The 262,463-nt window shown below is 42.1% G+C and overlaps 2 protein-coding genes and 1 pseudogene across 9 annotated transcripts in view; all 3 read right to left on the bottom strand.

Annotated features, from left to right (window-relative positions):
* The window catches only part of ADAD1 (adenosine deaminase domain containing 1), a 26,067-nt gene extending 9,847 nt beyond the window's left edge, over positions 1 to 16,220 (bottom strand). The window contains exons 1-7 of the mRNA XM_066632546.1: positions 16,019 to 16,220; positions 12,883 to 13,071; positions 11,705 to 11,872; positions 10,677 to 10,763; positions 3,434 to 3,562; positions 3,170 to 3,293; positions 2,602 to 2,772 (exon numbers count right to left, since the gene is read on the bottom strand). Of these exons, the coding sequence (XP_066488643.1) occupies positions 2,602 to 2,772; positions 3,170 to 3,293; positions 3,434 to 3,562; positions 10,677 to 10,763; positions 11,705 to 11,872; positions 12,883 to 13,071; positions 16,019 to 16,220 (1,070 nt within the window). The remainder of the gene's footprint in view (positions 1 to 2,601; positions 2,773 to 3,169; positions 3,294 to 3,433; positions 3,563 to 10,676; positions 10,764 to 11,704; positions 11,873 to 12,882; positions 13,072 to 16,018) is intronic.
* Positions 16,221 to 26,395: 10,175 nt separating this feature from the next.
* On the bottom strand, positions 26,396 to 187,039 carry BLTP1 (bridge-like lipid transfer protein family member 1). Of its 8 annotated transcripts, XM_066633009.1 has the most exons (87): positions 186,951 to 187,039; positions 173,650 to 173,773; positions 170,520 to 170,636; positions 170,032 to 170,110; positions 169,335 to 169,399; positions 162,809 to 162,995; positions 161,610 to 161,691; positions 159,577 to 159,770; positions 155,596 to 155,675; positions 154,693 to 154,843; positions 152,693 to 152,849; positions 151,258 to 151,336; positions 150,644 to 150,735; positions 149,303 to 149,420; positions 145,825 to 145,980; positions 144,812 to 144,909; positions 143,095 to 143,270; positions 142,839 to 142,945; positions 140,712 to 140,917; positions 139,926 to 140,147; positions 138,504 to 138,641; positions 137,159 to 137,335; positions 136,380 to 136,508; positions 135,130 to 135,249; positions 133,300 to 133,580; positions 132,161 to 132,411; positions 129,428 to 129,686; positions 127,920 to 128,760; positions 126,610 to 126,680; positions 124,381 to 124,554; positions 122,576 to 122,696; positions 120,844 to 120,987; positions 120,395 to 120,522; positions 119,516 to 119,718; positions 118,399 to 118,596; positions 118,094 to 118,305; positions 117,569 to 117,720; positions 115,485 to 115,635; positions 113,979 to 114,131; positions 111,016 to 111,256; positions 106,934 to 107,082; positions 105,701 to 105,920; positions 104,380 to 104,538; positions 102,199 to 102,374; positions 101,410 to 101,585; positions 100,142 to 100,848; positions 98,911 to 99,156; positions 97,288 to 97,381; positions 95,564 to 95,614; positions 91,698 to 91,904; positions 91,313 to 91,551; positions 89,027 to 89,271; positions 88,581 to 88,686; positions 87,205 to 87,302; positions 85,086 to 85,271; positions 84,116 to 84,284; positions 82,931 to 83,142; positions 80,580 to 80,778; positions 79,991 to 80,050; positions 78,585 to 78,811; positions 76,893 to 77,093; positions 76,567 to 76,697; positions 75,733 to 75,856; positions 73,801 to 73,910; positions 73,014 to 73,104; positions 72,507 to 72,566; positions 70,282 to 70,526; positions 66,470 to 66,685; positions 63,565 to 63,745; positions 62,205 to 62,382; positions 60,697 to 60,858; positions 59,895 to 60,034; positions 54,355 to 54,535; positions 52,763 to 52,966; positions 51,121 to 51,300; positions 50,257 to 50,394; positions 49,254 to 49,514; positions 45,238 to 45,388; positions 44,451 to 44,608; positions 38,901 to 39,093; positions 38,486 to 38,703; positions 37,165 to 37,416; positions 36,325 to 36,528; positions 35,036 to 35,230; positions 32,977 to 33,111; positions 29,794 to 29,959; positions 26,396 to 27,083 (listed from the first exon to the last, which is right to left on the bottom strand). In XM_066633009.1, exons 2-87 carry the CDS (start codon positions 173,741 to 173,743, stop codon positions 26,867 to 26,869), a joined length of 15,222 nt encoding a protein of 5,073 aa, XP_066489106.1. In that variant the 5' UTR covers positions 173,744 to 173,773; positions 186,951 to 187,039; the 3' UTR covers positions 26,396 to 26,866. The 8 variants fall into 8 exon arrangements, with proteins under 8 accessions (XP_066489106.1, XP_066489099.1, XP_066489104.1 ...); XM_066633002.1 differs by lacking the exons at positions 76,893 to 77,093; positions 149,303 to 149,420; positions 150,644 to 150,735; ... (10 more) ...; positions 173,650 to 173,773; positions 186,951 to 187,039 and adding an exon at positions 81,439 to 81,498 and having other exon boundaries at positions 145,825 to 145,961; XM_066633007.1 differs by lacking the exons at positions 76,893 to 77,093; positions 149,303 to 149,420; positions 150,644 to 150,735; ... (10 more) ...; positions 173,650 to 173,773; positions 186,951 to 187,039 and adding an exon at positions 81,439 to 81,498 and having other exon boundaries at positions 62,286 to 62,382; positions 145,825 to 145,961.
* LOC136656582 (5S ribosomal RNA) lies at positions 149,587 to 149,701 on the bottom strand (annotated as a pseudogene).
* Positions 187,040 to 262,463: the final 75,424 nt, after the last annotated feature.

Raw genomic sequence — 262,463 nt, 5'->3', positions numbered from 1 at the left:
TTGTCTCTGCAATTCTGGGTACTAAGACAAGAGCCTATGTGGATGCTGTGGTGTTGGATTTGTTGCATAAGAGACAAATTCCTCTTCTTCCAACTGATACTTCTTCCAACCTGCAATACTCATGCAAAGGGTCACCTTCAAGTGCCTGCCATCATGGCTTGATGACAGCAATTTCAACAGCAGGTAAGGATACAAAATGAATGCCTCATTCTTAGGTGTGCCACAAGAGTGATAATCAGTTTGGTCAATACTCAAGGTTCAGATCAAGAGGATGAAGGACACTGCTCTGTACTAGAAACACTTATGTCAGTACATGTACTATAGGAAGCAGCAGTGATGGGGAAAACATGGAGGCAAGCCTCCACGAGGTCTAGGGAGAAGCAAAAAGCTATTATCCCCATCACTAGCACCTGTAACTTCCTTTCTTGATGAAACAACTGAGCCACTTAAGATGGATTGCCATTCAAGTCTTCTCTTTGTTATAGTAAATAGAACTGAGTAAAGACCCAAGACTCATTTAAGTCTTCACCTACTAGATCCTAAATGACTCAAGACATGCAGAGGAGTTTCAGATAAACTTCGTATCATGATGAAATGATTGCTAAAGACGCAAGTGGCAGAAAAGCCACTGTGACAGCTAATGAAAGCCTCCTGAGTTCTGCCTGATCGAAGTGGTGGAGGACCTCTCTGCACCCAATCTGCTCAGTCTCTCATTCAAGCCCCTAAAGAGCTTTGTGCATGGTGCTCCATATTTACAATTCAAATTGCAGAGGACCTCCATCATACCCGTGTGCTGAAGCAAGACAGGAACTAAACTGTCAGACATTGCTCCTCCCACAGCTTTTAGGAATTAGCATAATTCTGCAAATACGGAGCAAAGTGGGAGGATCAAACCATTCAGAAATGCCTTCCTCCACTGTGAGAAAACAATAACCAGTCTTGTATACCACCCACCACCCAACTCTTACTAATAGTTGGTTTTGAACCACATTTAACACTGGAAAATCAGAACTGCTAGGAGAATGATGTGTGTGAGTACAAGAGCAGCTCTGCTCATGAATCCAATGCTTATTGTGCTCCTCCCCACACCTGTGGTTCGCTGCAAAGCTTTGCTCTCCACCACTGCAACTTAGATGCAACTACTGTGTAGAAACCAAAGCCTGTGGTATCCAGGCATATTTTTGTCACTAGGCTCACTCAGTTCAGTTGGTATAGCCTAAAACAGGCAAGACTCTTTGGAGACGACTGACCAAATGCTCATGTACTAGACCACTCCCAGTTATACTGATCAAATTGAGCTGAAAAACCAATGGGTTAATACCCCAGTGAGAGGAGAGTGCATTCCTTTAGTAATGACTTAATGTACATAGCCAGCTACAATTAAAATAAAAGAATTTTGTAAGAAAAGAGCCCTTATGAATCCTAGTATAACCAAGTTCTAAACGTTATTCTTAGTTTATATCTTAAGTTCTAAATGTTAATTTCCTTTTCTTTAAATACGGTGGACTTCTAGTTTCATAAATGTAGGCCTCTGAGTATACAAAGCCAAACATATCCCAAATAATTTATCCTTTAAACCAGAGTTCTTCAGCCTTGAGGTCAGACCCCAATGGGGTTGCAGCAACTTATAGGAATGAAAAAGGTTGAAGACCACTGAACTAGAACGCCACCTTGGAAAGGGCTTCCGGTGTACCCCTTCAGGTACCAGGAGTTTGTATCCCAGTCCTGTTTAGGTTCTTAGCAATTGTGCTAAAATAGCTTTCACTAGTGCCAGGCTTCATGGTAACTTTATCTGCTCTCTAGTACAGTGGTTCCCAACCTGTGGTCCAGAAACCACAGGAGGTCCATGATACCCTGAGAAGTGGTCCCCAAGGTCTCAGGGAAAAAAAGATGATCACCTTTGATCACTTCCAGTGTCTTACCAAGTGACTGCCCCCCTGAAGTGACAGTGAAGTGTGGGTAGTCTATTCTTTGCCCTCTCTGGTGGTCCAGCGCTTGCTGAAGTGCCAGCTGTGGGAAGGTCCATTCTCCACCCTTTTTGGTAGTCTGTGAGGGAGCACTCACTCAGCGAGATGCTTCCCCATGGACCACCAGAGAGGGTGGAGAATGGACCCTCCACAGCTGGCATTTCCAGTATCTTGCTGAGCACTCCCCATGGGTTACCAAATCAAACTGTATTTTGTGTGTGTGTGTGTGTGTGTGTGTGTGTGTGTGTGGTGGGGATGGAAGGGGTTGCATGTGGTCCACAACAATTCCAATGTTTGCCTCAGTGGTCCATGGGCTCCTACAGGTTGGGAACCACTGCTCTATAAAGAATATTTGGTTACAGTGAACAGCGCTGGGAAGGCATTATGGAGGAGTGGGCGGCAGATCGACAGTGGGTCCCCAGTCTCGTATGGTATTTATTTATTTGGGTCATGGCATGAATAAGGTTGAAAACCACTACTTTAAAACAACAAAAAGTGTGTTTTGATATAAACTAAGTATTTCTTAATTTCACAGCAAGAGCATTCACTTGCAAGGTATACATACAACTTTCTTAAGGGAGAAAAAATCATACACCCCCACAAAGTTTAAAAATGAAATATTTAAAAGACTTACAATTTTGACTTTATCTGGGCAGATCCTTTAGGCAACTGATTCATGTAGAGAAATATGTTAACATTTGGTTTTAGTGCAAGTAGATTTGACGCTGGTTCAATACAAAATATTGATTTTTCCATCATAGCAGGATTTTTACTGTAGTACAGTAGAAGTTGCCTATAAAAATACCTTTAAAGAAGCATTAATATTTCAGAGAAATGATCAGCCTTTACAAGTTTACACTGAAAAATAGTCAAGACAAATATTTTTAGTTAATTTATATTTGTGCAATGTTTGCAAGACTAGTTAAAACTAAAGCAGGCCCTCACTACCTGTGGGAGATCCCTTCCAGGACCCCATGCAGGTTCCAAAAATCCATGGATAAATAAATCGGGGTGGGGGAGGGGAGGAAGGCGCCACAATGGTCTCCCCAGAGTACCTTCTGGACACGACCAGAAGCCACTTCTGGTTGCATCCAGGAGGTCCTATGAGACCCTCCATTTGCACTGTAAACATTTCCAAGGAACCCAAACAAGACAAATATTTTAATTGAAAAAAGTATCAGCATTGCAGTTTTTCTCATTACCTAAGGAGAGAGCGCCTTGCAGTGACAACAGCATGAGAGTCATGCAATATTCTCCCATCAGGCTGACCACACTGACTATAGTTGAATTCACCTGTTCCAACAGCTACCACTTCATACTGTCTAGCTAAAAAAGAAGCAAGTAAGAAATTCAGATTTTCTGTTTTATAATTCAATGAAATAATTTGACTCCCCCCAATAAGTGCTCCTTAATCAACCCCACAAACAAATCATTATTCAAAGAGTGGAATGATTCGTTATGCTTACCTCTTTGAACTATAAAAGCTGCTAGAGAACTGCTACAACTCTGGTATTCTGGATAATTACCAGTCAAACTGTTGAATGTTTCCTTGACATCTTGAGAAATTTTTTCAAATGCAAGTTGTTGACGCCCCTCTAGAAAGTATTAAAAACATGAGGAGGAGCTAAGTAGCTAACGAAACAGAATGGTCTCCAGTATCAGCTCTTGGAGATTACCTGTTTTTTCACCTGAAACTGCAGGTCTAGAGACCTGGTAACTAGGAATGCTAGGAGAGGCATCCTGGCGACTTTAAAGTATCCTGGCGACTTTAAAGTATCTGGAAAGTTTAGAGCCAGAGAGCTTTCTTTTCAGGACTTTGCCTTTAAGGCAGCAAGGGAGTATGCTGAACCCCTGTGGAAACACCATCTGATTGAAAGAAGATACTAGGAAGAACTAAGTAAGTGCTGTTTATGTTATGCAAATTCTGGCTATAAAGAACTGATGTTGCCCAAGGCTTTGGAAGATAAAGAAGAAAGAGGGGGAGGACTCCTCCACTTTACTACAGAGAAGATCACTGAGCACTTGGTATGGAGCATGATTTCATTGACATACATTTATAAATGTGTAACCCCGTACTGGATATAATTTCCTTTTACTAGACTTTGGATTTTGGACTATTTTGGATCCTTCACCACGGCAGGATTTCATGAAATATGAACTGGTGAATAGTCTTTGTTGTGTCTACTAATAGAGAAAGAAATTCTTCAAATTCCATAGAAAAAAACAAAAGGAACTTTATAGTAAAAGAGAGTTGACATCTAGTGGACTAAAAGAAAATTGCAAGGGGAAATGATGGAACTCCTAGAAGAGGAATGGCAGATCCTGATCCACAGATAGCTGAAGAATTTTCTTGTGATAAGTAGAAATCAGGTGATTCAAACTCTACAAATACAAATTAGTGCGGAAACCAACAAGTATCTAAGCTGTGTGAATTGGAAGTAACACCGGAGAAAATTAATAATCAACAATTTGAGTTACTAACTGATGGGGTAAATTGGAAGATAAGAATTCAAAAATTATCGGACTGGAATGGAGAAGAGATACCACGAAAAAAGATCTTGAAGGGACTGATCAAGAAACTGGTCAAAAGATGGAGAGAATGTATCAGGAACTGGAGTTGTTGGGAGGAGTAAGAAGAGGATGGATTTTCAAGAAGCAATTGTTGAGAAATGTTGATATGAATTTTATTAGGAAAAGAAAGAAAAAGAAAAGACAGGAAAAAAGTTTAGAGATGATATGCAAGATTTGAACGGCTATTCAAGATAATGACATGATTTGGTAGTTGTGTAATATTTGATTTGAGAGAAGAGAAAATATATGTAGGTATTTTATAGATTAATTTTGATTAATTAGATTTAAATTTGTCTGATATTGTTTTGGAATTTATAGATAGGGAAATGATAGGACGGTAGAAAGTTAAGTTTAGAAAGTAATGGATATGTAATATAGGTGCAGCCTATTTATCCACGGATTATTATCTGCGGATTTGTCTCAACGCGAATGGGGTTGGGGAACCGAAAGTCACATACACCTTTGCCTCCTTTGCCCTCCACTGGCATCTCACTCCATTTCCAGCCAGCCCAAAACACTGCAAAAAGGCTCTGCCTCGCCCAGGCAGGGAAATAGCCCTGAACGAGGTTCCCCTTGCAAAGGAACAGTAACACTCCTGGAGACCCTAAGCCAGCAAAGAGGCTGAAGAGGGGAAGGGGGGGCTGAAAATCTCTGTAGCCAGAACACGTGCAGCAAGGTGGAGCTCGCTCGCTCACTCGGCAGGTGTGGTAGCAACAGAGGGGATTGCTTTAAAAAAACCCAGGGAGTATTTGCCAAATTCCCCCCCCCCCCATTGAGATGGTGCAGGCAATCACTGGCATAAGCAAGCCTTCCCACCAAGCAAAGCATGGGATATAGCCTACAATCCTCTCCACACTTTCCTGGGAGTAAGCCCCATTGACTGGAATGGGGCTTACTTCTGAGTAGAAAGGCACAGGGCTGGACTCTTAAAAGATCAGCATCCCAACTGTGAAAGAAGCTGGGCAGCTGGCAACAGGGAGGGCTGAGAACAGAGGGGATTGATAACAGCTGCCTTAGTTTCCTTCCATCCAGAAGTGTCAGGCTGCAGTGTATTTGCGTAACTCTATGGAATTTAGCACAACAAACTTTTTGTTAGTCACGCCGAGTCACAGAATGGAACTAACACAGATAAATAGGCTCCACCTGTATATGAGCGGTTTGGTAGATTTGTCTATACAGTGGTGCCTCGCATAACGAATGCCTCACGCACCGAAAAACTCGCAGAACGAAAGCGTTTTGCGATTTTTGGTGACTTGCACAACGAATTTTTATGACCCGTGCTTCGCAAGACGAATTTTTTCCTTTTTTTTTATTGTCCTGGTTTGTTTTAAATCGCACAACCGTTAATACCCACGATGCATTGTGCCTGGAGGTTTAAAAAGCCTCCCCAATGCAGTCTGGGCTCACTTCTCCACGTGCAGTTCCAGGGTTGACTTCCAGAAGCAACTGTGGCCTGTGCTGTGGGCGAACCCTGTCTTTGGTCAACTGTTCTGAGCAGTTCACCAACTCCTTGGGGAACCTACTACCAGCAGTTAAGGTAAGTTTCTTTGAACTTTTCATAACTTTTGGGAAGTGGTGGCCAGCATTTGAGGTACGTTTTGGGGGGCCAGCTGGCCAGTTTTGGCCTGCTGTTTTGGGGAGGTTAGGGGAGTTTTTCCAGCAGTTTGGGGAATCTGAGGAACTCATTTGCAACCGTTTTTCCAGACCAGGATTTAAGGAGCTTCTTCACAGGGACATCTCAAGCAGTGGAAAGGAAGGGAGCGTAGCTTCACCATGTGCATTTGTTTTCCTGTGTTGGGGGGGGCCTGTTATGCCACTTTTTTGTCCCGGGCTGGTTTGGCCAGGTAGAGAGCTTAGCTTCACCATGAGCATGTGTTCTCCTGTGTTGGGGGGGGGCTGTTATGCCACTTTTTTGTCCCGGGCAGGTTTGGCCAGGTAGGGAGCGTAGCTTCACCATGTGCATTTGTTCTCCTGTGTTGGGGGGGCTGTTATGCCACTTTTTTGTCCCGGGCAGGTTTGGCCAGGGGTGGGAAGGTGTGCGTGAAGCGGATGTGAAGCACTGCCTTTTGTTTTTGCGAACGTAGCAACTGCTGACATGGGTCCCAAGAAGGCTGCTCCTGCAGAGGCTGGGAAGAGGACAAAGATGACGCTAGAAACAAAGAAGGAGATCATCCAGAAGCACGACGGAGGCATGCGAGTGACAGACCTCGCCAGGGAGTACGGGAGGAATCCATCCACCATCGGGACCATCCTGAAGATGAGGGAGAAGATCCTTGCGACAGATGCAGCCAAGGGAGTCACCAGGATCGTGAAGAACCGACCAGCTGTTCTGGAGGAGGTGGAGAAGTTGCTGCTCATCTGGATGGAAGAGAAGCAGCGTGCAGGGGACACAGTGACTGAGGCTGCCATTTGTGAGAAGGCCAAGGCCTTGCACGCAGACCTCGTACAGCAAGAGCCAGGAACCTCAACCGAGCCAGAAGTCTTCAAGGCAAGCAGAGGCTGGTTTGAAAGATTCAAAACCAGATCTGGAATCCACAGCATGATCAGGCATGGAGAGGCTGCCAGTTCCGATGTTCCTGCGGCTGAGGACTTTGCCTCGGTCTTCCTGGAGGTCGTGACTACACAGGGCTACCTTCCACAGCAGGTCTTCAACTGTGATGAGACCGGGCTATTTTGGAAGAGGATGCCCAAAAGGACCTTCCTCACTCAAGAGGAGACCAAGCTGCCTGGCCACAAGCCCATGAAGGACCGTCTGACCCTCCTCTTCTGTGCCAACGCCAGCGGTGACCTGGAGATAAAGCCCCTGCTGGTGTACCACTCCGAGAACCCTCGGGCCTTCAGGAAGCACAAGGTCAACAAAGACCGGCTGAGCGTGTTGTGGCGATCCAACGCTAAGGCTTGGGTCACACGCGTCCTGTTTGTGGACTGGGTCAATCTGGCTTTTGGCCCTGCTGTCAAGCAGTACCTGCTGGACAACGACCTGCCACTGAAGGCCGTGCTTCTGATGGACAATGCTCCTGCTCATCCTCCAGGCCTTGAGGAAGACTTGTTAGAGGACTTCCGCTTCATAATCATCATGTTCCTGCCGCCTAACACCACCCCACTACTCCAGCCAATGGATCAGCAGGTCATTGCCAATTTCAAAAAACTCTACACCAAGGAGCTTTTCAGGCACTGCTTCAAGGTGACTGATTGCACCAACCTCACCCTGCGTGAATTCTGGAGAGACCACTTCGACATCGTCAGCTGCGTGAAGATTATCACCATGGCCTGGGACAGGATCAGCCAGAGAAATCTGAATTCCACTTGGTGATGTGATCCGCTTCCTGATGTGGATCTGCTTGGTGATCCGCTTCCTGATGTGGAGACAGTTCTGTCTGCCTCCAGTTTCCTGACTTAAAAGACTGGTCCTGTAGGTTGAGACACTTCAGCCTCACTTGGTCACCTTAAAATGTTTGTGTACAAGTGTCCCCTAGAGCCTTAGAGAGTCTTTTGGTGATTTTAAAAAGTTTCTGTATTGGTTTCTGTATGATGTCCCTGTTTACATGCCTTTAAAATGTACTTTCTGAAGAGTTTTGCACAGTCCAAGGACTGTTTGTGACTGTTTCTGTTCAGTTTCAGTGTTGAGCCTCAAGTCAGATGGTCCTGCCTCATGTTTGCTGATTTTTAAATGTTTTTCTGTCATGTTTAAAAAGTTGAAGTTTTGTGCTTGAAATTTTTGAAATCTTCTGTACAGTATGTATGCCTTTAAAGAGCACTTAATAAACACTTTGTAAACCAAATTTGACTTTGTTCTGACTTTTCTTGCCCATAGGAACGCATTAATTAAATTTCAATGCATTCCTATGGGAAAACGTGCTTCGCAAAACGAAAAATGCGCATAACGAAAGGACTCGCGGAACAAATTAATTTCGTTATGCGAGGCACCACTGTAATTAGATTTATGATCAGTATTTAGTAGTAATTTGTATTAGAATAAGTTGTATTAATAGAAGAGTTTAAGATTTTCTTGAAAGAAGGAACATAAAGAATGATGGGAAAAGGAGAGAGATAACTGATGATGGAAATGATGAAAGTATAGAGAATAGGAAACAGGATTTTTAGAGATGAATATGTATTCTTTGTTTTTTTCCTTTTTATAATTTTTTTGTCTGTTTAATATTCAAGATAATAATATGATTTGGTAGCTCTGTAATATTTGATTTGAGCGAAGAGAAAATACATGTTAGTATTTTATAGGTTAATTTAGATTAATTAGATTTAGATGAATTTTGATGAATTAGATTTAAATCTGTTTGATATTGCTTTGGAATTTATAGATTGGGAAATGATATGAAGGTAGAAAGTAAAGTTTAGGAAGCAATGGATATGTAATATACGCGTGGTTTGGTAGACTTGTTTATAATTAAATTTATAATAAGTATTTATTAGTAATTTGTATTAGAATAAGATGTATTAATAAAAGAGTTTAAGATTTTAGTGAAAGAATGAACATAAAGAATGATGGGAAAAGAAGGGAAGAGATAATTATGATGATGGAAATGATGGAAGTACAGAAAATATGAAACAGGGTTTTTAGAGATGAATATGTATTCATAGTATTTTTTCCTTTTTATAATTGTTCTTTTTTGATTATATTAAGAGATATAAAAAATTATTGATAGAACAAAGTATTAATTAATTGGTATATGGTATCCTGTAACCTCAATGTTTGTATGTGTGTGTTTTTGTGCATGTTTATGTGTTTATGGAAAAGCAAAAAAAATATAAAAAAAGAAAATATTAAAAACAATAAAACAGAGAAGAAAAATAAGAGTAAGAATAAGAATTCTTAGAATAAGAATCAGAGTAAGAATTGTACTCAAGATATCACATAAGTTAAGAGATTGTATGTATGAACTTTTGTCCTCCTTGTAAACCAAGCAAAATCTGGAAACCATTCCCTTGGTGCCTGGAGGAAGGGATTAACTCCAACTACTTATCTGCCCTTCTGGATACATGCAGGAAACACAAGGCATCACTTTAAGAATATAATCTGCTTAATGTTCCATAGAAGTCTTGTGGATGACTATATATAACACTTGTATTTAAGTTTTCTGCACCTTCTCATTAGTTATTTTTATACCACTCTTTCTCCAAGGAGCTCAAGGTGGTGTACATTATTCCTTCCCTGCTTCTGTCCTCACAGCAACCCTGCAAGGCAGGCATTACAAATGCTTACTGGTTAGTTCAGTGCTTCTCAAGCACTGAGAGAGCTTTACTCCCTCATTAAGGCTTTGTGGGGAGGGGCAAGAGCAGGGAAGTGATTCCCAGGATCACATCCCTAAGGGGGTAAATGGGGATGCTTGCACTTATTACTTGAACTCAGTGAGGGCTGCTGGAGGTTTGGGAGCCCAGCCCAGCCCAGGCTCCCTGAGGCTTTGAATTTTAAAACTGAGCAATTGCAATGCACCTCTTGCAAACAGAAAGTGCTTTGCAACTGTTCTGTTTCAAGATTCCAATCCTTGGAATCTTGGAAGCCTCCTGCAGCCCTCACCAAGTCCAAGTAAGTGCAAGCACCCCCCCCTTTGCCCCCTTGGGGACGTGAACCTGGGGGATCGCTTCCCTGCCTCTCCTCTTCCCGGCTCTTAAAGGGATGGGGAAGAGTTACACAAACTGGGGGGTCCCTATCCTATATCAACTGTTTCAACAAATGAGCACTTGTACTCTAAGTAAACTTCCTGACTGGATGAACACTATAAAGGGCCCAATTCTATCCAACTTTCCAGTGTCAAGGCAGATGTATCAATGGAGCATGCACTGCATCCTGTGGAATGGGACAGTCAAAGAGGCCTCCTCAAGATAAGGGAATGTTTGCTTACCACAGGGGCTGCATTGCAGTTGCAACAGCACTGCAAAGCTGGATAGGACTGGGCCCAAAATTTACCAAATTCCATGTTTTCAAAAGCTATAGCAAACAGACAGTTTTGCTTTTTGAGAAGAGTCAATCCCTAATACACAACATTTATGTAGCCAACGTAGCACTTTATCTTTCAGACGTATCTACAAAATGTTCTCAGGCAGTATGTACGTTTTCATAGGTTTAAAGCTAATGGAACCCAAAAATGCACCTATTTGCTTACAATAGCACATGCTTACCATAAGGAATCTTGGAAACATAACTGGTTTCAACAGTACTTTGAGGTTCTGCTGCAATTGTGGTTTCTGAAAAGATTCTGGGACGGTCTGCAAGCATAAAGTCAAATTATGAAACTTGTTAACATGGCCTGACAACTCAAGTCAACATATGTTTATTTGGTGAATCACACTACAGATCTAGATTTGTAACTTTTCTACCACAAATTACCATCAGGATCTCTTATATAAGATTCTTGCAATACATTCAGAAAGCATCCCACACAGCTAACAACATACATAGTAGACACAGTGCTGGGGGAGAGAGATGCAATGCAGCTAACTATGTTGTGTTTATATTTGGGCTATATAGTATGACCTAATTATCCACAGATTTTTTTTACCTGTGGTTTTATCTCAACATAATGAGAATTGCCCTTTAAATTAAAGATAAAGAAGTCATTTAACCATAGCCTCGTTAATGAGAGGGCAGCTGGATGACAATCCATCAAACATTCTCTCTCCAAGTACTTAAAACAGCTTCACTCCAAGGCAAGCGACCCCCCTCCCTTCCCCCAAGTATGTGAAAGAAAGATAATCACTTTACATCCTTTCCCAGTGCTGCGCTCTGGATGAAAGGAGGGGTTGATGGCTCGGACTGAAACCTTTCTAAGTGCCTGGAGAGAGACTGATTGATGGATTGTCTGCCTGATGACTCTGCTTTACAGTAGAAAGGTTAGCAAGGCTGTTTTTAAATCACCTAGAAAAGGGATTGTTTTTTAAATGGATTTGCTTTAATGAAATTTTTGCCATCCGTGCCAGTTCTGGGAACAGATCCCTCGCAAATGATGAGACTCAACCTGTACTTAGGCAAAATAAAGAAGAACATCACAGTAATTACTAAAATACAACAAAGCCACTGGAAAAGCTGGTTACACCCACCTTTCTCTCCTAGGGTACCAATATAAAGTAAAAATTTCTAATGCACTGGTTCTTGGAAAACACTTCTACACACACACACACACACACACACACACACACACACACTATACCTGAGTTTTCTACAATTTTTGGTTCTGTTTCCTCCAACTGCAACAGTTCATCAAGAGCAAGTTTTGCTGCATTTGATTTTGATTCCTTCTTGTTTTGCCCCAATCCCGTCTTATATTGAATGCCATCCACCACAGCACAAAAAGCAAAGTAGGCTCCCAAGAGATTTCCTTCAGAACACAAATGGAAAGGTCAGCTTTATATAAATTCATATACACTCAGGAGTTTAACAGCATAAGCAGCTCCCAAGAAACTTGTTTTCACCATATTCAGTTCTACCTATATTTCATGATTTATGGAGCCCCAAACCCTCTATAGATGCTAAAGACAGCACTACTCTTTCCCAATCCATTTTTCACCCTCAGCTCACAAAACATGACTATCCTGCATGCACCCCAATTTTCAACTTTCAACACAATTATTTTAGAAATTATTTAAAATTTATAGTTTCAAATTTTAGGGTGTACTCCTAGTGAGTTATTTGAAACTGATATTTAAGTATACACGCCAGGCCTCATCTGCGGATTTGACTCAACACAGGGCCAATGACCCTGACCTGCATCCTCTGGACAGAATCGTAGCTCTGCTCTGGATGCATCCGGAGGATGTTCTGAGGCCTCTGAAGGCCTTCAAAAGGCACTTCCAGTTCTTTTAAGAAAGGCCAGAAGTGCCTTTCTAAGGCTTTCGGGAAGCCTCAGAACACACTCCAGAGGTCTGTCATGCCCTGACCCATGGATGTTAATCCTCATGTTTCGGCAACTGTGGGAGTTTCCAAGAACGGAACCCCCACAAATGCTGAAGCATGACCAAATTAAACTGGAAATTCTTTCAGAAAAATTTGTTTTGGGTGGGCAAAGTCACTGCATTTTTACAGTAGGGCTAAGAAAAGAAATTGCAATCCAGAAGGGAAGGACAGCTTCCTAACCTTTTAATCTAAATCTTATGTAACAAACGTTTTTATATTAACAGACAGAGTTTGTAACATTGAACAATCAAGAAGAGTATATCTTTATGGGAATTAGATTTTTAATCAAATTATTCAGTTCCTGAAATAAATATGTGGGTTGAAAACAAATCTGTTAATCACAGCAGCCATTAACTCAATACCTGCAATGTTTCAGTACCATAACAATTCCGATTCATTACAAAGTATTTCTGTTTTAAGAACAGAAGCAGTTACCTGTTGCCACAGTTTCCTTTAGTTCAAGCTGCACACGCTGCATCTGTGCAAACTGATGCAAAGCTGACACTGGGTTTATCTCTCCTTGTTTATATTTTATGATAAATTCCCTTGGAATCTTTTTTGGAGGTAGTGAAGTGATTGGAACAGTGGGAACCGCTCTGGAATATTGATAGTCAGAAACTTGCCCTAAAATGCATTAATTGAAAATCATTTGTATGTTGTGAGAAAAGAAACTCAGTGTTAATCATAGTACAGTCATCCCTCAGTATCTACAAGGGTTTGGTTCCAAGACCAACCCACACCACAGATACCAAAATCTGCAGATGCTCAAGTCTAAGCTCTTTCTGCATAGGACAACTCCTCCCCCCCCCCGTCTTAAGTCCCTCTCCTTTTACCCAAACAGCATCTCCACTGGCTCCACTGTGCAGCTAGGCAAGGAATGCAGGAGATCAAGGGCAAGCTCACAGTGATCCCAGTAGCAAGCAGCTGTCTCTTTGGGTTTCTTCCCTCAGCTGCAGAGAGGTCAGAGTGGACTGTGTTTTGAGTTATTTATGAAATAAAACTCTTTGCCCCAAGAAATCTTCAGAAGCATCCAGGTACAAACAACACAACACTTCCTATCTTTGTTCATTACTTTCCAGCTTGCTCTTTTAAAAAGAAGCCACTTTTGCAGGGCTGCTGCTCTTTACAGACAGGAGCACAAACTGAGTAAGAAAAATATCAGAAGTAACAAAATCTTGATCAACTCATCAACCAACAAAAGAGAATGATATATTTTTTCTCTCAAAAGCAGCTAAGATTCCTGGGCCAGGAAAGGAACAAAAAAGTAAATGAAATACAGAACACAAAACTAAGAAGTGGGAAAGAAATGCAGAAAGATATAGATGCTCTTTGGACTACAAGTGTGTAACGAGAATAAAAAACATAATGGAAATTCACTTCTGTTCTGCTTGACAAGGACTGGATGTTGTTTCACCTGCACAGTTCAAACCTAGATGTTAAGCTTTTGTATCAAATTCCCAGGGATTAAAATGTGACAAAGTTTGTGGCATATATTAAGCGTGCAAGTGTTTGTTAAAAAAAGGGATTCAAATATGCTAGACCGGGGTGCCCAAACCCTGGCCCTGGGGCCACTTGCGGCCCTCGAGGTCTCTCAATGTGGCCCTCAGGGAGCCCCCGGTCACCAATGAGCCTCTGACCCTCCGGAGATTTGTTGGAGCCCGCACTGACCTGACACAACTGCTCTCAGCGTGAGGGTGACAATTTGACCTCTCACAGCTCTCACATGAGATGTGGGATGAGGGCTTCCTCCACTGCTTGCTGTTTCACGTCTGTGATGCAGTAGCAGCAGCAAAGGAAAGGCCAGCCTTGCTTTGTGCAAGGCCTTTTATAGGCTTTGAGCTATTGCAAGCCCTTCATTCATTCATATAAGATAATCTTTAATATATTCATTTATGTAAACTTATGTAAATTTATTCAAATTTCAAATGTAAATTAATTATTCTTTTCCCCCAGCCCCCAACACAGTGTCAGAGAGATGATGTGGCTCTCCTGCCAAACACTTTGGACACCCCTGTGCTAGACCATTGAACTGTGGACACGGTTCCACAGAAATGTGCATAGGTTTCTTTGTTCACTATCTCCTTCTGGCTATAGTGCAAGGGAACACATTTAAGTGATGCAAACCAGTTGTTATGAAAACATTAAAATCAATGAAAATAAAAAAATTAAGATCAAGGTACACCAGACTGCCAATTCTCCTTGATGTTAGAGATTGTTGTATATAAGACAGTTCACTCTGAATCTCAGGATTTCTCATTTTCATCAAAACCTATGAGAGGCAGTCCCCAATCTTTCGTATTATAAAATTCCCTACCAATGGAATTATGAACTATTTCCTCTCTCCCTCACAGCTTTTCAGAAAGGGCTGAAAACATTTGTTTCGCCTGGCATTCGGATAATGAATCTGTCCTCTGTAGTAATGCTTTAGTCCAAGAAGTTGCCACCTCAATGGTTTTATCATTTTTATTAACAATTTTAGTCATTGTTTTACATTGTACCTTTTAGTGTGGAACTGGTAAGCCGCCTTGGAAAGGCAGGAGTTTGGATAGATAAGTAGATAGAATTCACAATTATGCATCCAAATTATGCATAAACATCTGTAACTTGTCTTCTTGTTGGCAGACAAGCATAAGGAAGTCTGATTTTTCTAGAAGCAAAAATCAGCTTCAGACCCATATAGTTACAAACAAAGGCCCAAAATAAGTGTATGCAGATATAAAATGTCTGAAATTGCAATGCAGAAAACACTCTGACAGCACCAAGGTAGAAAAAGAGAATCTTCAATGGATTCTTCTGCCCTTAAGAGGATAAAACAGTGATTTTCAACCTTTTTCATCTCAAGACACACTGACAAGATACTAAAATTGTCAAGGCACACCATCAGTTTTTTTTACAATTGACAAGGCACACCATGCTGTTGATGAAGGGCTCACATTCCCCACTGGCCCTACTAATAAATGACCCTTCCCCAGACTTCCATGGCACACCTGCAGACCATTCATGGCACACCAGTGTGCCACGGCACAGTGGTTGAAAATGGCTGGGATAGAAGGAAGAAAAACTGTCACTGCATTTCCCACCATCCAAAATTTAATGACAGAAAAAAAGAAAAATATGTAGCTACTGCAGAGTCTCTTAATGGCAGCTCCACCTTCTGAGACATTGCAGGGTCCTCTGGAAGGAAGCCCATTTGGGAACAGGGAGGATAAGAGAAGGCAGCAGCAGCGCAAGTATCTTGACTGAGTGGCTTTTACTGCAAGAAGGTAGGAATCACTCCAGAAGCCGGACAGTTAGATCCCCACAGAAGTGTCTAACATAGATACTAGCCCCCAAGATTAAGTAAGATTAACTGCAGAAGTAAAAAATACTAATGTAGCTATGATCACTTGAAAAGGAAAGAAAAAATGTGAACATATACTCCACAAACATTTATCCATCAAGATAGTCAGCACTCCATCTCCCAAAGGTATTTCCACACAATTCATCCTTCCAGTTCCAATGGCCTTGATAATACTGGAATAGGCTTCACTTGAAATTTAACTGAAAAAGAGTAAGTCTTAAAAACCAATACCTGTGATTGGTACAACCTTAGATGCTAGACTTGACAGATCAGAAGCTTCTGCAGAGGAAAACATGGATTTTGCTTGCTCTGCCTGTGGTGATAAACGAGTTGATGGTTGACCAGAAGAATAAGATGCCTGCACAGGCAAATTTTTCTTTAACATTTGAGCAAAACTGGGTACTCTAGAAGCCTGAGGCCAGTCGTTCGCCATCTTGCCCAACCTAAAAACAAAATCATCACCAGAAGCATCAGCAACTCTTCAGCTACAGAAGATGGTGGGCCCTGAAGGCCCTCATGCATTTGTGTCCCTTCCCCATGAGGCAACAGCTACCAAACCACTCCCATGGAGGGCATGGGAGGCCAGCCTAGATGTGAAGAGGCAGCCTGAAGAGCAGGCTGCCACCTCTTACCATTTCTTGGACTACTTCTTCACTTCAACACACTGCTTTTATAAGTCCTGAAACATGACCCCAAGCACAGAGAATGTGGTGGTGGTGTCAGCAGCAGCCTCCAGCAATAGTAAGAACCACTCAGAAAGATCCCAGCTTGATCAATCCACCCCACCCCCTGCTCACCTTGCCAGCCCCAGCAGCCTCTCTCCAGCTTCACTGGTGTCCCCAAATGATGACTGGCATGAAGTTCAACTGGGAACTATTTAACAAACAAGAAGTTACCGGAATGGGGAAACATCAGAGTGGGGATTGATGTGGTGGCAAAATACCAAACAGCAAAGCTCTGCACTTTTTACAGCCACCTTTGATTCCTGGAGGCAGACAACATTAAAATCCTTCTTGTCGTCCCTCCCACGCCTATAAAAAAGCTTCTTCTCTCTCTGTCTAAACTACTGGCCTTACACAATCTCATTCCTCGTGGTAAGCCAAATACTGCTAAGAAATCAGTTCCCAGATGGTGGCCCTGGAGAAGATTTCCTCCCAAGTCAGGCAGAGAAGGGACAGGAGGGGGTGTTTTGGTCTGGAGTGCTAGCAAGGCTTTCTGGAAATCATGGGGGATTGCCCCCCTGCCCATCACCCTTTGCTAGCCTCCTTTCCCATTGCCTGTTGAGAACCTTATTCCAGTTTCTGGTGTACAGGGCACTGATGATCAATTTTTTTGAGGTGAAAAAAGCTTCACTGGACCCAGTCAGAGGCTAGTATTCAAGGGAAGGAGCACCAGGTTATGGAGTAAAGCAGTGGTTCTCAAACATTTAGCACCAGGACCTACTTTTTAGAATGAAAATCTGTCAGGATCCTCTGGAAATGATGTCATGCCCAGAAATAATAATATCAAGCAGGAAAATTTTTAACAATCCTAGGCTGCAATCCTATCCACACTTACCTAAGAGTAAGTCCCATTTATTATCATTGGTAGCATATGCATAGTAGCTTGTTCAAAGTACAGAGCTGTAATGTTTCCCCAAATGCAATCACATACCATGGCAGCATCAAGTCCATATTAAAAATAAAATATTGAAATGAATGGGGACCCACCTGAAATTGGTTCACAACCCACTTAGTGCATCCAACCCAGTTTGAGAAACACTGGAGTAAAGATTAATGGAGCGTGATTCAACTCTGCCCCCTCTCTCAAGCATCCTGAAGTGAGGGGGCTGCTTCACAATCCCTCAAGTCTTTGGGGGGGGGGTGAATGGCACTGGTCTCCTATTTCCCTTGTAGTTTAAAAATGGGCTATGAGCAATATTTGGCTTGGGTGAGGACTGAGATTGTGCAAGGGAGGTAGTTTAGATTTGGGGAAGCTGAAAGTCAAAAGAGTTTTCAGTGTGTGAGCAAAGGAAGTGTGAGGGGAGAAGTTGTTTCACAGGCTCAGGAAGGAGAATGAGAAGGATTTAAATCTTGTTTGCTGCATGTTTGACTTGTGAATCAATGGATGGGACACTCAAGTGCTAATGTTTGACTTTAGCTGCTACCACCACCCTGTTGCTTGTGTTCCTCCCTCCCTCCCCCCCGCACTCACACTCTCTCACATAACTCCACACGTAGAGGTATGCTTTTTGGGTGATATTTCCCCAAAATTTCTTGATTAAAATAGAAAATTGTGGTTTTTTTAATCACAAGGGTGTATTTTAATAAATTATAATTGCTTACAATTATCAATTATAATTTTTGTTGTTTACACTGTTTTTATTACTGCTAATAGTTTTAATTGCATTTTAATGTTTTTGTACTTTTTATCCATTGATTGTTAGCTGCCTTGGTTGCCCATGGGGAGAAAAACAGAGCATAAATCCAATAAATACATATAATCACTTTAAAAATGACCCAAGTAGGTGGTATAGTGTCCTCAAATAATCCACTGTATTATTTCTAACTACAAAAAGTAATATATTTTGATTTCTGGAAAATATCTTAAACACCAAAATGGACTGCTTTGTATTTTTAAGAACCCAATCCTAGGCATGTCTACTCAAAAGGAAGTCAATGGGGCTTACTCCCAGGAAAGCATTGAAAAGATTGTAGCCCAAGGCTGCCATCCAACCCACATTAAACTGGGAGCAAGACTTCTCCCAGTTTAGACTTCTCCCAGTCTCTAATGGGACTTCCTTCTGAGTAGGCATGCATTTGATTGGACCCTGAGGCTGCCACCCTAGCCACACTTTCCTGGGAGTTGTTGGCAACCTTCAGTCTCGAAAGACTATGGTATCGCGCTCTGAATGGTGGCTCTGGAACAGCGTCTAGTGTGGCTGAAAAGGCCAGTTCAGGAGTGACAATCCCTTCCACACCGGGAGCAAGTGCAGTCTGTCCCTGGCCTGTCTCCCTGGCTATGGGCCTTCCTTCTTTGCCTCTTAGTCTCAGACTGTTGGCCAAGTGTCTCTTCAAACTGGGAAAGGCCATGTTGCACAGCCTGCCTCCAAGCGGGCTGCTCAGAGGCCAGGGTTTCCCACCTGTTGAGGTCCACTCCTAAGGCCTTCAGATCCCTCTTGCAGATGTCCTTGTATCGCAGCTGTGGTCTACCTGTAGGGCACTTTCCTTGCACGAGTTCACCATAGAGGAGATCCTTTGGGATCCAGCCATCATCCATTCTCACAACATGACCGAGCCAACGCAGGCATCTCTGTTTCAGCAGTGCATACATGCTAGGGATTCCAGCTCGTTCCAGGACTGTGTTGTTTGGAACTTTGTCCTGCCAGGTGATGCCGAGAATACGTCTGAGGCAGTGCATGTGGAAAGCGTTCAGTTTCCTCTCCTGTTGTGAGCGAAGAGTCCATGACTCACTGCAGTACAGAAGTGTACTCAGGACGCAAGCTCTGTAGACCTGGATCTTGGTATGTTCTGTCAGCTTCTTGTTGGACCAGACTCTCTTTGTGAGTCTGGAAAATGTGGTAGCTGCTTTACCGATGCGCTTGTTTAGCTCAGTATCGAGAGAAAGAGTGTCAGAGATAGTTGAGCCAAGGTACACAAAGTCATGGACAACCTCCAGTTCATGCGCAGAGATTGTAATGCAGGGAGGTGAGTCCATATCCTGAACCACCTGGACCATCCTGAACCATCCTGGGAGTAAACCCCACTGATTCTAAAGGGACTCCCTTCTGGGTAGGCATGCAGAGGCTTGTGCTCTTAGGCTACTATCCCATCCACACTTACCTGGGATAAGCCCCATTGACTCTAATAGAACTTCCTTCTGAGGAGACGTGCATAGGATTGGGCTGAGGCTGCCATCCTAGCCACACTTACCTGGGAGTAAACCCCACTGACTCTAATGGGACTCCTTCTGAGTAGGCATGCATAAGTTGGGGGTTCTTAGGCCAGAATCCTATCCATGCTTACCTGGGAGTAAGCCCCATTGACTCTAATTGGACTTCCTTCTGAGTAGGCATGCATAGGATTGGACCCTGAGGCTGCCATCCTAGCCACACTTACCTGGGCGTGAGCCCCATTAACTGTAACGGGGCTTGCTTCTGAGCAGACAAGCACAGGCTCGGGCTGTGAGGAGCGCGTGGCGGGGAGGGAAGGGAGGGAGGAGACGCAGCAGAGGAGGCGCACGAGGGGGAGAGGCAGCATTTTCTCCCCGAGATGCTGAGGGGGGAGTGAAAGACCCGCCTGAGCACAGAGCCGCACAGCCGCCCTCACAGCTGCACTCACCTCCAGCAGCCCGACCAGGAGAAGGACCGCGCCCGCCGGGACAGAGGCGGGGCGCCACCTCACCCAACGGAAGGCGCCCTCGTTGCAGCCCCCACGCTACCCAGCGCACTCCTGCTCCTCGCGTGCTCCGCGCGGCACTGCGCCTGCGCCTCTTGACCGCACGCGCCGGCCTGGGCGGTGCCTCTCTCGAGGCGGCCTCGGTTGCCCGGCAACACTCCTAGTTTAGCCAACGGCCACCGCGGGGCTTGCATTGAGGCGGCACGCGCCTGGCCTCTCTCTGCGGGCAAGTGGCGAGCGCCGCCCTTGTGGTGGAGGGCACGGCTTCCATCCTGTGCACACTTACCTGGGAGTAAGCCCCGGTGACTAGAGTGGAGCTTCCTCCTGAGTAGACACGCATAGGACTGGGCTCTGAGGCTGCCCTCCTATACGTGTCTACTCAGAAGTAAGTTCCATTCTAGTCAATGGGGCTTACTCCCAGGTAGGTGTGGATAGGATGGCAGCCTCAGACTATACTCAGTATGCCCCATTGACTGGAGTGGGACTTCCTTCTGAGTAGACAGGCATAGGCTTGGGCTCTGAGGCTGCCATCCTGTCCACGCTTACCTGGGAGTGAGGCCCATTGACTAGAGTGGGACTTAGAGATGCATAGGCTTGGGCTGTAAAGCGGTTGCAAGAATCCTACTAGAGTTCTCCACGTGAAAATCCGCTTTGAACTTGAGGTTAAGACCAGGGTGCCTTATGCATTTATCTGGGAGGAAGTCTTACTGAGGAGAAGTGTAACAGTGCAGTTCTGCGCATAAACAAAGAGGCTTACTCAGAAGTAAGAAGTAAGCCCAGTCCTATCAAGGAGGTGAAGTGGGTGGGAAGGCAGGTGAGGCAGAGCCTCCCCACCTGAGTCCTTCAAAAAGCACCGCAGTATGAGGCACCCACAACCCATGCACACAGCGAGTAGAGAGGGAGTGTGTGGGTTGTGGGTGCTTGGGTGCCTCACATGGCGGTGGCAGCACTTTTCAAAGGACTTAGCTCTGCTTAACCTACCTCCCCACCCACTGCACCTCCTTGAATCCTATGCACATCTGTTCAGAAGTCAGAAGTTGAGTTTATAATCAGTGGGGCTTCTCAGGTAGGGGTAGATAGGACTGTGGCCTTTGTGTTCAGTGAAGCTTATTCTTAGGTAAGTGTTCACAGGACTGCCAGTGAGGGCCATATCCTAACCAAATTTCCAGTACTGATGTATGACCTGTGCCAGTGAGGCATGTGCTACATCCTGCTGTGGGGGGGAGCAGTTATGGAGGCCTCCTCAAACCAAGGTAAGGGCACATTTGTTTGCTTACATCATGGCTGCATCGGCGCTGGAAAGTTGGATAGAATTGAACTTGGATTAACTTGATCTCCAAGTTAATATGAAAAGTTGAAATATTTGGTACAGACAGGTTTGCTGTGTCTCTGATAGCTGCAGATTTATGCAGCATCAACTGACCTTGGTGGGGAAAGCTGCACCTGTTGGTTTTGGCCTGTGTCACGACTCTTAGGAGCACCACATGGATTGAAGAACAGAAAACAGCAGGCTCCTCTGAAGTTGCCTTTGGTTAGGCTGTACCAGTTCCCGTTTCCTTCTCTAAGACAGAACCCTAAGCAAATTTGCTGGGAAGAACACCCTACCGAAGCTGTGGCATAGCTAAGGAGGTGCAGGGGGTAGCAGTTGCACCAGGCATCAGGCTTTAGGGGGACAACAAACTGAGCTTGACACTAGTGATCAAAATTGTGAAAATCTTGGTATGTATGTTTAATACTATCATGTTATATATCATTGGAAAGGTAATTTAATGCAGAATGTAATGAAACAAACAGCATTGGAATATATGTATACTATCAAAAGTTATGGTCAATTAACCAGAAAATGAAAACACAATTGCCTTATGAAACAAAAAATGGATTTTCTTAACTCAAAACCAACCTATGAGACTGATTGATCTGAGAGCCAGTGACACATTATTATGTTATTGACATGTTGCAATGACATGTTATCATGATAGAGCATGAAACCAATAAGGTGTTAATATGAGTCAGCTCTCATTTCCATGTATCATAATAGTTACCCCTGCTAACTGGGTAAAAGGCACTTTTTCACTGCTCCTCTTATATTAGCAAGGGGAGAATAACCATCCCTCTTCACCCCAGCACAGTGTCTCAAACCTATCAGGGGTACATTTTTCATTTATTTACTTAATTTGATTTTGTCTGGGGGGGCTACAAATCTTCTTTGACTCCATGTAGCAGATAGATGCCTTAGCTATGCCTTAACTGACTGGGGGGAGGGAGCAGAACAAGTAGGTGGCAAGCTGCTGGGGGGAGGAGGTGGGTTCCTCCCAATTTTCACTTTTAAAAAAGCCCAGGTGTGACATCACTTCAGGCTGTGACATCACTTCCGGGGCAACATTTTGAGCTTGGCACCGGGCTACGTGATCATTAGCTACGCTACTGTACTGAAGGACTATTTGCACAATCCTATTTGCACACTATCCTGGGAGTTGAACCTATCCTATAGAACACAGCATTTATCAAAACATTTTTATTATGTCAAGTGTTTGAGTGATGCATATTTTGGTTGTGCATTTGGAAGTGCTAGTGGTTGCTTCCTTGCCTCGCTATGCTGTTTATTGCTAATCAATTCTCCCCCCCCCCCAAAAAAAAACCTGGTTTTCTTTACTGATTGGTTTTGTATTTATTGCTTCTGTTGTAAGCGGGATGGAAGCAGGGGAAACCTGTATATAAGAACTCTAGCTTAGTAGGAGGGTAGGCTGCAGCCCAGCCAGGGTTGCTGCCCATGACCCCATGAGCACAAGTCCAGCAGGAAGAAGTCAGCTGATTGAGAGCCCAATCTTATGCATATCTACTCAGAAGTAAATCTCATTGTAGTCAATGGGGCTTACTCCCAGGAAAGTGTGCATAGGATTGCAGGCTTAACCCCCTCCCCTAATCATGTCTGAGGCCAAGCTTGTACCCAGTGAGCCCCAGAAGGGACACCACGCAATCACCCTAGACAGTGTGCCTGCACAGCTTACAGCAGCTCCAATGAAACAGACTAGGCAGGGCCACCCTATCACCCCACCCCTACAGTGTGCTCAAAAAATGCATGTAAATTAACAAACCAAATGAATCCAAGCAAATTTTCATATATACAATTTTATATGAAAATTTGCTTAGATCCATTTGGTTTGTTAATAAAGATAAAATTGTAAAATTAATGTAAAATTGTATACATGTAAGCCTGCAAGTAAACAAACAAAATGTGTTGATTACCTTTTGAAAAGTAAATTGTTACAAAATCACTTGTCTTAGTGACTGTGAAATGATTTAGTAAAAATATTTTTAAGAAAAAAGTTCAAAATGACTATTGCAACATAGTATTGTATTAGTTAAGACTTTAGTAGATTACCCTAGCATGGGGGTCCCTTAGGGGCAAGGCCCAATTGGGAACAGTTGGTACAGCTGGCTTAAAGCCAGCTCTGTCCATGACGAAAGGAGTAATCTTTATCTCTAGATGCATATCGCCATCTATTTGTCTACCAGTAAACAACAGGTCCAATGTGTGTCCTGCTACATGTAGCACGGTAGAAATCAAATGACACAGCCTATGGTTGCCATGAAACCCTGAGTTATATGGGGCCTCAGCATGGATGTGTTGAAATCCCTCATATGTAACAACCGAGAGCACTTCAGCAGTTCAGAGGTTTTTAAAACAGGCGCTGCAAATCTCTTGAGAACATTCTAAGACAATGACCCTATACTTCTAAGCCCTGCTGCCCACAAAATGCATTTGTCTGCAGAGATAAATATTATACCTGAAGAAGGCATTTCCCTGTGATAAAGTGCAGATTCATGCATATAAACACTAAAGCTGTGGGAGGCAGTGAGGAAATGTCAAAGTGTGAGGGCACTTTTGTGGACACTCTAGCAGAAAACATTGTCTACCACAGTTGGACCTCCATATTCGCACACCCCCCACCCCACAGATACTGAAACCTGCAGATTACATTTGCAGGTTGCTCCATTATTACCTCCAGATGTGACTGGAAATGTCTTCTGGTTGCATCCAAAGGTGTTCTGAAGCCTAGGCTGTGCACACTTCTGGTTTTCAGAAAGGTTCCTGGACACAACCGGATAACACCTTCGATTGCATTCAAGAGCTCAGGTCTGGCCCTTCACCGTGGGTTTGGAACCTGCAGAGAGTTAAATCCACAGGTCCCAAATCTGCAGATTAGGAGGTCAAACACGTTTTAATAAGGTCTGAAGGGGATATATTTCAGCTAAAAGTAGATACTCTGGTTAAGATATGTTGATAGATGGCGACTGATAGAAGTGAGCTTCAGACTTTTCATCAACAAACAGCTGAGTTAGGCTTTGAAGTCTGTTATTTCAGATACAAATCCAGTAGGCATTGTTCCCATTATGAAAGTTCTCAGTAATATGTACTGGTATCTTCACTAGTACTTCCTGTTTGTCACACCACTATTTGTTAATGTACTACCATGCCTGCCACTATAAGCTGCTTTGGGAGGAAAGGTGGTATGGTAATTGAAAAGGGGAGGAGAGTATTTTCTCATTCAGGTCTTTTGCAATTTTATTTTCTCCACATGCAAAAGTTTCTTATTATATGGCAGCATAAGCAGGAGGTCTGGCTCAGTTGGTAGAGCTGCTGCCTTGTATGCCTGAAGATCTGAGGCTGCCAGTTCGAAACAACCGGAAGTACCCGAGAACTGACGACACGCTGATATACTGATGAGCTGACCCTCGGTGGCAGAGAGGAGTTGCCGTCAAGTGGAGCGTGGGAGGCGAAGGGCCAGAGAGAGGCCAGACCGGGAAGGAATCCAGCTGGAACGAGGAGTTCTATGAAAGACTAGAACTATTCAATTGTAAAAATCCCTACGGGGGTTTAGAACAGCCTGCCTATGTAAACCGCCTTGGATGAAAGTCTGAGGAGAAATCTGACGACCAAAGAAAGGCAGAATATAAATACCTGTATAAATAAATAAGCATTGCATATGTATGGCATTTTTAAAGCTAGGCTTAAAATAGATTTTTACTTAAGTGATTCTGCAAGACAAAAATTACATTGGGCAGAATATGCATTCATTTTAATATGTCTCCCATCCATTTTTTATTCTGCATTAACAATAGCATTATTCAGGGAGTATAATATGGTCTCTTTCAATGTGGTGGGGGGAGGAAGAGTGAGAGAGCTCTTTCTAGCCCCATTCTTGCACAATATGCTCCTGAAGTCCTGTCCTCCCTGTGGAGAGTGTTTGGTTGGAGCAATGCAGGGGGTGGGATCCTGCCTTGAATGCTGGGTTCATATGACACAGGGCAACCCAATCCTAACATGCCCCAGAGTAGGCAGGCCGGCTGGTCTACACTGCATCCAAAGCAGGGCTGGGCTAGGTTGCAGTGCAACTCAGAGTAAGGGGAATGCATTTCCCTTACCCTGTGTTGTACGGCAGCTTGCCCCTATGGGGCTATTCAGATCTGCACCACATAAAGAGGTAGCACAGATCAAAGTGGCTCTCTCCCAAGCAGCTGAGAGAGGGGTTAGGATCCGGTATAAGTGCCGGATCCTGGCTCCATCCCCCTCCCAGGCCTCGTCTTCCCACTGGCTCGCCCATCGCCTGAACACTATGAATTACATTTTGATTACACTACATTTTGATTACAGCCCAATCCTAAACTGTGCTGATGCAGCGGAGCCACATGATCTGTGCTGCAATTCAGTTCAGCTCAGGAGGTGCCTGGATGTTTCCTTGGGGTAAGGGGATATATATTCCCCTTACCCTAAGTAAAGCCTCAACTGTCCGTATGGGGCTTCTTGGATCCATGCCAGCTATATAGCTTGTGCAAATCTGGGAAGCCTGGTGTAATGCCAGGAGCAGGGTTAGGATACAGTCCCGTCCCTCCTGGGCCCAAAACCGCCCCTGTTCTGCCCTCTCCCTGCCTCCAAAATGCCCTGTCACCACCTTATGGCCGCTGCGCTGCTCAGTGCAACTTTAACTGTGCCGGTCAGTGCTGTTCCAGGTTGCAGCAACGGCAGGCCACTGGGCTTGCACTGCTGACTCACAATTAGCTGCAAATGTGCTTTACAGGGATGGCTGCACCGGCTCGTAGACAAGTGAGGATTACGCTGTAAATTTAACGTGAGTGTTCATCCCGATAAAATTACTGTATACTGTCTCCCCCCACACCTCTGGCAGCACTACTATGGGATTTTTAAAGAAATTACACTTATGACATTAACTTTTATTCCAAGTGTAACCAACTTAAAATGATTTAGCACTATGGCAATCACAGTACCATAAATTATATACATACAGCATTTATACAATCTACATAGACAAGAAAAAGTCATTCATGGAATCACATTATCCAAAAGGATTTTCAGTGTTATGGCCAGTAAAAGTTTTGAAAATTCACAGTTAATCTGTAGTTTAAAGAGGCAGAATATTGCACATAATAAAACTGAATGCTAAGGAGCAGCTTTACAGTTTTCTTCACAAACATCGGTCATGCAATACTAGGCTGAATACAAAATGGCATCATATACCACAGTAAACAATTACTCACAATGTCAAATCAAGTTTTAAAATGTAGTAAAAAAACTGTTGTTAAGTTCTTTCAGTGTAAACCATACTTAAAAATTATATCGTCAAATTCAGTGTAAAACAGAAAAGATATAAACTGTGTTTGCCACATTAATTTTAAGATAGTTTTAGTGATCTTCCTTGTCTTTTCCTTTCTTTTCTTTTTCATCTTGTAATGCAGTTCCAAGCTTTTTAATAAGAACTGAGAGAACTTTGTCCAGTGGGTCCATGACTCCACGTTGGAGCCATTTAGGAATAGTAGTTCTTGCATGATGGAAGCCCAGCTTCTGAAGTATATAATCAACGCCTACAGGATCAATCTTCCTTCCAGTCCAAGAGATTAATCTAAAATTTAAAAGATTGTCATTATCAATATTTGAAGTAGAAAATGAATTTCAGTTTTTCTTTTCGCATTAGAAGCACATTCTTCTAGACCAGGGGTATCCAAAGTTTTTGGCAGGAGGGCCACATCATCTCTCTGACACTGTGTCAGGGGCTGGTGGGGGGGAATTAGGTAACATTTAAAATTTGAATAAATTTACATAAGTTTACATAAATGAATATATTAAAGATGAACTTATATGAATGAATAAAGGTCTTGCAATAGCTCAAGGCCTATAAAAAGCCTTGCACAAAACAAGGCTGACCTTTCCTTTGCTGACATGGCTGCATCACAGACGTGAAACAGCAAGCAGGGGAGGAAGCCCTCATCCCACAGATCACGCGAGAGGTCAAACAGTCGCCCTCACATTGAGAGCTGTTGCATTGGGCCAGTGCAGGCTCCAACAAATCTCCAGGCGGCCAGAGGCTCATTGGAGACTGGGGGCTCCCTGAGGTCCTTACTGAGAAGCCTTGAGGGCCACAAGTGACCCCCGGGCCGGGGTTTGGGCACCCCTGTTCTAGACCAATTTAATTTTTACTGGAGTGTATAATAGCTGCTTTAAATGGATGATAATGAACATGGTACTATTCATCCAATATAATCTCTATAAATATAATAGAAGACTGAAAAAAGGGAACAAATAACTTCTGGCTAGATTATGCCTTTTATTGCTTCAGAACTGGTACTTCCCAAAGAGAGTTCAGGTATTTTCTCTGACCATCAGAGGATTAGCTCTTGGTCAGGTTTGTTGATGGAATTCAGTATCAAGGATGAAATTCAATATCAAGCATGAAAATGTTAATAAAAATGCACTAGCCCAAATGATTTAAAAAATTCTTTTGTTCAGTTTAAATATATTTGGGTATTTTTTAACTACCCAATGTAACAGTATTTAATTAGGAAAAGCAGAGTTTTATATAAACAACTGAGGTATGTCACCGTGCTCCTTGCTATTGCACAGGAGCTTTCCTTGATTGGGCTATGGATGTTTCCTGTCTGTCCTTTTCAATCACTTTTTCCTGACCTTGTTCCTGAAATAAGAGATCAAGCATCCAGCTTAACAGAAGATGCACTCAGAGCTTTGAAATTAAAGGCTAGAAGATGCAAGAGTTACAGGCAGAGATGTCACTGTGTACAGACCAAGGAAATGCAGCACACAGCTGAGGTTGAGGTAGTTCTGCAAGAAGTATTTTGCTACTTATACGAGCAACTTATATAACATTGTATGATGTCAAACTGCATGGCTTGTGTTGCTGTTTTATTTCCCAAAGTAGTGGTTCCCAATGTTTCTTCACTTGCATACCCCTTAGCAGTCCATTTCCATAAAGAGTACCTCTCATATCAGCAAAATGTTTGTAATTAATACAGTTCCTGTTATTTCAAATTCAAATTTCAAATGTTTTCAACTACTGACCTATATTTGACAATACAGGAATTGATGACCAGAAGCTAGCAATTGCTGGGGCTTTCGCAGCCAGCTAGCTGCCTTCCTTCCTGTCTTGCCAACCCCACAAGGCATTCTAATACAGACCTGCCTTTTTCCATCATTATTCTTTTCAAGTACCCTTAAAGGTCCTGGCAAGCACCCCTGCCAGGTTGGGAACCACTGTCCTAGAGACTTCATGCACTTCCCAGTTAATGGCCATACAAAGCCCCAAATCTCAGAATTAGAACTTGGAGCTACTTCTAATACAAAGAATAGCCATGTTGGCTAATTGGGGCATAATACTATTCAGAAAAGAGGTATCAGGGTGTCATGTGCACAGGACTAGTCAATACTGTTAATGTCTCAGATTACTGAGGAACAGAACAGTTGCTATACGACTTGCAGACCTCAGATACATTGAATCAGTGCATGCAGAGTACCAACTGTATTTACAGAAGCATTCTTACAAATGTAGTTGTATGCAGAGATGAGAGAATATGTGCATATAAACATGCCACTAAACTGCCTACTGACAGCAAAAGAGAAATGGAAATTAAAAGAGGTGGCAGAATATATTGATGTATTAGAAAAGTTAAACAAAAAAATAAATGGGATCTACCCCTTCCTCGAAAACTAGAGGTTTCCAAACCATGGCCCAGAATAATCATTCAAGGCAAGACACTTCTGTCGGAATTATCATTCCAAGCACAGCACTGATGAAGCCTTACAGTTCTGCCCTACAGCCACCAATTTTTGGGCTGGACTGTTGCGGAGCCTCACGCCAGTGAGCTTCTTTACACTGCATGTCGCCCCAGAATGCTCTGTGCCGCAATTTCTGGAGAAGCAGCTTCCCAGCCCAAGGCTCCGTGATGATCCAGCATGAACACTGGGGGCTGCAGGACAGAATAAGGCTTCACCTGGAATGATTATTCTAGCACACTGGAACTGGCCTGCAGGCCAGTTTGGAGGCTCCTGTTTTAGTTCATTCCATTTTCAATACCACAAATTTGACCAACATTTTTTCTAATATGTGAAGCAATTACAGAGAAGATGAGTATTCTCTACCTTCCCCCATGTCCATGTTACATTTCTAGTATCCTGTTAATAAATATTTTACTAATCTGATCATCAAGGCATATCAGAAATTTCTACATGCTGATTCTCATTAGCAGAATAAAAAGACACAGAAGTTAAACAGTTGGAAATCAAGCCAAATACTAGACTTATTATACTGCTAATAGACATACCTTAGTGTGGGCTCCAGATGCCAGGTATTGCAAATAAATTCTCTCCAATCTACAGTTGTGTATGTAATGCCTTCTTCTGATTCTTTCTCGGTAGCACTCTCATCAAGAACACTGATGGGGCTTTTCTGGCCTGGCCGACTAGACAATATGCGAGGTGGGAAGATGGCTAGAAGACAGAACAGAATCTTACACTAAAATACAGTTAAGATTCTTAATATAATGACAGGACTTTACTAATTAAAGAGAAGCTTATAAATAATATTTTATAGAAAGTAAATATGCACATTTAAAAATATATAAATATCTCAGTACCATAAAATACTAACTGTAAGATGCGTAAGATGTGTAAAACTGTGTTTACACAGTGGCATAGCTAGGGCCTCTTGCACCCAGGGTGAGGCATGGTGACCTTTGACCCTAGACCGTAAAGTCATTTTAATACTATAACATATACACCATGGAAAAGAGCAGCTTGATACCATTTGTGCAGAAGGTTAAACCATGGATAAAAGCATAGAAATACAGAGAACAAGTTGCTTGAAGAAAAATTATTTTTAGAAGCTGTTTGCTAGTTTTACAGAAGTTACACACTTTGGAGTTTAGAAAGGGAGTAGCAAAGATAAGACTCCTTCTTGGCAGACGCACAGGTCTGGCCAAGGCTATCACCATGCTTGCTGCCAAAGGCTCACTTGTTTATTCTTCTAAGTTTTCAAAAGAAGGGAAAAACATATGAATATATAGTCTTTGTTTTAAAGTGTAACCAACAAATATGGGACATATGAGACATATGGTAGTGATTAGAAGTAAGTCTTAAATAAACAAAATGCATGATTTTAGAAAAGTTTTAAGAAAACTAGACAAAGAGTTTAACATTGCAGACATCCTTATCTTAGTTGGCAAGGATGTTCTTGACAGACACCTGCAGAGACGAGTTTAGAACATTTAGTTAGGTAACCAGGACCATCCTTAAGAAAGAGTCCTTTGTGTGAATTGCAACTGAGATGAAAAGAGGGGGGCTGGTGCAGGGTTACCTCAAACAGTTTGCTTGGCATGTAATGTCTGAGTAAGGCGAATGGGAGAAGGATTTGTTAAAAAGGAAGTTGTGATGCAGTGATGTTAAAATATATGAAAGGTCACAAGAAGCTGGCTGAAAAGGTCACTTCTAGCAAGGTTATACACCACTATAGTAGTCATAAATAGAATTATATAGTAAAACTGTTAAAAGGAAGTTTAAAAAGATTTTAGTTCGCAGAGGTTTGCAGAGGGCCCACAAAGATTTACTAAAACCAGGAGAAAAGATGCAGAAGAGATAAGCAAGGCCATCCTAATTAAGAAGGGTATGAAAGGAATATATGTCAATAAATAGGTTAGAAGTTCTGCCAAATTAAGGTCTTCACACTTGTGTTTAAGTGTTAGTATGTTCCTTTTAATGAGGATAGTACGAAAACCTATTTTCTCAAAGAGGTCCCTAGTTAGATTGATAAACATGAGTGAAGGTCAGTGCTTGATGGAATAATGTTACAGCAAACCGTTACAAAATGTAGCAAAATCATTACAAAATGTAGCAAAATGTTACAGATGGTTTTGGAAACTTTTGGAAATTGTGTAATTTTGGCAAAGTTTTAATATGACACCCCACCTGTATGTAAATGAGAGCCAATCAATGGGTTTGTTCGTATGTTGCCCACCTATTTTCCATCTTGTATGTAAATAGTATTTTATCTACATCCTATTAAGAGTTAGCCCCATTTATGATGTCAAACTTTCAGCGAATGAGAAGTCTAGATTTTCAGACAAAGGATTGTGTGGTATAAAAGTTAAGGACCACCGTTCAGACGGGGTCCATGCTTTGGACATGACTCCCGTGAACCAATTGTATACAATTCAATAAAAGCCTGTAAACCTTCATCCCTGTGTACCGAGTCATTCTGAGTTGCTTATCTGAGTTGCCAATTGGCCTTGCAACAAGGGCACATTAATTTTTGGAACCCTCCCCCATCCACTCCCCCTGGCCTTAAAAGGCCATTCCGGTTTTCAGCAAAAATCACAAGTGCCATTTGGAGGCATCTCACGAAGGAGACCTGCCTCAAGAACTGCCATGGGGGGTGCATGTAGGCACCCCATCAAGGCGTAGTACCCAAAGCAATGTATTCCCCCAGCTTTGCCATTGACAAGTTAACTAATTTACTGGGGAAAAAACTCTATTGTGCCAAGATCATATAAAAATACATGTGAATGGTACAGAAACATAACTGTACAAGTAAGGATATCTAGATATCTAAAATGGATTTTGTTACAATGGCCCACTGTATTTACAACAAAATCCATTTTAGATATGCTAAGTTCTCTTAAGTTCTTACTTAGATTTCTATACCATTCCCATGTATTTTTATATGATCTTGGCGCAATAGTTCCCCCCCCCCCCAGTAAATTAGTTTATCTCTGACCAGATCTTGTTTACTTCTTAAGCATCCTAACTTAAAGCAATTTTGGGCGAAGAAACACAAATGCAATATTCTTAGAAAAGTATTAAAAATAACTTTTACAACTAGTGGTATTTGAAAACAATGTTATTTATACTATTCAGAAGTAAGCTCATTGTGTTCAGTAAGACTTAGGCTGTAATCATATCTTACCCACTGGAAACAAATACCTCCATTTATAGCAGGGGTGCCCAAACCCCGGCCCTGGGGCCACTTGCGGCCCTCGAGGACTCCCAGTCCAGCCCTCAGGAAGCCTCCAGTCTCCAATGAGCCTCTGGCCCTCCGGAGACTTGCTGGAGCCTGCTCTGGCCTGATGCAACTGCTCTTGGCCAACTGTTCAACATCTCGCGTGACCTGTGAGATGAGGGCTCCCTGCATTGCTTGCTGTTTCACGTCTGTGATGTAGCAGCAGCAGTGAAGGAAAGGTTTTATAGGCCTTGAGCTATTGCAAGACCTTCACTCATTCAAATAAGTTCCATCTGTAATATATTCATTTATGTAAATTTATTCAAATTTAAAATGTAAATTAATTTTTTTTCCCCAGACCCCGACACAGTGTCAGAGAGATGAAGTGGCCCTCCTGCCACAAAGTTTGGACACCCCTGATTTATAGCATTAAAATCTTATAGAAATAATTAGTTGAAGAAACCATCATTTACTACACAAGTTACTACACAAATCAAGAAACCGATTTCCATACCTTTTTCTTTTTCTTTAAGATAAGCGGATACTAAATCATGCAGGAACATTATCAGTTCCGCATCCATAGTTACACATATGTGATCAGTAAATTCTGTTACGACACTGCACTCCACGTTTGGCTTAGCATTTGCATCTGTAATGAGATATTATAAATCATTTTGGCAGAGTGTTGACTGCATGCAAGCACAATCTCAATGATGCATTTAATAGTAAAAATGTGTATTTAAAAATACAGACAAGCACTTATTTCTATTAGTTGTGACAACTGTAGCTGTTTCCACCATGACTTTATAGTGAAATTTCTGCCAATACAGGTATTTGAGGATATAGCCTCATGTAACTTACCAAACTTACCAGGGTTATGGTGCCCCTACAGCTTCTTCTTCCTGGCTTGGCCAGGTACCAGCATTTGGTGTCTTGCAAGATTTTGTATGATCTAAGATGTTGATGCCAGGGAGAGCCAGTCTGGGGACAAGGCGTGGTGGTGCACAGTTTTGAAACCACTGCTTTAAGGCATTTCTGCTTAGATGACCCAGGTACACACACAATTGCTTCAAGCCAATGCAGATCTACCTTATGGCATATGCAGTGCACCACCTTCAGCAAGGTGAAGTTCTAAACAGAAGCCTAGTGCTCCTGACATATTCACGTGAAGCTGGTTTAAGACAAACTGGAAACTGCTGTATCCTGAAAAAGGTCCCCAAATTGGAAACTGCTGTGTCCAGAAAAAGACCTCTCCTTCTTGAGTGGTGCTTACCCCTATGTGTTTCTTTCAAGTTTATCTGGGCACAAGTACGCAGAACAGTAAGCAACGCTCACAGGGGATCCGGCCCATAGGGCGGGGTTTGGAGAGCCCTGGTTTAAGAAATCCCATACCACACAGCATTGTGTCTAGGTACTTAACACCAGATAAATTCCCCCTCCCATTTTCTGTTGCATCAAAGCAGAAGATATAGACATGTAATTTTCTAACAGTGGGTGCAAAACATGAAAAAATACTGAAATAAAGCTGCATTCACTAACTATGTTGTTATGACTACATCCCAGTCAAGTCCCTTGTTTATTGCCTGTATTAACTAGAATTCTACCACTTTCCCTTAAACTTTCCCTTTTAAACCCTTAAAAGAAAATGTAAGTACTCAATCCATTTTGTTTTCCCCATGGGTACTTCATGCTGGAGAAAGAACAAAGTTACTCTGTGCATTATTTCAATCCTGCTCTGATTATGTTACTAGAATAGCTTATTTGTCAGCTGATTGGAATTACAGTATTACAATTGCAGTCAGCCTCTTACAGCAGTGGTACTCAAACTCTTTGGGAGTTTGGCAACTGCTGTAAATTCCTGTGGGAGAGAGGCAAAGGCAGCAATGCAGTTGTTGCAACTGCACTGCTGCCGGGGGTTAAAGGGGCTTTTTTGCCATATCTGAGACTGTGCTTGCCTCCTGGAGGGTCTAGGGAGCATGTGGACCCCTCTGCACACCTCCAAACTTCAGAAAATAAAAAAGGCACTTCCTGGTTTCATCACAAAACCAGAAGTGCTCTTTTTATTATTTTCAGAAGTTTGGAGGTGCAGGGAGCCCTGCAGAAGGGTCTGCAGGCTCCCTAGACCCCCCAGGAGGCTAGTAGAGCTTCAGGAAAGGCCAAAAAAGCCCCTTTAACTGCAGGCAGCAGCTTAATTGCAGCGATCATGTTGCTGCTGTTGCCCTTCCCCTGCCCCTGAAGGGAGCAGAGACAGGGCTTCCCCGGCAGGAGCATCATGACACCCCAGGTTGGGAACCTCTGTCTGAACAGTAACAATTAAAAGGATCGGGAATTAACAAGTTAAATCAATATTCCGTTTTGTGGTACTTGATTTTAATATTTCAGACTTTTGATAAGGAGTAAAGGTAGGTATCTGTGACCGCTATATAGGAACAAGCTTGTGACAGGCATGATAACTAGCTGTCTTCATAATCATAATCCACGCAGTTTTATCTAGCTACATTGTTTTAAAGTGCATAAATTCTCATTTACATGGGATATGCATTAAAAAGTTTAGAAGAATTTGCACACTCTACCTTGTAATGAAGGCTCCTGTGGTTGTTGAACATGAATGGATTTAAAGTCTAACTGCATCCTTGGCAATGCAAAGATAGTTTCAGTCTCATGATTGTAACTGGATCCTCCTCTGAAACCACTTAATAAGCTGGAGTTTTTCACTGTTGTGCTATACTCTGGGTTATTTGCATCAACATTTCGAAGAAGGTTCAACTCTGGAAGAAGAGCAAATGCTATTTTTAGACATCTTGTTTAAAATTCATTAGCAATTATTAGATGTATCTGAAATAGCCTGTGGTATTGTAATAGCTGACAAGTTCGTCACTGCTATATAGAATAACTTTTCTATCAGCTATTCAGCCCTGAGCATTACAGCCTCATACCTGTTTGTATAAGTTTCCAATTCTTTACTAATTTCCAAGAGTATGTGCAAGTACAAGACACTGACAAGCTGCTACTTGTATGTTTTAAAATGTTGTTAAATACAATAGGAAAAAACAGTTCAAGCAGACATGTAACATGTAAACTTCCCAATTTAGTATAATTCAGGGTTTTATTTGTCAAATCTGTATTTAGAATGAGTATACACATTTGTTGTATGCCACAACAATTGGGCTCTCTTTCATTAAGATGCCAATGACATAGAATGAGCTTGTAACAGAGATTTCAAATTTACAGTGATCACTATACAATCATGATGCTCACCTTTCAGTGAACAGGGAAACCAGGCTCTTTATGAGCAACTCCACAGTGAGCTAATATTGTTCTGCTCCAGTCTGACATGCAGTTTTACACTTTGATGTGGTGATGTACTTTTTTCTACTGATACCTCTAGGTAATGTAACAGTGTTTTGAAATTATTTTAATTTTTGTAAGCTCCTTAGGGATACTTGCTCCCTGCTTCCTGTTAATATTGAGTTAGTTTCCTCTCTGTAGTGTGCAGACTGGTTACCTGCACATTCAGTTCTTCAGTTTAGCTAGAAGCTTGCAGGCTTCCCCGAGTCTCCCAATGCCTTATAAGGCATTAAAAAGTCACTTTTGGTTTCTCCGTGAAACTGGAAGTCATGTGTTTTGAGCTATACAATTCAGTCTGAGCCTGGCAGAGACCAGGGATGGACGTCTTCAGCCTCTGCTGAGCTCAGACTCCCCTCTGGAGGTGACGCACATGTTAAGTGTGCATGCCAGGGGTGGGCCTGTGTCTGATCTGTTGGTAAATGAATCCGCAGATACTGGATCAGCAGATATGGGGATCTGTACTGTAAATCTCTGTAACAACCTGTAATCACAAATTAAGAAGAATAGGCCTCACCTTCGTTTCTTGTAGCTGTAACGTAATTGAACCACTCTTTCACACTTGCAACTCCATGTGGTGGATTTTCATGACGCCTCCTTGTAATTTTGGTAATTGTTGCCATTGGACTTTCTAGGGCTCCACAAGGCTTTGTGACCATAGTATTGTGACCCAAATGGAAGTCTAGTGTTTGCACTACATATGTAGAATGCTCACTGGAACCTGGGGAAGTGGATGGTTTAGAAACCTGGTTATTTCCTTATTGAGTCTGTAATCATGTTTTAAGTCAGAATTATAAAATTTGCAGCAACTATTTTTAAAAAGGTATGTTGTAACTAGAGGTAAAGACAATATGTAGTCACATTTTTTATCAAAATATGATATAGGTACCAAAATTCATTACATATTTTCTTATCTGGGAATTGCCAATCAACGACTCAGCAAGCTGCCCCTACAATATCAGATGTGACCCATAGCCACCTGTGATCCCAGACTGCCATATCCATCACATTACAAAGATTAATCTAGTTTCAACCAGTCAGTAAACTGTCCCCTTTGATGCATATTGACAAGATCATCATGTTGATAGTGGATATGAGCTCATTGCTCTCTTGATTCTAAGGTAACCAAGTCTTTGCCAAAGGAGCCCACAAGTAAAGCTGTCCACCTAAGCCCTATAGTAATAGACGTGTAGCAATTAAGTATTAAGTCTGACATGCAGTCTTAAGCTCAGAATTTGCACTTGTAAAAACACTTAAAACAACACTCAGCCAAAACACAAAGAAGCCATTTTGATAAGGAAATCTTAATCATAATTTAAGAGCCTATATTAAAAAGGATGTAATATACTTTAGGTACCTTCTTGCCAAATTTTTTGTGCTTCAGTCCAGAATGCAATGTTAGGTTCTTCAAGGTGAAACAAAGCCCAAGATTTTGAACGAAAATTAGGACCATGGAAACATGCCAATGTCATGTGATTCCCATGTAAGCTCATAGAGCCTCCAAACTGCATTCCATCTTCCGGTAAAGGAATCTGAAATAACGATATGTGGCACCCTGATACTACCTTTAAAACACCTGGCCAGTGGCGATGATGTGCTGCATCCAGTACTAGAAAATAAAAACACACAAAGAAAGTCAGGTGGCATTAATATGAACTGTACAAACTAGTGTATACGGTCTAAAACTTGAGCGTCTGTCTAGAAATCTTAGCAGGAATTTCATTAATGACATTCAACTCTTCTCAACTCACTCAGCCCTGAGATTACATTTTTGGCAAGAAGCATCAGTATGACTATCAGCCATTTGTACCTCTTGGACTTAAAAACTTTGACCACCTTAGTACATAAAATTACTAAGGATGCAATCCAAATTGGCTCTTGGGCCAGCGCAAGTCCCTTGCACCAGCCCAGGAAAGTTGCAAACATGCCATAAAGCATATTTGCACCTCCTCTAGAGTTGGCTGGGCGGCGCAGGGACGTACACCAGCCTGTGAAGGCTGAATCCAGCCTCCAAGCCAACTCAGACAGGGAGGCTTGCCAAGCTTGGCCAACACAAGGGTCTGGGGTGAGTGGGGAGGAGGCAGGAGGGAGGTGTTCTGGGGCAGGGGGAGGGTGGTTCTGGGGGCAGGCGGGTGGGGAGCAGGAGGCAGGGCTGGGACCCAGCAGATATGCAGGATCCTAACCCCAGTTTCCGAGCAGTGCAGATTGACTTCAAGGTGCTCTGCTTTCCTCAGACTTATGCCACCTCCGGAGGTGGTGCAAGTTCAAGGAGCTGTGGTGGCTTACCCAGGGGTAAGTAGAAGAGTTTCCCCTTACCTCCGACTGAGCCACTTTTGGCCCCTACCTTGTGCTGGATACAGCAGAGGCCTCCTGGCCTGCCTGTTCCAGCTCAAGATAGGATTGCGCTGTAAGTTGTATAACTATTGAATGATACATGCTACTAAATAAAAAGATTATTATACCTCTTAACTGACTCATAATCTGCATCTGAATGCCTAAGTGCTATGATATGTTACAGTAGGATAACCCCATTTTAAATGTGCTAATGTGCAACACCAACATTCCAGGCAAATTTTTCAATAGTTTTATGGTGATGTTCAAAAGCACAAATATGAATATACTTAACTTTACACGACTGTAACAATTACTACTACACAAAGATAAACATTAATACATACATTGTTGATGTGAGCTCTTCTCTACATTATTGAACACAGTCTTTGGAGGAAGATAAGGAACAGGTCCCCATGTTGACAAAGCTCTCTTGCTTGTATCGAACTGCTGAGTAAAGAATTCCTGGAGTTTCATTCCTATTTTGATGAGGTCTGGAGTGGTTGATCTGGAAATCATTACTTGAAAAATATCCCATTTCAAGTCTCCGTGGACAAACAGCTCACTAGAACACACAAGAATAGCATCCAGGAGTTTGCATGGCTTTCCTTTATTCTGAAGAGAGCCAATTTAAAACAAACTGATTTTGCAACTTCAGTAGATAACAATATATTAATGACTTGAGGAAACAACCTGAAAACAAGAATTTTGATTTAAAAGCATATGTGCAAAAGGGTACATAGATATATCAAGAAATCTTACCTTTTATCAGTAATGCTGGAATCCAAAGTATTATACAGATTAACTTTCCACTCATCTTGCAGCTTAAGGTCTGCATTGCTGAAAATACCCATTAGGATACTAGATCCCATGTAATCAACACGTGCTTCAGTAGAGCCCATGGTAATTTGAATTTTGTGACTTGGCTGCTGGTTGGGATGTTCAGAAATATGAGCTGAAAAACAATTATCCACTCATCAGCTTAGTTCCAAAGGGAACCAAAACAGTACTACTACTTTGATCACATTGTACTCTTTGACTAGCAATATTAGCAGTATGTGAGGGGGGATGGCCTGTCAAAGGAGGAGGGTAAAAAGGTCTACAACCTTTTTAAGGGTGTGAGTGCACCTAGCTTAACCTATTTTTGCCCGGCCCACAGGTGTACAGATTTGGTCCCTGTTGCATATATGCAACATTGGGAAGTCCAAGCGTTTACAGACTGGGGATAGCCTTGTCAGTTGGCTTCCATGCTAACAGGTGATCTGTCAGATGTACATTATATAGACAATGGACTGAGAAAGAGAACCTCAGGTTCCCCAAGATTCAGGGTGCAAATTTTCCTCCTGTGGCAGCATTCTACTGAGGTTTTTGCATAAAAGTAATCCTCACCCAGTAGGCCATGAGGCTGCAATGAACGACCACACTATGCAGACAAACATTTTCAAAGACTTACTCAGAACTATGAGCTTGGGGGTGATCCTGGATCCACAGCTGCTCCTGGATTCCCAGGTAGCGGCTGTGGCCAGGGGAGCCTTTGCTCAGCTTTAGCTGATTCGCCAGCTGTGACCATGCCTGGGTCACTCAGATATGGCCACAGTGACCCATGCCCTAGTGACATCCAGATTAGATTACTGCAACACACTCTTCATGGGGCCGCCTCTGAAGATGGTCCAGAATGCAGAATGCAGCTGTCCATGTGGTTGCTGGGACTTGTCGGTTTGACTCAGTTGGGTTGCTGCTTCGGCGGCTACACTGGCTGCCAGTTCGTTTCCGGGCTGAATTCAAAGTGCTAGTTTTGACTTTTAAAGCCCTAAATGGCTCTGGTCCAGGGTATATGAGGGACCATCTCCTTCCATACAATCCAACCTGTCCTCTCAGATCATCAGAGGAGGCTCTTCTAACTGTGCCGCCACCAGTGTAGGAGAAGGGGATGGCGGCAAGAAAGAGGGCCTTCTTGGTGGTGGCTCCCCATCTGTGGACTCCCTCCGCCTGGAATTGAGAACAGCTCCCTCTTTAGAGTCCTTTCGGCAGGGGCTTAAGACCTTTGTATTCAGGGAAGCCTTTTTATGCTGACACCAGGGGACATGGTGCTTTTTGAACGTATTTTAATATGGGATCCAAGTTTTATTGTGTTTTATTGTTTTTAAATGTTTTATTTTTATACACACATGTACATTTTATGTTTTTAGTATGGTTTTATTTGTGAGTCACCTTGAGTGCCCTTCATTGGGATATAAATTCTATAAATAAATAAACTAGTGTTGCCAGTAAATAAGCCAATACACTTCCTGAAGCAGTGCAAGACTTCCATTTGAAATTTAATACATTTAAACGCTGTTTTCCTGCACACTTTGGGTGCCCTGCAGGAATTTAATCTACACTATGCCAAATTAGTATTTGATATTGTCTAGTTTATCCTTCCCCAGATGCTTGTACTGAATACTCAATGTACAAGACAGTTAACGGCTAAGGTAAGGAACAATGGAGTCCTTCTTAAAGCACACATTAGGTTTCAGGAGTATGTACTTAAGTCAAAACGTATTTAAATTGAAACATTCAGTTCTTCCTCGCCCAGAGTTATCTTGCTGGTATAAAAGCAACAACACACCCATTCATAACGTGGACATCTGTAACTGGGTAAGTCAGTGTAATTCCAAACCTGCTTTTGTCCTTGCCTGTGGACAAAAGTAAAACTCTTGAGAGTCCACTGGACCAAAACAATTACAACACAGAGGGGTGCTATAATTAGAATGTTCCTTTGGTCTTAATTTTTAGTCACATTACTCATAATTAAATTATAAAATTTAGACTAAGATTTTCTCAGTGTGTTTGCTTTTTAAGGAGAGTAGAAGTTAGCTATAGGGGGCCTTGATCAAATTCATCTTTTACCCTGCCTACTTTTCTTGCTTGCAGTAGCGTGTTGGGGAATAACAACACTGAGTAGTGGTTATTAGTTGAGTATCTGGTTCTTTAATGTTGAAATTCTATGTGGTCCCTTTAATGGTCTTTTTAAAGGGTGTGTCCCCTTGCTGATTCCTCCTTATGTATATATAGCTTCTTGTTTGCTGACTTTAGTAGAACAGGAGAGTGTACTTTAATCTCTGTTTTAACTATTGTTTTATTATACTTGCATGCATCCAGGGGCAGCTTTTTAGGGCTCCTGGTCTTCTAGTTTTAAGAACCTTGATGTGAGAAATGTTTGTATAACTCTGCATCAGATTGTAAGTAAACTGCCTTTGTTCTTAACCTTTGGATCTGAGTTTTTGTGCCTTAGCTTGCAAGCAGCCTGGGTAGAAGATTTTAAGAGTTTTTGCCTGAACCAACATAGCATTGCTATATAAGTGCAGGGGGTAGCAAATGCACCAGGCTACAGCTGCTGAGAGGGGCAACATCGGGGCAACTCTACCTGAATGGTGCGTTTGGGCAAGAAGGTGGCGAGGAGACGTGCTGTGTCTCTGTTGCTGGTGGAGCCTGGATAGGGGTTGAGGTGGCGGCGGCAGGCACTGAGAGGAGAAAGTTTGCAGCTGTGCTCTGCTGTGCCTGAGACCTCAGCGGGGCTTTGGAAGGCTTTCGTGGGGCGCTTCAATGTGGGGGGGGAGGTGCAGTAGGAGGAGGCGGTGGCAACGGGGCCTCCTTCTCCTCCCTCCCTCTGCTGAGAGTCAACAGCTGCAGGCACCGAAGGCTTCGTTTGCCCCTATCCCACCAGAGCCAGCAGCGGGAGGGAAGGAGGATGAGGCCCGCTGCCCCCACCTCCACCACCTCCTGCACAACCTCAGAGCACAATCCTATGTATGTCTACTTAGAAGTAAGTCCCACTGTGTCCAATGGGACTTACTCCCAGGAAAGTGTGGGAGTAATCCTTTGACAGGATTAGAACCTCAGTCAGACAGGTACAACTCCCGCCTGCCTGCCTGCCTGCCTGCCTGCCTGCCTGCCTGCCTGCCTGCCTGCCTGCCTGCCCTAAGACCCAAGTCCTTCTCCTCCCAGCTGCAGCATGAAAGCCTTCCTTTCACTCACCCACACAGAGCCAATCCTTGTCACATCTACTCAGTGGTAAGTCCCAGTGTAGCCAATGGGGCTTACTCCCAGGAAGGTGTGGAGAAGATTGCAACTCAGAGCCCAAGCCTGTTCTGGTTTACTCAGAAGTAAGTCCCACTATAGCCAATGGGACTTACTCCCAGGAAAGTGGGGCTGGGACAGGAGCCTGAGAGCCTAGCCCAGTTCAGGCAGCGACTGCTTCTCCCCCCTCCCCATGAGCCTGACAGGACTGCAGGAGCAGCCCAGTGTAAGACCTTAGAGGGAATGGAGGTGAAGTAGGAGGGAGCTGGTGCTGGGGGGAGGCAGCTTGGGGGATGTGGCAGATTTTTTATTTTTCACTTTTTTAAAAAGTGGGTGTGAAACCAAAACGCGGAAGTGATGTCACTTCCAGATGTGACATCACTTCTGCGGCAACATCTTGAGTTCTGCACCAGGCAGCAGGATCGTTAGCTATGCCACTGCTTGCTTGGAAGTGATAAAACGTGGATGTGTTTTAAACATAAGAACATAAGAACAGCCCCACTGGATCAGGCCATAGGCCCATCTAGTCCAGCTTCCTGTATCTCACAGCAGCCCATCAAATGCTCCAAGGAGCACACCAGATAACAAGAGACCTCATCCTGGTGCCCTCCCTTCCACTGGCATTCTGACATAGCCCAAAATCAGGAGGTTGCACATACACATCATGGCTTGTAACCCATAATGGATTTTTCCTCCAGAAACTTGTCCAATCCCCTTCTAAAGGCGTCCAGGCCAGATGCCATCACCACATCCTGCGGCAAGGAGTTCCACAGACCAACCACACGCTGAGTAAAGAAATATTTTCTTTTGTCTGTCCTAACCCTCCCAACACTCAATTTTAGTGGATGTTCCTTGGTTCTGGTGTTGTGTGAGAGTGAGAGTGAAAGTGAAAGTGTGAGAGTGTAAAGAGCATCTCTCTATCCACTCTGTCCACTCTGTCCATCCCCTGCATAATTTTGTATGTCTCAATCATGTCCCCCCTCAGGTGTCTCTTTTCTAGGCTGAAGAGGCCCAAACGCCGTAGCCTTTACTCATAAGGAAGGTGCCCCAGCCCAGTAATCATCTTAGTCGCTGTCTTTTGCACCTTTTCCATTTCCACTATGTCCTTTTTGTTTTGTTTTGTTATTCTGTTGTTGGAGTTACCTCCATTCAAGGCCCACTTTTTCTAAGACAGGAGTACCCCTGTATTCGCTGAGGGTTCTATACCAGAACCCCCTGGGGATATGTGAATCCATGGGTATGAGGGGGGAACACCCCACCACCTTCCAGAGGTGAGGGGAGTAGAGCTCCCTTCACCTCCAGAAGGGATGCACGCGGCGGGTAGCATGGACCCGATCCACAGTTAACTGAAACCTTGGATACGGGATCCATGGCTACAGGGGGGCCCCCTGTATAGTATTAATGTTCCCCTGTGCCTTACAATATCTCTGCTCTCCCTATGTCTTATCAGCATTGACCAAACTGACTGTTTCCTTCATCCTCTCCCTCTCTTTTGCCTTCAGAAATCCCCAGTTTTTCAGTGTTATCCAGTGTTACTGAGCTGTTGTTTTTTCCTTGTTGTTTCAGCAAAGAGTTGATATTTTCAAACTTTTCAGCAGCTCCAGTTGTTTATAAGCATCTTCCATTTGTTTTGCTAATATCTTCACAGCTGCACTTGCATCAAAGAGTTGAACCCAATTGTAAACTGAACATTTGTAAATTAGGGACCTTCTGTAATTTACACGTTCCATACTTGCAAACTGTGAAATGTACTACTACCAAAACCTGCTGTCAAGGTCTGAACTGCATACCAGGAAACATGAAGTGCAGATCAGAAATCTAAAAGTGGGTACAGTGGGCCCTTGGTATTCACAGGGGATCCATTCCTGGATCCCCTGCAGATACAGATATCCGCAGATGCAGAAAACCCTCAAAGCACCTTCTGGATGCAACCAGAAGTGCCTTCCAGCTATGTCCAGAAGCTGTTCTGAAACCTTCTGAAGTGCAAGGAGGCTGCATGCAGCCTCTCAACGCCTCAGAACACCTCAGAACAGAGTTCAATGAGATATAGTATGTCCTTGGCTGGATTGTACAGTCGGCCCTTCTCATCTGCAGGCTATATATATATCAGGGCCGACTGATATCATATATATATGATATCAAAATATACAGCTATATTGAGATATAGCATAACTTGCCCTGACTATGTTCTCACTAATTTTGCCTAGTGAAAGTGTCAACTGTCTATAATTAGACACAGTGTTTCCAACTTACCAACCATCTCCAGAGTGTTAACATCTATAGTACCTCCAACCACTCCTCCTCTTGAATCCAAATGCGATCTCCCCAGACCAACCGACATGCTAATTTCTCGATCCCTGTTACTGCCGACAGATAAACGACCCTGACTTTTCAAACCACTAGTAGTCCACCTGAAATAGTAACAAACAGAAAATGATGTGCCTTTCAAAATGTGCCTTTTACATTTTGCTAAAAATACAAAAATGTAAGCATATTTTACAACTTTGCAGTTAGTAATTTAAATGCCAGTTCTTTAAACATGCATTATTTTAAAACTATCATTTGATCAAAACAAAAGCTGAGAAAAGTTGAGTGGCAAAGTTTCAGTACAGAAAAGGAGATATACTTATGGGTCTAAACCAGTGCTTCTCGAACTATCCAACGTGGTGGACTGGCAATTTTTTTTTCAATATGCCACAGAGTCTCTCTCCCCACCACCCCATGCCCCATTCCCTTTGTTTAGGTTGATGACCTTAGCGTGAAAGGAAAATGTTTCTTCCTTTAAACTAATGCAATAAGCACAAAGCTTATAGCCAGCAGAGCAGGCAAACAGTTTCCAGCCTAGAAGGGACACTAAGAGTGAACAACTTCCATTGGGCATATTATCTGAAGAGACCTAGGGATTGGTTCAATAAGAGGTGCTTTCTGGACCAAAAGGTGTAACCACAAACATTTTCAAACAGACATTCACACAATTAAAAAATGTCTAGAGACATCAATTAAAAAAATCAAAGTTTTAGCAATCAATAGATTTACTTACGTAGTGTTTCCCATCACATTGCTCATGTTCATTTGGACATTTAATTGTTTCAGGTTCATAGCAAACACAACCAGTGTCTCCCATGGTGTCACTTGCTGACCTCCAGCTTTATTTGATTTATTAAATGGAGTTGATGTTTTTGAGACAGTATCTAGAACAAAACATTATCATGGTTTGTCAATTAAACAAGAATCATGATGTGTGCTAATCTCAGAACCAGTGCAAATGCTACTGGTACTATATGAATTTTTAAAATAATATTCTATGCAGTAGAAACTCTACAAGAGGATCATTCATTTTCAAAGCTACTTACCATATATATCAGTTTCATTGTATGTATGTCAGCACCAATTCAGCAGCTACCAAGAGCACAAAGTGCTAGCATGTGGAATCATTTCTTAGAGGCCTCTGCCTGGCAATGGCTATATTTGTAACAGCACTTATATTCTAAAAAGTCACAACCAATGTGTGTATGAATGACCATGATCCTATGAAGCTGTTTGTGAACACAAGCAAGAACCATGGTTTGGATGCTGATATGCACAAGCGGAAAGAAGCTTTTTTGTCCCTCCCCCATACCCTCTGAAAAGCCACTCCCAAGGGTGGATGAAACTCTACAATAGTGCATACTGTAATTATGTGTGGGAAGCTGTAGGGAGATGAGAGAATTAGACAAATTTGGATGAAGGTTACTTGCATGTGGAAATAAACTCATTCTAAGTACCTCTGCCCAATTTCTCCCTCCCCCCGCAGCTCCCTATAATCCTTATTACCACTGAATTAGATTTGATAGGAGACAAAAAATTGGAAGAAGGCATCCTAATGCTGTCTTCCCAGACCTCAGCATATAGGTATCTATTTTCAAAACGTCGGCATTGTTACTTATATACAGGCAATGGGCTCTTTATTTATTAACCATTAAAAGCCAGTGTCAGCTTATTATTCCCTCTCAACAGACTGTGTGTAATTTCATGTTTGTGACAACACTCTCATATAATGGATGCAAATGCTCTTAGCCTGTGTCCATACATCAAATGAGATTTTTCTTCCTGTTTTTATATTCCACTTTGATTTACAGAGTAGAAATTAAGGGCACAATCCTAACCCCTTATGTCCGTGCTTTCCAGCACTGGCATAGTGGTGCCAATGGGACATGTGCTGCATCCTGCAGTTGGGTGTCACTCACAGAGGCCTCCTCAAAGTAAGGAAATGTTTGTTCCCTTACCTCAGAGTTGCATTGCCCTTATGTCAGTGCTGGAAAGCACTGACATAAGGAGTTAGGCTTGCACCCTAAATTGTTTAAAATATAGTGCTTGATTTTCACTAGAACATGAACAACTTTTAGTTTAGTATCACAGGTCCAGAACATTCCTAAAAAAGAAACAGTCTTCAAACCATAATGCCGTAAAATAGATTTCTGTCCCTCTATGACAAATTTTGTATTGGCAACCTTCAGTCTCGAAAGACTATGGTATCGCGCTCTGAAAGGTGGTTCTGGCACAGCGTCTAGTGTGGCTGAAAAGGCCAATCCGGGAGTGACAATCCCTTCCACACCGGGAGCAAGTGCAGTCTGTCCCTGGTCTGTCTCCCTGGCTATGGGCCTTCCTTCTTTGCCTCTTAGCCTCAGACTGTTGGCAAAGTGTCTCTTCAAACTGGGAAAGGCCATGCTGCACAGCCTGCCTCCAAGCGGGCCGCTCAGAGGCCAGGGTTTCCCACTTGTTGAGGTCCATCCCTAAGGCCTTCAGATCCCTCTTGCAGATGTCCTTGTATCGCAGCTGTGGTCTACCTGTAGGGCGCTTTCCTTGCACGAGTTCTCCATAGAGGAGATCCTTTGGGATCCGGCCATCATCCATTCTCACGACATGACCAAGCCAACGCAGGCGTCTCTGTTTCAGCAGTGAATACATGCTAGGGATTCCAGCACGTTCCAGGACTGTGTTGTTTGGAACTTTGTCCTGCCAGGTGATGCCGAGGATGCGTCGGAGGCAGCGCATGTGGAAAGCGCTCAGTTTCCTCTCCTGTTGTGAGCGAAGAGTCCATGACTCGCTGCAGTACAGAAGTGTACTCAGGACGCAAGCTCTGTAGACCTGGATCTTGGTTTGTTCCGTCAGCTTCTTGTTGGACCAGACTCTCTTTGTGAGTCTGGAAAACGTGGTAGCTGCTTTACCGATGCGCTTGTTTAGCTCGGTATCGAGAGAATGAGTGTCGGAGATCGTTGAGCCAAGGTACACAAAGTCATGGACAACCTCCAGTTCATGCTCAGAAATTGTAATGCAGGGAGGTGAGTCCACATCCTGAACCATGACCTGTGTTTTCTTCAGGCTGATTGTCAGTCCAAAATCTTGGCAGGCCTTGCTAAAACGATCCATGAGCTGCTGGAGATCTTTGGCAGAGTGGGTAGTGACAGCTGCATCGTCGGCAAAGAGGAAGTCACGCAGACATTTCAGCTGGACTTTGGACTTTGCTCTCAGTCTGGAGAGGTTGAAGAGCTTTCCGTCTGATCTGGTCCGGAGATAGATGCCTTCTGTTGCAGTTCCAAAGGCCTGCTTCAGCAGGACAGCGAAGAAAATCCCAAACAAGGTTGGTGCAAGAACACAGCCCTGCTTCACTCCGCTTCGGATGTCAAAAGGGTCTGATGTGGAGCCATCGAAGACAACAGTGCCCTTCATGTCCTTGTGGAAAGATCTGATGATGCTGAGGAGCCTGGGTGGACATCCGATCTTGGGGAGAATCTTGAAGAGGCCGTCTCTGCTGACCAGGTCGAAAGCCTTTGTGAGATCTATGAAGGCTATAAAGAGTGGCTGTCGTTGTTCCCTGCATTTCTCCTGCAGTTGTCTAAGGGAGAATACTATATCAGTGGTGGACCTGTTGGCTCGGAATCCACACTGCGATTCTGGATAGACGCTCTCTGCAAGTACCTGGAGCCTCTTTAGTACAACTCGGGCAAACAGCTTTCCTACAACGCTAAGGAGAGAGATGCCGCGGTAGTTGTTGCAGTCACCCCTGTCACCTTTGTTCTTGTACAGCGTGATGATGTTTGCATCCCTCATGTCTTGAGGTACTCCACCTTCTCTCCAGCAGAGACAGAGGATTTCATGCAGCTCAGTGACGATGATCTCTTTGCAGCATTTTAGGACTTCAGCAGGGATGCTGTCTTTTCCAGGTGCCTTGCCAAAGGCAAGGGAGTCCAGGGCCACGTGAAGTTCTTCTAGGGTTGGTTCACTGTCAAGCTCTTCCAGCACAGGCAGGCACTCAATGTTGTTCAGTGCTTCTTCGGTGACTACATTTTCTCTGGAATATAGCTCAGAGTAGTGCTGTACCCAGCGTTCCATCTGCTGCGCCCGATCCTGGATGACCTCACCTGTGGCAGACTTCAGAGGGGCAATTTTCCTCTGTGTTGGACCTAGGGCCTGCTTGATACCATTATACATCCCCTTGATGTTGCCCGTGTCAGCTGCTATCTGTATGTCGGAACAGAGCTGGAGCCAGTAGTCGTTAGCACATCTCCTGGCAGTCTGTTGGACTTTGCTGCGAGCAGTTCGGAGGACCTGCAGGTTGCGCTCACTGACCACTCCCTGGTGTGCAGCAGAGTGAAACTGCAAACAAAGCGACTGTATCACACGAAAAAGGAAGGAAGACCTCGCATTGATACCAGCAAGACCCGGGATCAGAGAAAAGTGGAGGAATTTGCACAAGCGCTTGAGGAATCTCTTCCAGGCCTGGCCGACGCAAACGCATCCAACAGATGGGAACATTTCAAGAATACCGTTTACAACACCGCCTTGTCCATATTCGGCAAGAAGACCAATAAGGCGGCAGACTGGTTTGAAGCCCACTCTGAGGAGTTGACACCAGTCATTGAGGAAAAGAGGAGAGCTCAAGCAGCATACAAGGCCTGTCCCAGTGATGACAAATTATTGATTATTGAAAATCCCATCATAAGCTGTGTCTATATAGAGGCAGCTGGCAACATTACCTAGCAGTCCACTTTTTATTGTTTTTTATTATTCTCTTACCTCTCTGAGGAACAGAAGAGTCTGACACACTCCTCGATCTTGAAACAGCTGGAGATTTTAAACTGTGAGTTGTTGTTCCAGGTGACATATTGCTGCTTGTATTGTGCTCATTGAAAACATTGGGTGACTGAGCCATATGTGAAAATGAAGCAGACTGGCTGGGCTGCTCCCAGGTCCTACAGTATGCTTTTCGTGATGATTCAGGTGACATGTGCTGGTTCACTCCTTCAATAGAATCTGGTGTCCCAGGGCCACTCGTTACTGGGAAATGGGGAAAAAAAATTTGGTTAGCTAGTAATCTGCCATGCAGCTTTAACAGCAAATACAACAAGATTACTGCAGCATGCTTTTTCAGTTTTTTTTAATTAACAAACTCCTACAGCAATTGTTAAAACTGCTAGATAGCAATTGTTAAGGTTGATTCCTGTTTTCTAATCAATTAAACTTCCAAACTCATCCTTTCCACACTTCTCAACTTTATTTCTTCCACACCATTCTCAACCCCATTTTCTGCTGAGCCCATTCCAAAGTCTTCCACCCAGGCTTAAGGCATGCCTTTCAACTCCTCTGTCAATAAGAGGATGGAAAGAAAAAGGTTATCACTATTTTAAATACAGACTTTTCCCCTCAGAAAGAGTACATGAATGAAGATGCATGGTTTATTATAGTACTAAGGGTCAAATCCTATCCAACTTTGTAGTGCTGATTCAGTTGCAGTGCAATCCAGAGGTAAGAGAACAATGTTCTCTTACCTTGAGGAGGCCTCCGTGACTGCCCTTCCCACTCAGTATACAGCACATGCCCCGATGGCATGGCTACATTGGTGCTGGACATTTGCATAGGATTGGGCCTCGAGTTTAGACAGACCAGGGGTGTCAAACTCATTTAAAAAAAATGTAATGAGATAGGGAATTCTCCACAATTTAGTACAGTTACAATTCAGAATTTGTGGCCAAATTCAGGATACAGCATTTTTAAAGACCTGTTGAAATGTTCCACTTACCTGGCATATTTATGGTTTGGTCACCTAGAAAAAGGCGTCTTGCAATACTTCTCCTGTACCAGGCTCTTGGGAAAGCTAAAATTTCACTGAGTCTCCTCATGTCATATTTAAAGGACGCAGATCCTATATCACAAACAGCTAACAAACAAGAAATACGTAATCAATATTTTAAAGCTAGCTTGTTTAACTTTACAGAATGATTAAAGGTCACTCTGTGTTGTACTTAAGATTCAATTACATAAACAAGTTTAGCACTGTTTGATTTTAGGACTAAAGCAGAAAATATTACTCAATAGAAGGATTTTTCCTTTCTGCCTTTTTAAACCTCTCAATGCCTTTCAATAATGCAGAGACTTTTTATTTACCTCTAAAACTCATTTTAATGAATAAGTGTAACACTTAATTCACTGAAAACCTTCGGAAAAAATTCCAAAAGGAAAGTTGAGCTATATCTGCCTTTTCTGAAATTCTGATGGGGGGAGCCTGACAAAATGTTTGTATCTGAACAGGAGCAGCAGAGTGTGATTGAATCTGAAACAGTATGCCTCACTGGCAGAGTAAAGCATAGCACACTGTACAGATCACAAACAATCAATATGCATCAAATATATAGGAATGCACTAGTTTAGATGCATCACAAGTCAGAAACCATGTTTTCAAGAATCACCATGGAGTCACAAATTGACAAATTCTATTTTTTTAAAAAGTCTGGTCACCAATTTAATCTAAATGCAAGCAGGCATCAATATCTATATAACAGAGCAAGAATGCAACATTATAAGACGTTTTAGTTTGACGTCCAAATATGCAATGAAGGGTTAACAATGTTTGATGTACTAAGTCTACATTAAGCAAGGTAAGTACCAGATATGTTTATTAACGTAGTGTCCATCTTGCTTGCAGATTTGCTTGCAGATTGGTTCTCAAAAAAGGAAGCACCTCCTGAACGCCTTATTCTTGACAAGCTCACTTTCACAAACTCAAGATTAATACTTAATGAATCTTTACGACCAGTAACTGATGATGGCTCTTCATCTACATTTCCTAAAACCACAAGAGACAATATAGGTGATTTCACAGAATTTGAAAAGCCCATAGTTTTCAGTCAGTTTCCACAGACTGTACACCTAGCACAACTGAATGCATACATGCTTTGGCTTCTGTAACCGACATCTGAAGGGAACGTGTAATGGATGAGTTAAATAGCCAGGTATGTTAGAACCCACCAGCTTCCCTTCAAGTTAACAGCTTCACATAATTCTTTAAAGAACACAATGAAGGGATTCTAACATCCCATTTGCTTGAATTATATATAAGGAAATTCCTTTTTAATGATAATAGATGAGAGACTCCTACAAAAACTTCCCCCACTTTCCCATTATGCACTTTTTTCGTAACCACCAGCTGTCACCAGACACAGTGAAACCTTGATCTACTGTAATGTTTGTGTCATGGGACAACACAACAGTGTTATAAGCCACCCATGCTATAAGTGAAAATGAAATGAAAATTCATATCTATCTGATCATACACATGGCATATCTAAAATGTGGTATGATTGCTCTGCACTAAAAAATCTTTCTCCTGGTAACCTGGTAAGATACAAGGTGGGAAGCATCACACAACCCTATATTAAAATAAACTGACAAAATGAACTGAATTTATAAAAGTAATGAATAGGGTGCTTTAGCTGCTTGGATGTTCCATTGCTTATAAGGTTAACATCATCTCTCAAGAATGACTAGACCTTGGTAACTAGTTCAGTTCCCTAAATACTTTCGTTAGCCAACCACCCCTTTGTATCTCACTACCACCACACACACACACAATGGAGGGCTTCCCTGGAAAGCAGATGGACTCCAGAAACTTCTCCCTGAAGCTTTCCCTCAAATTCTCATACCTCAGGGTAATGCTCCTGTTGAATCACCACCCAAAGATGTTACTGAATAGCAAATTTCAGTTCCCTATTCTTAAACAGCTTCTCCTAAGGTTTTCTTAGCCTCTTTCTCCCCCAACTTCTTCAGTGACTGTCAAAAGTGATTTTTCTGGTCTTGTCCTCTGCCTCTTTTTCTGGCAACACAGCATCCCAAATCCCAGCAACAACCACAACCAATCTTACTGGCCCTGCTGCCCCTTTCCTTTTGTTTCTAGCTGATCATAAGATGCTCTCAAAGCTACTGACCACTGGTACAAAATTAGAAGCCAGTGGGAACTCTTGCAGGGAATTTTGAATAATCACTTGGAAGTGGTCACCACAGTGGTCACCACTGTGGGCTTAAGGTACCTTTTGGACCAACTACATAGTTCTACCATCTATGAGTAGCTGGTGTACATTACTGTGAGTAACAAAACTCTGCCTTCTCTCTGCCTCTGCTCAGTCTGTCTGCTGTAAGGTTCACATAAGGTAACCATTTTCTCACAGACACCACAAGCTCTTAAGTAACAGGTTCGCTTCAAAACTTAGCAATAACTAATAGTTTTGCAAGCATTCTTTTTCCATGATTACCTAGGGATCCTGATCCAGAAGATAGGCCAGCAACACTGGACTTTTGCTTTCCTGCTCCGTATGGATGAAATACGTAAAGGGAAAAATCAGACATGCAGGCTGTGAAGCTCAGACCTGAAGAACTGCTACTAGATCCAGTCAAATCTGATTGGCTACTACTATGTCGAGTTCTGCCAAAAGGGCTGCCCAGTCCAGGTGATGAACCTACAGCACAAAACCCCATTAGTTAATTAAATAAAACATGTACTCTAGCACAATCCCTTTTGACTACCCCCATTGAGTACTAACTCTTAGGTCATAGACACAAGGATATATCTTCTTGTGGCTGTCCCCATATTATTGACTTTTTTTGGTGTGAACTCACGACAATCCAAACCTGTATATTTTCTAGAAACTCTAAGAATTATCTGTCTGGATTGGCTTTCACAATGTCCACTGGCTGAAATCCAAACTGGAACTTTAGTCAGCACAAATGGGGATACCCACAATCACAGTAAATTCTTGCTTTTTTCCTTTGAAGTGACAACCTCCTTCCCTGTGCCATATCACAAACTACTGCTTCCAAAACTTCCCTCAGTTTGAAACATTTGTCATGAGGCACAAGCTACTGCTTGAGAAACACAAGTTCAAAGTCACCTTTGATGCACAAAACAAATTCTTATCTATACCTGGTACTTCACAGAATCTGAAAGCAAAAACTGAAAAGGTTCCTGCTCTTAAGAAGCCTGAATCTAAATTTTGACAATGGAGATACATCTGAGGAAGCAGAGAGGAGGGAAAGGCAAGATAAGTTTTACTTTTTTTTTTTTTTAAAGACATCTAAACTTTTCGTTATACCTCATAGAACCATTTCTAATTACTTCAGCTAAAGATGATTTAACTAATAGAAACAAACTTTTTTGTTTGGACAACACAGTATCAAGTTGTTTAAAACATCTTTCTTTTGTACATGAAAGGGGAGGGAGGGAGCACAAGCCCAAGACTTGTGAACATTGTGCACACACAGGATTAACCCATGTCTCCTTGGCCCACAGGTGTACACATTTTATCCCTGTTGCATATAAGCAATGCTGGGCAGAAATGGCTTGAACCAGGGGTGTCAAACATAAGGCCTGGGGGCCAGATGCAGCCCACGAAAGCTTTTTATCCAGCTCTCAGGCTCTCATCTGCTGAGCAGTGCTGTGATGTTACTGCTGAAAGGCCAGCCCACATGAAAATTCGGCTTTCCCATATCTTGAAATATGATTAAGATTAGCATATTTCCTCTTCTGTCTTTTGCAGCTAATGAGTTCCTAAGTGAGAAAAAATGCTTATTTTTGGTTACGACCTGTTTAATAACATCAATTCCTGCCTAATGACATCACTTCCGGCCCTCAGCAGGCATCATTCGGCCCTCTGTATGAAACGAGTTTGACACCCCTGGCTTAAACAGTGTTCCATGTAACCTCTGAAGTGGATCAATGTCAATATTTGCACAAAGTACCATGAACACCAAATACTAGTCCTAATACAAGCAACTAATAAATAAACTTTCTATTACTGAGGCCACTGCATTACTATAAAATACAGCATGTTTTGAAATTAATTTTTACCTGGTGACACAGTTTTAACAGACATCTTTGGCCCACTTTGTGAAGCATTCTCTGTAGGACCAGTTGCACCTAAAGTTTCTAGTTCCCCTCGATTAGAAGAAAACACAAGGTCAAGGGAGGGAAGTTTCAGCATGCATTCTACCCTTGATACAGGTAAGCAGCTGAATTTGATCTGGGAAGGCTAAGAGACAGGAGAAAAAAAAATCAGGTGACAAAAAATTTTAAAATTTTTACAACAGTCACCAACTATACCATTTTAAAAACTGACTTCTATTAACTTTTGGGTATATTAAAGTGGTTCTCAAACATACCACGATCACAGCGTTCTTCTGCAGTGGTCTCTTCTTCCTGGCTTTCTTGGATGCCAGCATCTTGGATTGCGCAAGATATCACACAATCCAAGATAGCTGTGTCCAGAACAGCCAGGATGAAGAGGCTGCTGGCGACATCCCGCAGTGCCCCTCTGAATTCATAACAGTGCCGTCAGGCGCTGTGGCACACAGTTTGCGAACTACTGGTGTATTAGGTTAAGTGAAGTGAAATGTTAAATTCTTTACCATAATGCATGATAATTCATCTGGGCCCAAATTATTGAAGTTTCCCTCCTGAAACAGTACTATTTCTTCCTCTGTACGACAAACCTTACTGCTATGGAGGATTCAACGACCCACAGCATTGGTTCTCAGGGGGTTTTGGCAGAGAGGTAAAGGAAACTGACTTGATCTCATGCAGTTGTAGAAGTATGAACTGTGGATGCTAGCCTAAAGCTACTAATATTTGGAAGTAACTATAGTTGGCTCCACTGTTCATATTATGAACCTGCATTCATTCACTTATTACCAGGTGTGCATTTAAACAGGCATAACATAAGCACACACACAAAAATACAAATTAATGTGCAGGGATCTTATATAGTGGCCAACAGCTCAGATCGTTGGTTTGGCAGGAGAGGAAGAGGAGGTAAAACACACCAAACGTTATTGCGGAGAGAAGTAACAATAACAGGAAAGGGGGAATCAAAATAAAGCAATGCAGTATGATCCAATTCAGTGTTTCTTAATAGTTGTCCTCTGCCGTACCACTTCAAACGGTCCACTTATTCAAAGTACCACGGGAAGTAACTGGTGATGACATCACTGCCAGTTACTTCTGGGTTGGTAGGCCAGATGCAGTGTGATATACACCAGTAAGAGGCTTAGGATGGACAGGAGGGCTTTTTTGAGCATGGAAAAGCATGCTTTGGAGCCTCCTACTGCTGCTCGATGTGTCACATTCCTGGTTTCACTGCTGGGCAATAGGGGTCCGGGCTCCTGCAAGTACCACACCTTCTGAAGTACCCATTCCACTGGTTGAGAAACACTAACTGATGCAATATGTCTTAGCCATTCATGTACGTTTAGGTCCTAAGTCTAAGTGATTGCTATAAAGAAGAGAAAGCAGTAAAGAGAAGAGCAGAAAGAAAGAAGGGAAAAGGAGGTGCATAACGGCACAAGAGTTTGGCAGGGAAGAAAGAGGAGAAAGGACACTGGGAAATTATTTCCAAGACAGAACTGGAATTAGGCAAATGGCGGATTTAGGGTGTAGAGCAGAAATGAAAAGGGAGGAATGTTGGGGAGTTGGCAAAGAAAGAGGAGAGAGAAAGGTTCCTGCAGTTTGTACCATGGCTAGAATCTGTGGCTTGAGACTAGTTCTGTGTAGTTTGACACAAGGGCTACAGGCAAGGGATGACCACTTTGGCAGGCTGTTAAGTTACTTCACCTGCTAGCAGAACTGAAGAAATTCTCCTAACCGAAACTGCACAAAGGGAGCCCAACCCAGGCCTACCAGTAGTTTGAGCAGCTGGAGTGTCAGGAGGGTTTGATTGGGAAAGAAAATTGAGGTGGGCCTCAAGTCTCAAGTCTCAAGGCTAGTATTATAATGCCGTTGTACAAATCGATGGTAAGGCCACACCTGGAGTATTGTGTCCAGTTCTGGTCGCCACATCTCAAAAAAGACATAGTGGAAATGGAAAAGGTGCAAAAGAGAGTGACTAAGATGATTACTGGGCTGGGGCACCTTCCTTATGAGGAAAGGCTACGGCGTTTGGGCCTCTTCAGCCTAGAAAAGAGACGCTTGAGGGGGGACATGATTGAGACATACAAAATTATGCAGGGGATGGACAGAGTGGATAGGGAGATGTGCTTTACCCTCTCACATAATACCAGAACCAGGGGACATCCACTAAAATTGAGTGTTGGGCGGGTTAGGACAGACAAAAGAAAATATTTCTTTACTCAGCGTGTAGTCGGTCTGTGGAACTCCTTGCCACAGGATGTGGTGCTGGCGTCTAGCCTAGACGCCTTTAAAAGGGGATTGGACGAGTTTCTGGAGGAAAAATCCATTATGGGGTACAAGCCATGATGAGTATGCGCAACCTCCTGATTTTAGGAATGGGTTAAGTCAGAATGCCAGATGTAGGGGAGGGCACCAGGATGAGGTCTCTTGTTATCTGGTGTGCTCCCTGGGCATTTGGAGGGCCGCTGTGAGATACAGGAAGCTGGACTAGATGGGCCTATGGCCTGATCCAGTGGGGCTGTTCTTATGTTCTCCATTAAAACAGTTTCAAAAGCAGAATGAATTTACTCATTCACATAGCAAGGAGTGTGGAGTTAATTTGACTACATAAGACACATAATGACAGACAACAGATAGTCTACAGATTAGTGCAGGGGTGCCCAAACCCCGGCCCCGGGGCCACTTGCGGCCCTCGGGGACTGCCCTCAGGGAGCCCCCAGTCTCCAATGAGCATCTGGCCCTCTGGAGATTTGCTGGAGCCAGTGCTGGCCTGACGCAACGGCTCTCAGCTTGAGGGTGACTGTTCAACCTCTTGTGTGAGCTGTGGGATGAGAGCTCTCTCCACTACTTGCTGTTTCACCTCTGTGATGTAGCATGGACAGCAAAGGAAAGGCCAGCCTTGCTTTGTGCAAGGCCTTTTAGAGGTCTTGAGCTACTGCAAGACCTTCATTCATTCATATAAGTTCCATCTCTAATATATTCATTTATGTAAATTTATTCAAATTTTAAATGTAAATTAATTCTTTTTCCCCCGGCCCCTGACATAGTGTCGGAGAGATGATGTGGCCCTCCTGCCAAAATGTTTGGACACCCCTGGATTAGTGCATCAGTTCTCAAACTCTCAGGGAGTTTGCAAACCAGAAGTGGGGCGCGATAGCTCCACTTTAACTTTCTAAAGCATGGAGAGCCCTGCAGAGGTTTGCCCAGGGTTGCCCGTACCTCCAGGAGGCTGCTGCAGGGACTGGTAAGTACATGCCAGTCCCTGCAGCCCCCTTAGCAACGCAATCCTGACGCTGCCTCCCCCAAACCCTTAAGGGGGCAGAGTCCAGGGCCCTCAGGTTGGGGCATCGCGAAGCCCCATTTTGAGAACCACTGGATTTGTGGCAAAAATCAAGATTGCCAGTCCGTATGTAATGAATTGAGTACAATGCATTTTGAGAGCCGCAATATAAAAGTATGAAGTACTGGACAAAACACTTGATTAAACTGGGTACAAACACAATGAGGCTGCAATCCTATCCACACTTTCTTAGGAGTAGGCCCCACTGACTATAATGAGACTGACTTCTGAGTAGACATGCATAGGATTGGGCTCTAAGAGGGTTTTGAATAGAGCTCCGAAAACTAGGATGTAGCTTTAGGTTGAAGGAGGAAAGAAGGACAAGAGCTGCTTTCCCAGGAGAGAGGGCACTTGGCAAGGCAGTCCACACAAAGTTAGCTGCTGGTACAGCATCTTCTGTGGCACTCAGGAAGAGAAGCAGGGGAAAAGGCTGGAAAGGAGAGGGAAGTATGAAAGTGTGTGTGTGTGTGTGTGTGTGTGTGTGTGTGTGTGTGTGTGTGGAGGGGGGGGTTACTCCACAAAAATTGCCCAGTTTTGTGCAATTCTTTTCAGCTTGTACAGCCTGAGAAGGTGGACAGACTCCTTTGGAGTGTGAGGCAATTAGTGCAGAATGCAGCAGCTGGCATGTGTGCCTGTGGTAGGCAGTTTGACTCTGTCAGGCCGCTTTTCTGATGGCTGCACTGAGTGCCCATTTGTTTCTGGGTCCAATTTAAGTTGCTAGTTTTGACCTTTAAAGCCCTATATGGCTTGGGGAGAGACCACCTGCTTCTGTACAATATGACTTGTCTTCTCTGGTCTTCTGAAAAGGCCCTTCTACCTAAGGTGACTACGGAGGTTAGAGGGGAGGCAGCAAGGAATAGGGCCTTCTCAGTAGCACCAATCCTATCGAAGTTCATCTCACCTGATGTCGCTTCCTCCTTAGAGGCTTTCTGGTGGGGTCTAGAGGCATTGTCATTTAGATCAGTTTTCTGTGTCTAGGTCTTTTTAATATTGCATACTGTGGGGTTTTATGCTGGTTAGATTTTATGGGTCTGCCCCCTTGTTACTGTTACTGATTGCTGCTGGGTTATGATTTTAGTTTTTCAATATGGTATTTCTAATGCTACCTTAGTGTTTTGAGTAGATTTTTGATAGTTTTTATTGTGATTTTATGTTGTAAGCCGCTTTGAACGCCCTTCAAGGAGATAAAAGTGGGGTAGAAATTTAGTAAAAATAAATAATTGATCCTGAGTTCTAGCTTGGCCTGGTGGTTCTTGGATTTCGGCTGAATGGGGATGGCATCATGTAGCACCACTGGGTCAATGAACAAGACTGATAGCAAGGCAGGATGAAGTTAAACCTAAAAAAGAACCCAGTTTTCAAGATGTTTTTCTCCCATAGGATTCGATGAGCTCTTTCGAGGGATGAACTCATCAAGGGACCTTCCTTTGATAGCTGATGATCCTTGATGAGTGTGTGGTTTTTGCACATGACTGAGGATGCAGTCGCAGGAGGACTACTAGCTCATTACCATACCTCCTTGATTGAACTGAGCCATAATTCAAATCTTATGATTTTACATGTGAGCAAAATTTTGCATGATCCAAGGCGGCAGCACCTGGGAAAGCCAGGACAAAGAGGCCACCACGAAAGAAGGGTGCTGTGACCATGCTAAGTTTGGGAACTGCTGGTCTAACCCATCTCACCTATCAATTTATGCTCTCAGATACTTGGAGAAATGGTAGAATAAATGGTAGAATAAATGGTAGAATAAATAAATGTATAAATGTACATAAGCTGTACATACACAGTTCATTCAGCTAGAATGTAGGACAATAAGATAACTTTGTAAGACAAGCACTTATGCAGGTAAGTACAGTGTGTGTGCCTGTTTTTGTTTACACAGTGAATAAACAACTGACTTTTCCTGCAAAAGAAAAAGGGAAAATATGTAGTGATGAAACACAAGAACTAAACAATTCCAGAACTGTGAGTGAATCAATCAATTTAATGTTAGTTTCTCAAAATAATTTCTTTCTTAGCATTACCAACTTGAAACCAACAGCTGTATTACAGCATGCTCACAAAATTCCTGTCCCACTAAAGACAGTGGCAAAATGGACACAAACGGTCCCCAAGTACAACTTAAGTTGTCTTTCATTCTTACCTGAACTCTCACATAGACCACCACATCCACAGGGAATGAGGAGTATGCTGATGTGGATGAGGACACTAAGGAGGCTGTGGACTCTTCTAAGGGATCTTGCATATCAAATTGGCCCATATCTTCATCCTGTGAGCTAACAGCTTTAAAAATACAAGTAAGTTATTAAAATAAGAAGATGAAGTTTATGAATGAAGACTTAAGCAAATTAAAGCTATTATAGTGTCTGGGGATGGGCTTCCCTGGCCCCACACAGATTGGCCTTGTCAGTGACGTATAGCATGCCTACCCTGATAGTGCGAGTTGATGAGTGTCAGGAGCTGTATCTTCCCTGTCTGTGTCACTTCTGGCTAAACTGGAAGTCACCACAGTGACAGTGGTACATCCACGTATTGTGGGAGGTGGGTAGGAGCAGGAAAGGTCAGGTGAGCAGGTGCAGCAAGCAGCAGAACTTAAAAGCCCACTGCTAGCTGACAAGGGGGACTAGCTGAGGATTGGGAAGCCGAGGGCCTGGCTGAAGCTGAAAGTGTTGGTGGCCTGGAGTTGGCAACCAGGGAAGTGGATTAGTCCAGCTAGGAAAACTAGGGTGGCCATCCAATACCCTCTCCCCTTCCCTGGACTCTGAGGCCTGCAGCCTTGCCTGGAGGGTTTCCCCTACCTGCTTGCCTCCTTGCATGGGAGATGGCCTGCCCCCTCTCCCTGACAGCAGCTCCCAGACAGCCAGGAGCTTAAGGGCTCACCCATCCCTTCCCTGCAGTCTCATGGTGGTCACATATAGAAACAAGTTAAAACTGTCATCTGATACCTGCATAGTTCCTTTCTATTGGAGTTATAGGAATTGTTTCAAGGGCCTTCTCTAGAAAGTCTAAGAGGCAGGGGCTAATCACCATTTCTTCTGGCAAAGACTGGAGAGCAACCCAAGCATATAGTTTTGCTGTTTTTACACCACCACTTCCTTTTCCTTTGGCTGAAAGGTTTAAAGAGAGAAGTTTAATGGAATTCTAGTTCACCAGTGTCAATTACAAAATATTTAAAATACAAGATACATTTTAAATGCATTTTATTAATCATTTTTTCTATCTTGCTCAACAAGCTATAGACCCTAGATACAAATGAACAATCTGTGTCTTGACCCAGGTCAATTCCCAGGACTTTTCTTTCATCAGAATGCTGCTATTTAAATTACTAAAAAGGGGCACTTAACAAATTTTTCAGCTTTGTAATACATATTTCTCAAAAAAAAAGCTTGTATATCATTAGTTATATTTCACACTTTCTCTGAGGAACTCAGGGTAAAGCACATAGCTTTTCTTCCAATAATTTTCAAATAATCCCACCCTGATCACATTATTATGAAATCAAAGATTTCTTTTCATGCTCTCTACACACTTCTCTATACACCTCTCTTATCTGAAGACTTGTGACCCAAAGGCAGCAATAGTGATCAAAAAAGTTCCCCCCCAATGATCTGTTAACTAAAATTCCATACTGTTTGAATAAAAATATTCATAATGTTCACAATTAATACATATATTGGCTACTGTGTCACATTTATAACATACAGCCTGAGCACCCATATTTTTACTTCAAGTTTGTTTTTATATAGATAAGACTAGGCTTAATTCCCCATACTTGATAAAAAGTTATGGATTCAGTTTTGAGCATATTCACCTATGCTACATTAAAGTAATTTCTGAGGAATGCAACAGAGCATTCTGAAAGAAAAGAGTGACCTACTACATTCCTTAGGAACAGGAAATTCACTTCGGTACAAAATCCCAATTTTTTGATCCAGGCTATATTTAAGGGACACAAGGCAATTGTGCCTTGGAATTTACTGGATTCAAAGAAGCTGAGTTAATGAAGTGCTGTTTAAAATTCTATAAATTATATGAATATGTTCAGTATTGTTTTATTAAATACATTTTTAATGAATTAACTGTTAATTTAATGATTTTGTTCCATTCACTGATAGCCAGCATAGGAAGCACTGAACTAAAAGAAATTAGTTTTCATTTTGTGAAATAAAAAGACATCTAATCAGAAAATAATGAGGAATTGTTGATGATCAATAAAGGCTTGAGAAATAGGACAAGAAGTACAGGTAGGTTAGTTTCTAACAATGAAGTATTAGCAGCAATTAGAATTAGTGCACTGTGTATTAGCTTCTGGTATCAGTATCTTTTAGATTACCATGATCTTAACTGCCAGCATGCCTTTTAAACTACAAAGCTGAATACAGATTTAAACAATGAACTTCATAGGATGATGAGAGTTAAATCAAAAGGTACAGTAGTGAAGAGAAATCTCTACCTGATGGAATAGGAGGGGGTTGGGGAGAGAGTAAATTTTTAGCCTTGCTGTGGATAGAAACCATGGGAAGATCTTTCATACCATACAGCTTGGATTCTTTGGAAAGGGTTCTTGGCAGAGATGACCCCCGGGATGCATTTGGTGATTCTGTCTTTAACATCTTGGAATTATAATGTAGCTGAAAGGAGATAAATTTTTTAATGTAACAGGCTCTTCGGAGCAGGGAGGAGGGCGGGCGACAGGCAGACCTGTGAGCGGGCTGCAGGTGAGGCCAGGATCTGGCATTTGTGCTGGATCCTAATTCCAGTCCTGGGCAGCCTGGAGTAGCTCCAGGCTGCTTGGATTTGCACCACCTCTTGAGGTGGCGCAGATCTGAGTAGCCCCACTGGAGCTGCTGCGGTGTTACCCAGTGTAAAGGGATTGCATTTCACTTGCCCTGAGCTGAGCTGCATCCAGCCCCAATGCTGTGTTGAATATGGATCAGGTCAGCTGGCCTCCCCATTCCAGTGCAGATTAGGACTGGGCTATCCGTTGCATCTAATTTTCGGTATATGAAGTTTCTGACAGTATTATATATCACAGTATCATTCCCCTAACATATTAGGCCACTTAGGGTGGATCCTAACCCCCCTCCCAAGCAGCCTGGTGGTATAACAGGCTGCTTTGATCTGCACCAGTGATTTATTTATTTATACAGGTATTTATATACTGCCTTTCTTTGGTCGTCAGATTTCTCCTCAGACTTTCATCCAAGGCGGTTTACATAGGCAGGCTGTTCTAAACCCCTGTAGGGATTTTTACAATTGAATAGTTTTAGTCTTTCATAGAACTCCTCGTTCCAGCTGGATTCCTTCCCGGTCTGGCCTCTCTCTGGCCCTTCGCCTCCCATGCTCCACTTGACGGCAACTCCTCTCTGACACCGAGGGTCAGCTCATCAGTATATCAGCGTGTCGTCAGTTCTCGGGTACTTCCGGTTGTTTCGAACTGGCAGCCTCAGATCTTCAGGCATACAAGGCAGCAGCTCTACCAACTGAGCCAGACCTCCTGATTTCAGTGGTGCAGATCAAAGTAGCCCCACTGAGGTGGCTGGGGCACTACTTGGGGTAAGGATTAAATATTACCTTACTCCTTACTGTGCTCCAGCCTCCTTCTAATCTGCCCTGGACATGGTGCAGGCAATTGGTCTGCCTATTCCAGCGCAGGTTAGGATTGGGCTGCCCATGTAATAATCCACATGACAGCAGCTGCATCACACAAAGGAAATGCTAAGTGATGCTTCTATTTTCTTTTCTTTTATCACATTTGGCACAAGAAAGAGATCAGCATCTCCCAGCCTACCCTTAATTTTTTTTTTTTTTACCTTTACATCAACTCCAGGAATGTAAAATACTGTTGTTTCCAGGTCACTAGATTTTGTCTGTAGAGATGATGGCACTTTCTTTCCAGCAAGTAAGTGGGTCGTTGATGCATAGTTAGCCTGAAATTTCTTCTTTTTTGAAGGAGACTCTTGATCTAAACTTCTGGAACTCCGATCGTAACTCCTAAGAAGTAACACACCGCATTGTTTAACAGGAAGGCAGTGTTACATTTACGTTATTTTCAAAGCTAAAACTGAATGTTGTTAAAAACAAACTGAAACAAATTAGTATTTCTAATCCTTTTGTTTAATATACAGGTGCCCGTCCCATCCCCCGTATCCATGAGAGTTCCATTCCAGGGGACCCCGCAGATATGGAACCTGTATAAAGCCCCAGACTCCACAATGGGGCTTCTAACATCTGCACCTGCTAAATCGCTGGCACAGACTGGAGAAGCTCCATGTTGGGCTTCGGAGCCCAATATGGGACGCAGAATCCAGCAGAGGATGCCTCTGCCTGTCCCACCCCGTCTGCCCTCCCGCCACCCTCCCCACACTCCCCCCCTTCTCATCGCTGGTGGCTTGAACTTCTTCAGTGGCACAGGCCTCCCGCTGGCACTGCCCACTCAGAGGGTGCTGCAAACGTGCTTTACAAAACATTTGCGACACCCAGCACTGGCGGTACAAGCATACAAGCTGCTTAGCTATGAGAACTGTCATCTAAGTGCTTATGCTCCACTTGGCATATGCTTACATGTAGGTCATGTACAGACATTTTTAAGACAAAATTTAAAACATGTTTAAGACAAAATTGACAGATAAAATGAAACTAATTCTTCATCAGAATTTGTAATGTCAAGGGATTTAATAAAATTACATCTTAAACGAAAGAATAGATGCACTTCAATACTACCTTTAATAATATTACACATTAATAGTAGTAGTAGTAGTAGTAGTAGTAGTAGTAACTTTATTGTCATTGTGCTACAGCACAATGAAATTTATGCACCTTTGAGATACAAGCATAAATATGTATATACTGCAATGCCAACAATCACACTCTACACACTCACCCACACATTCTATACAACATGCATCATAATATAAAACAGTATAACAGACTATAATGCCCAGGAGCATGGTAACAACTATATTGCCTTATTCAACGTAATTATGGCTGTGGGATAAAAACTGTTCAGGAATCATGTGGTGTGTGCTCTAATAGTAATTTTATGTAATATGTAATTTTCTCAATTACTTTAGCTACCTACTTAAATCACTGACTAGTAATGAATAGTTTTACTTTACATAAGAGAAAACATTTACCACGATACACTTAATTGCACATGTCACTTAGGCAAAAAGCTGAATTACAGCCCAATTCTGGGTGCGTGGCTGCAGCGGCGCCAAGAACGGCTGCCACTGCATCCAGCATGCTGCAGCCTGCCGCAGGCGGTGTCTCAGGAGAAAGGGACTTTTGTCCCCTTCCCCCGGCTAAGGAAAGCAGCCCCGCAATGGGGCTACTCACTTTACCACCAACCAAAAGGTCGGTGGTAAAGTAAAGGCATTTGTGTAGGGCAGGGGTGCTCAAAGTTTTTGGCATCTCTCTGACACTGTCAGAAAAAAAAAGAATTAATTTACATTTCAAATTTGAATAAATTTACATAAATGAATATATTAAAGACAGAAAATGAATGAATGAATTCAATCCAGTTTATGATTACATTCACCCTAAAAAGGGGGGGATCTTCATGCCAGTTTATGATCACATTCACACACATACACAAATGGAGGGGGGATCTTCCACGCTTTCACATACCCACATGCTCACCTGCCCCCTCGCCCTCCCTCCTTCGTTTGCTTGGGCTGCCTGCCTGCTTGCCCAGCTGCATGCCTACCTGCCTGCCCATGTGCTACTGCTGCTGCCTGCCTGGATGGCTGGCTGGTTAGCCAACCAGCCCTCCCTCCCTCTGGAGGGAGACGTGCTGCGAGCTGGGCTGGGCTCCCCTACCTCGTGATCTCTCTCTCTCTCTCTCTCTCTCTCTCTCTTGCTCTCTCTCCCCTGGCTCAGGTTGCAGGAGGGAAGGAGAGGGGAGGGGAGGGGAGCCAAGCCAAACGGAGCTGAGCCCAGCCCAGCCCATGGGCAAGGAAGAAGAGACCAGCAGGCAAGCGTGCAGAGTCTTTAATAGTGGGAAGTAATGCGAGACCTGCAAGTCTCATGTTGCCTTCCCACTATAAAAGGCCCTGCACGCAGGCTGGGCTCGTCTTTCCTTCACTGCCACTGAGCTCAGCGGCAGCGAGGGAAAGCAAGGTACGAAGCTCACGCGGCGGGCCAGCGTGGGCTGGGGTCAGGGCTGGGTGTCCATTGGAGGTGGGGGGACCCCCTGGGGTCCGGATGGGGACCCGCAGCGGGCCACAAGTGGCCCGTGGGCCAGGGTTTGGGCACCCCTGGTGTAGGGCACCAAGCCCCACACGAGCGCCTTGGATCCAGTGGAGCAGAGCTCCATGGACCCGCCTCCCTCCCTTCCCTGGCATGCCTCCCACCCACCCTCTCCCTGCCCCCCGCCCCCACCTCCCCGTCACGCCTCCCTCCCACCCTCTCTCCACCCCCTGCCGGCCTCCCCCCTCCCCGGAATGCTTCCTCCCTGCCCCCGCTTACCGTGCTGCAGCTCAGCAATCCGCAAGACTGCCGAGCGGTGGAGGCTGGGCGCCCGCCCCACACTAGCCTGGCACTAGCCCAGCATCAGCCAGCAGTGGGCTAGCACGGGCGGTAGCCCGGCAGCTCGCAAGAGCCCTGAGGCTCACAAGAGGCCAGGATTGGGCTCTAATTCTACATACTTAAACTGTATTAGAAACATGCTGCTCTTCCCAATAAGTAAACCTGTTCAGCTTCTAGCGTAGTTCTTACCTCCTTAAGCTTATGTCGTCATGTTCTTGCTGAAGTGTTGTGGGATGAAGCACACACTTCCCACAATCAATTTCAACTCTCACATCAAGTTCAAAGTCAATATTTCTCTCAGTAGTTGTGCCAGTCACACTTCTGTTGGTTGGAGTTGTTGGCCACCGTTCAGTAAACAGTTGGTGGACAGCAGCAAAACCACTTGCTTTCTTACGAGGAACAGTCCTGTGGAAAGCAAGAACCATTATTTTTTACAACATAAACTGATCTGACGTATTAAATGTGATTTCTTAATTATATAAGTGTCACAGGAATCTAAGTGGCAGAAAACATAATGCAGTTTCTTTAGCCAAACCAAATTAAATCAAATCAACCTTTAATGGCATACAAACTGCCCCTGTCAAGTAAGCATTAGTCACACAGGCAAACCATTTACAATGGTCTAGCCCTAAACCTTTGTTCCACCATCAAAAGAACTTAGCAGCTCTCCCAGTAACATCTGAAGGGCTATAGTTAAGGAAAAAATCAATTTCTCTGCATCCAGAAGACCAGATATGTTGCATAAAACAGGAACAAAAAAAATAGCTGAAGATTCCCCGAATTGCACAGTATAACAAAATATGAGATAGAGTCTCCATGGCACCCAAATTGCAAGGACAGTGGTGATCAGCAAATGGGGTCTTGCGATATCTTTCCAGAGAAACTTGAGAGGTGGTAACATTAAACCTGGCACAAGAGACTGCCCAGCTTTCCCTTGGATCCATTAGGAAGGACAAGTAAGATGGTAACTGACTCAAAGTCATTGAAATATGGAAACATAGAGGGGAACAAACCCCAAGGGTAGAAGAATGAAGGGTTTGATGTTCAATATCAAGAAGTCTTTGATTTAGACTCCCATCTCTAAGCCCAATAATCTTACTTTCTCCCAAATGCTGTTTAGCCACTTGGGGATCACAGGATCAGATCTTATTTGGAAAATGAGGCTATCAGGGTCGGCATGATAGCAAACATGCAACCAATATTTAACTCTTGTTTGCCATACTCTAATCTCTATCAATGACTGACCTAATTCCAGTCAAACTGCAGTGTTAGAAACACAGTTAGGGAGGCCCATGTCCTTCCTAAAGAACATAGCTTGTAAAAACTCAAAGCCCTAGTTGGCTGGTTCCATCTAGATTGGAAAAGTTACAGGATTACCTTAGCCTGAAAGACCTTTACCATTGCCGGAATGAAGCCATGGCCTTGCTTAGAAAAAAAGTGGAAAATGATCTGAGTAGTGTAAGTAGCTCACAATTCTAACAAATGCCAATGCTGGAAAGTTGGTTAGGACTGCGCCCTAAGTTTAATACTGATTTCTGGTGGGGGCCCCACAAGAGGTTATAATGAAGGTTGACTCCTAGATACTTGAAAGATTTGACCTGTCCAATACACTCCTCTTTCACCACCCTTCGGTCTCCAACCCTTAGCTGCAGTTTTCAATCTCCCAGGGAATTTGAAAGCCACAGTAAGTTCTTGAGGAGGCGGGGGGGGGGGGGAAGGCAGCAGGGGCAGGGGGAAGGCTGGTTTAGCGGAAGCAGAGCGCAACTGCTCCACTTTCACTTATGAAGTTTCAGGGAGCCCTGCGGACAGCCGTGCAGGGCTCCCCACACCCCCGGGAGGCTGCAGGAGGCTCTGGTAAGTGTACCCAAGCCCCTGCAGCTCCCCTGAGCGGCACAATGCTGCCTCCTTGTCTTCTGGCTGCCCCGATCCCTTAAGGGGAAACAGGCCAGGGCCCACAGGCTGGGGTGTCTTGATGCCCCAGTCTGAAAAGCCCTGCCTTGGAGAAAAACAAAATCTTGGATTTCTTAAAGTTCAGGGACAGACTGTTGTCGGTCATATAGCCTAGGCATCTACAGGGTGACCCAAAAAAACCAGAACCCATAAAAATTTTATTAAATCCTACAAAGGTCCAGTAAATTTCAAGAAACTTTTCCTTGGTTGACCAAGACATATTGGGGAAGATTATTGTTCCAATATTTCATGCACAAAGTCGACTTGTATACCCTGAAAGAAAAAAGATGAAAACTTGAAATTGACAGTTTCATTCAAAGATTTGTGGGTTCTGTTTTTTTGGGGCCACCCTGTATTAAAAAGCTGACTCAGACCTACTTGAGACAGAGAAATCAACTGCGCATCATCTGCCTAAAGCAGGAGAGAAATAAGCCTGGGGCCCAGCTTTGGAGGGTCACCATCAATCCGGGAGAGAAAAGGGGCCAAGTCATTTAAGAATAGAGAAAACAGGATAAGGACCAAAAGGCACCCCTACTTCACCCCTGTCTCCATGGGGATTTTAGGAGACAATTTACCTGAGGCAGAACAGCAGACCTGGCAAGCAGTGTCTGAATAAAGTCTTTTGATTAAAAAATAAACCTTGGGTCTATGCCGAATTTGCTTAGCTTTTCCCATAGTAATTCCCTGCTCACAGAACCAAACACCCCTTTCAGGTCAAGAAAGGCCACATAAAGCTTGGTATTATGCTTCCCAGAATAGTTCTCTGCTAAGTGGACCGAAGTCTTACAATGATAAATAGTGAGGCCCCTTTGTGGAAAGCAATGTGTTCTGGGCCTAGAAGGTTCTGGGAAGAAATCCAAGCCAAAAGCTTACTAAGGAGCTACTTCGCATAAATCTTGCCTAAGGAAGATAACAAACTGATTGGTCTATAATTTGCAGGATCAAGCTGAGGACTTTTTTTTTGTAAATAAGAACTAAGATGGCCTTGTCCATGCTTCAGGTATTAATCTGGTCTGTTCAATCATAGTAAAAAGAGAGGCCAGGATTGGGGACCACCAAGCTGGAGAGATTTTTAAAACTTCATATGGGATAAGGTCTGGTCCCAGAGCTTTTCCAGGTTTTGTCGGGCTTATCAAATCTCCTATTTCTTCTTGCGAGGCAGCCAGCCAAATTGGGAGGTCAGGTCCAGATGACAATGGAGCAGATAATAGTTCCATTTTATTAGCCTGTAACAGAAGTGAGAAACATTGCCACCATTTCTGGGGTAAAATGGCTGATGAGCCTGGGCCATCCATACAGGAAGCACCCCTCACTACTATTCAAAATCATTTGGAACTATTGAGGTGGCCACTATTGAGTGGCACAAATTAATTTATTCCACTACCTCCTGGCAAAAAATTGTTGCTTGTGTATTAAAATGTATCAAAGTTGCAAGTTTCTCTTTGTTTCTTTAGTCTCAGACCATCTGAGGTCTCTGGTAAACACCATAAACAGGTGTAAAGAAGTGAAAATTAAAGTAAAAACATTTAAATTCATCTAGCGCACCCTTCGTAGAAGTTACATTCTGCTGTATAGTTAGATTCAGAGCATTGGAAACATTTTAAGGAAATTTTTCTCACAATTAATCTTGTGAAATTCTTAAAATTTGGAATTACATTCAAAATCACTTAATGAGTACTATGATTTCCAAAGCATTTTGATGTATAGGGATATTTTCATTATTTGAATACATGTTTGTGTGTGGAATACAGCTATTAATTTATTAGTAATTTCAAATAATAAATCAGGTAGCAGTTTCTCCATAAATAATCAAGTATTTAAAACAATATGATAGTCTAAGTTATCTGACAGCATGGAGAGTGCAGATGAGTGAAAAAGTATTAAAAAGTCATTGGAACAAAGTAATTAAATTGCCTCATTTTCACTTCTGATTGTTCACAGTGAATATTTTATACAGAATTATGAACCACTTCCAATACACAAATTTGTTTTAATTAAGATTATAACATTCTTTAAGGTGACAAATGGTCTAGTTTTAAGAATCTGCTCACTGTGTTTTCCGGTAAAAATAAGGCTTCTCTCTTTCATGATCTTCCTCTTTTTCAGATTCCTCACTTGTTGAAGACAAGCTATCATATCGCCTTCCTTCTTCAGGATGGAAGGGGGTGCTTGGTGAGAAGACAGCTGGTGTTTTGGGTGAACTGAATACTGAGCACGATCCATCACTAACTGATGAGTAATGGGACGGACCATCAACAGTGACTGACAAAAGATCAGACTCTGTCTCCTCTGGAAACTAATTATAAAAACACAAAAAGTCATTCAAGTTATCACTACTATCTTTACCAAGAAAGATAAAAAAAATCAGGTGTCTTAGAAGGCAATGCATTTTATAATCATCAAAGAAATAGTTCTCATTCTGAATTGGCCAAAACGTGTTGGTATACAGAAGATCTGCCATGGAATATGATTTATAGAGACAGATGGAGTGAAAGGGCTTAGACAAGCACCCTAGAAAAGGAAATGAACAAACAAGTTATACAACCAGCATCAAGCTTAGATCAACACACACACTACTATAATGATTTAATTAAAATTTTAGAAGCAAAGCCAGAAACCCCAAGATCACCTGTAAATGAAAGAAATGAATAGAAATTGTTAGTGAATGGAAGTGCATGCAAAATGCTGGCACAGAATGGACATCACCATCTTTATACGTATTTTGTTTCAACTACTCAATATAATTACGAACAGAACTATGGGAAGTTTTAGACTTTCAAGTAGCATCCCAACTAGCAGTTCTGCTATCAAAGCTCGCCCCATGAATGAAAGGAGCAGTCAACTTGTGCAAGAGGTTCTAGAATAACTCCCATTCCCGGAAGAAGCTCCTGATGGCAGAAGTACTAATAAAGATGCTACCAAAATATTTTATAATGGTCTTCACAGATGCTGGTTTGTCTTTGGATAACCAAAGATGTGCAAGTTCAAGTTTCAAGTAACATTGCATTATATTTAGGCAACAGATACGACATTGACATGTGTTAAGTTTTTGCTAATATCTTAAACAAATGGTTTAAACCAGGGGTGTCAAACATAAGGCGACCCACGGAAGCTTTTTATCCGACCCTCAGGCTCTCAGCTGCTGAGCAGTGCTGAGGTGTGACTGCTACAAGGACAGCCCGCGTGAAAATTAGACTCTCTCATATCTTGAAATTTGATCAAGATTTGTGTATTTTTTCTTCTGTCATTTGCAGCTAATGAGTTCCTAAGTGAAAAGTGCTTATTTTTGGTTATGACCTGTTTAATGACATCATTTCCTGCCTAATGACATCACTTCCGGCCCTCAGCAGGCACCATGAATGCTGTTCGGCCCTTGTTTTGAAACGAGTCTGACACCCCTGGTTTAAACCAAAGAATTATGTTGCATACCTTTCTGCACACTTTCAGATAATTTCTGCTGTTTTGGCAAAAAGATTGATCTATGACCAAATCTGTTTTTCAATTATAAAGTGTTGTTGAATTTAGAGTGGTATAAATTGGGAGACACTCTTGTCAACACAATAGTCAAGATATTTAGCCTTACAATAAAAGATCATACATTTATCAATATGCACATGAATTTATATAAAGTCAATTGAGATATTTAGATTAACGTTTGACTTAATTTTTAAAGTACAAAATGCGCAGGAAATTGCTTTACTATGAAATGAAATAAAGAAAAAAACTATCAATGTTCATTACAGTATTGAATGCAGGAGTGTGACTATCTTAGCTCATAATTTGAAAATCCTGACTATATCAACAAAAATAAAAGATTATGCCCTCCTAGGATAATTGTAGAATTCTTGCAATTAGCAAATCCAGGGGTATGGTTGAAAATGTAGTGATATTTTTGAGAAAGCTAATAGACAAAGCTATCACCCTTTTCCATTTTCAGGGACTCAAAGCTTGCCAAAAATCATGAGACTTTGTTTCTTTTGTGTCACCAACCAACCCTCCTGGCTCATGCACTATTGATGGCTTCAAAGTCTTACCAGTTGAAGAATGTTATAAATGCCTTACAATCTAATCTGACTTCTTTAGAGAAGAAATTTCAGATTAGATTATAATTCCAATAACTTCAAAAGAAAAGAAGATACTGGAATAAAGCATATTGCCAAGTTTGTGAGTATAATGGTGTTATGTATTATGATACATTGTGCTCAGCTGACAGAGATGATCAATGAAGCAGATTTTCCATGCAATTAATTAGCATACTTGTTGGTTTTGCAAGTACCTGAAAATACCCTTCCCCTGGACAGCTGGATTGTTGTGTAATCCCCAATACTGTTTTATTCTACTTAATTAAAAGTGAAAAAGAAAACAAATTAAACAAATACATATAAGAGACTGGCATATTTAGAGGGCATAAAGTGATAAATAAATTTCATTAATGAGCATGGCTATATTTAACAAACTGTAAATTGCTTAATTACTAAACATTTTCCAAGACACTAGACAAGATTGAATGAATCACATAGATAACATGTACATATGTAACATTTCATAGGTACGCACACACATATACATGCAGCAGTTTCTGGGCTGCAGACAGTTTAAGATATGCAGTATCAAATCTGAACATCTGTAGATTTTCTGTGCTTGTAATTTTGTTACCAAAAATGTTGCCCAACACATTGAATTATTATATTTTGCATCTCTATATATCCTCCTCCTATTCCCAGTGTATATTTCAGCATTTTATTTCATGAAATGCAACACAGCACTCTGGGATTTGCCTTACCGTGTCCTGTATATTGAAAGTTACTCTGGGTCCAGGAGATGCCCCATCTACACGTATTTCTGGAAGATCCTCACTTTCTCCAAGACGTGAACTGCCATCAAGATAAAAAGAAATATTGTTTATTTGGGAGGGAAATACCAAAAATACTTCAAAGTATAATTTACTACCAATAATACAAGACTTGCCAGTTATACTTTTCAGTCATCAAATCTACAAAATGTGAACACAGAATGTGCAAACAGAAACACATTCTTGATAGTTGATCCATTATTGTGGAGTTCCTTCACAATTAGACAGTAACCACATTATAAGACTCTTTGTTGTTGATAGGCCCATAGCAGGCAGCTTTAAGCTAATACAAGAATTCTCTCTGTATATTTTGGTTTGTTTCACTGATAAATAAACTGAGTTCCTAAGACATTCCACCGTTCTACCAAGACATGAAATGTAGAGAGAAGCTATATGGATAGGAAGTGGAGCTAAGATGGCAGGGATTGGTTCAGTTCTCAAGGGCTTGACAATGAGTTCAATGACAATCTTTACAGGGTTTGAGACACATGTGGAAATCAGTAAAATCTGGCCCACAGACATTGGGATCACCTGGTAGTGTTCCTGATTGGAGGCCTTTTAAGTTGCCATTTTCACATTTGGGGAAAAATAAAATGACACACTTTAAGACACCAGTCAGTTGATTTAAAAATTTGCAGAGAGCAAGCACATTAACATCTTTACCTTCTCCTGCTTACAAGCATCTGTTCTATTTTTTTGTCTTTTTAAAGCCACTTACCTTGCTCTGTCCATTCTTTTTAAAGGTGGTCTTCCAGATGCTGAAATACTTTTGGACCGATTGTAGCTAGGTTTGTAACCTAAGCCCCATTTGTCTTTTAGAGATGCTGCCTAAACACAAACACAAAACATTATGTCTCAGCTTTATCTCTACAGAACTCTTATATACATTGACAATACAGCAAATGTATTTAGAAACACCTTATGCAGGCTAAACTATTGTAAACTGATGGTACAATACAGAAAATGTTTTGCATGTTTTCAGTTCCATTGGAAAACTTAAAGTGCTTGCCTTGCCTAGGTTGTACCCCAAATCAGGTCTTCTTTAAAATAACGGCCCACAAGTCGACTGAAGCCCACAGGTGAAATTTCAGTATGGCCCTTTCATGCATCCTCATGGCAACATCCAAGGTCCGCTCAAACCCACCAAAAATGAGAGTGGGGATGGGACATTTGCATTACTCTCTTCTCCCTGGGGTTAGAGTGTTCAGTCTGGTGAAACTTATTCTAGTTTTTCTACAGTGCAATCCTAACTTGTGCTAGAACAGTCAGGCTGGTAGGCCTGCACTGTATCCAGCTGAAGTTTTAGGGAAACTTTTTCCCTTACCCCAGGGAGAGCTGCAGAGACCCAATGGGGCTACTTGGATCTGCACCACCAAAACTGCTGGCACAAATTCGAGCAGCCCAGAGCTGCCCCTGGTCACCCTGGAGCAGGGTTAGAATCTTGCATAAGTGCCAGATTCTGGCCCTGCCTCCTGCTCCAAGCGCACTCCAGGAATGCCGGTCGCCCATCCTCCCCTGCCCCCAAATGCTTCCCTCCCGCCTTCTCCTCCCTCCCCCCAGACCTCCAGCGCCAGCCAAGTTTGGCCGGCTCAACCTTACTGGGCTCCGGGACTCAAGTTGCACAAGTTGGTACAGTGAGGCTGATGCAAATCCATGCGCCGGCCTGTCTACCCTGAGAGTGTCACAAAAGTGTTTTACAGCACTTCTGCAATACTCTTTGGCCAACGCAAGGGTCTTGCACCGGCTGAAGGGGTGCTCTGGATTGTGCCCCTAGTCTGTTGCCCTTGGCCAATCAGGTTTTACCACCTCAGTTTGAAACTACCTCATTCTATCAGAGAAAGCCTTGGGTACTGTTGCTACCAAACTCAGTAAAATAGAGATAAAACAACGATAGAAGTATATGAGGAACAGAGCTTACAGCTAGAGGTTTTATTACAAAAGGGAGTGGGGAGCAAAAAAGAACTAGAGACAGGAAAAGAGAAAGAGGGGTAACAGAGTTACAGGTGCAAAGTGAACTATGATAGTGTATAACATGCAGTATTATAAACAGTATTTATATACTGCTTTTCAACAAAAAAAAGTTCACAAAGCAGTTTACAGTCAAAATCAAATAACTAATTGGCTTCTTATCCCCAAAAGCTCACAATCTAAGCAAACGGCCACTGGAAAAATCACTGTGCTGAGATGAAGAGGGACAGTTACTTTCCCCCACTAACTGTAAGAACACCACCACTTGAAAAAGTACGTCATGCCCAGTTAGCAGGGCATTATGCAGCACACAAAGGTCTGTAGAATAAAGAAAAGGGGATAACTAACAAATGGGGTTCTAGAGTGACCTGTAGCATAAAGAAAGATAAAAATAGAGGACAACTGATATGGGGTGCAAACCTATGACAGAAAAATGTGTTATGGGGTTTTGAAGAGAAAGCTAAGAGTGAGGGCTAACAGAAGGGGAAGGTTTAGAGAGATGGGTATTATGTGAAGATAGAAGAATATGGGTCAAGAGAGAATTGGTTAAAAAGAAAACATTGATTTGTAAAAATGCATTTCTGTAGTTAAAACAACTCAGCTCTTGAGTCTAAATTATAAAAATTAATTTTTAATCATTTGAAACACACACACACACACAAAAGCTAAAAAAATAGCTTACCCTCATACTTGACCTGCGCAGTTTTTTACGGACATCTCGGCGGATGTCATTGACAGCTACTGACTCCAATTGCTGATACCGCTGGATTTCTTGATTTATGGTTCCTTCACTTGCACCTAGTTTTCTGAGGACAAAGTTAGAATAATAAAAGTCTTGAATACAAAATTAAGAGTTAATGCAATATAACGGTTAGAATGGCAAGCTTAGACTAGGGAGTCTTTGGGCCACTCTCTCTCAGCTTCACAGGGCTACTGTGAGAATCAGGGGTTAATGCCACATATGCTGCCTTAAGCTCTTTCATCCATGATAAAAAATGTAAATAAGAATAAGTAATTAAAATGGCTTTAATTACGACATTTGCAGTATTACTTCCTGAAGGAATGCAGTTTCCACTCATTCTCTGCTGACACAATTTTGGGCTAATACCAATGATACCTTGATAATTTTTTTTTTTACAGGTCCTGTGTTACAACACTGAAACTGTTTGAAAACTATAGGAATTTAGAATCTCTTCTGGCAGACAAACCGACATTTTTGTGAAGTGGGAAAAAGCAGATTCATTTTTCATTAAGGCTAGTGGTATGTTGAAAATTACTAATATTGGTGTGTAAATGCACATGAGGTGGTAAAATGATACATGGGCTAGTAAGCTTTGCGAACTTATTTTGCCAGGCTACCAGTTATGATTTTCTGAAAGGAAATCAGTAAAGAAATCTGAAAATATCTGAAATAAACAACCTTTATCTCGTAGGAGGATAAATCAGAAGGATGTTGTTTCCTTTGTGCCTCAAAATAATTATTCTGAAATGCATATGCGTTTCCACACACACTTACTTTAGATCATCAATTACTTTGGCTTGTTCATTCAGCTCCCTTATGTCTACTAAACGTTTCACATATTTTCTTCCTCTCTGCTCTCCAATCTGGGTACTGGATGTTCCCTGCCTTCGATAGTCAGCATTCTCCTATTTAAAAATGAAAAGCATTAGATTTTTTTTCTTGTTAGCAATGTCACTGTTTAATAAGTAAGGAAAATAGGATTTGCACCACAAATCAAAATAGCATGCAAAATCAGTTTATGAAGTCAGCTGATTCTTGATTTGCCAGTGATGACCAATTCCACCCATTCACTCATGATATGCTATATATATACTACATACATGTCCCCAAGAGCAAGACCTGCCCGCTTTTAAGTGTGAACTGCTAGAATAAGTAGTATCACTTGATGCTGATCCCGACAGATATTCTACAGGAACAGAGTAACGATGGCTTTTGGGGCTCAAACCCAGTAGGTGATTTACAATCCGCTGCCCAAAAGTAAGCTTGTGTACATCTCCACAGAGTGGACCACCATCTGATTTCTAAATGATAATAAATAGCAAGATTAATAATTCAAGAAACCTCAATGCATCCATTTTTATTGTCTGTCCCTCTCCTGAAGGCTTCTCTGCCTATCCTTTCCCTTCAACATTTCCATGAAATGTCAAGAGACTATCTCATTCTTGGAGTACACATGCAGGATACTAGCTTACAGTTAGTACAAGCAAATAACATTGAGACCCGTTTCCTAGAACAGCGGTCACCAAATTCGCGACCGCTGCACACCAAAAAAGCAGTCCGTGTTCAGACCACAGCTTATCGTTCTTCCTTTGCACTACATTCATGCTCAGTAGATCTGGGCAACAGGATGCTCTGGGCAGTTGTATCTGTTGCACAGTGTCCCAGAAGGCTGTGCAACAGGATGACTGGGCAGTCACAACTGCCCACAGCATTCTGGAGCCCAGATCAACTGGGCACGAATCTGGTACAGAGGTGGAATGGTAAGCTCCACTCACAGAGCAGAGAGCTTTCCCTAAACCCCGGACCCAGCCTGGGGTTTGAAAAACCTTGCCCTAGAAGAATGTAAAGACTCCTAGCCTTTCTGCTCAGGCTACTCTCATTCTTGTACATACCCAAGCCCTTGAGATGACTGGAATTTCCACTTGACAGGCTCTATAGACTAACTTTGAACTGAATTTACATTTATTACTCATAGCATTTGTCAAATAATTTAAAACTCTACTAAACCTTTGGCAGATTTTTGGGATAGATAACTCTTCATGTTATGCTTACAACAGGCAATAATGTTTTACGCAAATGATTATTCAGAATAATTTATTCGGCCTAAGTAGCTTTACTGGCTTTTCTTCCTAGTAAGTGTCCTTACAATTGTGACTTTCAGTAGCATAGCTATAGGAGGAGAACTGCACTAAGTTCTGTAGGGCACCACAATGCACTGTGTATGCTGCCCGTCTCCCTAACCGTCAGAGCCATTCCCAGCGGTGAGATCAAAGCGGAGGAGTCTTCTGCTTTTGTCTTGCTGCTGGGAATGGCTCCAACAGTGAGGGGGAGGGGTAGCTTACATGGCACATTGAGGCACCTTGCAAAACTGAGTGCTGTGCCCTCCCTCCCATAGCAATGCTACTGATGAGGTTAGTTCTTCTAATAGAGACCTCTGTCACAATCTCAAGAACCGTAGAACAAGTTCTGTCAGCTCAAAGGGACTTTAGACTTGCTTTCCCATGAACAGCAAACTCCCCCCCTCCATTGCAACCAGCTGCTGAAATGAAGAAAAACTTCAAAAGCGGTTTGTGATGTGCCAGTGAGAGATCAACTGTTTGAAAAAGTCAAAACTTTCCACTGACTTAAGGCAGCTGGGCCCACAAATCTAACTAGCAGCAAGTTTTGATTATTGTTGCTCTCTAATAGTATATATCGCTATGAAAAGAAGCATAAGTATCTGCACAAACATGCATTATGTGAAACGGTTGTTTTGCTTAATATTAGAATCACATTAGGATATATTCACTAACCGTACTAACAGTGGGAGACATAGTATCAACTTCATCTTCATCTGATAGGTCAGCTATGTTAACAGAGTTAAGATCAGCAATGTCATCTAAATCTTCTTCTCCTGTCAGTGTTGTGAGAGTATTTCCTAGAGCATTTAATCGTTTCCCAATGTTAGGATCCATGTGTACATCAATGCCACACATCTTCCAGAGCACATTAAGAGTCCATGTTCCAGCACTATTACTTTCTGTTCCAAGAGAAAAAGTAGAAATGTGCTTCACCGCTTTGCCTTAAATGAGTTAAAGATTCTGGCATAGCAAAATCAGGTGTTTTGAAACACCTTTTCTCAGTGATGCTCTTCCAAGGTTAGAAAAACAGCCGCAGTTTATCAAAGTTTGTAATGGATCTATGATAAAGGTTGCAGTCCCACTGATCTGCTACAGAGAGTTGCTTATTGGTACATGAAAAGGAGATGTAATACAATGAAGGCAGCTCTGGAGCCATGTCTTTGGAACCAAAATAAAGAACAGTCACACAATGCCCCTGGAAGCAAATCTGGTTCAATTCTTCAGATGGATAACATGTTTATGAATCCTTTATTTTAAATGTCTATCCCAAAGTCTCCTATTTGTAGGTTAATAGAATGACTAGATACTGAAATGAATCATGATATTCTATAATTTATTTCAATATTTGTTGAGACAAAAGCTGAAATCAAAAATTTTGTCTGGTTATAGTTTGTTTTTAAACCCCTGCTAACTGGTTAAGAGGCACTTTTTCAAGTGGGTGCTCCTCTTTTATTTAGCAGGGGGAGAGTAACTGGCCCACCTCACCCCAGCAGTGTCTTTTCTAGTGGCTGTCTGCTGGTGTTGCATCTTTTTAGATTGCGAGCCCTTTTGGGACAGGGAGCCATTAGATGTTTGATTTTCTCTGTAAACCGCTTTGTGAACTTTTTGTTGAAAAGCGGTATATAAATACTGTTGTTGTTGTTGTTGTTGTTGTTTTTGAAAATAAATCCGTCCAATTAAAAAGACTAAAATGGAATTATAACAGTAATAATCATCATCAGCATGTGTATAGAACTTTCAAGTGTTCCAAGTGCTTCACATATGTTATCTCAATGTAATCCTGCCATGTAAGATAAATATTATTCCCAAATTGCAGCAGAAGAGCTGAGGCAGAAAGTGGCTTGCCTAAGGCCACATAGTATGGTTCATAGCAGAGATAAGATATGAACTGGGGAAGTTCAGATTCGCAGTTCAATCTGTACCCATTACACTACATCAGCTCTCATGAGACGCATAGGCACACTGAAAAGGGAAAACCACAGAGAAGGCTTAAAGCTGATTTAAAAGAGGACTCTATTGGGGGGGGGAGAGAGCGGGGGGGAGGGAGTCTGCATAGGTGCAGACTTGAAATACCTTACCTGCAGCTGCCTGCCCTGTTGTCCTTGAACACACCTCATAGGTGCCATCTGGCACGACACCTAAAAGATGGAAGGAGGATATAATGGGCCTACCATTACATCAAACTTTTTATAAGCCTAAACTTGCATAAAACTATTTCTCACATTTTATAAAAATAAGCTGCTACATTTCTAAGAACTGATATTTTGACAAATTTTCAAATTAATTCTAAATTACTAAGGGCCCAATCCTATCAAACTTTCCAGAACTGATGCAGCAGAAAAACAGCTAAAAGATAAGGGAATAAACATTCCCTAACCTTGAGGAAGTCTGGAGTGCCTCCCGACCACAGGATGCATTACATGCCCCATTCGCACAGCTACATCAGTGCTGGAAAGCTGAATAGGATTGAGCCCAAGGTCGTATCATATATCTGTAAATTACAGACATAATTCTACAGAACTTCAAATACTTTAGCTACATAAGTTGTAATATACAATTTTCTTGCTTATTTCTCTAAATATGAATATGTAAAAAATTATTCTCTTTATGAAGCTTTTGCAAAGGTCAGGATTAGCAGTGGCTGAGATAAATAAGAGACATGCTTACACGCATTCATTACTAGATCTCCTCGTACTTCTGGCTTCCAGTCATCCCAGCTTGTTTCAAAGCCATCAGCAAAGCGGATACAGAAGTTTTTAAAATGACCTTTGCTGACCAAAGACTCTGAAGAGCAGGCAGTAATTAAAGTGCTTTCAATGGTTAGAACTAATGCAGAGCCAGTGTCCAGATCAGCTGTGTGGTTAGACTGTAAAAAAGGAGAACTATTGTTGTAAAGTCTATCCATTTGCCACTGGATAGTTCTAAGGAATATTCTTACAGTTAGGGGCACTAACTCTGTCATGTCTTTTCTACTTTGTCACCATTACATACATACATGATTATCAAGAATTACTCTAGATGAACTGGTCTTCTACTTCCCAAGGATACTGGCAGAGATCCATAAACAACTGGCTACTTGGCATCTCTATAAAGAGTAATTCCCTAGAGCAAACATACATTTTTCCTTTAGGTTACACATAAGCTTGCAATAAAGCCTCATCTTCATCTTTATGGGTTTGAACCTTTTTATATTCTTGGAATTTATATCCCAACTTCCCACCTCCCAAGGGCTAGATTGTCAGACAGGGGTTATTTATGAACACTTGTTATTTCCCTTATAGAATACTGCATAAGCTAGCTTTACAAAGTATCTTCAAGGATAACCACATTCAAGCAGCATTTTTAACAAAACAAGAACATCGAGAGGCTAGAAATCACAGATCTGGGGAAAGTAGCTGACATTTCAGATTTACTAGAAACTCATGGAATTATGGTGACATCTAAACCACTCACTTTCAGCTACATGCTGATAAACACAAAGAAATATGGCTCATCTAATGTGATTGATATAACACTTATTACTTACATAGACATTCTGTTTTTCTTTCTGTCCCCCAAAATTAATCTTGTGCCCCTGTCTCTGAATCTGTACCAATATTAAAAGCATTACATTTATATATTGTGGTTATTACTTTTAAATATCTCAAAATGTACTATGACATGTAATGTACTCAAAACACCATCTCCAAGTCTTAGCTCAAATTGTATTATGCAAACCATAAAACCCCAATTCTTCTTTCTATCGTGAAAAGTTTCAAAGTTATACAAGGTCTCACAGACTATTAATTTCTTTTGGTTTCATAACTTTAAAATAACATTGCTTGTAGGTTATTTTAACACCTGTGACTTTAACTGCCATAAAACTACTGTCTTTTGTTCAAGCATATCTTTAAATTAAATCTATCTCCAACATCAGTGTAGATATAGTTATGCTCTAATTTCATCATCAGAACATGAATGTACTTATGCATCTTATCTAGTTGAGCTGTACCAGCAAGATTATAACAGAAATGTTCATTAGACAATTTAGAGCTGAAATAAATTCAGTTATCAAACAAAGTGGGTGAGGAACATACATTGGGCTGCCCCTCTGTTCTGGAGAGAAAGTACACAGTACTTCAGTACAAAGTATACAGCTTGCTTTATTATTTACATGTGTGTGTTTCAGCAACCCAATCATTCTCTTATTCACCAAACATTTTCAGTGTTAAACTTACAATCCTATGTGAACCGAACAATTGTAGCTACCGAGTAAAATTTGTTATCACCTATTTTAATATACAGATAATAGCAGCTACATGTTGACTTCAATCTTTTTTCAAATACTTGAGAGAATTCATGTTAAGAAAATACCTTTAGAGCCCAATCCTATGCCTGTCTACTCAGAAGTAAGTCCCATTATAGTCAATGGAGCTTACTCCCAGGAAAGTGTGGATGCAGCCTCAGGTACACAGATAATTTATTAATCGAAAATAAATGATAGACTGAAGAAAAATGGATGGCTACCTCAGTAACACCCATGGAATCAGTTTTTGCAGCAGCACTCATCTGTAATATTGAATAATTATTGATGGAAGAGAATTGTTCAGCTTGTGTAATAGGTAGTGCAAGCAGCATGCAAAAGTAGTGCAATGCATTGTACAACATTTTCTGCTAGCAGAATTACTGTGGAACAGAATTAACTTTCTTCATGTAACAACCTGGTGCAATGTCCTTCCACTCAAGCAAGAGCACTTCTGCTGGCAGAAGCCACTTTGGATGTCATTCAGGCTTCCAAAAATTGCTTAATACTCACATTGTTCATTTTAACCTATTTCTGTCCAGCCCACAGGCGTACACATTTTGTTTCTGTTGCGTATATACAACTTTGGGCAGAAATGTCTTAAGAAGTCGGTTGTTACTACCAAAACATCCTCTTAGTGCAATATTAGTTTTCATTGTCCTGTTCTGCCAACAATTTTCCTGTTCTGCCAACAAATAATACTTCAGCAAAATCAGTCACTCTTATGTTTAAATACCTGTGGTGTATTTGTGATGGGCAGGCAAATTCCCAAGTCATTAACTGTTAGCTGGAGGAAGAGTGTCCCAAAAGCTTGAGCAGATGTTTGCTGGATACCAGGTAACATATCAACTATTTCCTTTGTAGCCATATGAACATCTTTATTCAAGGCCATTCTCTGTTCATTCCAGTTATCATAAGCAGCCTTGTAGTTCAGCCAGAAAAGCACAGCTTTGCAGCAAAAAGGAAAAAAAGGAAGTTACACTATTTTTTTTAATGGTTCAGAAAAATCACCTTGATTTCAACTATAATAAAATTGTGCCTCATCTCATTTACTGCAGAGCTGCAATTATACATCTCAGAGCCCAATCCTATTGTCAGGCAGTACCAGTGCTAGTGTTGTAAAAGTGCCATAAAGCACTTTTCAACACCCATTAAGTGATTGATTCAGTGATTGATTCAACAGTGATTACACAGAACGCACTGTGATTTCCCTATGCCACTGCTGATCAAGGTGGTAAAGCCAAATTTTAGAGCATTTACATTTACAGCATTTACAGGCCTGCTTGGAGAGAGACCTTATCACATGCACACACTCACACTCTAAGATGAGCTCAAGGCAAGGCTAGTTTCCCCCACAGTCAGAAGCATTGAAGAAGTGGCAGTTTAACAGGAAAGCCCTAAAGCCAGGAATTGCCACTGTTCACAACCACTAAGTTTTGCAAAGTGCCTTTGCAAAGCAGCCCCAGCAGGTGCAGGGAGGACAATATCTTTTATGAAGAAAGCATACCCACCACCAAACAATCACAAACAATTGCTCCAAGAACAATCGCTAGCACTCAGGCTCTCACTGTCTCTCTCTCGCACTTCACGTTAAGAACCATGTTAAGCTCTGCTTTTCAAGGTGGTTGTTTAAAAGAAGCTTCTAAGAAGGTGGTGCCCAGCTTTTCAAGCTCTCTGTGAAACCCTGAAAATCAGGTAGCAACTCCCTTGGGAACCAGCGTCTTAAACGTTAGAGACCATCAAGAGGGTAACGCTTTTTAAATCCGTTCAAAGAAGAGTTACTTCAGCTAGTATGTTAATAAAACCGAAAACCGCCAGTTATTTAGCCTTTTAACACAAATCAATAATTTTCTTGCCTTATCATTGTTATTCAATGTACATCAGTATTTTGTTAAAACAAAACAAAAAAGTATAGTAATACCTCTATCAAAGGCCACAGGCTGAGCAAAAACAATTGGTCTGTTCAACGTAATGAGCACAGCTTCTCGATCTGAAGAACCACTGATTTCCTCTCTGAGAGCATTTCTTAATCCAATTCTGGTTTTAAAATAAGCAACTTGATGGAAGTCTGATCCAGCTTCTTCATAAACCTTTAGATATTTGAAAAATATCAAATGCTATTATTTAACCAAACTTGACACCATACAAACAACAAATGCAAAATTTATTTTTAAATCCACATTCAGTTTCTACTTTTTGATACCAATCCAAATCATGGTTTGACATCAGACAAGCATGGAAGTATGAACCTCAGGCTCAAATGCTCCTTCCTCTGCATGTGAGGGAAGAAGAGTAAAAACTTCTGCACCTAGTTTTTGGCAAATATTCATTTTGTCCAAACCTATTTGGTTTGCCGTTCTAAGAATGGAGCTTCTTATCTTCCCACAACTAAGGAAAGGGAGTGAGCGTGCAAGCCTGAGATTTATTCATACTCATTCTTGCAGTGTCAAACCATGGTTTGATGTTATAGTAGAAGGGCCTCAATGTTTTATAAAGCTGCATGTTACATTTCTTTCTTACACTATTTTGAGAATCAGACAAGTTTTCACCAGCAGTATATAACACAATTCTAGGAAAAACCAACTAGCCTTGTGCTATCTTAGGACTAAGGGCTCAATCCTATCCAATTTTCCAGTGCCAGTACAGCTGTGCCAAGGAAAGCAGTCACAGAGGCCCCCTCAAGGTAACAGAACATTTGTTCCCTTACTTTGGGCATGTGTTGTGGCTGCACTGGTGCTGGAAAGTTGGATAGAATTGGGCCCTAAAACATTTATTGGAGCACAAGTTTTTGCAGGTTACGGTCTGCTTTTTATCAGAAGTATCAGATGAATAAGTCCGTTTTTCTGTGCTCCAACAAAGCTATACTTCTTTTAATTATTCTAGGAACTCACCTGATGTTTAACAATTTGTCCCAAAGCCAGATTTAAGTCCACTTGACATTTACCAAAGAGCTTCAGGTAGCTCCTACTACCAGGCATTGCTTTGATTTGTATTCTGTTTGACAGTTCCAGTTCTATCAATCCTGTTTCAAATCTCACAGCTCTCATTGATGGCGTTGTGGCCGTTACCTGGATACCCTAATAAAGAAAGGAAAAGACATTTAGGTATCCTTCAGTGGTTCCAGCAATATGCTTTCATGAAGATTTTCACTGAAAAGCTTTCTAGCTATTGCAATATGTTATATGAAGAAACACTTTTGAATGCATTCTGACATGATGCAGGCCCAATAGAGTGGGAAAGGTGCCTTGCTTCCCAGAGCACCTTAGACCACCCTGCAGCTTGCTAAGGGGATTCTTTCTTTGCTTTTTTTCCACTTGTTTTAAAGAGATTTTTTTTTTAAGTGACTCAATGCAACTGAACATAAAGAAAGAATAATGTGACATAAAAAGATAGGTGGGTAAAAGCAGGCTGCGGGCCTCTGCCTGAAGCCATGTTGGTTGTTAAATGGATGCAGCTTGGAGTCTGAGAAAGCTGCTCATTATGGCATACCAGAGAAACCTGCATCTGTGAGACAGTGGGAGCAGCCGACCCTCATCTCTGCAGATAGCGAGTTCCCAGAAAGTGGTTAATTGGCCCAAAGAACCTTGATTGCCTGATTCGCTCCAGCTGTGTGTTTCAGGTTGGGAGGGAGGATTCTACCATGAGTAAGAAGCCTGGATGCACATAGGCCTCTCAAACTTTTGGCTTGTCTGATTGGCTGTTGGGTCCAAGTTTGCTATAAGAGTCACCTTTTGGAAAGTTCTTTTCTCTTAGTTCTTCTCTTGTCTGTGGACCTGAGCTTTGACCACTTTGTTCTAGAATGAGTCACCCTGATCATAGCAGGGTTGGCTGAAGCACTGAGATTCATGGATGTGAGACTTTGGTGAGTTATCATGTGAGTGTTAGGAGCTAGTTTCTATTTTTTTAAATTGTTGGGTGTTGTAGGCTCTTTCTTTAGATTCCTAAATTTACATCTTTTGAAGTGCCTGTCATCTGTTGTGTAACTTACTTCTATCCTAAAAGTTAATTTTATCTATTTACAGCTGTGTTGTTTATTGGACAACTTAAAAGGGAACAGACTGTATCTGGATCCAGTGACTTGGTCTTGCCTACCCCAGACACCCTGTTATATTTGTGCCAAGCTCCCTGTGTAAAGCCAAATGGGGTGTCAGGCTGGGAGAAGGACTGCTTTGGGTATAATAAAACTGACCTGTTGTATGAGCATTCCTGGTGTTAAGAAAAGAATTGGGAAAGTAAACAAAGCCAGAAGGGCTTCATGGGGGCTGATAGGTTTATGGCCCTGCTAATTCCTGGCTTGGGTCTTCTTCATCACAAATAAGGGGCTTTTTGTTTTCAAGAACAGAATAAAATAGTTAAACATGAGGCAGCGATCCTTTCAAAAGTAATCAGCAATCTGCTGGGAAAAAAATCTGTTTATTGGTCTGTTTAAAGACCTGTTAAGAAACAAGACATATGGAAAGAGGGCACAAAATGCACTGAACCCATCAAGGACTAGTTAGTATAAAGTCTGGTGGGAGACAGAACTCATTTATTTTTCTCCAGGTCTTTGCCACATGGGCAGCTGTCTTTTACCAAGTATGACTACTTGTCCCATCTAGGTCAATACTGCCTACAATAATAATAACTGGTATTCTGCTGGTATTCATTTGCATCTTTTTAGATTGTGAGCCCTTTTGGGACAGGGAGCCATTTAGTTATTTGATTTTTCTCTGTAAACCGCTTTGTGAACTTTTAGTTGAAAAGCGGTATATAAATACTGTTAATAACCACTCTTCAGTGGTTCAAACAAGAATCTTTCCAGTTCCATATGGAGATGACAAATACAGAAACTTGAACTTTGAGCATGCAAAACATGCTCTTCTACAGAGCACATGAATGGAAGCCTTTAAATAAGGAAGTATGTGAGGTGACAGGTGACTCAAAAATGGGTTACCTTTGTAATTATTCATTACTGATTTTAAAATGTCAATGATGACCTTATTTCAAGGAACACAAGAGACACAAAAGTACCTTAAACTTTAAACTCAATGAGTAGAGAAGAATCTTTGGCTTTTCTCCATCAGTTGTTCCATCATGTTCATTCCAAAGAGGAATAGGTTGCTCTCCTCCTGAAAGTATAATTTAAAAAACAGCTCCAGAAATTTAGTTAGGATTTTTCATTTTCACAACATTTCATTTCATTTTCACATTTTCATTTATTTTATTAATAAAACATATATTCAATTTTATCCAGATCTCTTTAAAAGCTAAACTGCATGTGAAGTGAGAGATCCAGGACCTGAAAAAACATTTTAGAATGAACAGTGAGGGATTAGGATTGCAGCAGGGCTAGGACAGGTGTTCGTTTTGTTTTATTCCTTCCTTCCCTGTGCCAGTTTCTTAATCACAAGCTCCACGTACAGAAGCTTTCCTACTTATGGGTATTCAGCTTATGAACGAACACTTTCAGCCCCGATATCCAGTTTGCAGCCAATGCTGCAGAGGACAGAAGCTACACCGGAGCATTCCCATGGGCTCTGCAGTGACAGTGACAAGTGAAACTTGCAATTGGAGTGAAACCTACAGTATTCTGAATGAAACTGACAGCTACACCAATTGAGATGGAGCATTACTGGACTTAAACAGACCTCTGGTACCTAATGTTTGTAAATGTGCATGATTTTCTCCAGCAAGACAGTTAGGCAGGGGGAGGTTTCAAAGCAAAGTACATGGGACAATGGTCGTACTTCCATTCTCCAAGCACCACTGCACAAATTCAATTTGCAACCCACCCCAGTGATTGTGCTTATGTTGGACAATTTAGATAAAGTGAAATCTGTTCATGGATTCTATATTCATGTCATATAAAGTTTGGTCCTAAAGGACTTCCAACTCTGAAGTAAAAGGCTAACAAGAGGAGAAGCAAGATTTGTGAATTCAAAACCATGTAGTGCTAGTTGTAACACACACACAGAATTGTTATATGTTAAAGAAATCATCAAACCTTTTCTTCTTTCTCCTCACATACTGATTGATATACATTGACTCAAGTGTTAGAGTCACTGAAGCTATGTCACAACATTAATGTGACTAGCTGACAAAACAATTTTAACAGGTTTGTACCATCCCTCCAACAAATTACTTTTGATGAGTGTTTCAAAGTACGGAAATTCAACAAAATTTAAAGAAAACAACTGCTGTAGTTTGCCAACCTTTTAATGGCATTTAGTTTACTGAGACAAAGCAATTTTTTTGACTGCCCTACCAAATGACACTCAACATGGTTTGCAAAACATACCTAAAATGTGCAGATCTGTTATTTATCTGTTTTTGTCTGAGCAGTATTATAAAGACATCCTAGTCCGCTTGGCAGCTACTGTATTCTGATGCAAGATATATTACTTTACCTGAAACTTTTTGTATTACTTCATTGACTTCTTTCATAAATACCTTCTGCACAAAAACCAAATGGTTCAGAAGGTCTGTTGTAAGATTATGTTCAAAAGACCCAACCTGAGAGAAAAAGAAAAGTCTCTCTTAACAAATGTTCATTCATGTTTTTTTAAAAAGGCCTTAGCGCAGCCAACAGCAAAAGTTAAAATTCTTCAACTGGCAGAATTTCCCTTACTCAAAAGCACACATTTTCAAGTTACCATAAGGTAAAACAAATTTCTACCCCAAAATGGGAACAGAGGAAGTCACAAAGTAACAGCACAATTATATTTCACCTAACTTGAGGTTATATAACCCTAATGAGAAAAAATAGTCCTATGTACATCAGTAAATTATAAATACACATGCATACAACACAAATTTAAATTGAGGTTCTGAGGCAACAGAAATTAACACAAACCTCAGCTACACAGCGTAAATAATTTCCCTGGAGATAGTAACCCTGCTTAGGAGGTAGCTCATCAATGCTCCATATTTGATCAGAATGGGTGTCATGCTCCTCCATTACATATTTGCCCGACATAGTGACTGGAGGAAGGTTAAGACTGGCTGAAGGAGGTATGGTAGACATATCTGTGGCAGAGACCTTGGAAGTAAACCGCAACCTGTGATTTGGCAGCTCAAATGTAAACCTTGTTTGTGCACCTGTGAAAGGAGAAAATGGGTATCCAACTGAGTAATTTGTACTAGGACTACAACTACTTATTATCTGCTTAACTTACCAACACTACCCTGCCATCCAACTACAGTGGTGGCCCCTAAGAACATAAGAACAGCCCCACTGGATCAGGCCATAGGCCCATCTAGTCCAGCTTCCTGTATCTCACAGCGGCCCACCAAATGCCCCAGGGAGCACATCAGATAACAAGAGACCTGCATCCTGGTGCCCTCCCTTGCACTGGCATTCTGACATAGCCCATTTCTAAAATCAGGAGGTTGCACATACATATCATGACTTGTAACCCATAATGGATTATTCCTCCAGAAACTTGTCCGATCCCCTTTTAAAGGCATCCAGGCCAGATGCCGTCACCACATTCTGTGGCAAGGAGTTCCACAGACTGACCACACGCTGAGTAAAGAAATATTTTCTTTTGTCAGTCCTAACCCTCCCATCACTCAATTTTAGTGGATGTCCCCTGGTTCTGGTGTTATGTGAGAGTGTAAAGAGCATCTCTCTATCCACTTTATCCTTCCCCTGCATAATTTTGTATGTCTCAATCATGTCCCCCCTCAGGCGTCTCTTTTCTAGGCTGAAGAGGCCCTAACGCCGTAGCCTTTCCTCATAAGGAAGGTGCCCCAGCCCCGTAATCATCTTAGTCGCTCTCTTTTGCACCTTTTCCATTTCTACTATGTCCTTTTTGAGATGTGGTGACCAGAACTGGACACAATACTCCATGTGTGGCCTTACCATCGATTTGTACAACGGCATTATAATATTAGCCATTTTGTTCTCAATACCCTTCCTAATGATCCCAAGCATAGAATTGGCCTTCTTCACTGCTACCGCACATTGGGTCGACACTTTCATTGACCTGTCCACCACCACCCCAAGATCTCTCTCCTGATCTGTCACAGACAGCTCAGAACCCATTAGCCTATATGTGAAGTTTTGATTTTTTTTGCCCCAATGTGCATGACTTTACACTTACTGACACTGAAACGCATCTGCCATTTTGCTGCCCATTCTGCCAGTTTGGAGAGGTCCTTCTGGAGCTCCTCACAATCACTTCTGGTCTTCACCACTTGGAAAAGTTTGGTGTTGTCTGCAAACTTTGCCACCTCACTGCTCACCCCTGTCTCCAGGTCATTTATGAAGAGGTTGAAAAGCATCGGTCCCAGAACAGATCCTTGGGGCACACCGCTTTTCACCTCTCTCCATTGTGAAAATTGTCAATTGACACCCACTCTCTGTTTCCTGGTCTTCAACCAGTTCTCAATCCATGAGAGGACCTGCCCTCTAATTCCCTGACTCTGGAGATTTTTCAGTAGCCTTTGGTGAGGGACCGTGTCGAACGCCTTCTGAAAGTCCAGATATATAATGTCCACAGGTTCTCCCGCATCCACATGCCTGTTGTCCTTTTCATAGCCTCTCAAAGAGAAACTTAAGGTGGCTGGGTTAGACTGTGTGAGGAAATTTCTCTCCTCCCAAATTTTAAGTGGGATGGAAGCTATGTTCAGCTTCACAAATGAAGAGCTGGGAGAAATACTGAAATATTACAAAAAGTCCACCCCCCCCCCACCCACCCCGACTTATCCAAGGGTCACAGAACATTCCATGATTTTTGGCTGAAAACCTGACATCTGCCTTATAGGCAGAACAGTAATTAAATATTGGCACTATGCTTTGTACTTTGTCTAGCAGCAAGACTTGGATCCAGAAGAACCACCTAACTAGGTTTACATACTCCTTTACATACTCCAAGCAGTTTCCCATATCTTACAACAAATCTTTTAAACTGAGAGTAGTCTCACAGGTGGTTTGCAATAAGGCATGGGTTTTGGTATTTTGCCAAAGGCCAAATACAAAAAATTTAATTGGGCATATTCCAACCTTTTTAATGTGCCTAAAGTAGCTCTTTAGAGTCCAGCCTGACACAGTGAAAGGAGAATTTAAAGTAACCAGGAGTATAATCATCTAAAGAGACATCCATGACTGTTTTGAAGTTTCTGGAAACACTGTTACCTGTCATTCCGTGACTTCTCATTCTCCCCATCTTGTACTCAGCTTTTAAAGATGGCAAGAGTGCTGCTCCAATAGCAATTCCATCAATCATGGCACTGAACTTAAGAACTATGGGTTTCTTCTCTAAGCCTTCTGGCAACTGCGGAAATTCATTGGTTTCAACAGGTGTCTGGTTGATGCTTGTAGGCGTCTTCTCAGCAGGCAAAGGTGTTGCAATATCCTCTTTTGCAGGCTGTGGGCTATTAATACAAAAATCCAAAATCATTTATCACATACAATTAGTGTATAAATATATAATATTTTGGGTTGATCATTCTATTTGGTTCAAGCTAGACCGGAAGTCAGTCCACCATATGACTATATATGTATAAGCTGCAATACTTACACTACAGATGGCTGTCTAATGAGGTCAGAGATCTGTTTTGAAAGCTGATGTGAACTGCGCACCATCATGCTGTGCAGTGTAGCTGGATGCTGAGGAATGTTGATGCTAATGGCACCTACTTTGAAGACTGCAGCATTGTTTGTTTTCAGCCCCCTTTGGGCACTATAAAGAGCCTGTGATTTGGCAATGCTACATTTTACCACAGTTCTAACAAGAAAAAAAGAACAATATTATTTATATGTTTCAAAAAATACATTTTAAAAATAGAAGAACCTATCTAGCATCTCTAATTGGTCATTTTTTTGCACACTGTGGAGCTCCTTGCTACAGGATGCTGTGATGGCACTTGGCCTAGAGGTCTTTCAAAGGGGACTGGACAGATTTATGGGGAAAAAAATCCATCACAGGTCACATGACTATATGCTACCTCCAGATTTTAGAGTTAGCTTAACTCTGAATGCCAGGTGCAAAAGAGTGGCAATAGGCTATAGGTATCTTGTTGTCTTGCCCCTGAGGCATCTAGTGGGCCACTGTGAGATACAGGAAGCTGGACTAGATGGGCCCCTAGCCTGATTCAGCAGGCGCTTCTTATGGTTTTTTTAACTCATTTTGAACTGCCTATGAGGACTTGGAAAGGCTGGATAAAATATATTAACATATATATCTTTATGTAAAGTCAAATAAATTAGCAATTTAAGGAAGAATATACAGCCATGCCTGATTTGGAAAATGAGATCCACAAGTTCTCACAGGTTTCTGGAAGCCATGCTAATCAAACTTTGCAAAACTCACAAGCAAGAAAAGGGCACTGCACATGGAATTCATATAATTTCCAAAACAGCAGGTGCAAATGGTCAATTCTTACATTGCACTGGAGACTTGCGTTCCAAAACCCTAAACTGGCTTCTGAAATAGATATTGTAAATAGATACCAGCCAAGAACCACCTCAAAATAAGCATGAGTAAGCACAAGCCTACTACCTGTAAATGTAATCATTTAATACAGTATATGAGCATGCACAACAAAATAGTTTCAAATCATAATAGACAAATTCACTTTTGTGGAGAAGGACAACATACACCACATCCCATGCATACCTTGCAAATGATTTTATTCTACTTCACTTTTGAATAATTTTCTGTACACTGCCACTTAAGAGGATAAATCTTACCACACCTATTTTCAAATATATAATTTCTCTATCTAGTAAAAATACTGAAATGTATCTAAAATAATTCATTAATAAAATATACAATAATAAAACAAAAGCTTTAATGAACATGTTATCACTATAAAAAGTTATTTTTAAAAGAAAAATAAAATACCAAATAATGGTTTAATAAATAATTATTATCACAGTAAAGCTGACCACAGACAGATTTGAATGACAATTCCTTCTTCATATCTATGGTTTTCAATGTTCTTTTCCAATTTTCTTGCAGACTAACGCATGAAATTTTACACTTTCCACATGGTTCTATACAAATGGGACACAATTTAGCAAAACATAATGTTTGCAGTCAGTGTGTCTCAGTACTGACTTCAGAGAATGGAACTTTCCCCTACATTTAGTATTTCTGCCATTCCAAATCGAGCAGCTAGGACTTGATCCTTTCCCAAGTCTTCTGAACTGCAGCTTACATGGAAAGTCTCAGAGATTTAATTGCAATCTGCTTCTGTGTTCTTAGGATCACCAGGAAAATAACTGCTCTTATAGTGCCTTATTCAGACACCTTTAGGTGAAGGGATAACCAAATTATTTTTTTGCATAGAATCTTTTTATAAGTCCTACACCCAAGTTCCCACGTCATCTTACAGCGCAATCCTAACCTGTGCTGGAACAGGCAGGCTGGTTGGCCTGCATAGAATCTTTTTATAAGTCCTACACCCAAGTTCCCACGTCATTTTACAGCGCAATCCTAACCTGTGCTGGAACAGGCAGGCTGGTTGGCTTGCACTGTATCAGCACAAGTTTGGGGCTGGCTGTGGCTTGGCCCAAGGCAAGGGAAACAATTCCCCTTACCCCAGGGAGAGTCACAGCAGCCCCAATGGGGCTACTCAGATCTGCACCACCTAAAGAGGCGGTACAAATCCGAGAAGCCTGGGACTGCATAAGCACCAGATTCTGGCCCCACTTCCTGCTTCTGGGTGTATTAGGAGCTAAAAGTGAAAATAAAAAATAAAGAAATAATCCTCTATGATGCAGAAATTTTCTATTATTAATATCAAAAGACTATATAGGAAGCAAGATTCTGTGTCTCTGGTTTGCAAGAACATTTCACAATGACAATTAAGGCACTCTAACCTTTCATAAAGAATCCCATTTCATAGCACAAAGGGATTGCATTCACTGATTCTGAAAAACCTTTTCTTAGCAAAAAAAAAATCATCTTACAACAAACAAATTGAAATATTATAAGTAAAAATGAGTTGCATCTGAAAATCTAAAGCAACTATCTACATGACAGAAACAAAACTAGTTCTCTTCTGCCATTCTCTCCAACGTTACACTAAAGAGGAGGAGAGTAATTCATAATTTTCACTTTTATAACAAACATGTCACCAACATGTGCCAAAAGGTAAGTCCATTTTCCATCTCTGTGTCTGGTGTATAAATACTGGTCTCTCACTTCAAATGAAACCTTGTGTTAGCATCTAGTTCAGCTTCTCATTTCAGGCTCTGGTTGCCTGTTCTGAGCCATTTAAGGATAGCGGTTGGTATGGACAAAAGCCAATTGATGGAACTCGAATATGATGAATTTTGCTTTGCCAAAATTTTGAAATATGTAATGGAATATGGATGCTTCTTCCTATTTTCTAAGGCCTCCAAGTAGGGGGATAAACACTTATCATCACCATGCTGAATGTTGCAGAATGCAAGGTGTGCCTAACCAGGGTCTAGGATGGTCCTTACCCCATCCAAAGCATCCCAAGCGCAGAGGCTTTAAGCCAGGACGGTCCAACTTCTTGCAGCCAGTGGGTCACATGACCCTGGCTTGATCCCCCAACTGCACAGACACAAAAGTAATTAGTGGTGACAGGATGATGCCACAGCCAATTACTTCTGGGTTCTGAACCACGGAAGTCATTCTGAGTTTCTTAGCCGTGAACATGGCCTAAGACCCTTCTGGAAACCAATTCACCCAAGTCTGAGTTTTTAGACACCTTCATTCCTATTTAAGTCAGGCTCTGCAATATGGGATTCTTTAAAAAAAAATTCTTTAATTTTCCCTGTTCATTTTTCAAAACTTGTACCCTACATTCATGACAGAAAGAACATATTCCAAAATGGGAAATATTCCAAAATGGGGACTAGGCTGCATATTCCCCCACCTCTCCAAAAACTGAAACCATGAATAGCCCAACAAAGGCTCTTCTTGTGCACCTGGCAATATGGGAACTTTGGAGGCCATACTGAGCTATTCACACAAGGGCTTATCCTTTGTTTTGAACAACGGAGGCAGTCCCACTCTTCTTTATACTCCTGGAGTCATTTCCAAGAAGTCAATGCATAATTTTGTGTAAAGTCATAAAATCAGAAGAAAGCCAACCTATTTTCCTGTGTTGTTCTAACAATCATCTTTAAAATCTGAATTAGTGTCTTTAGAAAGTAGCTTATGGCTATAATTAGAAAAAAAAAATCTGTTTCATGACTTTGTGATTGTATAAAACAGCTAAACATATTTTCAGTATGGAGGTTTTCTAATATAGGCTGATTAATATACTATATCAGTTTTTTTCCTTCTCAACAGCACACCGAATGATAATTAAGGAACAGCTGTTTACATTAAAAGACAACAAAATGCATCTTTACTATACTACACACAGTGTTAATTGCAAGCCATTTAAACATAACGTGACATACAGAAATTCTTGTTTGGCTGTGCTTGTTGGTGATGTAGGGAAATCCTCCAGTCTACAGGTGAAGATTGGAGAGAAAGCGAAGAAACAAAAACAAAGCAAAATAAAGAATAAACAGTCATGCAGAAGAATTAATCAGATATTGTAACCCAAAATATTTAAGCAGTGACATCTTATTGGCACAAGGGGCTCTAAGGCAGCAACCCTGTCAGGTAATTGCCCATTTAGCTGTCCAGATAACATGTCTGCCAGCTCAAAGGGTGTGTGTACACACAGCTACTTCTTCCGAATTAAACGGAATAGATAAATCTATTCAATTTAGAACCTGGTGTGTTCACAGGAGCACATACAGAGCTATGAACAGAAGCAATAAGTTCACACTTTTTAGGAGTGTTAAATTGCTCCTGGTTGTGTTAAAGACAAATCAATAGGATTGCTCTAACAAAAATGTAAAAATGTTTAATTAAATTGACAAACTCTGCCTGTATCTATTAAATTCATATTCATCCACAAATTTTATTGTTTGGGGCTAATATTGATCCCAAACAGTTTATTGGTATTGAAAATGTATCACAGTGAAAAAGGAATAGAATGCTGTTTAATATAATGCAAAAAACAGGAACATATTTGGTCCAAAAGTTGGCTGTTTTCTTGCTCACTTGCTTTCTTACAGCTCACAGTTAAAAAAATATTCTTAAGAGCTAGAACAGCATACTGAGGGTTATCTGGTAACCGCATGAAAAACCGCATGTTTTTTGTTTTTTTAAACACCAAAAAGCCTCTTGAGATTCTTATTTAAGATTTCAAATTAAAGAAAAAAATAATCATGCGCTTTCAACCCCAGTATGTGAAGGCTGGTAGAGTGAATCTTAGGCAAAACATTTAAGGTGCTCATGCATAAGAAGTAAGACACTTGTATTACTATCAGATTAACACTACACTACAAATATAAATAGTGAAATAATTAGTTTCATGCAGGCAAATTACCCTAAACATTTCCTTAAAAGTGAAGATTCACATAATGAGACAACATAGAAAGTTAATTGCTTTTTTAAAGCATGTCTATATACAATGCTGGGAATGTATCAAGATTATACAGGCATCAATCTCTATGCCATGAATTTCTTGAACCCACAATTAATAAAGAACTTGTCCAGAACTTTATAATTTTATAATAGTTGTAGTATTAGTGATAACATGACCACTGGGGGAAAGAGTATGGAGCAAGAAGCAATAGGTTGAAACTGACAGAATTCAGGTTTAGCTAAGATACATTTCAGCAGCAGAGAAAATAGGCGAAAGGACAAGGAGCTAAAAGATGCCATGGAATCTTCTTCATTTCAAATCTATAAAGATGGCTTCATTAACAACCTTTAATGATAATTTAAAATCCTGCCATAACAAATAGTCTGACTAGATAATCCATGAGACTACATTCACTTCCTGATAAGTATTGTTATCAGGCAAAATTGCCATTTTATTTAATATTTGTCACTGCTATTACCCCTTTGAGTGGTTCCCAAGATCTAGGCAGAGGAACACATGAAAGATTATTCTTTGTCATCATCATGCCACTCTTGGCTTAGTTATACACTACAGTTCCTTGAAAGTTAGAAAAAATAAATGCCTAAAATAAGGATGACTGGATCCTGTGCTTCATATTGTTTGGGCATAACTGTTTCTCCCTTGACTTGAGAATAAGTATCATTTTTTTAATTTTCCACTCACTGGATATTTGGTGTGATTCCTTCCAACAGAACAATATTGACACCACCTATATGAGCAGTAGCACATGTCTCTGTCATCTTTTGATGAAGTACATCTTTAAAATAAGGGAGAAAAGATGCATGTTAAAACAGTGTAAAATAATATACAATTCAAATTTTATTAAAGGAAAAACATAAAGAAAGCATAACAAAGGTGTTGTTACATTCAGTTTCCAGAAGATATTTTCTGTGGTCATTCTAAAACAGGCTAAATGTCAATATTTTTAATAGTGAAGTAATGAAAACTCTAATTTAAAAAAATTGTTTGAGACTTAATACAAATTTCTCTATAAAAAGATTATGGCAAATATTTTATCCATCACGTTAAATGGATCGCACGGTAACTTCATGCATTGTAAGAACAAAAACAGCATTGTAAAACACAAAAAATGGGTTTCCTATGTCACATCCATATTTTTGTATTCATTACCGTTATGCACCACTTAATGATAGGGATATGTTGTTCAAACCCCATTGTTGGGTGCATCTGTTGTTGTCCGAACAACCATGAATAGCAGCCGGGTCAAGCCCCAGAATGCCTTGTGGCAACTGTGTAGCACCCCAGAATGTTTTGTGGGGCTGGGAAAGCAGGAAGAAGGCAACTAGCTGGCAAAAGCGTTAACGGAAAGTGTGCAAAGCACCTGTTAGCCGGTTGTGCTGGCAAAGAAGGAAGGAAAAACGCTAGTTTGACAGGACCACCACTGAGATTTGTTACTGGCCAGAATGTCATTACACGGCACATAATTCAATAAACCTTTATTGGCATACTACAACTATCAGAAGATAAGCACAACAATATCAAATAAGAGAACCAACCAAATTCATTCCTCCCATCTTCCCATCAGTTTAAAAAAAAAACTAGCAACACTCAAGAGCCTTAGCATCCTGCTCCGTGAGGATGCACAGTATCTTACCCTGATCGAACCACCCACTTAGCTTTGCTAAAATCAAATCTAGATGTGATAATCACAAGTTTTGATACAATGGGCAATACAGGATCATATGCACTAAAGTTTCAAACCCCCCCCCCCAGTTGATATACACACCATCTCTCAGGGTAAGGGGTCCCATTAAATCTGCTGTATAGAATTTCTGATGGCACAACATTACACCTAGCTAATGAGAGTGCTCTGCAGCCCTGAGGACAAGTTAAAAGATGTAGATAGTGGGCTGGATGTCCATATTTTAAAGGAACTGACAAGTATAATGGAGAATATGTCTTATTGGCAGCACCCCATTGCTCCTAATGCTCAATATCTAAGAACCTAAGCTTAATTGCCTGATAGGTTTCCACTTGGTTTAATGATTCTATTAGATCTGCTTCTATGCCCGTTGACCAAGTTTTCTTAACAAAGTCTACTAGGCCATCCAGAGGCTCTGCCTCAGAAAGAAAATGGGGGAGAAGGCACTCATTGCCATTTTTTATATAGTATTCTCAACAAGAATTTAGCCACTCTCAACCATGCTATAGTTTCTAGTCAATGCTGGCCAGTTCTAAGTGCTGTACGGCATATGGAACACAACGGGGAAGCCCTAGAAGTATACAGAAATATACACAACTATATTTCTATGCGGAAACTTCTACCTTTCATTTTTTCTTTGAGAGTAAAGCTGCCATGTATTCTCTTCAGTTCAGATTCCATTGTTAGCCCACCAATATCTGCTTCAAGATGAGTGCGATTCACCATGCCTATTCCAAAGACTATCAATGTCACATGCTGAGGTTCTGATATGACCAAACTACGCTTCCTCTGTGGTCTACTTAAACTGCTGTTATCTTGCTCATTCTCAAAAGCAACCCTACATGCTGGTTCAGTAGGGCTCCGAATACCTGCAGGAAAAACAGTACAATCAAGAACTATGACATAACTGGAACAGACAGAACCTACTACTACTTGTAGCCATTTTTCAATGAATTCAAGGCAAATGTTCTAATTTTTGAGGAAGTTTCATACTAAGGGCTTATATAAGTTTAAAAAAAGAACAAATGACTAAACAACTGAGAGCACAATCCTAACCCAGCCTTAAGCTGGCGTAGCTGTCCCTGTGACAGCCAAAGGAGTTGCAAACATGGCATAAAGCACTTTTGCAGCAGAGAATAAGTGGGGAGGTCTGCACTACTGCACCAATGGTTCATTCAGATGGATAGCAACCAGCAGAGATAAGAGTTGCATTGGGCAGCAGAGGGTGGGTCAGAAGGAGGGAGGGGGCGTTTTGGGATGAGGGAGGGAAGAACAGGGGTGGATCAGGTACAAGGGGGGCCGGGATCAGCAGAGCAGGCCTGCCATATCCTAACCCCTGCCCCAGTCCTGAATGCCCTACACAGGACTGGCCAGACTTGCACCTGCTATTTAGTAGGTGCAGATCCGAGTAGCCCCATAGGGCAGGCGGGTGTTACTCAGCATAAGGGGAAAGATATCCCTTTAGGACACTGCCAGCATGACTAAAATGATGCATATTTTAATTCTTCATTATATATATGCATTTATGGAAAATCATGGAGTTGACAGAATCTAGCATTCTAATATCTCATGGATTGTAAGCCCAGCCACAATAGTAACGTCACATATTCTACATAACCTTTTTCCTGGACAACCACAGCACCAAAGTTTTTGCTCTGCTTTTGCAAGCCCAATGAGTTCACACTCCCCTATTTCTTTGTAAGGCCTTATCTTCCCACTTCTCCTCTGCCATGTCCACTCTATGTACCGTTCAGCTAAATAAACATTAAAATGTGGTAGTAAGCATCTTATTGAGCAATCTTTTACTTGTAAACTAAGAATCACAGTATAATCACTTTCCAAAGGTTCTCTTACCTGTTGGATAAAAAGTTTCAGAAGATTTTTCTAAAATCCCTGTTGGATCTGAGATAAGAGAATAAAAATTTAGCAGTTTATACATATTTTGCCAACACTCTGCAGAAGGTTCACTCTGTTCTGACACTGTAATGGAATCAGAATCATCCATGTGAATGGTCACATGGTCAACAACATCCTTTGAACCTTTCCGAGATACTTTAGAAGTTCTTCTTTCTGAACGCCCAAGAGAGTTTTTATTTCGAGTTTCTTTTTTATTGTTCTCATTGTTAGTTCTTTTGTTTTTTGCATTGTTTATTCTGTTGACACCATTGAGACTCCCTCGAGAACTGCGGCTGAAGTCAGATGAACGAAAATCTCTGTGCTTGCGAGTTTTAAAGGTGGGTGTTGGAGAAGCTGAACCAGCTGTGTACCTGCTGAGCTTGATGTCCGTCTGTGTAGCTTTGATATCATCTATCATGGTACTGAACTGATGAATAAGGCGAACCAGTGCCATATCTACATGCTGACTTATAGACTGACATGAGATTGTAAAATTGCAATGAAAGGTGCTATAATAACGTTTGTTAAAGTCATGAAATGCAAGAGCATTGGTAGCGTTCTGTGGTGTGCACACTGACTTCTCCATTATAACAGCACTGATGCTGAAAGTTTCCAACATTAAAGCTGGCTTGAATTCAAGGGGAGGAAGATTGACTGTTCCTTGCCTATGAGGAAAGAAATTATTATTTAAAAAATTAGTCAATAGATTCTTCAGCTTTTATTTACTTGCTAAATTTAACACTTCTTCTTCAAGGCTATCCCCTTCATCAGTTCATTTTGCTCAATAACACTAGAGCGTTCTAAGCACAACTACAAATTGTTATTTCATGACAGTATTGAACTGTCCAGCATTAAAAAAAAAATTAAGGATCAACTCTCATGAGCAAATGGAGGCAATAAGTTCAGCATGGTTCCTGATTTACAGTGGGTTCACGCTGATGGGCTGGACAATTGCTTCACCACTTCTAGAGATTCAATGAATTACCACAAAAGCTTCTGGAAATCAACTAGTACCAAAACTGCAAATTGTGGATGTACTTTAGATCTACTCATGGAGTAAAAGCAATCACTGCACAGTCTTCTTTAAATACAGATCAATTCAACAACTAAAATTATATTCTAAGTAAATTATTTAAAAGGTTGACACCTCACTTCCCACTAGTCTGTCTCTCATATTGTCAATCCATAATTTCTGTAAATAAATTCTTGGACCTTTAGCACCATACCTTCGTGCTCTTTTGCTTCTCTGCTCTTTTGCCGTATCTGAATCCACAATGTCAGCCCTCAGGCAGTCGAGGCTCCCTGAGAATGAAAGGTGCTCTCCAAAATACATCTTGTAGCACAATGGCATTGAATCCTGAGACTGAATTCCTGTGTGGCTTAGAAGAGGTTTGAAAACAACCTATTAAAAACAAAGCAAAGTTACTTCTTGGTTTAGAATGATGGTATTTCTAGATGTCTACAGAATACTTGGTTTGCCTTCAAGCTGTGTCTGACCAGGTCTGCTATTTATCTATAAAATTTTAATGTTCCTCAATAGTCTTATGTTCTTTTTTTAATGAGAATTAATGGTTAGGAGATTATCTCTGGGAACAGAGATCTCTCTTGAATTAGGACAACCATCAGAACTTGGGTGTCCTAATTCAAACTAAGGGGAGACTAGTGAGTCCAAAGAGTAGTTTGGAAAAGAGAGAAAGCTGGAGAGGTGCAGGGCCTCTCTCTTGGGATCTGATGTCAGGAAACCTGTCTGCTGCCCAACATGAGTACACATGCTGCTAGTCATCTTCAATGCCCTAGTTACATATTTGCCAGTAAATATTTGCCAGTAAATGTTACAAAAAAAACAACAACACAACAACCAGAATGGTACAAAGCTAAGAGATATGTTTCCTTACAGATTAAATAAAAGGAATATTGGAACTTCTGTAATACCAATACAGCCTCTATGTTCTTTTGCTTGTTTTATGAAAAGCTAACTGTGCTTTACCCTCCAGTTTTAAAAAACAAATGCTCACCTGGGCATCAGCAAGTTGAACAGCAGGAAATCCCTGGTTACCTTCCTCAATACCAACTATGTCATCCTGACTGGTGCTGTGTTGTGAATGTGTTCCATCTAATGTGTTCTGATCACTGGACATCACTGTATTGAAGTCAGATGCTGACGGTATAGTAGGAAGATTTGGAGCCACACCTACAATATAGTTTCTACATTAATTCTCTAAGACCATACCTAGTCCGATATATGTAGACCTGTTTAGTTTAATCATGAAAGAGAGCAGTGAAATTCAAGCCCAAGGGAAAAATATTTTGCATTATCTCACATAGTTTCAGCTCATATAGAAGAAATAATGAAATTATGAAAATTAACTGTGATCTGGGCTTGTGAAAATCAGCTATAGTTATGAACCTTCATTCTCTGGAGTTTTATCATCTCTCTTCAGAACTGTAGTTGACTTTCAGTCTCTGATCATTTAGAAAAACCAAAAACCTTGACAAAGATAGCAAAACTTGTAACTGCCCTATCTGCTACCTGGTTTATTTGGGGAGGGAGGGGTAGACAGGAGGAGAGGCTGCAAACTGCTGGTTTCCAGTTCTTAGAACCCAACTACTTAAAAGTTGCAAGCCTGACACATTTTACAATAGTATCAGTTACTGTGATTCCCAGTGCACTTTTACCAGTGCATGCCGATCTTCCTCATCTATCAATTGGTAGGCTCAAATCCAGGAAGCCTTCGCACAACATCTGCTCAACAATTTCAACATCAATACCTAATGGAAAGCTGAATGGGCAGTCGAACGCCCAGAAACGGGTAGATATATAGACAATCCAACACTTAAAGTGCCAGGTTTTTACTTACCTCGCCAGCATTGGAAAACTTTGAATAGGATCCGTACCCTACATGGTGTTTGTCAGGACTCAATGTTTAAATGGGGGCTAGTATCTACCCCTCAGTGTGATTGCGGGTTCTCCCACCAAACCATGTACCACTTTGTGTCTGTCTGCAAACTGAGGGCGTATACTAGCCCATGGTCTGACTGTTTCTTTGAAGGCAACTCTGTCCTTGAACGGCTGCATGAACATTGACATTTTATCTAGTCTAACTGATATATAAGTCCATGTATTATATGCCATACACTAAATAAATAAATCTGTGATTCCCAATTGGTTGTTGCAGATAACATGAACAGTAATGAACAAGTTTCAGTTCAAAACAGTCACTTGACTAGACATGGCTTACTTTTCACTGCCCTGGAAGGAGAAAGAAAAGTCAGTGGTGTCTTTTTTAGTTTGAACTGTGCCTCCACATCCCAGAGAAATACCAATTGTTCTGTGAAAAATTTAAGCAGCAGCTAAGAAAGCATATTATTCCCCCCCCCACTTGTATTCTACTAATATGTGGGGAGGGGGACACAAAAGTTTATAAGCCAACCCAGGCCCCTCCCACAGGGAAGGCGAAGGATGGGATAGAACTATTAAATAAATCTTTCCCTTGTCTTTCATCCTGATGGAGATGTACTGTTATTAGATGTGAATAGGCCAGTACTTCACAGGTCTCAGGCTGCCTTCCTGGAAACTCATTAAAACTGGAGGTGGGATGACAGCAATTTGAGGTGTCTTATAGTAACTGAGGGATACCTATTTCCCATGTCTGACTTGAAATTCACCACAGTTGCTGCTCCAGTCTGTTTTTATTGTAAGTGCGTTCACCATTTATATTCTTCATATTATGTAAGCTGCCTTGAGTTTCTTCAGCTGCAGCCAGAAAAACTAGGAAAAAATTCTCCAGTGAATGAACATATAAAATGACCATGCAACTGATTGATGATCTCTTTTAGACTTCAAAATCAGACATTTTAGGTAATAGCCACAGCTAAATAGAACCTCCATTTTCATACACCTCTGAATACCAGATGCTGGGAACAAAAATCAGAGGGTTGAAGCACTACTAGAAACAGAATGCTGGACTGGATGGATCTTTGTCCATGGATCCTTAGGGCTCTTAATTTCTTTTTGGTTTAAATGGTTTTAGCATTCCAAGCAACTTCTGAAGTTTGTTTTCAATTCAATTAGCAACTGACACACTCCTGGGTAGCTTATTTTTACAAAGAAGGTGAGAAATACAGTTATAGTACTGTGTACAGTTAAAGTACTTCAGTTATAGTACTGAAGCAAACACTTAATTTGAGATTAATACCTGTTGGGAGACTATTGTGTCCAGGTTTAATGATTGGAGATTCTTGAACCACACTTCCTCTGTTGCCCACAGCATTTGACATCCAGTTATAGAAACTCACAGATGATGGTTCAGATAACAAAGGATGTTCAGATAACATTTCAGAAGGCATGGTGTTCACTAGAGATGGGTATAAAAACTTAACCAATCACAGAGATGCCACAAAGATTGTGTAATACAATAACACAAATATATTTTTTCCCAATTCCTGACAGGAAAATGTTGTTAAGGAAACAATAAATTAATTAATAAAATTGTTAATAATTAGCAATAAATTAATCAAAACAGGACATTAATTTGGAAGAAAAAAAATAAGACAGGTAAAGAGACCTACCCAGACCTCTCATAAAGCTAAAAATCCTTCATTTCTGATTTTAAAACCTAAGATCACCTCTTAATCAGATGTCATTGCTGGTTCATGGGTTAGCATTACCACGGCAAGCCTTGGACACAAAGAAAGGAAATTCATAGCTTCTGTTCTAGTTCATAACAAATGGGGATTTGCTCCAAATCAGACAAATCTCAGTTCACAGTTCGTAAACAAGCCATGATATCAAACCATGGACAGTATCCACCATGTCAATTCTGTTGGAAGCATGCCAGCAAGCTGGCCCCCAATATATGCCTTCAGTGGGGAAAGGCTGTACTTTGGAAAAGAATATCCCTGTGATTTATAATGTGGGAGTGTCTGCAGTCACAGCATATGGGGATAGCAGGGAGTGAGGCTATAGAGCACACCAACCTGAGGACAGGTCCCACTAGAACAATCTCAAAATTATAGCCATGGTGGTCACTGCATACAGTTACAAGATCTACCCAGGAATTTAATTGTTATGTGATGCAGACCCTAGGATTACTGTCTCCTCCAGATCCCAGTTTCTTTGACTAAAAGTTTGGTTGGCATCTGAACCAGCAGGTGCTACTTCCCTGTGGCTATTTATTAGTGCTGAGTAATAAGTCATCCAAGTTCACAAACTATTCCTCAAAATAACCTGGATCTTTCTTTTTCCAGTATATTTAAGAAATCAACTATTTCTAAAATGTACTGGAAAAAGGAAGATCCCAGGTCATTTTAAGGAATAGGACAATTTATTGCCAAGTCAGTACTAATTAGTTACAGGGAGGGAGCTGCCTCCTAATCCAGACCCCAGCCAAACCTTTGTTCAAGGAATCTATCAACTGGAGACTGGAACAGTACAAGGCAAAATCATAGACAGATCATCAATAAGTTGGCAGTTAAGTCATAAACTAAGCTTCAATGCTGCCGAGATGCATTCTTTACCTGTTCTTGTTAAAGAACTACTTTTGGGAGCTGTAGCACTTCTTTGAGGAGTTCCTTCCAAAAGATTGTGTAGACTAGGAAAACTTCCTGTCAAGTAGCTGAGCAAACTCTCTTTTCTTGGGCTTTCTTTGAGAAGCATTCCAGAACGTCCAACATGTACTGGAGAGTCTGTAACTGTATCTCCACTAGTGTAACTCAGAGAATGATATGGATGGATACCCTGAAACATAAACATACACATTGCCTTAGAATGACTTAGCAGCTAAATCCTGAACATTTAATTGAAAATAAATTTGAATTCTATTGCTATATTTCCTGGCTTGCACCTTGAAGCAGAGCGAGAAATAAGTCTTACTGAGATCAATGGTCAGATTCACTTGTGGAGAATGACACATGGACACTGAAAAAACCAAATTTAAAATTCTAATTACTCGACAAGCTCAGAATTCCCAGGTATTCACGGATATACGTGCATCTAAAAAAAGAACGTTTACTTATTTCAAGCATCTAATTTCTTGATGGTTAGATATATCAGGTTGGATTATTAGAACTGTACTTTCAACCAATGACTAGAAGACAGCATTATGTGGTGACCAACACAACTTTATCCAAAATGAACAACAAGTTCCAGTTCTTGTTGGCAGGAGATCTGGTCTAGAGGGTAGAGCCTCCATTTGCCTGAAGATTAACATCCACAAGGTTGCCAGTTCGAGGCCAACGGCACCGTGCGACCTTGAAGCAGCTGGCAAGCTGCAGCTGAGCTGTTCCATCCGCTCGGAGCGTGCAAGGATGGAGGCCAGAATGTTAAACCAGATCGGAGTGTAACACCTTGAATGTAGTGGTTCTTGAAAGAAAGAACCTTTTTTCAATTTGTAAAAATCCCTGCGTGGATTTAATAAGCCTGCCTATGTAAACCGCCTTGAATAAAGTCTTGAATAAAGACCAAGAAAGGCGGTATATAAATACTGTATATTATTATTATTATTATTATTATTCTACTGATTCAGGGCCCAGTCCCATCCAGTGCCAGTGCTGCTGTGCCAATGGGGTATGCACTGCTTCCTGTGGTGGGGAGGCAATCACAGAGGCCTCTTCAAGGTGTGGGGACATTTGTTCCCTTACCTTGAGGCTGCATTGTGGCTGCACCGATGCTGGAAAGTTGGATAGGATTGGGCCCTCAGTTGTCTGTCTTTGTTTTCATTTCTTCTCTACTTTAAATAATGCAACTTTTACCTTTATTTTAAGACCAGAATCACTGTGTGTATGAGTCTTTGATAATTTCCTCATAATCTCAGCACCAGTCACAGGCCCAGAAGAACCACCAGCAGGTGGGGGGCGGGTACCAGTTCCTTCTAGAAGCATTGTATGCTCACTGACAGTGGCTGAAATATGCAAAGTTGTACAAATTAATTATAGAAGAAAAGTAGACAAGGCTATTGGTCAACAAGAACACTTATTACTAGGCTGCCCTGTAAACTCTCATTTGTATTGGGTACACAAAATTACAGGCATTCATTTAATCCCAAATAAAGACCCTAAAGCATGGACCAGTTCAGATTTCTAAGAGCAGAATGCTCTTCTGAGCACTATATTCTCCACATCCCTTTTTTTGTCTCTTGGCTATGACTATAAAGTAGCTTTCAAAATGTACGCTCTTTTCACAAGGCCGTTGTAGCAAGTTTCTCCTTTGTTAATTTACACCATCATCATAAAGAATGTTAGAATAGTTTCATTAGAGTACTTCTAACACACTGTATTTAAGATGTAACAAAATTGCAGATGATCACAAATATCTTATTGTTGAATCTTTTCCAATATAAACATAATTTTTTTCAACAGATGAGTAAGATGCAAAATTGCTCTTCAGTACAATTAAGTACTAATTGAAAACCAAACTGTGTTCAGAATAGCAATACTCTCTCTCATAAGGCTAAGATAATCCAGAAGGGGCTTTCCATATTTAATGTGCTAGCTGTACTAGCTGCTAGTGCTTAATGCACTAGTTGCCAAAGTAAACAATTTGCAGTTGACCTGCACATTCAAGCATGGAATTGTTAATTTCTAAAAGTTTCCATTTTGCTCAGTTTACCATCACACTCATAAGAGAGGAGAAGAAGATTGCCAGAACCACCATTAGCAATTCTACAAGACATGGACATCATTGTGGGCAAAGTAAAATCAAAGCATATTTTTAAATGGATAAACTGTGCAACTGGAAATGCAGTGCTATAACGATATTTACATTTGGAGCCAATTCTAACCATATCTAAAATAATTACAATCCACAGATTTCCCTAATGCTTTATTGGCTTCTGATTTCAGAGACATTCACTTCCAAGTAAGTGTTCCAAAAACAGCCTTAAAATACTTGACTGAGTGAACCTCTGTAATAAGCAAAGATTGAAGAAAGAGATAGTGCTAAAAACTACACTCCATTTCATCTGTGTAATCTTCTCCCAATACTAATACTAATTAAAAGAGTATTAATTAGGACCCAACTGTCTATGCAGACCTTTCCTTTTTGACCTCTTAATCCACAATTCCCTTGAAGGAACTGGTTCTCAAGACAGCATTTTATTGGCTATCATGTCAGCCAGTAATATGTCAGAGCTGGATGCCTTATCAAGTGATGGGCATAGAAAGTAATTCATCTCTTGAACTGAGTGCACTACCTTTGTGTCTTAATATGTGGTGCACCCACTGCCGAAGAAACTTTTCCTAGATCTCACTGTATTGGATAATTACCAACCTGTCTCCAACCTCCCATCCTTGGGCAAAGGACTCAAGCACATAGGGGCAACTCAACTCTACAGACTTCTGCACTAATTAGTGTACCTTAATCTGTTTCAATTAAAACTCTGAGTTGGTTTTGGGGCTGAAATATTTATTTAATATAGTATTTTTATCCTGCTTTTTATTATCACAGAGCCCAGGGTGGCTTACAGCAGATATTAAAACATAAAAACAGTACAAGCCAACTGAAATCAACATATAAAAGCCATAAAAATCATTCTCCTTACAGTGTAGTTGGTGTTTCTGTGGCCAATGTGAGGGGAAGGGAGAGATCATGGACTTTTTCTTAGACTATGCCCAAGGAAAAAGCAACAACTGGAAGTGGTTCTATATTCTGCTATTTTTCTTTTTCAAATAGCTTTGGCTTATTTACGCTGGATGGGAATTAGATAAGAAGAATGAGGTCCCAATCCTGAACCCTCCTAGTACCAGCACTGATTGCTGTAAACATGCTGTAAATCACATTTATGGCACCTGGAGAGTAGGGAGGACTGATGACACGTGCTGGGACCAATGCTGGCAGGAGGACACACTGCCACCAGGGGTGAGACAGCTGGGCAGTGGTGTGGCCTCTGTGGGAGAGGGGGAGAAACCGGGGTGGGAGGGGATGACAAAAGTGTGACAAAAGTGCACCGCACCCCCCCCCCCCGAAGAGACTCTCATCGTTTTCCTGGCACCCACTGGATACAGTGGTAGCCACTTTGGCACTGCTGCTCCAACGGGCACCGGAAAGCATAGGATTGGGCCATCCATCCCTACTGAATCTTCAGGACCTCAGTGGTGTCTGATACCATTGATTTTGATTATGGAACCAATTACCAAGGGAGGTGGTGGATTCTCTCATACTGGAGATCTTCAAGTAGAGGCTTGACAAGTGCCTGCTGGAATTGCTCCAGGAGAATTTCCTGCTACATGCAAGGGGTTGGACAAGATGACCTTCCAGCTCTAGGATTCTATGATAACCTTCAGGACCATTTGAATGTGATTGGTACTCGGGATGCTGTTTTGCAGTGGCTGTGATTCTTTCTGAGCAGAGGAGCCCAAATCCCAAACTGGCCCATGGGGAGCACCCAGTCTCCAATGAGCCTCTGGCCTTCCGGACACTTCCTGGAGCCCATGCTAGGCCCAACGCAACTGTTTTCAGTGTGAGGGCAATTGTTTGACCTCTGACGTGAGCTGTGGGATGAGGGCTCCCTCCATTGCTTGCTGTTTCACATCTGTGATGCAGTAGTAGTAGCAAAGGAAAGGTCGGCCTTGCTTTGTGCAAGGCCTTTTATAGGACTTGAGCTATTGCAAGACCTTCATTCATTCATATAAGTTTCAAATCTAATAATCATTTATGTAAATTTATATAAATGTATTCAAATTTGAAATGTAAATTAATTTTTTTCCCTGCCCTCGACACAGTGCCAGAGAAATGATGTGGCCCTTCTGCCAAAAAGTTTGGACAACCCTGTTCTGGAAGATAGGTTCCAGAAGACAGTGCTGGAGTACTGCTGCTTTACGCCACTGTTCTTAATTTATGCTGCTCCTCATGGTTCTATTCTATCCCCAGTGCTATTTAACATCAAGGCTGTTTAATGTCTACATGATCTGCTGGAGGAGATAATCTAGATTAACTGAGATATACTCACAGCTTTAAATCTCTTTGCCATTCTATGTTGGAAAGGCTATGAATACTTCAAACAGTGTCTTGAGTCAGCTGGATTTGGGAAAGGAGCTAAGATTAAATTCGAACAAGACAGAGACACTACCGGTCAAGAGATCTGTTGATTCAGGGATGATGGGTCTACATGTTCTGGATGGAGTTATGCTCACTGTTCCCTCTAAGTTGCATAGCTACACAGCTAGAATCAAAGCCTTACTTAGCTTCCTTCACAGAGCTGCGGAGCTCAGCAATGATGTCATCAGTAAGCACTCCAGAGCTGTCATGCAGCAAAAGTAGGGCTCCATAAAGTTCCTGTAATTTTTATAGGGAATACTGGTCGTATTTCCCCTGGAACCACAGGCTTGCAGCTTCAGAGTTCTCATAGACCCATCTTTGCTCCTGGATGCCCAGGTGGTGGCTATGGCCATTTCTCTCTCAGAACTGACTACAGTTATCCATGCCTTGATCACTTCTTGATTGAATTACTATAAAACATTCTCCGTGGGGCTACCCCTTTGCTTTTTTGATACGATGCTGCTGATTTAATGTGTGTTTTTGCTTTTACTGAATTTTTAACGTGCTTATATTGTAAGCCCCGTTGCATTTACAAAGCAGAGTATAAATCTTTTAAGTAGATAAAATAAGCGTCTGTACATGGTTGAAACATTTCAATCTAAAATCGAGTAGGAAACAGTCAAAAACAGTCATGAACAATCAAGATTATTTCTACCTAGAACAAGATGGGCTAAACTAAAACAAAGAGAAAACATGCAAGAGGCTGATTAAGTGAAATAACATACATACGGCGTGGGAAATATGTTGGACATACTGCATTTGTGGACTTTGAAAAGGTATATTTAAAATAAAAAGATACCTGCATCAAACTCAAACTCTGCTCCATCAGCACTTGTATCACTTTGAAGGCCACCTCCATTGTCTAAACCAAAGCCATCCTCTTGCTCATGCAGTACAGTTGACTTGAGTTTCATCGGCTGAGCTGGCCTATGTAAACTCACCCCTTTGAAAGCTGGTGTTACTACAATGAATTTCATCCATTGTCTAGCTAGTGCAATGAGACCTTTCTTTAATGTCACAAGAGCAGGAAGGCCATCACTCTGGAAGGCAACAAACAAAGAAAAAACAATCTGAAAGGGGTGTCCATGCTATACTGTCACAAAAATAAAGAAGTAAACACTGGATTTGCCAAAAATGGAAGACACTTCCATGTGTAAAGTGGGGGAAAAGGACAAAAAATGTGCAAAAAATTCTCCAGTTTGTCCCCCTCCCTCAGCACATCCCATATTTTTCCAAAGGGTCATCTAACCACCCCCCCCCCTGTGGATTTTGAGCAACACCTCCTGCTACAAGAAGGAAGGGGCGGGCAAGTTTCATGTGGGAACTTCATCCCAAACATGCTGGCTTAGTGGATAAATCTTAATTTTTAAGGTGCCTAAAGGCTGATTTTAGAAGAAATACAAATACGTGACTCCTACAGCAAAATATTGCTATACCACAGGAAGTTCACTAACAGAATCAACAGTCATCTCCTAGGAACTTCCTGACTTAGGGAAAACAAGCTGTTAACAAAAGAAGGATCTCCAAACCTAGCTATCCGCCAAGCTCTGTGCGGTGCAAACCTTGGAAACCTGGGCATTTGGCGATGATGTCAATGGTGAACATTCAGAGGCAGTATCACAACACTCCAGAGTTGCAAATGGGGCCCACATACTGGCACAGACCCCTTAGAGAGAATACTGGCTACTACAACCTCAGCCAGGTGCAAGAATAAAAGATGTACCCATCTAGGACCAGCGACAAATTACAGAGAAACATCCTTTAATGAGCTCACCCCATAAAAGATCCCATGGGAAATTATGCTTAGAAAAAAGGTATAAAAAGTTGTGTTACAGAACACCATGTGTCTTCATTCTTCACTGTATTACTGTCGGTCTGTCATTCACTGACCCACTGACACTGTGTTAAACCACATTCACTCAAGTTGCAATCCACAGTCCAATTTGCCAAGCTGGCACCCATCATTGGTAACTCCCACTTCTATTTGCTTTCTAAACTTTCTTCCCGATTCTCTCTCCAAGAGCCATCACTGAGCCAGGGCGGAATGGAAGCAATCTACCCCACAGGAAAGCAGCTCTGGCTCTCTTTGCCTTGCTTCTCTCTCTTAAAACTAATTAAGGCTACAGATTTGGGGGCTTGCTTCAAAGCCCTCTTTCGACCTATGAACTCCACACTCGCTCAGGAGATTTGCTTAGTATTGGCACCCTTACCCCCAGACCTGCTATAATACATCCATTTGGCAGAAATGAACATTTTTGTCTTGGTCTTGAATGCAGTCTTGCCATAAGCTTACCAACTCTACATTCTGTTTTCTTGTGCATCTCATGTACTGCCAGGTTGACCACACACTTAGTGCTTGTGATTTTATGTCTGTACTGTGAATAAGTAAGTGAATCCATTTTTGAATAATTTTGGTGGAGACCGGAGATCAGGCCTACTTTCCAGACAAACTGTCCTAACTCTCACTCCAGCTGCTCAAATTACTGGGAGCTGAATGTGGGCACCCCCAGTTGCAGTGCCAGTTAGGAATGTTTATCTGGTGGGAGAGACTAGCTTCCCCATTGCAAGTGGATGGAGTGATTTCATAACTCACTAAGGGGCTCATCTCTTGCCTGTGGTCTTTGGTTCAGGCTACAGAAAACAGTTCTCCAGCCATGACTTTTGTCATGGTCTGAACTGCAGGAACCTCTCTTCCTTCTTTCCGCCCAATCCCTCTACTCTCCTTTTTCCCCCAACAGCCGAATATCTCCAATTTATAACCTCAGGTCTCTCTCAGAACCACAAGGTTCCCCTACATACTTTGTCTCTCTTCCCTTCCCCTTCCATGCATGTGCCATTATGTACCTCCTTTCCCTTTAAAGGATTTATTTTCCCTGCCCCCATTTCCTTTTTATTTCTGCCACTTTATAGCAACTGCTTACACTTAAATCCTGGCTGCAAGTGAAAACCCCCCACCCAGAAAAGCAATAAACCTCCAGGATTTCTTATTTTAAAAATCAAACTCTCAGTAGCGTCTGCAGGGCAACAACCCACTGAATCACCTGTGAATATGAACTAGGCAGGCACACTGCCAAAATGTAACTGTAGTTTATTAAAGTCCAAAAGAAAAGGAATTAAATAATATAGAGGAGAAAGTTGGGTAGAGAAAGTACAAGCAGGTTGATGAAAAATATCTGTACTTGGCTGGGTGAATGTGCAACTAAACTACCATTACTTCAGATATGTCCAAAGTACAGCAACTCTTATTCCATTTAGGAATAATCATTTACATAAACACATAATTTAAACATGCAAGTATTATAAATAGCAGAATTGTCAAAATAGGTATTAAGAAGAATTTTAACCAAGATTGATATAAACAAAAACATTATACAATAAAGCACCAAAAATCCAGCACCCAATTTTCCAGTACCCACAGTAGTCCAGCATCAAAATGGACCAGGAGCATTCTTGGCTTGGGTCATGGCTGCACCAGCATTGCAAGACAGCTGAGGAAAGCAATTCAGGGACAACCGCGCAGCTTTTCACTAATCCAAGTAGCAATGATGTCACTGAGACAGTAACAAAAGCAGCAATCCCATAACTAGATCTGGACAGGATAGCACCTTCTGATAATCCAGCATAATTGATAAGCCTAGGTCCTAAAGGTGCCAGGCTATTGGAGTTTTCTCATACTGTGCTAATAGTTAACACACTGCCAAAATGAGCACCCCAAAAACATTCAATGTTTTGACAGGAACATTTTCATAAATAGTAACTTACCATAGTAGCATCCTCAATGATGGAATAGTTTGCTTGATTAAGATAGTGATGAAGTATATTACACAGCAAACATGAAGGATTTTCTTGTAGGTAACGGGCTAACTTAGTGAGTCTGTTGTACTTGCTTCTCAAAGGAAAGTGCACGCTCTTATTCTGAACACATAAAAGTGGTTAGAATAATTTAAAAGCAGGGTATAAATAGAGAAACTAGATTTATGTATGTTTCATCTAAAGACATTTTAGACTTCCCAACCACAGAAGAGAACACATATTATGCTGGGACAGGATTTATTTGCTAGGTACAGCTCACTATTCTTTCTACCTTTTCCCATTCAATCCAGTAGACATCTTTTATGTGGCTTCACTGCTCTGCTACTGTCTTCAGTTCTGTGATTATCCCGATTGCCCAATTACAGGGGTGACTGGAGTTTGTTTAGCCTCGCCTGGAACACAAGAGTCTCCTCCCTGTGGGGGGAGTGGAGGTGGGCTGGAACTGAGCGGAAGCAGAGGCCTTTTAAGGGACAACACCCAGCCCTCCTCCTCCTTCGCATGTGGGCACTTTGTGGACACCCACCCACCCGCCTTTAAGGCAGTCTGAGTTTCACTGGTCGCCATTCAGGGCCAGGTAGGAATTTTTTGCTGCCTGCTGCAATTGGCCAAGGGCAGGCAGTTTTTCTGCCTACCCCAGACTGTCAGGGGCAAGGGGTTTTCTCCCCTTTTAACTGCCATTGGTCACTTTAGGTGGGCAGGTGGTGCAGGTTAGGAGGCGTGAAATGAACTTTGGCGTGCACCTTCAGGCGGCATAGCCAGGGCAGAACCCAACTGCAGTCCTCAGGGGCTTGGCAGCACAAGGACATAGATGGGGCCCTGGCCGGGACCGCGGGGTCCGCCTTAGAGGCTCAGCAGCTCGAGGCAGTGTCCAGCTGCCTTCCCTTCCCCTTCCTTCCCCTGCCTTCCCCTTAAGGGACAGACCTGGATGAGCTAAGCCGCCTCAGAATGGGGTGTGGCTTGGAGTTGGGTGCATGCCAGCCTGGGGGCAGATGTGTTCTGTTACCGCCCAGTGGTCCTGCTCCTGCACCACGGGGGCCTTCGCTCCCTCTGCGGCTGCAGGTCTCAGCCTCTCCTTCAGTTGTAACTGCTAATAAAGTGGCCCTTTCTCCCATATCTGTTGTCTCGAGTGTTCATTGGACAGTGTGCAAACAATTTTCTCTCTTCCACCCCATCAAGTCTTGTCAAAAAGTCAAAAATTCCATGTACTATAACCAGATAAGATATGCAACTGCAGTAAACTAACACACACTAGTGGCTTAACTGTGTACGTCTGAGCTTAGAATAATGCTTCTGCAAGGAGCAAATTGCTCTTCCTCTTGCTCCCCTCAATAACCCTTTGCCCAACAAGGAGAATGCAGCGGTATCACTAGAAATTAACAAGATTTTGGCCACATGATATCCTTGCTCTGTATGGGACACATTTAACTCTGCAATTATTTTCTGGCAATCACCCACCTCTAAAGCTTCTGTCATTATACAACCCATAACAGCACAAACTCGCAGTGTTCCTTCTGTTTCTAGTTTGTTTAAAGATGACTTCACTTGATCAATAGGAACAAGCCAGGCACCAACAGCAGGAGTCGCAGTGCTTAGAAGGTTCAGCTGCCTGTTGAAGAAAAAAAAATCAGTTAAGTTAGTGGTTCCCAAACTGTAGGTCAGGACCCGCCAGTGGTCACAACCTGATTTTTGATGGGCCATCAAAGAGTGATGGAAAGATAACAAATTGCCTCAAGCCCTGGGGTTAGTCAAAAATAAGATATTGTAGCTGCTAATTACCCTGTAAAGGGCTCAGCTCCTACAGTTTGCAAGCTTGTGTAAATATAGGGAAATAAATGTTTGTGGGTCTTTTTTCTGGTTATTACTTATAAACAAATACATATTATTTCTTTCTAGATCTCCTTTTTAAAAGTCTGATAAACCTAGGTGGGTTCCAACAAAGCGTCATTTTTAAAAAAGGGTCCCAGTGCTAAAAAGTTTGGGAATCACTGAGTTAAGTAGTACATGTTCCTTGGGGGCAGCACTATTTACCAAAATATATTTTGGTAAATATAACAACACAGCAATTCATACGATATCCTTACATCTTTCATTTGAATCAGGAACTCAAACCAATGTCTATTAAGCATGCTCAAAAGTTCTAACAGTTTTAGTATAAATATGTAGAATTAAAAGGAAACAAAATGAGACAATGCTAATAAATTGTACTAAGGTTACTATTAAACAGAAATCTCTTATTGACAACCACCTATCATTGTGCTAGACCAGCAGCCTCCAAAGTGGAAACCACTGCACGACAGCAAAGACTTCTCCAGTGCTGACAGAACTTACCGTTCTTCCGGGAAGCCTATGCAAAGCACCTCAGTGCATCCCAAATCGTCATTCTGGCCTGCCGCAACTGCCCAGAAATCTGGGCGCAAAGTCTACAGGGGCAATGGAAGCCAGAAGCGGCTGGCTGGCACGAAGACTTGGGGCAGCCAGAGGCACTTTGTGGAGGCTCTCCCATGGAATGGTAAGCATGTTCATCCACAGGCCGGAGTCTGGCAAGCCCTATGATAGACACTGTACTCAGTGGCACTTTGGACTGGAAGATCCACAATCCACAATAATGCAGTCGATATACAGAGTAACTGAACAAATTGCAACAGAGACGATTCTAAACAGAAAATTTTTCTTTGTAACATACACAAACACAAAAGTTGAGGAATCCAACTGAAGGTGAAATGGACTCGCTGACAGTGACAACACAAGTTATGTAATTGATTAACATTTTGACTTTACATTTCGTAATTGTATTAATATACAACTGATCAAACCATGAAGGACAATAGCCAAAACTGGCTGTAACACCCCTGAAATTTCTGACAGAATCTAAGCCAGCAAACCAAGCATGATTTAGGTGTGCAAAAAAAATGATCAAAAGGGTGTAAGTTACACTTCAAGGGAAAACATTTCAACTGTTTATCAACCATTTCTCAACCAGTCTCTTTTGATATTTGCCAAACTTACAGTTATCTCATTTCACTGCATTCCGCAATTCTTCATAACTTAAAGAAACTTTTCCTGACTAAAGTCATACCAGAGTAATTTATCTACAATTTGTCTAGGGCAGGTCTTGGGTATTCAAAAAGCTACAAACAGTTGAGGTTTTTTGTACCTTAGAAACCATTCCAGAAGGAAACACACACTATTGAAACTGCCAATCATATTATTTTCATTAAATTTTTAGCTATCATCAATACTCCAAATTTAAGATTTATGTAGCTCAGCACTGCTCTCTTTTGACTACAAAAATTGCACAAAAAGCTGCTTTAAGTTAGACAAAATACAATTAAACAGAAATTAGGGCACAATTCAAAAACATTTTGTGATTATACACTAAAAGCAAAACACATCACTGAAGTCTATGCCAACACTACAACAGACATAGGCATACAGAGTTCATACTTTTTGTACATATATATGGCAGGAAACTGAACTTTCTAAGGGAGTGCAATATGGGAGCCCTCTATTAGAACACTCTAAAATGGAATCCACTGTACCTTGAAAATACATGGGCAGGAGAACGCACATTTGTAGGAGCAGCAAAACTAAACCAAATTTCTTTGATTGTCAGCTTCATGCTACAAGAATCAGGTGGGGGTGGCCGTAAAGGGTGATCTTTTTTCAGATCATCTGATTCAACCCCTTCATCCTGCATAAAAATGAGAGAGAATCAAGAAAAATGCAAGGTAACTTAGTTTTCCTGGATGCTAGAGCAGTCTCTTTCACTTCCTCCCTTCTGGAAAGTAAGCACCATTGGGACTTTTAATAAAGTGCTCATGAATCACTAAGGCTGCAATCCTAACCACACTTTCCTGAGAGTAAGTCCCATTGAACAAAATAGGACTTACTTCTGAGTAGACATGGTTAGGATTGTGCCCCAATTCTTTTAGTGAGATGTAACAGAATATTAGCAATGACAGTAAAAAGAATTTTAATTTAGCAAATCGAAAAATTGATTGGCTGTAACTTTTGCTAGCAACAAAAAAAATGGACCCTGAAAACATGATGAAACATCATCTTACCTGCTCATCTGAAACAGAATTCGGATGCGTGTCTGATGTAGCGCTTATTCGATCACAGGGAAGATTTTCTTCAGACACATCAGTGTTGTAACCACTACCAGTTGGAGAATCTGAAGAATTGTTGGATGTGAGCAATCCACCCCTATCTGTGGCTGTAGATTTACCCATGTTCCCAAATGTGCTATATAACACAGCACCAGATTGTCTGCCCCCTATAAGCATAAAAAGGCAGAACAAAATGTTGGGTTGCTCAGTTTAGCTTTGTCTGTACATGACAACAAGCGTTCAACATGTTGCTGCCCTACCTTTTATTGTCAGATTCTCAATTCCACATTCAAACATTATCCAGCCCCATTTCTCTTGGCTGGGACCTATCCGTGTTACATCTGGAACTGCTTGATGATCAGTTTCATCGACAAAAGAAAAGTCATCCAACTCTTCCAAGGTGAAAAGAACTTTTGATTTTTCAAAAGGAATAGCTGTTATTGCACAGGTTCCAATATCTGCAAGGAGGGGAAAAAATAGCATTTTACTAGACAGCTATTTTTAAAAGTCTAACTTGTTTCTTCTAATAATAAAAGATTTGCTCCAGCAAGTAGTTTTGAACAGGAAATATTGAACAAAGGCAGTCAATAAATGAAACAGTTAACAAGCTCTGCACATGGTCATAGTTGGATTTGATCTTTCAGCAAGTTTGGGCAAAGTGCATTCTTTTTTACAAGCAAATGGTGCCATATGTAAATAATTTCCCTATTGCCCATCCACTTTACCCAGTTTCACCCCCAAAGTGTACTGCGATGAGGTAAAACTGGGAACTTAGTCAATTTCTTTTTTAAGATACAGAAAAAATTACCATCTGTCAAGCAACAGAGCAGGGGTGCTCAATAGGTAGATCGCTATCTACCGGTAGATCGTGAGGCAAAATGAGTAGATCGCGGAGTGCCGATCCGCCCCCCCTTCAGGTGCCTCTGGGAGGAAACGCCGGGAGTAAGGCCCATTGTACTCAATGGGGCTTACTCCCAGGTAAGTGTGGCTAGGATTGCAGCCTCACAGCCTAATCCTAGGCATGTCTAGTCAGGAGTAAGTCCTGTTATACTCAGTGGGGCTCAAGGTACACCAACATACATTGTACACATAAATGTTATATGTTATGATGGCGCGAACATTGAAAAAAAAAACTCTGGTAGATCTCCGGGCCTTGCTGGGTTTCAAAGTAGCTCTCGAGCCAAAAAAGTGTGAACACCCCTGCAATAGAACATTCTTTTTTTAAAAAAAAGGCAAGCTGAACGCTCTCACATTAGGAATCCTAAACTAAACCACAAGGGCTCTTCTCTATAGAATACAGTACTTAGTACAACAAGTAATCCACTCATAATAAGGCTGAAAATCTCATTTCTAAACTGGGATTGTGAGCAAGCTTACCAGTTGTATCAAGGCCTCTGAGTTGACCATGAATACGGTGGATATTAAGTTTTGCTGCAATTTCTTTTCCTTTCTCAGCTCCAGCATTGGATCGCAAAGAACCGGAAGACTGGGGTTGCATTTTGCTGGTATGGACATACTTGTCAAAAGTTACAGAACTTCTCCTAGTTTCTGAATTATTTGAATTCTCTTCAACAATACCTCTTTTAAAACAAAAAAGGAAACATTTGAGACTTTGCAGATACTGATGTTAGATATCTGAAGCTGTTCCATTAGCAGCTCCACTCTTTCCATATTAAACCAACATGTCAGTAGCAAACAACTACTAAAGGTTTTTCTGTCATCAATGGTTGAGTGAAATTCGTAAGCATCCTCAAAATATATCCTCAAAATATATTTTACTTCATAAAATAAGTTTCACTGAAAATCTGAAAATAATGTTAACCCTTTTTAATTTTCCATGTCAACTGGAGTCTTAATGAAAATTACAGAAAGAAAATAGCTTCAGCCGCATACCTCCGCAGCCCCCGCGCCCAGGGCAAAGCTCCGCGATGGTGCCCCCCACGGGCTATCGCCGCCCCCCCCGCACAGATATCCTCCCCACTCACCAGAGGCTCACAGAGCCTCACACAACCTTCTCCCGCATCAGAGAAGTTCCCCGACGCTATAAACTGTGCTTCTGGCAAACTGGAAGCACAGTTTATGCCCCCATCAGGAGCCTCAGAGAGGCTCAGAGAGGCCCTAGTGGCCGGCGCCTGGGGCATCTGCTCCAGGGAAATCTATGGGAGGTATGCAACTGAATAGCTTTGTGAGAATGTTCTAAACTGTGCTATTCAACGAGATACAGGCATCACAAATTATCAAAAGGCACTGCCTTACCTGTTCATCCGAACCTGTGTAGCAATCCGATCAAAACACAAAGCCACCAAGGACACATGTGTTACACTTTTGCTTGTGGTTGTACCCGATGATTCTTCCACAGAAGCTTGGAGTAAGCACAAGTTTATCTGCAGAAAGGGACCCCAAAGTAAAAACAACCACCTCTGCAGTATTCTTTAAGAAATGAAACACACCGAATTTCCATTCCATCCCACATAATTAAAAAATAACTATTACAATGGACTGAATAAAACTTCATTCAAACACAACTAATATTAATTTTATACAAATTAGTATAGTCATTGATCTTGACTGAAATGGATACCAAGACAATACAAAAGCCACTATGACAATCATAAGATAAACATACCCATAAATTTTTAAAAAATTTAAAACGAGTACATGAAACTCCCCATCATGCAAGACCATTTACCAAAACTAATCATTACCTTGGGTAGGGTAACATTGGCTTGCAGACCTTTAATAGTTACATTATCCTGCTTTAGGGAAAGATTTGTCTGGGTTTTCACTTGAGTTGTTCCTGTAGCAGGGGTCTCTATTTTTGTTCCTCTAACATCCTGTTTGGATGATAGCTGCATACAATAAAGTAAACCAGTTAGTGTTCAGTCTACATTGAAGCTTGTTTATTATTTATTTTTTTTAAAATAGGAATCAGCATAGCAATTTCTCCTGTACCACCATCCTCTAAAGTTAGCAATTCCTTTCTAACTTCTACATCATCTGGAAACTGGATATAACCACAGCTGGTCTGCAAATGGAATCCAGTGGATCCCAAAAGCCAGGTGGATCTTGGGAGGGAGGAAGTTGTTCCCCATAGGTCAGCAACATGTGCCCACCATAATAATTCTGAGACCCATGGTAATGTGCTGTTCGCCCCCAACTTTCTGTTAAGCTAGAACATTTCAGCAAAAGGACTCAACCAACTATGCAATAATACATCTGTGCAAGACCCATGAGACTGTGCATGAGACTGTGATGCTTCATAATAAAGACAAGGTGAGACTGGTGGCTGGAGGACTCTCCAGTGGGGAAAAACAAAAAATTAATAAAGCATGGCCATTGAGGCCTCACCAAGCCAAAAGGAGACATAGAAAAGACACAAACATAGTGGTGGGTGCCCCAGTAAGAGCAGGTTCCCAAACTGCTCAGAGAGTTGTAAGAAGCTGTGCATTGGGTGATACACTCCCACCATGTAAAAAGACCTGGGCAGATCACTAGGTTCCCACCACCATGTAAAAAAAAAATAGCAGCAGTACATTCCCAGCCAGATTCTTCATTCCCCTCTGGCCAGACAGACTTGTATAAGCATTGATGGATTGGGTTGGTATACACAGCAGAAAGTAGAGCAGGAAACACAAGAGCCCCAACCCCCAAGATGCTTTAAAGCAGTGGCATAACTGAAGGAGGGCAAGGGGGGACAATTTATCTGGGCGCCAGCCTTGGGGGGCAGCGCCATGCCATCACTCACTCCCCCTGGCAGTGCCTTCTCACGGCACTCGTTAGCACACCGATCTGATTGTAAGGTCCTCTGGAGGCCCAAAACTGGAAGTGTTGATTTTTGACCTCCAGAAGGTCTTACAAGTCTTCTGAGAGCTGGGGAGGCTGCATACAGCCTCCTTGGCCTTCAGAATGATGGAAGGGGAGGCAGCAGGCATGGGAGGGTGGCAACTCAAGGTGGGGGGGCGGCATCCCTGGGGGTGTGCCCCTGGCAGGGCCATGGCCAGTAATGCTACTACTTTAAGGTACCCTTTCAGTGAGCAGACATCACTGCTGCCAGAGGATCCCTGTCCATGGTAGCTCAAACCACCACAGCAGCAGAGCAGACCACTGCTGCCACTGACAGAGGAAGGAGAAGAACTGGAAGAAGAGGTTCTCTGGGTTGGTCATGCATAATTTTAAAAAAATTGTTATATTTATATACTGCTTTTCAACAAAAAGTAGTTCATAAAACCATTTACATAGCAAAACAAAACAATGGGGGAAATGAGATTGACATCTCTGGATCTGGTCCCAGGTACCCTAAGGGCTTGAATCATGCCTAGATATATGGACAATATAATTTGCAGAGGTGCTCACTGAAAGAAAACTGTGGCTGTGCCTCTATGCAATCATTTGCAAGTAACCCTTTGCGGCTTATTAGAACTTCTATAATACACATACATTCTCTGAAAATGTTGTTTTTCTGTTCTGCACAGCTTCTCTGAGGACCTTGTAATGTAGATTATCCACAATAGCTGCTGGATGACATGTGCTAGCACAGTGAACCATGGCTTCTATATACCTGTAGGGAAAATGGGTTCAAACACAGTTATAATTTTTAAGGACACAGCAGAAACAGCTTACACAAAGTTGAAACAAGCAACTTTTGGTTTGCTTAACTTTTGAAAAGGTATTTTCACAAAATACAAAGAAAATATATCATCCCCTCTGCCAGGTCATCTGGTATTTTCAATGTTGATGGAATTCTTAGCAGGGTTCTGCCAGGTCTTCTGGCAGAGCCCTGCTAAAAATTCCACCAACATTCAAAATAAAGAGGATGGCATCAAGAGACAGGGCCTTCTCTGTTGTGGCACCATACCTCTGGTGCATGCTTCCAGAGAATCTACGACCAGTCCCTTCTGTGGAGCAATTTCAATGAGGTTTAACCCATCTCTGCCCCAATATCCTATATGTTGTGAGTGTACACCCATGGGCACAGATAGAAATACAAATCTGTTTAAAACCTATTTCAATTACCATCTGAGAGGAGAGGGGGGCTGCCTTATTGCTGTCTTATAATTAACGATTTGTTCTTTTGCCACTGTTTCTGGTATTTAGTGGGTAATGTTATTTGTATTTATTACTGCTATTTTATTGCCTGTTTGATTGCCTACTGGTTTATCATTGTCTGTTTCCTATGTTTAAATTTTTATATGATAGGTTTGATGTTGCCTTGTGTTTGCAAGTTGCCTCATGTAGGTATAATTCATAAAATAAATACATAAAATAGGAGGGGAAAATGTGAGAGCAAGCTGAGGTATTAACCTTTTTCTAAAGCTATTTAACATTATCGAACCTAGAACTTTGATTTTAACAAGTGCTTCCATTTTTACAAATACTAGGATCTTCCCAGAAACACCCAGGGCAGGTCTGGTGCTACATAAATATAAAGAAAATCTTGCCACATCCTCTGAAAAAGAGCTATGCTGGTCAAGACTGTGGTGTCAAGACTAGTCAAGACTGGGCAGCAGTGCGGCTTTTTGAGGCAGGGGGAGGGACCAGTGGAGGTCTGCTCTGCCTGATCCTATCCTCTGTGTCACACTGAAAAGCCTGACACATAGTTTCTCCAGTCTGCACTGGCAAAATAGCCAGCGCAGACTTGTGTAGCCCCATTGCGGGGCATGCTTCCTTACTCAGGGAAAGGGGGCAAAAGTTTCATTCCCCAGAGGAGACCTCCAGCAGCCTCCGCTGCTGTTGGATGCAGCTATAGTCCTTTTGGCGCCACTGCACCCAGCAGCCCTGGGATGGTTAGGATTGGGCTAGAAGTCAGTGTGTTGTAAGGTTGGTGTTTAGAATAGCATTATTACTTTTTTGTATACTCATGCTCTCTGGGGGCCCTTTGGGTAAGAGCATTGGGAATTTTTATTCATAATTTTATATCAATATATTTTGTAGTCACAATGCTACTGCAATGTAAGATGAAGAAATGCCACAAGTCCTGCTGACAGGCATAGAAATGTACAAAGCAAGGTGACTGTCTTCTCCTACACTTGCCGAGGTTCCTGTCCACCCACATCTGACCTGTTTAAGGACCTGCAAAGAATACCTGCATCTTCCTGCTGCAGAAATGTGATATTCTTTGTGAAGCAGCACACCTAGTGTTGTTGCAAAGTGACTACTGCTGTTGCAAAGGTGCAATATCCTGTGCAAATAATCTTATCAGCTACAGGTTCAAAACATTTCCCCCCCCCCAAAATATGAAATACCTGTCTAAAGCTTCTGCTACAAGAGGAGAAAGAACTATATCCACAGTTCCTTTTATTTCCACAATAGCTGTTGTTCTGGTCTGAGAAACTGGGTGATCCAGCGTCCATTCTTCTGTTATTGTTTCATCATCTGTATTATCAAGGATTTTCTTTTCCAAGGGTGTATATGGCGTACTAACAAAGAGAACAACCAACAAGAGAAACCAAATTGCTAGTTTTTAAAGAAGAAATGATGCAATTGTTTTCTGATACCAGTTGACCCTATGGAATTTATTGGAGGGACTTACATGGCTAACTGGAGAAACATCTTTTCAAGATGCAGCCACCTTGCAGCCCAAAGTGCAGATGGTGAGAGAGCTTAAAAAGCTGTCTCATTTGAAGAGCAGCAGACATTCACACAAGTTTAATGCAATCACACACATAAGAATCTCTCAGGGTATAGACTGCAGTATTGAACCTTTCATTTGTTATATTGCCTTCTTACTAACTTACTTCTCAAACTAGTCTCAAATGCACTTTTCTATCTGTAATTGCCATGTTTAAACCGATAAAGATATATTTATCCTGTCAAATCAGAACATTAAAGATTAAACATCTTTGCTGGATAGTAAAAGCTTTCAACTGCAACTTAAATCAGAGAAGGCTAGTATGGTACCCATAACCATGTGCACTGTTTTGTCCTCGTTTGTCTTCTCCAGGGGTTTTACTGTGACTAATGAAATGCACTATAAAAAAATGACACAATTATGCTGACATTACCATGCATTTCCAGAATGATTATAACATATTCTAGAGAGTATACTTTTGGTCTGCCAAAGAGATCAAGCACACAATTTTATTTAACTTGCAAACATTAAGCTTCAAAGAAAACTAAAGCAAAAATTTCAGCACTACCAGCATTAAATAGTCCGTACTGCTGCTTGCTGATGGTAAGCATTACATGACTGTCTGTATTACAGAAATCAAACTGCAAGAGTCTTACTGTGTGTCATGATGAAAAAAATCTGGTACAAAATAAGTTTCAATAAAAAAAAATAGTTCACCTTGATTAGTTAATCACAGACAACCCATACAGGACCAAATTACTCGTAAAGCATGAAAATTGGCATATAAAACACATGGTTGGCACCTTGCTGTCAGGTTTGTGCATGGTTTTATTTAATGCCCTCCTATAATTTCCATAATCCCCTGAGAAGTGATCTGAACTCACAACAAATAACAGAGATGCAGAGGATGCAGTTTAACGGTAGCTGAAACACCATCAAAGGGCAAGAAAATTTCCAAGCAAGCAAAATGTTTATATAATGCAGGGATAGTTTAGAGCAAGATAGAGAAATGTGTGATGTTTGCTCTGTATCTAATTCTGCATTACACTTTGTGAGAACTTTGGCAAGCCAAGATTTATATTATGTTGCATATCAAAAATGTCATATGTCATGTTAGTCTGATTTTTTTGAAAGATAGCATATGTATTTCATTAAAAACAATAATGTTTAGACATTTACTTTTCAGACTCTTCAAGGCAACTAACCCAATGGTAATCAATATATTTGCTACTGCAGTGCTCAAAGCATTTAAGAACATCTCAACAAGACACCCCATTCCAAATACAGAGGGCCCTCAGTATCCACAGGAGAACCATTCCAGGGGCCCCTGTGGATACCAAAACTCGCAGATAATGGAATTCACAGGTCTCAGCCCCTCAAATCCTCTGGAGGCAATGGGAGCGCCTCACCCTCTGAAGGCCTTTAAACATCACTTCCAGTTTTTATGATAAACCGGATCTTCTACGGCTTCAGAACACCCTCCAGAGGCGACTGGAGCTCTGGACTGTCCAGGTCAGGCAGACCCTGCAGGTTTAGGACCTGCAGATAGTTAAATCCATGGGTCCTGAATCTGCAGATACAGAGGGCCTACTTGTATTAGCCAACTTTTTGAACACCTTTACAAACACTCTCAGCAGCAAAGAACATGGCTGTGTAAAGTGTGAATCCATACTGCAAGTGGGCAACGGTGAATGCAGTACAAATGGGAGTCACTGCAATGGAGGATGAAGAGCAGATGTAAGACCCACACATTTGATCTTGCCCACATAGTCCTCTTTTGAGCCATGAGCCTCTTTACAGTATGGGATTTCTATGTGGAAGCAATTACCACAGTATCAGGAATGCATGTGAAGGGACTCTTATGCTCAGCATACTACAAAGCATACTGCAACTTGTTACTCACTTAGAAGCTGAGCCTGTAAGCTGCATGCCTCGGTCCAGAAGAGCATTAGCCGTGAGACCCTGTTTAATAATCTAGAACATACACGCAAACATACAAAACCTTGTTACTCTTGTTTTAAAGCCTTTTAAATCAGTCACATCACATCCTAGAAAGCATGTTTTGCACATGTTCCAAATGCTTACACATATCCATAATTTTAAAAAACAGATCTTAATTGTATTCCCTTTTGTCTCCATTTAACGTTACAAGGATATGTCACAGTACAACTTGTTAAGAAAACATTACAAAGGTTAAATATTGTCTGGAACCCTTGCAAACACACAACACAAAAATACAGTTTAACAGATGGTAACTTCACCCCTGAATTCTGACATATAATATATATACAGAATTTAGTCATAAAAGCAAGAATGGGCTGCAAAAATTATTTCAATATTTGTTTTACTGAAACATTGTTCAAATACAATGTGTTTTATGACTGGGCAGGACTGCAATAAATTATTTTTGGTATAAATAGTATTATGCTGAACAGACACCGTATTTTCAATCATATGGCAAAGATGTTTTGATAAACATTCATTAAAAATATTAATCCTATTTCCCAATTGGCAATTTTAACTTTACTGGAATTAAGTGAAAGGCAATAACTTTATTTATATTTTCTGAAATTCAGGAATGTCATTTCTTAGCTTGTAGCAAGAAGCATGAACTATGAATTCTAAATTAAACAAAACACAAGACAGGCAGGAAGTCCTCACCAACACCTCTCCAATTTATATGGAGACAGAACAGCATAATAATACAAATAAAAGTCTGAGAACACAATCCAAAACGCACTCTTCGGCTGGAGCAAGGACTGCGCTGGCCCAGGAGCGTCGCAAAAGTGCCGGGGGGGGGGGGCTGATATGGGGAATTGAGGGCATTTCAGGGTCGGGCAACAGCGGGCAGGCCAGTGGGCGAACCGGGATGGGACCAGCCTCCAGCACTTTGGCCAGATCCTAACCCTGTCCCCCAAAAGCAGCCAGGCATTTCAATGGGCCACTGGGATTTATGCCAGCAGTCCCCTTTCTCTGAGTTGTGCTCCCTCCACCTTCAAACCTGCGCTGGATACAGCACAGGTGAGAATTGGGCTATGAGTCCCATTCTAGCAGCATTTAAAGAAATACCAAAAAACTTCAACCTGTTACTCTTGAACCCAGATTAATTTTCAAACCACCATAACAAGGAGGCACTGAAATCCATAAATTTTGCACAATCTAAAAGCTTGTATTTTTTAAAATTGGTATCAGAGTTAGTTAGCTGCTTATTACCTTGAAGTTTGGAACTGAAAGTTGTTCAAAGGATGAGTTTTCCTCACTAGTTGGAGTGTCAAGGTCTAGTGGTCGGTGCAAGGAAGATTTAGAAGTTCTTTTGTTTGTTGGATGCTTTATTGACCAGTTGATCACCTGGTATTGGGTAAGATAGCTTTGGTAGCAGTTCATTACAGGCTGATGGAAAGTGATTTGTTCACTCTCAGGAGCCTTTTCTGTTTCAATGATATATAAATGTTCTGTGAGTTCATCTTCTCCTCCCAAAGCAGAAACAAATGAAGCTTGGGAAGGATGTGTTTTCATTGGAACAATTTTTGGATCCTGATTAGCTTCCCCATGTACTGTAGTAGTTAGGGGCCCTTCTACACTGTGATAGATAGAACCTCTGCCATAATCAATTTGTTTTGCTTGCTTTTTCTTCTTTTTTCTCCCTGGATAGGTTCCTGGACCTTCATCACTACTTATGGGTTCGAAGTCCTCAGCTGCTGAAAAATAGGCTTCACTATCAGCCATTGACATGCTGGAGTCCATGGAACGATACTGGTGAAATGAGTTTGAGTCTGCAGAAGGAGTGTATGGGAAAGAACCGAAGCTTCTCCTTTGCTTTGGAGAATCTAAGACATTTTCATCACTGCGGGAAACATCACTGCTGAACTGAACACCAGCTGGAACAGGTTGTTTGTCTCCATAGAAAGCTGCAGTAAGACTTTTGGTGCTACCAAGTCGAGTAGAACATACCGATGCTTGTCGTTTCAAGGGAGATCTTAGAGGAGACTGCCCAACAGGCCTCTCTTGGGGGTTAGGAGAAACAGGGCTACTTCCTGAAACATCTGCTGCAGCACTAAGGAGAAAAAAAAGGAGAAAAAAACATGTAGACTATAATGATGCAAAAATAGCATAGAATCCAAATCACCAAATTCATATACTAAAAGTGAGATAGTAGTTTTTATGCAACTTCTTTGAAGAATAACCTAAAAATAGAAAAGCCACAATCTAGCAAACAGCTGTAACTTCCTTAAGTTCCAATTACTTCAAAACAATGGCATGCTGGCTGGTAGCCTGCACATCAGGCCGTCCATGAGACCAACTGAAGTGGTCAACTCAGGCAACAGATTGGGGGGGGCACACATATCTGAACACCTATTCACACCCACTACTCCTCCATCTCTATCAACTCCCTGGATTGGAAAAAGAGGGGAACAGAGAGGAAGAGGAAATGTAGAGAGTGCTAAGCTACAACATTGGGAATGGGAGAAGAAGAAGCTGGCACACCATCAGGTGAGGGGAGCAGTATTTGGCATGCTACCTTAGGTTCAGGAGGTCTTAGGCTGGCCCTGCCCTGCATCTTAATACTACTTGAGACATACCATCCCTGTTTCCTATGCAGAAAATTAATAACTGTATTACAAAACAAGCAGCAAGTTAGAACATACAAGAACCTTATTAATGTTTTATATAGCCGAAGTTCTGTGTTGTAGAAAACCAATGTATAGAAACAGTATACTTACCTGCCATGACCATCTTCTCTTTTTGTACCTGCCAAGAACTCCTTTTGGCTTAAGTGATCTTCAGCTGCAGAAGAAGGGCTTTCCCTCTCACCTGCGAGCAAAGGGAGGGCAGCACTGGAACTACTATTCTCCTCTGAAGAGGAGGAGGAACTATGAGATCGCAGTGGTACTTTTAAGTTCAGGTGCTGAGATTTTCTTTCCAAATCTATTGCCACAGATCGGCACTCCCATTCTTTCCTTTTAACACCATTTGCCTTACCTAAGAAGAAACCAGGAGATCACATCTATGACAGAAATTATACCAAGGGTAATATCACAATTTTTCATTCTTCCTTGACACAGTAATTTTCAAACACGACAATCAACATTTTCGTTCATCAACAGATTCTACAAATATGCCAAAAAGTAACTTCTAGGCAGGGTAACACAAAATGCAATGAACCAACCTGGTGTCCCACTTAGGTAGTTACCAAGTTGCTATATTCAAATTTTTGCATAGCACATTGCGCTACCACCCCCTACAATATTATGCATACCAATTTCATTGTGCCTATGTATAAATAGTAACTCTGTTTCATAAATAGTTTTAAGCAAAACCTCCCCCAAAACCCCACATTAAACAGTATACAGAGCTGGGGACAGGGACAGAGATTTGCATAGTAGATTGAGCAGTATTCTGCAACAGTTGAAGTTCTGCACTGGTTGAAGTTCTCAAACAATCTTCAGAGGCAGTGCCGAAAAAAGTGAGCTACAGTAATTCAAATGCAAAGTAACCAGTGCATCAACGACCATAGTCAGGTCTAACCAACTCAAGGCAGGCCAGTACCAGCAGTTGCATTCTAAGCTATAGAAAAGCACTGCAAGCCACAATCAATACATGGGCATTCAGGTGGAAAGCTGGAACACACCCAAACAGTGAACCTCCTCCAGCAAGGAGAGTGCAACTCCATCTAGACAAGGCCTATAATCAATAACATGGGTCCCAGATCCCCTAACTAACAGTACTTCTGTCTTGCTTGGATTTAATGTCATCTTGTTTGCCCATATCCAGTATCAATTCCAGACAGTCATTCAGAACCTCCACAAGTTTTCTATAACCAAATGGTATGGTGATTGAGTACGGTGTCATCTGCAGGCTTGTGACACCCTGTTCCACTCTCCTGATAACCTCTCCCAGTAGTTTCATATCGATGTGAAGCAATGGGTTGGGGGAGGGGAGAGGACATAATACAGTACAGGTGCAGCCTATTTATCCATGGATTTTTTATGAGCCGGCAAAGAGGCTGAAGAGGAGAAGGGGGGCCCGGAAATCTCTGTAGCCAGAACACGTGCAGCAGGATGGAGAGCGCTCTCTCTCTCTCTCTCTCTCTCTCTCTCTCTCTCTCTCTCTCTCTCACTCACACAGGGGCAGGTGTGGTAGCAACAGAGGGGATTGCTTTAAAAAACCCATGGAGTGTTTGCAGAATTCCCCCCCCCCCATGGTGCAGGTAATCACCGACACAAGCAAGCCTTCCCACCAAGCAAAGCATGAGATTTAGCCTACAATCCTCTCCACACTTTCCTGGGAGTAAGCCCCATTGACTACAGTGGGGTTTACTTCTGAGTAGAAACACATAGGGCTGGACTCTTAAAAGATCAGCATCCCAACTGTGAAAGAAGCCGGGCAGCTGGCAACAGGAGGACTGAGTACGGAGCAGAGCGGAGGGGATTGAGAATAGCTACCTTAGTTTCCTTCCATCTGGAAGTGTCAGGCTACAGCATATTTGCGTAACTCTATGGCATTTAGCACAATGCATTTTTTGTTAATCACGCCAAGTCACGGAACGGAACTAACATGGATAAATAGGCTCCACCTGTATAACTAAATACAGTATAAGCTTTGTTAACCAGCATCTCACCCACTCGACATTTGCTGGTTAAAGTGCCAGTTAACAGACTAGCCTGCCAGCCTACTTCCTCACTTACCAGACAGGACTGTTTTGCAGTGTTACCTCTTGCTCTACCCTCCTTCCTGTCTCATGAGAGCCCCCTAGGAATGGAAACTTGTCACATCCTTCCACACAAGGGGCCTGCTTAGGAAGTAGAGCATCCATCCTTATAGTACCCTTGTGGAGTGTAGCATCACAGAGCCAAGCCCTGTCCAGTAAAGTGGAGGAAGGTCTGGAAGTAGGCTGGAGAGTTTTATTAAAAGTCTTGTTAAACAGCATATTTGACTAACTAGCAACCCCCATTCCCCATGGATGCCGGTTAACAAATCTATTACTGTAGAAAGCTAAATACTGTGGCCTCACTCTACCAAGAAGCTGTCCACATCCTCAGACTGCAAAACTTGAAAAGAATCCAGAACAACTGAACAGAGGGTACATCAATAAGAATGGCTAATGCAGAATCCAAATATTATCCACAAGCATCTTGCAAATTAGCCACCGTGGCACACCGAAAAGTCCTCCTCCCCACTCTGCAGGCCCAAATGCAAAAGGGTCATTCATTAACCAGAACCGATCCAGTGGACAATCCTCTGCAGATGGAGTGGTGACAAAGTGCATTTTCTTCACTACACACTGACAAAAATGGGGACGAACCTGAATTTGGCTTATGAAACTATTGCAAAATGCTGAAACCTGGACCTCAGTGTTCCAAGTAATATTTCATTTACTAAGAAACTTAAGATTCAAAAATATTCCAATATTTGGATATAATACGCATTTCTTCTTACAAAGACACACACATTACCATCTATAATTTTTGGAAGCTCTTTGGTAATAATCCATTCTCCTGGCTGCAGTAAAGATTGTCCATAAAACATATCTGATTCTGCACTTGTACTAGAAAAAGCAGAACTACTTGATGGAGTCAACTCTTCAAGCTTGAAGAAGTCTAATCCTGATACTGTGCCACCAAAAAACCTGCAGCCACCAAGACAGCCACACTTGTTCTTGCTTCTCTTACTCCTCATATTCTCATCTGGCCACAAAAACCATAATCTGCAAAAGAAAAAAAAAACATTTAAAAGAAGGCATATTACAGTCAACAAAGCAGACCAATTTCAAATTCTTTTCATTGACACCATAGTTGCAAAGAAACTAATGGAAGATATCATACCATTTACAACGTATATTCAGTCAAACGAGCCACTAAGGCCTGAATCTACATAGATTTAGACAGCTGCATTGGATTTTCAGAAGTGGATCGGAGATCAAGATTGCAAGACTGCACACTTTCCTGAAAGAAGGTACCACTGATGCAGCTTATTTCTGATTGGATATGCATAGGATTGCACTTAAGACAACCAAGTTTAAAAAAAAAATTAAAAAAGTTTTTCTCTGAATTAGTGCTTCCCAATTGAGAGGCCTGATGAACACACACACTATATCTTGTTCAAAGACGTGCATAATTATGTCAGACAAATATTATATGTTGAATGAAGGTCGTGAAGGTCTAAAGCTCATTATGAAAATGTAGTTTTAAACCTCCACAAATAAAAGTAGGGAATATTTCCATCTTTACTGCTAGCAGAATTGAATAGTTCAGCTCTAGACCTCCAGAGATTCCTACGCAATTCAAATTCTGGTCCTAAGAGTAATTACTAAATGTAGAATGAGTGAGACCAAAAGAACATTATGTACTGGCAATTTATTATAGTAACTGGTTTTCCAGAAGACTTATCTCCCATTTTGCTTTGTAGTTGGGCAAAGGCCAAATTTAGATTTAACAGTCCAACCCTTGTAACTCTATGGTCAATCCACAGACGGAGAAGACCAAGGCATCCTTACTGAATGCACTTGAAGCAATGGGGGAATCCACCTGAACACAGCATCTTTTTAGCAACAAATCTACCTATCAAGTAACCTTTCACCTATAGGCATTCTTACCTTTTACTTCTGCTATCATGACTTTCCAAAAAATGTCTCTGCACTTCATGCTTAGAATGATGGTCTGCTGCTAAAGCAATATCAGTAGTAATAAGACCTAAACTAAATGATCCTGCTTCCAGCCAATATGCCCGTCGCAGAAGTGCAGGCTGAAGACCAACTCGGCAATTGTTCACTTGCTCAATGTATTGTCGTAGCTGCAAGTCTTGAACAGCAGCACTGATACCTTCTCCAACAGACTGGTTGTGGAGGTTACAATTGGCAATGCGTATGGCCCCCATCTAAAATTGGAGGGAAAAAAATCAAAAGGGAACATCAAGAGACTTGCTTGTTCAATATAAGCAGAAAAATCTGAAAGGAGATTCCTCCCAGTAAACATGCTAGAAGGTACAGATGGTCCTGCCCCCAGAAGGAGACAAGAGGAATTGTCCATCACAGAATGCTGTCTTGCTGTGAATGACAAATATGTAATTCTCGCAAAAGGACAGGTACATTGAACAAACATGATGACAGCTAAGGTACTACATTCATGGTGTTAAAATTAAACGTTTAATCAGCTTGACAACTGACAAGTCAGCCAGTGAAATAGTCACATTTCATGCAGACTACATGATTCTGTCTCAGAAAAATAGAAAAGAGATCCATTTCTTTTCCAACTCAGGTACAAATTCCCTTTGAGATGTTAGAAAAGCAACAATGATACACTAGTACTAATATACACTCAAACCTGATTATCAGGTTTGTTGATAAAGTTGTTGTCTGCAGTTGAGAAAATCTGCAGATGAGTGAATTAGAACAGGAAATGACATTATTTTCAGGAAATGACATAATTTCACATAAATTGCGTAAATTTACCCAATTTATGTAATCATGTTCGTAAGTTACACAAATAGTGCTACAGACTTACTAGGGTACAGAAAAACCTCCAGCACAGAAGTATCCTCAGTCTCCATAAGAGTTTATGGAGACTGAAGAGACTGAAAATGTTTATGGCACTTCCAGCAGGCGCACATTGTCAAACAGCGTCTTCAGCTCTACATCAGAGAGGCCCCACCATCATCAGGCACAGGTGAGAAGGAGACATAAGTCTTCACGGAGACTGAGGATGTTTACTACGCCTGCGCCAGGCGCACAATGTCTAAAGGCCCTCTTGGAGGGCTCTGGGGGCGATTATCGCACCTGCACAAGGCATGGCCGTGTTTTGACTTTGCAGGATGTTTACAAACTGAGGCAATGGAGACTATTTCCCCCCCCCCCACCTGATCCGCATTGTGTTAAATTCTCGGATGAAAAATTTGCAAATAATTAGGATGTTCCTGTATACATTTTCATCAATACAATACAATAAATGAGATTGCTGAGTTTGTAGAATCAGAACTGTAAACTCTGGATACAAACAGATAAGAGATGACATTTTCCACACAAAATGCTTTTTTATTTTTTGTATATACTATGCACTCAGGCACACTGTTTTACTTGAATCAGAATGAAAGCACCACAGAGCCGTCAATGCTCTAGAACAGGAGAGGTCAACCTGTCAATGCTCTAGATCAGGAGAGGCCAATTTAGGGCTTCTGGACCTTCAAAAATTGTGTGGAAGAGGGAATTTCAGCAGGTCAGCTTGTCATCTGTGATGACAAACTGCACCTGCTGAAATTCCCTCCGCTAACAATTGTTAAAGGTTCAGGAGCCCTAAAGTTGAAAGGTTGGCCACCCCTGCTCTAGAAAGATCATTTATGCATGTTACGTAAAAAAAAATTTTAGGACAAAACTGAAATTTTGGAATTAACACAAAAACAAAGCAATGTGAGAAAGGAAAAGAATACCTACCTTTATATTTGTGGCACAACCATGCTCTACAATGTATACATCTGCCCCGTCTACGGCTAGGCGTGTCATGGTGTACTTTAATTCATCAGATGTTGGACAAGGGCCAGAGATGGAATTCAGCTAAAAAGATTTCAAACAGAGAGCGTGCAGTAATTATACATTCTGCTCCACATAACTTAACTAACCTACTTCATCATTGTGTTGAAAGAGAAAAAAGAGGTGAACAATGGTTACTCTGATATACAGGCATCCCCTGCATCCATGGATCCTGTATCCACAATTTCACTTACCCACGGATCGGGGGGGGGGGGCCTGTGCCCATTAAATATTTGCTTTTCTTTAGAAGCAATTGAAGCATGGGTGTTTCTTGTTAACAAAAGGAATGTTCTTGCTTCACTAAAGAACATGACATGCTGGCAACAAGCCTGCACACTAGAGGGAGACTAACGGAAAGTTTAGGAAGTAGGACAACTATCTGACCAACAGCGCAATCCTAACTTGTGTTGGAACAGGCAGGCCAGCGGGCCTCCACTGTATCCAGCGCAAGTTTCGGGCTGGCTGAGGCTCTGCCAAAGACAAGGGGAAACTTCTCCTTACTCCAGGGAGAGCCGCAGAGGCCTCAATGGGTCTACTCGAATCTGTGCCACCTGACAAGATGGCTCAGATAAGCAGACTAGAGCAGCTAGGAGCCACTCCAAGCCACCCGGGAATGGGGGTAGGATCAGGCATAACTGCCGGATCCTGGCCCTGTCTCCCGCTCCCTACCTGCCCACCTTCCCCCAGCCCCAGAACGCCTCCTCCCCACCCTCCACTCTCCTACTCCACTGGCTGAGCTCAGCTGGCACGAACCAACCTTCTCCTGTTGCCATGGAGGCTGGATCTAGTCTTCACGGGCTGGCGCACCTCTGTGCACTGGCACGGCTTACTTCCACAGAGGCGCAAATGTTCTTTACAGCACGTTTGTGACCCTCCCAGGCCAGTGCAAGAGACTTGTGCCAGCCCAGGGTGCAGTTAGGATTGCACCCCAAGTCTCGCTTAGTTACATAATGCTTTAGGAATCTACCTGATGCCTGATAGTGATAAGCAAACAAACCTTTTGGTCCAGGTCTGTAAAATTGGGGAAAGTAAACTTTTTTTTAAAAGGTTATTATGTGCCTTTGCTACAAAACAGGAACTATAGGTGCCTCCACATACTTACATGATGTTTATCAAATTCTTATTAGATCACAATGGTTAGAAAGAAGCATTACCTTAGATTCACAGAAGCGACGGTCAATTCCATGCTGACATACAATTACAGATTTTGGCCTTTCCAGCTGAAACTCACGACACACCACATGGAACACAAATGTTTGTCCCCACTCGAGTAGGCATATAAGCTGCACAGTGATAAGAACATACTGATCATCGAAACCGGAAGTGGGTCACAATCACTATTTTTAGCTGTTCGGAGGCTTGGGGACCCCTAAAGAAGGATTTGTGAGCTCCCTGCAACCATCTGGAGGGCCAGTGCTGCCAGGGGTAAGTTTAAATTAAAAAAAAAAATCATTCCTGGCAGCAGCACAATCATGGTTGCTACCTTTGCCATTGCCCCACCCTTTAAGGGGACAAAGACAGGCTGGGACACATCCTGGCTGGGATATCACAACGCCCCAGTGTGGGAACCTCTGCCTTGTATCATTCAAAAGACCTCTAGAGGACATTCCCAGTCACAGATAGGAGGTTCCAGGAGAAGCCCAGAATTACTCTAGTGCCATCTTCTCCTGTCCTCCATGTCAGATATCAAATATAATTACAGTAGCTTCTAGAGAAAGCCTATTTATAAATGTAGACTATGGCAAGAGTAGAAGCTGCCACCACCATACCACCACTGAGCAGTGCCCTGGAGGAGGAAACTCAAAGCACTCATATGCTGAGGACCCCCTCAGGCCTGGAGTTGGCCCTGCCTAACTCAGTGCGCTCTAATGTTTGTAATATTTCAGTACATCAAGAGAAACCCATTCATGTATCTGAAACTAAAGTTACCTACCTGTGGAACTGTAACTTTGGCTGTCAAGCTTCCTGCCTGAACATCAATCAACCATGCATATTCTAAAGTGTCACTTCCCAGTGGCAAACCTTCTGCTGAAAACATAGCATGAGCCCGTAGCTGCAGACCTGAAAGGCTGATGTGACCCTCTCGAAGAACTTCATCCACAGGGGGTCTCTAGAAAAAATAAAATAATAACCTTTGAAAAGACAGCTAAATAAACTTTGCATTCACTAATTCATAGAAAGCTGCTTTACACTGACTCAGACCATTTGTCCATCTAGCTCAGTATTATCAATACAGAGTGGTGGTGACTTTCCAAGGTTTTAGCCAGGAATTTTTCTCTGCCATATATGGAGATACCACACAATAAACCTGGAACCTTCTACATGAAAAGAATGTGCTCTGTGAGCTATGGCCCTTCTCCCAAAGTAGGAATTATTATTGATGTCTGTTTCTATGGACTAAACTAAATATTCAGGGGTTCAAAAAAAGTGTACAATCTATAATTTTACTATTCAAAAGGTGATTGCAAACCACAGCACATAAACACTGAGCCAAGACAGTTACAACTCTCATTCTCCAGTTCTTTAATTTTTATTTAAAGGTACAGCCTTAAGCTTTCCAGCAGCCAAGAAATTAGGACCTTCTGGATTTCAGCAAAGCTAAAAGCTTATTGGCTCACACTTGTCAACAAAATGACATTTTTTACTGCTTCCCCCATTAAATACGTTGAGTAAGTTGAGTAAAATGCTCAACTTCGAAAGGAGATTTGACAGAGATACGTATGTACCAGAACATTGCATAGCCTTTAAAATTCCTAGAACTCTCTCAGAAAGACATGCAAAGAAGGAGCTGCTTTTGGGTCCAATCCTATCCAATTTTCCAATGCCAGTGCAGCCGTGCCAATGGGGTATGTACTGTATCTTGTGGGGGGGCAGTCACAGAGGCCTCCTCAAGATATGGAAACATTTGTTCCCTTACCTCAAGGTTGCATTGCGGCTGCACCAGTGCTAGAAAGTTGGATAGGATTAATATATACACACACACTATTTGAGAATAAAGGCCATGTTAAACTGCTGCATCAACAACGACAGAGCCCTGCTGCACCTTCAGTGTTAAGGATTGTGATCAGAACTTTGGTGACAGCTTACAGAAGCAGATCACATCAGTGATAGGCCACAAATCATACACACATGTTAAAAAATCTCAGTATATCTAATAGACATGTTTAGGTCAGACATACTGAAAGAAATACATTTATAAAACTCAGTTTAAATGGATGGAAGCAGAAACACCTAACCCTAACTTAGATAATATCAATGAACGAAATGCATCCTGTTACCTGGTAGTTGTCATTCAAGAATAAATTCACTGGTGACAATACAAGCTGTAACATCGTTTCTCTGTATCCTTTTTTCATCTCAAAACATAACCTTTCCAAAAAAGCTGTAGGGCATTCAGGACCTTCACTGCTGCAGTGCTAAAGTAAAAACCACCAAAAATATCACCAGAAGTTCAAGTTCCCAGATTACAAAAAGATTCTGAATAAGCATTTGTTGACATGTTGACATACCCTTGACTTTTGCAGAAGTGCGTTTTCACAAAATGATTTCTAGCAAGTTGGAAAACGCAACACAACCTATTCTTGGCCAGACTGTTGCAACCAAGCCAAGTCAACACACATGCTGCTACTGACTGTATTTTAAATACACATAATTTGTCTCCATGAAGAAGCTACAAGACATGCTTTGAAATACTGGCTGAAACATTGGTTTGGGGAGTGTTAATCAGTCTTCTCATGATTAAGTTGCTGAGATTTCTTCCATTGATGGAAAATAACTTCCCACCCATCTTGTTGGACACCCCAAACTTCCTTTTTTGTGGGGTGATGGTGTGCACAACATAAAACTGTCTTCCTCACTTCAATTATCTCTCTTTGTAGTTGGGCAAAGAGGCACTTTAAGTGGTGCTCCTCTTGTACTTCTCAGGGGGAAAGTAACTGTCTCCATTCTACAGTCCAATTAAAAGTGTCCGGGTTTAAGGCCATGGTCCAACAAAACATCTTTTGCCTGACGTTCACTTCCATCTGTTGAGGGCATTTTCAAAAGTTGCATGATCCAAAGATAACTACCATTCCATTCCCTCTCCTTGGAAGAAAGCAGGGTGTCTCCATTCACCCCAGCACAGTGTCTTCTAGTGGATGTTTGCTGCTATCTTTTCTGCATCTTTGAGATTGTGAATGCTTTGAGAAACAGGGAACCATTTATTGATTTGATTTCCTCTGAAAATCTCTTTGTCAACTTTTCTGCTGAAAGGGTATATATGGAGATATATAATAATTTTAGCCTTTACTTGCCCATTCACCTCATAATGTGATCTCCCAGTGTGCTCTCTTTTGAGCAGTGCTCCTCAAAAGTGTGGTTCAATAATGATCAGCTCTTGGACTAGAGTGTGTCTCCTAGCATTTCATTCTTCTGGCTTCTTGGAGTCTGTCAAGCCTTGCCACATGACTTGGACATGCACCAATCTTCCTGAGAGACTCTGAGAAGCAGGAAGGGCCAGGTAAGCCTATGCACCATGGACCAGCATATCAGAAAATAAAATTGCTAGCCCACAATAGTTGACACTTTGAGTAGCACTGCGCTAGAGGACACACCCAAAGCCCAGCATGACAATTACACTTCCCCCTCCCACATGTGTATTGTTTAACAAAACAACTGCACACCTGATGCCTGTGCATAAATAAAGCATCCAAAGACCTTACCACAGGTAGTCTTCCATGCACTTTGTAAACATTAACAAGCACAGTAATATCCCAAGGCCGCAAAGTTAGGGGATGAACTGGTCTGACTGATGTGTCACTATCTTTCTTGTCCACTCCTACTGCAGTCCATCCAGAGCTTGAAGATGTTGACATGGACAGAACGGAGCTTGAAATCACTTCCTCAAAATCAGTGTACATATCATCTTCACCAAAATAATTTTCCTGGCAGGATGAATTAGCAACACTAATCACAACAGAGCATGACATAAATCACACCTCAAAGCTCTAATTCTGCAATCTGCTTAAATAAGCAACCTTTCAGTTTTAATTACTGTATACAGGAATAACCTGCACAACTTGGGTTAATACTATATTACATGCTTAAAAGATAGGCAGCTTTCCATTATTAAGAATTTTAAAATAAACAGGCAGTTGATGTGATACTTCATTATTATTCATAAAATGGAAAATATTAGGGTGCTCTGGCAGCTTCACTTAGAACACATTACAAATATCTGAACTGGGTGTTGAATAATTCACACTAATCCTATCCAGAGGGTGAGTGGAGATTGACTCATAACTGGAATAACGCATAACACTCCCCAGACCTGAAAGGAAATGTACTTTCCCTCACACAATAAATGACTGCAACTGCCATTGAAACTAAATGTGATGTTACATTCAGCCGCTACAGAGAAACTCTTGCTTAAAAGGCATTGAATTTCACATGTTTTAATGACACTAAGAGTCCTTTGCACACTAATCACACCTGGAAGATCTTCATACCTTTATAGATAAGAAGGCTTTCAAAAGAGGGCCATATAAAGTTATGTGGGAATCTGGGGAGAGTTCTAGTTCCACACGAAGTCTGTCAGGTGGAAGCTCTGAAGGGTCAACAGGGAGGCGGGAAGAACCTGAGGGAGACACACCTCTATCCACTATTTTCTGTGATGGTCTCAGTGCAGATAAGATTGTTTCTTCCATTTCTGACACTTGAAAATAAATTAAAAAGTTAAATGTCACCAAAAACGGTATAACTCTAGTACAATTAAGGAAAAGGTTTGGAATTTCACATGAGTGGTTCAGGGACTACTGATGCACCGCAGACATCCGCCTATAAGTTGACCCCACAGATAAGCCGAGGGCAGGTTTTGAGCCAACAATCATGGAATTTTCTGTGACCCTCAAATAAGTCGGGGGTTAAACTTAGGGGGCTGTCTGACTATAGTTTTGTCTGATTTTACTCAAGGTCAAATCCTGAAAAATAACCTACCACTAATTGTTACCTAAGAACTGTAGTCTCTAATTTATTAAAAACATAGTAAAAGATCGTAAGATACATTTCTATTCTTTTTAAATTCTGGTCTTCACCACCTTTTTGTAAACACTATCAGAGTAAATGCACTGTAAACTACATACCAGTAGAACAGTGGTTCCCAACCTGGTATTCATGTACTCCAGGGACACTCAACAGGACCTTTAGGGGTACTTGAAAAAGAATGGCAGAATGGCAAAAAAAGGCAGGCCGTGCTTCAGAATGCCTTGCAAGGACCAGCAAGGCAGGAAGGGAGGTAGCTAGCTGGCTGTATTTACTGAATAAATTCCAGTCTGCTTGCCCCCCACTCAGTGAGAAGACAGTTTCAAGAAAAAGTATTTTAATTCAACACGAATAGTGCACAATTCTCCTGCAGGTCTGGAAAAAAACTGTACAATTTATCTCCAACTGTTCTGAATAGCAGACTAGCTGGAACTCACTTTAATACTACATTATCTTTTAGTTCTATTGTGAACTGCCTGGGGGTCCTTATGTGCTGAAAAGACGGTGGGCAAGAGTGTATTTTAAAAAAACATTCTCGAGGAAACAAAAACACTAGAAAACTCAAGTTGCCTATAAAATGGTTCTATTTCAAAGTGTATAAATTCAGTAGGCAGCACAGAAACAAGGAGACATATGGTTCTAGATGCAGAGTATTAATCAAAATCCCACAATCCTCCCTCAAACTGAAATCCACTTGCAGCTGCCCACCACAAAATGCAAACTACAGCCCAACCACGGTATCTGCAAATCTGATTTACCACGGATGCCGGCATATACCAAGGTTCCCATTTAAATGCTTTTAAAAACAAAAAAGCACCCACATCTCTTTTCCTACTTTTGTACGGTCAAATCACAATGTTTCCCAGGCTTTATAGCTATTTTTAGCCCTTAAAAACCCACTTCCAGGTTTGCCACAGAATGTATCAGAATACATTAGATGGGGCTGAATGCAATTACATTACCTTCGCTTTTTTCTTTTCAAAAGCATTTAAATGGGGACCTGCAGGTACCGAGGTCCCACCTCTCTCTCTCTCTCTCACTCACACACACACACACACACACACACACGCTTACTTGATGCTCTTGATCATCAAAATCTTTGCGGGGGGGGGGGGGAGGCAGCAAGCTGATCACCCGGGATGCAGGGAGCCCTGCACCAGCCTCTGCAGTGCTCCCCAACATGTGGGGAATGTAAAACTAACAATCACAACCCACTTCCAGTTTGCAATCGCAAAACCAGTAGTGAGTCGCGATTGTTATTTTCACAGTTTCCGCACGTTGGAAAGCCTTACAAGAGGCTGCTGCAGTCTGTGGTAAGTCCAGCCAAGCCTCTGTGCCCCTCCAAAGCGATGCAATCCTGGCAATCACCTCGCTGCCTCCCCCCTCCCCTGCAAGGACTTACAGCAGGGTTCGAACTCCCTGGGTGTTTGAGAACTGCTGGTCTACGTAATTTAACAGCATGGTCCACAAGTTTCAACTGGCTTTCAATCTATTTTACTTGGGCTCCATTTTCTCTTTCAAAATGAGCTTTATACAGTAAGCTCTGGCAAATTCATTACATTTATATGTATAAAAATGAACTAGATGACACTTACGGGACTGCTTCAATTGTTCATCAGCCTTCTGAGGATAAATTGGATGCCACGCATATTCAATTGTAAGCATAACACTTGGTACAGTCCAGCATTCAACCCAACCAGCCCTTTTAAAAGAAATAATCTGTTTTATAATAACTGAAAGCTTAATAAAATATTTCCTAACATGCCAAAAAATAAAAGAATTGGTAGCAATGCCTGTTATCAAATACAAAAAATATACAAGGAACTAAAGTATAACAGAAACAGAACTCACTCTTCCTGAGTCATGTTCCTCCACCTTGGTTTGCTTGGTTTTTGACCACTTTGACTTTCAGCAGAAACGCACTCTGGGTTTAATTTGTTAGAATGACAATCTTTCACCAACATGAAGAGAGAATATTTACTAGGGTGGCAGTCAGGAAGTAATAAGCGAAGATCAAGACTTTCACTCTGAAAATATAACATGAATGTAAATCAGTATTTACATAATATTCACTTAATGGCCTCAAAGCATTATAGAAAACACTTTAGCTTAAAGACCATATTAGCTCTATAAGGTTTGGCACCTGACATTTTTTCAAATGCATACAAACACTAACCATGCAAGACTGATTCATGTCTCCACAGGCTTATCTGACCATATTGGTGTATCCTAGAGTATTTGTTAGGGGATTGAGGGGAACAGAGGCTATTTATTCATAGTTAAATAACTAAGGTTGCAATCTTAACCAACTTTCCAACACTGACAAAATGGCAATGCAACTCCGAGGTAAGGGAACAAACATTGCCTTATCTTGAGGAGGCCTCCATGACTGCCCCTCAACTGCAGGATGCAGCACATGCCCCACTGGCACAGCTATGCCAGTGATGGAAAATTGGTTAGGATTGCGCCCTAATTTGCACATTAAGAAAATTATAGAGAAGAAAGATGAAGTCAAAACATTTCTGCAGAGACCAATTAAACTTTTTCTACAATAGCATATAACATATGGTAAACCAGCCAAGCTAAGGAAATGTACAACACAAAGAGAATCTGAATGAATTCACTGACAAAGCAATACCGGTGTCAATCACCAGATTTTTTTGCCTACAATCGCTTAAACCAGTGGTTCTCACATATTTAGCAGTGGGACCCACTTTTCAGAATGAGAATCTGTCAGGACCCATTGGAAGTGATGTCATGACCAGAAGTGACATCATCAAGCAGGAGAATTTTTTTATTATCCTAGGCTGCAATCCTACCCACACTTACACAGGAGTAAGTCCCATTTACTATCATTGTTAAAAGAACATACATAGCAGCTTGTTAAAAGTACAGATCTGCAATACTTCCCCAAATGCAGTCACGTACCGCAGTAGCATCAAAACTAATATATTAAAAATAAAATATTGAAATGAATGGGGACCTGAAATTGGCTCACGATCCATCTAGTGGGTCCTGACCCACCATTTAAGAAACACTGGCCTAAACCATTCTATTTCATTAAAAGCTATACAAAAGGCAGTATGGATGCAGCATAAAATGTTTTACCTAAAGCCTCAGACAGTCAAGTTTCATGTACATGCAGTTCAAAAATAAACAGCAAGACTACAAATTCTGTTGTACATGTGTCTTTAGTGTTAAGATTAATAGGGTAGTGGTAATAAATGAGAACACTTCGAGAAAATATTCACCAAGTAAAATAGAGTTATAAGCACACTGGCCTTTAACTAGTGGATTATAACCCACAAGTTGGTCATGACCTCATTGAACATGGGTGACAAAGGATACTGCCACAGAAATCTTTCAGAGAAAGAAAGGAAGTGATAGGGAGAAAGAGGGAAAAATACTAACTGTAAAAGAGAACTTTGGCAGCATGCACTGGGGGAAAAAAGTGAGCTTTAAGTGCAGCTGTGACAAAGACTAGATGTTCCCATAACCAGGAAGAAACCCACATTGTTAAAGGTCTCACCATCAAAAACACAATTTCCCAGAGGATAAAGTCACTTACCTTTAAAGAGAATTTAGTACTGCACATGCTTGGAACAAAATCAGTAAAAGGTAAAGAGAATACGATGTTCAATGTTTCCCCACAGGCAGCCACATAAACTACAAGAGAACAAAAATTCAACTATCAGTCGTCTTTGGAAAAATTCCTCTCACACAAAACATTTATAGTTCTTTAATTATTGCACTAGAACACAAGCCTCAATGCTACTTTTGCACTAAGCACATATGGGAGAAAAACACTGCAACTCATCCTTACCTCAAATGAATACAACAGTGTAAAGGCATATTGTTCCAAAACATAAGAAGCAGGTGCAAATACAGATTACTCCACTACAGAAGGCTATTAGAACAAAACATTGAATTCAAAAGAATTGCACCTAAAGGCTGCTTCAGGCAATCCACTCAATACATGCTTCGACCACAGTTTTCCCATTCTATAATACTCATGCAATGTGTAAGAGAACAAAGAAACAGAGGCACGTATACATGAAGTCCTAAGATGCCTTCTTCATTATTCCAAGTATGTCAAATCCCAAAGAATTCAAGTGACAAAGAAAGTGGTTCATACACAGCCTCAAGAATCAGACACTCTTGGAAACTCTGGCTGCTTAGGGAGCAGGAAAGCAGCCACCTTCATTGGACTGAGAGAAAAAACTCGTACCCTCAATGCAAGTAATGACTGAGATAGGATTTTTGGTGAATGTATGAGTTTTCATATGCGCAAATTCAACCTTCCTGGCGAACTGCTACCAGATTTTTACTTTCTATGGAACTCACAAAAATACATAATTATTCTGCAAAGGAGTAGAAACGTAATAACTGTAGTGAAATAATCCAACAGTAGAATTAGTAAGTAGTACTCATACACAAGAGATTTCTGGGCTTTTCACATTTACAGGCAATTTTTTTTAAAGGAACTGCGTATTATCTTCAGGTAGAAAGGCATTTATGCATCACTGAGGAATGGAGAGAGGTAGGATGCCTTCTTACATAAATATATACAGTAGTTCTCACCATTTTCCTGTTGCTTTGTGGAGCAATCAATCCAATTGTGCTGATTCGCTGCCCAAATCATTTCAAACTGATGAAACATGATTTTAAAATTCCATGCATAAGGAACAAAGGAAAAGATATCAGGAGCACTGTCGCTGGACCAATCCTGAATCAAATCTAAGGGGAAAAAAGACTAGTTACTGTAGTTCAGTGACAAAAATTCCTTTATAAAACTAAGTCTGCAACAGGCGAGGTCATCCAGGATCGGGCGCAGCAGATGGAACGCTGGGTGCAGCACTACTCTGAGCTATATTCCAGAGAAAATGTAGTCACCGAACAAGCACTGAACAACAGCCTGCCTGTGCTGGAGGAGCTTGACAGTGAACCAACCCTAGAAGAACTTCACGTGGCCCTGGACTCCCTTGCCTTTGGCAAGGCACCTGGAAAAGACAGCATCCCTGCTGAAGTTCTAAAGTGCTGCAAAGAGATCATCATCACTGAGCTGCATGAAATCCTTTGTCTCTGCTGGAGAGAAGGTGGAGTACCTCAAGACATGAGGGATGCAAACATCATCACGCTGTACAAGAACAAAGGCGACAGGGGTGACTGCAACAACTACCGTGGCATCTCTCTCCTTAGCGTTGTAGGAAAGTTGTTTGCCCGAGTTGCACTAAAGAGGCTCCAGGTACTTGCAGAGAGCGTTTATCCAGAATCACAGTGTGGATTCCGAGCCAACAGGTCCACCACTGATATGGTATTCTCCCTTAGACAACTGCAGGAGAAATGCAGGGAACAACGACAGCCACTCTTTATAGCCTTCGTAGATCTCACAAAGGCTTTCGACCTGGTCAGCAGGGATGGCCTCTTCAAGATTCTCCCCAAGATTGGATGTCCACCCAGGCTCCTCAGCATCATCAGATCCTTCCACAAGGACATGAAGGGCACTGTTGTCTTTGATGGCTCCGCATCAGACCCCTTTGACATCCGAAGCGGCGTGAAGCAGGGCTGTGTTCTTGCACCAACCTTGTTTGGGATCTTCTTCGCTGTCCTGCTGAAGCAGGCCTTTGGAACTGCAACAGAAGGCATCTATCTCCGGACCAGATCAGATGGAAAGCTCTTCAACCTCTCCAGACTGAGAGCAAAGTCCAAAGTCCAGCTGAAATGTCTGCGTGACTTCCTCTTTGCCGACGATGCAGCTATCACTACCCACTCTGCCAAAGATCTCCAGCAGCTCATGGATCGTTTTAGCAAGGCCTGCCAAGATTTTGGACTGACAATCAGCCTGAAGAAAACACAGGTCATGGTTCAGGATGTGGACTCACCTCCCTGCATTACAATCTCTGCGCATGAACTGGAGGTTGTCCATGACTTTGTGTACCTTGGCTCAACGGTCTCCGACACTCTTTCTCTCGATACCGAACTAAACAAACGCGTAGGTAAAGCAGCTACCACGTTTTCCAGACTCACAAAGAGAGTCTGGTCCAACAAGAAGCTGACGGAACATACCAAGATCCAGGTCTACAGAGCTTGCGTCCTGAGTACACTTCTGTACTGCAGCGAGTCATGGACTCTTCACTCACAACAGGAGAGGAAACTGAATGCTTTCCACATGCGCTGCCTCCGACGTATTCTCGGCATCACCTGGCAGGACAAAGTTCCAAACAACACAGTCCTGGAACAAGCTGGAATCCCTAGCATGTATGCACTACTGAAACAGAGACGCCTGCGTTGGCTCGGTCATGTCGTGAGAATGGATGATGGCCGGATCCCAAAGGATCTCCTCTATGGAGAACTCATGCAAGGAAAGCGCCCTACAGGTAGACCACAGCTGGGATACAAGGACATCTGCAAGAGGGATCTGAAGGCCTTAGGAGTGGACCTCAACAAGTGGGAAACCCTGGCCTCTGAGCGGCCCGCTTGGAGGCAAGCTGTGCAACATGGCCTTTCCCAGTTTGAAGAGACACTTGGCCAACAGTCTGAGGCTAAGAGGCAAAGAAGGAAGGCCCATAGCCAGGGAGACAGGCCAGGGACAGACTGCACTTGCTCCCAGTGTGGAAGGGATTGTCACTCCCGAATCGGCCTTTTCAGCCACACTAGACGCTGTTCCAGAACCACCTTTCAGAGCGCGATACCATAGTCTTTCGAGACTGAAGGTTGCCAACTAACACTTTGGGCACAATCCTTTCTAACTTTCCAGCACCAATGCAGCCCTGAGATACCTTGAGGAGGCCTCTGTGACTGCACCCCACCATAGAATGCAACGTGTGCCCTGTCAGCACAGCTGCATCAGCACTGGAAAATTGGATAGGATTAGGCCTATGGGCCTTCAGCGCCAGCACTGAGCTCCAGCGCTGGCACTAGGTGTCATAAATGTGCCATAAAGCACATTTACAGCACCAAGGGAGTGCTGGCACCGGGCCAGCATCAGTAGATGCTGGATCCAGCACTGGAAGGACACTGCCTGGAGCAAGTTAAGAGCTCTGGGCAATGGTGCAGGAGTTCAGGCTAGGGGGGAGGTGTTCCGGGGCAGGGGGAAAGAGGAGCAGGGGAAGACCAGGATCAGTAGAGCCCTGAGGTGTCTAAACCTATCCTCATGTCGGGCTGAAAAGCCTGACACAAAGGTTCTCAAGTTTGAGCCTGCAAAATAGCCAGCACAGATGTGAAAAGCCCCATTGCAGGGCCTGGGGCTTTCCTCACGGTCCCCTTCTCCCAAGGAGACCTCTGGTGGCTTCCTGGCAACCGCAGGATACAGCAGTTGACATTTTGATGCAGGTGTTCCTTCTGGAGCTGGGAAACATAGGATTGAACTGCTAGATTAGAAGTCTAGATCTTCATATTTTGTTGTTGATAAAATACAGTCTTAACTTCATCTTGTCTAACAGTAAAACCAGCTTCTCAGCTCAGCTCTCTCATCACAAGGGCATAACAGTAGCTAAAAGCAGCAACAACACATATACCAGGTCTTCCTCCCTCTCTAAGCCTCAACATACTACAAAAGATAGTATATATATATATATATAGAGAGAGAGAGAGAGAGGTCAATATTCTTGGAGTTTTATGCTGCAATTTTAAATGCAGTTGCCATTCTCACTATCTGTAGTAGTCCCACTGACTATATAAGGACTACTTAGTGTAAGATTAAAGCTAGGCTCATTTTGCCTTGAGCCTGGGGAGTGCTGGAGGGAGAAGAGAGCTTTTGCTATTTCTAATTTAATGTGAACATCATATATCAAGACAATAGCAGAACCAGTTAATTTCTCTAAGACATAAATCATTTAGATGACTTGTACACCAAGAGGTCTCTCTCTGGAACTGCTTTACAGGCATACATTTTGTGCTGTTAAAAAACTCTACAGATCGGTTTAAATGACTACAGAAACAGGTATCAACCGGAAAGACAGCTTTGTAACAATTCTGAATTGGGATATCTATACACATCTACACTGTATTACTTGAAATATTTCAATATACATACAGTACATAAAAATATAATCTTTACCTGTAAAGAAGCTTTTCTGAGCAAAGATAAAGTGGTATGTTGCCTTATAAACTTCAAGTTCACACTGCCATGTCTGTGGCATGTTCCATATTCGGGGATAGTTGGCATTAATGTGAAACTGAACCAAATACAAAAGTAGCAATACAAAATATGATTATGCATAAATAGCAGCAAAAATGAAACAATGACTATGTTTTCATTTCATTTCATTTCACCTTTATTGGCATAAACAATATCCACCAAGTAATGGTTGGTAACCTTCAGTCTCGAAAGACTATAGTATAAGCCTACAGCACCCGGTATTCCCAGGCGGTCTCCCATCCAAGTACTAACCAGGCCTGACCCTACTTAGCTTCCGAGATCAGATGAGATCAGGCATGTGCAGAGTAACAAGTAAACAAAATTAAGAACATCCAAGGTTGCATTTAGACAATGACTATGTATTTGATGGATAATTAAAAAAAGAAATTTCTTGCTAAGGTGATCTGAGAATTAACTCAGGGCCCAATTCTATCCCACTTTCCAGCGCTGATAAAACTGTGCCAACGGAGTTTGCACTGCATTCTGAGGTGAGGGGGCAGTCACAGAGGCCTCCTCAAGGTAAGGAAATGTTTGTTCCCATACCTCATGGCTACGATGCGGCTGCACCAGCACTGAAAAGTTGGATAGGTTTGGGCCCTCAATCTGCCAATTTTTAGATCTTTTAAAGTCACTAAGGACCAATCCAACATCATCTATTTGAAAAGTTCTATAAATGAACTCAAATGTAGTATGCTTGCTATCAGCTTTCATAACCAAGATATCACATGGTTTTCAATCACAATGTTTTGTATGAGAGTGTTATTTTAATATTTCACTACCACAAATCAGCTAAATGATTAATCCATACTGTATTAAGAAAAGGAATTTTGAGATGATAACACAGAAGTCTTTGGCACATATTGGTTATGTGATTTACTGGATGGTTCATGAAATGGTAGGGAGAATGAAATAAGACAATATGGTGTGGTTACGAACAGACTGCAACAGATCTGGCAGGAACTAAATACTTGTCCTGACTATAAGACCAAGTGGTTTTCTGTGCACCAAGTAGGCAGGCTGAGTGGGAAGAAATCCCAAAAGCTAGGAAAACAAATCTGACAGAGTAGATTTTTGTTTGATTATTTTACTTTATTAATTAGCTGTTTCATACATATTCACCTATGTATTTAAAAATGCATTTAGATGTGTTTTAAAAGGCACTGCCAGTAAAAAAAAATTCCCCAAACCACTTTTTAAAACTCTGAATAAGTCTGAAAGAAAAGTACAATAGAAATTCTGCTTTTTCACAGGAATACTTACAGCTAACATTTCTGCTTCTAAGAGAGTGCGGTATTGCATACTGCTGGTGGCATCTACATGTAAAAGTTGTCCTTTAATTGAGGGAGAGTATCCTAATAAATAGAACAAAAGATTCAATATGTGCCAGACTCTCTCTTTAAACATTATACAATTATTTCTACACATACACAGAAAAAGCCCGATCTGGTCCATTCTGCCCACAGTGGCAGACGTAAAGCATGGTTCGAACCCATTTTTCTAACAAGAAAGCTTTTATTTGAGACATCTGTTTAGTTAACTAATGTATTATTTTGAACATTAAATTAATGATAAGACTAAATTAAGGTAAAATAAATGTAAATTAAATTAACATCTTAAGGAAGGCCAGAAGTAAAGCAAACAAGAGAAAGACGGGACAAAAATCTATTTAAACAAACTGTTTACACTAATGGAAATACACTGGCACAGCAGGAAAAGGCCTCAAGTATTCAATGATGTATAATTCAACTCCATCCTAGCCTGCACACACACTGGCACATACTTCCACTCAAAGCCATACTTCCACAAATCGGTATACTGTTAGAACCTAAGATTAATTTTCCAAAAGGAACAAAATATGTTTTGCCTCAACTTACCATTTTCACTTACAATCATGGGAATATTAATTTCCAAATAAGAACCTGCACCAACATTTACATGAACAGCATTCGTTTCCTGCCAATAAAAAAAGCACAAAAATTGTTTTTGTCATATTCACTAAGACCGTATTATGTCTCTACCTATCACTATCATGTGTTAAACTGCTAGGATCAATGAGAGCTAACAGACTATAACTGATTGGAAACATGATATAAATTACAGAACTAAGATATGCACTAGTGTGGAAGAAAAATACCAGTTTAACATCCAAAGCATCAAAAGTATTCATCTGAAACAATGAACAGAGGCATGAACAACAGCTAGAACAATTAGTAGTTGCTAATGAAAAAGAACAAAATATTTAGTTATTCAGCTTTGTAATGGAAGATCAGAAGATCATCAGGTGGGTGATGTGGTGTTGACAGCGATTCCCATGTTTTGATAGCTGGTTGACAGCTAGGGGAAGGGCAGGGCTGGCTCCACAGCTGTAATCGATCAAGGCCAATGGAGACTCTAATGGACACCTGAGCTTCATTTGACCTTGATGGGACTTTGAATGGCTATGGGCTAACAAAGCACCTCACAGCTGAGCTGCATTTTGGATAATGGAACATCCAAGGATAAAAGGCAGCTTCAGAAAGAGCAAAGACCTACACCCACCCAGAACTATGGGACACCCCAGACCTACAGGACACTGCTGGACACAGAGGAGGGACTCTGCTGCATTGGACTGAAACTGGGAAGACTGGACTGTGCTCTGGATTGGACTTGGATTGGAGGCTTTGGCCCTTTACCCACTAAGTTAAGTGGAGTTTTGGGGAGGGGAAAGTCTATGGACAAGAGGAATTGAAGGGAGTGTCTGTGTTTGTAACAATAAATTCTGGTTAATTGCTCAAACTAATAAGGAGTTGTGTTCGTTTCTTTGCACACCACAGCTATTGTTTCTAGAGATAAAGGGGTGTTAATTAGCCAAAAAGTGGGCATTAGAAGGGAGTTGAAATAACTGGATGGGACAAGCTTTCATAGTGTTAAAGCCTTTATGAATAACCACTTTATCTCACTCACTATGAAGAAAGAAACCACCAAAAGAAGTTCCTATACAAATAGATTACGGATATAATTTTTTAAAAAATAGTACATTGTTATTTGTTTTAGGTTAAAACAGGCATCACATACTGGGTAGAAAAGGTTGATGAAGATATTTACATATATACAAACAAATGGATTTGAAGGGACTCAGAATAGTCAGATTTATTTAGCAACAAACGTATATTTTGGAGAATGTGCAAAAGTAGTGATGCAACATAAAGGTATAATTCACCAATGTCATCTTCAAGATTTCATATAGCGTTGTTCCATTTTTTAATTGGAAAAGTTGTAACTACTTGGCATATCTTCCAAAGCATTACACCTAGTAATATTGTCATTTACCCTATTTTTTGTAAAGAGCAAATCAATTGTTGCATCTGCAATTATATTCATACGTAGCTCAAAGGCAAGAATCTGCCTTGGTTTCCCAGGCTGCGGAATTTCTGATATTTTCATAACTTGGTAATCTGGTGGGAAGAAGAATTTCCACAAACAGTCCCTAAAAAAGCCAAGAGAGTAAGGAAGTTACTTATACAGAAATAAACATTGTCCAACTAAGCACTTTCTGTGAATACATTTTAGAGATAAGAATAGACTTGGGTAAGTAATGAATGACTAAAACATATATCATGATTCAGGAAGCTAAGCCATTTAGAATAAAATTTTAATGAAATTAATGTAATTAGAACAGCTAGTATACACATTCCCTCCACAAAACAAGTGCTATATTCAGAATTTAACAGAACAGTGGTTCCCAAACTGGTGGGTTGAGACCCACCAGACAGGGAAGCATTTGTCCCTTCTCCTTTAAGAGGCAGGGGGAAGGCAGCAATGTGATCCCCAGGATCATAATGCTGCCAGAGGGAGGGTTTATTTTTAAACTTGTCTAAGGGAGCGCTGGCTTCTGGGAGGTGCAGAGAGACCCACAGTCACCTCTGCAGGGCTCCCCAAGCCTCCAAAATAGTAAACACAATAGAAAACCACTTCAGCGGGGTTCTCCACACTCCCCCAGGAGGCCAGTACTCTTTTAAACATGAGTTAAACGTGATCCTGGGGATCGTGTTGCTGCCACAGTCCCTTCCCTGCATACACACACACATGGTGCTCCCAACTCTCTTGTAGAAATTTGGGAAGCACTGTCTTAGGGGATATCTATTTTATCATCTGGAAGAGGCACATAAGCTCACATAAAATGCTGTTTATGCAGCACTTATTAGTGACCAAGTTCGACAAGAGTATATTTTGAATAAACAGCCCAAGAGGAGACCCATGAGAATCTGCTTCTTTTCTGTGCAGAACCCTGTCCTAAGGTTTCCCTACTTTCCACAGCTGTTCTCACTGCATATTAGTTTTTTCTAAATAGGACTGCAGGGAGTCCTGGAATGAAGGGTTTCACTTGCTGTCCCTGCCATGTGGAATGTACAGTTTGCTCAAAATCAAGTTGTTCAGCTTAAACACACACATTTTTCAGTGCATCTGCCTGTTAGCATTTCAGTTGTTTGCTACTACAGCTTGCTCGCTGTGGGACTGTAGCAGCCAAGAAATTCAATTTTTCTCAAGAGGACTCTAGGGCCCCAGGAAACAATTCCTATGGGCATCTGAAGAAGTGAGGAATGAAATGTCCATACCTAGGCTCTTCTCTCCAAACACTAATGTGGTGAGAGCTGGCAAACATTCAGGGCAAAAGGGTGGCAGTGCTCCCCTTCACTTGCTGCCAACTGCAAGGTAAGATACTCCACACTCCATACCCCAGATAAGATAGAGTAGGAAAGGATGAGCTGCCTGGGATAAGGTACAGTGGGCGGTTAAGAGCCAAACAGTGCATGCACACAGGAAGTGGCAGAGAACAAGGCTGTGCCTCAGGATCTAGCACATTCTGACACCAGCCTTCATCTACAACCACTTCAGAAGCCATGGCATATTCCTCCATCATGCTCCAATCACAGTCAGAGAACAGGCAGCCTCACATGCACATTCTAGGATTCTGAATCCTTGAGGAGGAAATACTCTCAAAACTCCCTGTAAATGGATGTTTCCCAAAGAAACAGCAATGTTCCTGGACCACCCTTCACCACTGAAGTCCCCCATCAAACCTCAAATGGTCCTTTTAGGGAGATTTCTGAAAGTGAAGCCACCTTGCAAATGCAAGACAGAAACATCTCATGATTTCTCGGCAAAGTCTGGATTCTGAACATACAAATAAATGAGCATGTGGATTTAAAGAAAGCAAAATACTTATTTGCTCATGGAAATTTTACAACAGAGAATAACACCAGGACATGCTGTGACTTCTAGTATTCAGTTACTGCAGCAGAGATACAAAAAAGAAATCACCATAGTACCTTTGCCTGTCAGCCCATGGTCCATAGTTGAAATCTGTTCCTTTGCCACAAACTATATCTAATCCCCAACAAGGTGGAAGGTCTTGCAATTTACTATCCTCATTACTTGTTTCTTCTTCATTATTTTCCTCTGTTTCTTCTGGTACCAGACCTGTATTTTAGAAAATAGCAAAACAGCTTTTCAAGTAACAAATATTCCTAGTTACAACTAGCATATGTATACAAAACTAAGGGCACAATCCTAACCAGGTCTACTCAGAAGTAAGTCCTATTTTGTTCAATGGGGCTTACTCTCAGGAAAGTGTGGTTAGGATTGCAGCCTAAGAAATTAACACATGCCACTACAAGACTGCAATATCTATCTTCCACATGGATTAAAAATCGTCAATGGACTGATAATAGCAAGAATTCACAGACTGGGCTTCAGATATTGTTTTGTATCTTTTTAGTATGACTTTTAATAGGTATACTTAAAGTCAAAATTATGACCACCTTTGAAAATCCTATGCATATATACTAAGAAATTACACTCATTCACTTCAATGAGATTTACATTCAAGCAAATGCGTTTAGGATTGCTGCCTCTCTTTTTTAAACTCAAGCAGTTGTCCGGGCAAACCAGACTGAGATCACAGCATTAGGGTAATTGTGACTTCTCCCTCCCCCCAGCTGTTTTCCCCAATCTAACTTTCCATTCACCCCTGAAGCTTGTCTTATAGGATAATAAATACAAAAACCATACAGTGCAAGGGGAAAGAGTTAAAATTTCCACCACCAATGTGAGAGGCATAGCTGCTTTTCAACTTAAAAGAAAAAAATGCTGGAGATCCTGAATCTCCTAAAGCTGCACCCTAAGTTTGGTGATTAACTGGCACTAACCTTAACTGTGAGTTTAACAATTACCTGGTTCATCCATATAATAGTAGATATCAACATCATTAGACTGCATCACAACAAAACCTTCTCCCATTAATCTTGGGGGTCTGTCATAGAAGAAAAAGGATTAGGGTTAGGGGTTCAATATCTTTAAAAAAATTGAACAGAAGTCAGTAAACCACCATTGATAACCACACATAACACATTTGGAGATTCAGAAGGTGAGAGGAGGAGCTTAAATCAATTTTCCAGAAATAAGGAGACCCTTATGCATACACTTATGCATACCCTTATGCATACACCACTGGGTAGATGGGACTCGTCAGCCTAGGAAGGCAGCTCATCTAAGAGAAGGAAACTCTGACCTCAAACCTCCACTGCCTTGTGGCTACATCCAGTTCTGGAAAAGGCTTCAGGAGTCAACCTCGAGGCAAAATCAGGAGCCGGAGTCCCTGAGGCAGTTCATGGCTGAACACAGTCACGTTCTGGCAACTCCTGCGACGCCGCTGGAACCAACCGTATTGGCTTCTGCCTTTCCATTGGACCATTCCAGCGACGTGGAGAGGGGGGATTTGCTGCATGGGTAACAGCCTATCCTCCATACCTTCTTTACCCAGGCTTCGCGCACTGGAGAGGACACTCCAACTTCGCCATACGGCGTCAGCACAACACAGGAAGCAGCAGTTTACCGGTTATAAGTCTTTGCTCGATTGGCGTAGAGCATGACGCCAGGGGCTGCTTCCGACGGTGGGAGAGATCATTGCATCTCATTGGGCAGCTACCGCCCGCCTTAAGCTGGGCAGTCCCCAGCCAGTAAGGTGTTGCCTCGCCACGGTCCATTAACCTCATGGGGTGCGTGGGGTTTAGGGTGAAAACCGACAAGCGGATCGACAACTCCGCACCATGCAACAGAAAACAGAAAACTACTGCCCTAAAGCTGGGCACCTGGAACGTTAGGACAATGACACCTGGCTTCTCTGATGACCTGCAAGAAATAGTTTTTTTTATACCATAGTCTTTCGAGACTGAAGGTTGCCAATACAAATGCATACACTAGCCCAGTAACCACAACAAGTTAAAGAAAGTTATGTTTTAAGAAGTACAACATTCATGAAACAAATATACAAATTGTTTGGCAATACAGTCTCCATACCTTACCGGTACTAAGCCTAAGAATAGGCTTTCATGTAACTTAAATACTTACATGGTCTTCCCACTTACCTGCAGGTACTTCCCTCCCCTTCATTGGCTGAAAAATTGCTTGTCGCATTTACAGTTTGTAAGCTCCTAGGGATAGGGACCTAGCCTTTCATACTTTATAAAGTACCATGCTCATAGATGACAATATATTAATAGCATATGACAAGTATAGCCATTTATAAAACTGAAAGACTACCAAAATTGATGAGAGCTTAAAGCTATAATTTCACATGCAGTATGTAGGACAATTTACAGGTGTGTGCCACTTAATGATGGGGATACGTTCTCCTATCCCCATTGTTATGCAGTTAGGTCATTAAGTGAACATTCAGTCCAATCTATTGCCTTTGTTGTATAAACAGACACTCCCTGTCAGACACTAGCTGGCTGCACAGGCTACTGGAGATAGATTGTCTCTTCTTTGCATTAAGAGCCTCTCTGCTTTGTAAACAGACACTCTGCTACAGGCTACGGGAGACACAATTGCCTCATTAAGAACATCTTTATTGTGCTTTGAACACCGTCATATATGTGACCATATATGTCATTAAGCGAATCATTGTTAAGCAGTGGATGCCTGTATAGAGCACCTAAAGAAATACAATAGAGTCAGAAAGTGGTTCTCAAACCTTTTAGCACCAGGACCCACTTTTTAGAATGAGAATCTGTCAGGACCCACCAGAAGTGATGTCATTAACCTAGAAGTGATGTCATAGCTGGAAGTGACATCAGACTTCAAACCTAAGCTGCGATCAACCAAAGGTCCCATTACAAAATGTGCTCATGCTGTAATTTCACATAGCTCAGAACTCAAACTATCCAGCTTGAAAGTCAAAGCAGAATGCAAACTTGGATCCTTCTTCACCACACAGCCCTCCCCCCTTTCCAGCATCTCATCTTCCCACCTATTCAGGGCTAAGCACCATGCATCTCTCCCAACAGAGAGAGCCCACCCTGCCCAGCAGTTCTGTATTTTCAATGGTGGCTGAACTAGATGTTACACAAGGGACCTGAAATTGGTCCCACCTAGTGGGTCCCAAGCCACAGTTTGAGAAACACTGGAGTAGGAAGTCCCTAACCTAGATGTATATGCTATAAAAACATAGAATGCAATGGAAAGAGCAATGAACTTTAATTTCCAGAATGTGTCTTGCATATTTCTTTTGTAGATGAGTTTGCTGCACATTGCCATATGAGGTTGCTAAAATGGTAAGTCCTCATGGCAAGTTCTGAATTATAGTTGCCCTAGAACAGTGTGTCAGGACCCACTAGGTGGGTCAAGAGCCAATTTCAGGTGGGTCCTCATTCATTTCAATATTTTATTTTTAATATATTAGACTTGATGAGACTATGGTATGTGACTGCATTTGGGGAAATGTTTCAGATCTGTATTTTTAACAGTTACTATGTATATGCTTTTAACAACAGTAAATGGGACTTATTCCTGGGTTAGTGTGGGTAGGATTGCAGCCTAGTATTGTTAAAAATGGTCCTGCTTGATGATGTCACTTCTGATGTCACTTTCGGTGAGTCCTGACAGATTCTTATTCTAAAAAGTGGGTCCCGGTGCTTAAAGTTTGAGAACCACTGCCCCAAAATTTATAAAGGAGGTTTGTAGCCTAGGAGAAATAGGTTGCAGCTGACTGTCCCACTAGATGGCACTGTGCACTAAGAATGTTCGCACAACGACAGACGGATATCCCCCTTCTTGAGCAACACATACCTGTAACTCTTGATTGCACTGATCTGGGAAATAACTGTCCAAGCTGACCAACACTGGCATACTACCCAATATTATAAAACCAATGTACCAATATAAAACCTATGTATGGCTATATTGAAAAATTCCCTTGCCATAGAATGAAAATCTTTATCATCTTTCATAAAACAAAGTAGATTGTATTCTGATGCCTAAAGTAACCTCATAGAAATATCCAGTTCAACTTAAAATTGTCATCTTCACTAAGCTGATGCAATTGTAATGCACCTCAAACAGCAAAACTCTTACTTTTAACATTCACCTTTTTTGCTAAAAGCTTAATTTGCCTTTCTTTAAAAAAAAAGTTGCTCTATCCTTGTCCTACATTTCATTCTTTCATTTGTTAATGGATTTCCCACTAAAATAGAATCCAAGCCTCTATGGGACAGATTATATTCACTAATTAGACCAGTAGTACAGAAGATCCATATATAGGTAGCCATACAACAGTATCTTTATAGCAAACATGGAAATGCTCCGTGATATGTGCCTTTCATAGGAAATTACTCCCTCATGACAAAATTATTCTAGCCATCCCTATCGTAATTAGGCTACGTATGACAGCTTTCATCCTTGAACAGAGTCTTGTTCAAGCAGTACATAGGTTGTTTAAGAATAGACCATCTTACTTGGTGTTTCTTAGACTACAACTTGTGAGTACTCATATTTAATTAAGAACATACTAAAAGGTTAAGCACTAGTATTTGAGAGGCCAATAATGTTTACATGAACTCACTTTTAAAAGATTCAGCTAGTTTTTCCCCCTATTTCACAAAAACTCATCCGTCTGAAACTGTTCACATTTCGACTTTAAAAATTATGGAAAATAGGATTAAATATTTAGGTTTGTGTATGCTTCAGAAGTAAGAGCCTCTTTCATTCATGAAAATCACATGTTGGGATACCTGAGGAAAGTAATATATGGCAGTGTGGTGGCTTTATCATGATTGGATAACGCCAACATTTACATAAGAATTAGAAAATATTGCTAACTGTAATAAGACATTCTTTTATGACTGGAAAACTTTGAAGAAGTTGTAATTGCTTACTCATCATTTTGAAGGCCAACGTATCTTGGACTTGGAACAAGCATAACTCTCACATTTTCCAGTTTTCCTTTCACAATGTGCATAAACTGATCAAGGTGACTTGAAGGAGGCTTTGTGGTGTAAGTTAGGAAAGCATCATCAAAGTTAATGCAGATGGTCTGTGGCTGATAATGATTCCCAAAGGCCAAACGACCCTAATTTGAAAGACAGACAATTATGTATTTTTTGTCATAGCAGTCTTCCATACAAAAAAAAAAAAATTGCCTACTCTCTCCAGTCATGATTATAATCAGTTCTTGAAAAGTTCATTAACTTTGAAAACAGAACCAGAATAACTTGCTCAATTCATAAACCTACAGCTGCAATCAAAAAAATATTTATTGGCTATCACAGCTGAAAAGGACAAGTATTTGGACTTAAAACACAAACCATAGAGAAAAATAGAATTACTTCACAGGAAATTGGTCAGCATCATTTATAATCCAATCCACTTTCACAATTTACCATCTTTGCTTTAATATAATATACATCTCAATAATCAGGCTGCCTCTGCAAACATGTCTATTCTGTTTGGAACATGGTTATTTTATTTCTTTCCCTCACTGACCCCATCAAAAGGAACTGTACATTCTCCAAGCCGTTTGTTCCAAACAACCTTATAGCTTTGGGGGGATGGAGAGGGTGGGAAAGAAAAGAAATTCTCCAGAGCTGGAGATAAATTCAGCGCTGCTAAAAAGAGAGCATGAACTATCCTCCTCCTTACATGAACTACAGAAATGCAAGAAATTGCTCAACCACCCCCCAAAAAATATATCCAAAAATCTAGGCACTGTTTGAAAATACTTTGCATACTCTGCAAATGTAAAATCATTCAAAGCAATGTGTCCTTTTAAATACACCAATGAACCAGAAATAATTGGGACTACTGAATCAATTCCATGCTGTTCATACCTGGTAGCTTCCCAATTTGTTTTTTAACTAAAATGTACGTACTAGATGTCTCTATAGCTTTTAAACTTTGATCCAGCAAGCACCACTCTACTACTAAGATGTTACCACATTCATTTTGCAGGGTTTACTTGAGGGCACAAGAATGAACATGGGGACTTTGGGGGGGGGGGAAGATATCCATATTAACAGGCTACTATTTCCTATATCAGCCTCATGCTTACCATAACATCTATTGTAGCCTAAAATTATTTCGGTCAGAGGTACTGCTCCAGGTACATCCAACCAGCTAGTGTTAGCAGGTGGATACAGGACTCATGGCCCTGTAACTGAAGCACCAACAGTATGGAATGTCCTCACCACTATAACAGCACCGAGTGAAGACCCAACTTCTTTAAAAGGCTGCTGGAAAATCAACTGATTCTATTACTGTAGTGCTGAGGTTATCAAGCTGGGGCGTTGCGATGCCTTTAATGGGCGGGGGAAGGCAGTAACATGATTCCCAGGATGATGCCACTGCCGGGGCTGATTGGGGGGGTTTGACTTACCTTATACAGCACCGGCTTCCAGAAAAAAGCATTTGGAAATGACTTGCGATTTTACAATAGAAAACCCGAAGTGGTTTCAGACTGCTTTTTCCCCCACAGAGGCTTGGGGAGCCCTGTGGAGGACGCTGTGGGGGTCCCCACACTACCCAGTGGCCAGCGCTGCATAAAACTCCTCCATCCAGTCAACTCCTCCATCGGACCCGGCCGCAGCGCAATCCTGAGAATTGCATCACAGACTTTGCCTCTCCTCTGCTACCACTTTCCCAAACACCAGCTGGGGAACTGCTGCTGTAGTGCATCTTTTTTTCTGTTACTTGCTTTGAGTTTCTCAAAGTAGATGAAAAGCACAATAGAAAATACTACAGAACCTGAATCAGGCCAAGTATTTAATCTAAAGATACACAAACTTGTTACATGCCAACAAAAGACAAGTACTGAAGTGAGCAGCATCTAAGACGCTTCACAATACAGCCAGCTTTAAACTACACAGAGAAAAACACAACCAAAATACAATCAAACAGAAATTATTTTACTTACTGTGCTAACATTGACTTTGATTACAGGAATAAGAGATCTCCATGATGATGAAGGGTCTTGGGATTCACTTTTTACTTTAACACTGAAAGAAAAAGCATATTAAATTTACAAGAAACACTTAACTAACACCTCAATCCTATATGGAAACCTGACCCATTTACTAAAATAGAACTGAATTCCACAAAATATGCTTAAGTTCACAACCCCAGTTTGCTAATATTGCTTTCCTGACAAATGAACATGGAATAAGTGCATTAGAGTGTCCAGGTGTACACAATATATAGCAACCAATGCTAATAATAAAAATATTACAGTAGTCTAGCATTGACCTAGCAACTTCTTACAAGTATAGCTGGAGCTTCCCTGTCTACAAGCATTACATTATGTATACAGTATACATAAAGGAAAATTGTCAGTTTAAAAAAAAAAAACTGTGTCTTTAGAACAGGGAAATTTGCTGCATACAATTTCTTATAACACTAATACCTGGAAGCACTCTGTGCCAAATCACTCATTTTAATCACTCTAAAATGAAAGATAAAACAGGACAAATACAGGTAATTCCAACAACCTTTAAACTTCAAGAGCAATAGGCAAGGCTCTTAGCTAATATATGTTAGCTAGATTACTACAATCACTGTAATATTAAGTTCATCTTGTACTTAACCCCCGCCTCCATTTTACATTTTTCAAGGGGCAAAAAATGGCACTTACCAACTGAGAAAAAGTGTAATTCTACAAATCGAAAACACAGCTAATGAAGTGTATCATGTCTAATAAATAAAGTTCTGGCTTTTAAAACAGGGAGTAATGATAGTTTGAGAAATAAAAGGACATTCTAACAAGCGATGCCACTGTTGCTTGAAAACAGAACAAAATACAGTGCTGTCCTGTTCAGTTTCAATAAGTAGACAGGGACCAATCACCAGATTAGGACCACGTTGAACAAGCAACCCTCTGTGCTGTATTCCATTAAGATTAATATATTCCAGCATGATATGCTATCACCAAAAAATCCAGTTACCTAGCCCAGTGGCCAAAAAATGAGAAGCATGCACTTAAACTTTTTAGGCAATAAGGAGCGACCTGAAATTGTTCAGAGAAGCAACTAGTAACAAAAAAAAATCAAAAATTCAAAACACCCTGGCCACGTTTGACACAATATTCAAATAAATACTTAAACAGATAAATATTTGCACCTTTCAAGATTGGGATGTGATCTCTCTCTCCCATTTTCCCGTGCTTTTTCATCCTCTTTCTTCGGAGGAATTATTGTAGGATCCAAACCAAACAGTTCCTGAAGTTGTCCATAAAGGTCAGAACGGTTGTAGACATGAAATTCAAAATCATTCACCATGATATATAATCTTGTTTCTGCCTTTGGATCTATAAAGTGCAACAAAAAGGTGCATGTTCTATTAAGCTTGGCTTCTCATGAGTCAATCTCAGCAAAGCAACAAAGAGAGAATTCTGGAAAAATTGCTGATAGTACAAGCACGAAGAGATGTATGCTAGTACCGGAATACTTACAGATTCATAATTAACTAAGGCATATACATACCTGAAGTACCAATCATGATCTTCTATCTAGGACAATCACCAGCCGCAATCACATACCCTAATAATTCAAGCTTGTAATATCTGCACTGGGTAATCTGTGGCTAGCAAATATAATCTCCTGGCAAGCAAGTGAAGAAGTTTAACAAAGGTTGCTTTGTTACACTACACTACACTACACTACACTAACAACTTTTCAGGTAATTACGTTTCCCTCCTTTGTTAGTGAACAACAATCAAAAAGAAAAAGTCATACAGGCATGCCCCCTTATAGATGAGGGTTCCGTTCCAGAACCCCCCATAGATACCTGAAATCACAGGCAAGTTCGCCTACTCATGAGTAAACGCACCATATGGCTCAGTTTCACTTTACATAGGGCTTCATGCCTTATCAGTTAAAGCTTTGCGACCCACCAACAATCAGGTCGCGACCCACAGTTTAAGAAATCCTGTTCTAATCTCTTTGACTCACACATGAAGGGTCAGCAGACAGTAAGAGGAAGTGCACAAGTTGGGCCTCTCTGTCCCTTGCTTCTCTCTACTCGTCTTATTTCTCCTTCAGCAGCTAATTTTAACTATGGGTCAACGGGAAGAACAGAAAAAACCATTAGCTGTTTAAAATTATGGTGGCCAGCAGCTCTTGCTTCCCTCTATTTCACTTCCAATCCCCTCCTTCCATTTTCAATACAGCTTCAAGAAGGTTGCTTTTCACTATATCCTTATTTAATTCTTATTAAAATTTGAAACTGTACAGTATCATATATAAATGTAGAGTATTAGTGATATGCCACAATTTCAGTTACAAATAGTATGGCCTAATTAAAAACAATTTTGCTATAATTACCTAGGGGTTTGGGTTCTTTAACAATAACCCTATTACTTACTTACTCAAGGGACATGAACTGTTTTGATATTCCACTTGTGTAAATTAAGTTTCTTAAAGTAGACTACTTTATTTCCACCTACTTATCTCAGTATTTTATATATTTACCTAAGAAGACTGACAAAGAAAAACCTACTCCTGCCCACAGAAAACAACTCACGCAAAAGACGACATTCATTTGCTGAGTTCACCTGAACATTCTTATTAGCAAGATTATTAACCTCATAATAGAAACCAAGAAGGAAAATGTTGTCCTGTTAAAAATGTAATATGTTTTTAATAGCAGAAGTGAGGTTGGAGAGCGAAATTAGACCAATTAGCCATTGAAACTTTCTGAATTAACTGGAAAAAGTAAAAAGGAAGACCAAAGCATTTCTACAAGCATTTTTTAATGTCAACAAATTAATCCACAATACCAAAATAATCAGGAAAGAATAGCAAAGAGGCCATTGGGTCCTATCCTGGCCTTCAACAGGCAACATTATAAGGAATGCATGTTACAGAAAGGCACAACTCTTCTAGTTCTGATCATATGAAGCTACCAGACACCTACTCAGTACTGTTTGCATTCAGCATTTCCAACAGGGGTCCCTCTCAGTCCAACTTTGAAAGTCTAGAGTTTGAACCTGGGAACTTCCAAATACAAAGCATACACTCTACAGCTGTGCTACAGCCCCTCCCCAGTTTATGATTAGCAATGGAGATGCAGGACCACTTTTCCTTAGATTGTCCCATGGGATATTACTTGCTTACAATAGTGTATATCAGAACTGTTGAAACTACCATATTAAATCAAGCATATTTTCTGTAAACTTGTGTATACAGTATTTCCTAATCCAAGATCAAGTAAATAAGGCCAGTAAGATTTTATTCTCATTATTCTGTGAAGTAGGTTAAGCTAATAGATAAGGTCAACTAGCAAGCCTCATTACTGAGCAGGGATCTGGACCTGGGTTTTTTTTTTCCATTGTTACCCTAACAATTATACCACAGTGCCATAAATCAGTATCACTGTAGAATGGAAATGTTATCTTTTGCCTGTTCAGGTGCTGCTTCTATACCTGAATCTACATAGGAAGAGATTGGCTCTACCTCCTTTTCCTGTGTAAAAGATAACAGTTGCACTAGGAGATACTTTGTATATTTGAACATAGGATCATGGGAACCATTGCTTACAAAATGTTCCTTCTTTTGACCTACCAATGCAATCCATATTGACAGACGCATTGCACTAGAAAAGGTCAAACCATGCAGGCTTTAAAACTCCACCAGTCAGAGCACCACTCAACAAAATGGTAGCTGTCCCTATAGCGTCATATTTTAAATTACTGCTCTATAACTGATATTTTTCAGTAAGTGAATTCAAGTTAAAAATCCATCTCACAACTCACAAGAACAGTATTTACTCTCAATGAGGTCATTTATAAGTGACACACATAAACCCTGTAGCCCAAAATGAAATGCAGTCTTGTGCATTAATTATTCAGCCATAGGCTTACTATTCTTTTCTACAACAATTAAGCTGCTGAGTCAGAATTGAACTTAGCTGTTGCAATTGACTTAAAAGAAAAAACATTCACTGTAATACTTTATAACCCAACGGTTTGATTAATTCTTATGATAACAGCTCAGTTATCAGGAACATGAATGCCACTACTTCAGTTTCTAAATAAGCTAAGATTGCAATAGCAGCCAGTAGCATAAGAAAGCATATTTCCACTATTCACAAACCATCAAAGTATCCAGCCTATTTAAATGTTCTCAAAAACTACACTCAATTCATTTGGGACAAGCAACTGAACAAAAACAAGTGCATGCATGTCCTATTTATTACCAAGGGTCATAACCAATTACACAGAACCAGGACAGATAGTTTACATATGTCACTCTGGCAGCTTGGAGATGAGAAGTCTGCTTAAATTGATGACATTTATATATTTTGCCCTTCCTTCATGTCAAAATCACTCACCAAGAAAGGACACCACATTTGGATCAGGAACAGATGTGTCTGCTTGTGCCTGATATATCTGCTTAAGTCTGGGCTTTTTACTGGGCAGGCTGCTGAACAAATTGCCTATGGAAGGCAACAGAAGGCTACAGGGTGCATGGGCAAATTTTGCCATCACCAAGTTTTCTTTTTATTTGTAGTAATTCTGCTGAACTTATAGACTAACTGGAATCTGATGGAATTTGTGAACTGGCTCTTTATGAAATTTGCAACTATAAGACATAGGAACAGGGGCTAACTTCAGTAACTTCTAAAAGGGGTAGAAAAATGCATGATGAATGAAAGGAACTTCCACAGTCAGAGGCAGTATACCTCCGAGTACCAGATGCTGGAGAAACAACAAGGAGAAGCTATTACCTTCATGCCCAGCGTGCACTTTGCAGCATCTGACTGACCACAGTTGGACACAGGAAATTGGCCTAAAGCAGTGGTTCCGAAACTGGTGTGTCATAACCCACCAGGGGAACTGGAAGAAGGAACTGGAATGACTGTGGTGATGGCACTTCAGTGATTCTTCTGCTGCTGTGAAGGAATTATTTAACATATTGGGGGTAGCACCTGTCATCTGGAGGATGCAGGGGGCTTGCAGCCCCCCAGTGGGCCTCTCCACTGCTCAGAATGGCTCGATTGCTAACCCAGAAGTGAGTTGCAATTGGAGACAGAGCCTTTCTGAACAGTGGGGAGGCTTACTGAGGGGGTGCGAGCCCCCTGTACCCTCTAGATCAACGTTTTTCAACTGCTATGCCACAGCACACGCAGGGCCAGAGGAGGCAGGCAGCAGCCGCAGGCGGAGAAGCAGCTGCTTTGACCCTCACGCAGCAGGTGAAAAAGGAGCAAGGAAGAGGCGCTGAGGAAGAGGAAGGCTGCAACCTGATCCTCAATTACCTGGGAGTAAGCCCTGCTGACTATTATGGGGCTTACTTCTGAGTAGACCTGCCTAGGATTTGGTATCAAGTCCATATCAAGTCCATTGTTTGCCCTGCGTGCTGACTGGGCAGCGAGAGAAGCCTGGAGGAGGTCTGGGTGGAGTGAGTGAGAACAAGGGAGCCAGGGACAGGCAAACAGGTACGAATGAGTCTGCTGAGGCCAGCAGCCTAAGAATGGGCTGGCCGAGGGTCCACAAAAGTTCCTTCTCCTTGCTACAGTTGCCTGCAGCTCCCCAAAGCAACCCTCCCTGCCTTGCCTTTGCCTTTCAGAGGAGAGGCATTGGGCCACAATCCTATCCACACTTTCCTAGGAGTAAGCCCCATTGACTATAATGGGACTTACTTCTGAGTAGACATACACAGGATTGGGCTCTCAGGCTGCAATCCTAGCCACACTTTCCTGGGAATAAGACCCATTGACTATAGTGGGACTTACTTCTGAGTAGACATGCCTAGGACTGGGCTTTTGGTCACACTTTTTTCTGAAATACAGGAGCAGGCAATGGGGGGGGGAGAATGTGAAGCAAGTGATTCTGGACCTTTGGAAGGTGCAGACAAGTGAGGGGAGGGACAGTAGGAGAGGTGCTAACTGCAATTATGAGATGGGGGAATGTGCCTGTGGGAGGGGGTGGGGTGGGGGAGAGGAGGAGAGAGAAGTGCCAATTGCCTGCTCGTGTATTTGAGAAATAAGAGTGCAACCAAAAGCCCAATCCTAGGCATGTCTACTCAGAAGTAAGTCCCACAGGCACATTCCCCCCCAATGTCCCCCCCCCATTCTTAGGCTGCAATCCTAACCACACTTTCCTGAGAGTAAGCCCCATTGAACAAAATAGGACTTACTTCTGAGTAGACCTGGTTAGGATTGTGCCCCTTGTCATGTAATGATTTAATTGTATTAATTATATTAATTAAAAATTAATTGCAATGTAGTGATTTAATGTACGGTAAGTAAAAAACTGGGAGTGTGCCTTGACAATTTTAGTGCCTTGACAGTGTGCCGTGAGCTGAAAAAGGTTAAAAATGGCTGCTCTAGATGGCCAGCACTACTTCCAGGTATGTTTTAAAGTCCCTTCTTTGCGGCAGCTGCACATTCACTATGATGTTGCTACCACCACCCCCACAAATACTTATAAGGCTCCCAACTCTCCCAAAGGAGTTTGGGAACCACTGGCCTAAAGAGAACTTTGGTATGATCCAGCAGAGTTCTTACGTTCTGCCACTTTCTTTTTATTTTCTTTGTTTTAATTTGAAGTACAAGTAGGGTAACTTTGTGAATTTGCATGTTAACATTCCCTTAGATCAGGGGTGCCCAAACCCTGGCCCTGGGGCCACTTGCGGCCCTCGAGGCCTCTCAATGCGGCCCTCAGGGAGCCCCCAGTCTCCAATGAGCCTCTGGCCCTCCGGAGATTTGTTGGAGCCCACACTGGCCCAACACAACTGCTCTCAGCATGAGGGCAACTGTTTGACTTCTTGCGTGAGCTGTGGGATGAGGGCTCCCTCCACTGCTTGTTGTTTCACGTCTGTGATGCAGTAGTGGCAGCAAAGGAAAGGCCAGCCTTGCTTTGTGCAAGGCCTTTTATAGGCCTTGAGCTATTGCAAGACCTTCATTCATTCATATAAGTTCATCTTTAATATATTCATTTATGTAAACTTATGTAAATTTATTCAAATTTTAAATGTAAATTAATTCTTCCCCCCCCCCCCGGCCCCCAACACAGTGTCAGAGAGATGATGTGGCCCTCCTGCCAAAAACTTTGGACACCCCTGCCTTAGATAACTAAGGCCACTATCCTAAACAACTTTCCAGCACTGACTTAAAGGCAATGCAACTCCGAATTAAGGAAACAAATATTGCCTTGCCTTGAGGAGGCCTCCATGACTGCCCCCCAACTGCAGGATGCAGCACATGACCCACTGGCACAGCTATGCCAGTGCTGGAAAGTTGGTTAGGATTGCGCCCTAACTGTACTAACTGTAGAGCAATGCAAACTCAGGCAACCCGTATTAATCGAGAACTATCGTGCAAGCACAGAGACAAACAAAACATTCTTCATTAGCAGGCATGTATGTACTGGGGAATAATTAAAATACAGCACCACAGAAAAACTCAATCAGCCCTCACATGAAAATCTTGCAATCAATAAGAACCGAATCTCTAAATTGGACATGTCATGGATATTTTATTTTTTAAATTATTTATGTTAAGTTCACCTATGTTTTCTGTTTTAGTAATAAAGAATCATTTGCTTTTACAATATGCATCCATTATCCGTTACAATCACACAGAGTTGGTCAACAGAAAACCCAACATCTTTAAAACATTTTAAGTCTTGGTGAAAAAGGAAACTTACCATGTTGTTTCTGTTTTGGATTGTACATCTTCCACCAACGAAATATAATAAATCCATCTTGGATTCTAAAATATACATTTACATAATTAGAAACACTGGACACAAAACTACTGCATATTTTATCTACAATAAATTAGAAAACTACTGGAAACACTTAGAAAAACTAGAGAACTAAGGTCAAACATTACTGTAGTTTAGTTTTTTTTTTAAGTGTCTTTGTGGTTCCTCTAAAGGAGACCACAAATGACACCACATACCTTCCTAATTCTCCTGTTCTCCTGCTGATCTTTTAGTACCCTTTGGTCGCAACCCTAACCACTTTCCAGCACTGACATAAGGGAAATGCAACTCCAAGGTAAGGGAACAAACATTGCCTTACCTTGAGGGGGCCTCCACGACTGCTCTCCAACTGCAGGATGCAGCACATGCCCCACTGGCACAGCTAAGCCAGTGCTGGAAAGCTGGTTAGGATTGCACTCTTCATATGTTAGCCTTTGCACACTCCTGGTATTTTTCAGCATGAAAACACAATATAGCTACATTTAACTTTACCTGGTAAGTTCCACTGCATCCAATGGAGCAAGCCTCCACTGAATACAGTGGAATGTGCATCTGTGTAAATATGCTTAGGATTGTGGTGTTAGTAACCTTTTCTACTTCATGAGAAACAAGCTGCTTTGGTAAAATAAACAAGTACCTGATTGACATGTCTTCTGTAATGTAATAGATTTCACGAACCATGATTTTTCCAGACAGGACAGAGAATGAGAAGGAGCCTACAGTAAAAAAAAAATTAAGTAAATCATCAATTACAATAACTGCATGCAGAAATTTTTTCCACTTTTGCTTGTATAAATCCTATTAACATCAATGCCCATTCCTTATTCTAACAAAGCTTAAATGTGGACAAATGAAGAAATCACACATTTTTCCCCAAGTACCTGGCCTCCCCCCCACCCCAGTTGAGTCCTTTGCATCAACAGATTTAAGCCCCTTGGAGACGTACCTGCATTGCACATTCTTTCATAAAGCTCCAAGCACCTGGATGACACAATAATAACACTGAACATGTACATAACTTTCTCTCTTACCAATATCAGTGGAGCCTATCATGTTATTACAACAATATTTTACTGCATTTTCAAAGGTATATTATGTACTTTAATTAAAGCTGAGATGACTTACCAATATGGATGTAGCCATTTTTATGTAATCTGTTAAGAACCAATGTTAATATAAGTCCAATATTCCGAGAATTGTAATAAGTTAGGTAGATAATCCAGCCACAGGACAAAATTGTAGCTACAAAAAAAATTTACACACATTTTAGAACAATTCAAGACTTGTTCTTTTGAAAGACCGAAGGACAACAGATTCAATAGTGTACACAAAAGTCCATCTGCTGCATTTGGAATGGTTCACAGAACCCAGTGAAAGAGTCAATACCGCAGACCGAGTGCTAGACTTTTGTCTGGGAGACATGGACTTCCACCTCTGCTATGAACTTATTTGTATGACCTTGGTCAGATCATTATTGTTCAGCCACTATTTCCCATCAATAAAATGGTTACCATAGTTTCCCATCTCACTAGTTTATTGAGAGGGTAATGCAATGAAACTATAAAATACTTTGTTATTCACATGCTATATAACAACACAGTTGCAGCAATTATACCAAATATTGCAGAGAGCAATAATTCCACATTTCATGAAACTACCATGTACAGATAATACTTTGGATTATGCACACTAGCAACAACAAGGGGAGGAATAAAGGCCCACAAAACCAAAGCTGAATAGGCAAGATTTCCCTCCCAAGCCATTTTTCCCAGTGGAATGGATGAAAAACAAGGGAAAAAATTAAAAAATTAAAAAAAACTCATATGAACAATTTTTCTCTTTAACAACAAATCAATGCTTTTAAGACTAGTTATTACAAGCGGTGGATAACATAAACCATATAAAACTCAAATCTAAGACACATTTGTGCACCAAGAGGGTGCCAAAATTTACAGATATTATGAAAAGAGCAAACAAGGCCTTCTTGCTGGTGGACTGGTATCTGCCTTCCTCTGATGACTTTCTGGCCAGGAGTTTGAGGAAGAAGATATTAGAAGTAATTACCCTGAATCTAATAGCGTCCTGATTAGCAATCTGCGAGCAAACTGTTCCATCTCAGAGATCCCCCCTTCCATCACACATGATACATTATTGCCCCGACTGCTTTTGTGTGATGTAAACGGAGCAGGAGCACAGTTTGGGAGTGCTCCTGGACTCACAAACTGTCCCTGGAGAGCCAGGTTGCAGCGGTGGCCAGGAGTGCATTTGCCCAGCTTCAGCAAATAGTGCACCAGCTGCAGCCGTACTTGAGTTGATAGGACCTGACCACAGTGGTCCATGCCCTAGTAACTTCTAGACTGGATTACTGCCTTTGAAGAGCTGCCCTTGAAGACAGTTCAGAAGCTGCAATTAGTGCAGAATGCGGTGGCCAGGGTGGTTACTGGACCTAGGCAGTTTGATTATATCAAACTGCTGCTTTGGCAACTGCAATGACTGCCCATTCGCTTCTGGGCCCAATTCAAGGTGCTGGTTTTGACCTATAAAGCCCTTCATGGTTTGGGGCCAGATTATTTGACGGACCGCCTTCTCCCATATTTTCCAACTCATCCTCTTAGGTCATCTGTAGGGGCTTTCCTGGGAGTGCTGCCTTTCTCCCAAGTTAGGGGAATGGCGGCATTGGGAGCGAGCCTTCTCGATAGTGGCGCCACAGTTATGGAATCCTCTACCAAGGGAATTAAGATCTACCCCATCTCATGGTGTTTCAAGCAAGGGCTCCAAACCTTCTTGTTTCATTTGGCATTTGGGTTGTCTGCCTCCTGTACCTCTATGGCAGTTCTTTGAATATTAATAGTTTTGCCCTTGTCCAAATGGTTTTTATTCTATTATTTATTTTTGAGTTTATTCATTGTTTTTATAAATTGCATTTATTTAATTTTTTTTCTATAAATTGTAAGCAGCCTTGGGCATCTCTTCCAGCAGAGGAAAGACGGAATTAAAATATTTTAAATAAATGTAAAAGAAAGTCAAAAATCACAGAAACTGCACAAAGCCTGTTGCTGATAGCAAAGTTTCATAAGAGAAACTTTGGATGGATTTGGGTGGCATCTGCCTTCTCCAGGTTCCTGAGGCCCACACTACAGAAAGACATGCACATCGGGCCCCCTTATCCATGGATTCACTTATCCGCAGGTGTGAGGAGGCCGCGCCCCCCCCCCGCACTGTCCAGAGGTCTTCTGAGCTTCACAGAGGCCACGCACATCTGTCCTCAGCCTCTGTGGGGTTCAGAATGGCTGTTTAGGTCAAAAAAAGTCACTTTCAGTTTTAGGAAAAAATGGAATTGAAGTTTTTCAGCCTAAACAGCCATTCTGAGGCCCACACAGGCCACAGTCTGACGTGCACAGCGCTTGAGAGGCTCAGAAGACCCTCCGGAAGCTCTCCTGAGGGCAGGGAAGCATCCCCAGTATTTGTGATTTCAGCTAACCATGGGGGGTTCCAGAACAGAACCACCTCAGATACAATGGCACGCCTGCATTCTTCCTTTTTTTCTTTCATAGATGGAGTGCTCCTTGCAAAGTGTACAGTCATGCCACTGTTACCTCACCGTGTTACAGTTTATTTTAAATAATTTCTTCTGTTTTTTTGGATAATGCTGCTGAGAGAAGAAACTATTTCTAAGGCCAAATAAAAACTTTCTTTTGCCAATACAAGATTGATGATTTCTGTTTTAAACTTTCTTTTTTCTTCTACCTTCCCAACTGGCTAAACACAAACTGTGCTTGGTTTTATCTCCAACCTTGGTTTTATAGTTTAATAATATTAAGACATTTATATTCTTAAATTTCATAAACAGAACAAACAGTACACTTTTAAGTACTAAGTCACACATCGTGCATTTGATGTTCTTAAAGAAGTAAAGTAAGTTTAGAACTGATAAAGAAATATGCAGTGCATACATTTCAATTTTTCCAAAATTTTCAATTTTTTTCAGGAAACCATCTTCCAGAAATTTTACATCTCTAGTATGTGCATACACTGTATGAGATCAAAGGCTATGATTATTTGGTTGAGTTCCATTTAAGACTATAATATACAAAAGTTGTTTTCTTCAGTTGGGAAGTTTTTTTTTAACTGTCTTAGACTCTTAGCAGTATAGAAGACCTGTCCATAGTTACTAGTTAACCTACAAGTGCACCATATATAAAATGGGATGTTAACAACACTGAAAAGTATAGTGAACAAAACAAATTTTACATACCAACTAGGAGCCAAACAACATTGGAGTCATGTTCAGTCAGGAAATGTTCTAACTGAGTGATACTGGGAACAATACTGTCATTTCTTGGGTCCATTGCTAGAATATTGCAATAGGGTCTAAATGACTGAGAGAGAGAAACAGTTAAGTGTCATTTTTCAAAGTGATAATAAAAGAGGATTCATACATCATTTCAACATACATGTGTTTCCCTCATCAATATGCACAAGGAGCTACAAGCAATACTAATGACTTGGAAAAGCACAAGAACCCACATGGCCATAGTAGTAATGTATATATACACTAAATACATCTAAGATCCTATCTTATCCTACTACAAGATGTAACAGTGCAAGCCATTTTACTGAACCCAAACAGAAAACACTTCATAAACTTTGGAGTAAGTATCCATTTGTTATCTGGCCTCTTATATGGCAAACTATGTCACTAATTATTAAAGATAGAATTATGCTACCAATTACAAAGAAAGTACACCCTAACAGATTATCAGCCAATGAAAGTCCAAAGATTTCCCTAGGTCAGTGGTTCTCACACATTTAGCACTGGGATCCACTTTTTAGAATAAGAATCTGTCAGGATTCACCAGAAGTGATGTCATGACCGGAAGTGATACCATCAAGCAGGAAAATTTTTAACAATCTTAGGCTGCAATCCTACCCACGCTTACCCAAGAGTAAGTCCCATTTACTATCATTGTTAAATGAATATACAGAAAGTATAGTACAGGTCTGCAGCATTTCCCCAAATGCAGTCACATACCATGGTAACATGAAGTCTAATATATTAAAAATAAAATATTGAAATCAATGGGGACCCACCTGAAATTGGCTCCTGACCCACCTAGTGGGTCCCGACCCACAGTTTGAGAAACACTGCCCTAGGTCTCTTCCACAGTATCCACATTATCTATATGCACCAGTAGAACATTTCATCTCACTATGACCAACATACATAAATGGAGCTATGCAGGCAGATAAAGTTTTTTTAATGGTAAAATCCAATTTATTTTATTTTTATTTGATTTATATTCCACCTTTCTCCCTGAAGGGCATCCAAGGCAGCTAACAATAGAGATTAAAATACAAAGCAAGATAAAATACAAATAAACATTAAAAAAAGAACAATTAAAAACAATTAAAACCAGATAAAATGCAGTCAGCAGATAAAAACACACAGTAAAAGACTTAATTTATAAAAGCAGCCCTTATAGGACCTCGAAGTCTTTCCTAAATAAAAAAGTCTTCAGGCCCCACCGGAATGGGGGCCTGAGTGCTGGTTTAGCCCCTACCCCTCCAGTACAATACTAGTCTCCTGTTTGAAGAATGGTTAACATTAATTCCTATGGAGAAAACTAAATCACTACAGTAGTACATCCTGTCTACCAGTTTCAACCCTAGGTGCCCTGGCCCTGCTGATGAGGATCACTTAGGAAGAGGTGCAGTGTGCACAAAAAACAAAAGATATACACCACACATACAGATCGTTGCAATATGAAGACTTTCCCATCACATACTCTCTGCCTAGCATGACAGTAGGCTATTGTCATTTTGCTACTACTATATATTTATACCATAGAGTAAAGATGACACATACAAAGGCCTTTCAGAATGCATGACATACAGTGAGCACCAAGTTACCTGAAAGCATGCAAGCCAGGAGACAGATTTGTCTCAAGACTGTCAAGTGCAGTCTTGATTTACAGAGCAAATCTCATTTGCAACAAGATGAACCAGCTTGCAGTGATAAGCCCATAGAAACTACTCCTGTTGGATCATATTTAGGTAAAAGCGCAATTTTTCTTAGATGTGCTTTTTTAAAGCTACTTGTCCCAGGAACATAGTTAGATACTTGAGAAACTTTGGAGCTGGAGAATATGTTAGACAGTATTAGAAAAAAAAAATGATGGCCAGATGATGATGATGATATGAATATATTTTAAAAATATATGCAGTATTTTTATGTAATTATTTCAAGTAGGTACTTTAGCTACTTAAATAATATAGAAGCTGCAGTAATGTAGCTTTATTGTAATGTAAAAAACCGGTCTTTTGTTTTTAAAGATGTAAAAGACTGGTTTCAAAAGCTACTGAAGGATCTAAAATTGAACATGTATTAAAATACTGGCAGTTAGTATTACTAGTCAGTTCCAAGATCTGAACAGCTGACAAGAATAAGAAGGAAGTTGCTGCCTTGCAGGTCAAAAGTTCCCGCACTGCTGCCATTTCTCAGAGCTATTTGGTCAGGTCCTTGATCTGAATAGTTCTCTTTGCCATTCCCATGCTTCAAAGGCAGCTGATGTTTACAAACTGTTCTCCTGAAATTAACCTCCTATTTCCTAACAACCAATACTTCTCAACAGTGCCTTCAAGAGCATTCCTCACTGTGACCAAAAGGCATTCTAAGACTTTTACACAATCATTTGATCTAACTGACATTGTTTGAATCAGAAGTGCTGACACAGTTTGATTCATAAACATCAGTTGATCTTTTTCTAGTACTGTATTCTATTCTAGCCCTGCTTTGTGACACAAAATGCAATATTCCTTAACAGACCTATTAATAACTTTTTTTAAAAGGTCTGTTTTCTTTGACATTTTTATGTTAAACACAACTTCACCTAGCAGGAGGAAGAAAGTGCATGGTGATGGGCAGCAGTGGCCTGGAGCATCAGAAGCGTTTCCATGTTTTAGCACTCACACAGCACAACCTAGTGCTCACAAGCATTTTAATGGACGAACTGCATGGAAAGTCCAGATATTAATGCTGTTTGTTTCTAGTTACCATAGGTGCTAAGGCAAAGAACTACACATGGCTTCTACATGGAGACTGCAACATACAGCAGATACATATTCAGAAAAAACCAAAGGCATGTGCATTCCTCTGGATCACAACATCAAAATGGCCCATCGCAGTGTTTCTCAAACTGTGGGTCAGGACCCAGTAGGTGGGTAATGGTACCATACAATGGTTACCTATCGTAATGGTACTATACAATGTTTTACAAGAAAACCCTTTTCAATGTGCAGCTCTGTTTTGTCTGCCTTAATACAAGTTACACTACGAAACAACTCTGATGTACTTTAAACTGTTAAGACAGCCAAGGAAACGAATAATTTGCAACTACTGTATAGTAAAAATGTGCAATAAGCTGGAGGTTATACATTCTTTCTACTGACTGATACCTTAAAATTAAAGCACCAGCAAATTGAAACTATCTTTTTAATTGAATATAAATAAAACAAGGGTAGCTTCTGAACAAGTCAAAGCATTTTTTTAAAATTATAATTTCCATATTCTGACCCCATATTAAAAGCGTGACCTTAAATGAGCTTCCCTGACAAGACATATTCCCAGGTAAGTATATATAGGATTGCAGGGCTGCAGTGCCAGGTGTGTGTATAGGAGCAAGTCCCATTGAAGTCTGTGGGGCTTACTTCTAACTAGACAAACATAAAGTCATACCATTGTTTGCATTCTTCATTCACACTGAGCGCCAGTCTCTTCATAACCAGACAGTTCTTCATAATAATCTTACAGTGCAATCTTATGTATGAAGTGCATAAACCCTTTAAGCTTCTCACAGCTGCTTGATTTTAGATCTTTACATGGCACCACAGAACCAGCATTCCATTAAGTTTTGACTTATATAATGTTATTTTCCGTACAGTTCAACTCATTTTCTGTGTTTTACAGTCTGATCATTTGAGCATTTCCACAAATTTGTCACTGTTATTCTCTTTCATAAGGCAACTATATTTCAAGTGTCTTAGTGGTACTTGACATTTACATGGCTTTGTTTACTTCCTTTTTCATCATGGAAAACATCAACAGAGCCTAGGTCTGAGAGAAAAAGTCTTGTTTGTTTAGCTATGGAAGGGAGAATACAGGAAACAGAGCTAGTTATCTTGGCAGACATAGTGCCTCAAACACCAAGACACAGGACATTAAACTAAACAGAAAATTATTGTCCCATTGCATAATGACATTTAAGTCAGGATCTTTTTATATGATAATTACAGTTAGTACTATATATACATATTAGCATGCTTTGCTGAGCAGCTTCACAATATATATGGAAGACACAGATTCTCTAACTCCTGCCAAAACCTCGTATAGAACTGGAATACAGTACAAGTATCCCATCTCAATAAAGACAATACAAACAGGGCACAAATCCAAAACCCTTACAATAACACATTCATTATTCAAACATTTTTAGCCTGCCTGTCCCTTCTCAGAGAAAGCCACTCTAGGACTGCTTAGGGTGCAATCCTAACCAACTTTCCAGCTCCAAGGTAAGAGCAATGCAGCTCTGAATAATGGCAGGAAAGGCAGGAAAGGTCTGTATTAGAATGCCTTGTGGGGCTGGCAAGTCAGGAAGGCAGACAGCTGGTTGCAGAAGCCCCACCAAAAGCCTCACCAACTGCTAGTTTTTGGCCAACAAATGAGTATTATCAGATATGGATCAGAGGTTGAAAACATATAAATTTGAAATAACAGCAAATGTATTAATTACAAACATTTTGCTAATATGAGGGGTGCAGTTTATGGAAATGGGCTGCCAAGGTGCATGCAAGTGAGAAAACATTGGGAACTTCTGTGCAAGATATACTTCAGTTGACCTCAATGGATGGGTCACCATAGGAGAGGAGACGCCTTACAGGAACCCAAGTGCTAAGCTGATAAGGCATGTGAGAAAAGGAGAAAAAGCATACGATTCTAAACATCAAGACAAACAATAAAAGCTCCTTCAAATACATCAAAAGCAGGAAACCTATCAAGGAATCAGTTGAACCAAGGGCATAAAAGCAAAGCTTAAAGATGATATGGACCTTGCAGAGAAGCTAAATGAATCATTTGCATCTACCTTCACTGCAGAAAATGTAGGGCAGATACCTGTGCCCTGCATTTACCCTTTCAGAGAATGAGTCTGAAGAACGCTTTCAAACAGAACTGAGTCTAACAGAAGTGACAAAAATAAGGTTGTTGAGTGTGTTGAAAAATTAACAAATTTAAATGGCATCATGCGTTAAAGAACCCAAAAGTTTCTTATTTTGGGTTAAGGAACCCAAAATATTTCTTACCCAAATATTATTATTATTATTTCTAATAATAATAATAATAATAAACTTTATTTATGCCCCGCCCTTCTCCCCGAAGGGACCCAGGGCAGCTTACAACAGGTTAAAAACAGATTAAAACATAATATTAAAAAACAGATAAAAACATTAACATATTAACAAACATGCAAACTGTCCTTGAAATCAAAATCAGTGTCAGAGGATTGGAAGGGTGCCAGTGTAACACTGATACTGTAAAAGGACAATCTGGAAAATTACAGACTGGTCAATTAAGTTCCATCCTGTTTACTTATAAATTATAAGTTTCCACCTTCTTCAACAGTATATTGCATTTCAGAAGCCTGTCACAAACAAAAAGCATTCCCTTCAGTTCTAAATTTCTTCAATATGCCCTAAATACAAAATGCCCTAAATGTACAAAAAAAGTGGCTAAACAAAATAATTTTTGGAGGAGTGACCACACAGAAACAAAAAAGTGAGCAGCTACTTTGACTATGTTAAAGAGAAACCCATTTATTATAGCTTAAGCCAGTGGTTCCCAACGCCCCATGAGTCTGAGAAGCACTGGTAAGTGCTTGCAGGGCGGGGACTGGAATGGGGGGGGGGTATTCTGACAGCGCTGCAGCAATCACAGTGCCACATGCACCCAGAAGCATTTTAACATACTGGGGGGACTGTGCAGCCTTCCGGAGGGTCCTGGAGGCTCATAGCCCCTTCCACAAGCCTCTTCTCTGCTGCAGTGGGCTCCGAACTGCAGTCAGAGCCCACTTCCTGTTTCGGAAACTCCAAGCTCCAGAGCTCCAGCTGCAAACCGGAAGTGGGCTTCAACTGAAAACTGAAGCCCACTGCTGCAGTGGGGAGGCTCCCGGAGGGGACTGTGAGCTTCTATGACCCTCCAGGAGACTGCACAGACCACCAGGGTACATCAAAATGCTTCTGGGTGCCCATGCACCACAATCACTGTGGAGTCATTGGGACACCCATTTCTGGGTTACTCTCCTTATGGGGAAAATGACACTTTTACGTTTCAATGGTGGGTTGTGACCCACCAGTTTGAGCACCAATGGCTTAAGCGTTCATGAGCAAGGGCAAAATAAGACCCACAGGTTGGATCTGGCCCACTAAAGCATTCAGACCAGTTCTCCAATTGTGCTGCTAACTCTGACTTCAATCCATCCCTTTATATTGCTGTCAACAGCAGATTACACTTCTGCACATGTGGTCGTAGGCAGCAATCACGGGTGCACATGGCAATCTGCCCTTGTGTCTTCTCCATCTACAGTATAATCAGTTGCTTATTTGCAACTCACCTGTTCCTCTTTCTTGCACACAGGCAGAACAAACTGGGCATAGAGCTTTCACCTCTCACTCTACATGAGTGCTAATCAACTCAAGGAAGTGTATCAGATAAACTCAAGGAAGGCTATCAGATAGATAGCAGTTCTCAAACTGTGGGTCCAGGACCCACCAGTGTGTCATGACCCAATTTTTGGTGGTTTGCGAAACTGCCAGGGCAGATTAGGCTATGTGCATCAAGGGTTAAACAAGTTGCTACTTGGGATGGAGGAGTACCACCACCAATCACCATTACAGCCACACTCCTTGGCATTTATCAGGCAGCAGCCTCTAGGGCCTCTAAAAGGTTTGAGAACCACTGGTCTATTGCTTGTTGCTTGACTGAGGTCCAAATCCTAACCCATTTTCCAGCACTGGCATAACTGTGCCAATGGGATGTGTGCTACATCCTGCAGTTGGGGGACACTCATGGAGGCCACCTCAAAGCAAGGGAATGTTTATTTCCTTACCTAGGAGCTGCATTGCCCTTAAGTCAGTGCTGGAACATGGGTTAGGATTGTGCCCTAACTGTGTGATATGTAATCAGGAAAGAAGGGAAACTAGTTGAATTAGCTAAAGGAGATGAGAAGGGACGTAATGTACCTGTGCTTCTGTTAATTCTTTTTCAAGTAGAGTTCATCCATGTGGGAAATTTGTAATGCAGGCAAATTGGAATGTACCGGGTAGTTTTAGAGAGGCATATCTGTGCTTAATCAGATTTTGAAAGTCTTTGCTTGAGAGAGATTTGTAATTGGAAAGAATTTGGATAGATTGCTAACTTGGGTAACTATACAAATAAATGTGGTAATTGCTACAAGTATGCATTATGGACCTCTGCACAATCTCCCTCAGACCAGAAATGTGGCCCTCAGACCAGAAAGTTTGCCAAGAACAGGCCATAGCCTCCTTTGACCAAAACGGAAGACACACAAAGCTTCTAGTTTTCCGTTTTGTCTGCCTCAAACCTTTTCCAAACCTTTTCCCCACTGAACAGAGAAGCAGGATCAGCAAAAAGCAAACTGAGAAATTTACCTAGGGGCATGTATTAATGTCTAGGCCAACGGTACTCACACTGTGCATCTGGAACCCACCAATGGGTCATGGCCCAATTTTCCTGTGACAAACCTGACAGGACAAATTAGGCTATGTACATCAAATCAAGGGTTAAACAAGTTGCCCAATCACCATTAAAGCCACATCCCTTGGCATTCATAAATCAGGTAGCAGACTTCAGGGTCTCTAAAAAGTTTGGGAACCACTGGTCTAGGCCAGCAATTCTCAAACTCACTGGGAGAGTCTGAGCAGCTGTGGGAGAGGGGCAGCAACTGTGCTCCATGATCGCACCACGGCCAGGGACAAAGGGCTTTTAAAAAACCTATTTGGAGTTGCTATGGCCCTCCAGAGAGTGCTGGGAGCCCATAGTCCCCTCTGCAAGTCTCCCCACACCTCCAAACTTAATGATGTCACCTTCAGCCCTCAGCAGGTACCATGAATGCTATTCAGTCCACTGTATTAAAGGAGTTTAACAGCCCCCTGTCACAGAATCCTTGAATGGTTATGTCTTGATTAAAGATCTTTTGGGGTTGAATAGATACATACCAGCTGTCAACAGCAGCAAAGGATTATGGTGAATTTACAGACTGCTCATTTTACCACTAAACAGAAGTGTTGTAAATATGTATATTAAGCAAGTGTCAACTTCATTATGCTACAGTGAAACAATTTTCAATGTGCCACAAGCACCCCTGATGCGACAAGAAGGGCTGAAGAGTGTCTTCAAAAAATTAAGCCACTGTCTTGGATACAGCCACCACCTTTCTCCTCTCAGACTGGGGAGGAACCATGCAACATTTCTTCCCTTTCTGCCAATCCATGAGTCCCAAAGGTGGGGAAAAACGAGTCCCATGATTACATAACACAGCACATAGCTACAGCCAACAGAGGGAAACCACAGAAGACATGGGTCCATCCCCTAGCCCTGATGGTAAAGAGAGCAGTGGGACACCAGGGGAAATATTAATTGGGTTATCCTGCAATTGCAAGATGGATGCTTACCCATTGGGGGGGGGGGGGAGAAAGATGCACAGAGTGAAGCATAACTTCAATTGTAATCCAGGAAAAAGCATGCCCCCGGTATGAAAAATGCCTCTGAATCAAACTTCCATGATTTGCGTATGCAAAAATATAGTTTGATTGTGGACCGTGAAGTAGGTGGATTTGCACTGAAACATGAATTTGCTACATGTGTCACTTGAGAATAATCATACCCTTCCCAAAGTGCATTATTATCATACAGCTGTACAGCAGTAATCCAAACTAGACAGGTACAGAAATAGCAGTATTTCCTGAAGATGAAAGTCATATTAGAAGAAACTGTACTTTGCAAACACACACTATGAACATCAAAGATTCTCAGATAACTAGAATGCTTTCACTTCCATTTCACTAGAAGCAATACTTACCCTCACACTTCCACATTTTACATAACTAACACGAGTTACATTACAGCATTTCACACACAGAATACATACTCAACATTAGAACTCAGATTAATTATGCTTTAATATTAATTTTAACTACTCTGTTACACTGGCAGTCACACGAAAAGAGTACTGGAAGAACGGATTTCTTTCAGCCTTTGAGTAAAGGTGTGATTTTAGCATGTGTTACTAATTGGCACCAGGATGAGGTCTCTTGTTATCTGGTGTGCTCCCTGGGGCATTTGGTGGGCCGCTGTGAGATACAGGAAGCTGGACTAGATGGGCCTATGGCCTGATCCAGTGGGGCTGTTCTTATGTTCTTATTGACAGCAAGACACCACAAGCAGCACAATTCCATACACCTAAAAGTTCCATTGATTTCAAAGGAGCCTGCTTTCTTGTAGGTGTGAATAGGGTTGCAGCCTAACTGAAGTTAACGTACAAAGCCAGACTTAGTGCCAGTGTGCTGGTAACTGTGAATACAGAATGAGTCACGCTCCAGGATCAATTATTAAACAGTACAGTGGAGTGCTCAAATTGCTGGAGAGAAATGGGGCACAGGTTAATTATACCTTTCCCCCAATTATGATAGCAAAAAGTGGTTCAAGTGTTTTAGGGTACAATAGGGTCAAAGTAAGTGATATTGGTTCTATATTCACAGACAGATACAAAGTAGAGAATCATATGACACCACTTATACTGACACAGATCAGTGGTCTATCTGGCTTAAAATAGTCTACGCTGGCTGGTAGCAGCTCTCCAGAGTTCTAGATCAGGTGTGGCTACACCATAAGAACATAAGAACCCTGGCCCGGGGATAATTTGAGGCCCTCAGGGACCCCCAATCCAGCCCGCAGGGAGCTCCCAGCCTCCAATAAGCCTCCAGCCCATTGGAGACTTACTGGAGCCCGCACTGGTTCGATGCACCTGCACTCAGTGCAAGGGCCAACTGCTTGACCTCTCATACAAGTTGCTCCCTCCGCAACTCACTGTTTCATATCTGTGAAGCAGCAGCAGCAGTAAAGGCCTGCCTTGCTTTGTGCAAGGCCTTTTACAGGCCTTGAGCTATTGTGAGACCTTCATTCATTCATATATGTTCCATCTCTAATATATTCATTTATGTAAACTTATTCAAATTTTAAATGTAAATTAATTTTTTCCCCCAGTCCCCGACACACTGTCAGAGAGATGACATGGCCCTCTTGCCAAAAAGTTTGGACACCCCTGTTCTAGACAATGGCCTTCTGCAGCCCTACCTGGAGATGCCAGGGACTGAATTTATGCCTTGCACATGGAAAGCCTTGTGGTCTACCGCTCAGTGGCAATCCTGGCCCCGGTACTGCCTGGGGTCACAACCGCAAGCTACCGCTTCATGCCTCCCTTCTGGAGGCCCAGGGAGGCCATGCACAGCCTCTCCAACAACCCTCCAAAGGCCTGGTAAAGCCCTCAGAGGGCTGATAAACATCACTTCCAGTTTAACGGAAGAAAACGAAAGTGACATTTTTTAAGCCCTCAGAAGGCCTTTGGAGGGTCAGAGAGATAGTGCGCTGCTTCCCCAGCCCTCAGAACACCTCTGGGCAAAAAACCCTCAGGGGGCGGCCCTGAGATTGGCATGCCGACCCTCAGATGAGCACACTGTGGGGTGGTGGCAGCATGGCACTACCCCAAGCCTTACCTGGAGGATGGCGGTAGTACCACTGAGCTGTGCTCCCCCCCCCATCAACATGATCCATACATATGATCCATATGGGAAAATTCCTATTATACTATTCATCCAATTATCTTCCAGTAACCAGATTAGCATGACAAGCATGACATCAGGCTAGACCAGTAGTTCCCAAAATGCGAGTCACAGCTCCCTGGGGATGCAGTGGAATTCTCACAAAAAACCCTCTGCCTGATATAATGTACAGGACTGTGGCCCAAATAGGGAGCTTCAGCCTTTGGCACACTAGGTCAAGGGAGCTGCCAGTCGAAAAAGTCTGGGAACCACTGGGTTAGCCTGATGAAAGCACAAGTCGATGTCTTGAAGTGAGTCAGACCATGGAACCCTCTAGCTCAGTATTCTTCAACCCTGGGGTCAAGACCCCAATAGGGTCATGAAGCCTCCGTTCCAGGCTCACAGCAACTTACAGGAATGAAAAAGGTTGAAGACCACTGGACTAGAGTACCGCCAGGTAAAGCGAAAGGCTTTGGGTGTACCCCTTTATGTTCCAGGAAATTATGTTCCAGTCCTGCTCAGGTTCTTAGCAATTGTACTAGAACAGCTTTCACTAGTGCCAGGCTTCATGGGAATTTTTTCTGCTCTCTTTAATACGAGTATTTGGTTACAATGAACAGTACTGGGAGGGCACTAGGATGAGGAGTGGGTGCTGTGGGAGTAGAGGGTTCTGGGGGAGGAAGGGAATGAGGTGGGTCCCCAGTCTCATACTGTATTTATTTATTTATTTTAAATTGGGATCATGGCATTAAAAAGGTTGAAGATCATTGCACTAGCTCAAGCATTGTCTGGGGTCCTTCTCAGTCCTACTTGGACATGCCGAAGAGGAACTGAATTTGGAATTCTCTACATCAATGTTTCTCAAACTGTGGGTCGGGACCCATTAGGTGGGTCGTGAGCAAATTTCAGGTGGGTCCCCGTTCATTTCAATATTTTATTTTTAATATATTAGACTTGATGCTATCATGATATGTGACTGGATTTGGGAAAACGTTACAGACCTGTCCTTTTAACAAGCTGCTATGTATATTCTTTAACATTGACAGTAAATGGGACATACCCCTGGGTAAGTGTGGGTAGGATTGCAACCTAGGATTGTGAAAACAAAATTTCCTGCTTGGTTATGTCACTTCCGGTCATGACATCACTTCCAGTGGGTCCTGACAGATTCTCATTCTAAAAAGTGGGTCCTGGTGCTAAATGTGTGAGAACCACTGCTCGACATAGAAAGGATGTGCTCTACTATCACTGAGATAAGATTCTACACACCCCAATAAAAAGTTCAGAATATCATATCCTCCCAGTGAAGGGGATAAATCCAAGTCAACCCAGGAGTTGCCTGTTAGCCTTTTACATAAGTACATAAGAAGAGCCTATGGCTATGACTCAAGTCTTGTTTCTTGAATATTGTTTATATATATACACATGCACCCACGTATATACGCACACCCACACATTCTAAGCAAGGCTAACATTCCTTCTAAGCTGCACATTTCAGTATAAGAAGAGCCCTGCTGGATTAGGCCAGATGCCATGTAGCCCAGCTTCCTGTATCTCACAGTGGCCCACCAGATGCCTCAGGGAACACTCAAGACAACAAGAGACCTGCCTCCTGGTGCTACTCCCTTGCACCTGGCCTTCTGAGGTAGCCTCCTTCCAAAACCAGGAGGTTGCACATGCCCGTCATGTCTTGAAACCAGTAATGGAGGTTTTCTCCAGAAATCTGTCCAATTCCCTTTTAAAGGCAACCAGGCCAGATGCCATCACCACATCCTGTGGCAAGTAATTCCACAGATTAACTACACGCTGGGTAAATAAATATTTTCTTTTGTCTGGTCAAACTCTCCCAACACTCAGTGAATGTCCCCTGGTGCTGTGTAAGGGGGAGCCACATCCTGTGGCAAGGAGTTCCACAAACAAACTACACACTGGAATAAGAAATATTTTCTTTGGTCTGTTCCAACTCTCCCAACACTCAATGTTAGTGGATGTCCCCTGGTGGTAGTGTTGTGTGAGAGGGAGAACATCCCTCTATCCACTCCCTGCATAATGTCTTCCCCCATCAAGTGGCAAGGAGTTCCACTGATTAATATTTCCTGTCTCTCCCAACACTCAGCTGTCCCCTGGTGCTGGTGTTGGGTGAGAGGGAAAAGAGCATCCCCCATCTATACCCTGCATATTGCCTTCCCCCATATCATGTGGCAAGGAGTTCCTGTGATTAACATCTCCTTTGGTCTGTCCTGATTTTCCCCACACTCCCTGTTAGCGGCTGTCCCCTGGTGCTGTGTGAGAGGGAGAACATGCCTCTATCCCCCCCTGCCTAATGTCTTCCCCCATCAAGTGGCAAGGAGTTCCACCAATTACTACTTCCTGACTCATTGTTGGGGGCTGCCCTGCTGCTGGTGTGGTGAGGGAGAAAGAGCCCCCCACCTCCTGCATGCCTCCACCAGGCCTCCCTCTGTAGACTGAGGAGCCCAAGAAGCTGAGCCCTCCCGCCCAGGGAGCAGCTCTGGGGCTGACAGCAGAGCGCAGGCGGCACCGGCACCGGCACCGCCCCCCGGTCGCCGCTTCACGCAGAGCCGCACCTGACAGGAGAGGCCCGGAGCCCCCGAGGCCTCCTGTAGTTGGGAGGCCCCAAGAGGGCTGTGCTGCGCTGGGCTGCCTTACCCCATCGTCCGGTGTTTACATAGACCCTCTCCGCTGCGCTCCGCCACTACCGATCCGGAAATTGCCGCCTCCACTAGCCGCAAATCCCGGCCAGCTGCACTGGCGTCAACCCCAGCGCTCCCTCGGGACCATCCTGCCAATCACGGGGCGCAACCGGCACGCAGCGACCAATAGAAGCCGGAGCTTGCCGGAAGGAGGCGGGCCTAGAATGCCTGCCAGCCAATGGGGAGACGGGTAAGGCCTTGTACCGACGTCTCCTCTACAGGTTCGGGAAGGGAAGAAGGCAGACTTAAAAACGGGAAGAGTCACATGCTTGGGGCCGTTTCCGAGTATTACACATTTTTTTCTACAGTAAATATTAGAAGAGCCCTGCTGGGTCAGGCCAGGCCCTTCTAGTCAAGCCTCCTGCATCTCGCAGGGGCCCACTAGGTGCCTGAGGGAGCGCACAAGACCAAAGAGGCCTGCATGCTGCTGCCTCCCCTGCATCTGGCATTCACAGGCAGCCTCCTTATAAGATCAGGAGGCTGCACATGCCCATCATGGCTTATAACCTGGGATGGACTTTTCCTCCAGAAATCTCTCCAAGCCCCTTGAAAAGGCAAATAGATGCCATCTTGTGGCAAGGAGTTCCACAGGCTAATCACATGCTGTGCAAAGAATTATTGCCTAGCTCTCCCAACACTCAGTGTTAATGGATCTCCCCTGCTGCTGGTGTTGTGCGAGATGGTGCCACATCCTGTAGCAAGGAGTTCCACAGACCAGCAACACGCTGGGTAAAGAAAGATTTCCTTTTGTCTGTCCTAGCTCTCCCGACACTCAGTGTTAGTGGATGTCCCCTCGTGCTGGTGTTGTGTGACGGGGAGCCACATCCTGTGACAAGAAGTTCCACAGACCAGCTACACACTAGGCAAAAAATATTGCCTTTTGTCTGGTGTAGCTCTCCCGACACTCAGTGTTAGTGGATGTCCCCTCGTGCTGGTGTTGTGGGAGTTCCACAGACTAACTACATGCTGGGCAAAGAAATATTTTCTTTTTTCTATCCTAGCTCTCCCAACACTCAATTCAAAGATAGCAAGGCAATGATTTCTGACCCCAGCTCATGCAGATGGGAAGGCAACTGGTGGGTGACTTAATGGCAAAACAGATTTCAGCATAGGAAAAGGACAAGGACAAATCACACAGTCTTCCAGCACCATTACTGCAGTTACTTTTGCAGCCTTCCAGGATAACATTGGGCTACATTGCAACATTGATATACACTCCCCATTCAATCTGTGCTTTACCACTAGGCCAGTGTTTCTCAATCTTTGTCCTCCGCCATACAACTTCAAATGGTCCAGTTCATCTGACTTGTACTAAAACAAAATGCATACCAAATAGTGGTGTTTCCAATGAGTAAAACAGGATTACAGTCTAAGGGCAAAATCCAGAGTCGCCCTTGGTTCAGCGCAAGTCCCTTGTGCCAGCCCAGGGGGGTTGCAAACATGCCGTAAAGTACATCTGCACCTCCTTGTGAGTTGGCTGGGCCAGCGAAGGAATGCACACCAGCCCACAGAGGCTGAATCCGGCCTCCACGCCAACTCAGGGATGGAGCCTTGCATCGGCCAAGGTCAGTGGACACAAGGCTCTGGGGTGAGTGGGGAGGAGGCAGGAGGGAAGCATTCCGGGGCAGGGGAAGGGGGGCAGAAGGTGCTCCTGGAGGTGGGAGGGCAGGGAGCTGGTGGTGGGGCTGGGACCTGGCTCTTATATCAGGTCCCAACCCCCATTCCTGAGTAGCGCGGAACAGCTTCAAGCCACTCTGATCTCCTCAGACTTATGCCACCTCTGGAAGCGGCACAAGTCCAAGGAGACCCATTGGGGCTACAGTGGCTTACCTGGGGGTAAGAGGAAGAGTTTACCCTTACCTCCAGCTAAGTCACTTTGGGGGCCTATCTTGTGCTGGATACAGTGCCTGTTCCAGCACAAGATAGGATTGCTCTGCAAATCTTACAGAACAGAGGCCCAAATCCTAACCCACTTTCCAGCACTGGCATAGCTGTGCCAGTGGGTGCTGCATCCTGTAGTTGGGTGGCACTCACGTAAGCCTCCTCATAGTAAGGGAATGTTTGTTTCCTTACCTCTGAGCTGCATTGCCCTTATGTCGGTTTTGGAAAGTGGGTTAGGATTGCGCTTACAATGGGCTTGCTTCTAATAACACAATTTGCAAACACCTCTAGTAGTGAATAAACTTTTATAAGAGGGAACAAAAGAATTACAGAAGCGGACAGTTAAAGACACTGTAGGCAATAAAGTAGTTTTGGGGTAAAGAACACACAGTAACATTACAAATAGGTTGCAAGTGGTTCTCCAAATGAAACCCCTTCATTGAGGTTACTTTCAAGTGATGCTTTTACGATTAGAGATGCACTTATTTAGAGCATATTCCTAAATGTGTTGTCCTAGGAATAAGCTTTCTTCCTAGTAATTATCATTTCATGCTCTCACTCTCCTGAATAATTTCTTTGTAGCTTTCTTGAGATCGAACTGGTGTTGGTTTTGTTATTCTCTTTATAATAAGTACACAAGGGGGGGTTATAGGATATGAAGCTGTCGCAGAAGCAGTGCTAGCCCTATAGTTGCATTGTAAAACCCCAGAACAACAGAAGACCCTTGCAGGCAGGGCCGACTTAATCCATTAGGCACAGTGCCTAGGTCCTACAGTAGTTTTAGGGACCCAGGAAAATGCCTACCGCAGAAACTCGCCTATAAGTTGACCCCACAGATACGTCGAGGGCAAGTTTTGAGCCAACAATCATGGAATTTTCTATGACCCTTGGATAAGTTGGGGGTTAAACTTAGGGGGATGTCTAACTATAATTTTGTCTGATTTTACCCGAGGTCAGACATCCTAAAAAATAACCTACCACTAATTGTTACCCAAGAACTGTAGTCTCTAATTTATTAAAAACATAGTAAAAGATCATAAGACATTTTTATTCTTTTTTAAATTCTGGTCTTCACCACCTTTTTGTAAACACTATCAGAGTAAGTGCACTGCAAACTATATATACCAATAGAACAGTGGTTCCCAACCTGATATTCACATACTCCCAGGGACACTCAACAGGACCTTTAGGGGTACTTGAAGAAGAATGGCAGAATGGCGGAAAAGGCAGGCCATGCTCCAGAATGCCTTGCAAGGACCAGCAAGGCAGGAAGGGAGGTAGCTAGTTGGCTGTGAAAGCCCCACCAATAGCTAATTTTTGGTCATTAATTCATGTATGAACCAGAGATTGAAAACCAGCACAGTAAAAAAAGCTGAAACATAATATGGAAAGTGATCAATCAACCAGAATTTCTCAGCACACTTCTGGTGCAAAACAGTGCAAAGGCAGAGTCTTCTGTTCTTCAGACAGATAAAAAGAGAAAGTATGTGATGAATACATGAAGTCTGAAAGGAGATGAGGGCTTGTATTATTACAGACATTTTGCTAATATGAAGGGTACAATTTATGGAAATGGGCTGCCAAGGGATATGCAAGTGAAAAAAGGTTGGGAACCACTGCAGGAGATCCATGAATCAAATCCACCTGTAAGGTGGACATGAGGAGAACCATGAATCAAAGACACCTTTAAGGTGTCTAGTGTGTTAAGCCAGATGTTCTACATACAACATACAACCCATAACACATAACTGAGAGTGTGTCATTCAATTCACAGAAGAGAGATGAGATATTTACAACCCTTTTTACTCAGAAGTAGACCCACTGCTTTCCATGGGTGTTATTCTTAAGTAATGGTGCACTGAATTGTAGCCTGGGAAGGAGGGTCCCATCCTGGTGTTTCAAAAAACAGACCTGCTTTGCAAGCATTTGCCAAGTAGAACCAGGCTGCAGCAGAAGGAAGGAGAATAAAAGGTTAACTTTGGCTGGAATGTCCCAGGAAAGGAGGTGCCTGCCTGAGCTGAGCAACATCTCAGCTGAGAAACAACAGTTCAGAGTTGAAAGGTGTGCCCTCTGATTGACCCGGAGATAAGGTGAAGTGATAATTGGAGCTTGATTACTTGGCAAAAATTTCACATACTATACATGAGTATCTACGGTAATTCTTTTAAAATCAGAAGAAGAAAAAAGAACTGTTCGGTTCAAATAAAATGTTTTAATTTTTTCTCACATCGGAAGTTAAAAACAAACTCAATTTATATACTGTATTCTGAAAGATAGTATATAGATATACTCATGAGATGAGATAGTATTTAAAAAAAAGAAAAAAAAATACACCTGGAACAAAGCTACTTGTAAACTGACAACTGGAGCAAAAAAAGAAAAGAGAGTATATAACAAACTAAATACAATGTATAATCAATACAGATTTCACAGGAATATATAAAAGGCACCTTTCACAATTTCAAATAAAATAAAACTGTTCCTATTACCAAGGCTCTCAATACTAATCATAGACATTACTTGTATGAATTCTAGGAAGGCCACATAACACTTCTCGAATATCAGGGTTGTGCGGTTATTTTTTTTTGTAAAGTTTGCTTCAGATCCCATCTCAAGTCAATCTGTTTTTTTTTTTTTTCCCATTACCTCTCATCATTGGAGTGTCTATGTTTTAACTCCTTTTCTTTCACTCTGTTTCCCAACTTTGAGCCCAATCCTGAGCTCTTAACGCTGGTCTACTGCTGGCACTGAGTGTCGCAAATGTGCCATAAGGTACTCCTGCAGCCTTCAGCGCCAGTCTAGCACCAGTGCTAGCTCAGTGCCAGCCAGTAGACCACTGCCGCCCCACTGCTCCACACTCGCCCGAACTGCCCAGCGGCAAAGAGGTAGGTGGGGGTGTGGGAGGGAGGCAGGGAGGAGGCATTCCAGGGCAGGGGGAGGCAGGGGAGGCATGCTGGAAAGGAGGCGGGACCAGAGGAGCAGCTCCTCTGCATCCAGAGCCTCCTTGTCAGGCTGTGAACCCAACACAGAGGCTCTTTATTCTACAGCAGCTCAAGGGTTGCCACAGAACTGAATAGCCCCATTGTGGGGCTACTTGCCTTACGCGGGGGAAGGAGATGGAACACCCCTTCCTCTGAGGAGCTGCCAGCAACTGTCCTGTTGCGTGCAGGATGCTACAGCAGTCCCAGCACAAGGAGCAGCTCAGGATTGGGCTGTCAGTCTCTAACAGCTCCTTGTCCTTGTTTATTATTTTTCACAGTAGCTAATGCTAATAAGTTTCCCCCTAAGTCTTCCTTTTGCATGTGGAAATTGGCCAAAAACAGCTTAAAGGCCTGTATGATATACAGTATTTATAGAAATGACCTTTGGGCCATGGCTAAGTATACAAATGTATCTTCTAGTTGTGGGTCTATTAAGTTTTAGACAAAAGCCAAGCAGCTGGTGAGAAAGGAGCTAAACTTTTGCTTCTAAGAACATAAGAACAGCCTCGCTGGATCAGGCCATAGGCCCATCTAGTCCAGCTTCCTGTATCTCACAGCAGCCCACCAAATGCCCCAGGGAGCACACCAGATGACAAGAGACCTGCATTGCATCCACTCATTACAAGCTGAAATGCAAACCATTTTCTTGTTAAGTTTGGTCTCACACAACAGGTGCAATTCAGCTCCATTATAATACGTGCAAATTTTAAAAATAGACTTACTTGTGATTTGAATGTCACTCCCGTGAGATTTGACAGTTTGAATTTTAAATATTTGTAGGCAATCCAATCTGTAACTGTGTTTTAAAAAGTCAAAATTTGGAGCAAGAATTGAGATTTCACTATGGACAGATGCAGGTCACTGGCTTGAAGTGTATATATAAAAGGCGAATATACTTAGTATTGTCCAATGACTTCAGTGTTTTAAAAAAAACTTAAGATTTTAAAAAAATATATCTTAAATTCTGATGTAGAAGTATATTTATTGACCATTACTGAAAAGAAATGAAATATTCTGTTTTCTCTTTGAGTTGTTCCACACAAGTTGCGAACCTACCATTATATTCTATGGGGCAAATGCCCGGGAACGAGTCTTCTGGTTTTCCAGAAGCAGTTTATAGCACCAGGGAACCTCAGAGAGCCTTCCCCAATGCAGCCTTGAGTAGCACTAGGCTCCGTGAACTTCAGGTGAGTGGGGGGACGGATTTACAGGGGGGTGGTGACAGCCCTGTGTGGGGGGGTGGACCTTTGCCCCAGGGTGCGGGACTGGGGAGGTCTGCCACTGTTCTACACTGGTTTTTAAATCAAACATTTGTCTCATCCATTGCTAATGGAGCTTGGTAGACATTTATTTAAGACAACTTTCTGCTGGAACTTTCTATAGTGATAATATCCCAAAGTGGTAGCTGTGTTAGGCTTTGGCAATAAGGACAACAAAGAACTTGTGACAACTTAAAAATTAATCCATCTATTGTGGCATAAGCTTTCATGGGCAAAAACTCACATTGTCAGATGCACTGATGGAGTGAGCACCAGATCATGAAAGCATATGTCACATTACATTTAAGCTTCCACAAGACGTTATTACTAGAGAGACCAGTACTCTGTAAAGGTAGAAATCTTTGAAAGTATATAACAGGTGTGGCCAAACGGTGGCTCATGAGCCGCATGTGGCTCCTTGACATATAATGTGTGGCTGTCAGACTTACATATATGTTGGCTGAGTTTTTTGTATCACAATTAATATAAAATGTAAATAAGAAATTTTCAAGCTTTATAATTTGCCTGGTATAAATTGAGAGTCCACTGGATTAAAACATGCTTAATGTTCATGGTGAGTAAATATAGTTAGTAAATATAGGTAAGAATTTAAATGCTTCTTTAAAATTGTGGCTCTCAAACATCTGAAGTTTATTACATGTGGCTCTTACGTTAAACAAGTCTGAACATAAATAATAACAATAACAATAACAATAACAATAATAATACAGGCATTTATATACCTTTCTTGGTTGTCAGATTTCTCCTCAGACTTTAATTCAAGGCGGTTTACATAGGCAGGCTGTTCTAAATCCCCGTAGGGATTTTTACAATTGAAGAAAGGTTCTATCTTTCAAGAACCACAACATTTCAGATGGATCTTTTATGGTCTATTATCACTTTCTGGCCTCCAGATTCCTCCCACGCAGGCTGACAAGCAGCTCCTTCATCTCTCCGAGAGCAGGTGGAATAATTTGGCTGGGCTTGTCAGCTGCTTCAAGGTCTCGCCATTCACGGTGCCGGTGGCCTCGAACTGGCGACCTTCAGATGTTATCTTCAGGCAAACGGAGGCTCAACCCTCTAGACCAGACCTCCTGCCCATGGTGTGTAATCTTCATTTGAGTCATCTTTACCTTTATGTTAAATTTTCTCAAAGATGTGTCTGGGATCTTGATCTGCAGAGGCAATGTACACTCATAATTTAATGAGCTGCAAATTGGGTTTTGTGATGAATGCCCTGATTGACTTCCTGTTTCCTGCCTGTTCTTCCTTATTTTTTGGACACTCCCAGAAGCTCCTGGGTAAATTTAGCAGTAAGTTCTACAAGTGGCTTAGACATCAGCAGCCTGTGGTAGCCTTTGACTTTTGTTTGAAACAGCATTACCAGCAGCCATGTGCATTTGTAGATTTGAATTATTCCTCCTTGTCTGGAATAGCTAGTCTGCCTAGAGATTGGCATGTCCTGCTGATTGGGCAGCCAAACCTGCCTGTCTTGGTAAAAGGGTAAGATGGAGTGGCCAGGTGAGTTCTACTCCTCTGATCGGGTCACTGGATGGCACCAAGGTTACGTAAATCCAAACACAAGGAAGCTCTGTTTTTCTACCATGAAACCTAATGCTGGTACACGGAAACACCCATTTACTCTCCAGTAAGTGCAGGGACCAAGGATTTCTGGGACAATGTAAATAGTGACCATAGGGACTATGGTTGGCCTCCATCTGATGCATGCTCTATATCTGGAAATTGAAAAGTGGAATTGGGAGACGATAGACTGCGGTTGCCACTGTGTCCTCACAATGCTCTGGCTTAGTGGAGTGGAGAGCCGTGGCAGTGGCAGCACCACAGGTCACTCTTCAGGGCTGGCCATGCATGATTGTGTGCCCCTATATGTGCTCCGTCAGGCACCACTTGTGTGAACAATACTGGAAAATAAAATAAAAAGCCCTTTGCCAGTCAGTCTGGCTGTGCTAGGTCCTAGCATGCCCAATACCATAATCTAACAGTTGACATCCGAACAGGAAAAAGGGAAATACATCCTCTGGTCAGCCAGCCATGCCTCCTTTTGTCTGTACAATGGTGACATTCCTGTGAATAGAAGCTACGCCTTGGTGCCAATTAAAAAAAGAAAAAGCTGCTACTCCACCAGCAGATGGTCCCCAATTAAACTATGAAATCATTACTATAGCATTGACCTTCCAGGCAGGCACAACAATAGACATGAGCAGTACAAAAGCCCAGTGATCTGCCAAGCCTTCATTGACTTCTATAGGTATCCTACAATGTGCATTACTTGGGTTATTACTAGTGCTGGAACCCAGAGCGCACAGGTCATTTGAACTGCACATGAGTGAGCCAAACCTAATCTAACAAACCAGCTGGTTCTGGATATTTGATGTAATGAAGCGTGCATGTGGGGAGCCTCAGATATGTGCAGATAATTTTTGTGACACATCTTTCTCTTTCTTCCCCCACTCTTTTCATTTCTTTCTGGCAATATCATGGCTCCTCTTTCTTGTGCACAAGAGCAGAAAACACAGGTGTTTACACAAGGGATTCCAGGCTATTTCAGCCACATGATCTTGCTGTGTAATCTTGGGTGATTTATAATTTTCTTGTGGCTTGGTATTGCTTTTCCTTGTCGTAAACCACCTTGGGTCTTGCATGAGAAAGACCAGGACCGGCCCATCTTTGAGGCCAACTGAAGTGGTCACCTCAGTCAGATAAGTGGTTAGAAGTGCTCATCACTATCCGGTCCATCTAGTTGCCTCCACTGTTCCTCTTTTCATTCCCTGGATTGGAGAAGGGAAAGGGGACAAAGATTAAGAGGAACTGTGGAAGGGAGAAGAGCACTAAGCCTGAATATTGGCGAGTGAGAGGAGCAGAGGTCGGCACATCACTGGGTAAGAGGGGCAGTATTTGGCATGTCACCACAGATATCAGATCTTGGACCAGCACTGAGAAAGTATAAAAGTGTTGTTGTTGTTTTTAAATGAAATAAAAACATTAACAGGCTTTCTCAGTTTGGATGTGAGTTCCGTTTACTAGTGAGAACAGACTCTGGTATTCTTTTTGCATTTATTTATCTATCTCACATTGAGTTAAGAAACGAATCTTTGATTCTTCACTGTGACCACCCAAGAATGACATCAGTGGATTGTATTAAAATTTCAAAGGTTGAATAAAGTTCAAAGGTTATCTCAAGATAACAAACCTTGAGGCCTGTGTCCAATATTGCATTATTGTTACCCATTTCACCATTTATCATGTGCCCTTCTTTCATCTTAAGTTCTACAGCTCCAGTGATTTCATAGTACCTATGAAAAAATAAACTGCAGCAATCACTCTCCAGGTTGCTTGGCTGAGAATTTTATTCATAAGAAGCATTATGGCAGCCATTTTCAACCAATCAGCCGCAAATGGTCTGCAAGTGTGCCGAAGAGTTTGGGGAAGGTCATTTATTAGTAGAGCCACTGGGGGATGCGAACCCCCCACCAACAGCATGGTGTGCCTTGTCATTTGTCAAAAAACAGAGTACCTTGTCAATGTGCCACAAGACAAAAAAGGTTGAAAATCACTGCATTATGGATCTGAGATGGATTCAGGGCTGGCCCAAGGCCTTCTGGTGCCTGAGGCGGAGACCCTTTTACCTGACAATGTATTAGATCCTCCTCTACACTTCCCTTTCTTTTTTCCAGACCAAGACATGGGAGGAAGAAGAGAAAAAGCTTTGGATGGATGGAGGTGGGTGCCTTGACCAATTTGCTATATGCATATATGCTATATGCTATACTTCATGGACAGGGTGACCCTGGATGGATTAAAGTTCACTCATTGCTTTACTTGAATATTACTAGGAAAACATTGAGGCACTGTCTGATGTAACGTTTGTTATCATCTAGCAGGCCAGACAATGCTCCTTTGCAAAAACAGCTCTCTTGATAAATCTTGGCTGGTGTATTCTAAATTGCAAGAGACTAATTCATCAGAGGTGGATCTCATAGGTATTACTGTTTCCAGATCAGCTTGAAACAGAGGTGATAAGGGTGCTGTAATGAAGAACTAAAAAAAGGAAATCTCTATATCTTTTTTCTCTCATGAGGATGGGAAAGAGCCACAGGGAGGAAAATCAATATAAAATAATAGCTTTTAAGATGTTCTTCAGTGTTTGTCATCTTGGAGACTAAAGTTAGCTCTTGTGGATACCCAGGCAATTCTCCTGAACCCAGCGGAGTAGTCATCACTTGGCTGTAACTCAAGGGAAACCTTTAGTCAGGTAATAATAGTGTGGCAGACTTATGGGATAATCCTATTTGGATATCACACTGACTGAGCACCAACCACCAAATCCCAAGCCCATTCAGGCAATGCTACACTAGCACAGACCTTCTCAGTAGTACCAACAGCATCCATGGAAACCCCAAAACATCCTGTCTTCCATGGAGTAATGTCCAGACACTTGTGCATTACTGCAACATTGGTGCAGTGTCGGAGGAGTCAATCACTGAATCCACCTAGCCCCAATACTGGAGGCCAGAGTAGCATCACCAAAGTGAACTGAAGAGGGGGTGGAGTAAGTGCCACACCAATGAGTGGCCACCACTAGGGGGACCCACCACTAAGAATGAGCAACTAGCACCACCCCCAACCATGGGGAAGTGCCCCTAGGACAGAACACACATCAATACATATAATTAATATGTGTGAAGGATGCCATAGCAGTCCACCCATACAGCAATGACGGGCAAAAGCAAGGAACTGCTATCAAGAAATGCATCCAGTGTTCAAGCCCATTTATCTGACACAAATCCAAGGGACACCTTTTTGTACACTGTATGACTCCATGTGCTCCCCTTCTAAATTAGAGGGAACATTGGCTGCAACATTCTTCAGGCAAAGCAGCGAGCTGAGAGCTCATTGCACAAAGATGCTAGGGGCAGGCAAGATGGGTTTGAGGTCAGTCAAAGAACTTGACCTAACAAGCAAGGCATTCATGTTTGCAGGACTGGCTAGAAATATCCATGGCAGAGACAAAAGAAGAGAAGGAAGCAGGTCCAAAACCTACAATGTTCTCTGTAAATGAATTAAGAGGTAAACATAGCACATATTACTACACCACTTGCTAATCTACCCCACTGCAGACACTGCCAGAGTGTGTTCACAAAACAACCTCCAGGATCATTGGCTTGATCCAAGTGTACCTTATTACATTAGCCAGTGGTGTCATAGAGTTTGCATTTCCCAGTGCAAGAGGCCAGCATGTCACCCCCATGATGGACCCCTATGCAGTGGGTGGGGCAATGCCCTGGGCAGTGGTTATGGTAATGCACCATTGCTCTGCTCCTGCTGTTTTTTTTGGCTATAATTTTTTTAAAATTTTTTTTATTATTTTCAAAAAAAAATAAACAAACACAAACTCAATACACAACACACAGACACACCATTGGAGGGTACAGGCAATCATATATCACTATATTTAATCAATCAATACATATCTCCTAATCCTCTTCTAGTTTAGCCTCTTAATATCATTTGTTTATCATATCATATCATGTATACAATACAATCATCTAAATGCCCTATCCTATACATCTACACCTTCATTTTCAACCAAGCATAAAATGGTCTCCATTGCTCTGTGTCGGTTTGTGCTGTCGATCCAAAATCTCTGTAAGCCTATCCATTTCCTCCACATTCATTATTTTCTCTGTTAATTCATCTTTTGTTGGAATTTTAATGTCCTTCCAGAATCTAGCACATAAAATCTTTGCAGCAGTTAATATCATAATAACTAAATACAAATCATTTTCTTTATCTATAATATCTAAAGTAATATTAAGCAAAAATAATTCTGGTTTCAATGGTATAGTAAATCCAACAATCTCTTGTATTAGATTCCTTACCATTCTCCAATATACTTGCATTTTTTTACACGTCCACCATATATGATAAAAAGTCCCTTCCTCACATTTACACTTCCAACAATTTTTTGATACATTCTGTTTCATTTTTACCAGTTTTACTGGTGCAATGTACCATCTATAGAACATTTTATATATTTTTTCTTTAAAATTTGTTGCTCTAGTAAATTTTATATTATATTTCCAAATCTGTTCCCATCGTTCTAATGTAATGTTATGGCCTATATCTTGCGCCCATTTTATCATACATTCTTTTATTATTTCTTCTTGTATCTCAAAATCCAATAGGAACATATACATTCTTTTAATATATTTTTCTTTTGTTTCTAAGAATATTCTATCAAATGGCATCTGTTCTAGATAGAATCCTTCTTGTTTCTCTTTCCTTGGTTTTTTGGCTATAATTTTTGATAGCCACAGTTTGTTTCATTGCATTTTGCATGAAATTATGCATCAAATTTTATATATATATATATATATATATATATATATATACGTGATGTTATATATACCAATACCATCTTAGTATTTTTTAATAATACTATCATGTTATTTGATGCATATATTATATCATATATCATTTGATGTATCATTTGATCATATATCATTTGATGCATAATTTCATGCAAAATGCAATGAAACAAACTGTGGCTATCAAAAATTATAGCCAAAATTTTTTTTCGTCCAGTAGTAGTGCCACTCCCCCATGCATGTCACCTGGTGCATCCTGCACCCCCTAGCAACATGACTGTATTAGGTCACCTCCACATGTGGTAATGCTGTTGAGACAAAACACTGGAGTCAGAATTTAAGAGTGAATGCCTCAATATCAGCTACAGATCAATATGGCAGCCTACAATGTTTGAGTGTTGCAAGCAGCAAATGATAAATTTAAATTGTGACCTGCGACTACTTCAACTCATACTGGAGTTTGGTGAGTCAATTCATTCTGTATTGTGTCATCAACAAAACTCTTGCAAATGGAACAAGGAAGGCAATCCATGGCTTGTAGCAAATTCAAGCAAATGGACTAATTTTGGGTCATATATTCAGCAAGCTTTACTGAATATATGACCCAAAATTACTTTACTTTTTACTTTACTTTACTTTACAAGCTTTACTGAAGTTAGGTACAGTATAACCCAAACTACTCAAACAGAATATCCTCCCTCCCAATGAGGCTGGTCCTTGTAAGGTTTATGGTATCCAAGGAACAGGGCCAGTCTATCCATGAGGCCAACTGAAACGGTCACTTCAGGCAGCAAATTGGTGGGGGACACCCATCTCAGTCTGCCTACTTGCCTCCACTGTCCCCCCTCCTCCACTCCCTGGATTAGAAGAAGAAGAGGGAGATTGAGAGGAAGAGAAAATGTGAAGGAGAAGAGAGAGCTGAGCTAGAACATTGGAGAGTGGGAAAAGCAGAGGCAGGCACTGTATTGGGAAAGGGCAGCAGCATTTGGCATGCCACCTCAGGAGATCTTGGGCCAGTCCTTTCCACATCACATTATTGCCTAGCCCAGTGTGGGTCGGGACCCACTAGGTGGGTCACAAGCCAATTTCAGGTGAGTCCTCATTCAGTTCAATGTTTTATTTTTAATATATTAGACTTGATGCTACCATGGTATGTGACTGCATTTGGGGAAACTTTACAGACCTGTACTTTTAGCAAGCTACTATGTATATTCTTTATACTTTATACTTAAGCAAGTATACTATGTATATTCTTTAGATAGATATTCTTAGATAGATGTATATTCTTTAAATAGATGCAACAGAAGGCATCTGTCTCCGGATCAGATCAGACGGAAAGCTCTTCAACCTCTCCAGACTGAGAGCAAAGTCCAAAGTCCAGCTGAAATGTCTGCGTGACTTCCTCTTTGCCGACGATGCAGCTGTCACTACCCACTCTGCCAAAGATCTCCAGCAGCTCATGGATCATTTTAGCAAGGCCTGCCAAGATTTTGGACTGACGATCAGCCTGAAGAAAACACAGGACATGGTTCAGGATGTGGACTCACCTCCCTGCATTACAATCTCTGCGCATGAACTGGAGGTTGTCCATGACTTTGTGTACCTTGGCTCAACGATCTCCGACACTCTTTCTCTCAATACCGAGATAAACAAACGCATCGGTAAAGCAGCTACCACGTTTTCCAGACTCACAAAGAGAGTCTGGTCCAACAAGAAGCTGACGGAACATACCAAGATCCAGGTCTACAGAGCTTGCGTCCTGAGTACACTTCTGTACTGCAGCGAGTCATGGACTCTTCGCTCACAACAGGAGAGGAAACTGAATGCTTTCCACATGTGCTGCCTCCGACGCATCCTCGGCATCACCTGGCAAGACAAAGTTCCAAACAACACAGTCCTGGAACGTGCTGGAATCCCTAGCATGTATGCACTGCTGAAACAGAGACTCCTGCGTTGGCTCGGTCATGTCGTGAGAATGGATGATGGCTGGATCCCAAAGGATCTCCTCTATGGAGAACTCGTGCAAGGAAAGCGCCCTACAGGTAGACCACAGCTACGATACAAGGACATCTGCAAGAGGGATCTGAAGGCCTTAGGAGTGGACCTCAACAAGTGGGAAACCTTGGCCTCTGAGCGGCCCGCTTGGAGGCAGGCTGTGCAGCATGGCCTTTCCCAGTTTGAAGAGACACTTGGCCAACAGTCTGAGGCAAAGAGGCAAAGAAGGAAGGCCCATAGCCAGGGAGACAGACCAGGGTCAGACTGCACTTGCTCCCATTGTGGAAGGGATTTTCACTCCCGAATTGGCCTTTTCAGCCACACTAGACGATGTTCCAAAACCACCTTTCAGAGCGCGATACCATAGTCTCTTGAGACTGAAGGTTGCCAACATGTATATTCTTTTAACAATGATAGTAAATGGAACTTACTCCTGGGTAAGTGTGGGTAGGATTGCAGCCTAGGATTGTTAAAAATTTTCCTGCTTGATGATGTCACTTCCAGTCATGACATCACAACATAGGTCCCGTTGCTAAATGTGTGTGAATCACTGGCCTAGCCAGTAACATATTTATTAACTATGCTGTTATGTTCAAGCTCCAAAAGTGTCTGGAATTCTTTTTAGAGAAGACTCCCATAATACTGTAAGTAGAATGCAATGAGTTGTTTTTGCATTTTTATTACATATTTAATGCGACTATAATTTTCTTAGGTTTCTCTGCTGTCTGAGATGCTATTTGATCTCCTGACTGAGCCTATGTGATCAAAGTGCAAAAGTTATATAAATTCTTCTGAGTAATGCTAATAGTTCGTGGTGTTAGAACAGCATCCTGCAGTTAAATAATATGCTAGTGCCCCAATCTTATCCTCCACCATTTTACACAATGCAGTAACACTGCCAGCTCACATGCTGCATCCCTTGGTCATGCAGGAAGGCGGGGAACCAGACAGCCTGGGGGAGGTAAGTAAAAATATTAATTACCTCTCCATAGGTTGCCTGGACACTAATGGGTCTCCTGGCATAAGTCCAGGAAGACTTAGGGATGTGGCAAGCTGTGTAGAGGGTGATAAGACTTGTCATGCACTAGTGTTACCAAGATCCACCCCTTCCATCCTTGAACCAACCTTGCCCACTGTACGCCCCACCCCAATCTACCCCCAAATCAGCCATGACATTCTTTCACCACCACCTTACCTGTTACAGCTGTGTTTCTGCACTCCACTGTCATACAAGTCACCCCAGAGCACCTTTTACGATACCATAATCAGGATTAATGGCAGCGGATCACAATAATCCCACAGTGGGATTGGGCTGTAGGAAACATCCAGGACATGCAGTCACATGGATCATGGATATTGATGTGCAGACCTTAAAACAGTGGTTCTCAAACCTATTAGCAGTGGGAGCCGCTTTTTAGAATGACAATCTGTCAGGACCTGCTGGAAGATATGTCATTCACCTGGAAGTGATGTCATGGCCAGAAGTGACATCATCAAGCAGGAAAAATTTTAACAAGCCCCCCATACAACAAAAAACAAATCAAATCAAGTAAAAGTTTACAATAAATATACGTTTATTTAAAATAAAGAACATCCTAATCTTCCCAAGCAGTTGCTGATCTGTTTAAAATAATTCCCCAAACATCCCAAAGGCTGCAATCCTATCCACACTTATCTGAGAGTAAGCCCCATTAACTATCATTGTTAAAACATATACAGTACACAGTAGCCTGTTAAAAGTGTAGATCTGTAACATTTCCCCAAATGCAGTCACGTACCAAGGCAGCATCAAGTCTAATATATTAAAAATACTGAAATAAATGGGGACCCTGAAATTGGCTTGCGACACATCTAGTGGGTCCTGACCCCCAGTTTGAGAAACACTGCTTTAAAAGAAGCCAGCTGGGAGTGTAAGCCTCTGACCTACAGCTAATTCTCCAAATATGTCAGATTCCTGGAGATGAAGCACTTTCTCTGACATTTTGAGTTTTCGGTGACTCATCTGTTTGATTCAGGGTGCACTGTCATGAAATGATTCTGCTTGTGTTGAATTATTCAGAGGTATGCTACCTTACCTTAAGCAATATGGCATTTTTTAAATCAACATTTTCACCTTGTGCTAAAATGATGCATGCATTTTGTATTCTTATTTCTTGTCTTTGTAAGAGGAGGGAGAGCACATCCTATAATACAAGACTTAAGAAGAAGGTTGGAGGGGGGAACGACACTCAAAAGGGAGGTGACCACAAAAGTTCTGAGAGTCTGCAATTTTGGGAAGCAGTTGCAGGAACAGCAAAAACATGTTTAGTATTCATAAGCACTTTTGCTTGAGGGTAAGGTAAAACAAGGGGTCGACCAACATATGGTGTTCTGAATTTACTTTGGATTAACTGTACAAAAAACCTTGGCATTTGTCATAATCTGAAACATCTCCACACACTGAGTTGATATATAAGCCAAATGTTTTCTACAAAAAGCAGTTGGAGAAAACACTTTTATACAAAAACATGAGTGGCAGCATTTAAGACTGGCCTGTCCATGTGGGTATTTCAGTCTTGTTCTCCTTTTGATTAGTTCCACCTATTGGGGACCATAGGAGCCGTGCTGTACTGCTCTATGGTGAGTCACTCACCTGCAGTCAGAAAGTTCAATTACAAGAGTTACAGCCCTGTCCTAACTAATCTCTTCCAAAGATTTACAACCCAATCCCTTCCAAAAGAGTTGTACATGCTTGTAAACTATTTTTCTTTGAAACCTTTCTTCCCAGTTTTTAAGCATGATTCCAAGTTAAAATGCTTATTAGATGACAACCTGAAACATTTTTCCATTTCACTGTAATGTTGGCCCTTTTTAAAATGCTGCCCCAACATTCTCCTAAAGAGGAAGTAGATAATTGAGTTTGGATGATTTTGTTTTCTGAGGCTAATATCTGTCAGAGTGCATACATTTTGCTAAACATCAGACATCTCACTTAATTCCTATTCTTTGCCTTACGCTCTCTGGAAATTGCCCAGATTCTTTAGTAACAGATGCTGCTGTAGACTAACACAATTATCAAGTGCAAACATGAAAATTTTCTTCAGTATTGTCATATAAGGTTCAACCTTAACCTTTTTTTGATTTAAAAAACAGATTTATAATCATAGCCAGTGAATGAATGGGAAGTGCAATGTATATTTTAATACTGAATTTACTAGCTAGTTTGCTTATGTTAACATATTACTGTGTATATTACTAATTGCATTGGTTCCAAGACCCATCTATACAGAGATATGTTAGTGCATGTAGGAGCACACATTTTTCACTGTATGGTTCTTCAAGGAACCATGGAGATTTGAAGTTGGAAGATTTCAATGAAGATTTCAATCATCTGCACTTTGTTCTTTGGGTCTGAACACATATAATTCAGTCTGATCCACAAAACATAATGTTTTGTGTTTTAATGAGTGTTTCTGCCATATCGATCACAAGTAAAGGTCTCAGTAGGTGACAATGAACAGAGTTTTCCCAGAATGGCTTCTACAATGTTTCCAAATGTTTGAGGAAGAGAAGGGAGTACATACAAGAAAAACACAGGATCAATAGATACACTTTCCTCTTCAAACTTTTGCCCCTTTTTGTAAGGGTTGATTTATCAGACATGTGTAAGGACCTGTTGGTGTGGCACAAGCAAAAAAACACAGGGGTGAGTGAGAAGGAAAGTACTTCCTGTAGATCCAGCTTGCAATATGCAAGGAGAAAGAAAAAGCTGCTAAATAACACCCCAATCCTGAGTTATCTGGCGCCCAAAGGAGCAGCAGCACCAAAATGGATGCCGCTGCATCCTATGCATGCCAGGCAGCCACTGGCATCTCCTTGGGGGAAGGGGACATTTGTCTCCTTCCCTTCGGTAAGGGCACAGGACCCACAATGGGGCTACTCAAGTCTGCACTGGCTATTTCGCCAGCGCAGAGTTGAGAGGCCCCGTGTTGGGCTGGAAGGCCCTGTGTGGGGTTCTGGATCCTGTGGAGCAGAGCTCAACCAGCCTGCCCGCTCCCACTCCTTGCCCCACCCTTCCTCTGATCTCTCCCTGCCCCAGAACACCTCCCCCCATCTGCCCTGACAAACCTCTCCACCACCCAGAGATCTTCCCTTGTTCCAGGCAGCGTGCAGCTGGCTTCTGGCACTGCCAGAAAGCACTTCCTGGCTCTTATACAGCAGCTAGCACTGGTGGAGCACTCGTTCTGCCAATGCTAAAGCGCTGTCAGAAAAATAAGTTGCTGCAAATATCCCATTATTCCCTGACTTGTGGTGTGCTTTCAGGTTTCAGTTGGCTTGGTCAGGTGTGGTGCAATCCAGAATACTGCCTGATGCATGTCAGGTCCACTGCACTCATCTCAAACTTGCGCCAGTTAAAGAACTGGCGCACATCTGCCTAGACCTTCTTACTTTTAAAGAAATTTTTAATTACCGCTCCATCCTCACATGGTCTCCAGCTGCCCAAGGATGCAGTGGAGCTGTGCTGATGCTGCTGCACCCTCCAGGAAGCATTAGTTAGGACTGAACATAAGAACATAAGAACAGCCCCACTGGATCAGGCCATAGGCCCATCTAGTCCAGCTTCCTGTATCTCACAGCGGCCCACCAAATGCCCCAGGGAGCACACCAGATAACAAGAGACCTCATCCTGGTGCTCTCCCCTACATCTGGCATTCTGACTTAACCCATTCCTAAAATCAGGAGGTTGCGCATACACATCATGGCTTGTACCCCATAATGGATTTTTCCTCCAGAAACTCGTCCAATCCCCTTTTAAAGGCGTCTAGGCTAGACGCCAGCACCACATCCTGTGGCAAGGAGTTCCACAGACCGACCACGCGCTGAGTAAAGAAATATTTTCTCTTGTCTGTCCTAACCCGCCCAACACTCAATTTTAGTGGATGTCCCCTGGTTCTGGTATTATGTGAGAGTGTAAAGAGCATCTCCCTATCCACTCTGTCCATCCCCTGCATAATTTTGTATGTCTCAATCATGTCCCCCCTCAAGCGTCTCTTTTCTAGGCTGAAGAGGCCCAAACGCCGTAGCCTTTCCTCATAAGGAAGGTGCCCCAGCCCCGTAATCATCTTAGTCGCTCTCTTTTGCACCTTTTCCATTTCCACTATGTCTTTTTTGAGATGCGGCGACCAGAACTGGACACAATACTCCAGGTGTGGCCTTACCATCGATTTGTACAACGGCATTATAATACTAACCGTTTTGTTCTCAATACCCTTCCTAATGATCCCAAGCATAGAATTGGCCTTCTTCACTGCCGCCGCACATTGGGTCGACACTTTCATCGACCTGTCCACCACCACCCCAAGATCTCTCTCCTGATCTGTCACAGACAGCTCAGAACCCATCAGCCTATATCTAAAGTTTTGATTTTTTGCCCCAATGTGCATGACTTTACACTTACTGACATTGAAGCGCATCTGCCATTTTGCTGCCCATTCTGCCAGTCTGGAGAGATCCTTCTGGAGCTCCTCACAATCACTTCTGGTCTTCACCACTCGGAAAAGTTTGGTGTCATCTGCAAACTTAGCCACTTCACTGCTCAACCCTGTCTCCAGGTCATTTATGAAGAGGTTGAAAAGCACCGGTCCCAGGACAGATCCTTGGGGCACACCACTTTTCACCTCTCTCCATTGTGAAAATTGCCCATTGACACCCACTCTCTGCTTCCTGGTCTCCAACCAGTTCTCAATCCAGGAGAGGACCTGTCCTCTAATTCCCTGACTGTGGAGTTTTTTCAGTAACCTTTGGTGAGGGACCGTGTCAAACGCCTTCTGAAAGTCCAGATATATAATGTCCACGGGTTCTCCCGCATCCACATGCCTGTTGACCTTTTCAAAGAATTCTATAAGGTTTGTGAGGCAAGACTTACCCTTACAGAAGCCATGCTGACTCTCCCTCAGCAAGGCCTGTTCGTCTATGTGTTTTGAGATCCTATCTTTGATGAGGCATTCCACCATCTTACCCGGTATGGATGTTAGGCTGACCGGCCTATAGTTTCCCGGGTCCCCCCTCTTTCCCTTTTTAAAAATAGGCGTGACATTTGCTATCCTCCAATCTTCTGGCACCGTGGCCGTTTTGAGGGACAAGTTGCATACCTTAGTCAAGAGATCTGCAACTTCATTCTTCAATTCCTTAATAACCCTTGGGTGGATGCCATCAGGGCCCGGTGACTTATTGATCTTTAATTTATCAATGAGGTCTGAAACATCTTCTCTTTTAACCTCTATCTGACTTAACTCCTCGGTTAGGAGGGGCCGTTCGGGCAGCGGTATCTGCCCGAGGTCTTCTGCCGTGAAGACAGATGCAAAGAACTCATTTAATTTTTCTGCCATCTCTAAGTCTCCTTTTATCTCCCCTTTCCCTCCCTCACCATCCAGAGGGCCAACCGCTTCTCTGGCGGGTTTCCTGCTTCTAACATATTTGAAGAAGCTTTTATTATTCCCCTTAATGTTGCTGGCCATGCGTTCCTCATAGTTTCGCTTGGCCTCCCCTATCACCTTCTTACATTTCTTTTGCCACAGTTTATGTTCCTTTTTATTCTCTTCATTAGGGCAAGACTTCCATTTACGGAAGGAAGCTTCCTTGCCCTTCACAGCCTCTCTAACTTGGCTGGTTAGCCATGCGGGCACCCTCCTGGATTTAGTGGAACCCTTCTTTCTTTGCGGTATACACCTCTGCTGGGCCTCTATTACTGTTGTTTTAAGCAGCCTCCATGCACTCTGGAGAGACTGGACTCTTTTTACCCTCCCTTTCAGCCTCCTTCTAACCAGGGTTGTTAAGTGTGAAGCAACAGGAAGATGTGCATCCAGCCTAATGTTCTGATTGTACTGTCAGTGGGCCAAACGCTGCTGTTCTGTGTTTTCTTTCCCAACTTTAGTCTTACACATATTAAAAGTTCCTAAAGCAAATTCTTTAAATTCGGTGTTCATTGAAAGACCAGCCTACTGGGTTATGCACAGAAAGACAGGCACAAAACTATATTTGTACAGTTTGGATTTTTGCCTTATCTTCCTTTGGCATTTTCTGTGTGTAAAAATCCTAACGATCTGGTGCTTGTTTTATGTATATAAACACCACTCCTACTCAGATTACATCTAATCATAACATGGAGTTAATTGTGTGATGCTACATATAACCTAATTTCTATATTTGGCAGTGTTCATTGTTCTGAAGCTTTTTGCTTAAGTGACCCCATTCTGAAGCTGGACATTTCCCATGACCTTGTCCATAACAAAACCTAGTGTGTTATCAAAAAGCAAAAGGATCACATAAAGGACTTCGTGAAGTATATCCACAGTCTTCTGATGGCCCATAGTCTCCCTGTAAGCCTACCTATGTATTTGTCAGAGCCTGGTCCCAAAGATCCCAGCAGTCTGCTTAGTCAGTCATATTAAGGGTTGTTAAGGGGAAGGAAGGCTCTAGCGCTGCAGGGTATGTGTGTGTCCTTCCCTCTAAGGCATCGATTTTCAATCCTTTCAAGATGGCATATTGACAAGGCACTAAAATTGTCAAGGCACTCCATCAGGTTTTTGACAATTGACAAGGCATGCCATGCTGCCAGGGGAGGTTCACATCCCCCACTGGCCCTAGTAATAAATGACCTTCCCCCCAATTCCTGCGGCACACCTGTGGACCACTGGTGTCACACCAATGTGCCACTGCACAGTAGTTGACAACCGCTGCTCTGTCTTGCACGTTTGGGTGCTCCTATCCTGATAAAATTGCTGGAAAAATCTACTGCATACTAAATTAAGGTTTCAAGTTGCCCAGTGGCCAGGCCACCTGGACAATCTTTTCAGATTCCTATGCCAAGAAACCTCTCCCATCAAGGTCCTGAGCCTTGTCTTGCAGGGGCTTCTCTGACTAGGTACAATCTAATCCCAGAAACCTTTGCTGCATACTCAAAGAGAATCGACAAACCCCTTTGTCCACCCTGAAATGCTAATGAAATTTGATTCAAATTAACATAATGGATAGAATTTCTACTTGACACACCTCTACCTGACAACAAGGCTGATTAGCATTTAAATTGGGGAATTCCAAGTGACAAGTTTTTAGTTGCCTAGGTGACAGTAGCTATGCCAGCTCAGAATTACTACCAATCTAAAGCCCGATATCAAATTATCAATGAAAGTATGCAATATGATGTAGCTCCCCAAGTACAAAGTTCAAATACATTATATACATGAAGTTCTGCAAAACAACCCAAAAGGTAGAGTTGAAATGAAAGAAAAGATAGTGTGGAAATGACAGCGTCTTGATGCACAATAAGAAGTAATATCAAAAATTGTGTCAAGCATCACAATTCAGTGACTCAGAAAACAAACATCGATGTCTCGTAACGTTTACCTTAAAAATGAGGCAAACATTAGGGCCACCCCACCCAGCCCCACCAAGGGGTTCAGAACTTGAGCATTTGTATTCAGAACCATGATTATTAACTCACCACCAGTACTGTTTTATGTTAGTTAATGAAGTCTGCAGACTTGAACAATTATGAATTTCATAGGCAGCCCAATTCAATGCTAGGCTTATGATGATGGATTGCCAAGATACCTTTTGTGTCAGCCAAGATCCTGTCTGCCTTTTCCCAGCTTGACATGACCCCTGAGACTCCTTGGACTAAATAGCTGGCAAAGGTCCAAGGAGACCCACTGGTGGCCAGGTGGCCTATGGGAACATAAGTGAAAAAGATTTTAATTTACCTCTCCTGGACCATTTAGTTGCCATCCCCCACCATGGCATGAAGCACATGCTCTGGATTGGGGGATAGCATTGGGCTGTAAGATCAAATGTGAGCTGTTATTATGGAATGATCCTTAAAGGCAGGACACTCTCCTATTGACATTTGTACATCATACTGTGTCCCTGGATCACTTTTTTCCCTTTGTCTTTGCCTCCTGGTGTGAATTCCCACCTCCCTTTCCTTGTTTGTCTTAGATATGGCTTAGCATTACATATGCACTGAAGAAACCATGGTTACTTTTATCTGTATCTTATCTGTATTTTAAGTCATCTTAATGGCCCCTTGTTGAGACTGAAAGGTGGTATAAAATCACTTTAAATAAAATAATAAATAATAGTGTAGGCCATACCCCCTTTTCCACCAGGACAATAAGAAATTCAAAAGAAGAGTAGGGATACAGGGTACTCTCCTGTACAGGTTACAGTTCCTCCAGGCAGGACCAGGCTATGATGAAGAGCTGCTGAACTGGCCTCAGAGGTTTCTCATGGGGAGGGGGTTCTGCCACCCATGTGTCTCCTCCATGGTCAAGTGGCTCCCACCTTGGGCTCTGTGTGGTCCAGTATCTTCAATAAGAGTCCCAAACACAGACCCTCACTCAGGCAGCTTCTTCATCCCCCTCATGTGAGCTGGTCTTCCCCTATATATCTCCCTCTCCCTTTCCACAGCCTCCACCACTTCCTGGTTCCTCCTTCCTAATCCTGTCTACCTGAGGTTGTAAAAGGGTTCCTCCTCAGCTCTGGAAGGTCTATGCTCTCCCCAGTATGGTGGTACAGACCTCTTCATTCCCCATGGCTGGGACAACAGGAACTTGCCAGCAGTGTCTCACCCGTGACAGTGCTGCACGCTGTGGACTGGTGGGCAACAGGGTGGGGCTGCCTGACAAATAGAAGAAGGATATGCAGCATGCATCTGACTGGCTTGAGATTTTTAACCATAGTTTGCATAGGGCCACCATTACAACTGCACCGGACTATGGTAACTCACCTTGTAGCAAATGATGCATGGAGGTAGCCAGATGGCTGTCTGGCATGATAGCTGATACAGGTGTGCTATTTTTGTCTACCAGGGCCATATCCATACCACACCACTAATGTCATTGTCCTTGAGGTATATAAGCCTTGAGATAAATAGTCGAACAGTGCTCCTTGACATCTTCCACTTCAAGCTATAGTGAATCAGCATTTGCATGAGATAATAACTCGCAGGATTCAGGAAGTTTGATATTCTTCCACTTCCAAATATTGAAATTTTCAGTTAGTCAATGAGGATCAGTTAGCCAGAAGGAAAAAAGTAGACACAATATAAAAGGTAAGCTCTCCAAAAATGTATTGCTTGAGAAAATCGGCAATGAAAAATAAATGACACTTTTAGGGCAGTCATCTTCAAGCCAACAGTTTATAAAAATGTTCATCTTTCCAGCCAGATAGTGGCAATGCTGCCAGGTGACAATAAACATGTCCCTCCACTCATTCAGTTTCTGAAGAGCTGAATTTTAAATCACCTTTCCCCTGTTGACATACCTCTTCTGAATTATAAACACATTTTTTTTTTAGTTATGACTGCTCCTTCCCAGCCCCATTGAACTCCCACTATGACAACAATGTGCAGAACTACATCGGTAGATAACATTTGTTATTGGAAGTCAATGTGAATTTTGGCTGCCATCAATAAATCAGCAGTTCTAGAGGCCAGTAGCTTTAACACTGTGTTCTAGGGAGTCCTCCAGAGGGGGAGCTGTGCCAGTCTGTTGCAGCAAAAGGTCTTGTGCCTACTGAAACCCTAATGTATTTATTGTTTATTATGTTTTGTGGAGTAGAGCCCACTTTATCAGATGCATAAAGTGATCAGATGCACACACGAACATATACACCATGGGTACACTGTAGAAGGAAAAAGAGGGAGGGATTGTGAACTGCAGCCCTAACAGTTTTTGACCATTCTCATGTAAATCTTAATGGTATGAGATAAGTACCATGATGAATCACAACACTGGTGGGAGATATTGAGGTTACCTAGATAATTAACAGTCTAGTTCTACCTCCTGCCACACTATAGCATGCAGCCATGCCAAGGGAGAGTGCACTGTATGGAAGTGAAAGGTGAAGCAGAACTGCCCCACCTGAGTGTTTTGAAAAGTGCTGCCGCTGTCACCGTGTTTAGGTGTGCAAGCACTTACAACCCACATGCTCCAGCTGGAGCGCACGGGTTATGAGTGCTTGCCCATGCACAGCCACAGTGGGGCAGTTCTGCCTTACACATCAACCCCACACTGCACGCCCTTAGCACACTGCATGTTATTTTATAAGACCTGAAATAAAACTTGACCCTAGACTACTAATTTCCACCCAAAACAAAATTTATGTCACCAGTGTCTCACCAGAACCTTGAAAGAAACACAGGGTGCGTTGCATTCCCGAGCAGAATATGGATTACCATTTTAATGGTATTCCCTGATTTTAAATGTTTATTTCTCTTGTAATTATTTCTCTTTCCACATCAATAAATATGTCATCACTAGCAACATAAATCTTATCATCTTGATTAACAAATAATCTAAATTCCTTGGCCACTAGACATTCCCATCAACAGAACTTGGAAATAACTCAGGCCAGACCTTATGGTCTGCTCCATCTATGTTAGTAGAATCTATGCTAGCTTTTTGCTTTATTTATTTTTTACAACATCCGTATACTTCCAGTCACAGCTTTTCTGCTATCTGGTTCTGTGATTGATATTGAGAGTTTGCTTGCTTGTGTGCTTGTAAATGAAAGCTTCAAGAATTTTGGTGTTGGGATCCAGTATTTGGACAATGAAGTTAAAATTCCTTCTAAACGTTGAAGACCTTGGGTTTGCCACCTAAACAGTGACCTTGGGTTTGCCACCCTCTCTCAACGTGCCATATTTATTTTAAAATATTGTACCCCACGCCAGAGGTTCCCAAACTTACTGTGGTTACATCACTCTTCATTTGCAGAGGCTTCTTCTCCCCAGCTCTCCCTGCCACTGCCCTCCTGGATTGTGCAAATCTCACATGATTCTCATAATACCTTATGCAAACCAAGATAGCAACACCCAGGAGAATCAGGAAGAAATGCATCCTGCAGTGCCTGTGAGTTCACCATGGTGCCTTCAGGTGCCACAGTGCACTGTTTGAGAACCACTGCCCTAAGAGCACAAATTTCAGCGTGGTTAATGCTGACATTAAAAAAATGCTCAAGTACATCGTCTTTGCCTGGCACCTAGAAGACATGAGAATTGGCAGCAGGCAAGCCTTCCTGGGCAGAGTATTCCATAGATAGGGAAACACAAACAAGAAGACCCTTTCACTTGTCGTAACCCATCTAATTTCAAAACGGAGAGGCACCCGGAGAAGGGTTTCCAATGATTATCATAAGGCATGGCAACTGGTGGAAGAAGGCAGTCTCAAAGGTATGAAGTCCTATAGGTCTTTTACATTAAGCTCAAAAACAACCAGCTGGTTACTAGTGGGTGAATAAATGTGGCTGAGCTACCTCTGTCCAGAAGAGGTTGAAGCTGGGGCAGCAGCAGAAGTAGATGGAAGACATTCTAAGGGTGCAATCCTAACCCCTTATGTTAGTACTTTCCAGCACTGGCATAGTGGTGCCAATGGGACATGTGCTGCATCCTGCAGTTGGATGTCACTCACAGAGGCCTCCTCAAAGTAAGGGAATGTTTGTTCCCTTACCTTGGAGCTGCATTGCCCCTATGTCAGTGCTGGAAAGCACTGACATAAGGGGTTAGGATTGCACCCTAAGTCACACATATACCATTTGAACTTCCAGTGGCAAAGCTGGATTAAGCAGTTGATCTACACACCTTCACAGGGAGTGCAACCCTATGCAGAATACTTGAACCTCCCATGTTGGCAAGTGAAAGGGGTAAGGGGAAATAATCCCCCTTTTTCTTCCCAAGCCTCCCAATCCATCCTCCCCACTGGATACAGCACAGACCTTTTTGGCACAACTGCTTCAGTGGGGAGAGGGGGAATAGTATTGGATTCTATGAGTATGAAGCCAATGGTTAATCACAGATCCATAAGCACTTAAGACATAACCTCCACCTATTTATGTGCACTATCCTGCACACTCATGACATTGAGCATTGATGTTGATGGTAGTCTTGCAGTGCAATCCTATGCATTCTAGTCAGAAGTATGTCTCGCTGTGTTCAGTGGAGTTTACTTCCAGGAAAATGTGTAGCCTTAGTGTGCTTCATAAATATGGCTGCCTGGGGCATAAATAAATTGGCCTTTTATCTAACATGAATCACATGCTCCAAATGGATACAATTTTCAGTCTCACTGTTTCAAAACAAGTTGTGGCTTTTTTGTTAGTAGGGAAATCACATGCCAAAGATGTTGAGAGGCTGAATAATCTACCATTTAAATAATAAAATATATTTTTAGCTATTTCCAAGGAAAATCACAGCACTTGACAAATCACTTTCCACTGAGTGACTTTGCAGCAAATGTTTATTCTCTACTGAACAGCAGGCCGACAACCTGAACACAGAACTGCCTCAGTGGAATGTCTCACTCCACAATGTAAAAAAATTCGATATGGGTAACAGTGTTATGAATTGTGTTCGAGCTCAACTATGTATTGGAAGTCTCATGCCACATTATCAATACATGTCTAGTTCTCATTTAATTGGGGTGTATACTACAGTGGAGAATAAACTGGGCAGAGCAGGTGGGTCTTGGAGTGGGGAGGCTGCAAGTGGGGGTGGATCTGGTGGCAATAGTGCATGCCAGATCATATCCCACCTTTCCTGAAGTGTCCCCACTCCCTTTCTCTCCTCGGAATTGCGCTAGCAAAATTGCTAGAGTAGGTCTGAGGAAACCCATTGCAGAGTGGGGGACTTTATGGAGGGGATAAGGAGATTTAAATCCTTCCCCCCCCCAGGCCTCTGTTTTGCCCAAGTACCCTGTCCAAACTTTCCAGAGAAGTTAGGTCCACTTTCTAATCTAATTACCTCCTCCAGTTCTCCACCAACCAGCAGTTCTCCAGTCGTCACTGTTCCAACAGTCCACAGTTGCCCATTCAACAGCCAGCCAGCCAGCCAGCCAGCCAGCCAGCTAGTTAAGCAGGAAGCCAGTCTGTTGGTCCATTAGCCAGGTCAGTCAGCTCATCAATTCTCCCTCCATCCCTTCCTCCTTCTGCTACCCACAAACTCTCCCTGCTCCAGGTGCTGCTTATATCCCTGAAGACCTCTTTGCCTCTAGTGGCTGCAGCTGTGCAGCTCACCTGCTGCTGAAAGCCCAGCCTTTGACCCCATGTCTCCCAAATTCACCAGAGCAAAGGGCCACTACAGACACCACATCCTATCTCCTTGCAGGATCTTCTACAATTCCAATACAGGCTCCCAATTCACCCCCCCCCCCCAAGTTGGATACAACATGCCTGTTTTGGGCACAGATTCAATAGCAGGAGGGAGAATTATTGGGCTGTAAGGTTATTATTTTGATTATTGTTTTGATTGCTAATAATAATTATTATTAATCCACCAGCACCAGTATATCAAGTTTCTAGCTCTATTGAGGCTAATAGTCAAGTACCTGGCTATACAATCATTACTAACACAAGTAAACTGTTTGGGTTGAGTGTCAAGAAGAAACTAAAAGTGCTGTTAAACTATGATATTGCATGAAAGCAAGAATACCGTATGTACTCACCTATAATGTGAGAAATTTCTGCCAATAAATCAAGATTATCTCCTTGCCTTATCTGCAGGTCACCCAGGTCAGGGCTATTAAGGCATATCTCAGCAGCCAGGAGAAGCCCAGAGAACAAAAGGACATGGAAGAGAATACAGAATCCTTGCTAAGTTCTCTCCTCCTTCCTTACAGGTTATTCCATTACACAGAAGAGGGGAATGGCACACAGTAATGCTAATTTCTTCAAAAGCAGTGGCTAGGCTCAGATTCACTCCCCCTTTCAATGAGGCTATAAGGCAGTCAATCTCCATGGCAATCAGCTCCAGGGCAAGCTGCAGCCAAAGTTAACATTTTCACTCCTCCTAAGAAAAAAGTAAGCCAGTGCTCAATACTGCCTTTGAAATCAAACTCGCCTGCCTCATTCTCTTTGGCAGGATCACACCCTACCCTTCTGCACTGTTGTTCCATTTTGCAAATGTCTGACAGAAGTCTGGTTTTTAAAACACCAAGATGTAATTCTTATTTTCTTCTGAAACAAAGTCTGAGGCTACAGTTCAGTGCACCAGTACTTAAGAACAACTGCCATGGAAAGCAAAAGGTCTACTTCTGAATAAATTGGGTTGCAACTATGTGTAGCTGCACTTGCTCACGCTCATTCCTTGTTGCTTGTCTTTCTGCTGTGAATTGAATTGCACACTCCCTGTTATGTGTTATAATTATTTTCAGAGAAAATCAGACAGAACTATGGTCAGACACCCTCCCCCATCCAAGCGTCGCAGAAGATTCCATGGTTTTTGGCTCAAAACCTGCCTTCAAGTGATCTGTGAGATTGACTTATACTCAAGTATCTATATACAATTTTTAGGAATTTGCCATCTAACTTAAACAATTTATTTTTTTCAATAATTATACAAAACTACCAGTAGCATAGCTTTGTTGTTCCTATTACAGAATGATAAAATCCATGCTGGAAGATGGTCAAAATGACAAACTTCTGATTACATAACAATAAAGGAAAACAAATGAACGTTCTTTTTGGTTTATTACATATTTGTGTTTTGTACAGTTTTTATGATTACATTTTGTGTTATTTGTATACAGTATTTATTTTGCTTTTTTGGCAATAAAAATGTGCCTGTTAGAATAGTGAAAAGTATTTTGGTCTAAGTGCTGCGGTCTAAATTTTAAACAAAAGCTTACCTGTTTGGTTGGGCTTTCAGGAGGTGTTTAGGGTTCAGTTGCTTCTTCAGAATGGTGGTTTGAATCTTGTGTCTGCACTGATTGTGGTAGCTGTTTTATTGAATTTTATCTTGTTTTTAATGTTTTATTATTGATGTGAGCCACTTTGGGACCTTTGGGGCAATGAAACAGCAAAAAAGATTAAACAAAGCAGAAAGCATAGCTTTCATGTTCATTTTAGCTCAGTGGTCTTTAACTTGTCAGAGACCCAACCTTAAGCCATTTCTGCCCAATGTTGCATATATGCAACAGGGAGTCAAATGTGTACACCTGTGGGCTGGGCAGAAATGGGTTTTAATGTCCAACCAGTAAAATGGGGCATACCCTCAAGGTTTCCAGATACAAAGTGGGACAGAATATATCTGCTAAGGCAGTGGTTCTCAGACTTTGAGAGAGCTTTACTCCCTCAATAAGTTCTTGCAGGGGCAGGGCTAGGGCAGCGATAAGATCCCCAGGATCGTGTTGCTAAGGGGGGGCGAAGGGGAGTGCTTGTGACTTATTTGTACTTGTGAAGGCAGGGCTGCAGCAGGCTGCAAGAGATGCGGGGAGCCCTGCACAGTCCTCCACAGCGCTCCCCCAGGCTTGGAACTTTCCCTGCAAGCTGGTGCAAAGCACTTCCATTTTGCAGGAGGTGCTTTGCACCCGCTTTCAGGAAAAGTTCCAAGCCTCGGGGAGCGCTGTGCAGGGCTCCCCACACCTCCTGCAGCCCTGCCCTCAGAAGCACAAGTAAGTCACAAGTGCCCCCCCCCATATTTACGTGATCCTGGAGATCACTTCCCTGCCTCTCCCCTTCCCCTGCCCCTTAAAGGGATGTGGAATCTTTACACAAACTGGTGGGTTGTGACCCACCAGTTTGAAAACCACTGTGCTAAGGTTACCAGAGAATATCTGGTAAGGCTGCTTGGTACAATGGGGGACAGAGTGCCTATACCTTTAACCAATGTATAGAAGAGGGAATTTGGGCAGGTGCAGCTTTTTAAAGCTTTTCATGTTGAGCTACACCTGCCCAAATTCCCTCTGCTATACTGTACAATGGTTAAAGGTATAGGCACTCTGTCCCCCTTTGTACCTGGTAACTTTACTCAAGTACCCAACAGGCATGAAGAGCACAGTACTGTATATCTTCCTTCTTCCATATAATCCAGCCTGTCCTCTTCGGTCATCAGGAGGGGCTCTGTTGGTTGTACTGCCATTGAGAGAGGTGAGGGGGATGGTGGCCAGAAACAGGGCTTTTTCAGTGGTGGCTCCTGTACTGTGGAATTCTCTGAGGTTCAAACAGCTCCTTCTTTGTTCACCTTCCAGTGAGGCCTGAAGACTTTCTTATTTCATAAAGCACTTGACTGATACAGAACATGATGGCTGCTTTTTAATAACTTTTTAAAAAACTGCTTTTATACTGCTCATTTTATTGCTGCTGGCCTTGCTGTTTTATTACTGATTTTATTATTGTATTTTATAATTTTATGTTTTTATGTATTCTATGTCTTTTAATTGTTGTTTGCCTTAGGTGCCCTTTGGGGAGAAAGGCAGATTGCAAGTCCAATAAATAATAAAATAATAATATCTTATTTCCTACCCAGAGCCAGCCAATCAACATGTCCTGCTCATATGTTGTTCTACCCCTTCTTTTTTTCTAGGCTAAGTGGAAAGAGAAGAGAAGTAGAGAGTGAACAGGACTTGTTTTGAAAAGAGTTTGTCCTAAGTTTTGTGCAAGAGTTTGCATAAATGGATGAACTTTCCTGGTATAGGGATGACTTTTCTCATGCATGACCATTCTACTAGGTTGGAAACAGCTTTTCTGTGAGTGGAAGATCTTTGCTAGTGGAAGGGGATTGAAGACATTATTATAAGACTCTTGTCATTCCAAAATTTTTAGCACTAACAAGTGTAAATAACATTCCCACAATTTTTAATTAAAAATGATGGGCATGTTTTTACTCTTATTTAAAAAAACCTGGATAAATCTAGCATTTCTAGCTGTCCCATTGAGTACTATTGTAAGGCTGCAATCTTATACACGCTTACATTGAACTCAACAGGACTTACTTCTGGGTAGACATGCAGAGGCTTGAGGTGTAAATAACCCAGATTTTTTGATGCATTGCTTATGTATTTGGTGAACGCCTCCATTTTAAGTCTCTTTACTGATATTGCACAGGGCATTTAATCATTTCTTGTGTGAAATTAAACATAGCCTGAAAATCCTAATGCATACTGGCATTTACTGCTGCAGTGTTATGAATATACAGTATTCTGTTAAAAAATTTAAACTACTGTAAACTTAAATCATTGGTCTAAGCCATACTGACAGTATCTCTCTATGCAGGAAAATATTGAACTGTATAACTTTTGCATCTATACCAGCTAGCTAAAACTATTGGCCAAAAGCATAAATATTTCATGTACAAGTGGTGCCATTTATGCTAAGAAGTGTAATGAAAGCTGTGTTGATTCCACGCTAAATGCCAACTTAAGACCTTAAGTCTGAAATTAGCATTTCGTCCAGTGCCAAGTAATGCTTTATTGTCAGAAAGGCTGTGCTTCTAATAGTGGCAAAATGTAGCCGATGTTGTCTCATCCCTGTTACCTGTAGAGTTCATTCATTCATTCATGTTACTTCATCGTTGTCACACAGTGTCTACAAGGCGACTTGCAAGTCTAATTTAAAAAATAAAACAAATAGTCAGATTTTATACAATAATCAGATGAGCAGAGAAAAAGGCAACCAGCAACCAAACAAGAAATTATTCAGGCAAACTGAGTATCCCCCAGGTACTCTCTGAAAAAGAACTGTTTTCACTGAATATCTAAAACCATGCAGTTAATTCCCTTACAGGGAGCAAGGGGGTGAATTTAGAGGGAGGGAGTTCCAGTGTCTTGGAAAAGGGAATGTTTTTGGTAACCTACAAAACGTGTTGTAGGTTACCATTCAGTGTACCCCAGTGATGGAGGGACCTAGAGTAGGAGTCTCCAAACCCCGACCCGGGGGCCAGATGCAGCCCGCAGCAAGCTTCTTTCCAGCCCACAGCCAACCTTTTGTCTCCGGAAAGCCTCTGGCAACTGAATATGATCAGAACTGTGCTCTGATTGTATCTGTAGGGTGTTCTGAGGGCCAGAGAGGCTGAATGAATGAGCCCATTCATTCACTAATCTAAGTTCCATCTCTAATTTATTTATTTAAATTTTATATTTAAATTTTTTCTTCGGCCCTTAACACCATGCCAGATATTTGATGCAGCCCTCTGGCTAAAAAGTTTGGAGATCCCTGACCTAGAGTAAGAATTCTGAGGAAGATCTTAACATATGAGTAGGTTCATATAGGTGAAGATAGTTTCTTCGTGATATCTGAATTAAATGCTACAAGTAGCGGTTGAACACAGCATGTTACGCAGCCTGGAGAGTTTGCTTTTTACATGCAGAACCCCCAAATGCTGTTATTCAGCATTTCTAGCCTGTTTGAGGGAGATGAGTTGTTTGGAGAAGGTGAGGCATGCTCTAAAGCAATGATTCTCAAACGTTTAGCACTTGGACCCACTTTTTAGAATGACAGTTTGTCAGAACTCACTGAAAGTGATGTCATTAACCTGAAAATGATGTCATGGCTGGAAGTGACATCATTAAGCAGGAAAATGTTAACCATCCCCATATGACAAAATCAAATCAATCAATCAAGTAAATTAAAAGTTTACAATAAGTGTACATTGAAAAATTTATGTAAAGTTTACCTCCTAACCCTCCCAAGCAGTTGCTGATCTCTTTTGTTTTTATAAACTTCCCAAACATCTCAAAGGCTGCAATCCTATCCACACTTACCCGGTGAGTAAGCCCCATTGACTATCATTGTTAAAAGCATATATATAGTAGCCTGTAAAAATACAGATCTGTAACATTTCCCCAAATGCAGTCACATACCATGGTAGCACCAAGTTGAATATGTTAAAAATAAAAAACACATTGAAATGAATGAGAACCAACCTGAAATTGGCTCCCAAAGTGTCAGGTCTCCCGGGCTGGGAGGGAGGTTAGGAGGTGGCGGCAGGGCGTGCCGCCAACTCCGCCCCCTTCCACTCCGCTCGCACCCCACCCCACCTTTCCCCACCCTCCTCCCGCCCTGGAACACCTCCCCCCACTCCAACTTACTATTCTACCGCCCAGCACTTGCCAGGAGCTCTGGGCAGCTTTCGTTCATCTTCTGCCCAGCACTGGCCCAGCGTGGGTTCACACTGAGCCAGCACCAGCCTGGCAGTAAGTATTGCAGGCATGCCTTATGGCACATTTATGCTTCTGAGTGTTGGCGTGGGTCCGATAGGATTGGGCCCTGAGTCTCTCTGCTACAACCTGACTCAAATTCTAAGCAGGTTCCTGAAACAAATATAAGAGTATTGTATGGCTTTGAAAAGTCTTCCTGTATGCTGTGTGCTCAGTTTAATTAACTAGATGATGATTAACAAATTCATCTTGGTTTTAAAGACTGAGATGACAGTGTAATATACCTAACACTTTTTCATTATTGTTCAATTTTGCAAGGATAAATTGCTGTGCATCAACAAATAGAAGTGGCAACACTTCCAATTTTCAACTTTAAATGTGAGGTGTTAAATGGTGTGGGTTTCACAAAATGCAACCAGTCTATTATGTAATGTGCTAGACACATTGGTCCCATTTTTGAAAAATATTCAAGCATGCCATAAATTAATGAAAACTTGCAGCCCATCACTTTCTCATACGATTTTATCCCCAAGTATTATCTGAATATTTGAGTTTATTTATTTGAATTTGATTTGATTTGATTGATTTGATCAGATTTATATCTAGTGATGTCAAATGAAAAAGCCCCCCACATTTTAGGGCTCTCCTTTGGGACAGAGACAGGAAAAATGAGCAAAAGCACACATCTTAATTTGGAGAGTGATTTACACAAAGATGTGCTCATTTTTGGAATATGTACGGACTGCTGGAAAATGGAAAGTTTTGACTTGTATATCTCACAAGAGGTTGTAACACTGATGGAATATCACTAACATTGCCACAAACACATATGCCATTTGTAGCTACTCTATTTTGCGAGAGTGCTGCAAGTCAAATTTAAAACATGAAATAGCTACATCCTAGCACGCTCTATATAAGCTGCTCCTTGTGCTTTGGAATGAGTCACCCGAGTGGTTCCCAAACTTTTTCAAACCATGGCTCCCTTGACCTACTGGTTGCAGCTCCCTATTACATTACTGAGAGCGAGAAGTGACATCATTAAGCAGAAAATGACCAGAAATATGACTTAGCTCTCACTTAGTTCTCAAAGGGTTCTTGAGGAGACTGGCATTCTCCCTTTGGATGATTCACCTCCTTCCTCTTCTAATTTGATGCTTCTCTAAGTTTCCACCAAATTAAAAGTGCTCAGACCATGCCCTCCCTGGGTTTGGAGTTTGCGAAGAGCCCTAAAGCAAGATGGTGGCAGCCAGAGGCATTGTGTGGTGTATTTTAGAGTTGGCCACGAGATCCATAGGAAGGCTTCTTTCTCACAGCCTGGGCGCAGCACAGTATGTGCTCCATAGTTCCCCTGGCTGGTTTCTGCAGCTCCCTGGGGAGTTGCGGTTCACAGTTTACCCTTTACCCACTGGGTTACCCTTTCGTTGAGGAGTAGGCAGCAAAGGTCCTCCTGCTCCTTTTCAGGTGGGGCAAAAGTCCCACCACCTCTGCCATTTGTGGTGGTTGTCCAAAGTATATGTAATCACATCTTTTGCATATGTGTAGAAACAGACACATATCATTTCTGTAGTTGTAGGGGTTGTTCTACTGGTGCTTTTAAAATATATTTAAAGATAAAGATATTAAAGATAAAGATATTTCTGGGGGCTTGCTGGATCCTGCTTGGCTAGACATTATACGCATAAAAAAATGAGTGTGTAATTCCTCCAGAAGGGATCAGAAGCTTCCATCTTCATTGTACCATCTATAGTGGCTTTTATTATGTAATTTAAAAAAAGAGAAAAGGTCTTTGTTTTTTCTATTCACATTTCCCGGCAATTGCAATTTAGATATAAGAGTTTCTATAAAGCCAAATATCCATTATATCCTTTGTGCTACATGTAAATAGGTGAACATCTTATGAAACAAGAAAATTGTAGTCATTACATATAATGCTTTGGTGGACTGGGTAGGATTCATTCGGTAAATTAGGGTATTTAGCTAAATAATTCCTTCCTGTTAAAATTGTTTCAAGCAGAAGAGGCCATATAATGACTGTAACATTTAGTTTCTTTATTTTTTTCTAAAGCTTTGTGCTATTGCTTTAGAGCATAATTAATGTGCAGAATTTGGGAAACAAGCAATGATAGCTTTTTCGAACGATTAACTGAGGACATTTTGAAAGGATTAAAAAGCAATCCATCACAAATGTTTAGCTTGGCGATGTTTCAATGTACGCTATTGTTAGCAAAATATTTGAGCAGTAGCATTCCCAGAGAGGGGGCAATGTGCTATGTCACCTTCAGAGCCATTCTGCAGAGATCTCATACTGACCTTCTTGACTCTTAATACAGCGAGAAGCTGCTGGGACATTTGCAAAGATTTGATCTCAGGCATAACCATGTTGTTAGTTATTACTGTAGTGCCCATTTAGATTTAACATTATTTCCTACATTATCATTTTGTAACACAATGTCTTGTGTTATCTTGGACAATGATCCTTTTGTTCGCCTGTTATTTAATGTAATTGATTCAAATTGAGTCAAGGAGATCTCTAATAAACTAATTCTTAACTTAGTTAGAATAAAGTTCCTTAACTGAAAACTTTGGCTATCCTAGTCATTCATGTTGATCCTTAATTCACTGTAATCCAGACAGCTTTCTCCTTGCATTACCACATAAAACTTTGTTAAGTAATAACGTCATCCAATTTAGCTTTTTCCCTGGACAAAAACAAAGATATGTTTGAATATAAGAGATTTGACAGTGAGGTGACCAGACTCAAAAGTTTATTACATTTTTTCCAGACAATTAAAGTTGTAAATATTCAGAAGTGATCATGCTGATTAATGCAACCTATTTTGATTAATGCAACCCATTTACAATGCCATGAAATGGGCCAAACACAGACTGAGAGAGAATCTTATTTGAAGTGCATGAAATGTAGAGTCATTAGTTTGTCTCTTTTGGGTGTGGCTGAACTGCTTTTAGTTGCCTATTGTTGCCTCAGTTGAATTCACTGAGAGCAGGGAAACTGTGACATGTGGTGGAGGAAGTGTGGATAGAGAAGATGCCCCCACTCTGCTAAAACACACACATATATCAGCCTTTAGGACTGTGACGGTCTCAGAAGATTGCCACTCCTTGTGAATTGGTTTGCTTTATGATCATTTTTATGGAATTAATGTCTTTTTGTAATACTGTGACCTGCCCTGAGACTGTGAAGGGCAGGAAATAAATGGAAAAAATAAATAAAATGCACCATCCATTAGAGCAGGGGTCTCCAAAGTTTTTGGCCAGAGGGCTGCATCAAATATCTGGCATGGTGTTGGGGGCCAGAAAAAAAATTTAAATATAAAATTTATATAAATAAATTAAAGATGGAACTTAGATGAGTGAATAAATGAATGAATGGGCTCATTTATTCAACCTCCCTGGCCCTTAGAACACACTCCAGACGCAACCAGAGCATAGCTCCAGTCATGTTCTGCCAAGTGGGCCAGAGGTTTTCAGGGGACAAGAAGCTGGCCGCGGGCCGGATAGAGGCTCACTGTGGGCTGCATCTGACCCCTGGGCTGGGTTTGGAGACCCCTGCATTAGAGCAGTGATTCTCAAAATTTTTAGCATGGGGACTCACATTTTAAAACAATACTGTATCATTTTACTGAATCGGGAGTCACCTAGCTTTATGAGACTAAAGAAAAAGAAGTTTCACTTTACCAGTCCCTCAAGCCTCTGTTTTTATCTTTTTTATTATGGTGGAGGGCCGTCTTCTAGAGCCATACTTCCCAAACTCCTACAAAGGAGTTGGGAGCACTGTAACTTGCTGCGGGGGGGGGGGGGCAGCAACATGATCCCCAAGGTGATCTGATACTGGGGACAGGAGGGGGTTTTTCTATTTACCTATAGCCAGCACTGCAGTTCTAGGGGGTCCAGGGGCTCCCAGTACCTGAAAAAAGTGTTTAAAAAGGGGAAAGGGGCTCTTCCAGTTTTTGCGACAAAAATGGCACTTCCAGTTTTTGCGACACATCCCCTGGACCTCCCAGGACTTCAGTGCTGGCTGCAGATAAGTAGAAACGCCCCCCCATCCCTGGCAGCAGCACAATCTTGGGGATTGTGTTGCTGCCTTCCCCCCTCTCCTGCAACAACTTACAGTGCTTCCAACTGGGGGATCATGTTGCTGCCTTCCTCCTCTCCCCGCATCTTAAAGTGGCATTGGCCAGTGCTTCCCAGGCTAGTGGGTCATGAACCAGTGTTCTAGAGTGTTTGTTGAGCTCCACATTCATCGGATCGGGACCATTCTGGTAGTTTTGCATTCCCCTTCACCTGGCCTTCGAGAAGAGCTGAGGCATGTTTGTCTACTGGTGAGTAAATATGTCTGCTATCCGCTTGTCAGTTTTGTGACCATTCAAAAATTGTGTTGCGACCCATTGGTGAGTCACAACCCACAATTTGAGAACCGATGCAGTAGGGTATCATTTTCAAATGACAAGGATAAGCAATAACATATTGGAATGTTCTAACGTTTATTACAGAGTTTGTAGATCATTGCCATGGATTCTAGCATGTTTTCCTTTGCGAACATAAAGGTCACCAATGCTTTGTATCACTTTTTAATCAGTTCCAAGGGGCATGCCCTGTTATTAAGGGAAACTTTCTCCCTGGCAAACAATTCTCAGTGGTTCAGAATGAAGGTTAGAAGGGCTTAATGAAATTCACAAGTCTCAGCCTCTGAAACCCCCACCTAATTTTAGTCAAATTATCCCCACTTCTAAAAACACGAGCTAACGAGGGCTAAACTAAAACTAAGGAGGCCAGGCCCCCTCATGCTCCCTTGTTATTTGAGCATAACCTATGTTCACCCTTGCCTCCATCATGCTTACAGTCATTTTCCCATCACAGCATACTCAATAATACAAGGTCTTGCCTGTATTTTTGTGTCTGAATCCCTGAACTTTGTAGTTTAGCTAAACGTCGTGTTTTTGCAGTCTGACCTTTATTATTTTTTTCAAGGCTGGTTCTTGTTTTTGTTCCACAGCAGAGAGCAGGTGTATGAAAGCTGCCCATTGTGAAATTCTGCTCCCAGCACAGCAATAATTACCTTCTCACATCAACATAAGAGAGCAACCTTTTTTCTCTTCTTTCTAGGTTTTGGGCTCATCAAGTGATAGAGTTTCTCTGATCTCTCTCAGTGGCAAACCTTTTGATCTGGCCATATTTTACCATACAGTGTTCTTTCTGAAAGGCCTATTAAGCCTGTGGGAAAGCATTTTCAACATGTATTTAAATGCAAATAAACCTTTAACACTCGTTTTATGAAGCACAGAACATGTATTTTTCATCCATTTCAGAAACAGCCAGAGAGAAACCTAATACATTTTTGAAAATTAATTTGGAGGGTGGTGGCTGAGTGTAAACATGACAAATGTTTACGCTCAGATGTGATGTCTTAAGAGCAATAACTTTAAAACACAGCTAGCAGGATAATCACATTGAAGTACTTCCTGAACCTCAATGCTGTCCCCATGGTAGTAGTGATGTGATAAATGTTAAGTGGTCGCCTACAGAAATGAATTGTAATGAGCGCATATAACATAACTGCTGTTATCATACAATGATATGAATATCATTGTAATGGAAAAATGATTGTGCCGTGAACCAGGAAGGGGGTCCATAGTTCAAGTCCTGCTTCCTCCTCCCTTATATTTTTTTATTTAGTAAAATAAATACAAATGTAAGAAAAACATGAGAGGAAATCAATAATTAGACCCTTCCCATGGAAACAGAAACTGATCTTAAGGGAGGCCAGCCCAAGACCTCCTGACACCAGAGACAGCATCCCAAACTGACCCTTAGAATAAAGGCTTGCCCATCCATGAGACCAACTGAAGAGGTCAGTTGGTCTCATGGATGAGCCAGCCTTTGTCATAAGGGTCAGTTACAAGAGTCTTTTCAAGAGGCAATTAACAGGCGATTGATCAGTAATCCTGCTCAGTAAAAAGAACCAGAACCCCAGGATGGTTATGTAGATACTCGCCTATAGTAAGTGAAATTTTTGCCAAGTATTCAAGCTCCAATTATCACTTCCTCTTACCTCCGGGTTAATCAGAGGGCAAAGTCTTTCAACTCTGAAAAGTTTTGTTTCTCAAGCAGCAGGCAGGCACAGCTACTTAGAAGCAATTTGTTAACTTTTTGTTCTCCTTCCTTCTGCTGCAGCCTGGTTCTGCTTTGCAAATGCTTGCAAAGCAGGTCTGTTTTTTTGAAACACCAGGATGGGAATCCTCCTTTCCATCTGAAGCAGGCTACAATTCAATGCACCCTTACTTAAGAATAACTCCCATGGAAAGCAGTGGGTCTACTTCTGAGTAAAAAGGGTTGCAAATATATGCAGCTGCATCTCTCTGCTGTGAATTGAATTGCACACTCCCAGTTATGTGTTATGGGTTGTATGTTGTACGGAGAGCTTCTGGTTTAACACACCAGACACCTTAAAGGTGGATTTGATTCATGGTTCTCCTGCAGTGGTTCCCAACCTTTTTCACTTGCATATCCCTTGGCAGCCCAATTCCATAAATTGTACCCTTCATATTAGCAAAATGTTTGTAATTAATAATACAAGCTATGTATACATAGTATAGCAAAAACAGTATTAAAAATAGTGTATGTATGTATGTATACATACTATGTATGTATACATGTATGTATAGATGTATACATACTATGTATATACACTGTGTTTTTAATAAATTAGTGACTGTACAGTTCTTAGGTAACAATTACTGGGAGGTTGTTTTTCAGGATCTGGCCTCTGGTAAAATAAGACAAAATTATAGTTAGACACCTCCCTAAGTTAAACCCCCGACTTATCCAAGGGTCACAGCAAATTCCATGATTTTGGGCTCAAAACCTGCCCTCTTATCTGTGAGATTGACTTATAGGCGAGTATCTGCGGTAAGTCCTTCTGAATTCAGTGGGACTTTCACCAAGGTAAGTGTTATAGGATTGCATTTTTTGGGGGGGGGGGTGATTCTTATAGTCTGGTCTCAGTTAATTGGGAGGGAGTTTATTGCCCCTCTTTCCCAGACTGCCTGCTTGTGTTACTGCCTGGATTTTAAGGGCCCCCCTAGAGATTTTGAGGATTTCTTCTGGGAAGAGGTTTCCCCAAGTCAGTCTCCTTCTATCTGGTTTCCCCTGGCCTTAAATGGAGCAGGAAAAACTACCAACCCAGTTTCAGGATGAGAAGGGGTGGGAGTGGGTGACAGTACTGTGCCCTGCACTTGTTCACCTACCACCACACCTCCTGCATGATCAAAATGGCTTATTCTACACATGAACTGTCTGAACGCTCGGTCTTCAATGCGAAGAGTGTCATATACATTTGGTAAATAAATGATGTTTTAAAATTTCACATTTACCCGACTATGAATTACATACTTGTATGTGTTTGCATGCTTCAGAGTCTTTTTGCCACTCCCTACTTCATGCTGTCAAAGTTCTCTTGACTTCAGTAGCATAGCTGCAGGGGGCACAGCACTAAGTTTTACAGGGTGCCTCAGTGCGCTGTGCAAGCTGCCCCTCCCCATCAGAGCCATTCCCAGTGGCAAGAGCAAAGTGGTGGAGATGCCTCTGCTTTGCTCTCACTGTGGGGAATGGCTCTGATGGGGAGGGGGAGGGGTGGTTTGGACAGTGTGCTGAGGTGCCCTGCAAAACCTAGTGCTGTGCCCCCCTCATAGCTCCACTACTGCCTGACATTAGAAATGGCTCACTAAGCAGCAAAGAGAGGAAGTTGCCAAGTGCCCCTTTGTAATTTAATTTTGTCAAGGTCACCTATAGGATAAATTCTGTCTCCTGCAACCCTATCAGCTGAAATTTTAAAAGATGAACATGTACATTCAGTTGAAAAGGTACACTCTTGCTCATTTCTTACAGCTTGGTCCTAAGCATGGTTAATCAGAAGTAGGCCTGCAATGTTCAGTGACTAAGGGTGCAATCCTAACCAACTTTCCAGCACTGACCTAGTTGCAGTGCAACCCCAAGAAAAGGTAACAAACATGCCCTTACCTTGAGGATGCCCCCTCAACTGCTCCAGACTGTAGGATACAGTGCATGTCACATTGGCACAGCTATGTCAGTGCTAGAAAGTTGGTTAGGATTGCACCCATAGATTTTCTTCCCGGTAAGTTGGCTTTGATTGGTAACTTTAGTAAGGATGGATCAGCAAGTTACCTCCGCAAATGTGTGTTTGCCAAAGTAGTGTAGAGCTTAAGGAACATTTGTACAGGAAAGTTGGCAGGTGAGAAAGGGGCTGCTTAATCATTTCCATGCTGCCAAATTTCTCCTCCTTTTTCAGCCTTGAAGCTGACTGAGAGAGAAAAGAGTTTAAAATAATGTGGGAACACATTTGCCAGAGAGTCATGTTGGATGGATGTTAACCCAGGGCTGGCACATCTATGAGACCAGCTGGTCACCCCAGGCAGCAGCCTGGTAGAGGAACCAGTTCTATCCTCCCACTTGCTTCCACTGATTCACCTCCTCCTACCTCTTGGTTTGGAAAAGGAAGGGGGGGGGAAACAAAACAGAAATGTGCAAGAGAGAGACACACACACAATGGTGGGCTAATCAAAGGCTGGCACATCACCACATGCAGCCTCAGGCACCAGAGGGTCTTGGGCTGGCCCTGCATTAACCACCATTTCACTTCTGATGATTTACCCTTCTAGATGTCCCCTTGCCACATTATTAGTTTTACCAGGCAGACTTGGGGGCATGTTTGCCTACCTGATGTCCTAAGAGATGGTCTTCAGAATGATAACAATATGCCCAGCTCACAATATGGAAATATCCCAAGATGCCCAGTTCACCCATAAGGCTCTTCCCTGACCAAAAAGCTATCCCTCTCAGAGAACCAGTTAACTGTGATATTACACCTCCAAGGGTGAACAGAAAGGTCCTAGACAAGGGCAATCAACAAACGAGGATAAAAAGGTTAGGGTAAAAGGGATGAGTCAGAGTGCCAGATCCCCTCTAACGGATATCTCTGTAAACAAACTGCTGATGTGTATTGAATTGCCATCCTCAGATCAACATCCTGTACCGATAACATGCCGAATGTTGTTTTGGGCGTCTGCCTGTATGTTATTTTTCCCTATAAAACCTGCATGATTGCAATCCTTCTGGGTCCTCCAAGTGTGTGGGGGTCCCGTTTGCAAACGAGTAAACGTTAAGAAGTTCTTTGAATTCTCCTGTCGCCTGTTTGATTGCCTCTCCAAAATCCAAAGAACCGTGTGTGTGTTCATTCGGGGACAAGAAGATCAAACCGGATTTTTACACTGTTTTATGGCAGTATGAAACAATTGTTCAGATCTGTCTAGCCTGCAAGTGATGAGACTCTTGATAGCAATAAAGTTAAACTTGCAGCTCTCAGAAGCATCAGTTTCCAGAGAATACAGAGTGCTTCAAACAGATCAAGAAAGTATATTTGACCTGAAGTCTTCAAGTATAGAGTGGCCAGGAGAGAAAAATAATCATTCTATGAGAGACTGGAGGAGTGTTTTCGCCTGTCTTATCCAGATGTGTCACAAGGAAGGTTGTACTGAATGAAGTTTTCTCTTGTTCAAAATACGTGAAGAGTTTAGGCAACAACATTTCAATCTATTTATCTCTGTTCCTGGGCTTGCCTAAGGCCTCTGAGCTCCTTAAATGGCAGGCATGTGCTGTGCCCTGGCCCAGCAGTGCACCAGCCACCATCACTTGTTGTCCGGATTCAGAATGGAAGAGGAAAACATCATAGAAGAGGAACTGTGAAGGAAAGGATAATACTAGGCTAGAGCTTCGGAGACAGATGAAAACTGGAGACAGGCACCCCTGCCAGTCCACTACCTAAGATGACCACCTCTGAGGACTTCATGGACGGGCCAGCCCTCTCCAGATGCCATAGAACCTACCACAGAGCATTGTTTTCTGGTCATGTATGCATGGAGCAGTAATTGTAATTGATTACAGAGTGCAATGGCGTAGCTAATGATCGTGTAGCCTGGTGCCAAGCTCAAAATGATGCCCTGGAAGTTGTGTCACGCCTGGGTTATTTAAAAGTGAAAATCAAGGGAAAACATGCCTCCTCCCCCCAGAAGCTCTCCACCCACTTGTTCTGCTGCTGCTTCCCCCCAGCCAGTGGCATAGCTAAGGCATCTATCTGCTACCTAGAGTCAAAGAAGATTTTGTAGGCCCCCTCCACAACAAAATCTAATTAATTAAGTAAATAAATACAAAGTGTGCCCCTTATTGGTTAGAGACACTGTACTGGGGTGAAGAGGGATCGTAATTCTCCTCCTGCTAAATATAAGAGGAGCACTACTTGAAAAAGTGCCTCTTTACTCAGTTAGCAGGGGTCACTATATTATGATACATGGAAATGACTCATATTAATGCCTTATTGGTTCGATGCTGTACCATAATAACATCTCATTGGCTCTCAGAACAATCAGTCTCATAGATCAGTTTTGAGTTACGGAAATCCACTTTTTGCTCCATAAGGCAGTTGTGTTTTCATTTTCTGGTTAATTGGCCATAACGTTTGATAGAATACAGATATTCTAATGGGGTTTGTTGCATTGCATTCCTCATTAAATTACCTTTCCAGTGATATATAACATGATGGTATTATTTGTACATACAATTTTTTTCACAATTTTGGCCACTAGTGTCAAGCTCAGTTTGTTGCCCCCCTAAAGCTTGTTGCCCAGTGCAACTGCTATCCTCTGCACCCCGCAAGCTACACCACTGACAGGGTGCAATCACTCTGGGCCAATGAAATGAAGCAGCATAGAGAAATGTGGTTCATGATGACATTGCATCCTGTATTTCTTTTCCTGCAAGTGACCAGAGGAGAGAGGAGGAGGAAGAGGAGGAGATCCAGGACTACTGAGCGTTGCAGCCCCCTGGTTACATCAGACTCTTCAGGCTCTATTACCAGTTGTTATCTTTAGAGGCTCTTTAATCATTCTGTGGCTCAATGTGCTGTAACCATCGCAGGAGAGAGCAGCAGTGGACATGATGGATCACTTGTGTGATGAAACCTGGCATTTCCTATGGTCTACTGAAGCTGGCAGGAGAATTCCAGGAATGTTTCCAAACACATTTAATTACATTTAAAATAAGTAAATGAATGTATGTATTACTCTCAACTTTTTTTCCCTTTTTTAAGAACAGGTTGTCTCAGCAAATTACGGGTTATCTTCGCCTCCGCCTGAGCAGGCTAATGTTGCGGTCTTTTAAACTGACACATCTGATGCACCCTGCAATTCAAACAGCAGTAGCTATAGTACATATTAGTTTAAGAATTACATCAAATAAGAAAAATACAACTGGAGGAACAGGTGATGTTTATAAATTAACCCTTGCGGATTTTAGAGGGATTAGCCAAAGCCTGTTCTTGTATGAAGCAGGAAGTATATTGTAACCTGTAATATATATTATTGGCGGGGGCATTGTGCTTTGGTTGCAGGTAAGAGCACAAGCTATGTGTTTGCACATATTCTGTATGCATTTGCTTGTTTAAAGAAAGGGGGAGAATTAATTTTATAGAGAATTCAGAAATGAATACTCTATACTTTTGAGTCATATGTGTGTTTAAAAAATATTATTATTATAGATGTTCATATTTACATTAACTGCCCCCTGTATAAGGGCCCCTGTATAAGGGAGTCAGTCTATATAAGTAAATAGGGGATACTCAAGGGATGATTTTGAATGCAAGTCTCCCATTCTGTTGCTTATGGGTTGGTTGGCAACCTTCAGTCTCGAAAGACTATGGTATAAGCCTACAGCACCCGGTATTCCCAGGCAGTCTCCCGTCTAAGTACTAACCAGGCCTGACCCTGCTTAGCTTCCAAGATCAGACGAGATCAGGCATGTGCAGGGTAACAGTTGCTGTCAAATATAAAGTAAAGCATGCAGGTTATTTTCTATTCAACTGGTTACTGAAGTTGCTCCTACCTGCCAGTGTTTTGGGTCAGTGAGTGCAAGGCCCTGGAATAACTTCAAGCGCTATGTCCTTTTTAAATTGTATACAGTTACATTTGATGTCATGAACATTTAATACCGTTTAATAAATGTAAACATATTGGCGCCCAATCCTATCCAACCCTCTAGTGCCAATGCAACTGCAATGCAGCCCTAGGACAAGGGAACAAATGTTCCTGCACCTTGAGGAGGCCTCCATGACAGATCCCCCAATACAGGATGCAGCGCGCACCCCATTGGGACAGCTGCATCAGCACTGGACAGTTGGATAGGATCAGGCCCTCAGACTACCTGACTTGCAGCAGTTCCCCACATTGGAGTCTTGATGGCCTACATACACCGTGTATGCTGAATACTATGCATGCTATGTGTGCCCTAGTTAAGGGGGTGCAGGAAGTAGCAATTGCATCAGGCAACAGGCTTTAGGGGGACAACAACCTGAGTATGAAAATTGTAGTGGCCAAAATTGTGAAAACTTTTGTATTTTTGAATAATACTATCATGTTATAAACCATTTGATGCAGAATTTAAAGAATGCAATGAAACAAACTGTGCCAAGTAGCTTTATTCAATCAAAAGTTATAGCCAAATAATCAGAAAATAAAAACACAACTACATTATGTAACAAAAACTGGATTTTCTTAACTCAAAATTGTCCAAAGATAATTCTGAGAGTGAGTTAGGTGTTATTATGATACAGCAGGGAACCAATAAGGTTTTAATACGGGGGCAGCTTGGGATGGGAAGGTGGCTGAGCAAGTGGGTTGCAAGCTGCTGGGGGAGCTTGTGGGCTGGCGGCGGGCAGGCCTGTGGGAGGCAGATTTCCCCCCATTTTCACTTTTTTAAAAGCCCAGGCGTGATGTCACTTCCAGGGCATCATTTTGAGCTCGGCACTGGGCTACACAGTCATTAGCTACACCTCTGCCCACAAACACTATGTATGTATGCTGTGCTGAATCAGATGCACCCAAAAATCTGAGATTTGAGGTGGGACCTGGTGATGCAACAAGACTTCTATGTCTTGATGATGTCGCAAGATTAAAAAAGGGGGGGAGTCTGATATAAACATCCGCCTGAGGCAAAAATGGAAAAAGCTGGCAGGTCGTTTTTGGAAAAGTGGCAACTCCTGAATAACAGCTTCAAGAAGTGCTAATAAACAGAATATATACAACGAGTTACTATCTAATCCTATTCTCCACCATTGGAGTTGTTGCAGTCATGCTAACGGAATGTGCGCTGCATCCAATGGTGGGATGGAGGCAATCAGATAGCCAGCAGGAGGTAAATAATTTTTTTTAATTTACTATGCCAGCCATTTTGCTGGTGTAAGTCTGAAGAGAGAAAAGGGGAAGGCAGCCTGGGAAAGAGGGGATAGGATCTGGTGCACGCTGGTGCCACTGAGATCTTCCCGTCCTGCCCCTGCCCTCCTCTGATCTGGTCCAAACTCTCCCTGCCTTCCCCCTACTCACCCACAACACGTCTTCACCACCAACTTATCAGTGCCAGCAGAGGCTTTGGGAGCTGCTGCTGCTTCATGAGTGCGCTGCTGCCCATTTGCAGCAGTCACCCAAAAGGGTGCGACAGTTGTCTGGCTTTTGCACTGCTGTAAAGGGATTTATGATGCCAGAATGCTCATTCTGGCATCACAAGGCCCTGACAGGATTGGGGCCTTAGAGCACAATTTAAAGGCGGCTGGAGGCCAGATCCAGCCTTCACAGTGGCAAAGAAAGGTAAGTCCATGCCAGCCAAACTCGGCTGGCGCAGTGGCCTGGCGGGAGTGTGCAGAGGGCAGGTAGGAGGTGTTCTGGGCTGGCGGTGGGCAGGCCTGTGGGTAGGCAGGCAGGGAAGAGGAGGTGGAAGGAAGGAGGAACAGTTATGCCGGATCCTAGCCCCATTCCCAGGTAGTGCAGAGCGATGCCAGGCTGCTCCATTCTGCTCAGATATGCACCACCTCTTCCGGTAGACTCATTGGGGCTGCTGCGGTTCAACCTGGATAGGGGGGATTTTTTCCCCTTGCCCCGGGCTGAACCTCAGCCAGCCCCAAACTTGCACTGGATACAGCACAGGCCCGCTGACCTACCTGTTCCAGTGTAAATTAGGATTACACTGTGAGTCACTTTTATTTGCTTTACTCAATCTAGAGATCTATTTAATCTGCTTCCTTCATCTACATTATCTTGCAGTTTAGAGGCAACAATTTAACTTTTAAACTTCACACTTTGCTCTGACCAAGAGCCATCAAATGATGTCCAAAAAAGGCACTAAATAGCATCTGAAATAAGTTTAGGTTTGGGTATCCTCCTGAAGATGGGAACTGTGTGCACCTGTAGACTACAGGAGTTTTGTAGGCACCCTTGTCATTTGGCTTTATTTATTATACAGTACGTCTGTGCCTCTCAATTTAGAGCACTGCTCTCTAGGAATCGTTATGGGATATTGCTAAAACACTCAAGGCCCATGCTGTTTAAAGCTTTATAGAACCAGCAAAGCCCATGCTATTTAAAGCTTTATGGCCCCTGCAGTGCAAGCTATTGAGTATACATCTGCTATTTTATTTATAACAACAACAACAACAACAACTCAGTATTTACATACCACCTTTCTGGTCATCGGATTACTCCTCTGACTTTATTCAATGCGGTTTACGTAGGCAGGCATTTCTAAATCCCTCAAGGGGGATCATAAACAGTTCTCTCTTTCAAGAACCACGCAACATTTCAGATGGATCTTCCGGGTCTGATCTCACTTCTGGCCTCCAGTGCCTCCCATGCAGGCTGAGAGCAGTTCCATCTCTCACATGGAGGGCAGCCAAGACGCTTCTTTGGTCAGAGCAGATGGAATAACTCGGCTCAGCTTGTCAGCTGCTTCAAGGTCTCGCCGTTCAGGGAGCTGCCGGTGTTCTCAAACTGGCGACCTTCTGATGTTATCTTCGGGCTAACAGAGGCTCTACTCTCTAGACCAGACCTCCTTATATTTTCCTTTTATGGATACATGGTCTATTTCCTCAAGCTTAAAATTCAATGGTCCAGTCATGTGTCAGTCAGAGTTGGGATACAAACAGGCAACTTGCTAGACAGAAGGGGGAGGAAATGCAAATTGCAGCTAAGACCAGCCAAACTGGATGATCAAGTTTCAAAGGGACTAGCCCTACTTCAATCAAATAGCAGAACTGGTGGAAGCAACAATCTGCATAACTGGATGACATCATTCCAGCCAGGAATGATAAACCCCAACCAATCGCAAACTTTCTCTCTTCCTCTCTGGAGAGCCCACTCACTGTGACTGTGAGTGAAATGACACTGGTAGTCCCTTTGTCTAGGTACAAAGATAGAAATCAATATTAGCCAGAAAACGTAAGATTTTATGTTGTTTACGGTTTGTCTTCTGTATGCTGTGCTCTTGCACTATGAATTGAACTCCATGGCAAGAGCTCCAAGTTAACAACACATTTGTGAGATTCTGCAGCACCTCAGCACCATCTGCTGGCTCTCTGCATGATTGCAGGTGGAGAATCTTCTAAATCATTTTCAAACTTTTTTTATTTCACAGCACACTGACAAGGTACTAAAATTGTCTAGGCCAGTGGTTCTCACACATTTAGCACCAGGACCCACTTTTTAGAATGAGAATGTGTCTGGACCCACTGGAAGTGAATGTCATGACTGGAAGTGATGTCATCAAGCAGGAAAATTTTTAGCAATCCTAGGTTGCAATCCTACCCACACTTACCCAGGTGTAAGTCCCATTTACTATCATTGTTAAAATATTATACATAGTAGCTTGTTAAAAGTACAGGTCTGGACCCACTGGAAGTGAATGTCATGACTGGAAGTGATGTCATCAAGCAGGAAAATTTTTAGCAATCCTAGGTTGCAATCCTACCCACACTTACCCAGGTGTAAGTCCCATTTACTATCATTGTTAAAATATTATACATAGTAGCTTGTTAAAAGTACAGGTCTGTAGCATTTCCCCAAATGCAGTCTTATACGTATTATGACAGCATCAAGTCTAATATATTAAAAATAAAATATTGAAATGAATGGAGACCCAACTGAAATTGGCACGTGACCCACCTAGTGGGTCCCGACCCACAGTTTGAGAAACTCTGGTCTAGGCACACCATCTGGCCAGTGGCAGGTTCACATCCCCCATTGGACCTACTAATAAATGACCTTTCCCCAAATTCCTATGGCACACCTGTAGGCCACACGCGGCACATCAATGTGCCACAGCCCAGTGGTTTAAAATGGCTGTTGTAAATGTAATGTAACTTGCTTTTGTTTCTTGTTCGCTTAATTTTTAATATTTAAAAATTTGGTTTTTCAATAATAAATCTTTAACATCATTCTGAGTCTGGGAAAAATAGTAGAATTTTCATTTCTCTTGCTCTGCAGGCACTATTGTGACAGTGATTTTTATAGAGACCCCTGAGGTTCAGTACAGTTCTAGGAGAGGGATTCTGCCCAGGGAGCCCCTCTGACTAGCCTGATATTCTGAGCTGGTGGCAGCAGATTCAAACTACCAAGTGGCAGCAGATTCAAACCCTGGTAAGCTGCATGTCCAAATGAAGGGGAAGAGAAGGGAGTGAGCACTACGCACTGGGTGCTACTGCCCTGGATCAGTGTGCAGTTGGTGGTGGCCCCTCTCTGGATCCTGTCACTCTTATAGTATTAATTGCTTCAAAGTACTCTTCTAGGGCAGCAGTTCTCACACTTTTAGCACCGGAACTCACTTTTTTAGAATGAGAATCTGTCAGTACCCACCAAAAGTGATGTCATGACCAGAAGTGACATCATCAAGCAGGGAAATTTTTAGCAATCCTACCCACACTTACCCAGGAGTAAGTCCCTCTGACTAGCATTGTTAAAAGCATATACATAGTAGCCTGTTAAAAGTACAGATCTGAAATATTTCCCCAAATGCAGTCATATACCATGGCAGCATCCAAGTCTAATATATTAAAAATAAAATATTGAAATGAATGGGGACCCACCTGAAATTGCGACCCACCTAGTGGGTCCCAACCCACAGTTTGAGAAACACTGTTCTAGGGCATCCCTGTGTAACATACATCACAGTGGTTCACCTCATTGCCAAAGTGCATGTTTTGGTAAACATTATGAACAGGAGTTATATCTCTGTGGTGCTCTGCTGGCATTTGGAGGTGAATGTATACACAACATCAGCTTCTAGGACCTTCTTTTTATTTCCTGTCTATATATGTATCAGCAAACAAAGCTTTTTTCTCAGGAAAGTACATCTTTGCTGGGGAGGGCTTTTATCTCCAGCAAGTACCTTAATTACACTTCAGGGTGGGGGACTGGGAAAAGAAAGAGAAGAAACCAAAGGAAGTTTTCCTGTCACTAGAATCATGACAGAGATAGCACACTTATCCGATAAAAGCTCAGCAGTGACAAAGTCATTTGCAATTAATCCTCTCCGCTCCTGTGTATTAGGATAGATGACACAGCACTCTCACAAAAAGGTTTAATATAAAGGAATGATACTTAGTACCACAGCAGACTGAAAATAGACTTCTCAAAGGCTTATTTAATGGCTCTGCTAAAGTGTACCTTTCAGAGAAGAAAAGAAAAAGAAAATCTTCTGTTGGATATTCAGTGATTTAATTTACAAAGATAACAGGGCTGAAGGCAGACGTTCCTTCAGAAATATTGCATCAGATATTCAAATTATATTTCGATAGTGCATTTGATATTCACAAATTGCTCATAAATGATTTTAACCAAGAGCTTGATCTCTGCAAAATTTCATAATGCAGAGGAGATTTTTCTTATATAAGACTGTGGACCTTTTGGTAGTATCAAATACTTCTGCATATATTACTTATTGAGATAGTACAATGTAGACCATATTATCAGGCCTTAACACAAAAAGGAGCACTTTTCATGGTGATTTTTGGCAGCTTTGAAAACACCCCCATTTCAGCCCAGTCCTATCTAGGGTTGGGCTGGCACATGCAGGACCATGACAGTGGAACACAGTTCCTCTTTTACAAGTCTCCCTACCCCCTTTGTTTCCTTGGACTTGCATCAGCAAAATTGCTGGCGCAGTGTTCAAGGAGACCCAATGAGGAGCGGAGGCTTATGGAGTGGTATGGGGATTGAAATCTCCCCTCTGAAGCCTCTTGATCACCCCCCTCCCCGTTAGATACAGGACACCCATTTCTGGCATGTAAGGGCCCAATCCTTTCTAACCTTCCAGCATCAGTGCAGCCACAACGCAGTACCAAGGTAAGGGAGCAAAAGTTCCATTACCTTGATGAGGCCTCCGTGACAATCTCTCTGAACTGCAGAATGCAGCATGCACCCTTAGCACGGGTGCATCAGTGTTAGAAAGTTGGATAAGACTGGGCCCTGAAAAAGGTGGTAGTGATTATGATTTAGGCCAGGGGTGTCAAACCTGTTTCAAACTGTTCCCAAAGGGACAGGACACCTCTGGTTTCTCGGAGAGCCAAACATGCACAGGAGAATCAGAGGACTTCAGACAGCTTTATTCATGCTTGCGCAAGTGGACCCACCTCCATAGGCAAGTGGGCAAAGACTCTAAGTTTAGGTAACATCTTTATAGTATAGTTTCATCAGGGGAGGGGGAAGAGGGACATTGCAACATTATCTATAGAAAACACGCATTACTGTTTGCTTTGTGAAAAAGGTACATTTCAAAGTACATTCTGTGGTCACAGTAGCGTAGCTAGGTCATTTGACACCCAGGGTCCATAAATTTTTGTCACCCCCATATGACTTAATTAAACACATTTTTATACCACTTTAAGGCAGTGGTTCTCAAACTGATGGGTCCTGACCCACCAATTCTTGTAAAGGTTCCCCCATCCCTTTAAGGGGTGGGGGAAGGGAAGAGATCACACCCATATGGAGGGGCGAGGGGGGTGCTTGTGACTTATCTATCCTCTTCCCCACTCAGGGCCCAATCCTATCCAATTTTTCAGTGCTGGTGCAGTTGTGCTTTTTCCCAGGGGATAGGATTGGGCTGTAAGACATCCTGGTCAATAGTATCAAAAGTCACTATGAGTGTTTCTCACTGTAGGCCAGGACCCAACTAGGTGGGTCACAAACTAATTTCAGGTGGGTCTCCATTCATTTTAATGTGTATTTTATTTTTAGTAGATTAGGCTTGATGCTACAGATCTGTACTTCTAACATGTTACAGATCTGTACTTTTAACAGGGTTCCCTTAAAGGGATGGGGGAACCTTTACAAGAATTGGTGGGTCAGGACCCATCAGTTTGAGAACCACTGCCTTAAAGTGGTATAAAAATGTGTTTAATTAAGTGTACTGTATATGCATTTAACAATGTTAGTCAATGGGGCTTACTCTTGTTAAGTATGGATAGGATTGCAGCCTTTGAGATGTGTGGGGATGCAATCTCCATTGGACTTACTCCTGAATAAACATGCATAGGCTTGTGCTCTGTTGCCCACCCGTCTACCATTTAAAAAAGGATTCTTTTTGCTACATGATTTGAAGAATAGATTATATGTAACCAAACTGACCAATCTTTAATTACAGTTAATTAATGTCACCACTGTATCCATGCTATTCTGAGCTTTTCACAAACTCAATGTCTGACTTCCCAATTACAGTGTGATTAAGCCTTTGGCAAATTTATTTGGGCTTAGCTGTTTGCAGTGGAGGAAAATCATTGCAAATTGACTAAATCTTTCTATGCTTTGTACAGTTCCCTGTTTCTCTATCAGGACTTTGAATGTCATTTGTAGCTTAAAAATCTGTGGTTTCCAGAAGTGCTGAGTGCCTCATCTGAGGCAGAACAAGGTATGTCTTTGAACTGAAAAGCCTGTACAGCTCTTTACACAAATGCATTACTTACAGAAGCTGAAAAGCAAAATTGGTCATGACTTTGAATTTCATTTATGACTTAAGAATCTGTGGTTTCCAGAAAGGCCGAGTGCCTCATACAAAGGTACAACATCTTCCATCTGAAAAGCATGTGTAGCTCTTTCCATCAATGCACTGCTGAAAAAGGGAAATCCCTATATAGATAATCAGGAATTGCTATTACATTTTCTTTTGCAGCCTTATTGCAATTTTAGGGCATTGTTTATCTAATGCACTGTCTCAGGTGGAAACAATCCTTGAGAATTACTGTGCTTCTCTTTATTTGGAGGGGAGAAAAACTCCACCCAAAGTGGTTGCTTTCAATAACCTATTTTTTGAATCCAGTTTTACCAAGCTAACACTTGTCCTGATACAGCTGCTTACTTGATAAGAGTGAGATTCCTTTCGAACTGCTGTTCCCACTGAGACATACCTATGGCACTAAATCTACCCAAAATAAACATGTGTGAAAGATCTCTCCAGCAAACAGCATCTTCTCCATTATTTACTCCAACTTGTTCTTATTTCAGGAGCTCTATGTAGCAACCTCCATCTTTCTTATCAAAACAGTTAACAAATGGGCAAGATTTTGCTCAGCTGAAGAACCAATTGAAATGTTATCTGCATTTGCTTTGCACACTGTTTGTGAAAAGTGCCAGGGAGATAGCACTGGAACTGTCATAGCTGGACTTGATGAACAGCCCATATATCACTATTGCAAGGGGGGGCCTCATATTTAAAAGGGATGTCCTTCTCCTTCTAGGTTCATTGAACTTACTATTCATTCTTTAACATTCTGTGGAATTTATGGAAAAGTTGGCTGTCACCATTATAAACTAAGTACCTGTCAACTTGACACTGCATAATTGTAGTGGATTCTTTTTACTTAGGCTGCAATCCTAACCACACTTTCCTGACAGTAAGCCCCATTGAACAAAATAGGACTTACTTCTGAGTAGACCTGGTTAGGATTCTGCCCTGAAACTCCTAAACAGCTTGACATAAACAGCTGTCAAATGTTTGTCATAATCACAATCCACCTTTATTAGGCATAACACTTAACAGTTGCCTGAGCAGCTTACACAAGAAGTTGCATTCAAGCAGGTTATCATAACAGAAATAAATGTAGATTATATAGGATTTCCCCCCCCCCCCCATTTTACATTTGGTTAAAATCTCATATAAAAAATCCATCATTGGTTTTACCATTTTTCCACTTGTAAGTAGTATCTGTAGTTTCAATTCATCATGACAGTCGGAGTGATTGGCAAAAAACAGGCCCAAATGCATAGATCTAGACTTCTTGTAAAGCAGGCATAAATGTTTGTCCTGATGGCCACTCAGTTGCCACAGTGTTGAAGAGGGAAAAGTAAAGACAACGTGTTATACCCAAAGAAAGTAATGACTAACAGCCCAATCCTATGCTTCCAAGAGCCAAAATAGCTACCACTTCATCCCAAGGGACTGGGAAGCACCACCGGGGCTACTCAGAGTAAGGGAGCTTATGCTCCCTTACCCTGTGTAGCAGCCAGGTGGCCCTGATGGGTCTCTTCAAGACTATTTGAGGAGACTCATCTTGGGTCTTCCAGGCTGGGAGGGGATCAGGATAGGGCGGCAGGGCCTGCCACCATCTCCACCCTCCCACACCTTCCCCCTGCCCTCCTACAAGCTGGAATGCCTCCCCTCTAAACTTATCTCTGTGTTGCCTGGCACTCACCTGTAGCAAAACATTCTCTTGAGCACTGTGCTTTCCAGCTGAACTCTTTGATCTGCTTGTTGATACAATCAGGAATGGGCAGGCAAGATTGCTTTGGAAGTAGCAGCACATTTAACTCTTGACAGAATCCCATTTCCCCAAGCCAGTAGCCTGAAATTTTGTGGCAAGTGGGCCCAAAAGAGGGCTGGGGAAAATCACTCCAAAATAGACAGAAATACAGGTTGAGACTAATTATTTGTGTGGGTTCTGTTCCAAGCACTCACATGGATTAAAAAAACAAGAACTATAGCAAATCAATTTAAAAAACAAAGTTTCTTTGCTCCAGTGACTGAAAAACAGCCTTGCTGATCTTTTGACTCTAAGATAAGAGTCATTAAGAAGACAATCCATCAGCACTTCACTCAGCCCCTCCCTTCACCAATGCAAAATGATCACCTTTCTCTCATGTGCTGAGGAAAGGAAGGTGTCCGAAGGAGAGAGAAGGATTGATGGATTGTTGGCCTGCTGCCCTCCCTCATTAAGGAGGCTGTAGTTAAAGGACTGTTCAGTTTTTAAAACTGATTTTAAAGGGATGCATTTTTCCCCTTCTCCTGGGATCAGCACATCCTTTCTCATTTGCAGGGGCCATTTGTGTTGAGTGAAATCCGTGTATAAAAAATCTGTGTATAAATAGGCTGGACCTGTACTGATAGCCCTAGTATGCAGCCAAGGTGACCAGATACAATGGAGAACACAGTGCCTATATCTTTAACCATTGTACAATTTAAAAAACATTAATTGTACAAATTTAAATTTGTAAAACTTGTACAAATTGTACAAATTGTACAATTTAAAAAAAATTAATTGTACAAATTAAAAAATTGTACAATTTAAAAAAAGCAGAGCGAATTTTGGCAGGTGTGGTTCAACATGAAAAAGTCTTAAAAGCTGCACATGCCAACATTCCCCTTTTTCAACAGTTAAAGGTGCAGGCACTGTGAGCCCAATCCTATCCAATTTTTCCGTGCTGGGGCAGCTGCAATGCAGCCTGGAGGTAAGGGAACAAATGTTCCCATACCTTGAAGAGGCCTCCAAGACTGCTTCCCCAACAATAGGAAGGAAGGCATACCCCATAGGCACAGCAACACCAGTGCTGGAAAATTGGATAGGTCTGGGCCCTGTGTTCTCCATTGTATCTGGTCACTCTATTTGCAGTCCAATCCCCTATGCATGTCTACTCAGAAGTAAGTCCCATTATAGTCAATTGGGCTTACTCCCAGGTAAGTGGATAGAATTGCAGCCTAAAAGTATTTAATTGCTTTTAATTGCTTTTAATTGCTTAGTGAGCAACTGGGTAGAATAACCTCCATCATGGGCTAATACAGGGGTCTTCAAACTCCAGTCCAGGGGCTAGATGTGGCCCGCAGTGAACCTCTATCCAACCCATGGTCAGCCTCTGGTCCCCTGAGAGTCTCTGGCCACTTGACTAAACACAATCAGAGCTGTGCTCTGGTTGCATCTGGAGGGTGTTCTGATGGCCATGGAGGCTGCATGCTGCCTCCCCAGACCTCAGAACACCTTCTAAAAACCTAAGAACATCACTTCCTGGTTCTCCCCAAAACTGGCAGTAACTTTTTTTGTACCATTAGATGGCTTTCTGAGGGTCAGGGAGACCTCCATTTGGGGGTCCATTTGAGTATGTGCTATATTTTGTGGTGTGTGTTGGTGTTTGTAAAAATCCTTGAAATTTGAGCCCATTCATTTATTTATTCGTTTGTCTAAGGTCCATCACTAATGTATTTATTTAAATTTTATAGTTAAAAAATTTTTTTCCCAGCCCTTAACACCATGCCAGATATTTGTTGTAGCCCTCCGGCCAAAAAGCTTAGAGACCCCTGGGCTATTGAATGCCACCCACTTAGCCCCATTTCATTTCCTGAGAGCACCTCTGTGGGTGCCTTCCCACCTAACTGTAAGGGAAGATTTGCCTCCATCATGGGCTGAGTAAACTCCACCTGCTCAGCCTTGCTCCCTTGCCTGGAACACCTTTAGTAGGAACTGCTGCTTAGTTGGAGGTGCTAAAAGGCACTGTCAAGGAAAATGAGGAAGAAAGTACCACTAATAATGGAATTCTTTTTTAACATACTTTGCATTGTATTTTTCATTTATTTTAATTGTTAACTGCTTTTTTTTTCCAGAAAGGCAGTATGAAAACATCATAAATGAAAGATAGGATAGAAAGATGACTGCATGGTTTCCATTATATGGTCACCAGTAAAAGCAAGGGTGGCCGAGCTCTGAGGCTAACTGAGTGGACTGCTTCGAGCTGCCTGGTAAGTCATTCTGTTGCTTCATGGTTACTTTATTTTTATGGTACCTGCAGGAATGATAGGTTCATCATTAATCTGCCTGCTTTTGCTTCCATAAAGCAATAGGTCAGGAACCCATTTTCTGATTAGTGAACTGAAGAGCGCACAGTAGAGTGTGAGAATGAGGAAGATTCAAGCCTAAAACTGATAGCAATACCGTACACTGCAGTGTTTCTCAAACTGTGGGTTGGGACCCACAAGGTGGGTTGCGAGCCAATTTCAGGTGGGTTCCCATTCTTTTCAATATTTTATTTTTAATATATTAGTCTTGATGCTCCCATGGGATGTGACTTGGGGAAATGTTACAGACCTGTACTTTTAACAAGCTACTATGTATATGCTTTTAACAATGATAGTCAGTGGAACTTACTCCTGGTAAGTGTGGGTAGGATTGCAGCCTAGGCTTGTTAAAAATGTGATGATGTCACTTCTGGTCATGACATAACTTCTGGTGGGTCCTGACAGATTCTCATTCTAAAAAGTGGGTCCTGGTGCTAAATGTCTGAGAACCACTAACATAAGAACATAAGAACAGCCCCACTGGATCAGGCCATAGGCCCATCTAGTCCTGCGTACCGCACACTGCAGTACAGGTATAAGGTGTGCTCATTTGCCACCATGCTTCAATACCTAGCAATGATGTATGAACAAATATGGATGGAGCAACACTTCTCTGTATGAAAAGTAGGCCATTCAGCAACACCTACAATAGTCTAAGAAGAAACAAAGGATTTTGTACTTCATTCACCTCCAATTTCCTCTTTACATGGATTCTCATCATCGTATTTTCTCTGACATTTTTTCTTGCCTATCAGTTAACATCCAGTGAGTGTTTAGTGAACTTCCCTTTGCAAAGCAAGTGCTGCTGTACAAACACAGCCCAGTGTGCTGTCCAGGTGAAGTACAACACAGTACATGGATCCTTTAGGCTAAGACCCCAAAATATACATAAATATATAACAACCACTGGAGGAAGGGCTGTGAAAGGAAGCAGAACCATGGGGGACTTTGCTTTCACTGCTCCTCCACTCTTGATTGTGGCCCCCTAGTGTAGTATTTTAAGAGACGAAAAAGGTTCCACTGGCTTTCAATCAAAGCTTTTTCACTCTTTAAAAAGTGAGGGGAGGTAGCATGGAACTGGATAGTTGATGTGAGCCATTGTGGAAAACAATTTTTACCTGAAAAGCTGGATAAAAGAGATTTAACAAATAAATACTTTGGTTGGGACTTTGTTTTAGGTGGTAACAAACAACCCTTGTACAATACTGCCATTCTAATACCTTGGTTTATCCAAAAGTCTGTTTATTAATAATGCAAAATAGAAAGTGCATCCATCTAAATGGGCAATTACCAGTCTAAGCCTGCAATCCTTATGTCTCGGGACTAAAACTCAATAATGGAACTTACTTCAGAGGAAATGTTCACAGTTAGTATCCTGTTAGCATCCTCTTGGAATATGAGCTCAGTGTTGTTGCTCCAAAATCATAATGGTTTCTGTTAGCGTACCTTTACAGACCAAATATTAATAATTGCTCTTAGAAAAAGTGTGGGCTTTTGAATAATGTTTGACTCCATGTAGATAATAAGAGAAAATATTATCTAATAACACAAAGAAAGAAACAGCTATCTTGGCACTCGGAATGCATTAAAGGTGGAGGTGTGGCATGTTTACAATTAAGCTGCTAACAAATTACTTACAGCCCAATCCTATGCATGTCTACTCAGAAGTAAGGCCCATTATAGTCAATAGGGCTTACTCATAGGTAAGACTGGATAGGACTGCAGCCTTAATTTGATAAAGTTCCAGTGCAGATAAAGATAGTGGGTTGGGGTCAAGGAGTTGTAAGCAGAAGGAAAAGCAGGCAGTGTTCAGCATTACTCTCTCTCTCTTGAGCAAGCATATCTGAAGTGGCGGACCTGCATTGACGTGATGGGGCAAATGCCCCAGTTGCGGAGCCTTGAGGAGTTTTAGGACCTTTCTTTACTCAGTTTCTTTACTCAGCGTGTGGTCGGTCTGTGGAACTCCTTGCCACAGGATGTGGTGCTGGCATCTAGCCTAGACGCCTTTAAAAGGGGATTGGACGAGTTTCTGGAGGAAAAATCCATTATGGGGTACAAGCCATGATGTGTATGCGCAACCTCCTGATTTTAGGAATGGGTTAAGTCAGAATGCCAGATGTAGGGGAGAGCACCAGGATGAGGTCTCTTGTTATCTGGTGTGCTCCCTGGGGCATTTGGTGGGCCGCTGTGAGATACAGGAAGCTGGACTAGATGGGCCTATGGCCTGATCCAGTGGGGCTGTTCTTATGTTCTTATGTTCTTATGTTCTTATGACCCTGCAGAAGCCTCACTCAGGTTGGGTCAGAAACTGTGCTTCTGGAAACTCACTGGGTTGGAACTGTGCTTCTGATCTCCTGGAAGCACAGTTTAAAGTGTCGGGGAACCTTCAAGAGTCTTCCCTGACCTGTTCTGGAGTTGTGTGAGGTGTAGTGCGCTCCAGGTAAGCAAGGGAAGTAGATTTGCTGGGGGGAGTGGCATCCCTTGCGGGGGTGCCATCTCAGACCTTTGCCTTGGGGTGCAGGGCTGGGGAGGTCCACCACTGCTTATCTGGATGCTACCCACAATCGCTAGCATTGTTCTGTGAAAGTTTGCAGCACAGCAGTTAGTGCAAAACTTTCTGCAGAGCTGTAACAAGTACAGTTAGTCACAGTTTTCATGCTTTGGGGAGCTCAAGGGGTTGTGCAAATGTTTTATGTGGCTCTTACTGAAAAAGGTACATTAAACATCATACTCTGCTAAACATACCTGTTAAGCCTTTAATACTTGATCAAGTTCCTTCCTGTTATTTTTTCCCCAAGAATAAGATTTGAGAGTCAGTTGGGTGTGGTTGTTAAGACTGACAGGGCCCAATCCTATCCATCTTTCCAGCACTGATGCAGCCCTTGGTTAAGAGAACAAACATTACCTTGAGAAGACCTGCATGCTTGCCCCCACCACATAATGCAGTGCATGTCCTGGAAGACCACAGTTCAAACGTCTACACATCTATTAAGCTCACAAGGTGACCTTGGGGAAGTCATTATCTCTCAGCCCAGTAGTTTTGGTGCTTTGCAAAACTGACAGTGCAGATTAGGCTATATGTTTTTGAGGGTTAAACAAGCTGTTGGGGGGAGTACTGCAGCCCAAACACCATTATAGCCACACCCCTGGCACACCAGTGTACCACATCACATTGGTTGAAAATTGCTGTTCTAGATGATGTGCCACCTTTTTAATACATCTTTTGTCCTGATGATGTACCTATGTTTTTCTTCATGTAAACAAATAGGACAGAATCTGGAAAGGGCTCACATATACAGGTCCAGCCTTGTTATAAGAACAGCCCCACTGGATCAGGCCATAGGCCCATCTAGTCCAGCCTCCTGTTTCCTGACAACTCTACAGAATATTTGGTTTGCTGACAACTCTACAGAACTGCTTTGCTTACAACAGAACTTTCAGAGGTTCTGTTTGGAGACTGTCGCAGTTGCTATAATTTTGGGTTTATTTAAATCATGTTCACTTCTTGGAGGACCATGCAATTTGTAGCTTCTTATAATTTGTTAGGTGAGACTTGATACTGGGTTTCTTGTGAAACATAATGAGGAATATATATTCCATGCTTATGTTTTCTACCTCTTGCAGCTGTGGAGCAAAGAGTGTTTTGTTCTGCTGTGTGTAAAACGACATGCTGTGCTACACAAGCAGGCAGAGCTGCGCAGATCTCTTGCTATGAGAACTCTTTCAAAACTCCTGTGTTTCTCATTAGTACTGTGGATTGTTAGTGCAACTTTAACATCAGAACAGCCCCACTGGATCAGGCCATAAGCCCATCTAGTCCAGCTTCCTGTATCTCTCAGCGGCCCACCAAATGCCCCAGGGAGCACACCAGATGACAGACCTCATCCTGGTGCCCTCCCTTGCATCTGGCATTCTGATACATAGCCCATTTCTAAAATCAGGAGGTTGCACATACACATCATGGCTTATAACCTGTAATGGATTTTTCCTCCAGAAACTTGTCCAGGCGTTCAGGCTAGATGCCATCATCACATTCTGTGGCAAGGAGTTCCACAGACCAACCACACGCTGAGTAAAGAAATATTTTCTTTTGTCTGTTCTAACTCTCCCAACACTCAATTTTAGTGGATGTCCCCTGGTTCTGGTGTTTTGTGAGAGTGTAAAGAGCATCTCTCTATCCACTCTGTCCATCCCCTGCATAATTTTGTGTGTCTCAATCATGTCCCCCCTCAGGCGTCTCTTTTCTAGGCTGAAGAGGCCCAAACGCCGTAGCCTTTCCTCATAAGGAAGGTGCCCTAGCCCAGTAATCACCTTATTTGCTCTCTTTTGCACCTTTTCCATTTCCACTATGTCCTTTTTCAGATGCGGCGACTAGAACTGGACACAATACTCCAGGTGTGGCCTTACCATCGATTTGTACAATGGCATTATAATATTAGTCGTTTTGTTCTCAATACCTTTCCTAATGATCCCAAGCATAGAATTGGCCTTCTTAACTGCCGCCGCACATTGGGTCGACACTTTCATCGACCTGTCCACCACCACCCCAAGATCTCTCTCCTGATCTGCCACAGACAGCTCAGAACCCATCAGCCTATATGTGAAGTTTTGATTTTTTACACCAATGTGCATGACTTTACACTTACTGACATTGAAGCGCATCTGCCATTTTTCTGCCTGTTCTGCCAGTTTGGAGAGATCCTTCTGGAGCTCCTCACAATCACTTCAAGTCTTCACCACTCGGAAAAGTTTGGTGTTGTCTGCCTTCTTGGCCACCTCACTGCTCACCCCTGTCTCCAGGTCATTTATGAAGAGGTTGAAAAGCACCGGTCCCAGGGCAGATCCTTGGGGCACACTGCTTTCCACTTCTCTCCATTGTGAAAATTGCCCATTGACATCCACTCTCTGTTTCCTGGTCTTCAACCAGTTCTCAATCCATGAGAGGACCTGTCCTCTAATTCCCTGACTCTGGAGTAGCCTTTGGTGAGGGACCATGTTGAACACCTTCTGAAAGTCCAGATATATAACTCTGGCGGGTTTCCTGCCTCTAACATATTTGAAGAAGCTTTTATTATTCCCCTTAATGCTGCTGGCCATGTGTTCCTCACAGTCTCTCTTGGCCTCCCGTATCACCTTCTTACATTTCTTTTGCCACAGTTTATGTTCCTTTTTATTCTCCTCATTAGGGCAAGACTTCTATTTATGGAAGGAAGCTTCCTTGCCCTTTACAGCCTCTCTAACTTGGCTGGTTAGCCATGCGGGCACCCTCCTGGACTTCGTGGAATCCTTTCTATGTGGTATACACCTCTGCTGGGCCTCTATTACTGTTGTTTTAAGCAGCCTCCATGCACTCTGGAGAGATTGGACTCCTTTTACCTTTCCTTTCAACCTCCTTCTAACCAGTCTCCTCATTTGAGGGAAGTCCGCTCATCGGAAGTCAAGGGTTTTTGTGAGAGATTTGCCTGGTATTCTTCCCCCGATGTGCATGTCGAAACGGATCGCAGCATGATCACTGTTCCCCAATGGCTCCATAACACTGACATCTCTAACCAGGTCCTGTGTACCGCACAATATTAAATCCAGAGTCACCTGTCCTCTGGTGGGCTCCATGACTAGCTGCTCTAAGGCACAGTCATTTACCATGTCAAGGAATCCAGTCTCCTTTTCGTGACCAGAACACAAATTGACCCAGTCTATATGAGGATAATTGAAGTCCCCCATGATTACAACCTTGTTCCTCCTTGTCACCTCCCTGATCTGTTTCCTCATTTCAAGTTCCCCTTCCGATTTCTCGTCTGGAGGATGATAGTATGACCCTAGTATTACATCGCTCCACAGGCCTGGTAATTTAACCCACAGAGATTATATGGTGGAGTCGGACCCACCTTCAATCTCAACTTCTGGATTCTATCCCTTCCTTAACATAAACGGCCACCCCCCTCCAACATGCCCCTCCCTGTCCCTCCTGTAGAGTTTATAGCCCGGGATTGCGGTATCCCACTGTAGTGGAATTGGGGAAGATCTGTCGAGGAGGTAGATGTGGTATCAGCAATGGCCCCTTTAAGCGTAAGGCCTGGGGGTCCAGCAGAGTGTGCTGCACAGCTGCAGCCACTTGAAGGCAATAGGGCCCTCAGGGATATAAGGAGCACCTGAGGCAGGAAGGGTTTGTGGGTTGTAGAAGGAGTGCAGGTTGGAGGTAGGAGAGGAGACTGACTGGGCTTACTGACTTTGGAATCTGACCTAGGACTGTGACTTGGCTTATTTACTTTGGACTTTGATTTGGATACTCTGACTGACTACCTGGAATCTGACCTTGGACTGTGACTCTGCTTATTGGCTCTGGACTCTGATTTGGGAACTCTCATTGATTGGACTGGTTTACTTGAAATCTGTGGACTGGAACTGGACTCTGACTTTTGCTTGTTGCACTGGTGAGTTTCACAAGGGAGACTAATCAGCCTTAAGCGGGCACGAGGCCCAGTGGGGAGTAGCTGTGGCAAGACACCCACTGATTCTCTGCATTCCACCAGGTTTCCGTTATGCCCGCTGTGTCAATGTTTTCCCTTGTCACCAGACATTCCATTTCTCCCATCTTTGCTCGGAGACTCTGGGCATTTGCATAAAAGCATTTGTACACAGAATGCCCCAGGATGGGCTGCTTATTCGCTCCTTTGTCCCCGCATCCTCTCACTGTGCCAAACTGTCTATCACATCCCATCACGCTACCATTCCCAGTTTCTTCTCCTACTCTGCCTTTGTCTTGTTGTTCTCTAACCTCCCCATCCTCATCCCATAGGGATGAGGAGTCCCGAACCAGATGCCCCTCAGCTCCTGTCGGCCTTCCCCTAGGGATCAGTTTAAAAGCAGCTCTGCCACCTTTTTAATGGTATGCGGCAGCAGTCTGGTTCCATTCTGGTTCAAGTGGAGCCCGTCCCTCTTGTACAGGCCCCACTTGTCCCAAAATGTTTCCCAGTGCCTAACGAATCTAAACCCTTCCTCCCTACACCACCGTCTCATCCATGCATTGAGACCCCCGATCTCTGCCTGCCTAGCTGGCCCTGCGCATGGAACAGGTAGCACTTCAGAGAACGCTACTTTTGAGTTCCTGGCTTTCAGCTTCCTACCTAAAAGCCTAAATTTGGGCTCCAGGACATGGATCTTTTATACATGGATTTGACTCAACATGGCCACTGCAAATGAGAAGGAATGTGCTGATCCCTGGAGAAGGGGAAAAATGCCTCCCTTTAAAATCACAGTTTTAAAAACTGCTTTTTACTTTTGTAGAGAGACAGTCATGCAAGTGATTACAGGTATACCCTAATTATCCACAGATTTTTTGATCTCAAGACAATGGGAAGGGCCATTAAATTAAAGGAAAACAGTCCTTTAACAATAGCCTCCTTAATGTGAGAGAGGGCAGCCTGCTGACAATCCATCAATCATTCTCTCTCTACAGGCACTTACTCAAAGAAACTTCCCCCTGAGCCCATGAAAGATACTTTTTGCTCTGGGTGAAGGGAGGGGCTCATTCAGATGGCCTTTCTAAATGCCTGGAGAGAAAATGATTGAAGGATTGTCTGCTTAATTACTCTATCTTAACATCACAAAGGTCATTAAGACTGTTTTTAAATCACAGGAGCAAAGGGACTTTGTTTTTTAAATTGATTTGCTTTAGTGTGTTTTTTTTGTTGTTTTTTTGCCATCCACTTGAGTTCTGGGAATGGAACCCTCAGGAATAACGAGACTCAACCTGTATAGGGAAATAAGGTTTTGCCTATGAAAGTTTATATGATAATAAACCTTGCCTCTTACAATGTCAGTGCACAGAATTCTTTGAAGTTTGGGCACTTGTAAGCTAGACATTGTTGGTTAGCATTGGGTTTAGGGTGAACATATCTGTAAATGTAACTTGGACACTTACTAGTGTCTCTGTAATGGAAAGTGTACTCAAAATTGAAGTAAGCGTACTGGGAAGCATTAACGTTTTCTTCATCCAAGGAAAAAGGGAAACTGCTGACCCAGTCCTAACCCCTGCCATTCCATGACTTTGCACCAACAAGTACCAAGCTGATACCAGGAAGCCCCACCCCTCCCTGGATTTACTTGGGTCCTGAGCCGGGGCCAACTTCCCCCTCCTCCTGAGCAAGCCCAGGGATGGTGAGATCTCAGCTGGTCAATAAGATGTTCCTCCATTTCTGGACCTTAGCCCTGATCTAGAGCTGCCACTTTGTGGGAGTGGAAACAAGGATCTGGAGTTCAGGCACAGAATGAACCTCCTGAGATTTTAGGCTTCTCAATAGGCATATCCACAGAAGGGCAACGTCCATTTGTTCCTCAAGGGCTGTGGTCATCATACAGTTTTGCCAGTGCCAGAGCAGTGCCATCTGGCAACTGGGAGCACAATTTTTTTAACCCCCCCCCCCAAACTTCCAGTTTAAACTCAAAGTGCATTTCTGAGACCTTCTGAGGCTTGGGGAGACCACACACAGCCTTTCCAGGCCTCAGAAAGGCATCCCCTGAGAGCTCCCAGGCATGGCACTTGGGGCAGTTGACCACCCATCTTCGCTACACCACTGTGCCTGAAATTCCTGCAGGAGCTTCTGACTTCTCTCGCCTAGAAAAGTCTCCTTGAGGACTGGGCATGGCTTAGTCCTGACATGAAGACAGAATGGCCAAGATTTGATTAACAGCCTGTGGCTATTTGAGAAAATTAACCAATTTGTCAACATGCATTTATTGTGTTTCACATAGGCACAAGTATAACACATTTTGTTTACATCAACAAGAGATTCAGCAAGCTCTGAATTCACAATTAGTTGACCCACGTGTGCCTGTAGTAGTGAGGATTCAGTTATTCAACACATTTTAGCTAAAACTTTTACTGTGCACAGATATAAATGTACTGCATTATGCTCTTCCAATTACAACAATCTTTGCTCACTATCTCTATACAATACAGCATAATGGGATACATTTTCAATAAGCGACAGATGAAAATTGTATTATTACTGCCTTCAGATTTACCCCTTTCATTTTCTGAAGTCTCAAAATCTAGACTTGGTTGTGATGTTGTCCAAGGCAAGATAGTAAAACAAGGGAAAAAATAAGATTACTTTTTGAAAACATTGTGTAATAGCTAATTACCCACTCAAATTTCCATGCGTTTTATATTTGTATAAACTGTGTTCTAATTGATAATATTTTTTAAAAATGTACACAGTGTATATATTTTGAAAGTAGCTGAAGAGAACAAAACAAACATATAGATGTACAGTTATTCATGTCATTCATTAGTTATTCTAATAATTGCTATTCATCCAATTTAACTAAAGCCTATCAAGAGCTACTCTCCTGTCTAGAGGGAAAAAGCCTCCACGTGAACGGGCAGCAAAGTTTTAGTTCTTTCTTTTTCAAACTGCTGAGGTGCTCTAAATTATTTATACCAGCATACATGGAAGGTGAGATGTCATGAGGTTTTCCTCAAGCCAGTGGCATAGCTAGAGGGGGTACAAAGCTCTTGGTTTTGCAAGGAGCCAAGCCACAGCATGCAAGTTGCCCCTCCCCCTCCCCTTTGGAGCCATTCAGGGTGTTGCAGGGTAGAAAGAAGGCAACTCAAGAAATCTTGGTACTCACGAGTGAAAGTTTGCAAGCTTTATTTCATTGCAAGCAATGGGACTCGTGTCCAAAGCATTGAGAGCAATTTCTCAATATTAACTGGACCCTTTATACCATTCTGGGTCCTTTGTTTGAAAATCTGAACTTCCCATTGGCTGAAGTTTGACACTATAGATGGGGCAAACTCCTAATTGGCTGTAGATAACCTTAGAGATACCTGATAAGTGAGTTTCAAGTTGCAGGTTTCCAAAAAAAGGTGAAATTAAACAATTAAACACATTGAATTACAAAGTTTTCAAAAGCCAGCAGGGAGTGCTATAATATTTTATCCAGTATTGACCCAGTGTTGACCCTTATTCACATTTATCTTTCCAATTAGAAATTAATTAATAAGACCTCTCACTAGCCTCATTAAAAGAGTACACAAAAACACTTTAAACACAGATGTGAAGACCTCATCTTTGGCAGAACTTCAGGCTCACTTCTTGGCATTCATCTCCTTCAGACTCATCCTAATTAGGATGGCCTGGTACAAGTGGCCTATCTTATCTCTTCTGCTTTCCTTTCCCTTGTGTTAATCCAAACACTGAACACCTGTGAAGCCTGTCTGCAACACTAAAAGCTTCTTGTCTTTTCTTAATACCTTCCTAAAATCAAGCAACCTTTTGGTTCCTTAAGAACTACTTCTATGGCGAATATGTCCCCATATGTGAATTACAATTTAGGGCAAAGACTATTTTGCCCTAGCTTTTTCATATATATATATATATATATATATATATATATATGCCTTTTGCTCTGCAAGCCTGAAAGAATAAAATAAGTGAGCACTGGCAGGCAGGCATAGTGATGTCCTTGGCAATACGTGTACTTCTGCCAAGTTGAGGCCTATCTCTGTGTTGCCTAGCTTCTTTCTCTCTCTACATTCCAAGGTGTTTACACCTAAGCAGCTCTGTGAGAATAACAATTTTGCTTTTAAATGAAGTCAAACAGCTTTTACTATTCTGTGTGTTTCTATGTTTTTGAAGTGTGGCTTTTAAGCTTTTACCCAAATGCTATGTCACCCGGGTTGCTGTCATCTTCCGTCATATAACACAGCCTTTGAGGCCGCATGCAGTTTCTGTGGAACTTCTGTGAAACTAACAATCAGCTACCAAAATGATTCTTTCAAGCAGCTTTTCTGTTACCATTGTATGTGTTGCTCCAGTGACCTTTACATGTGTATTACAATCTGGGGTCACGGTGCCTCAAGGGTATTTGCCTTCTTTTGCTACCCTGCCCAGAATGGCTCTGAAGGAGAGGGGGAGGGACCGCTTGTATGCTGTGGTGAGGCTCCTTGCAAAACTTAGCGCTTTGCATCCCCTCTAGCTACACCCCTGCCTCAAGCTCATAAAAAAAATAAATTAATCAGTTTATGCTCACCATTACAGAGAAAAAAGAGAGGTGAATAAAGTCTAGATATGCAGCACCTGCAACAGATCTCAGTTAAACCAATTGATTCAAACCTTCAAGAGGGTTGTCACCTTGATAGTTGCCAATGAAGGACAACCTCCCTCATCCCAAATTAGATCTTTTCCAGTGGCTTCCATTTATCATACTAGATAACATAACATAACTAGATAAGATAACATAACTGTAACATACTAGAGTATATATTACACACCTCATGAGCTTCCCTGCTCCACACAATATATACAGCCCCATGGAGAAAACATTAGCAGGCAACATTGAATTGATTCCAGTTCTCCACAATGTTACATAAGGCTAAACATTAACAGGGAGCCTTGTTGTGGCTGCTGAGTCGCCTATTCAGAAGTTCCCTAGGGAGGCCCTAAGACCTCACGATCAGGTCTTCTTGGTAACTGTGCCTTGGCCCCAATATGCCCTCCCTTGGCCCTGCCACCTATTTGCTGCCAAGTGAATATGGTTGTGCTACCCAGGCCTCTGAATTTTAGAATATTGTACCATTTCATTTGCAGGCTGCTTTTAAAATGCTGTGTTGTGAGGGCTGTTCATTTTTCTGCTTTTAATTTTCTCATTTGACAGTAACCGGATGAAACAATATGTTTTAACCCTGAACACTGTCTTGAAAGGATTTGACAGATACAGTGGGAGTCTACATATGTTAAACAAATCCAGTATATCTCCTTCCCGCAATTCTCCAGTAATATCCAGTTAAGGATATGCACAAGATGATCCTATTGGGCTCAGCATACTCCACCCACCCCTCCCTGCAAGGAAGCAAAGAAAATACAACTCACAGGAGTTGCAGGAAGCAGGAATACTTGCAGGAAGCAAAGAAAATACAACTCACAATCACCTCACATCAAGGTTTTTCCCACAGTACTCCAGAAACAGAGGGCAGACATGCAGGTCAGAGGCAGCCATGAGCCCCTCATTCCTGTCTATAATTTGGGCCTTGGAATGTGTGCCATTCACTGCAACCGGCTCCAAAATGGGCTGCTGCAGTACTTTGGCACCTTGGAATTCTCCAAGCATTATCTATTTATTTTAAACGATTTGCATCCCACCTGTTAAAATCAAATCCTTGCATCTTAACCAGCAACAAAGCATTAAAAGCTTAAAATATGGATAACAAGTTTCCAGCCAGGTGACAACTAGATAAAAGTACAGCTAAAAGCACTCAACTAACTGCCCAATCTTATCCTCCACCACTTGGGGCCAATGCAGCTGCATCAATGGAGCACATACTGCATCCAATGGTGAGGGGGATTGGTTAATTTTACTTATCCCCCCCCTTGCCTATGGGTCTCCTATTTTGCTGGCATACGTCCAAGGAGAGAAAAGAGGTAGAGCAGCCTGGGAAAGAGGGGGTGCATGGTGGTGGTGCTGAGATCCACTCTCCCCCTTTCCACTACCTGCCCTGGCATCACAAGGCCCTGATAGAACTGGGGCCTAAATACCTTACAGAAAAAGCAACTCTTGAGAGCGTACTTAATGTAAGCGAGAATATGTTGCTTTCAGATCTTCCTAGGCGTGGAATTCTAAAACTGTGTTGTAACCACAAGTCATGTCTTTACTATTCACTAATGAAATGTGTACAGTGGTGCCTCGCAAGACGAATGCCTCGCACACCGAAAAACTCGCAAGAGGAAAGCATTTTTGCTATTTTTTCTGGTGACTCGCAAGACGAATTTTTCTATGCCGTGTTTCGCAAGATGAATTTTTTCTATGGCCATGCTTCGCAAGATGAATTTTAAAAATTAAAAAGTTGAAGTTTTGTGCTTGAAATTTTTGAAATCTCTGTACAGTATGTATGCCTTTAAAGAGCACTTAATAAACACTTTGTAAACCAAATTTGACTTTGTTCTGACTTTTTTGTCCATAGGAACGCATTAATTAAATTTCAATGCATTCCTATGGGAAACCGCGCTTCGCAAGATGAAATTTTCTCAATACGAAACGACTTGCGGAACGAATTAATTTCATCTTGCGAGGCACCACTGTATTTAGAATGAACCAGAGAGCAGGGCTTGGGAGCCTGATTGTAGGCCCCAAACGAGCCCGGGATGTGGGGCCTGTCTGGACCCCATCTGAGCATTCTGATTGGGTGCCGTGCAAGGTCTTCATTGTTTGGAGGACAGGGATGCTCTGGGCAGCCATGTTGTCTGCCCGACATCCCGGAAGGCTATGCAACAGGACATCCGAGCAGACACAACTGCCCAGAGCTTCCCTGTGCCTCGATCAAGGGGAACTTTGTGCAGCACCCGAGCAGAACCAAAAGGTTCACTCATTGGGCATATGAATCAGTGCGAATGCAGAATCCAACCCCTGGGCTGCTGTTCGAGTGGCTCTTAAGGCAACTTGGTCCCTGGTCATATAGAAAGATTAATTCCAACACCTGTAATTGGGCCCAGCAAAGAATTTGCAACAAGTACAGCCTGAATTTAGGACTACAACAGCCCTCAAAGGGGATCACGGTTCCATGTTCTGTACTGGTCTTTGATTATTTGTAGTGAAACCCATTGCAAGGAACAACATATCCCAGCAGGGTTTAGGGTGCTGCTTCTTTGATGGTCCTCGCGTGAGGCTTGTCCCTGACTAACCTCAGCAGTTAGTGCCATTTAGAGAGTTTCTCTTTCATGTGGAATTTCTGGTGTTTCACGATGTGTGAACGATGAGAAAAGCATTTCCTATAGTCCAGGCATTTGTAGGGCTTCAATTCCATGGGAGGATTTATCACACTTTACTAGCTGCAGGGTACATCACTGTAATGATTTACTTCCTCCAAATGCACATGATTCACCTCCATCTCATCTTGCAGGTGAACTTGGATTCCCAGACCCCTTTCTGAGCATCCACATCTCCAACTGGAACATTTTGCCCTCCACCCAATCTTGCTTCAAACAGGCCCAAAAATGAATCTTTGGTCTGTTGGAGAAAGACTCGTACCCCAGATTCCTCCATTTCTTCATTTACCAAGTGTTGGTTCAGTCTAATGGACAGCAGCCCAAAGGGCCTATGTAAACCTGCCTTATTATTGCCCATTCTCCTATTTTGGGACTGCTCTAGTGGAGGAGAAACCACAGACAAGACCCGTTGGAGTTTTGTTTGTTTGCTGGGTTGTTTATCCCATGCACAGCCAAAAAGGGGGGTGGGTGAGAGAGAGAAAGAGACTGATTCTCAGTGACCAAAGCTGAGAGAGATGGTAGACTTGTCACATACACAAATGTTTCAGAGGAGAAAATAGTTCATGGAAAGTTGGAGCTTTGCCCATATGTCTTGGGACAGTTTTTGTGGACTGATGTAAAAAAAAATAGAACAACCGAGAAAGGCTTGTGTGTCATGTGCTTTCATGCTCTGGTGTTCCTGGAGGGGGTGGGGGCAAAACACTAAGTTTCTTCAGGTGCCTGGTCACTGGTGTAAAGCATCCTCCCCCCCCCTTCAGGAAGGAGGGGCTGCTTTATAGCACTGGCCAGGTGCCTGAAGAAACTTAGTGTTTTGCCTCCCCTCCAGGAATGTCAGTGCTTCCATGATCAGCCTGAGTAAACATGGAATTTGAATTTATGTGCACACATCAACATCCTGAGACTCCTGTTTAAGGACATAAGAACAAACGAAGAGCCCTGAAGAACAGGCCAAAGGTCCATCTAGTCCATCTTCCTGTATCTTGTGTGCCTCAGGGAGCACACAAGATACCTGCATCCTGGTGCCACTCCCTTGTACCTGGCATTCTGAAATAGTTTACTTCTAAAACCAGGAGGTCGCACAAACGTATCACAGCTTGTAACCTATGATGGATGTTTCCTCCATAAATCTGTCCAATTCCCTTTTAAAGGCATCTAGGCCAGGTGCCTTCATTACACCCTGTGCCACAGATTGGAACACAGTTAGGGAGCTCAACCCTTTATCCTATTCAACCCAGAGAAGGCAGAGAACAGCCTTAGTAAAGTGTGGCATCCAGAATTGAACACAGTACTCCAGACAAGTCCAACCAGCATGGAGAAAAGAGGAACCACTACTTTTTGTAACTTAAAAAAGTAGTAGTAGTAGTAATAGTAGTAGTAGTAGTAGTAGTAGTAGTAGTAGTTGTTGTTGTTAATAAAAACAGTGTTTATATACCTCTTTTCAACAAAAAGTTAACAAAGCGGTTTACAGAGAAAATCAAATAAGTAATGGTTCTGCTAGCACAGCCTGAAATCATATTGGCCTTCTTTGCAGCTACATCACAAGTCTGACCCATATCTAGCTTGTGATCCACTGCAACACCAAGATCCCTTTCACAGGTTGTACTGCTAAGTATTCTGTACTTTCTGTACTTTTGCCTTTGAATTGTTTTGTTCATTAGGTGAGCTTGAACCTCCATCTCTCTGGTTGATCAGTCTAAGCCAGTGGTTCTCAAACATTTCAGTCTCTATAGCCCTTTATTCCCCTTAAAAGAGTCTCGGGGAACCCTGCTGGTGCATATGCGGAGTCTCAGGGAGCCCCAGAGGGGCATGCATGCACAATATGGCACAGCATTGAGCTCAACTCCAAATAATGGCAAAGAGCTGCAACAGGAGAAGAATGAGGAAGGAGAGCCTCAAACTGGAGAGGCACATGCAAAAAACAAGGGTGAGCAAACCAGGCAGGGGAGAGAAGGGTGGCCATTTATGGTATGCTCCAGATCTTGTAGAAACACTGGTATACACACTGGGTTAAGTGAGAGGGTTTCCCTCATATGCTCTGCATGACTACATAGATCTAAGGAAGACAGAAACAGAAAAAAAGGGAGCTTGGGGGGGAAAGCCCAGGCCCCAGCACCATAGCCAGTCATCTTCACATCTAGGTACAATTTCAGAGGAATGAAATCAATTTAAGAGTGTTTTTAGCTTTTATTTTGTCATGTCCTACATTCTTCTTGATGTCCTACATTTTGGGGAGCCTTGTCCTCTTTCGCTGGGAGCCTTGTCCTCTTTTGCTGTTATGACTTCTGGTCACCCTGCTCTAGCTATGCTAGTGGGGAACAGCAGCATTTGGCACATCATTTCAGACACCAGCAGGCCTTGGGCCAGCTCTGGCTCTGGGGTTAACTACTATACATTCAGTCTTGTACTTTCAGTGGCACCTGCCAAGGGGTAGCCCCGAAAACCCTTACTCATTAACTCCTCTTGAGTGACATACCAAGGGGCAGGAGCCCAAGAGGAAGGCAGTGCAGAGAAGGCAAAAAACCTGCATTCCCCAGGGACCAATGCGGGTTCATCAGGGAAAAATTCCTTCTCGGCTCCAACTTGGGCAACCGGCTACGCCTGCACTGCCGGGTTAAATGGTGGGCGAGGCGCTTTCTCAGCTAGACTTGACTAATAGAAAGCTCGCCTGTTTAGCCTTACCTGAGGATTGCACTGTCAGGTTAAATGGTGGGTGGGCACTCTCAGCTAGACTTGAGTAAGACTCAATAGAAAGCTCACCCATTCAGTGTTGTACTTTCACTGGGACCTTCTAAGGGGTGGCCCCTTGTTCAGGTTTATCTGAGGACTGCACTGCTGGAACAAACAGGGGGCAGGCACTCCTTCAGTTAGACTTGACTAAGGCCCAGGGGAAAGGAAGTTCAGGTGAAGTTTGCCTGGAGGAGTCTCACTGAAGTCTTCCATCTGTGTCTGGGCTGTGCCAATTACTTTGTTGTAAGGGGCTTTGTCCTATAGCTTAATCCTAGTGGCTGCTGCTGTACCCAGTGGGGCCAAGGAGACAGCCGGAGGTGGTCTCAGGGTAAGGGGATGTTCCCTTCTCCTGAGGATACCTCAGACTGCCTCCTTGGCCCAGGCATTCCCTACATATTGGCTGGTGCAGATTTGAGTAGCCCATGAAAGGTTTTCAGGTGCGGGAGGGGGTGGGAGATATGGGGGGAGACCGGTGGTCCCCATCTCATGTACAGTGAGCCCTTCTTGTCCGTGGACTCAGGGGGTTCTCCTGGGCATAACCAGGGGTGGCCTGGGGGGGGAACG

Source organism: Tiliqua scincoides, chromosome 6, assembly GCF_035046505.1.
Source record: "Tiliqua scincoides isolate rTilSci1 chromosome 6, rTilSci1.hap2, whole genome shotgun sequence".
Lineage (NCBI taxonomy): Eukaryota > Metazoa > Chordata > Lepidosauria > Squamata > Scincidae > Tiliqua > Tiliqua scincoides.
The sequence above is the reverse complement of the archived record's forward strand: the minus strand, read 5'-3'. Positions and strand labels throughout refer to the sequence as shown.

Bases quoted from the DNA above. Each gene is read 5' to 3' on its own strand.
- BLTP1 (XM_066633009.1), bottom strand. From the start codon at position 173,743: ATGGACCCAAGAAATGACAGTATTGTTCCCAGTATCACTCAGTTAGAA. The intron at 75,857-76,566 runs GTAAGTGTGTGT...CTTTGTCCTCAG, and splicing joins AAAGTAATTGATGATCTAAA to AAAACTAGGTGCAAGTGAAG. The intron at 33,112-35,035 runs GTAGAGTGTGCA...ATCTCATTACAG, and splicing joins ACAGGAGCCTTCATTACAAG to ATGCAAATGCTAAGCCAAAC.